Raw genomic sequence first — 288,358 nt, 5'->3', positions numbered from 1 at the left:
TAATGATTAGTTATATTATGATAATGACAAATGATATTCATGTGTTTATTGGTCATATAAAATCTTTGGAGGTGGGTGTGGTGGCGCATGCTTGTAATCCCCACACTTGGGAGGCGGAGACAGGAGGATCGCGTAGGTTCGAAGCCAGCAACACTGGCTTAAGAGACCCTGTTTCCAAATAAAAAAGTATAAAAACTAGGTCTGGTAGTGTAGTCTGGAGGTAGAAGGGCTTCCAGGAACCCTAGTACCACCCCCCCAAAAAAAAATCTTTGGAGATTTATTATCTATTTTAGTCTTTTACTTATTGTATTATTTGCTTTTATTGTTGCTAATTTTTAGGATTTCTATTTGGAATATTAATATACTTTTAGATATAGCATTTGGCAATATTTTATCTCATTCTGTCAGTAACTTTAACTTTTAACTCTGTTTACATTGTCTTTGGATGTACAATGTTTTTTATTTTTTATGAAGTGTGTTTATTCTTTTGTTGCCTGTGCCTTTGGAATCATATTCAAGAAATCACTGCCAATTTCAATGTTGTGAAGTTTTATGACCCAGGTTTTCTTCTAAAAGTCTATAGTCTTAAGATTTACATTTAGGTCTTTTCTCTATTTTGAGTTAATATTTGTATATGGTGTTAGGTAAGGGTCCAATTTTATTCTTTTTCATGTAATTATTATTTTTTAACAATATTTAGTGAGAAGATTATTATTTCCTTCACCAAATGTTCTTGGAAACTTTGTCAAAAATAACTGGACCATATATGGAAGAATTTATTTCTAGGCTTTTTATTTTACTCTACTGGTTTATATATCTGCCTTTATAGCAGTACTACACTGTTTCAATTATTGTAGTTTTATAAGGTTCGAAATCAGAAAATGTACATCTTCTAGCTGTATTCTTTTTTGAGATTGTTTTGGGTATTTAGAATTCATATTTCATGTTAGGATTGATTTTTTCTGAAAAAAAAAATGTATGATAGTTTCACCTTAAAAAAATATCCTCTGGTAAGAAAGAAAGCAAAAAGAAATACTGAAATGTTATCTCTAAGTGATCAGAAGTTTGATATCAGACAAATGAATCTGTTATGTGAGATTATCATTGTTAATTTTGGATAAATTGCTATAATATTTTTAAAAAATTAATTTAAAAAAGGCTACATTCCCAGTCCATTTTTTAAATCTTTATTTTGAAACAGGGTCTCATTAAGTTGCAGAGGACCTTACTAAGTAGTTGAGGCTGACTGTGAACCTGAGATCCTCCTGTCTCAGGCTCCCAAGTACAAGACCCGATTTCTAAATAAGGTCACATTCACAGGTTTCAGGGGTTTGAACCTCAATATACATATTATACATACATATATATATATATATATATATATATATATATATATATATATATATATATGCGCAATTCACATTAGGCTTATAGAATTTTTAAGCAAAAAATATTCTTAAAAAACATTAACTTTCCCTCACAGCTTATCTCCAACTTAGAATTGCTTGCTGTTGAAGTGAACTAAAGCAGAGGCCATGCCTGAAGAATCGTTGAGCAGACAAAGCCACATAGACCACATTAATGATCTTAGAGGTGCTTGATTTGCAAACATGGGCACAACTTAACTCGAGTTATTTCCTGTAAATGCCTATATTAAAGAAAAATGAAGCAAAAGACTTGGTTGGTAGTCAGAAGCTACCAACCAATTTACATAAGTAGCAATATGACTAACTTAGATTCCAACAGGATAGATCTGATAAGACACTTATATAACTGTAACCAATCAAAAAAAATTTTTTTTGCTTTACTTTCATGTTTACCCTATCAAAACCTTTTCTTCATAGCAGGCATGATGGTGCATGTCTGTAATCCCAGGACTTGGGAGGCTGACAGGAGGATCACAGGTTCAAGGCTAGCCTTAGTAACTTAGTGAGATTCTCAGCAAGTTAGCAAAACTCTGTTTCAAAATAAAAAAAATAAGCCTGAAGTGTAGCTTGGAGGTAGGATGTACCTGGGTTCAATCCCTAGTAACACACACACACACACACACACACACACACACACACACACCAAATAAAAACAAAAACACATACACAATATATGCCTCCCCTCTGAGTTCCTCTGGCTGAGCCCTCAAACCACTTTTTGATTGGAACCTCCCATTGCCCAAGTGATGAATTGCCATCTGCTCAAATAAACATTTTGAGCTTTTTTGTTGTGGTGGTGGTACTGGGGATGGAGGCCAGGGGCATTTACCTTCCAGCTACAGCCCCAGCCATATGTTTTTTTAAATTTTATTTTGAAATAAGGTCTCACTAAGTTGCAGATAGACTCACTAAGTAATTGAGGCTGTCCACGAACTGAAATCCTCCTGTCTCAGGCTCCCAAGTACTGGGATTACAAGCATGTGCCACCACGGCCAGTTGCTTTGAATTTTTTATTTTGCCCCAGTCTACCTTTTAATGCTGCTGATATCCCCTTGTGATTCTGTCTGTGTGTCAGAGAATTCTGTGTGTCAGATTCTGTGTGGACTGAGAGAAGGCAGGACTGCTGGGACAGTTTAAATGTGACTAGAAAATGAAGACAGCTGCCCCTGAGCAAGGCGGCCTCATGTCCTGGATTCCTTTCTCAGTAGAGGCCGGAATGTCCTATGGAATAAAGTGTTTCATCCTAAGCTTTTCATAACACTGCAGGGAGCTGAGCTGCCTCAATCACAGGTCATACTTTTCCCTCTTTAAATATAAACATTAGAACAATTCCTGTAGTTAGTAGTGTGGCTGTCCTTCCTCCCTCTTCAGCCTCAGAAAACCATCTTCTGTAACTATAACATTACAGTTAACTCCTTTAACTGTAATGAAGAAAGATATATAGACCTGGTTTCCATCTGACAGTAAGATCTACTACCTGGGTGACTTTGGACAAATCATTTAAATTCTCTGGGCTGGCTGGGCGTGGTGGTACATGCCTGTAATCCCTGTACTTAGGAGGCTGAGACTGAAGGATTAGAGGTTTGCGGCCAGCATCAGCAACTTAACAAGGTCCCTCGTCAACTCCTGAGACCCTGTTTCAAAATAAAATAAAAAAGAGCCGGGGGTTGTAGACCAGAGGTAGAATGTCCTTGGAGTCACACACACGCACACACACACACACACACACACACACACACACACACACACACTGGGCCTCAGTTTCCTCAAGCATAGAGTGGGGTAGTGACATCCATATTGTTTGCTTCCCTGGTCAGTATCATCAATCAAATGGCAGACGATGTGGCATTTGTGACAGGCAGAGCACCAAGCAGTGGTCTCACAGTGCCTGGGGTGGGGACAGTACATTTCCACTCCCACCCATTCATCAATCGATGTTATTGACTATCTGTTGCCCCTGTTTGGAGACACACTTATAAGGCCCATCACCCTTGGTAACAGAGAGGCTATAGGTCCATCTCACATAGGATATTCGTTTCCTTTTACAGCCTGACTTCCAGAAACAGCTCAGTCATCTCACTGAAAAGAGCAGCTTGCCCCTCGGGAACTATTCATTCCTTGTGTTTTCAGATTCTCAACATTTTGTATTCAGAGTATTTCTCTAAGAAGAGTGCTTTATACACCTCATCTCACCAATTTCATTATGCCCCAAATTACCTAGACACAAACACACTTTTATAAACCATACCTTTTGGTTTATGACCTAACTTTTATCTTAAAAATTTCAAGAAAAACATAGGAAAAGAAAAACATAGGAAATCACGGAAGAGATTTATAATCATTGGCAGCCAGGCCTGCAGAACGGTGCATAGGCTCTGGCTACTTTAAGACAAACCATGTTTGTTCAATTAATATGCGGCTACTTATCGTGTGCTAGGCATTGTTCTGGACCCAGGAGATGCCACTCAACATTGTAGACATAGTCACTCTCCACCTGGCAATCAGAGGATGCCAATTAAGCCATTTCCTGAGCATTCACGTTTCTGTGCAAGAGCATGACACAGTCTTTGGGGAAAATGTTTTTCCAAAGGATGAGTAAAAACTAACCAGGAAAAGGGAAGAAGAGCAGAGCAAGAAAAAAAAAAAAAGTCCAAATAAAGGGAATAACACAGTGGACATAGGGAAGAGGGAGAAGAGAGGGTCTGGTGTTCACCTTGTCATGGAAGGGGCTCTACCTTCAGCAAAGACACATAAAACGGGGAGTTCTTCCAAACACATAGGAATAGGGTTCAGGTCTTGGGTGGTCAACACATGACAAATCTCTGTATTTGAGACCTCTCCTCTTTGCATCAATATCAATATCTCCTCATTTTCCTCCTCATTCCCCTCCTTCCTCCTTACCCTCCTCATCCTCCTCGTCCTCCTTCCTCACTAGGGATTGAACTCAGGAATATTCTACCTCTGAGTCACATCCCTAGCCCGATTTTATTTCTTAAATTTTAAAAAAGGGCCTCACGAGGTTGCTGAGAGTTTTGCTAAGTTGCTGAGGCTGACCTTGAACCTGTAATCTTTCTATCTCAGTCTCCCAAGTATGGGAGCTTACAGGCCCAGCTCAAGACTATCTTATAGAAGAACAGTTGTTCCGTAGAGTGCACTTTGGGAAATGCTGTCCTAGATATCTTCTACCAGAGCTGATCTCAAGATCAGTATGTCCAGAAGACACTAAACTATTGTGGGCCACCTTTGCCTCACAGCTGCAACACGTGCCCAGCTTCCCTTCTGCCAGGGTTTCTCAGTGTTTTCCTGGTTTCTCAGTCCCACCAGCCTCTCTCTGGCTTTTGGAGTCTCCAGGCTCCTTTCCTGGGAGGCAGCCAGTAGCCTGTGCTGCTGGTTCACCATCTTGTCAGGTATCTGAGTCCTTTTCTCTCTGTGTGATTCTGTCTTCTCTTTATCTTCCCTGTCTCTTTTTCTTTCTTTCTCAATCTTTTCCTGTGAAGGGATTACAGAGGTAAAAAAAAAAAAAAAAATTGTTTTACGGTTTGAGGCCAGACCCAAGGATGTACTCACTTGATTTTATTTACATGTTGACCAATTGTGCTACAGGAAAGTTCCCTCTAGAGCAATTTTGAGGTTTACTTAATTAATGTCCTGAAGACTGAAAGGCACTAGAAAATTATTGTTATGGTTTGAAGAGTTATGATCTGATGTTTACCAGCTCTTTGCTTCTGTATAGAATTTATTGCTACACTGATACCATTTATAACTTTAAAAATGTGTTTATCAGGGTATATCTAAAGGAAACTGCTTTTCTAAACAAGATAAAATTGATCATCTGCTAACAGCTTTCTCTTCAAAGTCTTCAAAGACAACTTCTTAAGACCAGCAAAAGCTGGGCGTGGTGGCGTACACTTGTAATCCCTGTGCTTGGGAGGCTGAGACAGGAGGATCACACAGGTTGGAAGCCAGCCTCAGTTACTTATGCTCTCAGCAACTTAGTGATACCCTGTTTCCAAATAAAGTATAAAATAGGTCTGGGAGTATAGCCTGGAGGTAGAAAGCCTCTGGGTTCCACCCCCAGTACCACCACCAAAAAAAAAAAAAAAAAAAAAGACCAGCAGAAGGTACCGTAGGGGGAGCCATGGTTAAGAAAGCAAATCATTGCTTTTTTGTTTTGTTTTGTTTTGTTTTGTTTTGTTTTGTTTTGTTTGTTTGTGGTACTGGGGATGGAACTCAGGGGGATTCTACCTTTGAGCTACACCTCTAGCCCTATTTTTTTATTCTTTATTTTGAAACAAGTTCTCACTGAGTTGCAAAGGGCCTCCTCACTAAGTACCTGAGGTTGTCTGAGAACCACAATTCTCCTGTCTCAGTCTCCCAAATGCTGGGATTACAAGCGTGCATCACCACACTGGCTTAACAAACCATTTTTAGCTATGGAGTGACAATGTGACCGATGTGATACATCCTCCTTGAATTCTCTGATGATCAGGTGAGATTTTTCATTTTAGGTATAGTGACCGAAGACTAGGGAATTCTATTTTTCCTCCCTGCCATATCTTGATCCCGGCCTATGTTTGGGCCCACATAGCTTTTTTTCCAATAAATTTCCTAGCTTAAGTGTACCTCACAGGGATTTTGGTGGGGTTGATTTTAGGGATACACAGCATTAAAAGCTGTTGCACATTTTGGAGGACCCTCTCCCACTCCACCCCATTGTGTAAGCCTTGTCGGGAGATGGCAAGGCTGCTTGTGGATCCCAAAGGGGCAGGTGTCTGACCCATACTGAAAGGGTTCACTAGTCCTCCAAAAAGAGACCACCAGGGTGTATGCTGTACCAGTATTGGGAAAGATTTCCAATTTTGAAAATGTATCTTTGGTAGCAAAGAAAGCCAGGAGTGTCAGGGAGAAGGGTCATTTTACATTTCTAAAGAAAAGTAAAGAAAGCCAGGAGCCAGAGAAAAGGGTTCTTTACATTTCTAAAGAGAGACAAACTGCCTCAAGGATGGGAGGAAATCCCAGATCATGGATAAGCAACTTAATACATTTTGGGAGTACAACAAAAGGTGTGGGGTCTGTGTCAAGACAGAGCTGCCCCCCCTCATCAAAGGGGGCAGATCTGGCTGGGCTAGAGATAGGGAAACATATCTACATATCAAAGGACCTGCTGCAGAGTTGGTTGGGGATATGAACACTCAGCATTCGGGGTCTTTTGGTGAATTCACTCGAGTCACCCCCCCATGCGAATGGCATGGGGCTGTAACTGTCTTCTGTATTTTTGTCTTTTTAATAAACTTCTTTAAATCTTTAGCAAGGGTCCGAGCTATGCATACCTATCTTTAGCTCAGGACAAGAACCTGCCGATTTTCTGTTTGTGTGGTTGTGTTGGGGGAATTATTTCTCCCCTCACACACTGCAACATATTTCACTGTAACATATGCAATCACAAGAGCTTTACTTTGGGCAATCCAGCATGCTGGGGTCCATCAGCACCCTGAGCGGAGATGAGACCCCAAAATGGTGGCTCGCAGGCCTTTTAAGCAGGGAGTAGGGGGAAAGGTAGGGAATTTACTAAGTCCTAGAAGTGGGGTGTCGTAATGTTTTCATTGATTGGTGAAGTTTGAGGTCTGGCATTAACATACCTGCCTCAGTCAGGTCACTTGTAGGCCTAGTCCTCCTGAAGTGAAATCTGAGCTTGTCATGGCATCTGGGTGGATGGAACCCACGTGGTTCTTCAATACTTGTATAGTTAGAGGCACACACTTGGTACTTTCAATCGTAAGTGGCACAAAGATGAAGGGAGAGTTTAGAATTCACTGGTAATGGTGACCCAATGCCATTATTTAATGGCAGAGGAGGCAGGGGTACCAGGGTGAGCACTCCACTAAGCCATTCCCACCGTTCTACTGGTGCTATAATTTCTTACAGTTTAGCCTCTCTTGGTCCTCAAATGTTGTCTGAGCCTGGTAACTCAGGGTTGTGACCTGATATTCACGCATAAATTATTTTCCTACTTTGTGAGCCATCTGGTTTCTGTTGCTTGTGCCTGAGCCCACATCCTCTTTCTTTCTCTGTCTGTTTTCTTCACACCCAGTTGTCTATAGAGTTCCCCAAGCATTTTGCACATCTAGACTTCATCAATGATTGTCTTTACCCTTTGCCCTGGTTTTTATATTCTTCTGTTATACAGATAAACATTGTCCCTCCTCTCTCTCTCTCTCTCTCTCTCTCCCTCCCTCCCTCCCTCCCTCCCTCCCTCCCTCCCTCCCTCCCAGAAATGTACCATTTTTTCCTGGAAAAGGTAGGATGAAAAAGAAGGAAGAAAAATACTGCATTCTTTTAGCAGACAGGGGAGAGGAATAAAGTAAAACTGAGGGCATTCCCATGTTAACTTTTTAGTCCACAATATACCCTCCAGTTAGGAGGCTAACTGAAATAGTTGTGAGTCACTCTGTTCACAATAGGGCAGTTGATCTAGAAGGACAAAAAGAGTTGGCCAGTCCTGTTTGTCCAGGCTTATCTTCATGGTTGCTTAGTGGAGACCCAGAAAAACCAGTTCTCAGGAGAACAAAGCCCTAAAGTAATAGCTATCTGCATGGACTTCCAAGCCACCAGGGCCTGCATGAAAGTCAAGCCCTAAAGGGATAAAGTCTGGATCTCTGGGACCCATAGGAGTTAGCAGAAGATCACCCATGGTTGGAGCTGGAGGTGGTTCTTTGAAACACAGAAGAAAATCTGCCAACATCACAGTTTGATTTAGTGTTTGCTCTGCTTGCTGAGATACATAGATCAAAGGACGCCCAGATAATTCATGGTGGGGGGACCAATAATCAAAAATCTCTTGTTTCTCTGTTCAGTAACCATGAGGGAGTCAGCCATGAGTCTTACATTGCCTGGTCATTGCCAGGCTATGAAAGTAGAACTACATTATTTTAAAGTTATTTTTATTGTTATTGCTAATCATAACAGATGTACTCTTGTGGGAGGGAGAGTGAATGAGTAGAAATATCCTCAGGAAGCTGAGTTACATTTCTGGATTTGCTTCAAACTAGTTACATGAGTTTGGGATAATTAATTTATTTCCTGGCTTATGTTTTTCTTTCCTGTTAAGTGAGAAGACTTAACAGGTCCTTCGAGCTTAAGATTAAGACACAATTACCTTTTGCTCATGGTTTCAGAGGATATTTTACGTGTTTCTTGTAGTGACAGAAAAAAAAGAAAAAAGTTTCAGATGCAACCCAATTACATTTCTGTAGTTAAGCAGACCTAACAAAGACAGCCACATTGACTTGAGTGAAAAAAATAATGGTGCATGAAATATTTACTGACATGACAAATTAACACGTATTTTTCATTCTCTACCACTGGTACTGTTAAAATTCCCCAGCAAAACCTCCATCATTGGGAGACCAGCTCTCTAGTAACTGAGACTACTCATCATGCTATGAATCAGAAAGTAAGCAAGGATCCTTGCCTTCTGGGATAGCAAAGTCTCAAACAACTAGAGGAGATCACACCTAGAGAACAGAGAAAACTCTGATGGGCGGGACACAGTCACAAAATATTTGAAAGTCAAAAACAATGACAGATGCATAGAAACATAAGAAGGACAGAATAAAAGAGAGATAAAAGAATGGTAGAGATTAGAGGCTTTGGCAGCCAAAGAAAAGGGAAAGGTGACCAGAACCCTGAGCACCAGGTATGAAGCTGTGTTAGAAGTTTTGGTCCAGGGCAGGCTGAAAATGCAACATGCACACAGTCTCAAAACCCTAAAAATACAGGGAGGTCTTTTTGAAAAAATTTTCAGTACTGGGGATTGAATCCAGAAACATTCAACCTCTGAGCTACTCCCAGCCTTATTTATTTTTATTTTTTATTTTTTGTGGGTCTGGGCATGGAACCCAGGTGCATTTGACCTCCAAGCTACACCCCAACCCTATTTTTTTAATTCTTTATTTTGAAACAGTGTCTCACTAAGTTGCAGAGGGCCTCACTAAGTAGCTGAGGCTGTCCTGAACCTGCTATCTTCCTGTCTCAGCCTACCAAGTACTGGGATTACAAGTGTACACCACCATGCCTGGTTCTAGGTGACTTTTAATTTAGCGACAACTTTTTAGATGCAACACCAAAAGTGTGATTCTCTAAAAAAAAAAGTTGATAAATGGTTTTTCATTAAAACTATAAATTTTTGCTCCATGTAAGGAATTATTAAGCAAAAGAAAAAACAGGCCACAGAAAGGGAGAAAATATTGCAAAATATATAACTGATAAAGTTTGGTATCAAAAAATTTACAAAATAAACTCTTAAAGCAACAAGTAGGAATTGAAGAAGAACTCAATGTAAAGATAGTCAAAAGATCGAAACAGATAATTCACGAAAGAAAACATACATACAGATGGAGAACAGGCATGCAAAAAAGATGCTCAACAGCATATGTCATTAAGAAATTACAAATTAAAACGGGATAACCTATTAGAAGGACTAATGTGGAAAACACCACCAACAAGAAGCACTAATGGGATGTGGAGCAACAGGAACGCTCACTCATTGTTGGTAAAAATGCAAAATGATATGGTCACTTTCGAAGAAAATCTGACAGCTCTTACCATCTGATCCAGCAACTACACTCCCAGTTACTTATCAAAATGAGTTGAAAACTTATTTCTACATGATAACCTGTACACAAATATTTACGAGAGTTTTATTCATTACCAAAAATGGAGAACAACCTTTCAGGTTCAATGGCAGCCTTAGCAACTTAACAAGACCCTCAGCAACTTAGCCAGACCCTGTTTCCAAATAAAAAATAAAATAGGGCTGGGAGTGTAGCTCAACGGTAGAATTCCCCTGGGTTCAGTTGAGAGAGAAAGAGAGAGAAGGAGAGAGAGAGAGGGAGAGAGAGAGAGAGAGAGAGGGAGAGAGAGAGAGGAAGAGAGAGGGAAAGAGAGAGAGGGAGGGAGAGAGAGAGAGTGAGAGGACAGAATGAAGGTCTGAGTGATCTTGCATCTGCTGCTTTTGAGTGTTTGAGTTAAAAGAGTCAATTTGCTGAAATAGCATACTCTGGTGTGACATGTTCTGAATTCCTTTGCAAATATATTGTACCAGTATTGGGAATGGCCTAGAAAAATTTGAGAAAGCTCTGATTGTTAATAAATATATTTCAAAAATCATTTTGTAGAAAAGGGCAGACCTGGGGAAGGACTTGGTTTCTGCCAAGAAGCAGGCAACTATTATAATGGAAATTAATGTAGCTAAAGGTAATTAACAAGCAGAAAGAGAAGGGGAGCTAGGACTTCCTCATTCCAAAGGCAGGTTTACATAATAATGAGATAAACTAGTTAGGATGGGAGGAGGGGGTTGACTTTTGGGAAAGGAGAAACCTGGGCTTAAACTAAGAGTTTGGCAGGAAAGTAAGGGGAGGGACTTTACAGGGACTTTTACTACGTCAGAATTATGTGGAAAAAGATGGAGAATTTCATGTATAAAAACTCTGTTCTGTGTTTTGTATTTTGGTAAAATCCTTCAAAACACCCGTCCCCATGCCACTCCTGAATGGCATGGGGGCTGTAACTGTCTTCTGTATTTCTATCTTTTTAATAAACCCCTTTAAATCTTCAGCAAGAGTCTGGGCTATTGAATCTTTATCCTTAGCTCAGGACAAGAACCTGCAGTTTTTGTGTTTGAGGGGAATTGTTTCCAGGAGTCTAACAACAGTCCCTGGGGACTGTTCCCCTAAATGGTAACCCTCACCCCCAAACAGTAACATTTATCTTTCCCCATAACATCTTTAACCGTAACATATATAACATTCTTCACAAAGTAAAACCACAGAGAGTTTTAAAAATCAGTGGGTTCAACAGAAAAAAGGAGAGGTGAATTGGTGGAACAACACATTGCTTGATATCAATATAAACTTTAATTTTGCTACTATTTTCAGAAATAATATGTTTTATTAAAGAATTTAGAATCCAACCAAAACAAAGGCAAACTTCACCTTTACATAATTACATGTTGACACTCCTGCCAACCTTGAGGTCAGCTGTAGAATACTGGGTCCAAAAGAAAGTTCCTTAAAAGTTCTGTTTGAGAACTAGCTCCTTAAAAGCTTTTCAGTGGTCCAAACAGAGAGGAAATTCCCCAGTTCTTGGGAGCTCTGATAGGGAAGTGGATCACTATAGTTTTCTTATAAAAAAGAAAGTCTTATATTCAACTTTCTTACCATATGTTTTCAATTTAAGACATCTTTAATGTACCAGTATTGGGAAGAGGCTTCAAAATTTATTAATGTACCAATATTGGGAAATATTTCAAATTTAAAAAATATATCTTTGGTGTTAAAAGAAGCCAGGAGCTTCAAGGAAAAGGTGAAAATTTCCAGGCACCAAGGGTGATAAGCTAGAGAATAGGAGCTGAGGGCCTCTTTTTATTATTATTATTATTATTATTATTATTTAACATTTCTAAAGAGAGGCAAACTTCCTCAAGGATGTGGGGAAACCCCAGACTCCAGACAAGCAACTTAATTCATTTTGGAGTATAACAAAAGGTGTGGGGGTCTGTGCCGGAGACAGAGATGCTCCCACTGCCCCAGATGGGGGCGGATCTGGTTGGGTTAGAGATAGGGCAGGATATCTACTTAGCAAACTGTGCGACCTGCCACAGATCTGATTGGGCTGGCTATAAGAATATGTTGTATCCAGGAATCCTCGATGACTCCATCCCATATCTTCCTGCTATGTCACTTTGAGGCATAGTGCTTTACTCTAAGCTCTATCTTTCCCTCTTTCTAATGGGGCCATAAGAGCTACGACCCGCGTTTTTATTTTCGTAATAATAAACTCCTTTAAATCTTCAGCAAGAGTCCGGGCTATTGCATATCTATCCTTAGATCAGGACAAGAACCTGTGGTCTTATGGAAATAGTTTCCAGGAGCCTAACAAAAGTCCTTGGGGACACTTTCCCAAACCATAACAGTCCAAACCGTATCATCCTAAACTACAGCATTCAAGAGAGTTTTGCTCCTTTCATACAACCCATTGAAAAATCCCCTGTTGGATCTTGTACAAATTGGTATCTTCCTGTCCTCCTTCCTAGTGGCAAAACCAAATTCCTTATCTATTATTGTCACTTCAAATACGTTGAGAGATAAGGGGGAATGAGAATTCAAAGTAAGGAATTACTTCAGCAAACAAGTTTCAATGATATGATTATTAAGAGCACTTAACATATAATTTATATTTGCTATATAACACTGAACTTTGCTTTTTCTTCCCTAGAAATAGAACACTCTTCTTTTGCCTTACTAAGGACCAAATGCCTTCTGCCTCCCACATACAGAGGCAAGTGCTTTACAATAAAGCCAAAACCCTACACCGCTGGAACGTCAGCTTTAACATGTAAATCAACTGTTTCTCCTTTATAAGTGGGTTTATATTCATCATCAGAAAGTTGTTATATATGAAATCCAAAGGATCTTTGTGTGTGTGTGTGTGTGTGTGTGTGTGTGTGTGTGTGTGTGATTGGGGATGAACCCAGGGGCCTTCTACCTCTGGGCTACACTCCCAGACCTATTTTATATTTTATTTGGCAACAGGGTCTCACTAAGTTGCTGAGAGCCTCACTAATAGCTGAGGCTGGCTTTGAACCTGTGCAATACTCCTGTCTCAGCCTCCCAAGTACTGGGATTAAAAGCATGTGCCACCATGCCTGGCTGAAATCCAAAGGATCTTAAACCTAGGATTTTAGAGAATACAATGCTGTTCATATTGCTGATTTTAGTTTTTAAACAAAATACAAGTCTTTAGTGTTTTTTTTTGTTGGTGTGGGTTTTTTTTTTTTTTTTTCTTTTTTGGCAGCATAGTCAACTTACATGGTAAGAAAACCTCAGTTTTCATTTTTTCAATATATCCAATAAAAGAAACAGGGGAAAAATTAATGATTATAAATATGTTTTTTGGTGTTGTTTTTAGCAAAATAGAAGACTATGATAGTATCATCTGGCGGCTCCATGATATATTCAGTATTTTCCCTTGAAAATAATCAGAAAGGAGATGGAGGCCCCAATTCAAACAGCTCATTTTAGAGGATATGCCTTTCAATCTTTTTTTTGGTGGTACTGGGGTTCCTGGAATCCTTTCTACCTCTGGGCTACACTCCCAGACCTATTTTTATATTTTTTATTTGGAAACAGGGTCTCTTACGCCAGCAAGGCTGACTTCGAACCTGCGCGATCCTCCTGTCTCCACCTCCCAGGTGCGGGGATTACAAGCGTTCACCACCACACCTGGCTCCTTTCAATCTTTAACGCACCATCTTGATGTGTTGACAAGGAACTTGTGTAGCTCCAGAGTTCAACAATTCAGGAAGAGCTGGCTAACACGGTCTGCAGTGCCACATGTTCTAGCAGTAAAGAGATATCTTCCAGTAGCAAAGAGGTTTCAAGATATCATAAACATCTTCAAGTCCCTTGGTCTACATTTTTAGATTAAAGTCGACAGTGAGAAATGACATAGAAGAAAAAGTAACCGGTGGAAAGCCAAAGGCTAAAAACCATTGCCTATGGTATCAGCTGCTTAAAATACCCTCTCAGAGGGACCATCACAGCAGTAAAAATAAAACAAAGGATAACAAAAAAACAAACAAACAAAAAGAAAACAGAACCAACACCATGGCGAGCTCATTGACGTGGCACTCAGTAGGAATAAGAGCAAGAAAAAAAAAAAGGACTTGGAATACAAGTTCAGCACGTGTGCAGCTGTGGCAAGAGAAAGAAGAGAAAGAGGGGAAAAGCAAAAGCCAAGCCAAGCCAAGCAAACCACTTCCAAGCTGTGAAGAGCCTTGCAGGAAACACGTCCAATGGGGGAGGGGCCAAAAAATAGGTTTTAAGGAACAGGAAAGTTTTCATTTGCTTGATTTTATAAACAAAGAGTTAGAAAAAGATTTTTTGGTAAGAAGTTTATCCTATTCGTCTACAGTTAACAGCATCTAATATGCGATGGGAAGATAGCAGAACACTGAATCTGTCACAGGAGGGGGTCCCAGGAGGTCTTAAGAGAAAGAGACCTCAACCTGGAACCACTCAGGTTCTTGACATAGATCACAGGAAGAATTGCAGGACAGGTCAGTAAGCATGGCGCAGTAAAGATTTATTCAAGGATAGTAAAGGAATTCATACTTGTAGTGTGGGTGGCCCTTGCCTCTCAGAGAAGAGTTGATGTACCCAGGTTTGAGCTCTCTGACTATATATATGAGTTTCAGGGTTGGGATGTGGGATCCTCTGCAGACGAGCCCCTGTTAGATTTTGCTGATCCAGAAAAGGTATACAAACTTTCTTGAAGGTCAAGTCTCATAATGACAGAGTTCCATGGGGACCAATCTATACTTGGAGGTCAGAATGTTCCTCTTTGTTCAGTCTAGCCATTAATCACTCACGGTTGCATTGTGTAAATTCCTCATGTGGGTGACATTTTAATTAATATGTCTAATCTCCTATAAGTATACATTGAATGTTCTGTTTATCTTTAATCAAAGAAACAGTTCAATATAACTTGTCATGTTGTCAGAGGTTTCCATTTACTAAGGGTCTCTCCCCTGGGGCCAATTTTAATTTACCTATCTCAAATCTTAATTCTTGAATACAGACTAAAAAAAAAAAAAAGCCACAAATGCAATCCTCTTATCTTGTCAGTGGGAAGAATAAAGCTCAGAAATAGGATTTACTGAAGGTCCACAGGTAACGAGGGGTGACAGCACATGTATCCTGGTCCCCTTTCCCTATACATCCCAAGCGCCGCTCTGCCTCCTGGTTGTAATTGTCATTGCCTGCCTAATAGTAGAACATTTTCACTATGAAATATTTAGAAAATTCATAAAGAATACAGAAAGAGCATGCAAATCCAGCCAGAGTTATTGCTAAGTTTATCATATTTTAGAAACCACTAGTGAAATTATAACAAACTCCATAGTCTGTGACTCAAACAGATAAAAAATTGGACCTGAACTTATACACTCAGAAATTCTTATCTCAGCTATCGCTGATATAATTTGCTTTACTATTCTGGTTTTCAGTTTCTCATGAAAAAAAATGTGCATGTCTCTAATTGCAAATTCAAAACTGAGGGTTACTCTAGATATACTTGGGGATCTAACAGGTGAGCTAGATGATGGGTCTCAAGAATGACATAGATGACAAATGTGATCTTTTTTTTTAAATAATTTCTTAAAAACCATTGAAATATCTCTATTTTGTTAGTAATAAGGAGAGAGAAGAAAGCTACTTTTTGGGTTAGGATGTGAAAAAAAATTATCTTTTGGTACTAGGGATTGAACTCAGTGGCATTCTATCTCTGAGCTACACTCTCAACCTTACTTTACTTTTTATTTTGAAAAAGTACTTTACTATTTATTTTATTTGCTAAGTTGTTGAGGCTGTCCTCAAACCTGTGATCCTTCTGTTGCAGGCCCCCAAGAACCAGGACCCACCATGCATGGCTTGAGGTTCTTAATATACCCACCAAACACATGGAGTTTGATGTTAAGGGAAAAAGAGTCTACAATATTTAGAATGCTAAGTTATTTGTAACAAAATTCTTATGGAAATAAAAGCAATGAGTAGTTGGATTGATAAGAATCTATGAGTCCATATGGACATAAAATACATAAATAAGTACCCGGGCATGGTGGTGCACGCTTGTAATCCCAGCATTTGGGAGGCTGAGACAGGAGGATCACAGTTCATGGCCAACCTCAGCTACTTAGTGAGGCCCTTTGCAACTCAGTGAGACCCTGTTCCAAAATAAAGAATAAAAGGGCTGGGGGTATAGCTTGGAGGTAGAATGCACTGGGGTTCCATCCCTAGTACCACAAAAATAAATAAATAAATAAATTATATAGAAGAAAAAACCTCTTTCTTGTAGTAGAATGCCAATCAACAAATATAGAAAAAAGAATATTTTAGAAAAACACTACTAGAAAACCATTACAATAGTTTCTGATTCAATTAATAGACAATGGATGGTAAAACTAGCAGTAGCAAATTTGAAGCATAGAATATTTACATATCTCAGGTATTGTTTCACAAATTACTTTTTAATTATGAAAGAAAAATAGTAATTTTACAGTAGAGAAATAGGAGAGAAATTGTCTGAACCAAAATAACAAATGTTAACCATATTGGTAATAGAAAAGCCCTTAGGGTACCTCATTGGATGCACTAAGGATGCAACATTAATTTTGTGGGTGTTTCTGCCAAAAATGCATATTACAATTTATGTAATTTGAATATAATCTGCATATTAAATATCAGCATTATATTAATGCTAAATTTCTGATTTGGTAATTGTGTAAATGGCAATACAAGAAAATATATAAAAATCTGTTTATAGGAAGTACACATTGAGGTCTTTAGGGCCTAAGAAACACCTTGTCAATAATTTACTCTCAAGCCCTTCAGGAAAAAAGTAATATGCTTATCAGGAGAGAGAATGATAAAGCAAATCTGAAAAAATATTAGCAATTGGGCAATCCTGTTCTAACTTTTCTGGAAGTTCAAAGTCAATTAAAAACTTAAGGTACAGAAAAAGAAGCAATGAGTAGAGAATTTTGGAAAGATGGTGTTAAATGGAAAGGTTATACTACTGGGGAAAATTGACCTACTAGATTTAGTCTGATAAAACAATTGGATTTTAAAGAAAAAGAAAAGTCTTTCAGGATTATAGGCAGCAAAAAATGTAATTTTATTATCACTTTTGCCAGAAGACAAAGAAGTAACAAATTTAAAACTCACAGAAAATGTTCTATCTTTGAAAGATTTTGTATTCTTGGATTTTATATCCAGTTTAGCAGAACTCAAGTACAAAGGCTACAGACAAACTGTTAAGAAATTGATTGGGCCAGGCATGGTGGTGCACACTTGTAATTCCCGCGCTTGGGAGGCTGAGACAGGAGGATTGCGAAGGTTCAAAGCCAGCCTCAGCTACTTAGTGAGGCTTTCAGCAACTTAGTGAGACCCTGTTTCAAAATATAAATATAAAATAGGGCTGGGAGTATAGACCGGAGGTAGAAAGCCTCTGGATTCCACCCCCAGTACCACAAAAAAAAAAAAAAAAAAGAAATTGATTGGACTCTGGGAATTCTGTTTCCATGACCTCTTTGTGAGTTATGTCTTGGAGAGTAAGATGTGGACAATCATGGTGAACAGAGGAGATGAACAGAAGGACTAGCCCAGAACTTTGGATGTATCTGAAGACTAAATGCTGAGGAAGACAGCACAGGAGAATGAACAGAGTACATGAGAAGTAGAATGAGCTTCATTGGCTTCTTTTAGGGATTAAATAGGTGTTTAGATTCTGAGGTGGAAGAAAGAGAGGGAGATGTCAGCTAATGTCAGTATCACTCATCATTGAGAACTAATAGACAATAGGCAAAAATAGAGGATGCTAAGGGCATTATATAAGAGTATTAGTGAACTTCCGGGAAGATGGCGACCGAGAAAAGCGGGGCTTAAGAGTCCCGCTAACAAACAATCTCCATTACCACAAAAAGAGCGCCTTTCATAGCCAGAAAACACCATCAACAGAAAAACAAAAAAACCACCAGGCTCCAAAGAGAAAGCGGACTGAGAACAGAGCTCAGGGCCACAGAGGAGACACACGCGCCCGAGGACGCGGCAGCAGCGCCATACTGCCGGAGGCACCGGCGAACTCAGCGGACGGCTACAGCAAGCCGAGGTGAGCCGATGCGGAACAGCCAGGCGGGATCTTTCGGCGCAGACAGCATTTAAAGCTCCCAGTGGCTGAGCTAAGCACACGCTGCAGGGATTCAGAGTGGAAATCAAAACCAGAGAAGAAAAAATACGCCAGCCTCATGGCCGAGGGCGTGGCAGAGGCGCCATATTGCCACCGGCGGCAGCAGCAGCAGTGAATTCACCGAGTCCAGTACAGCTACATCTACGTACTCAAGAACAGTGAGTCAAATTGCGGGCCACAGAGGAGAAATCCCAATATTGTGCCTCCTGGGACTTGACCCAGTGAGGGAGTGGTGGTGGCAGAGATATCACACCATAGGAGAGCGTGCAACCTGGCACCCCTCATAGTTTAAAGCAGCCTCTATCGACTCCCTGGGTCGGAGACTCTGTGATACAACCCAGTAAAGGAGTAGTAGGGTCTGAGATAATACAGACTCGAGATCCAGAGCACCTTAAGTGAAGCCATAGTGACCCAAGGGAAGAACCCAGAGAAGGCACAAACCTCCGAAATCATGGGAAAGAGGAATAACACTGAAGTAATGAATGTGCACAACCCCACAACATCAGAACCTGATAAAACAGAAAATCAGAGATTTCTAGAAGATCAAATCAGGAAAATAACTGTAGAAATAATAGAGGTGCTTCGAAAAGAACTCAGAGAGAGCCAAAAAGAGATAAAGGATGCAATTAATGAAGTAAAGGCCTCAATTCAAAGCACAAACAACCGATTAGACCACATGGAGAACAGAATCTCGCTCTTAGAAGATGAGCAATCCAAAAATGAATGCATAGTTTCTAATCTAGAAAAAGATATCCAACAGCAGGAATCTGACATTGAAGAAATATGGGCCCATCTTAAGAGAGCTAACCTAAGAATAATTGGAATAGAGGAGGGAAAAGAAAGTGATACCAAAGGGATCAACAATCTCTTCAAGGAAGTAATAGCAGAAAATTTTCCAAATATAGAGCAAGAGGTTGATACACAGATCCAGGAAACTTATAGAACTCCCTTTAGACAGGATCCGAGAAGAGGATCCCCACGCCATATAATTGTCAAAATGACCAATGTGGAAGCCAAGCAGAGAATCTTAAAGGCAACAAAAACAAAGGGCCAAGTGACATTCAGAGGCAAACCAATTAGAATCACTCCAGACTTCCCAAACCAAGTCATGAGAGCCAGAAGGGCTTGGAGTAACATATTCCAAACTCTGAAAGAAAACAACTTCCAGCCAAAAATTTCCTATCCAGCAAAACTTTCTATCAAATTAGATGGAGAAATAAGAAGCTTCCATGACAAACAGAAACTGAAGGAATTTATGTCTTCAAAACCAGCGCTAGAGAAAATACTCAAAGAGATTAACTACAAAGAAGAAATAGGTAACACACACCAGAACCAGAGAAACAAGAGTTTCCATCCAACAGACAACTAAGATTGGTTATCTGTGGAGATTCATTATTTATGTTAGTCTTTTACCTATCTCTAAATTGTATTGTTTGCCTTTATTGTTGTTAATTTTTAGGATTTCTAGTTGGAATATTAATATACCTTCAGATATAGCATTTGGAAATATTTTATCCAATTCTATTAGTAACTTTTAACTCTGTTTACATTGTCTTTGGATATACAATATTTTCTTTTATTTTTTAGGGAGTTTGTATATTCTTCTGTTGCCTGTGCCATTGAAATCATATCCAAGAAATCACTGCCAATTTCAATGTTGTGAGGTTTTATGACCCAGATTTTCTCCTAAAAGTTTATAGTCGTAAGATTTATATTTAGGTCTTTTATCTAGTTTGAGTTAATACTTGTATGTGGGATTAGGTAAGGGTCCAATTTTATTCTTTTCCATGTAATTATTATTTTTCAACAATATTTAGTTAAAAGATTATTATTTCCACCACCAAATCTTCGTGGAAACCTTGTCAAAAATAACTTGACAATATAGGGAAGAATTTAGCTCTAGGCTTGTATTTAACTCCAATGGTCTATATATCTGCCTTTAGAACAGTACTACACTGTTTCAATTGTTGTAGCTTTATATGGTTTGAAATCAGAAAATATACATCTTCTAGCTTTGTTTTTGCTTCGAGATTGTTTTGGGTATCTAGAGTCCATATTCCATATCAGGATAGATTTTTTTCTGAAAAATAAATATATGATAGTTTCACCTAAAAAAAAGAAAAAAATATTCTCTGGTAAGAAAGAAAGCAAAAAGAAATATTGAAATGTTATCTTTAAGTCATCAAAAGCTTGGTATCAGACAAATGAAACTGTTATGTGAGATTATCATTTTTAATTTTGGATAAATTGCTATAATACTAGATGTCAACCACTAAGCCAAGCATGGGAGGGAGGGATGGGGAGAGAATGGGGTGGGGATCGGGTGGGGGCTGACTGGGAAAAGTGTGCATGTATGTCTACAAAAGTTTGTATCCCACTATGATGTATGAATACAGTGCACCAATAAAATAAAATTAAAAAAAATCTTTAAAAAAAAAAAAAAAAAAGAGTATTAGTAAAAAGGAAACCATTAGAACAAAAATGAAAATTTTGTTTTAAATGTTTTATTTTATAGGTCATATAATTTTAAATAATTATCAATAGAAGAAGAGAAGAAATAAGGTGCATAGGATAAAGATAGAAGCTAGATTTTTCTGGATATTTCATATTTTGCAGATTTTTTTTATAAAAAGCAATCCTGAAAATTGGAAATAAATTGGAACAAATTTCCTTTCCTTCCCTGAAAGGAATGACACAACATGACATTGAAACAGAGTAATTTGACTCAGCATCATGATGAAATATACTCTAAGGTTAAAAGGAACCATCAAAGTAAATCCTAAACTGTTTCTAATAATCTTACTGTTGGTACTAAAGTTAACACTGTTATCTAAGTGGTTGGTTGTATATTGTAGGATAAAGTAAATAAGTAATGTAAGTTGATCTAGTTGAGAACCATGATTTGGGGCATAAGAGGAAGAAGGTGGAGATGTACTATCAATGATGTTAAGTAAAACTCCTGCATTTTTGAATTTTAATTGGAAATACAGTAATGAGCCATGATATACTGTCTCCCTCCATGCCTGCCTTCTTTAGTTTTTGTTTTGTTTTGTATGAACTGGAACTCTGGGGCGCTCTACGTCTGAGCTATACCCTCAGTCCTTTTTTTATTTTTTATTTTTTGCCTTGAAGCAGGGTCTCACTAGGTTGCTGAGAGTTATGCTAAGTTGCAGAGGCTGGTTTTGAATCTTTGATCCTCCTGTCTCAGCCTCCCAATTACGGGCATTGCAGGAGTGCCCCACCACATTCAGTGATATATGGTATCAAAGTATTTCTTAGCTTTGTCCACAGAATGGGCCTTGATAAAAGTTGCCAGTCCAATATATGAAGATATTACTCCAAATTCACTAATATGTATGGGGAGGGAGGAAGGGAGAAAGGAGAGGGAGGGTGGGATGCAGAAGGAAATACACCAAGGGGTGTGTGTGTGTATGCATGTATCACACTGAGTCTCATAATGATGCTTACTTGCAATGTACTAATAAAAGCATAAAAAAGTTGCCACTCCATTAGCATCAAGGGCTCTGGTCCCCAAAGTGTGGTCTCTGAAAATCACTTCTAACTCTGAAGAATCTGGAGAAATAGCTGATTGCAGGTTGTGGAAAAGAATAACCTTTCATACAATATAATGAGGAACCTGTCAGAGAGTGCTTGGGTTTATCAAAAGAATTCAGGTGCCAACTTGAATTGGCTTTCACTGGCCAAAGATGAACAATTTGAAGTTAAATAGGGATTAAAAACAGAAATGGGTTGAAATACACTGAATATATTTAAATCCATAAGTAATAATTGTGCTGAATAATATTTTATTGATCATTGTGATAGGATGCTAAAATACCAACTCATTATTCTGAAATTTGATAAAGTTTATTACATATTTCCTTTATAAACAGTAGTTTAAGGCACCCAAAAAGCTGATGAGAAGTTCCTCATTATGAAAGTATTCCAGTTCATAGCACTGATAAAGTCTTGCCAAAAAAGAAATCAGATATATTTATATCATTAAAAGAGTAAAAAGAAATAGGTGAAGGTAACTTTATAGAAGTTTACTTTTTGCTTTTTTATTTTTTTTAATTTTTTTCAGGTGTGGGAATGGAACCCAGGGGCATTCGACCTCCGAGCTATACCCTCTGACCTATTTTTTATTCTTTATTTTGAAACGCGTCTCACTAAGTTGCAGAGGGCCTCACTAAGTAGCTAAGGCTGTCTGAGAACCACAATCCTCTGGTCTCAGTCTCCTGAATGCTGGGATTGCAAGCGTGCGCCACCACACCTGGCTATAGAAATTTATTTAAGCAGCATAGTGGCACATGCTTGTAGTTCCAGAAGTTGGGCGGCTGAGACAGTAAGATCACAGATTCATGGCCAGCCTTAGCAACTTAGTGAGCTTCTCCACAACTTAGGGAGACCCTGTTTCAATACAAAAAATAAAATTAGGGCTGGGGTTATATCTCCAGAGGTAGAATGTCCCTGGGTTCAATCTCCAGCAACATACACACGCACACACACACACACACACACACACACACACACACACACACACACTAGCTTATTTGACTAAGTATGTCTGAAAATATTATCATTTAAACACACAATAAAATATTAATGACACATTTTGTGTTATTTTAAAAATATGATCTACAAAATCTGGTGTATATTGTTCACTTAATGGTACCTCTCAATTCAGACTAGTCACACTTCAAGTGCTTGATAGCTACATGTGGACAATAGCTACCCTATTAGATCACACAGAGAATTCATTTCAAAATCCAGCACATAATTTTAGGCTAGGCAGGCAAAAAGTAGGTACTCCAAATTAGACCCACATGAGTTGCTGAATAACCTACGATATGTTAGTGCTTCAGAGCCATAGAGAAAAATGCAGGAGGTGATGGCAACGGACTGAATGTCTGTGCTCTCACCCACCTACCCAAATGTACACACTGAAACCTAAACTAGCAACAGAATTTGGAAACAAGGCCTTTGAGAGATAATTAGATCACAAGGGTGAAATTGGTACCATTGTAAGAAGTGGCACGAGAGATCCTGCTTCTGTCTCTGCATGCTTGGCCCTTTGTGGACACAGCAGGAGGGCTGTCTACAAGCCAGGAAGCAGGTCCCATTATAATGGATCTGCCAAGGGGATTCTGGTAGAGCAAAACCAACCATCCAGATAATGTGCTAATGAGACTATTCTTTTCTCTGACAAACATTAGTCCTATTCATTAAGGGGATATGGGAAAACAGCAAAGAAGCCTTTTTGGCCTCAGTACAAAAAGATCCGGCATTCCCCATACAAGATGGGGATAACTGAGGCTATCACACTCACATTTTAAATTCTTCTAGGTAACCGGTAACATATAGTCATCCCTCAGTAGCGGTGGGTGATTTGTTCCAAAAGCCACTATGGATACCAATGTTGGAATGCTCAAGTCCCTTTTATAAAATGACCCAGTATTTGCCCATAACCTATATAACTCCTGGTATACCCTTTAAGTGATCTCTAAGTTACTTATAATACCTAATGCAATGTAATGCTGTGTCAAAGTTGTTATACTCTATTGTTTAGGGAATAATGACAAGAAAAGGTCTGTAAATGTCCACTGCAGACACAATTGTTTTCTTGACCATTTTCACTCTGAGTTTGGTTGAATCCATGGACATAGAGCCAACAGATAAGGAGGACTGTCTGTACCTACCTGGCTGTTACCACTGGAATGGCATATTTCATTCTTTATGAGGCTGTATAGGGTTTTGATTCTGGATTCAAGAGACCAGTATGACTGGTTTTAGATACATAAACATTCATTGGTATTAACAAAGCCAAGGACTGCTCCTTGGGCATAAAAGGCATTTATCATTAAAAGATAAATGCCTCACTTTAATAGGCAAAATAAAAGAGACAGTTCCAGGGAAACATTTCAAATTCTATGGCAAACACTGAATTCTGTTATATCTAGCACTGTGGCTAGATTTTTATTTCGGGATTCCTTATCATTGTCTAGATCAAATAGAAACATCTGGTTGTTGCCTCCACCTGTCTCTATGAAAGAATTCTCATTTCTAAGTAAACCTGAGTTTGTGCCCTCTGTCCCAGTCAAACGTATCCCAGGTGACTTTTCCAACAAGGTGACTTCCTTCTAGTGTGGCTAAACCCTGAGGTTAGAGAACACCCTGTTTGCACAGTGTAACCCTACCCTCCTTAAAGAAAGTCTCCAGAAACTTCCTTTCCAGAGAAATGAAATGAACCTGATCTTGCCTAACCCACACCTGCAATCACTATGTCCATTCTTCTTCTTCTTTAAACTAGTCTCTCCATTCTTTCAGAGATTGTTTTAAATGGCAACTTCATATTTATATTACTCTGCCTGGAAGGCATATGAGACTTTTCCTTCTGCCAAGTTCAGCTAACTTAGCCTGACATAAACTTGGCAAAGTGTCCTCTGTGGTAGCATTTGGCATGGGAGATGCAGTGAGGGTTAGGAAATATTAGGAGCAAGGGCTCTTATGGGTCCTTCCTTTCTTTCCCAAAACCTAGATTTAGAATAGACATGTTCATCCAAGGCAAAGGCAAAAGAATGGCATTTCGCTCAGAGTGAAAATGGTCAAGAAAACAATTGTGTCTGCAATGGACATTTACAGACCTTTTCTTGTCATTATTCCCTAAACAATAGAGTATAACAACTTTTGACACAGCATTACATTGCATTAGGTATTATTTTTCTCTTCAGTCGTCTGAAGAGAAAAAAAAATTATAATAAGACCCTCTTTTTTTTCTTTCTAAACCACAATCTTTCCTGACCAGAGAGAGGTGGTGGGAAATGGTCCTGCAGGGGAGCGAGCCCTGCCTGACTCAAGTTAGAGGAAAAACAGTCATGTTCAAGCTCTGCTCTGAAGATAATAGGTTGTTATTATTTCTCTTTTTGTGGTATTAGAGACTGAACTGATGGGAGGGTCATTCTACCCCTGAGCTACCCACTTAACCCTATATATTTTTTTTTTAAAACAAGGTCTTACTAAGTTGCCGAGGGCCTGGCTAAGCTGCTGAGTCTGCTTTTAAACCTGAGATACTTCTGTCTCAGCCTCCCAAGTACTGGGACTACAGACATGTGCCACCATGCCTGGCTCATAGTTTCAGCAGAGATCTTTAGTGGGTTTGGAGTTAGCAATTGAGGCAAAAACTATTCAAGACGGTAGAGTAACATTGAGTTAGAGGGTGGAGGCGATTATGGGACAGGGAGGGGGTGGCCAAGTAGATGGTGACAAGGTCAGGTCTGGGGCAGAGTCACTACCTTGAAATCGCTACAGCTAAGGGATTGCTGGTAAATGGTCAGTACAGTGTTGCCTGGATTTCTGGTTGAATCTCTCACCCATCATTTACTGTGCTGTCATTCCCTTGGTTTATTCCAAACCTTCAGTAAGATTCTACCATATACCACAGCCTGTGTTCGTGACATTGGGAGGCAGGGCTGCGGGTATCCAACCCACGGGGCAAAACAGATCAAGAAGAAAGGAGACCATTAGTAGAAATTGAGAGCGATGGTTTAGGCAGACAGATCAGTTAACTGTCATCCCTAGAGAAATCAACAGGAGTCTAGGTGGAGAAAAGGGAGAATTTCTCATAGTAAGTGGGTTGGGCTTCCACTTTCTCATTTTCATATTGAAAAGTAGTCTCAGAAAGCTGTAAGGTTTGATATCCGGTTTATATTAGTGCACACTGATATTAGAATCATTGAAATACTTGCTATCTGTCAGTCACATGGTTTTCAATACGTATTTCTCAGCTGAGTAACATTTTAATGGAAAGTCTGTCAATCTTTTATTGTATTATGCAAAGATGGTTTAAAAATGAATTATCACCATTTTTAATAAGATAAAGGGCTTTTTTTTTTTTTAAGGGATGTCATTATGTTACCCTGGCCACCCCTGAAATGAAAATCCTCCTGCCTCAGCCTCCTAAGTAGTCAGGATTATAGGCATATGTTATCACACCTGGCCTCAATAAAGGGCATATCAATGCATGGACAGGCAAAATAGAAAAGACATAATAATTTTTTTTTTGGTGGTACTGGGGTTCCTGGAAGCCCTTCTATCTCCGGGCTACACTCCCAGACCTATTTTTATATTTTTATTTGGAAACAGGGTCTCCTAAACCAGCGCAAGCAGCTGGCTTCGAACCTGCGCGATCCTCCTGTCTCTGCCTCCCAAGTGCGGGGATTACAAGCGTGCGCCACCACTCCCGGCTGACATAATAATTTTTTAATGAAAAATAATATTTTTATGGTTTGGTCTGAAATGATCTCACATCTTTCAACCTATTACATTGAAAACAATATATATGTATATTATTTTAACTTCAGCTTAAAGATTCTCCAGATCTTTGTTCACTTATTTATTCATTTTTGTAAAGGAATGTCATAAACCTCTATGTGCCAGGCAGAACTCTAGGTAATGAGATACAGAGACGAATACTAGGAGACCCTTCCCTCAATAACTCAAGGTTTACTAGGAAAGTCAGGCAGGTGAGCTCACCTGCGCACAGGGCAGCCTGTGCAGTAGTAGAGGGACTCACTTGGTACTTGCGGGGAGGGAGGCAAATGCAATCAATATATTAAAAGCCGTGAGTCTATCTAAGCAGAACGGCAAGAAATAGCAAAGCCCGAGGCAGGATTTACTTTGCACATGTAATCTTACCAATGATTCAGGGTGAAGCTGACACTCTGCTCCAGAGAGCATGAGTTTTTTTGTTTGTTTGTTTTGTTTTTTCAGACTTATCTATTCCCAGGGAACCACAGGGCTATGAATAAACTCCATATGCAATATATTAGCTGGCTTTTAGGCACCTAACCCTGGATAGGAAGAAGTCAGTTATGTGGGGTTTGGGAAGTAAATCTGTCCTCTTCCACTTGTTTGCAATGGACAGGGTCTGCCCACAGCCACTCTGCTCAGGACAGTCACACACCCCAAAGGTGATGGGAGGCTGGGCCAGGTGAGGGCTGAGCTGCCTCGGAGAGTGGCACAGGGTTTGGTGCCAGGCTGAAGGAGGAGTACTTGCGCTACTTCCCTAGTAGAAGAGACCATTGGAAGATGTCTGGGAAGAGCAATGGGACATTGGTCTCTCCTGAGCAATACAAAGCAAAGCAAGGAGGTTTTCCAGTTGTGATCTCGGATGAGAATCAGAAAGGGAAGCATTTGGTGGTGTCCCAATCATTCATCTGGCTTTGGAATTTCCCAAGAGTATGCTGGTACAGTAAGGGCTATATAAACCCATTTATATGGTAAGAAGATCCAGAGCAGGGAGGTACACTGGTGTCTCTCTCTCTCTCTCTCTCTCTCTCTCTCTCTCTCTCTCTCTCTCTCTCTCTCTCTCCCCTCTGTTTGCAGAGGGTACCATATTAGAGGGGAGAAAAAGGTAAACTCTATGCATTTTTCTTCCATTATATAACCAGATTATATATGTCAAGGGAACAGTTACTGGAACAATTCTCCCCCCACCCCTTGTCTCGCCTCAACTCTTGTCAGAAACAGGTCTAGAACGTTCACATTCATCCCAATTTAAGATCAAACCCTCGGCGGACCCGGCGATGGCTGCAGCGCCAGTGTCTCTGTCCTGGTCCCCCGGCTTCTCTGAAGCACAGACTGGGACCGCGTGCAGGAAGCTCAGGAAGTGACTACCGAAGACACAGAGGTTCTGCGGCTTCAGTCCACTCTTATTCATTCTTAGCGATTTCCATTTTAGAGTCTGAGTAGCTCTCCTTCCCCTCCTCTCGGAAACGGGAGGGTCTAGGGTTATCCCACCGCAACGAGGTTTCTTCTCCGCAGGGGATGCGGAGCAGAGGTTCGGTTCCCCGCCCCTCCCGCAAACCTAGAAACCCAGACTTTCCTCGAGAAAGGCCCCGCAGCGAGCCAGGACCCGCAGCAGCTCCAGGGAACCGCGCCTTTGCAAAGCCCGGGGCTGCCGGCGATCAGGCCAGGGTGGGCGCGAGGTCAAGCAGGGTTGGCCCCGAGGCCGGCTGCGGCAGCTCGGGCAGGGCACTGGCTGCTGGTCAGCAGACAGGCCACGAAGGCTTCCAAGCCCCAGCGATTCTCGGGGAGCGGGGCTCTGACACCTGTCAAGTTCTGGGAGGCGGGCGAGGGGCGCCGGTCTTACCTGGCCGGGCTGGCTGGTGTAGTTGAAGGAGAAGATGTTCTCGGTGCTGAGGCTCACCACCCCGCTGTAGACGTGGTCGAAGTCGGCGCCCCGGGCGGGATCGCGGGGGTCGCGGCGCGGCGCGGGGGGCTTCGGGGGGCGCCCGGCCGCCGCCCGCAGGAGCCAGGGCAGCGCGCACAGCAGCAGCAGCAGCCGCGGGCAGCCGCGCATGGTGGGCGCCGCGGGGAGCGGAGCCACCCCGGGTAGGGGGCGAGCCCGAGCCGCCCAGCCCCTCCACAGCCGCCCGGGGGTCGCGGACGCCGCCTGGCAGCGCGCTGGAGCAGGGCCGATTAAATAGAGATGGGCCGGGGTCTCCACGGGAGGTCACGGGCGGAGGGAGGAGGTGCCGGCGAGGTGCGGGCGGGGGGCGCCTGCTTTCCCCTCCGGCTTCTCAGGCTCCCCTTTCTCATCACTGAGAACCCCCCCCCCCCACTTACCCAGACAGAATTTCGACCGATTTCTTCCCCCTCAACCTCAATAGAACACCAACGAAAAAGGCATTGGAGACATTAGGGGGGAGACATATATCCACTCGTCTAGAAGGATCAACCTGACCAGCCATCCAGGAAGAAAACACAGCCCCTTTCCAATAAACGCGCACCCTGGCTGCAGGCGATCAAATGGAAAGCAAAAGAGCGGGTCCCCCAGGAGGGTGCGCGAGTTGGCTTTTGCAGGTGGCTACCTGCTGAGAGCGCTGGCGGCTGTGGATGGTGGTTGTTCTTTATGCCTCGCTATTGGAACCCCTTCTGGGACACCTGTTTTACTTCCTTATTGCCTCATGTTTCGGAGGACAGCTTCACGTCATCTCTCTCCTCTCCTCTCCCCCCCCCGTATGTAAATATGTACAGTCATAAAAAATAGATATGGTAAAGAGGACAATTTCCAGCTCTGCCTGAAGTCTGGTCCCGGAAGTTGTCCAAAACGACTCCGAATAACTAGTTTTATGCAAAAAGTATTCTTTCCACTCCGCCTCTTGTCTGCTTTAACTCTGCAGTGATTTCTTCCCGATTCCGGGAGAATTCAGAGGATTAGAAAATGGGGTGTGTGTGTCTGTGTGGTGTGCTGGGGATTGAGCCCAAGGGCATCCTTTCTCTGAGATACACTCTCAGCCCTATTTTTAATTAATTAATTAATTTTATTTTGAAACAGCATCTCGCTAGTTGCTGACATCCTCACTAAATTGCCAAGGCTAGCTTTGAACCCTCCATCTTCCTGTCTCAACCTCTCATGAGAATTGGGATTACAGATGCCCAGCTAAGAAATTGAGTTTTTCAGTTTCTTAGAAAGCATAGCCCATCACAGAAAGAAAATATCCTCTTGGCAAAAGAAAAAAAAAAAAAAAAGGAATTAGTTTTAAATGGTAACAAAGGCAGGTAAGGATGGAGAAGAGAGGATGCATGGGAAGTCCTCGGAGAACAGCCACAATTTAGGTGTGGGAGAGGATGCACTGTTTTATTTTAGCATTAAGTTATTTATAAATTGGAAATTAATATAATTAGGTGAGTTATGCACATCTTTAATCCCAGCATTTGGGAGGCTGAGACAAAAGGATTACAGATTTGAGGCCAGGTTCAGGCTCTTAGCAACCTAGTGAGACTCTGTTTCCAAATAAAAAATAAGATATGGGTGGGGGTGTAGCTTGGAGGTAGAATGCCCCTTGGTTCAATTTTGTGTGTGTGTGTGTGTGTGTGTGTGTGTGTGTGTGTGTGTTACTGGGAATGGAACCCAGGGGCCTTCTACCTCCGGGCTATAATCCCAGGCCTTTTTTTATATTTTATTTGGAGACAGGGTCTCTTAAACCAGCTGAGGCTGGCTTCGAACCTGCACAATCCTCCTGTCTCAGCCTCCCAAGCGCGAGGATTACAAGCTTGCGCCACCACAGCCGGCTCCCTTGGTTCAATCTTAAGCAGAACAAACAAACAAACAGGGACGAGAATGTAGCTCAGAGGTAGAACTTCCCTGGATTCAATCCCAGTCTCACCCGCCCTCCACATTATAACTGTCAAACTGAAGGGACAATAAAAAAGAAATCATAACCAGGTGTGGTGGTGCACACTTGTAATCCCAGCTTTTGGGAGGCTGAGACAGGAGGATCACAGTTCGCTGACAGCCTCGGCTACCTAGTGAGGTCCTTTGCAACTCAGTGAGACCCTGTTTCAAAATTAAAAATTAAGAATAGGATTGAGGTGTAGCTCAGAGGTAGAATGCCTGTGGGTTTCATTCCCAGTACTGCAAAAAAAAAAAAAAAGTCATAAAGAAGAAAAAACGATCTTGTTCAAAGATTTATGATTATAGGTAAAAATCTTAGTACTTGTCATCTAAAGGAAGGGAGGAAGGAATTTGTTAGCCTCATTGAATCCCTACAACTTATTGAAATATCAGAAATAAATGCAATATCTTTGGTATAAAGTTTTATAACTGTGCAGTCAGAAAACAATGCTGATGAAAGATTGACTTAGATGACTCCTTATGGTATAATTTTCACTTAAAAACTGTTTTGAGAATATATGGGCATGTAAGCAAAAATGCTAATTCAAAGGTGACTTTGGGGAAAAAATCATAACAATTTTATACAGGATTTGAATGCCTATGCCTCTTTTAAAAGTTTAACAAAATTTCCCTTTGAAACTTAAAATTTGGGATCTACGAAGGTGTTTGAGATTAGCTGGGCCAGTTTGAGCAGTCTCTGGAGATGTCGGATAACTGAGTCTTACGAATCGTGAGATATGAGGAACTGGGTCTTTCACGAGGCAGCACCTTCTTTGGGACAACCATCTCATTATTAGGAAGATATTTTCCTCTCTTCTAGTTTAGCTCTCTGAAATCACAGGAATAAAACTAATCCTTCTTCCTATGACAGCATGGCAGATATTTGAAGGGAGTGATGACTCTTCATTCAAGGTTTTATCCTAACTTTGAGCCATAAAATTAGAAGCAATTAGAACAGATCCTTAGCTATAGTTTGAAACCCAAAATAGTTATTCTCAGGCCATTTTATGGTGTCTGTACCATAAAATTTGAGTTGTAAGGCCGGGCGTGGTGGCGCACGCTTGTAATCCCTGCGCTTGGGAGGCAGAGACAGGAGGATCGCGTAGGTTCGAAGCCAGCCGTGCTGGCTTAAGAGACCCTGTTTCCAAATAAAAATATGAAGAAAATAGGTGTCTGGGAGTGTAGCCTGGAGGTAGAAGGGTTTCCAGAAACCCCAGTACCACCAAAAAAAAAAAAAAATTCTTTTTGAGTTGTACACTATGAGTGATTCTGTTCTCTGATCTAATCCTGATTCTAGCTCAAATTCATTGAATGAATTTAATTATGTAATTATTATCTAATTCTTAATTATGTCTCAGAATGGCAAGATTGTTGTAAGGATAAAAAAGAGAAGAATGAGTTTAAAAATTTGTTAAAATTTTAAGCCAAGTGCAGAGGTGCACTCCTGTAATCCAGTTCTTGGGAGGCTAGCCTTGGCAATTTAGAAAGGCTTTGCAAATAAAAAATAAAATATGGCTGGGAATGTAGGTAGAATATTCCTGGGTTCAATCCTAAGTACCACAGAAAATTATACTAAAAGGTTTAAATTGTTGTACAAACAAATATTATTATATGACTGCTGGTTTAATAGCTAAAACATAAAATATGGTCTATTGGCAGGTTTTTTGTTTTGTTTTGTTTTTTGCTTTTTGTTTTTTTGCAGTACTAGGGGTGGAACCCAGGGGCATTCTACCTCCAAACTACACTCTCAGCCCTATTTTTTATTCTTTATTTTGAAACAAGTTCTCACTAAGTTGCAGAGGGCCTTACTAAGTAGCTGAGGCTGTCTGCGAACTTCCATCCCTCCTCTCTCAGCCTCCCAAGTATTGGGATTACAAGCGTGAGCGGCTAGGCCTGGCTTGCAGGCAGGTGTTTTTAATATTTACAAAGCTAAAAGAAATTCCACTGTGAGAGACTGAATGTAACAATGGGCATTGGCATTAGAACTCTGACCTAGAACTCCTGTGGCCATCAGCTCAGGAAGCCACTCTAACCTTCGCAGCAGTCCATTGTCCCAAGCCACAACCCTGGCAGCAAATGGAGCAGAACATTAGGACTTGGTCAGTGAGTCAGCCTCCCTGTTTTTTGTCTTTGCTTTCATTACGGGATCAATCAGAGGAAGCTAGATATGGTCTCCAAAACATAAAGTACTCTGCTTCTAGTTAGCCACTTTTGGTTTCCCCACACTGGTCAGAGCCTACCTGAAACCTTTCTCTTTTCTTTTTTCTATGAAGCTTTCCCTCATCCCTGCCTGCCTTTGAGTCTCTGCCAAACACAAGTGGTGGTGGCTGAATCTCTTGGTACAGCCAGCTCAAAATAGCCTGTGTTGGTTTTCATTTGTGTGATCTTTGTTTATTTCCATAGATTTTTTTTTAAGTTCCACACCATTTTATTTGTGTGATTTTTGTTTATTTTCATAGTTTTCCTGAAGGCTCTACAGAGACACTACCTGCACTGCCTGTCACTGTGGACCCATCATCTTCCAGGTGTGGTACTCACCATGGCGCTCTTCACCTTGCAGCATGGGGCTTGAAGTATTTGGTCAGCACTGTGTTGAACTCTGCGGTCTTTGCTTTCAAGCTCTTTGGGTATCGAGTCTCATTTTGGTACCTGGGTTTTGTTATTGGTTCCATTTACTTAGCATCTTTGTTGGAATCAGGCCATTTCTTTTTGTCTCTTTTGCTCGTTTCTCTCTGATTTGTTTTGTATTGTGCTGTCCCAAAGTGTTGCCATAGAGTAAAATATGGCATACATCCCATAAACCTTTTGTTTGTGTTTGGTCTACTTCGAAGCTATATCTCCAGTCCTGTTTTATTTTAAAACAGGGTCTCATTTAATTGCTGAAGGCCAGATGGGCATGGTGGCGCACACTTGTAATCCCAACATTCGGGAGGCTAAGACCTGGAGGATCGCGGTTCGTGGACAGCCTCAGCTAGTTAGTGAGGCCCTCTGCAACTCAGTGAGGCCCGGTTTCAAAATAAAGAATAAAAAGTAGGGCAGGGGGTGTAGCTCGGAGGTTGAATGCCCCTGGGTTCCATCCCCAGACCCGCAAAATAAATAAATAAATAAATACATACATAAATAAATAAATAAAATTCCTGAAGGCCTCATAAGTTGCTAAGGCTGGCCTCAAATCTGTGATTCTCCTGTCTTATCCTCCTAAATACTAGAATAAAGGCATGAGCCACCACACCCGGGCCCATAAACCTCGAATTGACCTGAATTCAAATATCAGTGTAGTTCTCACTCAGCCAGCATTAATTTGGACAAATTTTGTTGTGGGTCACCAATAAAACCAGATAAGCTCATCCTTCCATCTAGGTTTCTATCTTGAAAGTTTGATCTTGATCCACAGAGAACATTCGCTCCGGTGTCTCACCTCCATGGGAGGACAGATTGTCAGGTCTACATTTGGAAGCAGTTAACCATTAAGTTCAGGGATCAAGATATAAACTCACAAGATTCTTTTTCCATCAACTGTTATCAGCTCTTATGAGACTATTTGAATCTGATTTCTCCTCCTCCATGAAAAACTATATATATGTTATATATGTATGTATATATAACATTATATATACATATTATATATGTATGTTATATATGTATATATGTAATGAATATATGTAATGAATGAATATATATATATATATATATATATATATATATATATATATATACACACACACACACACTCATTACAATCCTAATTGTTTTGCCTATATTTCTAAATGGCACAACTTCACCAAAGCTAATTTGGTCTTTCAATGGCCATCTTGGGAAACACTGGACTTGAATAAAACTGTTTATCTGAGAGGCACTTTAAAAAGAAAGGGAACATGGGATCTGGGCGTGGTGACACATGCTTGTAATCCCAGCATTTGGGAAACTGAGATAGGAGGATTGCCGGCCAGCCTCAGCTATTTAGTGAGGTCCTTTGCAACTCAGTAAGACTCTGTTTCAAAATAAAGAATAAAAAACATAGGGCTGGGGGTGTAGCTTGGAGGTAGAATGCCCCTGGATTCCACCCCCAGTACCACACACACACACACACACACACACACACACACACACACATACACAGAAAGAAATAAAGAAAGAAAAGAAAGGGAATATGGTTTCTCAGAACCAATGGGCAACAGTTTTTGGTTGGTATATACAAGTCTCCAAATTAAAGACTAATTCACAAATGTTTCACTAAGAGAGTCTTTGGTTAAAGTTAATGAACAATTTGATGAACAACAAAGCAGAGTCATTATCATAGTATAATGTATACAGTATAGTAATTTGTATAATCCTACCCTTTTTACTTTCCAGTTGCCTCTCTCTATCCTATTCACTCTCTTCCCCTTTCCACACCTCCTTCTTTGTCTTCACCTTATCTCTATATACTTCCTTTCCCCTACTTAAAACTCAAGATGAGCTGGGCCTAGTGGTGCATGCTTGTAATCCCAGCATTCGGGAGGCTGAGACCGGAAGATCGCGGTTCACGGACAGCCTCATCTGCTTAGTGAGGCCCTTTGCAACTCAGTGAGACCCTGTTTCAAAATAAAGAATGAAAAATAGGGCAAGGGATGTAGCTCGGAGGTCAAATGCCCCTGGGTTCCAGCTTTGGTACCGCAAAAACAAAAACAAAAACACAAAACTCAAGATGCCATTTGTCTCTAAGAATTCCTCCCCCCCACAAATCAGGTACATAGGCAACTGTAGAATTCAAACCTCAGTCCTGAGAATAATTAACAGCTATACTTATATATTTCCCTAACCCAAACAGAAGAACAAATGTTCATAGAAGAATCTGGAATGATCTGGAATTACTTTAGGTACAAATGACCCAGGGATTCTTGACTTAATATCAACTTATACATATATCGGTAGTAACCTGAAATGCTAAATCTCCGCAAAAGCTGATTGAACTAATCCAAAAAGGGACCTATAGCATCTTTCTTTCCCAATAAACCTTAGAGTAAAAACAAAACAAAACAAACAACTAGAAAAGTAGGTCAAAGTCTCTACATCTACACATATTAAATATTTCAAGTAAAAGCTCTTTGGACCATCGTTCATTCATGAAAATAAAGAAACAAGATGTAACTATAGCAGATTCTGGAATAGATTAGAAAATAGTTTCGGATAATACTAATTTGTATATATTAAACCCTTCCATCTTTGCTCAATGTCTTTCTTTGTCTAAACATACCATATGAGCGGTAACTATTTCAAATAACCAGAGATTCATCCTTATTTCTTAGCTGTTAACTATACACTTTGGATACTAACTGAAAAATATTTCTCCTGGCTCTGGAATGTCACTCCTAGAAGTTGTATTTAGAGAGATATGCTGTGCTAAATGTACACCAGAGAAACTATTTCTTGGGATTTCAGAGGACACTTCACAATGTTGTTTCTGCCCTCTGTATGCCTTTGCCTTCTCCACCACCTTCTGTGCACACTCAATATAAAAATCTTGACACTGTACCTGACACTCTAAGGGATAATATTTCCACAGGCATAGGAAAATTAATTGGAGTGAAATCTATTAGAATTCAAATAGCTTCTACTAGACTGTTACCCAAACTCCTCCAATATTACTAGAGTCAAAAGCAAAGGATGGCTTCAAATTTATAGTCAAGGGTTTATATCCCAAACTGCACTAGCCCTTGTAACATTCCTGAGATGTCAGTAGAGTAACCAAATGGACAAAATGGGCAAGAATAAAGAATATTGATTTGTTCAAGATCTCAGGTAGAGGCTTGGGATGCAGCTCAGTGGTAGAGCACTTTGTATAAGATGGTAGGTGTGATCTCCAGCAATACTCCCCCATCAAAAAAAAAAAAAAAGAAAGAAACAAAAAGACAACCTCAGAGTGTATACTTGGGAGGTTGAAACAGGAGGATTGCAGGTTTGAGGGCAGTCATCACAGTAACTTAGTGAAACCCTGTTGTAAAATTAAAAAGAAAGAGAGAGAGAGAGAGAGAGAGAGAGAGAGAGAGAGAGAGAGAGAGAGAGAGAGAAAGAAAAGAGGACTGAGATATATCTTGGAGGTAGAATGTCCTTGGGTTCCATCTTCAGTACCACCAAGGAAAAACATCTTAGGGACACAAACAAGCAAAATGGTTAACATTCACTTCTCATGAGTTCCTAACCCAAATATTATCCTGTTATCAGCTCTTCCCCAAATTGCTTGTTTCATTGTAGAGGAATACTACTTTGCTTTTTTCAGTGTTAATACCATTTGCCTTTACCTGAGAGGACAACACTATACAGAGTCCATCAGGCGCCTCAGGCTCATTGAAACTCTTTCCTATTTTCCTAGCCTGGTAATTAAGAATGAATAGACTCAAAGTTCCCTTGTTATACAATTCAGCTATACTATGTACATGCTCTCTTTCCTTGCTCAGAGAAGACTATTCCATTTACTTACTCTCAGCCTTACAGAAAAGGACATAAGTTGTTTTGTTTTGTTTTGGTGGTACTGGGATTCCTGGAAACCCTTCTACCTCCGGGCTATTCTCCCAGACCTATTATATATATATTTTTTTATTTGTAAACAGGGTATCTTAAGCCAGCATGGCTGGCTTTGAACCTGTGTGATCCTCCTGTCTCTGCCTCCCAAGCGCGGGGATTACAAGTGTGCACCACCATGACCGGCAGACATAAAGTTTTAAGAAAAGTAAAGTACTGTTTTGCCAGGAACATAGTTCACTATTTAGGGTATGGCCTATTTAAGAAGGGGAAACATTCTCTTCTGACATGCTAGAGACTATCTAAACTTACCCTCACAAAACTATACTTGAAAAGCCTTGTAGGTCCAACTGGATATTTAAGACAATAGTGCCACGTTTTTCTGAGACTGTGATACTTCTTTATGATATGCATAAGTCTCCAGTAAGAGTCCCTCTCTTCTGGGAGCCCAAGTATTAAATGAGTTCTATAATCTAAAGAAGGCTTGTCAATAGCCCCCTTCTTTTGGTATCTCTAACTGTGGGAAAACAAGCAAACCTATTTGTGTGTGAGTGTTCTGGAAAAGTCTCAAGGTTTTAACTCAATCTCACAGAACCATCAAAAGGTATCATTTATCTAGGCATGGTAGCACACGCTTGTAATCCCAGTGTGTGGGAGGCTGAGAAAGGAGGATCACAGGTTTGCATCCAACCTCAGCAACCTCGTGAAGTTCTCTGCAATTTAGTGAGACCCCTGTTTCAAAATAAAAAATAAAATAATAGGGCTGGGTGTGTAGCTCAGAGGTAGAATGCCCCTGGGTTCAATCCTCAGTAACACACACACACACACACACACACACACACACACACACACACACAAATAACAGCAACAACAACAAAAGACACAAGCACAATCCCACAGGCACTCACCTCCTTTAGCCACACTTCACCAGCCTAGATTACCACTACAGATGGGATTACAAATCTTATGATCAATTATATAACTGAAAACCAATTTATGAGCTCTTTAGGCGACATTGTACATCTGACTATAACAATACAGTTTCAAAATATTCTATTTTCTATTTTGATTTCTTGTTTGATTAGTGATTGTCTTAGTCCATTTGCACTGCCATAACAAAACACCTTAGACTGGATAATTTTTAAATAACAAAAACTTATGTCACATAGTTCTGCAGGCAGGGAAGTCCATAATCAATGCACCTAGTAGATTCAGTGTATGATGCTGTGTCTTCGCATGGTGAAAGGGGCAATTGCTGTGTTTCTACATAGCAGAAGAGAAAAAAAGAACAAAAAGTTTAAATAGGTTTCCTCAAGGCATTTTATAAGGGTACTGGTCTCATTTATGAAGGGCAGGGCCTATGATGTGATCACCTTCTAAAGGTCTTACCTCTTAGTACTAGCACATTAGTGATTAAGTTTCAACATATGAAGTTTGGTAGGCTACATTCATACTACAGTTATGGCTTATTTAGAAGTGTGTTATTTTTCTCCTAAAACCTGAGAAATTTTCCAAGAATCATTCTATTACTGATTTTTGTTTTAATTATGTTGTGGTCAGTGAACAAATCTAGTAAGTTCTTTTGGATTAATTGAAATTTGTCTTATGGTCCAGATTATTGTCCATCTCCTAAACATTCTATACAGTTAAGAAGCATGTGTATTCTGCCGAATAGTGGAGGAATGTTCTATAAGTGTTGATAATATCAAGATGATTGGCGTTGTTCTAGTCTATTATAATCTTGTTGGTTTTCTGTTTACTTGTATTATAAATTAATCAGGTACTGACACTAAAATATCCAATTATAATTGTAAATTTTTCAATTTTAGGTTGCAGTATTGTGTTTTTACTTTATGTACTTTGAAGCTTTGTTATTTGGTGCATATATGTTCAGGATTATTATGCCCTTTTGATTAAATATTTTCTTTACTGATATGAAATGACCTTCATTATCTCTGGAAAAAGTCTGCTCTAAAATATATTTTGCCTAACATTAATAAAGCCATTCCAACTTTAATCTGACATGGCATGTCTTATTTTTAATCTTTGTACTTTAAACTTACTGTGTCTTTATATTAAATACATTTTTGTGTTTTTCTTCTTGTAGCAAGGAATTTGTAAAATCCAGTCTGAAAACCTCTGCTTTTGAATTAGGGTGTTAGGCTTTGGACATGAAATGTTCTCCAGAAACACTCATGTGTTGGCAATGCAGCAAGGTCAAGGTGGGTTTTGGCTGAAGGAGGTGGATCGTTAGGGGCATAGTCTAGGGGATGCTATTGGCCCCTGGGCCCTTTCTCTCTTTCTGCTTCCTGGCCACCATGAGGTGACAGTGGTTATTTTTTCTTTGCCCTAAAGCCCTGCCGCTGAGCCATTTCTGCCTTGAAGCCAGTCAATCATGAATTGACCTCGGAAACCATGATCTCCAAACCTTTCTTTATGTTGTGCTTGTCAGATATTTTTGTCACAGTGATAGAAAAGCTGACTAAAATTAAAATATAGGAAAATATAGGGTGTTTAGATCATTTATATTTAATATGATGATTGATACTATTTTATGGTTGCTACTTCTTTATTTCTTTCATCTTTTGTTTCCCCCTTTATTCTTTTTTTATACTTTTAGCTCAATCATTTTCTGTTTTTTTTTATAAGATTTCTGTCTTTTTTATAAGATTTTAGCAATAAGTCCTTTATTATAGTACTTCGATTTTAGGGTTTATACTATACATTTTCAGCTCATAATAGTCTAGTTTCATGTGATGTAATATATAAGGAATAGTATAACAACCTCAAAGCAGTACACTTAGTTTTCCTTCCTTGGCATTTTTGCCATTTTACCCAGCATTTTACTTTTACATATATTATATACCTCACAATACACACACACACACACACACACATACACACACACACACACACACACACGTAGGCGTGTGGTAATGGGGATTAAAACCCAGGGGTGTTCTACCCCTGAGCTACACCTCCTGTTTAAACACACACACACACACACACACACACACACACACACACATACACAAACACACACGGGGCTGGAGGTGTAGCTCAGGGGTAGAACACGCCTGGGTTTAATCCCCATTACCACACACATATATGTGTGTGTTTGCGTTTGTGTATATGTGTAAATACAGTCTCACAAAGTTGCTGAGGCTGGCCTTCAATCTGTGATCTTCTTTGTCTCAGCTTCCCAAATACTGAGATTAAAGGCATGTGTCAACATGTCCAGTCGAAATTTAAAGAGACTTAAATAATAAGAAAATATTCTCATATATTTACTCGAGTAGTTATAATTTCCAATGCTTTTCATTCTTTTGTGAAGACCTAGCTTTCTATCTGGTATCATTTTGCTTCTGCTTAAAATGCCTCCTTTCTCACAGTGAGGGTCTACTGGTGATATAGCCTATCAATTTCTATATTCATGAAAACATCTTTATTTCCCTTTTAATATATATATTAAAAATATATATTGTAACCAGGTATAGACTTCTAAGCTGAAAGTTTTCTTTCTTTCAATGCATGTAATCTGTTGCTCTACTGTCTTTTTTCTTGTTTTCTAATGAGAAATTGATATTATCCTTATTTTGCTCTTGTGTACATGTCATTTTTCTCTGGCTGCTTTAAGATTTTTTTTCTTTATCACTGGTTCCAAGCAATTTGATTATGATATATTTTTATACAGTTTTCTTCACGTTTCTTGGGCTCATGTTTCTGAAGCCAAAGGAAAGATGCTGATAGAAAACATTGAAATAGTGATGGAAATTTGTGGAAGTTCTCATTAATTCAGTGTTTTCAAGGAAATAGGTCTTTAGCTGAGACTGAGTGTAGGGGAATGAATATGCGAGAAAGTACAAAACTGTCACCTAGGAGGGTAAGAGGATCAATGGAGAAGGGATCTGTAATATTTTCAAGTATCCTTAAAGGCCCACTTACAATTAGTGATCATGAATTTAAAGTCAGAACTGGTGGGTGTTTTTCTTCTACCATGTTCAGTTGCAAGAACTCAAGCACTTAAGTGGAAATTGGCGATTTGCCAAGTGATTACAGCAACTCAGGGAGTTAAGGGTGTAGGCAAGGGACGATAATGTTGGTTGACTATTAAATGTATGAACATCAAACCTCTTCAGAATGGATGCTATTACAGGGCAATTCCTTGCATCTTGAAGGCACTGAATGTATGTTGATTCACATATGGATGTTTTTTAACAGTAGAAAGCCAGGGGCTAAGAAAGTTGTCTACCAAAGCAAATTATCCCTGCTTTTGAATGATGTACTTTGTAAAGTCCCTAACGTCATCCCTAGTAGACAGTTCTGCGTCTACTAGGACAGTCTCCCCTTACACCGACCACCCACTCTTCTCTCAACTCCAGACACATTGAACTTCTTCCTGTCCCCTGAATTTGCCACACACTTTTGCACTTGCATTTCTCTCAGCAGAAATGCTCTTCTTTCCCCTGGTGGCTCCTCATCCTTGCATCTCAGCTTTCTTGATAAATTAAAATATTCCTACAATATAATAAGCTTAATATTTAGTGTGGTGGCTTCTTAGCACTAGCTACCGTTTTGATCGTTCATACGTTTGTGTCACTGACAGCTGCTACTATGTTGTACGAACCTTGCCGATTTTTAGTTCCCAATGAACCTAGCAGAGTCTGGCACAGGTAGGTGGTAATAAACATTTTAATATAAATGATTAGAATGGAAAGCAAGTACGTGTGAATTGTGAAGTCTGGTGTGGACAGCAACATTTTTTTTTTCTTTTGAGAATTTTCAAGACACTGGCTAATGCTACATGCCTTCAATGCTTTGTCCTGAAAACTGCAGAGCTGGTGGCTAGTCCCCCAACCCCAGAGACCGAGCCGGGATTGGGAGTGCGCCTGCGTACTCGGCTCGCCGGAAGTGCGCACAGCGCGGGGCGGGGCTCTGGTAACCCAGGCAACGGCCCGGAAGCCGCGACTTCCTTAACCTGTGGCGCGCTCCGCCAACCCGGCCTGAAGTTTTAGTCGCTTGGAGGCGGCAGTCAGAGCGCGGCAAGGCAGGTGGAGATGCGGCGCGGAGGTCTGCCGCGGACAGGCCCGCCGAGCCTCAGGGGCCGGGCTTCAGATGGGCGGGAGAGCGGGTGGCGAGAGTCTTTCTGTCCTCTGGGATCCAGACGCCTGGTCCGGGATCTTTACAACAGGAGGCCCGGCGGGCCCTGTGCGTTTTGACAGTGGATGGCCCTTTCGGGTGGATATTTGTCTAGCCGCGCGCTCTCAGGAAAAAAAGAAAAACAAAACAAAACAAAACCCGAATGTGCGCATGCGCATCGCTATTGTTCGTATTTGCACCAAGGTAGATTTTGGGGCCCTCGATGAGAGCTTTCACAGGCGTTACTGCCTCGCCAAGAGACAAACTGTCCGGGATGCGTTAGGACAGGGAGAGACATTTCAACCGACGGGTGTCCGGACAGGGTTTCTAGAAGGGGCCTCCTGAGTAAGTTTTGAGGAGATGTGGGGGTAAGCCAGGTAGAGAATGCAGTGAACTCCTGAAGGGTGTCACGAGGGTGCACAGGGAAATGAAGGCCACTGTATATGAAGGGAGAACCTGGCCTTAGGATGTGTGAGAGATGTGTGAAAAAAACCGGGAAGGTCAGAACTGGTGACATGGGGGAGGGTCTGAAAGTTGACTTCTCTGAAGGGGGGGGGGCACCATTAAAATCTTTTGAGTAAGGAAGTAAAGGTCGAGACCTATACTCTATTCATATGTCTGGGCAGGAATGATGGACAGGACAGTGGAAAGCGTTCTTGTTTTCCTTTTGATCCTTTTCCTGCACTCCTTAGAAGTAGACTTGGAAAAAATTCATCCTAACTCACTGTTTAGAGGCTGGTAGTCACTTTCCATGATCTTTAAGACAGTGTTGAAGTTGCTGTGGCTCACAAGGCCATAATATGTCATTCTTTCTGGGACTTTTTCTAGCCTCTCAAATCTTTGTTAATGAACCTGAACTTCTCAGACTCTGTGAATGCCTTTTCCCAAGCCTGGAACATTCCTCTCCGTTCCCCTCTCCTCTTTGCAACCCAGAGGTACACCCCTAGTCCTCTTTTTTTATTTTGAAACAGGGTCTCACCACCAAAATCACCCCTCCCACTTCTTACTTTTACTTATACTTCAACTCTCATCTTAAACATTTTGGGGGGGGAATTAGAGGAAGCGGCTCTTTCTCGTTGTGTAGGGTAAGGTACTTTATTATTATGGTCCTCTGGGAAACTGAACTCGATGAGAGCAGACTATTCTACTTTTTTCTATATTTGGTGCTTGGCTGTTAGCAAGTACTTTCAAAATATCTGTTGACTTAATAGGTGGATGATGAAGGCAGTGAGTGAGTGAAAGGGAGAGAAATTCGGAGAAATAATGAGGGCTCGGAAAAAAAACATATTCCAAATAGAGATAGAGACAGTACACAGATGGGAGAGATATTTTAGGGAAAGAATTAATAGATTTTGATTTCTGATTGACTAAGAGACAAGAAGAAAGAGAACATAACATGATGCTAGCTAGGGTTTTAATGAAGTAAGTAGAAGGATGGCAGTCTGAAGTTCAGCTTAACTCAGCAGACATTTACTGAGTCGACCAATTATATATCAAGAAGTAGGCAATGGAGGGGTAGTGGGTGATGAGCTGCATTTAGATATACTGCTTTTGAGCTCTTTGGGAGATGTACAGTAGACAGAAATGCACATTAAATATTTTGAAGAAAGGTATAATTTTTTATTTCTGTCTCTGATATGTTCATAACTTTGTTCAAGGGATTTGGTGAGGTCACTACAGGCAGATGTGAATACCCTTTTATCTTATTTTATTTTATTTTATTTTTGTTGGTACTGGGGATGGAACCCAGGGGCCTTCTACCTCTGAGCTACACTCCCAGACCTATTTTATATTTTATTTGGATACAGGATCTCACTAAGTTGCTGAGAGCCTCATTAAGTAGCTGAGTCTGGCCACAAACCTACGATCCTCCTGTCTCAGCCTCCCAAGCACTGGGATTACAAGCATGTGGCACCATGCCCTGCTTGAACACCCTCTTAAATGATCTAGAAGGTAGATTCTTTGAGAGGTAGCACTAAATTAAACATATTTAGTATTTTATCTCTATTGCACAACCAGTACCTGGTATGTAGTAGACTCCCTCCAAACAATTATTGAATGAAGGGAGAGAGCATTTAATGGAAAGATAAGAGTACTGGAGTAGAACTGTGTAGAGGTTCTCAAGTTATATGTAAAAAAGGGACTAGAATATTCTGTGAAGAAAAGGAGAAAAGAATAGAAAAATTGGAAGAAAGAATATCATGGAAGGGAAGAGAGGGCTCCCAGGAGTGAGTGTCTACAGAGCAGGAAAGGGCCTAAGAATTAAGGGACCAATAATTTTAGCAATTAGGAAGCTATCAGCATTTCAGATTTTCTCCAAACAGGCCTCAGTTTTCTGGACTCTGCTAATGTTATTTAATTTCTTAGCAGTTGAACTATCAGAATATCTTTACTATTATTTTATTAAAAAAATTTTTTTGTGGCACTGGGGATGGAACTCAGGGGCATCCTACCTTCGAGCTACACTCCCAGTCCTATTTTTTATTCTTTATCTTGAAATTGGGTCTCACTAAGTTTCAGGGGTCTAAGTAGCTGAGGCTGTTAACAAACCAAACTGCTCCTGTCTCAGCCTCCTAAGTACTGGTATTACAAGCATACACCACCACACCTGGCTTATTATTTTAACAAACTCTACCACTTTTAAAATCTTGTGTTTCAAAGTGGCACAAAATCCATATGCTAAGGCATAAAATCTGATCCTTCTTAAGAAAAATATGGTCACCATTATTACTGAAAATTTTAGTATGTTCATAGAATTGTACAGTCATCATCATTATCTAATTTCAGAACATTTTTATCACCTCCCAAAAGAAATCCTGTACCTGTTATCACCCATTAGCAGTCACTTTCTGTTCCCTTCTCCTCCTAGACCCTGGAAACTAATAATTACTTTATGTCTCGGAATTTGCCTGTTCTAAATGGAGATGTATACATATATTAGTACCATATAATATATGGTCTTTTGGGTTTAACTTTTTACATAGTGTGTTATTTTCAAGGTTCATCCATGCTGTAGCATATATTAGTACTTAATTCCTTATTATTTTCAAATAATATTTATTATTTCCAAATAGTATTATATTTCTACATTTATCGGTTAATGGACATTTGGCATATTTCAGCTTTTTGTCCATTAAAAATAATACTGCTGTGAATATTCATGCACTAGATTTTAATTCTCCTGGTTATATACTCAGGAACATAATTGCTAGGATATGTGGTAACTCTGTGTTAAACTTTTTGAGGAATAGCCAAATTATTTCTCAACATTCATAGATTATTTTACATACTCATCAGTGAATATATAAGGATTCCAATTTCTTTTTTTCTTTTCTTTTCTTTTCTTTTTTCTTGGCGGTATTGGGGATGGAACCCAGGGGCATTCTACCTCTGAGCTATACTTCCAGCTCACCCTTAGCCTTATTTTTTTATTTTTTATTTTGAAACAGGGTCTCACCGAGTTGCAAAGGGCCTCACTAAGTAGCTGAGGCTGTTTGTGATCCTCGATCCTTCTGTCTCAGCCTCCCAATTGCTGGGATTACAAGTATGTGCCACCATGCCTGGCTTGAGGATTCCAACTTCTACGCATTCTTTTTTCCTTTTTTTTTTTTTCAGTACTGGGAATTGAACCCAGGGCAATAATTTAATGAGTATACCTCTGAGGTATACTTTCAGCTCTTTTTTATTTATTTTTTTGTGGTACTAGGAATTGAACCCAGAGGCATTCTACCTCCAAGATATGCCTTCAGACCAATTTTATTTCTTATTTGGAAACAGGGTCTCACTAGGTTGCTAATAGCCTCACTAAAGTGCTGAAGCTGTCCTCAAATCTCTGTGATTCTCTTGTCTCAGCTTTCCAAGTACTAGGATTACAAGCATGTGTTACCACACCCATCTTATTTATTTATTTATTTATTTATTTATTTATTTATTTTTATTTTGAAACAGGGTCTCACTAAATTATTGAGTGTCTCACTAAGTTGCTGAGGCTGGTCTTGAACTTGCAGTCCTCTTGTCCCAGACTTCAAGTACTTGGATTACAGGTATCTGCCACCACATCTGGCTTATTTTTTGGGGGGGAGGGGAATTCTATAGTTAACATGTATTATATTTTCTTTACCTCCTACCAATCCATCAACCAACTTATTTTTATATACTTCAAAATATGTTAGATCAATGTATTTACATTATACTATTATAATAAGTCACATATTGTTTAATGATCAGAAGCATTCTGAGAAGTGTTATTAATGTGACTTTGTCTTTGTCATCTGGCTTATTTTTAATTTTGAAACAGGTCTTGCTAAGTTGCTGAGGATGGTCTTGAATTTGCAATGTTCCTGCTTCAACCTCCTGAGTAGCTGGGGTTATAGGCATGCACCACCACACCTGGCTCAATTTCTCCAAATTTTAGTCAATGTTTATTGTCTATCTTTTGTATTATAGCCATTCTACTGGGTATGAGATGATATCTCATTGTGGATTTGATTGGCCTTTCCTTAGTATCTAATTATGTATCTAATTAGTATCTAATTATGTTAAGCATCTTTTCACAGGTTTATTGGCCATCCCTAATATCTTCTTTGGAGAAATGCCTATTAATATTCTGTGCCCATTTTTAAATTGGGTTTTTAATGTTGAGTTATAAGAATTCTTTATATATTTTGGATACAAGTCCTTTATCAGTGCTATAGTTCAGATCTTAAATGTCTGCCCAAGGTCCATATACTAAATGCCCGTTCATCAGCTTGTGGTGGGTATTTAGAAGGAGGGTCCTCGTGGAAGGCATTTAGGTCATTGGAGAGCATATTCCTGAAGGGGGATATTGGGACCATCATGATCATAAAACAGGGGTAGAGAAAGAACTTGGTGATAGAGTGCTTGCCTAGCATGTGTGAGGCCCAAAGTTTACCTGCAAACCTGCACACAAAAACTCAATTCTTATTTTCTACCTTGTATGTGACTTATCTCCTTTGCTGGTTTATCAACTAGGAAATAAGATACCATTAAACAGTGAGTGTTATTGGTAGAGTACAGAGAGCAATTGAAGACAAATTCTTGAGAAATAAGAATTCTTGAAGAATGAAGGCTAATTCTTGAGAAATACTTGCATTTAGGCATCTTTACTGTAGGAAACTGAACTTTTTTTTTTTTTCAAAAATATTTGAGGAAACTACTAGAGTCTTTGTTTTAGGTTACTTGGAAGTAAGAGGACCAGTGAAAAGTTCTGCAATTATTTCAGTAGATAAAGAGGCTCTGGAATAGGAGTTGTGTATGTGTGTTGTTTTCTAAAAGTCATATGTTTGTTTTATAAAATCCTGGTGTTTAGGCACTATGTGTCTTTTTAAAAACGTATAGTGTTTAGTGTACTTATTTGAAGAGTGCTAAGCTAGAGTTGGTAGGTTACAAATTCCATTTTAAAGTAAATAATCACCTCCATTTAGTGTTAGGTAAAAGATATACTAGAAGTGATACACCTGCCATGGCCTCTAAGGTTTTCCTACCTTTGAGGTAAACGCCTATATATTTGGTAGCGATATTGACTGTTAGAGAGCTTAAGAACTTTTTCTTTTGCCGTCCCTTTTTTTTCTCTGTATTTATAATGTTAGCATGTAACATTGGCATTTTTTACTAATTGTGGATTTGTGTGACTGATGACAAAGACTATGACTATTGTCCTAGTTATTTGGCTTAGGTCATCATTTCTGCATTTCTAGGGGTACTTTATTAAGCAAATAAAGTTATTGGTTTGGAACCTCTTTTATCATAGTTATTAGTATCAACTTCATATTAGTTGTAAAATTAGAAAACCAAGAATTTTGATAACTTCTTCCTTATACCATGTTTAGAGTCTTTTTTTTGATATTTTAAGAGTTATTTTGTGTTGTTTTTCTTATGTATCTTTTCCTGCTTCTGTGCTGTATAATTATTACTGTGTCTTACATTTAAAAAATTTGCTATCATTCCTAGATGTCATTAATCAGAGTGAACCGCTATGGTCCCCGAGGAGGTGGAAGAAAGGCATTGAAAGTAAAGAAGAAGAAAACGTTGGTGAAGCAAGAATGGGATGTAAGTCTAGGCACGTATGATAGTAGACAATATAGTGCTATTCTGGAGGAAGATACATGATGACATGGCCCTAGTCATTCAGAATGGTGTTCTGAATGGGGTTCAGCATGTACTAGGGCAGAGTGGGTTTATGGGCATATTAAATCCTTGATCTTGAAGGAAAGAGCACAATTCTTTGGAGAGTTTGTCTAGAATGCACATGTCCAAGCTGTAACTTTGCAAAGGAACTTTGGAGTTCCTCTGAAGAATTGTAATCTTAATAGGCATGGAGAGTGTTTTTTTTTTTTTAAAGTTCCCTTACCTCCATTTTGTATTATTATTGTTGTTGTTGTTATTTTATTTTTTGTGTGTGGTATTGGGGATAGAACCCAGGGCCATTCTACCTCTGAGCTATACCCCCAGCCTTATTTTTTATTCTTTATTTTGAAACAGGGTCTCACTAAGTTGCAAAGGGCCTCAAAAGTAGCTGAGGCTATCCATGAACCATGATCCTCCTGTCTCAGCCTCCCAAATGCTGAGATTACAAGTGTGCCCTACCACGCCAGCTCCTTACCTCCATTTTGATTGAGAATTTATAGCTTTAAGGCAATGCTTGTTGACCAGTGTTCTTTTTTTTTTGGTGGTACTGGTTTTCCTGGAAGCCCTTCTACCTCTGGGCTACACTCCCAGTCCTATTTTATATGTTTTTTTTTTTTGTTTGTTTGTTTGTTTTTGGAAACAGGGTTTCTTAAGCCAGCGTGACTGGCTTCGAACCTGGGTGATCCTCCTGTCTCTGCCTCCCAAGTGTGTGCTGCCACGCCCGGCTGACCAGTGTTCTTGAAGTCAGTGAATTTTTTGGGTACTTTTTAAAGATTTTCCCTAAACAACTATTAATACAATAATTATGTATGTGGCAATCTTTGACTGAAAAAGTGGTGATCCTTGCATCCTTACCCCTTGAGTTGTTTGCTGATTACTTCTAGAGGCTGATCAATTTCAGTACAAGATTTTCTTTAAGTATCTGGAACATGTGGTCCCTGGCTTCTGTCCACAGTATCACTTTGGTATTATCAAGGGAAGTTATAGTGTGGTATGTGTGTATGTGTGTATGTGTGCTACTGGGGATTGAACCCAAGAGGCATTCTACCTCTGAGCTATATCTCTAGCCCTATTTTTAAAATTTTGAAACAGGGTTTCATTAAGTTGCTGAGGGACTTGTTAAGTTGCTAAAGAGGTTCATGAACCTGTGATCCTCTGGTCTCAGCCTCCCCAGTACTGGGATTACAAGTGTGTACCACCACACCTAGCTTTTTTTTTTTTTTTTTTTTTTTGAAACAGGGTCTTGCTAGGTTGCTGAGAGTCTTGCTAAGTTTTTGAGGCTGATCTGACATTTGTTATCCTCCTGTCTCAGCCTCCTAAATACTGGAATTGCAGATCTGTGCCACCATGCCTGGCTAGGGGATTTATATCTTTTGCAGCCTGATACTTTGTTTTGGATATTCGATTTCAGATGCCTTTTACTATCTTTTGTGGAGAGTAAGAGTAGTAAGGGACTAGTTTGGATCTCAGGGACTCTTTTGGACTTGGAACTTTCTATGTATCAGCCAACCACCTTAGCTAGGGATCTTGGACAAACTGTTAGGCATTGGAAGTGGGGCAGGGACTTCTCTGTTTAGATTGTTTTGTAACCAGTTGATTAGCTATAATGTGGCCATATTAAATCTGTATAGTAAAGTGGCTGAAGTCATTTTGGGAAATGTCAAGTTATAGGGCTGCTACTTAGAGGTATTCAGGCTGGGCACCACACAAATCTAAAGGGTACTATTTATACAGACTAGGATATTCATGATCCCATGGAGTTGTATAGTGTGGTAGCCCTGCTATGTGGGTTTAGTGCCTTTTTATATAAGTGACTATTTTCACATTTTTGAAGTTATGCAATGACTACACAGTTTGTCTGTTATTGTGATAGGTCCTATGCTTAAAGTATTTGTGGACACAAATCCAGCATTTCTATATAGCTCACATTTTCCATTAAGAATCTTTACAGGGTGCTTCATGGAATCTTTGAATTCCATGGTATATAGTTTGAAAGTTATGATTTTAGTTAAACTTACTCATTTTGATTATATACTACCCTTGTTTATTCCTTTTTCTAACATAACAGTACTTATTTTCTATAAGACACCCACAGATAGTCTGTTATTTTTGAGATACAAGTAATTTGTATTCATATTTCTAGATGTCTTAATATTTATATATATTGAGAATATTGGTTTCTGGAAAGAAAAGTTATTTTTAATAACTTCTGAGGATTTTGAATAAATTTTCACCCATTATAATCCAGTAAATTAACATTTGATAAGAAAACCATTTAAAAAAAAATAAAACTTTCTTTTATGTGTGTGGCAGAATACTGTGAATGATCTAACAGTTCATCGGGCAACTCCTGAAGATCTGGTAAGTTTAATATAAAAAACTAAGTCAGTGTTGAGTCAAAGATAATTCAGTGTTTTATTTGGTATTTGATTTCTAACTTTCAGAAGAGAAATCATAGTTATTTCCTGGGAGTTCAATTATATTTAATATTGCTTTGTATACATATATAATAAAAAGCATATCTTCTGTACATTCGGATTTTATCTAAGTATGTCAACTAGTATGAGAATTTCATTTAATAGGTTCAGTTTACAGTTCACATCTCACTAGAGTAGAATTGCCCTATATATCTCTGTCTGTCTTGTATTTCCCTATCTATAGATGTCTTCAGGATTAGTCGTTACTACTTCCTTATACAAAAATATTGGTCTAGTCAGTGTAGTAGTTTAGTCCTTAAATATGCCATATATATTTCTACACTTCAGCTGAAATTCATGCTATTTTTCTTTAGAACAGTTTTTCTATCTTCTTTACCAATGAAATCTTTTCTCTCTCTCTCTCTCTCTCTCTCTCTCTCTCTCTCTCTCTCTTTCTCTCTTTCTCTCTTTCTCTCTTTCTTGTGTATATGTAGTACTAGGAGTTGAACTCAGGAGGATTCTGCCTCAGAAATACATCCCTAGCCCTATTTTTAAAATTTTTATGTTGAAACAGGGTGTTGCTGTGTGGATGAGAGTCTCAATACTTTCTGAGGCTGTCCTCTAACCTGCTGTCCTCCTGTCTCAGCTTCCAAAGTACTGGAATTATAGGTATGCACAGCCATGCCTGGCTTTACCTACAAATCTTACTTTGCTTCTTTATCCTTTTAAAGATATATATACTTTTTTGTGGTACTGAGGATTGAACTCAGGGACATTCTACCTCTGAGCTACACCCCCAGACCTATTTTATTTTTATTCTGAAACAGGGTCTCGCTAGGTTGATAAGAGTAATAATGCTTGTTGAGCTTCTCAAACCTGCAGTCCTCCTGTTTTAGTCTCCACCATGCTGGCTATAGGATTTTTAAAAAATTAAGTAATTTTTTTTTTTTTTTTGTGGTACTGGGTTCCTGGAAACCCTTCTACCTCCGGGCTACACTCCCAGACCTATTTTTTATATTTTTATTTGGAAACAGGGTCTCTTAAGCCAGGAAGGCTGGCCTACTCCTGTCTCCGTCTCCCAAGCACAGGGATTACAAGCGTGCGCCACCATGCCCGGCGAGTTAATTCTTAATTGACATAATAATTGTACATATTTATAGTGTATTGTGTGATGTTTTGATAAACATGTATACATTGTATAGTATTCAAATGAGGGTAAACATATCTATTTCCTTCGGCATTTATCATTTATTTATATTGAAAATGTTCAATTTTTTTTTTTTTTGTGGTACTAGGGGTGGAACCCAGAGGCTTTATACTTCCGGGCTATACTCCCAGACCCATTTTATATTTTATTTGGAAACAGGGTCTCAAGTTGCTGAGAGCCTCACTCAGTAGCTGAGGCTGGCTTTGAACCTGTGAGATCCTCCTGTCTCAGCTTCCCAAGCGCGGGGATTACAAGTGTGCGCCACCACGCCCGGCTGAAAATGTTCAAAATCCTCTCTTTTACATTGCTCTATGTTCATTACGTTATTTTTATCTGTAGTCACCCTACTGTGCAATATACAATAGGTGTTTTTTTTTGTCTGTTTGGTACTGCAGATTGAACCCAGAGATATTCTACCCTGAGGTGCATCCCAGCCCATTCACATTTTGTTTTGAGACACAGGCACACACTACCATGCTCTGCTTTTGTTCTATATAATTTTTTTTTTTTTTTGGTGGTACTGGGGTAGAACCCAGGGGCATTTTTTTTGCAGTACCGGGGGTGGAACCCAAGGGCATTTTACCTCTGAGCTACACCCCAGCCCTATATTTTAGTCTATTTATTATTATTATTGTTGTTGTTGTTGTTATTATTATTATTATTATTGTTATTATTGTTAGGTGGTACTGGGGTTCCTGGAAACCCTTCTACCTCCAGGCTACACTCCCAGACCTATTTTATATTTTTTATTTGGAAACAGGGTCTCTTAAGCCAGCACGGCTGGCTTCGAACCTGTGCGATCCTCCTGTCTCCACCTCCCAAGTGCGGGAATTACAAGCGTGCGCCACCACGCCCGGCTGGTTTTTTTATTTTTTTGAAACAGGGTCTAGCTGAGTTGTGAAGGGCCTCGTTAAGTAGCTAAGGCTGTCCACAAACTGCGATCCTCCAGTCTCTGCCTCCTAAGTGCTGGGATTACAAGCATGCACCACCACGCCTGGCTATAGTATATGTTTTAAGTAGTTTTATTGAGATATAGTTCACATACCATAAAATTTACTCTTTTAATGTGTTCAATAATTTTTAGTATAGTCACAGAGTTTTTCAATCATCATTACTAATTTTAGAATGTTTTTTATCATCCCCCCAAAGAATTCTATGTCCATTAACAGTCACTCCCTGTACCCACCTCTTCCCAGTCTGTGACAATGTCTGCTCTACTTTTAGCTTGTATGAATTTGCCTATTGTGGGCTTTTCTGTTAAATGGAATACAGTATATACATTTTGTGTCTGGCTTCTTTTTCTTAGCATAATATTTTCAAGATTTATCCATGTTACAGCATGTATCTGTATTTCATTCTTTATTATTGCTCAGTAATATTTCATTGTATGGATATACTACCATATTTTACTTACCATCAGTTGGTGGGTATTTGGATTGTTTTCACTTTTTTATTATTATGAATAATGCTGCTGTTAGCATGCATGAACAAATTTTTGTATGAGCATAGATTGTTAGTTCTTTTGTGTATATACCTAGGAGTAGAATTTCTGGGTAATATCTCCACATTTAACTTTCTGAATAACCGTCAAATTTTTCCAAAGTGGCTATGTTATTTATGTTCTACCAGCATGTATGGGGTTTTCAGTTTCTCCATATCATTGCTTTTGTCACCTTTTTAATTTTAGTTCTAGTGGGTATAAAGTGCTATGTTATTGCAATTTTGATTTACATTATCTTAGTGATAAATAGTGTTGAAAATGTGATGAATATCTTTTCACATGCTCCTTGACCATTTGTAGTATCTTCTTTGGAGAAATGTCTATTAAAATCTTTTACTTATTTTCAAATTGGATATATTTTACTTATATATTTATTTACTTTTATACTTTTATTGGTACAGTATAGTCTCACACTTCTCTTTCAAGGTTTCTATTCTATTATCTAAAGTCCTCCTTGTATCCTGATTACTCCCCAACTTCCTCATATGAAAGAAAACAATGTGACCCTTTACTTTTGTGACTGGCTAATGTCACTTAACATAATGTTCTCCAGTTCTATCCACTTTCCTGCATATGACATAATTTTGTTCTTTATGGCTGAGTAGAATTCTATTATGTATGTATCCCATAATTTTGTAATCCATTTATCTGTTGATGGATACCTAGGTTGGTTCTATAATTTGGCTCTTATGAATTGTGCTTCTGTAAACATGAATATGCATGTATTTAAATTATGTTGTTTTTGTTTTTATTGTTGAATCATGAAAGTTCTTTATATGTTCTAGATGCAAATTTCTTAATAGATGTATGATTTACAAATATTTTCTCCTTGTTTTCTTGTCTTCTCACCTTCTTAAATGGTTCCCTTCAACATGATAGTTTTTAATTTTTATGAAGACTAATTTGTCTATTTTTTGTGTTTTTAGTGTTATATCTAAGTAAACATTATCTAAGTTATGGTTCACTAAGATTTATGCTTAAGTTTTATCAGTTTAGCTCTTATATTTAGGTCTGTGTTTAACATGGCTAATTTTTATATATAGTGTAGGGATCCAACTTCATTTTTATTCAAGTGAATATCCAGTTGTCCAAGCATATTTGTTGATCATATTTGTTCTTTTTCCATTGAATTATCTTGTTTAAAATAAACTGTCTACAAATGTAGAGGTTTGTGCTGCATTTTTAATTCTGTTTCACTTATATATTTGTCCTTACACAATTCTACACAGTTTTGATTACTATAGCTTTGTATTAAGTTTGAAGTTCTGCTGTTTGAAATTGCCTAACAGTTTTGTCTTCTTTGAAATTGCTTAACCGTTTTGTTTTCTTTTTTCAAATTTTTTTATTGGTGCATTGTATTCATACATATTAATGAAATGCAAGATGGTGGAGACATACATGCACACTTCACCCATTTAGCCCTTACCTAGTTCCTACCCCATTCCCTCCCCTTCCCTCTTTCTCATGTTTGGCTTAGTGATTGACATTGATATGTTTGTTAAAGTACATCATGTTCATTAGAGAATTTCCCTCTTCCCCCCTCCTATCCCCTCAGTTAGGTCGCTTTATTTGCTCATCTATAGACTTTCCTTCATCTAGAGTTCTTTCTATGACACATTTTCTCCCTAGCTTTTGCATATTAGGGAGAACATCTGATTTCTTATTTTTTGTGACTAACTAATCTCATTTAGCTGAACTAGTTGCACTTATTACTTAAATAGGCACTGAGTATATGCCAAATAACACATAGCATATCATTTATCTTCTTCATTTTTTTTTTTTTTTGCAGTTCCGGGATCAAACCCAGGGGCATTCTACCTCTAAGCTTCACCCCCAGCCCTATTTTTTAAAAAAAATTTATTTATTTATTTATTTTTTAATTTTTATTGGAGCATTATATTCATATATCATATTGTGGTAAAAAAAACTTGTGTGTACAAACATGTACACATCACTGACTTAACCCTTACCCAATTCTCACCCCATTCCCTCCTCATCCCTCCTTCCCTTTCTTGGCTTACTGGTTGACTTCAATGTTTAAGTACATTGTGTGTTTTAGAGATTTTCCTCTTCCCCCCTCCTTTCTCCTCTTTTAGGTTGCCTTGTTTGCTTCTCTATAGGATTTCCTTTTTCATCTAAAGTTCCTCCTATGACCCGTTTCTCCCTAACTCTCACATATTAGGGAAAGCATTTGATTTCTTATTTTTTGTGACTGACTAATCTCACTTAGCATAATGTCCTCCAGTTCCATCCATTTCCCTGAAAATGATGTAATTGAGTTTTTTTTTGATGGCTGAGTAAAATTCCACTGTGTACATATCCCACAGTTTTGTAATCCATTCATCTGTTGATGGATATCTTGGCTGGTTCCCTAGTTTGGCTATGGTGAATTGTGCAGCTATAAACATAGATACACATGCATTTGTTTGGTAGTTTGGTTTCTTTTCTTTTGGGTAGATACCCAGTAGTGGTATTGCTGGATCAAATGGTAGATTTGTTCCCATTCTTCTGAGGATTCTCCATACTGTTTTCCAAAGTGGTTGCACTAATTTGCAATCCCACCAACAATGTCTTAGAGTTCCCACTTCTCCACATCCTCGCCAGCATCTGTTGTTGTTTGTGTTTTGAATGATTGCCATTCTAGTTGGAGTTAGGTGAAATCTCAGGGTAGTTTTGATTTGCATCTCTCTGATTGCCAGTGATGTTGAGCATTTTTTCATGCATTTATTGGCCATTTGAATTTCTTCTTTTGTGAAGTGTCTATTTAGTTCACTTGCCCATTTTGTTATGGATGCTTTGTTTTCTTAGTGTTGAATTTCTTGAGTTCTCTGTATATTCTAGATATTAGTCCTCTATTGGAGGTGTAGGTGGCAAAAATCTTCTCTCATTCTGTTGGCTTTCGATTGAGGTTTTTGACAGTTTCCTTTGCTGAACAGAAGCTCTTCAGTTTCATGGAATCCCATGTATTGAGTCGCCTTTTAATTTGTTGTGCCTTTGGGGTCTTGTTGAGAAAGTGTTTATCTGTGCCTATGTGTTGCAGTGTTGGACCTATGCCCTCTTCAAGGAGCTTCAAGGTCTCTGGTTTGATTTTCAAGTCTTTGATCCATCTTGAGTTGATTTTTGTACAGGGTGAGAAAGTGGGAATAATTTCCAATTTTCTGCATATGGTTAACCAGTTTTGCCAACACCATTTGTTGAACAGGCTATCTTTTCTCCAATGGATGTTTTTGGCCCGTTTGTCAAAAATCAATGGGCTGAAAGTGTGTGGACTTGTTTCTGGGTCTTCTATTCTGCTCCACTGGTCTATGTATCTGCTTTTTTTTTTTTTTTTTTTTTTTTTGCCAGTACCATGCTGTTTTTATTACAATGGGTTTGTAGTATAGTTTAAAGTCAGGTATTGTGATTCCTCCTGCATGGTTTTTGTTGCTGAGAACTACCTTGGCTATTCTGGTTTTTTTGTTATTCTAGATAGATTTAAGGACTGATTTTTCTATATCTGTGAGGAATGATCTTGGTAGTTTAATGGGCATTGCGTTAAATCTGTAGATCACTTTTGGAAGGATGGCCATTTTAATATTTATTCTGCCAATCCATGAACATGGAAGATCCTTCCATCTTCTAAGATCTTCTTCAATTTCTTTTTTCAGTGTTTTATAATTTTCTTTGTAGAGATCTTTTACCTCCTTGTTTAAGTTTATTCCTAAGTATTTTATTTTTTTTTTTGTGGGAGATCCTGAGTGGAAGTGTCTTCTGAATTTCTTTTTCAGTGGATTTATGGTTGTTGTACAGGAAAGCTTCAGATTTTTTAAGATTGATTTTGTATCCAGATACTTTGCTGAATTTGTTGATTAGTTCTATAAGCCATTTTTTGGTTGAGTTTTTTGGGTTTTCTAAATATAGTATCATGTCATCTGCAAATAGTGAAAGTTTGAGTTCTTCTTTTCCTATTTGTACTCCTTTGATTTCCTTTTCTTGCCTTATTGCTCTGGCTAGAGTTTCTGGTACTGTATTGAAGAGAAGTGGTGATAATGGACGTCCTTGTCTCGTTCCTGTTTTTAGAGGGAATTCTTGAAGTTTTTCCACATTTAATATGATGTTGGCGATGGACTTATTGTAGATTGCCTTAATAATGTTGAGATATATCCCTTCTATTCCAATTCTCTGCAGTGTTTTTATCGTAAATGCATGTTGAATTTTATCAAATGCTTTTTCAGTGTCTATTGAAATGATCATGTGATTTTTGTCTTTGATTCTGTTTATATGATGGATTACATGGATTGATTTTCATATATTGAACCAGCCTTGCATCCCTGGGACGAACCTTACCTGGTCATGTTGTATGATTTTCTTGATGTGGTTGCTAGTATTTTGTTTAATAGTTTTGCATCCAAGTTCATCAGAGATATAGGCTGTAGTTTTCCTTCCTTGAACTGTCTTTATTCGGTTTGGGTATTAGTGTGATTCTGGCTTCATAGAATGTATTTGGGAGAGTCCCGGTTTTTTCTATTTCGTGAAAAAGTTTGAGGAGTATTGGGGTTAGCTCTTCTATAAAGGTTTTATAGAATTCACTTGGGAAACCATCTGGTCCTGGGCTTTTTCTTTGATGGTAAGCTCTTTATTGCTTTTTCAATCTCTTTGATTGTTATTGGTTGGTTTAAGTGTTCTGTATCTTCTTGACTCCGTTTAGGAAGGTTGTATTTATCTAGGAAGTTGAAGCCGGGTCTCACTGAGTTGCAGAGGGCCTCACTAAGTAGCTGAGGCTGTCCATCTCCCAAATGCTGAGATTACAAGTGTGCGCCGTCACGCCCAGCTACATTTTATCAGATGAGATATGAATTTTGTTTACATTCATAGTGCTTAATCCTAGAATACTTTTAAGGCCAAATATCTGCTTTTATTCTTTTGTTTCTTCAGTGAATTCCTTTCTTCTAACTTTTAAGACCTGTGGCTAACATCTCTTATTTCTTAGAAACTCTAGAGCAATGGATTTCTGCATCTTCTTGTGACCCACTTCCACATTAAACCATTGAACTGATATAAAAATACTGCATTACTAATTCTTGGTAGAAAATATCATGAAAAGTGTGTGTCTTTGCCAAAGATGACAGACACAGTGGGTGTGTGCCTTTTATATTATGCTCAGTGTGTGTATGTGTGTAAAATATCAGTTTTGACCCACTAATTATTTTACCACCCATTAAATGAATCCTAACCTATGGTTTGAAAAACACTAGTTTATTGGATGGATAGTCTTGTACAAAGGAAGTAGAAATTAATATTATTTTCAGTATATCTTTTACCTATATCTAAGAGTTCTTTTTTAAAGATCAATTTTGAAAATTTAGAGAACTCTGAAAATGTGTCTGTAAAATATATACGTGTATGTGTATATATACATGCATATGCATATTTATATGGGAGGAGTATGTGTGGGTATGTATAAATGTGTATATGTTGGACCAGAAAGAATTAAAAAGTGATGACAAGACTAGGTGGTCCCACCATCTAAATAGGTAACTTCTTTGTTACTGAAAACATTTCATTATATATTTTTATACTTCTGTGTAGGCACGTCGACATGAAATACACAAGTCGAAGAATAGAGCATTAGTGCACTGGGAACTCCAAGAAAAAGCTTTAAAGAGAAAATGGAGAAAGCAGAAACCTGAAACTTCTAGTCTTGAGAAAAGAAGATTGTCTATCATGAAAGAGGTAATGCTAAAATCATTTTCTTTAGAATTAGAAGAAAGAGCCAGGCGTGGTGGCGCACGCTTGTAATCCCCGTGTTTGGGAGGCGGAGACAGGAGGACTGCGCTGGTTTGAAGCCAGCCTAGCTGGCTTAAGAGACCCTGTTTCCAAATAAAAATATAAAAATAGGTCTGGGAGTGTAGCCCAGAGGTAGAAGGGCTTCCAGGAACCACAGTACCACCACCAAAAAAAAAAAAAAAAAAAAAATTAGAAGAAAGAGATAAATAAGTTTCTGTTTTTCCCTTAATTTGATTCACATTGGAGAGACGACTCTAGTACTTAATGTACCCTTGTACATGGGCTTTGAAAACAGGAACAGAATGATGAATGGGGTCTGGTTTGGTGGTTTGAGCTCTTGCTCCACAACTTGCTAGCTATGTAACCTTAAACAAATATTTAATCTTGTAGTCTGAATTTTCTCATCTTTAAAATACCTGGTTGCCTTGTGATGAGATTTTGTTGATATATTTATAAAGTGATCAGCATAATCCTTGGCACATAATTAGTTCTTTTTATACTTAAACTGCTATAATTATTTTTCTCAGTTCAACAGCAGTGCTGTTGGATTGCTTTGCAAAAAGAAAAAAGTATGCTTGTTCAATTAGGTAAGAAACCATTTCTCTTTAGCTTAACCTTTGCCAGATGTAGGGTGTTTGAACAAGTAATCAGATATGTGGGGATAAGCAATGTGGGAATTGACAGGAAATAAGGGGAAACTATAAAAAAATTCTTTTTTAAAAATTTGAGCTGAATTCATTAAAGAAATAAGCTTTGTGTTCCTTGTTGAAGGTATAGCCTATGGCCCTTGGTGGCTGTCTAGGTGACCTTTTATATAACAGCTTTAAATTACACACTTCTTTTTGTTTGAGAAATTCATGAGGGTTCTTAGTGAAATAATAAAGTCTCAGTCTTAAACATCATCGAGAAGAATTATATTTCCCAATTAAATATTTATATGAAATTGAGAGTGAACGCTCCTTTCTAGATAAGTATCTTTTGAATATCCAAGAAAAAAACGACACACATTTAAATGTTATATGCTGCTGGGTGTGGTGGCGCACTCTTATAATCCCTGCGCGTGGGAGGCAGAGACAGGAGGATCCTGTAGGTTTGAAGCCAGCCGTGCTGGCTTAAGAGACCCTGTTTTCAAATAAAAAAAATAGAAAATAGGTCTGGGAGTGTAGCCCGGAGGTAGAAGGGCATCCAGGAGCCCCAGTACCACAAAAAAAAAAAAAAAAAGTTATATGCTAATTCTCACTAAGAGTCCTAAAAACACAAATCTGATCAGGAAAAAGGCCCTCCTTGGAGTGCATCATACTCTGAGCATGTGTTTCCCTCTCTAGTGGCTCTTGCTTGTGTCTTGAATGTCTCAGAGAAGTACTGACTCTGGCGGGGAAGGGAGGATGGTGAAGTTTCTCTGCCTTCTTTTGGTAGTGTGGCTTTCTCCAGCTCTAGAGTCGTGGCTCTGAGCCCTATTGCATGTTAGACTCGGTCATGGTTGAGAAGCTCCATTAAAAAATTATAACTGTATCTGGACCTTATGCTCAGAGATTCTGACTAGTTGGTCTGGGATATGACTACACACAGGTAGTTTTTAAAAATAGTTTTCCTATGTAATTTTAATGTGCTAAAGGAGTTGAGAACCTTTGCTCTTAGTAGGATTCAGTTGTTTTTTTTTTTTTTCTCTTTTCTTTTTATATTATTTTATTTTTTTTGGTGGTACTGAGGTTTCTCGAAGCCCTTCTACCTCCGGGCTACACTTCCAGACCTATTTTTATATATTTATTTGGAAACAGGGTCTCTTAAGCCAGCAATGCTGGCTTCGAACTTGCGTGATCCTCCTGTCTCTACTTCCCAAGAGCAGGGATTACAAGCGTGCCTCACTACCCCTGGCTCAGTTGTTTCTTTTAACAATGTATCTTAGTATTTAAAAATCTATCTAATCTTTCCTTTTTTATTTATTTTTTAGTGCTGGAGATCAAACCCAGGGTCTTAGATGTGCTAGGCAACCAGTCTACCATTGAGCTATACCCCCAACCCTCTAAGCCTTATACATGCTAGACTAAGGCAACTAATCGATCACTGACCTATACCCTAAGCCCCTAGCTTTTTTTTTTTTTAAAGTGGCTAGGTAGTATATACATTTCTTGTAGTTTTCATTTTTTATTTGTTGTTACTAGGGTTTGAACACAGTGGCATTCTACCTCTGAGTTATACCCCCAGTCCATTTTTTCTAGTCTTGAACTTGTGATATCCTGGCTCAGCCTTCTAAGTACTGGATTACAGGCATGTGTCACCATGCCCGGCCTTACTGTAGTTTATTTATCAATGCTTTATTGGTGGACACTTAGGTTATATATTAGAGTATAATTTTACTTTTCTGAAAAAAAAAACAACCTTAAAGCATAATGGTTTAAGCAAAATGGAAATTTATTTCTTTTGTATTTAATAGTTCAGAGGTCAGTGGTGGCTGGAAGGAGGGCCTGTTGTCCTTCATTACATGGCTTCTGTCTTTGAGTACTGATGGCTGTTGCTACTTCCATCAGTTGTTTTAAGTCAGCAGAAAGTGCATCCATATCATCTAGAAATTTTGACATCTACCCTGATGGCCAGAAAGTCATTACATGGCATTCTCACCTGCAAAGAAGTTGAGAAATATAGCTATATACTTGGTGAAAACTTGGGAGTGGTGCTGATAAAGGACAAATAGGAAAAAAGAATATTGGTGGATAAGTAGCAGTGTATGCCACCCACAGATTGCTTCCTACTTTGCCACTATAAATAACGTAATGAATATTCTTGACTATGTTTAGGGGCACATGTATATTTATAGGATAAATTACTAAAAGAAAAGTTGCTGAGTCAAAGTATGTGTGCATCTTGTATTTCACTGTTACTAAATGTGTAATGTGAGTGTTTCAGGGATGTGATAGGACCACAATAAAAAGCTTCCATAAACATATCCATGTAGGCTTAATCATTATATATTGAAGCTATCAGGACCCATCTTCCTAAAGCTGGGCTCTTATATTAAAATAAACGAAGAGAGAAAAGCTCTTTGACCAACATAATCTTAGATTTTGTTTCCTATATGATGTACTCAGGCCTTGGGAATCCAACAAATTTGGGTTTATATCTAACTCAGAAAGAGGGAGAAGCTTTTATGAAGATTTTACAAATTTTTAAAGTGTAATAACTTCATAGGTCCCTTCCCTTTTTGTCCTGGGCATTAGAAACAGGGGCATTCTACCTCTGAGCTGCACCCCAAGTCCTATTTTATTTTTTTATTTTGAAACAGTCTCTTTAAGTTGAGAAGACCCTAACTAAGTTGCTAAGACTGATTGAGACCCTGTGATCTTCTCATCTCAGCCTCCCAAGTACTAGGATTACAGATATGTGCCACCATGCCCAACTCCAAGTCTCTTTGTGATTTTTCAGTTCTATTTGGTTTCTCTGTGGAACAAAAAAGGCTAGGATAAGGAGTTTCTGGTAATATTTTTACAGGGATCCTGACTGATTCTTTGAAAATCTAAGATATATACCATTACTATAATAACCATATATTATATAAGTTTCAATGCTCTGTCAGTCTATCTGGGGTAGTAATATATATATATATATATATATATATATATATATATATATATATATGGACTTGCAGAAATTAATGTACCTATCAAGAGGATGGGTTTTGACAGATGTTGTGGCATATGCCTATAATTCCACAACAAAGGAGGCTGAGAGAGAATGATCACAAGTTTGAGGCCAGTGCATGGTAACTCAGTGAGACCTTGTTACAAAATAAAAAATAAAATAGGTATGGGAGTGTAGCTCAGAGGTAGAATACCCCTGAATTCAATCCCCAGTACTACTGACTACTGTGTGTGTGTGTGTGTGTGTGTGTGTGTGTGTGTGTGTGTGTGTGTGTATGAGAGAGAGAAAGAGAGAGAGAATAGGTTTTATGAGAGGAGTGGTAAATCTAGAAAGAGAAAAGGGAACACATACTGATCTTTTTTAAATTTTTTTGGTGTATTGTAATCATACATCTTGATGAAGTTCAAGGTGATAGAGGCATACATGCACACAGCAGCACTCATTGGGCCCTCCTCCAGGTCCCTCCCTATTCCCTCCTCCTCCCCTCCTTCTTGTGCTCAGCACAGTGATTGATAAGTTTGTGTGTGTACAACATGTCCATTGAGGTATTTCCCTCTTCCCAACTCATCTCCCTCAGTTAGGTTACCTTCTTCACTCATGTAAGGTTTCTCCCTCTTTGTCTGGAGCCCCTCCTATGTCCCTTTTTCTCCTTCTGCATATTAGGGAGAACATCTGATTTTTCACTTTTTGTGACTGGCTAATCTCACTTAGCATAATGTTCTCTAGTTCCATCCATTTCCCTGACAGTGACATGATTTTGTTCTTCTTTATGGCTGAGTAAAATTCCATTGTGTACGTATCCCAAAGTTTTTTAGTCCATTCATCTGTTGATGGACATCTCAGCTGGTTCCATAGTTTGGCAATTGTGAATTGTGCAGCTGTAAACATAGATATGCATGCATTACTCTGGTAGTCTGGTTTGCATTCTTTTGGGTAGATACCCAGGAGTGGCGTCACTGGGGCCATATGGTAGGTTCATTCCCATTCTTCTGAGGATTCTCCACACTGTTTTCCAAAGTGGTTGTACTAATTTGCAATCCCACCAACAATATATTAGAGAATACACTGGTCTTTGTCCACTCAAGCCATCTGCTCCAAGCAGCCTCAGTAGGACAAGCAGAAGGTGGCAGGATAATGGCTTTATTTGAGACCTCAATTATAATTAATATCAGGTTTCAATATAATTAGTAAGGTTATTCCTCCACAGTCTGTTCTGTCAATTTCATGTCTTTATTTTGCTAGGTCAGCACTCTTTAAAAAAATTAGTGAACTCTTAAAACCTGCCTTTAGGATTCAATTTCTAGTACCACAAAAATGAACAACCAAAACCCCTGCCATTAGGAAATAAACTTTTGGTAATTTTTTGAACACAGTGATAGATTTTTACTTAGCCATTCACATTCTTTCCTAAACTCTTAATGACATGTGCTTGCAAGAGGCTCACTAGGGATTGAAATTTGGTTTATGAGATAGAATATATTATAACAGAATTCTTAAACATCTCTAGAATGCTGTACAAGTTTTCAGTGTGTCTGTACCCTACAACATTCTTTTGGGGTTGAGGATGTGGTCTTATCTCCATTGGCACAGCAGGAAACTCAGTTTAAAGAGATTGAATTTTGCTTTGTTTTTCTTGACTGGACTTAGAACTTCAGTCTCCTGCTCTAAATTTGTTCTTGGCCTTACATTCCAAAGCCTACTCTATGTGAAAGGAACAAACTCAGGAGTTGATTCTAACCAACTGAGCTAACTTACTTGGCCATAGTAGGAGAAAGGGAAAAAGTAAAAATGTGAATTATTTTTCTCTCCTTATCCTAAAACAGTAACTGAGGTCATATCATATAATAACTTATATGGTATAGAGAAATTCGATGTTTTATTGATTTGAATCAGTGTTGGAAACTGAGCAGTTTCTAAATTTTTGAGACTTCTTTCAACTTAAGAATGCCATCTGGTGGTGATGGATAGAGTTGACTCGTTTGACTCTAGACTGTGGCCTTGCTTATTATGATTATGAAAGTTCTGAGTGGAAAGCACATAATCAGAAGCACGATTGTAATGTGATTTTTTTTGAGTTCCTACCTCTACAGGATAAAAAAAACCCCACAACTTATTTATAAACACAGAAGAATCACATTTTTTGTTTAATCCTAAAGCTCATATTTTACATTACGATTTTGAAATTGTGGTTATGACTCATTAGTAGATTATGAAATCACTTTAGTGGTTGAGATACTTCGAGTTTATGGCTCACAGATTTTTATCTTTAATCTGTGTTTTCCAAGCTGTTGGTTATAATTTATTAATGGATCATGAAATCAAGTTAGTGGGTTACTACCATTATTTTAAAAATAGAATAAAATAGAAAAAGAAAGTATAATAGTTTTCATGAAGAAAGGTTACATAAACTCTTATTTTATTGTATATACTTGCATTTATGTGAGCATACTGGGTCACAATTTAATATCTAATTTCTTAACTTTGGACTGCCACCAAACATTTGAAAGCCACTAATCATTGTAATAGCCCCATCTACTGGTACTTAAGGATCCACTGATGGATTTTAGGGAGGTGGTGTCTTAGGGTTTATGTTCAGTGCCTTTGTGCAGACTTTTCCTTTTTGATTTGAAAAGTAAATATTTCTTTCCCTAAATAATATTTGTCATTAACACATGTCTAGATTCTTTCTGATCAATACCAGATGCAGGATGTGTTGGAGAAATCTGATAATTTGCTGGCTGCAGCCAAAGATCTGTTTGTTGGTGTTCCTCGGAGACGCACAGGTAAGTATTCAATTGAAACAAAGATTCTTATTTTTATTAACTGTAGACCACACAAATGGATATTTGGAAGAAGCCCTTTCTTAGGCATTATATTATTTATATTACAAATATTTTATGGTGGGTAGTGTACAAAGGTTATTAGTATATTAGAGTTATGATTTATTTGTTCTTTACTAAGAATATTAAGTGTTATAAATTATTCGCTGAGGAAATATAAATTATTATCTACTAAAATATTATATAAGTACAGGAGTTCATTATTTTAAAATCTGACTTTAGTTTATTAATATTAAATTAACATAATTAAAATACTTGTGTTTTTATATAATTTCAGTAAAGCTTAACTTGAAATCTAAAGCACCTTTGGTTTCTCATTAAAAGAAAATTTGCAGCCGGGCGTGGTGGCACACGCTTGTAATCCCAGCATTTGGGAGGCTGAGCCTGGAGGATCGTGGTTCGTAGACAGCCTCAGCTACTTAGTGAGGCCCTCTGCAACTTAGTGAGATCCTGTTTCAAAATAAAGAATAATAAAATAGTAGCTTGGAGGTCAAATGCCCCTGGATTCCATCTCCAGACCTGCAAAAAAAAAAAAAAAAAAAGAAAAAAAAGAAAAGAAGAAAAATTTGTCTATTGTTGGATGCACTGTATTGTTAATTTTTAATGTGAATATAACCAGTTAATCTTTCAAAAACAGGTGATTAAATTTTAGCATGAAGTCTGAATCCTAGCTTGGCTGTTTATTAGTGTGATTCTGGTCTAGTTGTTTAACGCCTTTGACTTTCAGTGAACTGGTTTTTATTTTTATTTATTATTATTATTATTATTATTATTATTATTATTATTATTATTATTGGTACTGGGGTGGAACCCAGAGGCTTTCTACCTCCGGGCTATACTCCCAGACCTATTTTATATTTTATTTGGAAACAGGGTCTCACTAAGTTGCTGAGAGCCTCACTAAGTAGCTGAGGCTGGCTTCGAACCTGTGTGATCCTCCTGTCTCAGCCTCCCAAGTGCAGGGATTACAAGCGTGCGCCACCATGCCTGGCTGGTTTTTAAAATAATAATAGTATCTACCTTAGAGAGTTTTGTGAGAGAAAAAATGAGACATACAAGCATTTATAACAGTGGTTGGTAGATGGTAAACACTATGAATGTGAACTACTAATATTTTTATTATTTGAGATTTCAGTATAATGGTACAAGCCTATAGTAGTTAGAACTTATGAATTCAATTTAATTAAATGAAACAAATTCATCATGACTTGTTTTATTTATTTTATTCTTAAGGATTTCCAAATGTAACAATGGCTCCTGATTCTTCTCAAAATCTTATTGTGGGAAATCAAGATCCTAACACCCAGTCCATTCTTAATGAGTCTGTCTTGGAGCCTCAGGTAAGTTAGAACTATAATGCCCATGCTGAAGTTAAGATTTAGTTCATGTAGGCATCATCTACAATGTGGTAAACATTTTAAAAGTTTACATATTGAAAATTGCTAGCTGTGGTTGCTAGATTTTCTCTTACTGAAGTATATTGTACTTTATGTGAGTAAGGTTTATGCTAAGCAACATTGGAAACAGAATTGTAATAGCCAGCGTTTATTGAGTGTTTACCTAGGAAACAGGTCCTGTTGTTATCCCCATTTACAGAAAAAGATACTAAGGCTCAGAAAAATTAAGTGATCTGTGCAAAATCTTGTAGTTTGCATCAGAGATGAAATTTTAACTTAGGTCATGTAGCTCTATAAGACTGCCACCATCTTTCCACTTGGAATTAGGTAAATTTGTGCTCAGTTTTTGCTACTTACTAGCTGTTTGCTCTTGAGTTGATTTCTTAAGATAACTGATTGGCTCAGAGTATTTTTTGTTTGTTTTTTTAATTAAATGAGAATGAATGATATGGTTATATGGATCAGCTTCATAAAGGGCTTAGTATAATACTAGAAATTTAGTACTTTATATGTTAGTTACTTTTTTTTAGATACTGGGGATTGAACCCAGGTGTGCTTTGCCACTGAACTATACCCCCAGGCAACCCCCCCCCTTTTAAATTTTAAGACAGGGTATTAATGAGTTTCCCAGGCTATTCTTGAACTTTGATCTTTTTGCCTCAGCCTCCCAAGTAGCTGGGATTACAAGTGTGTGCCACTGCAACTGTATATATTAGTCTTTTTGTGTGTGTGTGGTACTGAGGGTGGAACCCAGGGGCTTTTCTACCTCTGGGCTATACTCCCAGACCTATTTTATACTTGATTTGGAAATAGGGTTTCACTAAGTTGCTGAGAGCCTCACTAAGTAGCTGAGGCTGGCTTTGAACCTTTGCAATCCTTCTGTCTCAGCCTCCCAAATGCTGGGATTACAAGTGTGCACCACCAAGCCTGGCTATATTAGTCATTTTTAATGTATGGGTATGTTGAAAAGGTAGATGCTCAGGAAACATGGAATTTATAGGAAGATGATACTATAGTAGTAAAATATTAATTAGCTTTGTTTCTAACCTAACAAACTTTTAGTTAAAATGTTTGGAATTTTGAGATAGTAAACAAACATTTTCAAAAAGCCCATGAAGAATTCAATACCAAAACTGGAGCCAGATATAGTGGTGCACACCTGTAATTACAATACCTGGGAAACTGAGACAGGAGGATCACAGTTTCAAGGTCAACCTCAGCAAATTAGTGAGACCCTGTTTCAAAATAAAAAATAAGAAAATGGTTGGGAGTGTATCTTGGAGGTAGAATGCCCTGAGTTCAATCCCCAGTACCAGAAAAAAAGTATTCTATGCTAAGATAAAGCACATACTTAGGAATGAGTAGGACTTAGTATCTGTTTAATGAAATCTAAATTATATCTTTTATGAGAAAAAGGGAGAATCTTCAATTAAAGGGATGACCCTAGGGAATTGGGGGTCTAGAATAATGAAAGACATGTTAATTATATATAAATAAATATATACATATAAATATATATATTTTTTACTAAAAGGCAATTAAATAGAAGGTGATATATATATATTTAAAGTAGCTGTTTCCCTGGGCAAAATCAATTTATGGCTCGGCACTTAAAAAATTAACATTCAGATAGTTAGAAAATTAATCATCTTATAGCTGGGCGTGGTGGCACACACTTGTAATCCCCGTGTTTGGGAGGCTGAGACAGGAGGATCCCGCAGGTTCGAGGCCAGTCTCACTGGCTTAAGAGACCCTGTTTCTAAATAAAAAAGTATAAAAATAGGTCTGGGAGTATAGCCTGGAGGTAGAAGGGCTTCCAGGAACCCCAGTACCACCAAAAAAAAAAAAAAGAAAGAAAGAAAATTAATCATCTTAGAATATCTTACTGCTGTAATGTGTTAAATAAGCTTTTACATTTATTTTAATAATTATATAGTGGAGTGCCGTATTTACTTGACAGTCATACTTTCAGTCCTTTGGAGCCTGGACATATACACAGTGCAACCCAGCAACATGAAATAAAGTAGTTAGATTTCATTTTGTCAAAGAGAACAGTCCATTATCACACCTGAGCCTATTAAGAGTATAATTTTAAGTTAATATTATGGATTTTACTAATTTTCCTAGTTGGTTTAAGTTATTTCTCAGTTTACAGCAGATAACAGATTGAAAACAGAAGGTAAGCTTCCTTAAGTAAACCAGAGATAACAGAAAAATAAGAAGGAAGGAGAGAGAAAACACTTTAATAGATAAGCATAGGACCATTCATTGTGCATCAGAAAAGAAAGTGATGTTGCTATAGATAACCTTGAGTTACCAAGAAAGGGTTAAATTATAAGTGCATTGCTTAATTTTGTGGACCCTACTTCGTCTGTAGTAGAAATGAGTGAGACTAGGCCCTGCACTAGATGCTGGGATACAAGGATGAATAGGCTATTTCTCTATCACTGGGATTGGGAAGTAGCAGGATATGAGGTTAGAGAGACAGATAGGAGCTAGGTACTGAAGAGCCAAGGTCTGGAAAACTAAGAGTAGAACCACTAAAGGATTTTAAGAAGAATGGAATCATAATGATATTGATTGATTAGTTTGGAAGATAGATAGGATAAGGCCAAGACCGGAGAGAGAGTCTGTGTCTTAGTCCATTTTCTACTGCTAATAATATAATATCACAAACTGTGTTAGTTATAAAGAAAAGAGGTTTAATTTGGCTCATGGATTTGATTGATGGGAAAATATTTTGAAGGTCTTCTTGCTGGCAGAGCCCTGAAGTACAGGGCATCACATGGTAAGAGATAGCCAAACTGGCTTTTAATAGCAGAACTGCTCTTGAGATAATCCATTAAACTGTTAAGCCATTAGTACTATATTAGTCCATTGAAGGGTTCTGAAGGGCAGATGCCATAAAGGTTCTACCTAGTCCCATATTTTAATGTCTCAGTATGGGGATTAAATTTCACCATGAGTTTCAGAAGGTATAAGCCATATTTAAATCATAGCAGCTGTGTTAGAAGATTTAGGTTGGAATCTTAGAAGTGGTGAGTGCCTGACCCAAAGCAAGACTAGTAGGGTGTGGAGTAAAGGATAAGGGTACATTAGAGAGAGGTTAAAATGAGATAGAGTTGACAGGATGGGTGGCTGATTAGATGTGATGGGTAAGAAAGAAGGGTAACTCCTAGTTTGCTGGCTAGAGCAACTGAGTAGATGCTGGCAGTGTTCATGGTCTTAGGTGGTACTGGTAGAACAAGGTTTCTGGAAGAAGGATGGGAAAGTGTAGGAAGATGTTCAGTTTGGGACATATTGGATAGTGATATCCTTTAGGCAAATGAATGTTAAGGTCTAGACTTAGGAGAGATCTGAATAGACATGGAGATTCGGAAATTAGCAGCATTTGACTTACAAGATCGCAACTTTGGACTTAGATAAAATCATTCAGAAAGTGGATCAGATGAAAAGAGAATAGGTCCAAAGTGAAGACCTTGAGTTCCATCAGATATAAGGGAAAGGTAGAACAATAAAACCAGTAGAGGAGATTGGGAAGGAATAGCCAAAAGAAAAGAAAGTACAGCATTAGGAAAATGAAAGGGGGAGCATATCAAGATTTTAAAGGAGGACTACTTCCGGGAAGATGGCGACAGAGAAAAGCGGGGCTTATGAGCCCCGCTAACAACCAATCTCTATTACCACAAAATCAGAGCCTTTCATAGCCAGAAAACACCATCAGCAGAGAAACAAAAAATGTAATTACAAGGGACAGAGAAAAAGAGGGCTGGAAAAACGAGACACCAGAAAGAAACCAGACTGCAGTGCTGCAGCCAGAGCCATGGCGTGGAGCGGAGCAGCGTGCCATCTTCCATTGCAGCACCAGGCCCCAGAGAGGAGGGGGACTCAGAACAGAGCTCAGAGCCACAGAGGAGATACGCTGGCCTCACGCCTGAGGACGCGGCAGCAGTGCCTTACTGCCGGTGGCAGCGGTGAGTTCACCGGACGGCTACAGACCAACGCACTCAACAGCCCACCAGGCTTCAGAGAGGAGCGGCGGACAGCGAGCCGAGGTGAGCCGCTGCGGAACAGCCGGGCGGGATTCGGCAGATATTTTGGTGCAGGGAGCTTCTAAAGCTCCCAGGGGCTGGGCTCAGCACACCCTGCAGGGACTCAGAGCAGAGCTCAAAAACAGAGAAGAAATAAGCCAGCCTCACGGCCAAGGGTGTGGCAGCAGCGCCATATTGTTACCGGCGGCGGCAGCAGCAGTGAATTCACCGAGTCCACTACAGCTCCATCGGTGCACTCAACAATAGTGAGTCAAATTGTGGTCCTAGAGGAGAAATCCCAGTACTGCACTCCCAGGGACTTGACCCAGTGGGGGAGTGGTGGTGGCAGAAAAAACACACCATAGGAGGATGCCCAACCTGGCACCCCCCCCATGGTCTAAAGAAGCCTCAATTGACTCCCTGGGTCTGAGACTCTGCGATACAACCCAGTAAAGGAGTAGTGGGAACTGAGATACCACAGACTTGAGATCCAGAGCACCTTAAGTGAAGTCGTAGTGACCCAAGGGAAGAACCCAGGGAAGGCACAAACTTCTGAAATCATGGGAAAGAGGAATAACAATGGAGCAATGAATGCCCACAACCCCACAATATCAGAACCTGGTAAAACAGAAATACAGAGATTTCTAGAAGATCAAATCAGGAAAATAACTGTAGAAATAATACAGGTGTTTCGAAAAGAATTCAGAGAGAGCCAAAAAGAGATAAAGGATGTAATTAATGAAGTTGAAGGCCTCAACTCAAAGTACAAACAACCGATTAGACCACATGGAGAATAGAATCTCGCTCTTAGAAGATGATCACTCCAAAAATGAACACATAGTTTCTAATTTAGAAAAAAAAATCCGACAGCAGGAATCTGACATTGAAGAAATATGGGCCCATTTTAAGAGAGCTAACCTAAGAATAATTGGAATAGAGGAGGGAAAAGAAGGTGAAACCAAAGGGATCAACAATCTCTTCAAGCAAGTAATAGTAGAAAATTTTCCAAACATAGAGCAAGAGGTCGATACACAGGTCCAAGAAACTTATAGAACTCCCTTTAGACAGGATCAAAGAAGAGGATCCCCACTCCACATAATAGTCAAAATGACCAATGTGGAAGCCTACAGAGAATCTTAAAGGCAACAAAAACAAATGGCCAAGTGACATTCAGAGGCAAATCAATTAGAATCACTCCATACTTCCCAAACCAAGTCATGAGAATCTCCACAGATATCCAATCTTGGAAGTTATATTGGAGTAACATATTCCAAACTCTGAAAGAAAACAACTTCCAGCCAAAAATTTCCTACCCAGCAAAACTTTCTATCAAATTAGATGGGGAAATAAGAAGCTTCCATGACAAACAGAAACTGAAGGAATTTATGTCTTCAAAACCAGTGCTACAGAAAACACTCAAAGAGATTAATTACAAAGAAGAAATAGGTAACACACACCAGAATCAGAGAAACAAGATTTTCCATCCAACAGACAACTAAGATTGGTTTCATTATTTATGTTAGTCTTTTACCTATCTCTAAATTGTATTATTTGCTTTTGTTGCTAATTTTTAGGATTTCTAGTTGAAATATTAATATACCTTCAGATATAGCATTTGGAAATGTTTATCCCATTCTATCAGTAACTTTTAACTCTGTTTATATTGTCTTTGGATATATTTTTTTTATTTTTTAGGGAGTTTATTTACCCTTCTCTTGCTTGTGCCATTGAAATCATATCCAAGAAATCACTGCCAATTTCAATGTTGCGAGGTTTTATGACCCAGATTTTCTTCTAAAAGTTTATAGTCTTAAGATTTATATTTAGGTCTTTTATCTATTTTGAGTTAATATTTGTATATGGGATTAGGTAAGGGTCCAATTTTATTCTTTTTCATGTAATTATTATTTTTCAACAATATTTAGTTAAAAGATTAGTATTTCCTCTACCAAATGTTTGTGGAAACCTTGTCAAAAATAACTTGACAGTATATGGAAGAATTTATCTCTAGGCTTTTATTTAACTCCAATGGTTTATATATCTGCCTTTATAACAGTACTACACTGTTTCAATTATTGTAGCTTTATATGGTTTGAAATCAGAAAATATATATCTTCTAGCATTGTTCTTTTTCAAGATTGTTTTGGGTATCTAGAGTCCATATTCCATATTAGGATAGATTTTTTTTCTGAAAAATAAATAAATATATGATAGTTTCACCTAAAAAAGAGAAAAGAAAAAAATATTCTCTGGTAAGAAAGAAAGCAAAAAGAAATATTGAAATGTTATCTTTAAGTCATCAGAAGCTTGGTATCAGACAAATGAAACTGTTATGTGAGATTATCATTGTTAATTTTTGATAAATTGCTATAATAGTAGATGTCAACCACTAAGCCAAGCATGGGAAGGAGGGATGGGGAGGGAACGGGGTGGGATCAGGTAGGGGCTAACTGGGCGATATGTGCATGTATGTCTACAAAAGTATTTTTTTATCCCATTATGATGTATGAATACAGTGCACTAATAAAAAATTATTTTAAAAAAAGATTTTAAAGGAAAGAAATGTTCATTAAAGCCTAATGTGTCAGAGAAGTCAGGAAAAACAAAGACAAATATCCATTTGGTTTAGCAATAGGGGTGTTGATATTGACCTTGTAGAGAGCAGTTTGGAAGGAGTGGTAGGACAGAAGCAAAATTGCAGGGCAGAGATGGTAATTGAGAAGAGGGAACAATTCTTTGAAGAAGTTGGGTGGTAAAACAAAGATGATAGCTAGTACCTAATGGTAGGTATAAGGTCAGGATAAAATGGGAGAGGCTTTCTTATATTTAAATCTTGATGTGCTGACTCAAATAGACAGACAGACAGGGAGCAAGAGATGGAAGGGGAGGGAGAGAGGAGGTGGAGAAAGAAGAGGGGAGAGAGGGAGGTGAGAGAAAAGATGCTGAAGAGAGAAACAATAATTGATTAAGTGGAAGGAGGTGAGAGGATTTGAGTTCTAGAACATATATGAAGGGATTCGCCTCTTTTTGCTATGGAAGCCTCTTTTTGCTATGACAAAAAGAAAGGATGTACGTGTGCATAGTCAACATGTGTTATTATTTTTATTATTGTGTTGAGGTAGGCTCTTAATGAAGTAGATGATGAAGGAGAAGAAGGAACTGTTAATAGCCAGTCAGAAGAAAGCGAGAACGAATCGGATAACTCTCTAAACTCTCAATCTAACACAAATACAGACAGGTATGGTATGTTATATGACATGAATATCTATAGCTCTTGTTTATTTTCCAAGGTTATTTCAAATTCTTTTGTTGTATCATGTTTTTTATTAACTTAGGGTATGCTTTTATTAAGATTTTTTCATTTTGATATAATTTTTATAAATTTTAGGAATAGTATAAAAGGCTATGTGCTTTTTACCTACATTCACCAGTTATTAAAATTTCCCACATTTTTTATTATTTTTTTTCTTTTCCTGTGTAATTATACACACACATGCACACATATGTGCATGTATGTATATATATATATATATATATATATATATATGCACACAATTTTTGAGAACCATTTTAGAGTAAGCTGCATTGTTCATGTTCCTTTATCCCTTAAGTACTTCAATGTGTATTTCCTAAGAGCAAGAGAATTTGCACAACTACAGAAAAATGATCACACTCAGGAATATATATATATATATATATATATTGATTATATAATATTATTAAATCCTTTGTATTTCTCTAATTATCTCAATTTTTATGATCTTTTTTATTGTTTGTAGAATCAGTCATGATCACTTATTATGTTTATTTCCATGTTTCTTTCAAAAATCTGAAATCTTTACCATCTAATCTTAGTGTTTGTCTTTTAGGATGTTTTTACATTTTGTTTTGTAACCCAGAGACATTCTATCTCTAAGCTACATCCCTAGCCCTATTTTGTTTTTTCTTTGGAAACAGGGTCTCACTAAGTTGTGGAGGGCCTCATTAAATTGCTGAGGCTGGCCACAAACCTGCAATTCTATCTCAGCTTTCCAAGTACTAGAATTACAAGCATGAGCCACTAGGTCTGGCTTATTTTCATAGTTTTGAAGAAGTACTGAGTAGTTATTTTATAGCACTACTTCTGACTTGGTGTTTCCTTATTTTTTTTATTATAGATTCAGATTATATATTTCAAGCAGGAATGCTTCTGAAGTGATGCTGTGTCATATACAATGATGAATATCAATGACAGTGATATCATTGGTTTCATTATTGGGACTAATAGTTTTCATTACTTGGTGAAAGTATCTTTTTTCATATTTGAATTTCTTCTTTTATGAAGTATTTAGTTCACTTGCCCATTTTTGATTAGGTTATTTGTTTTCTTAGTGTTGAGTCTCTTGAGTTCTCTGTATATTCTAGATATTAGTCCTCTATCGGAGGAGTAGTTGGCAAAAATCTTCTCCCATTCTGTTGGCTCTCTGTTGAGGTTCTTGATGGTTTCCTTTGCTATATATAATCTTTTCATTTTTATGCAGTCTCATGTATTGATTTGCCTTTTAGTTTTTTGTGCCTTTGGGGTCTTGTTGAGAAAGTTTTTACCTGTGCCTATGTGTTGCAGTGTTGGACTTATGCCCTCTTCAAGGAGCCTCAAGGTCTCTGGTTTAATTTCCAAGTCTTTGATCCACCTTGAATTTATTCTTGTGCAGGGTGAGAAAGTGGAATTTCCATTTTTCTGCATATGGTTAGCCAGTTTTGCCAACACCATTTTGCATTCTCACTGGCAATATATGTGTTTGGACAACAGAGTCTCTTGTCAGGTTTTTTTTTTTTTTTTTTTTTTTTTTTTTTGGTGGTACTGGGTGTGAAGTCCAGGGGCTTTTCTACCTCCAGGCTATACTCCCAGACCTATTTTATACTTTATTTGGAAACAGGGTCTCACTAAGTTGCTGAGAGCCTCACTAAGTAGCTAAGGCTGGCTTTGAACCTGTGCAATCCTCCTGTCGCAGCCTCCCAAGTGCTCTGATTACAAGTGTGCGCCACCATGCCCTGCTCTTGTTAGGTTTTAAAAATATTTTTGCTAATAATTTCATAGATGAGAAATCATATCTAAGGGTAGTTTTACTTGGCACTTCTTTTATAAGAGTTAAATAGATTTAAAGGACATTATAATGAATTTTGTTTTCATATCCTTTGTTTCTAGTCTTTGTTCATTAAAAGTATTAGTGTTTTACCTATGCAGTAGGTAGTATTATCCCTAGTTTTTTGTTTTTAAATTTTGTGATGGTTTTTTTTGCTAAGTGTAATATAGTTTTATCATTATATTATTATCATTATTATTTGTTTATGGATCTTGACTTATTATTTTGGAAAAAATTTTCCCCAAAAACCCATGTTATAGAGGAACTCACTCATGTTTTCTTCTAGTACTTGTGTGGTTTATTTAGTTCTCTGATCCACTTTAAGTTATTTTTTCTTATATGAAATGAGATATGGATTCGTTTTTTTAAAGAAGGCTATCCAGTTGTTCCAATATAATTTTGATTATAGATGCTACCTTTGTTATATACTCAATTTCTGCATGTCCTTGGATCTGTTTCTGAACTTTTGTCTGGTTCACTGACCTTATTTCTCTAGTCATGCTCTAGTACCCCACTGTTTTATTAAGAGAGGAGAGTTTTTTCGGTGGTGGGGGGGGGGTACAAGGAATTGAATCCAAAGGCATTCTGCCTTGGAGCTACACCTCTAGCCCTATTTTTTATTCTTTTATTTTGAAACAGGGTTTCACTAAGTTGCAGAGGGCCTCATTAAGTAGCTGAGGCTAGCAGAAAACCTGTAATCTTCCTGTCTCAGCCTCCCAAGTACTGGGATTACAAGCGTGCACTGGGTTAGAGTTTTTTTTTAATAGATTTTCTCATAGCATTTTATTTTTTTTGTACTGGGGATGGAACTCAGGAGCATTCAATCTCTGAGCAACATCCTCAGCTCTATTTTTTTATTCTTTATTTTGAAACAGGGTTTCACGGAATTGCAAGGGTCCTCACTAAGTAACTGAGACTGGCTGCAAATTGCAATCCTCCTGTCTCAGCCTCCCAAATGCTGGGTTTACAAATGTGCGCCACCATGCCTGGCTTTTTTTTTTTTTTAAATTCAGAGTTTTCTCTAGGTTAATCAGTAGATTTCTGTATAAGTGTGCCAGTATCTCTGTGCTTTTAACATATTTCTTCTGTTTGGTGCTTGTCTAGCATTTCTCCTCTATCATTTTGGTCCTTCTCTCTTCTTAAATTTTGGTCTTCTTAAAAATGGTCTGTCCATTTTGTTAATTTCTCAAAAAGAACCAGGATTGGATTTATTAGAGCTACTAGTTTCTTGATTTCTTCTTTATCAATTTTTATCTTTATGTTTATTTCCTTCCTTGTGCTTTGTTTTGGTTTAATTTTTTCTAGATTTTTGAGTTGGGAATTTAATACATTTATTTTCATTATAGTTTTAACTGAAAAATAGATTAATTGCTTATGGCTCTGAGTTTTTCTTTAATCATGACTTCAAATATATATCATATATTTCTGAAATAGTGTTTTTAACTTAAGAAATGAAGTAATTTCAGTGTATCTCTTTCCCTTTACCTAAGAGTTGTTTATTAGAATTTTCAAAGCCTCTTGGTTATTTCTAGTTTTATTACATTGCATTCAGAGAGTGGTTTGTAATATTTCTACTTGTGGAACGTAATGATGTTTTCTTTGTGACCTAATATATGATCATATTTTTGTGAATGTTCCATGGGTGTGCTTAAGAGGGTATAACTCTCTTAGCAAGGTATAAAGTTCTATATTATATCCATAAGATCTGTCTCATTGATTATGTTGTTTGGTTCTTCTGCCTCCTTACTTTTTCCACTATCTTTTACTGAGAGTGTTGTATTAAAGCCTTCTGCTATTAATGTATGCCTGTTTTTCTCTGCATTTCTTGCTGAAGTATGTATAATTGCTTGAAATCAAATGCTTTTTTTGTATTAATGTGATTTTGGGGGGCATATGGATATCCATAATGTTACATTTTTTTTGAATCATGACTTTCAGCATTATATAGTATCCTTTATCACTAAATGCCTTTTGGTTCAGTTATATTTTGCCTCACATTAGGAATGAAATCTTTCTTGTTTCATATTATCTGATTTAGCTTTGCTTTATTTGTTGTCTGTGTTGGTCCCAAATTCATGGCTCAAGCAATCCTTCTACCTTAGCTTCTCTGAGTTAAGTGGAACTACCACTGTCATACACCATTGCAACTATCTATCTTTGTTTTTTTATATTTAGCCCTTTATGTTTTAAACTCTTTATATTTAGCCTCTTTGAAATTATTTTGTGTTAGGTTTGTTTCTTGGGTCTGGTCTTGTTAGGTAGTTTTTTCATTGCTTTCGTATATATGCCATTTATATACCTTTTAGTTCTTGTTTTTTATTTAACCTTTCACTATCAAATATGTATTTTAAATATTGTTTCATTCATTTATTATTTATTTATTATTATTTTTTGTGGGTCTGGGGATAGATCTCAGAGGTATTTGACCTCCGAGCTATACCCCTGCCCTATTTTTTATTCTTTATTTTGAAACAGGTCTCACTAAGTTGTGGAGGGCCTCACTAAGTAGCTGAGGCTGTCTGCAAACCACGATCCTCGAGTCTCAGCCTTCTGAATGCTGGGATTACAAGTGTGTGCCACCACGTCTGGCTCTCATTATTAATTAATTAATTAATTTGTTTGTTTATTTATTTATTTATTTTTTTGTGGTACTGGGGTTCCTGGAAGCCCTTCTACCTCCGGGCTACACTCCCAGACCTATTTTATATTTTTGAAACAGGGTCTCTTACGCCAGCACGGCTGGCTTCGAACCTGCGCGATCCTCCTGCCTCCGCCTCCCAAGCGCGGGGATTACAAGCGTGCGCCACCACGCCCGGCTCATTATTTTTAATTCTACCTATTACTTATACAACAGTGAGTCATACTATTCTTTCTGTTCTTCTTCCCACTTTTTATTTGCTTTGATGGGACATAAACTATTTTTATGTCATGCTTCTACATATATCCTCATTTAAAAAAATATTAGAGCTACAATTAAATAATAAAATGTTTATCATCAGCCTTTTTATGGTATTTCCCTAGTTATTCTTTGGTTGGATTTGTTTGATGAAGCTCATGCTATAGAGCTTATGAATGTAGTATTCCCTGAGTTCTTTAGAAGTTTTTTGAGCTGAGCGTGGTGGTGCATGCTTGTAATCCCAGTGCTTGAGAGGCTGAGACAGGAGAAACACGCAGGTTCAAAGCCAGCCTCGGCTACTTAGTGAGGCTCTCAACAACTCAGTGAGACCCTGTTTCCAAATAAAGTATAAAATAGGTCTGGGAGTATAGCCCGGAGGTAGAAAAGCCCCTGGGTTCCACCCTAGTACCACACACACAAAAGTTTTTTTTTTATAGCTTTTTTGTATGAAGGACAGCTTGGTTAGATATAAGTCTTTGGCTTATACTTTGTCTGGTTGAGTTTCTTCAAGATGTTGCTTCAGAGCCAGGTGTGGTGGTGGCGCACACTTGGGAAGCTGAGACAGGAGGATCGCACAGGTTCGAAACCAGCCTAAGCTACTTAGTGCGGCTCTCAGCAACTTAGCGAGACCCTGTTTCCAAATAAAGTATAAAATAGGTCTGGGAGTATAGCCTGGAGGTAGAAAGCCTCTGGGTTCCACCCCAAGTACCACCCAAAAAAAAAATGCTGCCTCACTTTTGTATAATGCTTTTGAGAAGCCTGATGCTGGGATAATTTTCTTGCACTTAACTAGTAATTTTGTGTTTTTGTCTCTTGTGTATGTAATAGGGGTTCACTCTTTTAGATCAGAGGTCATCCACCACTCTTTTGGATAATTCCATCTTTGACTGCTGGCTTCTGCTGAGATATGTGAGGAGACCCACAAATCATATGCCTTACCTCTTCAGAACTAGCAAAATATTGTCCAGCAATACTCTACAGAGCATGCTTTTCAAATTTTCTTAATTTGAACATAGTTTGCAATGCGAACAGGCTGAGAGTTTCTCAAGTCCTGATTCCTTTTTTTTTTTTTTTTTTTTTTTTGGTGGTACTGGGGTTCCTGGAAGCCCTTCTACCTCCGGGCTACACTCCCAGATCTATTTTTACATTTTTTGGAAACAGGGTCTCCTAAGCCAGCGCGTGCGGCTGGCTTCGAACCTGCGCGATCCTCCTGTCTCTGCCTCCCAAGCGCGGGGATTACAAGTGTGCGCCACCATGCCCGGCTGATTCCTTTTTGTTTAACAGTTTTCCCTCACTTTATCTTGCATTTTGTAGTAGCCTTCAGAAGGCAGCAGGCTGGACCTTCAGCACTTTACTTTGAAATCTCCTCAGCTACATTTCCAAACTCATTGCTTACAAAGTTCTGCTTTCTACACAACTAAGATTTCTGCCACCTTATAATGAGGATTGCCTGTCCCAATTTTCAGTAACATGTTCCATTTTCCTTCTGAGCCTTTACTAGATGCTCTTGTAACATTCAGTTTTCTACCAACATTCTCTTGATGATGGTATATATATTCCCTAAGCCAGTATAGGCTTTCTTCTTATTTCCTCCTGAGCCCTTACTAGAAGAGTGTTTAACATTCATTATTTCTACCAGTAGTCTATTTAAGGCAATCTAGGCTTTTTCAGTCACCCCCCCCAATAATCTGCTTTTATTCATCATTTAAAGCAACTTCCACATTTTTAGTTATATATCACACTAACACTCCATATCCAGATCCAAAATCTATATTAGTTTTCTTAGGGTGCTATAACAAATTAACATACACTTGGTGGTTTAAAACAGTAGAGATTTGTTCTCTCACCATACTAGATGTTAGAAATCTAAAATAAGTTTCACTAGGCTGGACTCAAGATGTTGGTAGGGCCATATTTCCTCTGGAAGCTCGGGGCAAGAATCTGTTCCTTACCTTTTCTTCCTTTGGTGGCTGTCAGCATTCCTTGGTTTGTGGCTACATTACTCTGTCTTTATCTTCACATCACCTTCTCATGGTGTATGTCAATTCTTCCTCTGCTTCCCTTTTACAGGGATGCAAATGATTTAGAGTAGTCCATCCTGATAATCTAGGATTATTTCTTCATTTCATGAACCTTAATTAATCTGACCCTTTTGAGTCAGAGAAGGTGGCATTCACAGATTCTAGGGATTAGGTTGTGGGTATCTTTTGGTAGATCATTTTTTAGCCTACGTAGATGGTGTAGATGGTGATGTATTATTTTGGTTGTTATTATTTCCTATAACCTGGTTCTTAAAGTATAAACATTAGAGACAGTAATGAAAGTATCAGATTGAATGTTATATAAAGGTCTTTGGTGTTTTGGTAACTAATCCCCTTTGAATGAACTGTATCATGAACCTTTTGCTAAATAAACCTTTTAGCAACCTCTAGACTGAGGTTTATAGAGCCAGTAAGATAACTTCCTTCCTGTTTTTTCTCTTTTTTGGTGGCAACTTTATTGACTTAATAGTTCATATATAAAGTTTATATATATAAACTTTAAGTTGAATACTGTATTATATATATATATATATATATACACATATATAATATGGTATTCAATGTTTTTAGTACATCCATAGTTGTTATATAATACATATAATATAATGTTATATATTATGTATATAATATAAACAGAATATATAATCACTACTATATACATATATATAATATAGTATTCAATGTTTTTAGTATATCCATAGTCATATAATCACTACTATAATTAATTTTAGGATAGTTTCATCACCTCCAAAAGGAACTTTATGTTCTTGGCTGTCAAACCTCATTTCCTCCCAAACCTCTCAGCCCTGCATACTACAAGTCTACTTTCTGTCTATATAGATTTATTTGGAAATTTCATATGTATGTACATACAAATATATATTTTTTTCATATGTATATATGATATATATATATATATAATGTAATATGCTTTCTTTTGTATCTGGTGTCTTTAACTTAGCATAATATTTTAAAGATTCATCCATGTTGTAGCATATATCAATGTTTTATTTATTTTAATGGCCAAGTAATAACTTCATTGTAAGGCTACATTTAACTCATCCATTCATCCATTCATTAGCTGGTAGACATGAGTGTTGCTACTTTTTACCTCCTGCCTCTTTAAAGTCTTAATCTAAGCGAGAAGTTTATAAATGAACCAGACAGTTGAAGATTAAGATATAAACATTGTCAGTGTTGAAAATGTTTATACCTTAAGGCTTAGCTCTGTAATGAAAGGATGTGGAAGTACTAAGCCCCTAAACTGCAGCTCCTCTTACTGCTTCTGTTTGTTCTTCTGATGCACAGGGACACATTCTGCTAGAATAAATTTACTTTATTATGAGTACAGAATGTCTGCTCTGTGGAAAAGTCCCTTTATAGACAGAGAAACTAAAAGGCCATATATGCTTAATGCCTGAGCCATATGTGCCTATTTACTTTAGAGAAAAAGAGGGAAGGATGGAGCCATACCTCAAAACTGCAGAAAGAGCAAAACATGCCTTTATTTTATTAGGGACCAAGGTAGATAGGAAAGTGGGAAGCAGATGGAATAATTATTTCTAACATAAAGATGATAGGTATTTAACTGTCTTATCAGTTAAAGAGAAAGGCATTTTTCTTTTTATATTCTGAAAGTCCTTCAAATCAAACAAGCATTTGAACAATTTACATGATAGTATCTAATAATTCTACTATACCATATTGTCCTGTAATTTATAGGTTTCTCCACCAACTAAAGGAAGAAAATTCTGAGATAATTAGTAAACTATGGACTGATATTCAGCAGAAAATAGCCACACAGTCACAGATAACCCCTCCAGGAACTCCATCTTCTGCTGTTTTATCAGGGGACCAACGAAGAGGTTTGTTCTGCTTTTGCTTTATTTCTAGTAGCTCTTTCTTTAAACACAGTCATTTAAAAATGAATGCTCTTTAACTTTGACTTCCTTATGTAGCTTAATTGCTTAAAATACTAAGGTAATTAATTAATTAATTTCAATCAATTAATTTCAATTAATTAATTTCAACTAATAGCAATTGAAATACTTTTTAAAGAAAGATTTTCTCCTTAAAATCTTGATAAAAAATGCTTTTCACAATGTTCTTCTGTTTAGCTGCTCTGAATGCTACCGATGCTGTCAAGAGAATCCAAAGCAGGCTTCAGCCTGAAGAATCTACGGAGACTGTAGATTCCAGTTATGTTGTGGGACAAGTGCTAAACTCAAGGAAGCAAAAACAGCTGTTAAATAAAGGTTAAGTCCCTTAATTTACAAAGATATATTATTAAACTTGTAACTTGATATGCACCTATCTTAATTTCTTAGTAAAAGATTTTTTTACCTTAAGCTTATTCAGTTAGATATACTTAAGAATCTGTTTAAGTATAGCTAAGAAATTCTTCTTATTTCACATTACTCTGGAAAGATGGTTCTATTATATTCATTATAGATAACATGAATCTTGTTTAAACTATAGATTTTGGCCGGGCATGCTGGTGCATACTTGTAATCCCTGTGCTTGGGAGGTGGAGACAGGAGGATTGCGCAGGTTCGAAGCCAGCAACGCTGGCTTAGGAGACCCTGTTTCCAAATAAAAAAATATAAAATAGGTCTGGGAGTGTAACCCTAAGGTAGAAGGGCTTCCAGGAACCCCAGTACCACCAAAAAAAAAAAAAAAAAAAAAATATATATATATATATATATATATATATATATATATTTTATTATAAAAATGGTGATAACTTGTATAAAAACTTTTTATAAATCATGAATAACAATAGTCAACAGGTTTTTCTTAATAGTTTTGTAGTTATAGTTTTTCATGGTTTTAAGTGCAGTGACTTCTCTCATTTTCAGTGAAAAGAAAACCAGATTTGCATGCTCCTTCCAAGCAGAAGAAAGACATGTTATCAGCTAGCACTGCCTCTGCAGATTTACCAGGCAGCAAGAATTTCAGCCTGGATATCCTCAAACACATGATACATGAAGTAGAACATGAAATGGAAGAGTATGAACGTTGGACAGGACGTGAAGTCAAGGGACTGCAGAATAGTCAGGGTCTCACAGGCTTTACTTTGTCGCTGGTGAGCTCCCTCTGTCGCCTGGTTCGGTACCTTAAAGAGGTAAGTATGTGAGGTTATTTGAGGTTCTCTTCAGCCAAAACTTAATTTTACTGCAACCTCCAAATACAGTCAAATTTAAATAGCTCTGTTTAAAATACTTCAGTTTGACTTTTCAGTTACTAGAAGAGGGTGTATTATCAGTGCTCCAACATATAGGTACGGGTACAAATTTTCTTAATGAGATCTCCAAAGCATAGGAAGATTAATAAGTGGGAAGGCATTAAATTAAAAAGCTTTTGTGCCACAAAAGAAAGCATTGAGAACTTTGAGAGCCAAAAGAAGGAGAGAAGATCTTTGCCAGTTACTCCTCTGATAGAAGACTGATATCTAGAATATACAAAGAACTTAAAAAACAGACTTCCGGGAAGAAGGCAGCCTAGAAAAGCAGCATTTACGAGTCCTGCTAAAACTCGTCTCTGTTGCCACAAAATCAGTGCTTTTTATAACCAGAAAAGACTATTAGCAGAGAAATAAAAAAAAAAATGTAAACACAAGGGACAGAGAAAAAGAAGACTAGAAGAACAACCAGAGACTAGTAAAAAAAAAAAAAAAAAAACAGCTCACTTTGCAGCAGCAGAGCCACACCGGCACCATCTTCCTTCACAGCACCAGGCTCCAGAGAGGAAAGGTAAACAAGGAGCTGAAGTGAGCAGCTGCAGATTATTCGGGTAGAATTCAGAAGTTCTTTCAGCGCAAAGAACGTCTAAAATGCTCATCAATGACTAAAATGCTCATCAACGTCTAAAATGGCCAAGCTCATCACACCTTTCAGGGACTCAGAATGGAGCTCAGAACCAGAAAAGAAATACGCTAGCCTCAAGGCTGAGGGCATGGCAGCGGCTCCATATTGCCAGCAGCAGCGGTGAGTTCATCACGCCCATGACAGCTCCAGATCAACAAGCACAATAACCATAAGTGAAATTGTGGCTCGTACAGGAGAAATCCCAGCACTATACCCCCAGGGACTTGTGCAGTTGTGATAATCTCCCCGGATCTGAGATTTTACAGTCTAACCCAGTGAAGGAGTAGTGATAGCAAAGATACCACACTCTAGTTGCAGCTCCCTGTGGGAAAGTGCCCAGCCTGGCACCCCCACAGTCTCGTGCAGCCTCAATTAACTCCCTGGGTCTGAGACTTTACGATACAACCAGTAAAGGAGTAGTGGCGGCTGAGATTACCACAAACTCAAGATCCAGAGCACTTTAAGTGAGGTCGTGGTGATCCGGGGAAGAACCCAGAGAAGGCACAAACTTCTGAAATCATTGGAAAGAGGAACAACAATAGAGCAATGAACACCCATAACCCCATAAATCAGAACCTGATAAGAAATTCAGAGATCTTCAGAAGATCAAATCAGGAATGTAACTATAGAATTAATACAGGACTTTCGAAAAGAATTTAGAGAGAGTCTAAAAGAAATAAAGGATGCAATCATTGAAGTACAGGCATCAGTTCAAACTATAAACAATCGATTAGGCCACATGGAGAATAGAATCTCGCTTCTAGAAGAAGATCACTCCAAAAATGAATACATGTTATTCACCACATAATTAGAACCAAGAACAAAAACCACATCATCATAGCAATAGATGCTGAAAAAGCATTCGACAAAATCCAACACCCATTTATGTTAAAAACACTGCAGAAAATTGCGATAGAAGGAATGTACTTTAACATCATTAAGGCAATATACTGTAAACTCAAAGCCAACATTATATTGAATGGGGAAAAACTGCAAGAATTTCCTCTAAAGTCAGGAACAAGACAAGGATGCCCACTATCACCACTCCTTTTCAATAAAGTTCTTGAGACTCTTGCCACAGCAATAAGACAAGAGAAGGAAATCAAAGGAATCCACATAGGAAGAAAGGAATTAAAATTATCCTTATTTGCAGACAACATGATCCTTTATCTGGAAGACCCAAAGAACTCAACCAAAAGACTTCTGGAGCTGATTGACAAAGTAGTTTCTGATAATCTTTTGAATTTCTTCACTATCTGTGGTGATATCTCCTTTTTCATTTCTAATTTTGATAATTTGAGTTGATTGATTCTCTTTTTCTTTTGGTTAGGTTGGCCAGGGGTTTATCAATTCTATTAATCTTTTCAGAGAACCAACTTTTTGATTTATTGGTTCTTTGAATTGTTTTTTTGTTCTCTATTTCATTTATTTCTGCTCTAATTTTAATGATTTCTTGCCTTCTGCTGGCTTTGGGAATAGACTGTTGCAGTCTTTCTAGGTCGTTGAGTTGTGTCATTAGGGTCTTTCCTTGGTGATTCTCTGTCCTTATGTGGGCACTCATTGCAGTAAACTTTCCTCTTAGTACTGCCTTCATAGTGTCCCATAGATTTTGGTAGGTTGTGTCTGTTTTCATTCATTTCCATAAATTTCTTTATTTCTTCTCTAATTTCCACTCTTACCCATTCATCATTCAGTAGTGTATCATTCAATCTTCATGTATTTGAATAATTTTTTTGAGTTTCCTGTTATTGATTTCTAATTTTATTCCATTATGGTCTGAAAAGATGCAAGGAATTATATTACATCTTTTGAATTTGCTGGCACTTTCTATGAGTCCCAGGATGTGGTCTATTTTGGAGAAGGTTCCATGGGCAGCTGAAAGAATGTGTATTCTCTAGTTCCTGGCTGAAATATTCTGTAAATGTTTATTAGATCCATTTGGTTTATGGTTTTCTTTAGTTCTAAAGAGTACTCATCTTTTGCCTTGAAGATCGATCTGGTGGTGTGAGAGGCGTATTAAAGTCTCCCAGAATTATTGTGTTTGGGTCTATTTGGGATCTGATGTCCAGAAGGGTTTGTTTTACAAATGTGGTTGCACCTGCGTTTGGGGCATAAATATTTACTGTCATTATATCTTCTTAGTGTATTGTCCTTTTAATAAAAGGAAGTGCCCTGATTTGTCTCTTCTGATGTGTTTTAGTTTAAAGTCTGTTTTATTGGATATCAGGGTTGCTACCGCTGCTCTTTTTTGGTCTCCAGTAGCATGGTATATCTTTTTCCATCCTTTCACTTTCAGTCTGTGAATGTCTTTGGCTGTAAGTTGAGTTTCTTGCAGGCAGCCTATATTTGGATTATGTTTTTTAATCCACATTGCCAGTCTGTGTCTTTTGATTGGTGAGTTAAGTCCTTTGACCGTTAAGAGATATTATTGAAATATGATTTTTGTTTTCTGCCATTTTGTGTTCTGTCTACTATTGGGTGGTTTTGTCTTTCTTTACTTAAATGGCCCACTTATGAACTTCCTCTCTTCTCTGGTTCTGAAGTCTGCTTCTTTTTTCTTCCTTAGGGTTTATTTCTTTAAGAATTTTCTCTAATGTTGGCTTTGAATTCATGAATTTTTAAAGATTCTGTTTATCCTGAAATACTTTTGTTTCCCCATTGATTTTGAATAGTAGTTTTGCTGGATAGAGTAGATTTTGTTGGAAGTTATTTTCTTTCAGGGTCTGAATCACGTCGTACCAGTCTCTCCTAGCATTCATGACCTGGGTTGTATAGTCTGGAGTGATTCTTACTGTTTTGCCTCTATATTCACCCATCCTTTTGTTCTCACTGCTTTTAAGATTCCTTCCTTGGCCTCTATGTTGGTCATTTTGGCTATTATGTGGCGTGGGGAGGTCCTTCTTTGGTCCTGTCTCAATGGTGTTCTGTATGCCTCCTGGACATGAAGATCCAAGTCTCATTCCATGTTTGGAAAATTCTCTGAAATTATTTCTTTGAAGAGATTACGGATGCCCTTGGTCTGTACCTCTATCCCTTCTTTAATGTCTGCTATCCGTAAGTTAGGACACTTCATATTATCCCATATTTGCTGGATGTTTAGGTTTTGTTTATGTAAAGATTTCTGTATATCACTGACCGTGTTTTCGGTTTTGGATGTCTTCTAACAGTGATATTTTGTTTTCCATTTCATCTAATCTTCCAGAATTTCTTTCTTTTTTTTTTTCTTCTTTTTTTTTATTGGTGCAATGTATTCATACATCACAATGGTACAAAGAAAATATTTTTGTAGACATACATGCACACATCGCCCAGTTAGCCCCTACCTGATCCCCACTCCGTTCCCTCCCCATCCCTCCTTTCCATGCTTGGCTTAGTGGTTGACATCTAGTTTTATAGCAATTTATCCAATATTAACAATGATAATCTCACAAAACAGTTTCATTTGTCTGATACCAAGCTTTTGATGACTAAAAGATAACAGTTCAATATTTCTTTTTGCTTTCTTTCTTACCAGAGAATATTTTTTTCTTTCTTTTTTTTTTTTAGGTGAAGCTATCATACATTTATTTATTTATTTTTCAGAAAAAAATCTATCCTGATATGGAATATGGGCTCTAGATACCCAAAACAATCTCAAAGAACAAAGCTAGAAGATGTATATTTTCTGATTTCAAACCATATAAAGCTACAATAATTGAAACAGTGTAGTACTGTTCCAGAGGCAGATATATAAACCATTGGAGTTAAATAAAAGCCTAGAGATAAATTCTTCCATATATTGTCAAGTTATTTTTGACAAGGTTTCCACGAACATTTGGTGGAGGAAATAATAATCTTTTAACTAAATATTGTTGAAAAATAATAATTACACAAAAAAGAATAAAATTGGACCCTTACCTAACATATTTACAAATATTAACTCAAAATAGATAAAAGACCTAAGTATAAATCTTAGTACTATAAACTTTTAGAAGAAAATCTGGGTCATAAAACCTCACAACATTGAAATTGGCAGTGATTTCTTGGATAAGATTTCAATGGTGCAGGCAACAAAAGGGTAAATAAACTCCCTAAAAAATAAAAAAAAATTGTATATCCAAAGACAATGTAAACAGAGATAAAAGTTACTGATAGAATGGGATAAAATATTTCCAAATGCTCTATCTGAAGGTATATTAATATTCCTACTAGAAATCCTAAAAATTAGCAACAATAAAAGCAAACAATACAATTTAGAGATAGGTAAAAGACTAACATAAATAATGAATCTCCACAGATAACCAATCTTAGTTGACTGTTGGATGGAAAATCTTATTTCTCTGGTTCTGGTGTGTGTTACCTATTTCTCCTTTGTAGTTAATCTCTTTGAGTATTTTCTCTAGCGCTAGTTTTGAAGACATAAATTCCTTCAGTTTCTGTTTGTCGTGGAAGCTTCTTATTTCCCCATCTAATTTGATAAAACGTTTTGCTGGGTAGGAAATTTTTGGCTGGAAGTTGTTTTCTTTCAGAGTTTGGAATATGTTGCTCCAAGCCTTTCTGGCTCTCATGACTCGGTTTGGGAAGTCTGGAGTGATTCTAATTGGTTTGCCTCTGAATGTCACTTGGCCCTTTGTTTTTGTTGCCTTTAAGATTCTCTGCTTGGCTTCCACAGTGGTCATTTTGACAATTATGTGGCATGGGGATCCTCTTCTCTCATCCTCTCTAACGGGAGTTCTATAAAGTTTCCTGGACCTGTGTATCGACCTCTTGCTCTATGTTTGGAAATTTTTCTGCTATTATTTCCTTGAAAAGATTGTTGATCCCTTTGGTTTCACCTTCTTTTCTCTCCTCTATTCCAATTATTCTTAGGTTAGCTCTCTTAAAATGGGCCCATATTTCTTCAATGTCAGATTCCTGCTGTCGGATTTTTTTTTTCTAAATTAGAAACTATGCGTTCATTTTTTGAATGATCATCTTCTAGGAGCGAGATTCTATTCTCCATGTGGTCTAATCGGTTGTTTGTACTTTGAATTGAGGCCTTTACTTCATTAATTGCATCCTTTATCTCTTTTTGGCTCTCTCTGAATTCTTTTCGAAACACCTCTATTATTTCTACAGTTATTTTCCTGATTTGATCTTCTAGAAATCTCTGAATTTCTGTTTTATCGGGTTCTGATGTTGTGGGGTTGTGGGCATTCATTGCTCCATTGTTATTCCTCTTTCCCATGATTTCGGAAGTTTGTGCCTTCTCTGGGTTCTTCCCTGGGTCACTACGACTTCACTTAAGGTGTTGTGGATCTCGAGTCTATGGTATCTCAGTTCCCACTACTCCTTTACTGGGTTGTATTGCAGAGTCTCAGACCCTCGGAGTCAACCGAGGCTGCTTTAGACCATGGGGGTTGCCAGATTGGGCGTTCTCCTATGGTGTAATATCTCTGCCACCACCACTCCCCCACTGGGTCAAGTCCCTGGGAGTACAGTACTGGGATTTCTCCTCTAGGGGCCCCAATTTGACTCACTGTTGAGTGCGCAGATGGAGCTGTCGTGGACTCGGTGAATTCGCTGCTGCTGCTGCCAGTAGCAATATAGCGCCGCTTTTGCGCCCTCGGCCGTGAGGCTGGCGTATTTCTTTTCTGTTTTTGAACTCTACTCTGGGTCCCTGCAGGGTGCGCTGAGCCCAGCCCCTGGGAGCTTTAGATGCTCCCTGCACTGAGAGATCTGCCGAATCCAGCCCGGCTGTTCCGCAGTGGCTCACCTCGGCTCGCTGTCTGCCGCTCCTCTCTGGAGCTTGGTAGGCTCTTGAGTGCGTTGGTCTGGTGCCGTCCGGTGAACTCGCCGCTGCCGCCAGCAGTAAGACGCTGCTGCCGCTTTCTCAGGCGTGAGGCCGGCATATCTCTTCTCTGGTTTCTGAACTCTGTTATGAGTTCCCTTCCTCTCTGGAGCCTGGTGCAAAATTGCGCCCGCCGCTTCACGCCGCGGCGCCGGCTGCAGCACTGTGGTCTGGTTTCTGGTATCTCGTTTTTCCAGCCCTCTTTTTCTCTGTCCTTTAAAATTACATTTTTTTGTTTCTCTGCTGATGGTGTTTTCTGGCTATGAAAGGCGCTGATTTTGTGGTAATAGAGATTGGTTGTTAGCAGGGCTCGTAAGCCCCGTTTTGCTCCATCGCCATCTTCCCGGAAGTCCAGAATTTCTTTCTATTGCTGTCTTCATTTCACTTATTGACTCTTTCATTTCATTCCAGACCTCTTTCTGATTCTTTCTTAGTGTTTCTAACTCCTCTTTCATCTCCTCTAGACTTGTTTTAAATCCTTTCATCATATTGTAAATCAAGATTCGGAACTCCCCTTCTTGCATTTCTTGTAGGTCAGTATTCATGACTTCTGTCGGTTCTCCGCTATTCTTGGTTCTCATATTTTCAAAGTTCTCAGGCCTGTTCTTCTGTTGTCTTCCCATTGATTGTGGGTATTGTGTATAGTCCAGTCTAAGTAGTAGGGATTTAGAAGAGACAACAGGTAAGCAGTACTTTTTCGAGTGGTGAGGCTTGGGTGATGGTGGAGTAGCTAGGGTGATGGGTGCAGGAGTCGGGTAAGGTAGAGAATATAATTAGGTTGTGGAGGAATTTAAGTATAATGGGGTTGAATCAGGTTGAGAATGTGAGAAGGTTAGATAGTAGGACACTTGTATTTATTATAATATTTAAGTATGGAGATGTGAGAAATATTGTTAAAGAAAGAGGTTCAGTTAGGGGACAAAGGGAAAGATTTGAAAGAAGCTAGTTGATAGTCTGAATTGTACACTTTTGTAGAGGGAGTGGGGGGAAGGCTCACACACAGATGGAAAAAGTAACAAAATAAAGTAGAAAGACTATTGTACATCAAATAAAAACAGCAGCATCGACAACACAATAATGAACCACCAGAAGAAAAGAAGGGTTAAGAGAGTAGACAGGATAAACATAAGGCAAAATAAAACAACCTAACAACCATGTGATATAAAGTGAAATATCCACACAAGCAAGAAACCCAAATAATCATAAAAAAAGAAAGAAAACAAAACAAAAAAAGGGAATAATCCCCCCAAACCCCCCCCGAAAAACCAGAAAAAAGACTCAGAAACCAAAAAAAAAAAAAGAAAAAAAAAACCCCACAACAACAATAAAACAACACTTGGCAAACAAAAAAGAAGAAAATTAAAAAATAAACCAAATTAAAAAAAAAGGAGAGAGAGAAGGAAACAGTCCTACTATTTTACTAAGATACGGTGTGGCTCTATGCAAGTGACAGGCCTTAAGCGCCCTTGCTTTGTCAGTGGGGTTGAATATGTTCCCCTGTGCGGACACTGGTACCCTCAGTTGTCGCAGTGTCTAGTGACACTGCGTGCCCACTGGCTCCCGTAGCTCATCTGAGCGCACACTGTTACCTGGCCGTCCAATTAGGAGCTCTGGCTGGCTGGCAATACATCCATATCTGGTTCTCTGGAGGGGATGGCAGGTCCTTGTCGGGGACCCTGCAGGTCTCCCAGTGTCTCTGTGGGTGCCTCTTCGGTTGCGACAACAGTGCCGCTCAGGGGTTCAGCTAATCTCGGAGTTTGGGATGCTAAAGCTCTATGATCACTCTCAGACTCTTAGACAGTTCACAGGGCTGCCAGTGTTGCCATTCCCCAAAATCCTTTTTGGGTCGGCAGCTCGATATGGCACCTTTTGTGGATGTTGGCGGAGACTCTCGCAGGTCAAAATTCCTGGATCTCTTTTGCAGTATTCCCAGAGTTTGTTTTGGGAGGTTAAGTTGGGCTGGGCCGCGCCCTCTCGTGGCTGGGCCTTGGATCCACCGGATGGGAACTGCGCAGATTGGAGCTTGGGCTGGGTCTGTGCTGGAGTGTCAGCTGGGTCTCAGCTGCAGCAGTTGGGAAGGTGCTCAGGGCTGGTCAGGGCCAGCGCAGGTGCCGGAGCGGGAGCTGGGGAGAGCGGAGCCCGAGCCTCCACAGGGACCCTGGGACAGCTTACCCACGGTGGGCGATCTGTCGCGGAGGTGGCTTACTGGTGGCAGGTGGTCTGGCGCGGAGGTGGCTCAACTCGCTGGCAGCCTGGGTCCCTGAAAGAATTTTCCTCTTGGTGTAAGTCAGGTTCCCAGACTACGGTTTGGGCGGACAGCCCGCGCTGGCGCCGGCGACCGCGCTGTAGCCACAGCAGATTTGATACTCAACCTTTTTTTTTTCTTCCGCAGTTCAGGGTTTCTGGTTTTCTTCCGCCCAAGGTTCCGTATCAGTTTTGGTTTCTGAGATATATTTATTTTGTTGGTTAAGACACTGCTTTCTCGGTAGTTGAACTTTATTTATTTCAGCTACTGAGAGGTGCTGTGTCCCACCGTCGTCATTTTGAATCTCCTCCAACATGTTAGGAATTAAAAGTTATCTCTCAATAATTACACTGAATGTAAATGGCCTCAATTCTCCAATAAAAAGACATAAAGTGGTAAAATGGATTAAAAACCAGAATCCATCCATCTGCTGCTTATAAGAAACACACTTTACAAGTAAAGATAGTAACAAACTCAAGGCAAAGAGCTGGAGCAAGGTAATTCATGTTAAGTAGCCATCCTAACAAATGTGAAGTAGTATTTCACTATAGTTTTTATTTGTATTTCCTTAATGATTAGTTGTATTATGATAATAATGAGTGATATTCATGTGCTTATTGGTCATATAAAATCTTTGGAGATCCATTATCTATTTTAGTCTTTTACCTATTTCTAAATTGTATTGTTTGCTTTTATTGTTGCTAATTTTTAGGATTTCTATTTGGAATATTAATATATCTTCAGATATAGCATTTAGGAATATTTTATCCCATTCTATCAGTAACTTAATTCTGTTTACATTATCTTTGGATGTACAATTTTTTTTATTTTTTTATGAAGTTTGTTTATTCTTTTGTTGCCTTTGCCTTTGGAATCATGTCCAAGAAATCACTGCCAATTTCAATGTTGTGAAGTTTTATAACCCAGATTGCTTCTAAAAGTTTATAGTCTTAAGATTTATATTTAGGTCTTTTATCTATTTTGAATTAATATTTGTATATGGTGTTAGGTATGGGTCCAATTTTATTCTTTTTCATGTAATTATTATGTAAATATTTTTCAACAATATTTAGTGAAAATTTCCTTCACCAAATGTTCTTGGAAACCTTGTCAAAAATAACTTGACAATATATGGAAGAATTTGTTTCTAGGCTTTTTATTTTACTCCACTCTTTTATATATCTTCCTTTATAGCAGTACTACACTGTTTCTAATATTGTAGCTTTATAAGGGTTGAAATCAGAAAATGTACATCTTCTAGCTGTTTTCTTTTTCAAGATTGTTTTGGGTGTTTAGAGTTCATATTTCATGTTAGGATAGATTTTTTCTGTATAAAAATGTAAAAAAAAAAATAAAAAATAAAATAAAATAAAATTAAATTAAAAAAAAGAACTTAGAAACCTTAACAGTAAAAAAGCACCCAATCAAAAAATGGGTAAGTGGACTAAATAGATACTTCATAAAAGAAGAAATACAATGGCTAATAAATATATGAAAAAAATGTAACCTACAGGTACAGTGGCATAGTCTTGTAATCCCAGTATAAGTATACTGGGAGACTGAGACTGGAGGATCACAGGTTTGCAGCAAGCCTCAGCTACTTTGTGAGGCCCTCCACAACTTAGTGAGACCCTGTTTCAAAATAAAGAATAAAAAATAGGGCTGGGGGCATAGCTCGGAGGTAGAATGCTCCTGAGTTCCAACCCCAGTACCACAAAAACAAACAAAAAAACAGATAATATATGTACTTCTACCTTTCTTTTATGAAAAATGTAGTTTAATTCTATATGACATTTTGCTTATTTTATTATATTTAAATAAAAGAATAAAATAGCACATTTTACTCAGTTAAATATAAGCCTAATAAAATATTTAATTCTCATTACTGTCATACAATATATGTTTCTTTGTAATTTTCTTTGACAGCTTTGAGTAGGAACTTGTAGATTTCAGTATGTGATGCTATTGGTGGAAGTTTGATTTTGTTGTCATTGTTTGTAGAGTGAGCTACAACTGCGTAAAGAAGTAGAGACAAGGCACCAACTGGAACAAACATTAGGTGATCATCGAGAGCTCATTGATGCTCTAACCGCTGAAATTCTTCTTCTTAGAGAAGAGAATACTACCACACAGGTACTCACATGCTATCCTAAACTATTCTGTGTGTGGTATTATAAAATATCTTTACACGTGTACAGGATTCCCTTAGAGTTGCCTTTGGTTTAGCAGTGCTAATGTGATTACCTATGAACCTCATTATCATCAGCAATGGTAGATGTTATTAAACATTTACTATATATATTGGAGGCACTATAGTAGAAGCTTGGATTTTAAATAGTTTATAGAATAAGTCCTCTGCCTTTAAGAAATATACTTTTGTTCCACCTGCCATCTTCTCTGCTGCTAAGAACTATTTGTATAACACCAATATTTAATCAAAGAAAGACCTGCATCATGTGGTTATAATCAAACCTGTTGCTTTCAGATGACCTACTTACATTTTTAGTATGAAAAGGATTAAGAATAAAACAAATTCATCTATACTTCTGGGAAATTCAGCTGTTGTTTAAATGCAAGAATGGAATTCCAAACATATCTACAGTTATATGACAGAAAGTAAATCAATGTGTGTGTTTTGTGAATGATCTTTTAAGTAAGAAAAAAACCTATATAATATTTAAATTTACATATGAGAGATACATGCACAGACAAATATGAGAATATACCTAAATATGTATTAAATAAAATTTTCACACATATAAAGTATAGTTATAATCATATTGCATATAGAATTTTGTGCTTTTCTTTTTCTCTTAACATTATTTCATTTACATTAACATAAATCTTTATAGTGTTTATGTTTCTAAGATCTTTCTTTGTTCATGGTGCTAGGGTTTAAATTCAGAGCCTCACTCATGCTAGGCAAGTACTCTTCCACTGAGCTACATCCCCAGCCCAAATGTTCATGTTTATTAGTTTAAATGCCTGAGCAATAGTCTTTTGTGTTTCCTCTTCTTATTAGTTGAAATAATATATGTGAAAAGATTTTGTAAATTGAAAGCCTTGTAAAAAGGTTAACTCTTACTGTTATAGCAGACTATTAATTAATAATTCATGATTTACTTAACATTTCTCTATCATGGTACTCTTAGGATGTTTATAATTCTGAACCATATTGTTTTAGAGTTTGAATGAAAGTCATGAGTTTTTGGAGTATTGAAAGTAATGGTTGCAAGCAACACTGTGGCAGATGATCAAAACTGTCTGACACAATTTGAGCTTGTTATAGCAAGAAAGTCTAACCTATTCCGGTGTTCTCTTCCCAATGAGACAAGCCATTATATAGACTTGAACAGTAGTGCAAAAAAAATCATATCTCTCATATACACACACATCCTGTGGCTTGCTCTCTAGGTAATGGTTTGATGTGTGTTATGCTGTTGATGTTTTTTTCATTTCTTCTCCAGGCGAGACTGCAGCAGTACATGGTTGCAACAGATGAGCAGCTTATATCACTCACACATGCCATTAAGAACTGCCCTGTGATAAGTAACTCCAGACAGGAAAGTCAGTCATCAGAAAGGGGAGCTTCAGGTAGAAAACTTACAGATAATCCAGGTTAAGTATAGTCTTACTACTCTAAACTATATTTACAATTTCTTAATGGCCTTACAGTAATAAGCAAACAAACCAAATCCTGCATCCCTAAATTTATATGGAGTTGTTGGCTATTTTTTATATGGTATTATCATGGGTACAGTTGCCACTACTTTTCCAGCTATTTATTGACTGCTTTCTTTACGCCAGGTTTTTCTTTTTGAGTGTTATCTCATGTAATCCTCTCAATATTCAGAGTAGGTAGATACTATTGTTGGCCCCATTTTTTTTTTTTTTTTTGGTACTGAGGATTGAATCTAGTGTCTTTCTACCACTAAGCTACACCCTCAGCACTATTTTAGTTTTAATTTTGAAACAGGGCCTCAGTAAGTTGCAGAGAGCTTCTCTAAGTTGCTGAGGATGGCTGTGACTCTATAATCCTCTTCTCTCAGCCTCCCAAGTACTAGGATTACAAGTGTGCACCACTGCACCCAGCTTGTTAGCCCCATTTTTAGATGAGGAAACTGGGGCTTAAAGAGGGATAATAATTTAACAGCTGTGCAGGTCCGATGTAGCATCATTGGGTACCTAGGCACTAAAGAGATGTGAGTACTGGCACTTCTAATCATTATCTCCCAGATTTCAGAGCAGAAGAGATGGTATTGGCAAGAAGGAAAAAGGGATTGCAGTATGGAAGAAAGGAGGAAGGAAACTTAAGTTTTAGAAAGTTAGCCGGGCGTGGTGGCGCATGCTTGTAATCCCAGCATTCGGGAGGCTGAGACTTGGAAGATTGCAGTTCGCGGACAGCCTCAGCTACTTAGTGAGGCCCTCTGCAACTCAGTGAGACCCGGTTTCAAAATAAAGAATAAAAAATAGGGCAGGGGGTGTAGCTCAGAGGTCGAATGCCTCTGGGTTCCATCCCCAGACCCACACAAAAAAAGAAAGTTATAACTTTTTTCTAGCTGTGTCAGTGTTTTGAAGTTCTTTTTTTTACTTGTGTGCCTTCTTCTGTTGATGGGAGTGCAAATTAGTGCAGCCACCATGGACATCAGTGTGGAGATTCTGCAGAAAATTGGGAATGGATCCACCATATGATCCAGCTATACCACTCCTGGCTATCTTTCCACCAGGATTAAAATCAGGCTTTTTAGTTTTATTACTGATAGGTAGTACTTTGGTGAGTGTTAAAATGTGAAGTGTTTTATGTTTTTAGCATTGTTTTCTTAGGACAGATTCTAATAAGTGGCAGACTAAAGTTTAACTTGCATGAAGTGTATGCAGTAGACAGGGCAGGTGTCTGTGTTAGTGGTTATGAAGTTTTTAGTGAATGAGTACGTCAGTGCTTTACTGTTATCTGAGTTAAACTTCACTACTGAGAAAACTTTTAGAACTTTTAGTTTTCACAGGTGAGAAAGGCTGGGAATAAGCATATTGTAGAGTTATTAATTCTTGTTACTGCCTGTGAAAAAGTCAGAATGATTTATATATGTGAAGCAATGCTAGCATCTTTCTAAGTCTCAGCTCTTGTAACTTTAAAAAATTATGTGACTATACTGTGATAGTGTATGAATTGTGAAATTATCTTGTTTTATAATGAACCTTATAATATGGAAATCACTGTGTTAATATGTCTTATCTGTGCCAATTTGTTTTTCATCATAAATGTTAGAAAGCTATTCAAAACAAATAATGAAAAAATCTAAAGTGCTGGATAAGATTTTTTAGGAATCCCTAAGTGGCTTTCATTTTATGGCTTTGTGGTCCGCAGTGCTTTTCTTTTTTTTTTTTTTTAAACAATTTTTTATTGAACATAAGTAGTATACATTTACACTATATTTGGTGCCCTCTCCCCCCCGCCCCCTTTTTCTCCCCCCCCCAACAATGGTTGTCCAGGTTAACCATGTCTTATTCATAATTTTACACATGTTCAGGTGTAGACCCTCATTAATCAAGATCGGCCTTTCTCCTCTCCTATCTTTCCATTAAAACTTAGCTAGTATTTCCCCTCTAATATCTGGGGTCCTACTGGTATCCTTTGTGTTTTCTAGTTTGGGCATATTAGAGGAAACATGTGTATCTTCTCCTTCTGTGCCTGGCTGATCTCACTTAACATGATGCTCTCCAGGGCTTTCCATCTTCTTGCAAATGATATAATTTTGTTCTTCTTTATGGCTGAATAGAATTCCATTGTGTGTATTTCCCACAATTTTGCTATCCATTCATCTGTTGATGGTGATCTGGGTTGGTTCCATATTTTGGCTATTACAAATTGTGCTGCTATGAACATAGGTATGCATATGTTGCTGTATTTCTCTGAATTCAACCCCTTTGGAAAGATACCTAGGAGTGGTATAGCTGGATCATATGGTGGATCTATTCCCAACTTTCTCAGGAATCTCCACACAGATCTCCATAGTGGCTGAACTAGTTTGCACTCCCACCAACAGTGTAAAAGAGTTCCTCTTTCCCCACATCCTCGCCAGCATTTGTTGTTGTTTGATTTCTTTATGCTTGCTACTCTGACTGGGGTTAGATGGAATCTCAGTGTAGTTTTGATTTGCATCTCCCTGATGGCCAGTGATGAAGAACATCTTTTCATGTATCTATTAGCCCTTTGTATCTCTTCTTTTGTGAAGTGTCTATTTAGTTCATTTGCCCATTTCTTGATTGGGTTGTTTGTTTTGCTAGTGTAGAGCCTTTTGAGCTCTTTGTATACTCTGGATATTAGCCCCCTATCAGAATGGTGGCTGGTAAAGATCCTTTCCCATTCTGTAGGCTTCCTCTTTAGGTTATTGATAGTTTCCTTTGATGATAGTTTCCTTTGATGATAGTTTCCTTTAATATGTCTTATCTGTGCCAATTTGTTTTTCATCATAAATGCTAGAAAGCTATTCAAAACAAATAATGAAAAAATCTAAAGTGCTGGATAAGATTTTTTAGGAATCCCTAAGTGGCTTTCATTTTATGGCTTTGTGGTCCGCAGTGCTTTTCTAAAAAAAAAAAAAACTCAACTTCTTCCCAGTGTTGGCTCCATAGGAACCCTGCCTATGGATTACTGGGAAAGGACATTGTAGCCTAGAAAGTGAAAGCTCTTGGGGCCACGTGGATTTTATACTCTAATATATTTTCCAGGTGCACTGGTGCATACTTGTAATCCCAGCGACATGGGAGATTAAGACAGCCTGGGCAACTTGGACACCTGTCTTCAAAACTAAAAATTTTGCCAGGCGTGGTGGCGCACGCTTGTAATCCCCGCGCTTGGGAGGCAGAGACAGGAGGATCGCACAGGTTTGAAGCCAGCCGCGCACGCTGGCTTAGGAGACCCTGTTTCCAAATAAAAATGTAAAAATAGGTCTGGGAGTGTAGCCTGGAGGTAGAAGGGCTTCCAGGAACCCCAGTACCACCAAAAAAAAAAAAAAAAAAAAACCTAAAAATTTTAAAAGATGGGTTAAGGATGTAGCTCAGTGCAAGTTCACCCCTGGGTTCAATCCAAATAGTGCCCAAAAATGCATTTAAGTATAAGTACCTGAAATGTGCCTTTTGGCTCCATACATACATGCTAATATCCTTTTGTCTTCTTCAGAGGGTCCTGTTGAAAGTGCTAGTGTTTCTGTGCCCTTGATGTTCAGAGGGGAAGAAGTGGCTGGTTTCCCACAGGAAGAGCTGCCTGTTAAACTGTCTCAGGCACCAACCCCCACAGATAATGTGAATTTGGTCAACAATTTTCCAGCACATATTTTTGAGCCAGCTGTGCTGTTAACACCACCCAGACAGAAGAGCAACTCAGAATTCTCTCCTCTGCAGGATGGTAAGATGGTTTCTTCTAAAGTTCTATGAAAGTTGTGTTTAACTTTCAATTTTGTAATATATTATGTTCTCTGCTACTTGAAATGCAGATTTGAAAAAGACATTGATTATTGCCCTCAACTTTTCAGCTGAAAGAGGAATTTTTAGCCTGGTTTATAGTCTAGGTGTTATCTTTGTAGTAAAGTATGACACTGAGTTAATTTCTTTGTGTATCTGTTCAATTAAACATTATAAGTATTAAACTCAGATAAGAGTCCTTAGCATTAAGATGCAGGATAAGAGGAATCTGCTTTGTCTCAGTGGTCTAGAGGCACATGAAGGAGTGACAAACAAGAGGAGGTTATACACTAGAGAATAAGGAAAGTATGACTAAAGAAAGATGAGAACTGTGACTTAAAGAATGTGATTGTAGGGATCCCTCAGTGGAAAAAGTCAGAATGATTTATATATGTGAAACAAGGCTAGCATCTTTCTAAGTCTCAGCTCTTGTAGCTTTTTAAAAATTGTTTGACTATACTGTGATAATGTATGAGTTGTGAAATTATCTTGTTTTATGAGCCTTATCTTTCTGGCTGCTCCATTCTAGCTTGCTTCACTAGCTTCCCCTCCTTTTCTTCCTTCCTTCCTTTCTTTCATTCTTTCTTTCCTTTCTTCCTTTCATTTTTTTTCAGTACTGGAAATGGAGCCCAGAGGCAGTCTACCTGTGAGGTATACCCTATATTTTATTTTTTATTTTGAAACAGAGTCTCACTGAGTTGCAAAGGGCCTCACTAAGTAGCTGAGGCTGTCCACAAACTGTGATCCTCCGGGCTCAGCCTCCTGAATGCTGGGTTATAGGTGTGTGTCACCATGCCTGGCTGCTTCCCCTACTTTGCTGGACTCTAAACATTGAGCTCTTCATGTTTGGATACTGGTTTCTTTCTTTTCTCACTTTACTTTTTCTCTCTTGATAATCTAATTCATTCTCATGACATCTAATATCTTTTATATAATAGTGACTTTCAGTTTTGTATATCTTGAATTTTCAATCATCTTCTTGGATGGATTACTGGATGAGCCATAAAATATCTTAAACCTAGCATGTTCAAAACAGAACTCTTGATAATTTCACTTTCCCAAATCTATCCTTGTTTTTTTTTTCCATCTCAGTGAATGGCATCACATCCACTCACGATTCATGCCTTGTGTGTATGTTTGTGTGTGTGTGTGTATGTGTAATTGGTGTTCTACCCAGGAGTGTTCTACCTCTGAGCTATATCTCTATCCCTATTTCATTTTTTATTTTGAAACAGAGTCCTGCCAAGTTGCTGAGGGTCTTGCTAAATGGCTGAGACTGGCCTCAAACCTATAATCTTCCTGTCTCAGTATTCCAAGTACTGAAATTACAGGTGTGCCCCTGTGTCTAACATGTATGCTATCTTAATGTGTGTTTTCCTGAGTCCTCACTTATAGTTCATTACGCTCAATTCTATTGCCAAAATATTTTCCAAATTTATTTACTTCTCTCTCTTTTGCCAACTCATCTTAGTCAAAACTACCAATACACTTTAGTCAAAACTATTCACACCTTTCTTCTAGACTACAACAGTTGTTTCCTGTACTCCATACTTTGATTTTTGCTACCTTCTATTATTGACTGCATTTAAAAAGTAAATTGAGTCTTTGCCAAAACCTTCTGTAGGTTTCCATTGCTTTTAGATTGAATTATAAAATTACTAGCATGGTCTAAAAAGCTTTCCATAAATGACCACTGTATTACCTCATATTTTCCAGTTTTTCCCTGGTTGCTATTTTGCAATTGAATGGCTTCCTTTCTTTGCTCTTTTCTATTTTTGAGCTTTCATATATGTTATTCTTTCTGCCTGTAATATCCTTTGCTCTACTTTCTGCTACACATGTGATCATTTTTAAATTTCCTTACTCAGGCTTTTCTTGGCTATCCTTAGTTTAAATTATGTACCCACACTCCTCTTCATCCCTACAAGATCCTCAGATATGAGTTAATATATGTGCTAAAATGTGAACTTGGCAGATGGTTTTTCACATAAATACTGATGTGTTAAGGAATATAAACAGTCTATACATTTGATTATTAGGGGTAGCATTGTTGGTATATTTCCTCTTGAAAATAATTTAATCATTAAAAAAATTTATTCCTTTTAATGAATCTATCATGATCATCTAATGAGATGATTATAGTACCAATTTATTGGAAAATAATACATGCTTATTAGTTTTTAATTCTTATCTACAGTATTAAGGAGGACTGTTCAAACTCGTCCTGCTCCACGAATTCCTCCAACTGTAGAAATCATCGAAAAGGAAGAAAATTGGGAAAAGGCCTTACCTGTTGATACAGACATTCAGAATTCAAGTGAAGAAAGTCACCTTTTTACCCAGAGGTGGAGAATCTCTCACATGGGAGAAGATATGGAGAATAAAACTCAAACACCTTTTGTTAACCTCTCACAGCCCCTCTCCCATCCCAACATCCAGCAGTCAAGAAATCCTGCCTTCCCAGAAGAGCCCCCGATACTGGGAGATGGGCAACAGCTGAGAACCACTGAGGCTTCACTGCAAAGAAAGGACATAATGGCACGGATTGCTGAGTTGACGCTGCAGAATTCAACCATCAAGGAGCATCTGAATAATATCACCAGGCCTGGGGGAGAGCAAGGCGATGGGCTACGGGAGCTGAATAAGCAGGACGGTGCCAGCGACATGACTGCTGTGAGTACAGCCCAGGGACCGACGAGAGGGACATGCAGGAGTTTAAGTGTGGGCATCGTCAGAGACTTCTCAGAAGTGGGCCTTGAGAGCTTTGGGGCTGCCACTAGATGCCTTATGCTTTGGCATTTATTCATCACGGGATAGATGAACATTATTTAATTGTTTATATTGCATATACAGTAAGAAAGACAACATGAAAGAAAAAAAAGTGAATGAAGAAAATGGGATTAAGATAAGATGTGTAGGAAAGTTAGGATTAAACTAAGAATTAAGTTTTAAGTATAAAATATATAAAAGTAATATGACTTGAAAGTTTGTTATAGCTGGGCATGGTGGCGCACGCTTGTAATTCCAGCATTTGGGAGGCTGAGAAAGGAGGATTGCGGTTTGCAGACAGCCTCAGCTACCACTTAGTGAGGCCCTTTGCAACTCAGTGAGACCCTGTTTCAAAATAAAGAATAAAAAATAGGGCTGGAGGTATAGCTCAGAGGTAGAATGCCCCTGGGTTCAATCCCCAATGCCCAAAAAAAGTTTGTTATATAACTACAATTTTTTGTTTTTTGGTACCTGGGATTGAACCCAGGGGCAGTCTACCTCCAAGCTACAATCCCAGACCTATTTTTTTATCCTGTATTTTGAAACAGGGTCTCACTAAGTTGTAGAGGGTCTCACAAGTTTCTGAGGCTGGTCAAGAACCTGCTATCCTCCTGTCTCAGCCTCCCAAGTACTGGGATTATAAGCATGAGCCACCACATCTGGTATATAACTACATTTAAATTAGAAGTATTGGCCCTCAACTCATGAGCAGTTAATTTCTTAGGGCACAGAATGCATTTTCCTCTAGAAATGATGTTTTAAAGGATCTTAATTAAAGTCAGATTTTAATGTTCATATGAATTATCTGGAGTTCTTGCTAAAATGTGGTTTCTGAGTAGATCTTGGATAGGACCTGCACATTTCTAATGAGTTCCTAAGTGATGCTAGTGCTGCTGGTTCCAAGGCCACATTTTGAGTAGCAATGTTCTGAGTATTATAGAGTAGGAGTTTTTTAAGTTAAATAAACCTTGTGGGATAACCTGATAGCTTAAGCCTTTATCTCATTGTTTGTGAGGAGAAAAGGGACACTAAGTTCCACCTAGGAGTATGTATGACGTACCTCCTCACGCAGGGCCCAGTGAAGGGGTACACATCCTTTCACATCAGCCAAGGTGGCACCTGTGTGTATTCGGATAGGGAATGGGCAGTATAGTGTTTGGCAGTGGGAGGAAACTGGGCAGCCTCACCATGGATGTTAGGGGTTCCTGAGTGGCTATGTCATTAACAAATTTATTTATTTTACTGGAGGCTAAACCCAGGGGAATTCTACTTCTGAGGTACACTTCCTCACCCTATTATTTTTGTTTTGAAACAGGGTCTTGCTAAGTTGCTGAGGCTGGCCTTGATTTGTACAATACACCTATCTCTGCCTCTTAAGTACTGGGATTACAGGCATGTGCCACCAGACTCCAAGAGTTTTAAAACTCTTGGTAAGGGAGTTTAGGGAGAGGTAGGAATAGGGTTTACCTCTCTCAACCCTGGCTCTTGGGAAATAAGGGCAATGTTGTATTGAGTCATAAAAATTGTAGTCAGAAGGAACTGGTAGAGGAGGAGCCAGAAAGAGATATTAAGAGTAGGCAGTAGACATTGGTACAGAACAATCTAATATTTTTGTCCTCACCACCCTTGTTGGTTTTAATTGGAAATATGAAATGATCTTCAATTCATTCTAATCTGCTTTTTTTTAAACTCCTAGGCAGAAGCTAGAAATTAGGAATTTCTCTTAGAATTTTTTTCACAAAAGGATATATTTAGCTAAATGAAATTACTAGGATTAACCTAAGTATACTTTTCTTGAGATGTTTTAAATTGAACTTGCTGTTATATTCTGGGGCAGTTGTTTTACTACTCTGTCTCAGTTGCTTTCTAGTCCCAATCATTCTTGAAACAATTATTGTAGGCTAAAAGTAGCCTGCAGAGGCTGACACATGGTCAGAGAGAGAGAGAGCATTTTCAGAATCTTTGCCTAAAAACTTATGTTGCATGTTGGAAGATTCTAATTATAGAAATATACCAGATCCCCTTTGTAATCTGTCCAACCTCAGTTCTGTCACTAATATGTGTGTGGCATTTAATGCTCTAGGTGTTATGTCTTTGTTCACATGATCTTTTGGATTTTAGCAAATGTTTTGTCCTATAGATTGAAGTGTTTAGACAGAGGGATTGAAGGTTTATGTGGCAACAGTAGTAGGGAACTGATATTCTTTTACTTTATCTCTGATTCTTCAGTTAAATAATTTGTAAATTCTATTGAGTGCCCACTATTTACATTTGTACACAGCAAGGACTATTAATACTAACCTGCTGGCACTTGATAGAAAAGTCATAATTATTCATTTGTTTTCATAACTGAATTTATGGTCTTTTCTCCCCCCTCCAAAGACATTTCCAGTTGCACAGTCTCTAGCACCAAGCAGCATGGAGGAACGGATTGCAGAATTGAATCGACAGAGTATGGAGGCTCGAGAAAAACTACTACAGTTGATAGAGCAGCAGAAACTTGTTGGCTTGAATATCTCCTCTTCACCAGTGTCACCTGTTCATTCACCTCTCAGAGCATGGACTGGTTGGTCACAAATTCATGATTTAAAAACTAGAAATATTCCTCAACTTAGTGAGACCCTGTTCCAAAATGAAGAATAAAAATAGGGCTGAAGGTGTAGCTCGAAGGTAGAATGCCCCTGAGTTCAACCCCAAGTACTGCAAAAATAAATAAATAAAAACTAGAAATATGAAGTTTTCACTCTCTGTTGTGTACGTTTGTGTTAAACCAAAATAAATCTTAGAGCATATATATTATAGTGCCTTCAGTGTTATACCAAAAGAAACAAGTTTGAGTCATGACATAAATAACAGAAATAAGAGGTCTCTTGGTTCTCTCTAACCCATGATGCCTACAGTTTATGTTTGGTGTCTGAGTTCCTACGTTGCCCTACATCTGTATGGATTCATTATGGTATATGATTTACTTAGGACCGTATGTTGTAGCTATGTAAAATATAAGCACAAGTTATAACTTAGAATTTTATCAGTATCAACTATAAATTATGGACGCCGAGCATGGTGGCGCACGCTTGTAATCCCCGCATTTGGGAGGTGGAGACAGGTGGATTGCACAGGTTCGAAGCCAGCCTTGCTGTTTCCAAATAAAAATTATAAAAATAGGTCTGGGAGTGTAGCCCAGAGGTAGAAGGGTTTCCAGGAACCCCAGTACCACCAAAAAACAAACCAAAAAAACCCCACAAAACTACATGTTAAAAGTATTAAAAGGGTTTTTATTTGTTAATTTAACTTTTTATTCTCTTCTTACATTTAAGAATGTGAAGAGCCAGAGGGAGTCTAAATAATAGAAGAGTAACTGAAAAATTTGTTGTCATAGTATTTCACATTTAAAAAGAATGAAGTAGATCTCAAGTTAGTTTTTAGCCAGAAATTTAATTGATTGGAGACATTGAGTTTAAACAGAAATTGGATTGATTTGAGATAAAACTACATGAATAGTATAGAGAGACTGATTTGGGACCAGTATTAAAAAAAGTTCTAATTATCAGGAATAGAAAAAAGCTTTGTATCAGTGATGTGTTCAGACCTTGGCATTTAAAAGGAACTCATTTGTCCTGTGCTGGTTGAAGTAGGTAGCCTTTCAGGTGCCTGCCAATAAGAGATTTCTCCTAAGTTAAAATTTGTTTTTTTTTTTTAAATAATTTTCCAGAAAAGTAGAATCTTAGAAATTACTGGAAAAGATGAGTGATTCCTTTCCCCCCAGGTTCCTTCCTTTATGTATTCTAGGCTTCCTCAACTGACAGCATTGTGTAGTGTTCTTCATAGTCACAAAGTCTACAGGCAAATTCTAATTAGAATAAAACTAAGCTGCTCAGCTCTCTGTGAACACTACTGTGTGCCTGCATATATGGTTTTGAATACGCTAGCATTCAAACTGGAGAGCAGGCAACCAACCAACAAATTAATACATGAGATAATGCCAGTGAATGACAAGTGCAATGATGAAAACAGAAAGAAGATCACTTTTTAGAATGATTTTGTGGTTGAATGTGATACCTTCTGTTTCAGTAATTTTGTAAGATTAAAAAATTCCTCTATCTCTGTTATCTCATCTAGAAAGAATGTAGCACACCCAGAGAGTAGACAGGGCTGTTATTATACCTATTTAATAAGTAAGTAAGCTCAAGCACAAAAAGGTTAAATGATTTGTCTGAAATTTCAAAGCAAATTGTGACTTGAATCTGTGTTCTTTCCATTGCAGTGGTTAATATCTCTAAGGCTTTTTTTTTAAAGTAAAATTCTTAATTGCATAGGAACCTCTGTGGACAGTAATGATAGAAATAAGATTAAGCCATATGCTATAAAATAAAACCTTTTTTAGAGTTACTTAGTAATATTTTTAAATTAAATAGTTTTATTTATCTCCATAAATCCAGGAAATCACTGGTTTTAAGCAAGGAATTACAGGAGCCTTTGTGAAACTTCCTGGAATGGACATAGAGTCTTTTTATTAGTAAATACTTAAATATTTGTTGATTATGTACTTCTGAAATACTGAAAATGTACATAGTTATTCTTGTTTTGGGCCATATGAGCTCTTCAGTCAACCTCTCTTCTATTAAGTGTCTTCAGTGACAGTAATAATGTAATAGGTTTAAAAGACTGAGTTCTACTGAATGACTTCACATATTTTTGGTTTTGTTTTTCTTTTTTTTTTAAAAAAAACTTTATATAAGTTGGTTTTGACAAAGACCTCAAATTCTTCAGGGTTACTTCTTAACTTCATTTTTCACTTCCAGATCTGACGTGATGCCAATTGTCTGAAAATTCTGGCTCTCTGTGAACTAAATTGACACTTAAAGTTTTTTGTCTCAGTCATTTTTTGAAAAAAAGTCTTTCAAGTGTACCTGTGGGCCATAATCATACAAATATGGAAAGAGCCCTCAAATGTGTAATGTGCAATAACCAATAATATTGAAATTGAGCAAAAATTTTTATCTGTTAAGAGGTAATAAACTAATACCTATTTTTATATTTTAGAAGGAGGAAAAAGGACCATTGAGGTATCTATTCCAGGAGCAGAAGCCCCAGAAAATTCAAAAGGCAATACTATCTCTCCTCTTAGTGGGATAAGTACAAGAAGGTATGCATAATTATAGAGTTAATAGTTACTTTAAAAATCAAGAATGTGGTATGTGTATTATTCTCTTAATGAGAAAAAGAATGATTATTTAACTTAAGTTCTGTCAGACTCATTTGTGTAGAGTAAATAAAGAAATTGGATAGAATTCAGGGGGATTAAGATGAGGAGTGAGGAATAAACCCAATCCAAGTAGAAAATCATGGGTTAGATACTGAAATAAAAGATGGGTTAATACATATGTAGAGTAGCATGGGTTACAATTAGGAGGTGTAATATATAACAGGATGAGTAAATTGAACAGTAGTATTTTTCTCTTTTACCGTAAGTGATTTGCCTAGACGGGTCACATGGTTGGTAAAGGGTAACAGTGAGGACTTACCTGGCCCTTCTGCCTCCAGTATGCATTCCTCACCATGGTACTATGTGGCTCTAGTTTGCATTACTCTTTACTATCTTGACCTTCTTCCCACCACTGAACATCCAATTTTCTGTAATGTGAAAAATGTATCTGTATCATATTGTAATAGGATGCGCATTTGTCAAATCAGTGTACATTTGTTAAAACCCACAGATTGTGTTATAGAAAGAGTGAACCCTAATGTAAGCTATCTGAATTGGGTCATTAGTTGCAACAGATGGGCCACAATAATTCAGGATGTTAATAGTATGGGAAATTGCAGGTATGTGTTATAGGTTGGGGTGAGGTGATATGTGGGAACTCTGAACTTGCCACAGTCTTTCTGCAAACCTAAAACTGCTATAAAAAAAAGTTATATTATTAAGAAAGAAAAGGAGTCATGGGTTGGTGAAATTATATTACAGAAAACTTGCTTGAACCTAAAGTATTCCTTTTTAAGTTCTTGCCAGTGTTGGGAATGTTATTTGCATAATTTTACGAAAGTTAATAACTCACTGGCTATCTTTTTATTTCTCATATACAGATCTTCAGGAGCTACCAGTAATTCTTGTTCTCCATTAAATGCCACTTCAGGAAGTGGGCGATTCACACCTGTTAATCCCAGAACAAAGGTACCTTATAAAATGTAATTGGGAAATATGTGTTGGAGTCAAGAGAGTGAGGTTGGAAGGTGACCAATTTAATAATGTCTATTTTTAGTTGTCATTCTTGTTATCCCGAAGATAATAGAAAAATTTCAGAAGAATATAAATATCATTAATTCACCTTTATTATTTCTGTTTTCTTAGGTCACTAAGGAATAAAGTAAAATTCAATAAGATTTCAATAGTCCTTAAAGACTGTAAATTACTGGTTTTAGGTAAAGCTTCCAAAATATTGTGGCAGAACACATAGGTGTGTGTTGAATGGGTTGTAGGTGTGCAGAGATATTGGTTCCCCCATTCCTCGCTGTGACTGTTGGAGCCCTGGATCTAGGCACTTTATCCCAGTGAGCCATATCTGAGTGTGCCTCTGGCTAGACAGGCCGTGACACAAAGGACAAATGTCTTAAGTACTTTTTGTGTGTTTTGATTTACTATAAGAATGTATAGAAACTCAGTATATCACAGTGTACCCAGAATTTTTACAGAAGGCATCTTAATTTTTCTGTATTGTTAATACCTTAAATATAGTTCCTTTCAAATGTGTTTCGGCAGAAAATTGTGAGAATATCTTTAAAATTATACAAATTACTTTTTGTTCTCTTGAGCCAACTGTCTAATGTGGGGGGGATCTGCCTTTTTTTTTTTTTTTTGGTGATATTGGGGATGGAACCCAGGGCATTCTACCTCCGAGCTATACCAACAGCCCGATTTTTTATTTTTTATTTGGAAACAGGGTCTCATTGAGTTGTGAAGGGCCTAAATAGCTGAGGCTGTCCATGAACCATGATCCTCCTATCTCAACCTCCCAAATTCTGGGATTACAAGTGTGCACCACCATGCACGGCTTTTGCTATTATTACTATCATTAGTAATTAGACCAAACACTGAGTTTACTATTCTTATTACTATCTTTAGTAATTATGCCAAAGACTGGGTACTTAGAGCCAAAATTAATTAATAGGCTTAGCTATCCCAATTACCTAGCACTAATATTTTTGTTAGTAATAAAAATAATTATAAAAATTATATTTTTAAAAAGCTTTAGCTAGTTATTTTATAAAATTTACTCTTAATTCCTGGAACTTAGTGTAATACTAAGACAAATAATTTTCTTTTTGTCATTTTTAACAGTTGTATCTATGACTATTAAACAATTTATCCTTTAAAAAAATAGGACTCCTCAATCAATAAGGGAATCTGTTGACCACATAGTTATTTGAACATTGCCAGTAGAATTTGATTTCTAGGACCATTCAGTGACACAAGTTGACTTTGTTGTATGTACTTGTTCTAAGTTATCTGTAAATATTGAGTAGTCTCGTGTTTCTGGTCACTTTCTAAATCTTCTCTGCATCTCTGTTCAACAGATTGAGAAACAAAATGAAGAAGGCTGGTTTGCTCTTTCTACACATGTATCATAAGTGCAGTGAAGTTGATTTTTATGGAATTTGTTATCGATAATTTATTCTTGGCCACTCACTTTCCCTGCTCCTGCCTCCAAGTTCTTCAGATAAAACCTACAAAGAGCCTGTGAATTAATACTCATGGAACAGAGAGAAAACAATTATTTTACTTTTTTACCTTTTCATATAGGGTTTCAACAATCAATATATAATAATTCCTTGTGAATAAAATTTTAACTGTAAGGAAATTAAAGTTTTATATACTAATAACTTAAGTTTTTATGAGCAATACATTTTACCTTTATCATCTTTATTCAGATTTTTGTTGTTGTTTAGTACATCTTAAATGTTGATCTATTTCATTTTCTTTTTCTTGAAGAAATGTATGTATAATAAAAACCTCTGTGTGATTAAAGACTGGCTTTTAAAAAAATGTAACATCTTTTGGTATCCTTTTTGGTGGGAAGGTATGCTGTCCATCACCTTTTCCACATTTTTCCCTGTTCATCATCTTTTCCACATTTTTCCAAGTGAATATAAAGCTTTAAAAATAGGCTTGAGAGTGTTTGTTTATATTTGCTTATGCAAATAAAAGTGGTTTTATATGTTATGATGTTCTTTCTTTTTTGTTTTTTTTTGCAGGTCTGGAGGTGGGACCCAGGGGCATTCGACCCCCAAGCTACATCCCCAGTCCTATTTTTTATTCTTTATTTTGAAGCAGGGTCTCACTAAGTTGCAGAGGGCCTCACTAAGTAGCTGAGGCTGTCCAGGAACCATAATCCCCCAATCTCAGCCTCCTGAATGCTGGGTTTACAAGAGTGTGCCACCACACCCAGCTTATGATATTCTTATGTAATTTTCATTAAGAAAGTATCAGTAGAGCTAGGCGTGGCGATGCACACTTGTAATCCCAGCATTTGGGAGGCTGAGACCGGACGATCATGGTTCATGGACAGCCTCATCTACTTAGGCTCTCCACAACTCAGTGAGATCCCGTTACAAAATAAAGAATAAAAAATTGGGTAGGGGTGTAGCTCGGAGGTTAAATGTCTCTGGGTTCCAACCCCAGACCTGCAAAAAAAAAAAAAAAGTATCAGTAATGATAATATATACCTAATAAATGATGGTAGAGTTCAGATATTTAAATGCATGGTGCATTTAAACAGGTTTGAAACAGAATTAAATTTAAAAGAAAAACTATCTATTTCCCAGCCTAGAATCCAAGCAGATTCATTCAGAATAGATTTTTTTTTTTCAGGCACCTGTTAGGTTCTCAGATACTGGTTTCTCTTTTCAACTTGAGCAAGGTGGGAGTGGGAAAGGATTGTACACTGAACAGACCCCCCAAAATTTCTCCACACTTGTAACATACTGTCCTGGGAAGTGCCCTATGCAACCTTTTCTTGGGCCTCTTCTTTATGACACACATAGTTATTTTGTTCTGGTACTGCAGATTTATTCATGTGAAATCGCCTGTATTCATGTGCATTATTGCAGATTCTTCCATATGTATTAGAAGAATGTAACCATCCTAGTGTTATTCCTTATCAAAATGTCTGGTTACTTGCTTGTTTTAGGAATGCCTTTTTTTTTTTTTTACATTTACAATTTTATAAACATTTAACATGAGCTCAATTTCCATTAATTTCCTCCCCATTTCTATTGCATGAATGGTACCCCTCAGCAAAGGAATAAGGACGTCGAGTCGGTCATAAACTGCTTCAAGCTGTACAAGGGCAAAGTTGGGGGGCCCCAGCTTTAGGGTAACATTCATGCATATAGTTGGATGGGGGAATCAGATGGGTCCATGCTGTGTGCGTCTATGACCATCCAAAGGGCCTTGATAGACAGATGTCTGTCGGGTTCTGTCTGTCAGAAAGCTTTAACCCTTTTGGGGTGCAGTGGTACTAGGACCACCGGCGAGATGTCCTGGAATTCACTTTCAGAAATGCAGTGATGCAAAGGCTGCTCTATAGCTGTTTTAAAGCTCAACAGCTGAAACTAAAACTGCTGCTGCTGCCCACTGACCCACTGGCCAAAACGTCCTGTGAAAAATACAGAGCCACGGGCCCCACGTTGCCCCACGAAGTTGGGTGCCAAAAATGTTGCGGTTTGGCGCCCTTAGAAAGAGGTAAAGCTAGAGCTTAGAACAAAGCACCACGCCAGAGTGACATAATGGGATGACCCAAAACAAAGTTAGCCCTGCGTGGGCGCCAAATATGTTATGGATTGGGAAACTGTCCCCAGGGATCTTTGTTAGACCCCCCTGGGAATAATTTCCCGAAAACTCCCCAAAGAAACAAAACAAAACAAAAAACCAGAAAAACAGAAAAAGAGGAAAGATAGAAATACAGCCCCATGCCAGAGTGGCATGGAGGGGTGACTCAAATGAATACACCCCAGGAATGCCTTCTTTCAGTGTGCATTTTTCTTAATGTTTTCCAACTGATTAGCACTTCCCTTCCCCCAGTAGTCCTTTAAACCAAAAATCCATTATTCTCAGGTTGGGGGGCTTAAAAATGAAGCTGGGTGTGGTGGTGAACACGTGTTATTCCAGCATTAGGGAGGCTGAGACAGGAGGATCCGGGTTGTCACCAGCCTCAGCTGCTTAGTGAAGTTCTTTGCAACTCAGTGACACCCTGTTTCAAAATAAAGAATAAAAAAATAGGGCTGGAGGTGTAGCTTGGAGGTAGAATGCCTCTGGGTTCCATCCCCAGTGAGAGACACACACACACACACACACACACACACACACACACACACGTACCAAATGACTGAGCACCACAATTAAGGAGCCACAAAATAAAATCTTTTTTTTTTTTTTTTGTGGTACTGGGGATGGAACCCAGGGGCCTTCTACCTCCGGGGTACACTCCCAGACCTATTTTATATTTTATTTGGAAACAAGGTCTCTTAAATCAGCTAAGGCTGGCTTGGAACTCGTGAGATCCTCCTGTCTCAGCCTCCCAAGCGCGGGGATTACAAGCGTGCGCCACCACGCCCGGCTCACAACATAAAATCTTATTTACTCGTTTTTAAAGGCCGACAGAGACAATATAACTTTAAAAACAAAAATACCCCAAATCCCCTGCCCAAACCCTGGGATTTATTTTTACAGCGGATGCTATGCCAGCTGCCTTCCTTTCACCTGGAAACTGTTCCCGTTTAAAGTTTTGTTTTTAATTAACAAATAATTGCCTAGGGCCTATAAATTTGAAGTTAAAACTTATCAACACCGCACTGCTGCTGCAATCAGGGCGCCTTCGGGCCATTTTAGAATAGTTATCAAAAGTCATTTAACCATCAACATGACATCCTGTAATGCATAGATTCTCAAAATTATTGGCTCATGCCCCTTTTCAGAGAAAAGAAAACTTAATCAGCACTGCGCTTCCACCGCCCCCTGTTTTTGGCTGCCCGCCTTCCATTGCTTAGGAGGCTGCTGCCGCCCTCGGGTGTGCCAGCGTTCCCGGGACAGCACTGCCCGCTTTGGGAATCGGCTTCGGGGATAATAAATTGGCAGAATGCTGAGCTTTGCGGTTTTGCTTTGAGTAGACCTCCACCTGAAGGCGGATCGAAATGGGCTTCCAGCCGCTGCACAGCTGACTCCTGCAAAGCTGAGCTCCGGGCTGCGCCTGCGCCGCACAGACCTCGCCCCTTCTCCGCCACCCCCTCCCGCAGGGGCGTTGCTGTGGTAACCGCTGTAAACCCAGGCGGTGGGTGTTGCAGAAAGAAGCTTGGGGCTGCAGTGGGTCGGTGGGTAGCTTCGGTAAGCTTATCCTTCAGCGCCGGGCTTTATTCACGATCTCCTCCTTAAATCTGAACTAGCGCTCTGCTGGCTCTGCTGAGACTTCCTCCCTCCTCCCTAGGGTACTTCAGCAAACGTTTGAGGCCATTAGTATAGGACAGACAGTGCAGGCACCAGTAGCCCTGCCTGCAAGGGGCTCACACTCCGAAAGGAAGGCCGGCCAGCGGCGGGACTCCGAGCCCGACCCGCCCAGCCGAGCCCCAAGCTCTGAGTCCGGGAAAGTGCCTGGGCTCCGGGTCAAGCCGCGCCTTCCCTCCTCGCACTTGGCAAGGAAGATGGCAGCGCTTGCCTCGTGGGTCTCTCGTTATAGTGCAATAGGATACGTGCCGGGCACATAGTGGGTGCACAGAAGTTATTAGTTGAATGAACAGACAAAAACCTAGTAGCAGTGTGCTCAATCGATCATGGTTTGTCCTGGGTGACGACTGAAAACTTTTGGGAAAAAAGAGCTAAAGATGGACTAGAAAAAGAATATGTGGAGGGGCTAAAGTATGCATTATCATTATCCCCAGCCACTGCTTCAGTCGTTGCTGTCAGACCATCCTGGTTCTGTTCCGCCTCAGAGGGATCCCAATCGATGACTTAGATGTTTATTCTGAGAATATATTGGAAGAAAATTGCCAATTTCTTCTTGAATTACAAATAAGGCCAGGAGCTGTATAATGCTCATCTTTATATCCTCTGCAGTGACAGCACAATACAGTTTGCATATAAATATGCTCAGTGGTTTTAAGAATTAAACTGGCTTGAATTACGAAGAACTTTGAAAGGAAGACAATGGCGTTTAGGTATTTTTATAACTTTTTGAACAGTTGTACCCACGGTGTATGGCAATTTGCAGTCAGGCTTTGCAAAAACTGGCATTTCCTTGCACAGTTCTTTTTTTCTTTTAAAAAAAATCAGTTACTTGCTATAAACATAGAAAGTAAGTCTATATGTCTAAAACTGGAAGGAATAAAAAATATGCTGAGTGATAGAATGTGGGTTTTCAAAGATCTTGCTATTAATTATTTTCTATCATTTGTTTCCTCCCCAGACCCCCACAATCCAGAGGCATACATTCTTTTTTAAATATATTTTTATTGGTGCATTGTAGTCAAACATCTTAATGGAGTAAAAAACTTGTGCAGATAAACATGCACACTACCCAATTAGCCTTTATTCAATCTCCATCCCATTTCCCCCTCCCTCCTTCCCATGCTTGATTTAGTGATTACCTTTGCTATGTTTGTTTAAGTACATCATGTGCTTTAAAGAGTTTCTATCTTCCTCCCTCCCATCCCCTCAGATAGGTCACCTTAATAGCTCCTCTATAGGCCCCTTCTTCAGCTGGAGTTCCTCCTATTATTCATTTCTCCCTAGTTTTCACATATTAGGGAAAGCATCTGATTTCTTATTTTTTGTGACATTTCCCTGTAGATGCCATAATTTTGTTCTCCTTTCTGGCTGGGTAAAATTCCATTGTGTACACATCCCATAGCTTTGCAGTCCACTCATCTGCTGATGGACATCTTGGCTGGTTGGTTCCATGGTTTGGGAATGATGAATCGTGCATCTATGAACATAGATATTCATGCATTGGTTTGGCAGTTTGGTTTTTATTTTTTGGGTAGATACCCATAGGTGGTTTGCTGGGTCATGTGGTAAGTTCGTTTTCATTCTTCTGAGGATCTTCCATGCGGTTTTTCAAAGTGGTTGCATTAATTTGCAATCTCACCAATAATGTATTACAGTTTCTACTTCTCCACACCCGATCAATTACAGTTTATCTCTTCCTTGGAAGTCCTTTTTCTAAATTTTCCACATTATTTCCCATTTGCTGAAATCATGACAACCAGAAGGTGAGTGACTTTGATGAGATGATCCACTCACACCCAATTAAAAAAAATTTTTTTTTGTACTGGGGGTGGAACCCAGGGGCTTTTCTATCTCCGGACTATACTCCCAGACCTATTTTTTTTATACTTTATTTGGAAACGGGGTCTCACTAAGTTGCTGAGAGCCTCACTAAGTAGCTGAGGCTGGCTTTAAACCTGTGCAATTCTCCTGTCAGTATCCCAAGTGCAGGGATTACAAGCGTGCACCACCATGCCTGGCTCACATCCAATTTTTTATATAGAGGTCACTTGGATCTGGAGATCTGCTGAGAGATGGGGTAGAGCCTGCCGTGTGGCGAGGCCGGTGCTGGGGTCTGCTGCACAGCAAAGGACGAGCAGGTCCCTGCAACCATGTGGTCAGGAAGTATCTGAAGCTGCCGCTGCCTTACCCCATCTCTCAGCAGAGGCATATATTCTACAATCAGGTGAACGGAAGGAAGGAAGGAAGGAAAAAAGAGAAAAATAAAGAGGAGAAAGGAAGGAAAGATTTAAGGAAAGTAAAGCCACATATGATTTAAAAGATATATTATCTTGTACATGAGTGTCATGTTCGGGCATATCTTTCTTGACAGTAGTTTGTAGGAAAGTCATCTGGACAAGTTACCACTGTCCCTCAAGTCAAGAGAAGGCATAATTACAGTGTCACTGCAAGAAAACATGGAAAGCCAGGTGTGGTGGCACATGCTGGTAATTCCAGCATTCGGGAGGTGGAGACCAGAGGATTGCAGTTCATAGACAGCCTCAGCTACTTAGCGAGGCCCTTCACAATTCAGTGAGAACCTATTTCAAAAATAAACAGACTAAAATATAGGGCTGGGAGCCGGGCGTGGTGGCGCACGCTTGTAATCCCCACGCTTGGGAGGTGGAGACAGGAGGATCACACAGGTTCGAAGCCAGCCGCGCTGGTGTAAGAGACCCTGTTTCAAAAATATAAAAAATAGGTCTGGGAGTGTAGTCCCGAGGTAGAAGGGCTTCCAGGAACCCCAGTACCACCAAATAAAATAAAATAAAATAAAATAAAATAAAATAAAATAAAATAAAATATAGGGCTGGGACAGCTCAGAGGTACATGCCCCTGGGTTCCATCCCTAGTACCACCAAAAAAAAAAAAAAAAAAAAGAAGTTGGTGGGAGTCACACTGCACTCACTGATGGCTGATTACATGTCTATACTTGGAGATCTGGAAAGTATAATAAGGTACTAGTTCAATTAATTCTCATATCGGCCTCCTTATAGTTTTGTCTATCTTTCCATAACAGTTGGGAAATTGATGTAAACTCATTTAATTTTAGCTAGTTATGTGGCAATACCAGGATTTACACCTGAATATAACCACAGATTTAATCCCAGTAGAGCTAGTGTTCTATTCTGTGTGGCAGTCGTGCCATGGGAGAATGTGGAGGAAACATGGAATGTTTAGTGTAGAAAAGCAAGGACTATGAGGGAAGTATAACAGGGACATCCAAGCTCTATACACGAAGAGCTGCAATACAGACAGAAGATAGAGGAAAACTGTGGCGTGCCCTCTGTAAAGCTCTTCAGTGGCTTTCAATGGTCACAGAAACAAGATCTAAGCTTCCTAGGGAAGTGTGAAGACAGTTTTCTAATCTTCCAACCTTCTCTTTATATCCATTCCTCCCCCCTTCTAGGCTGTATAACATACTTTTTTCCATTCTGTGCCTGACCACTCCTTAGCATCACCTGTCTCTCCTTCTTGATTAAATCCAGGAGTATTCTACTTCTGAGTTACACCCCCAGACCTTTTTATTTTATTCTGAAACAGGGTCTCACTAAGTTGAGGGTCTTACCAAGTTGCTTAGGCTGTCCCTGAGCCTGCTATTCTCCTCCCACGTACTAGGACTACAGGCATGTGCCACCACCTATTAATTCATTTTTGTAGTATTCATTATATTTTAGTTGCTTATTTAATATCCATATTTAAGTGAAGTTAGAGACCATATTTCTCTTGTTCAGTATGATAATTTATCAAGATAATATTCTATGAGTGCTGAACAAATATATTTAAATAGAAATTGATTAGAAATGCAGGGGAATCTAATAATGAGAGCAGGAAGAGCGGGAGGTGAACCTAAGGAAAGATGACAGATGGCTAATTTTAGTGGTGGAGTATTTGTGAGTATGTAGGGGGTGGACTTGGGCGACATGTTTCATTGTAGACCTCTAGAAAACCACAGGGCATCACAGTGCCAAGTTTGTCTGGGGAATGGACATCTGTGAATATAATTTACTGTTTTGCAGAGGTCTCTGATGGTGGCTACACCCGACTGGTGGGTCATCTTGGGTACTGTGCAAAAAGGATTATCAACGCATGTGGGTATTTGGCGCTTACGGAATTTGTTATGGGGAAAAATCTAATAATTTCTATTTGACAGCACTGTCCCTTCAGCTATTTCAGTTTTGCACTTAATAGGAGACATGAAGGAACCACGTGATCAGGATACTGATGGGGAAAAATCAGAGAGATCAAGGAGTGATGGGAAGCAGTCTTCTAAATCTGAATCAAGATGTAAGTAGAAATGATAGTTTATATGTTTTAGCATTAATTTACATATAATAATTTTTAAAGTCTGCATATCTGAATTTATAGCACAGATGTGACTTGTTTGAGTCCCATATAAAACTCTAAGTTCTTTATGGGCAGAGATTATGTTTTAATCATTTGTCTCCAGCTTCTGGCACAAAAAAGTCACTATCGTTACTATATTAATAATGACCTTTGTGCACATCTGGTCTAGATTTCCTCTATGAGGTCTACTAAATCTCTAATAGACTTTTCTGGTACAGAATCATAGAAAAAGCCAGACTTTGTTTTTGAGCCCTGTGTCTACCACTTGAGATGCTTGCAATTGAAGAAAGTACTACACCTTTCTGAGCCTCAATCTCCCACGTCTTAAATGATAATTGTGAGTTGTGTGGAAATTAAATTGGGTCATATACATGGAGAATTTTCATAGGTTACAACTAAGAGAAAAAAAGAGGAATTTTGCAATTAGGATTTTTAAAGAATGGCTCTTTCTGATTGGCCATCATGGTGGCAGGCATTTTAGTGGAATCTTGACTCTTTCAGGTATGCAGGGAAATTTCTATTAAGTAATATTTACATAAATCTCAAGAGATTCTAACTCAGTGAATAAAGAAATTCTTAAAGTAAAAAAAAAAGATCTTTTCAGTTTGTAGAGTTATAAGACCTATACAATAAAATGATGCTTCTAGGAATTTTTTATTTTGGTGATAATGGGGATGGAACCCTTCTACCTCCGAGCTACACTCTCAGACCTATTTTATATTTTATTTGTTAACAGGGTCTCTTAAGCCAGCGCGGCTGGCTACAAACCTGCGTGATCCTCCTGTCTCCGCCTCCCAAGCGCGTGGTGGTGTGCGCCACCACGCCCGGCAGTTCTTCTAGGAATTTTTGAGTAAAGAAAGCTCATTAAACTTAGAGTATAAACAAATTCGAAATTTTAGCTACTTTAAAAAGAAAAAATATTTAATTTAAAATTTATAAATTATTAAAACAAATAATTTTAATAGCTCACACAAAAGAAGATGCCACTGATGAAACAGTCACTGAAGGGGAAGAGTCATATTTAGAGGATGATGACTCGGACGAGGACAACTTGGAAGGAAGTTCAAGTTCACTTCAATATGATTATTTGGAAGGCCCCAAAGGTAAGTGTGATTCATTTTCTATTGGTAATGTCTTAGAGAAAGAAAAGAATTGCCAGATGTGGATATGTGTGCAGATGATAAAAAGAAACACTTTTCACAAATCCAGGTAGGGTAGTTTAGCAGCCTTGGGGTTGTATATTCCATTTCTGAGAGTCATATCTAAAATTCTCATACTTGAGACTCCGGGGATTGAGATGATCTATGGAGTTTTCTACCCCAGATCAGTTAGAGTTCGCTCACTCTTCTTTAGAACTGATGGGGAGTTGCTCTTTGAGACTTGTGAAGCCATGACCAGAATGCATAGGAGCAGGTGGACTCTTCCCCCCCATGCTCACTAGCAGATAGCATCTCACGCTCAGACCACTGTGGTACTTAACTGCTAGTATATTGCAGGATCCATCCATTTCTCCTGTCTTTGGGAAATATAGTTTTAGGATTCACCACTTTTCTGAATTAAAATATTTTAACATTCTAGCATTTCAAGAACCCTCTGTCCAGGCTGTGGAAGAGGAAGAGGAAAAAGTTAAGAAGAAAATATCAGAGAACTTCTTCTACGACTACACAGAACTTGCTTCGATGCCTTTTGTGACTCCAGGTGGAAACATACCAAGGCATTTTCTCATACTCATGTATCCACTATAACTATTTAGGTGTAATTTGGGGAATTTTAGTTTCTTCGGTCAGGGATTGGGAAACTAGAGCCCGTGGAACAATTTGGCCTACATCTGTTTTTGTAAATAAGATCTTACTGCAGCACGACCACGCTCATTCATTTGCATTTTGTCCACAGCTGTGGTCATACTACAAGGGCAGAGTTGGGTATTTATGACAGGAACCATTTATCCAATAAGGCCTAAAATACTTACTGCCTGCCCTTTACAGAAAAAGCTTCCCACTCCCTGCCTTAAGTAGTTCTAAGAAGCTTGGCCCTTACATTATTGGAGATAGAAAGGCATGATCTTAATTTGGACTAAACTTTCATTGATGCTACATAACTGTGAAGAGATTGGATGCTTCTCTGGCTGTTCTCTGCCCAGGTAGAAAAGGCTGGAGCTGGTGAGAATTGATGTGAAGGAGGCCGGAAGCCCTCAATCCCATTTGTCTCTTCTGCTAGCCTGGCCTTCCATCACCAATGCCTATCAAGCTCAATTGTTGATTTCTCTTCTTGAAAGATTTGATGTGGCCATTGTCAAGCTTTCCTATTTCACATTATGTATCAGAGGAATTGTCAGAAAAGACCCTGAGGAAATAGGGCATTAAGTAGCAAGTTTATAGTCTGGAGAATCAGAGTCTATGAGGATGTGTGGAAGGGGGTATAACTGTGAGGGAGGGGGGTGAGTTAGTGTGCGCCATCCCTTATGACTCTAGCTTTGTGAGGGGCTAGTTGGAAGACAGTTTTGTCATGGTCCTTAGCTAGTATGGCATGCTTATATTCAGATGGGTAGAGACTATGGCCTCTGGCCTCTGGTAAGAGGTACTTTCCACAGGTAGGACATCCTCCCTGACTCAGTTTTGCTTTTGCATAAAAATAGGACATGTTGCTAATATAGCTTCTAACTCTGGTTCAGCTTCAGGTGTAACTAAATCAATTCATACTGAATCAGCTTGAAACCTGGAATTTTCTCTCTTTAGAGATTTGTTTTGTTTTGTATTTGTTTGGTTTGTGGACTAGTTTCTGACAACAGCTAGGCTGTTTGCTTTCTTCTAGTCCATTATTTTCACATGGGTGAGGGTGGTATATCAGTGTCCCCTGAAAGCTCTTCCTAAAGTGCACAATTCTTTGATGTCTTCATGGACCTACTGTGTTATATTTCTGTGTAGTGAAGAGCTTGGACAGATGTATGCTGAAAAGGCTTCCCAGGTGGCTTTTCACGTGTACCTTTCCCAACTCCGAACACTGGGGGTCTCCTGCCCCAGGACAGGAGAATCTCTGTTAGAGAACATGGCCAAAGTCTGTGTATACAATAGTTAGAGACCTCAACTTTTGATCCAATGGAAAATCTCTGTTCACCTGGGTGAGTGAGTTACTTTCTAAGTGATAGCCTTTGCTTGAACACTTTCCACACTAGGGAAATCACAAGTGCATTAACCTATTTGGGGACAGCTTATATTATTAGAGAGCTATCTGAGGCATTGAATCACAATCTGTCTCTCTGGAATGGCTCCCACTGGGCCTGGCTCTATTCTCTGAAGATTTAACAGATTTAATCTCTGTTTTGTGAGGAAGTCAGTCATTATGTATCCCCCAAGTAATCTTTTAATCCTTTAATAATTATATTCATTCTACTTTAGGTTTTTTTTTTCAGTACTAGGAATTGAACCTAAGGGCATTCTACCTCCAAGCAATACTCCTACCCCTATTTTTATTCTTTATTTTTCCTGTGGTACTGGGGATTGAACCCAGGGGCATTCTACCTCTGAGCTACACCCCCAGCCCTATTTTTTAATCTTTATTTTTATTTTTTAGTTTTTGGTGGTACTGGGGTTCCTGGAAACTCTTCTACCTCCGGGCTACACTGGGAGCACTCCCAGACCTATTTTCCAATTTTTTAATATTTTTATTTGGAAACAGGGTCTCTTAAGCCAGCACGGCTGGCTTCAAACCTGCACGATCCTCCTGTCTCTGCCTCCCAAGCACGGGAATACAAGCGTGCACCACCACTCCCAGCTAATCTTTATTTTTGAAGCAGGGTTTCACTAAGTTGCAGAGGGCCTCACTAAGTAGCTGAGGCTGGCCATGATTCTGTAATACTTCTGTCTCAGCCTCCCAAGTACAGGGATTACAAGTATGTGCTACAATACTCAGCTTTTATTCTTTATTTTGAGATAGGGTGCCACAAAATTGTGGAGGGCCCCACTTAATAGCTGTGGCTGGTTACAAACCTGTAATCCTCTTGTCTCAGCTTCCATAATACTGGGATTACAAGCACGCACCACCACACTCAGGCCTACTTTAGTTTTAAGACTTAAATCTTCTAAATCAACATATTTTAGCAAGAAATGTGCCATTTAAAAAATAACACCTAAATCACAGCATATTTATAAAATGCATTAAAGAGAACTTAATGCAATATTTAAATAGTTTTAAAGTGGAATCCTAGATGGCCACAAATAAATGTTGATAGTTCCAGGTCTCTGCATGGAAGTTAAGGAGAAGCAAACCAGAAGAGAAAAGATAAAAGGGAGTATCAGGCCGGGTGTGGTGGTGCACGCTTGTAATCCCAGCACTTGGGAGGCTGAGACAGGAGGATCACACAGGTTCGAAGCCAGCCTCAGCTACATAGTGAGGCTCTCAGCAACTTTGTGACACCCTTTTTCCAAATAAAGTATAAAATAGGTCTGGGAGGTAGAAAAGCCCCTGGGTTCCACCCCCAGTACCACACACACACACACACACACACACACACACACACACAGGAAATTTCAGATACACCAACACATTCTAACATTTCAAAGCTCTACTAAGGGAATTGTAGTACCCTCTGGGTTAAAAGAAAAGAATCAGATTGTAGTTATACATTCATTTCATTCAACAAATATTTATTGACTACCTAGTGGACTCAGAGTGCTAGGCATTGTGGGAAATAAAGATGGGAAGAAAACAGTCTCTAGCTCAAGCGTTTGGAAATTAGAGGGGAAATATTTGGGGAGCTATATATCACACATTTTGGGCTTTTGCTTTTTAAATTTTTTAAATGGTAGGTAAAAACATAAAAGATGTATGTATTTATGGAGTACCATGTGGTATCTGGATATACGTATATATTGCGTAATGTTTAGATCAGGTTAAACATGTCTCCTCAAATATTTATAAATTCTTTATAGTAAAAACATCAAAAATCCATCTAGCTTTTTAAAATATTTTTATTGGTGCATTGTAATCATATATCACATTGGAATACAAGACTTGAGAGGATATACAAGCACACATCATCCAATTAGCCCTCATCTAATCCTCATCCCATTCCTTCCCCCTCCCTTGATCCCATGCTTGATTGGTGATTATCTTTGATACCTTTGTTTATGTACCTCCTGAGGTTTAAAAAGGTTCCATCCTCCCCCATCCCATCCCCTATGATTAGTCACCTTAATTGCTTCTCTATAGGGCCCTTTCTACAACTCGACTTCCTCCTGTTACCCCTTTCTTCCTAGTTTTTGCTAATTAGGGGAAGCATCTGGTTTTTATTTTCTGTGATATTTATTTGTGCATGCCGCATTGCAAGTTCTGATCCTACTCTTGGTGGCCCCTGTAGTGGCCTGGCCACCTGGAGGACTCTGATCCTGACCTTGCTGGCCCCAGCACCGGCCTTGCCTCATGAGAGGCCTCAATCCTGGCCCTGCTGGCCCCGACACCGGCCTAACCCCTTGGCGGGCTCCGATCCTGGCCTCGGAGGCCTCAGCACCAGCCTTGCCTCACAGCAGGCTCCAATCCCGGCCTCACTGGCCCCGGCACCAGCCTTACCCCTTGGCAGGCTCCAATCCCGGCCTCGGAGGCTCCAGCACCAGCTCCTTCTAGCTTTTTAAAATATATAGCACAATATCATTATATACAGTCATCCTACTATGCAATAGCACAGCAAAACTTCTTGTTCTAACTGTAACTTAGAACTCACTGATGAGCTATACCCCCAGCCCTATTTTATTTTTTTCTTTTGAAACAAAGTCTCACTAAGTTGCTAGGGGCCTCACTAAATTGCGAAGGCTAGCCTTGAACCTGTGATCCTCCCAACTCAGCCTCCTAAGTACTGGCATTACAGGCATACACTACTATGCCCTGCCTGTGAGCATTTTTAGATTCCACATATGAATGAGAGTGGATGGAACTTGTCTTTCTGAGCCTGGCGTATTTCACTTAACATAATGATCTCTAGTTCCATCCACATTATCACAAGTGACAGGATTTCCTTTTTATTGCGGAAGAGTATTCCATTGTGTATAAGTATATTTTCTTTATTCATCGGTTGATAGATACTTAAGTTGTTCCCTTACTTGGCTGATGTGTATAGCGCTGCGATAAACTTGGAAGTACAGATGTCTCTGACATACTGATTTAGTTTCTTTTGGATATGTACTCAGTAGTGCTGCTCTGGGTTTGAAAGGAACTTTGCACAGAGGAGCAGCACATGAGAGGATGTTTCTCCCTTCAATGAGAAATGGGAACATAGACAAATGACATCTCTTATTCCTAAAGAGATGACAACCGTCCTGTAATCTCATAGTTACAGACATGCTTTGGGCCTTCTATGGTATCTATTGTATTGGCATCTAGGATGAGAGAAAGAAGGAAAGGTGAGAGTTGTGGTTTGGGGAAATGGAAAAAGAGAAAGGAGGCAAAACTGCCTGTCTTACCAGGCTTTGTAAGTATGAGGAAAGCTTCCTTAGATCCAATTCTCCATTTGTCCTATGGCGAAGGAAGACACAGGTATTGTCCACGAGGTCTGGATAGTTCATTCAGCTCTCTGGATCACACGTACATTTGTATTTATGTGTAAGATTCAGTTTTAGGCATTTATGTCTGTAATAAATTTCTTTTTTGTGTGTATGCGTGGTACTAGGAATGGAACCCAGGGGTTTTCTACCTCTGGGCAACCCTCCCAGAACTATTTTATTTGGAAAGAGAGTTTCACTAAGTTGCTGAGAGCCTTACTAAGTAGCTGAAGCCACTGAGGCTGGCTTCAAACATGCACGATCCTCCTGTCTCAGCCTCCCAAGTACTGGGTTACAAGTGTGCGCCATCGTGCCCAGCCTTTAAAAAAAATTTCTAAAATTCTTTATTCTTGAACATATCAAGTGCTTCACTCCTCTTTTCCAATGTATTTATTAAGTAATGATCGATTACATATAGTTGGTTATAAATAGTTTATATTTCACTATCCAAACTGCATCAATTAAAGAATTCCCTTATTTTTACACTGTACATTTTCTTCTCATTAAAAGGTCCACATAATTTCTTTCTCTGAAATTTTTATTTTCTTACAAATAAATAGAATCCTCTAAAATTATGATTTGCTTTTATTTTTAATTAATTAATTTATTAATTTTTGCAGTACTGGTGGTGGAACCCAGGGGCACTCTACCTCCAAGATACACCCCCAGCCCTATTTTTTATTCTTTGTTTTGAAACAGGTTCTCACTGAGTTGCAAAGGGCCTCACTAATCCTTCTGTCTCAGCCTCTGGGATTACAAGCGTGCACCACCATGCCCAGCTTTATAATTTATTTTTAAAGCAAGGGCTCAAGAAAAAGATTCTGTTATTAATCTTTCAACTTTGGTGTTCATCAATGAATTTTTATAAATGAAGAATGTATTGAAGACATGCTATGTAATGTATTTCTTTTGCTAATTTTTTCATAGATTGATTTTATTTAGTTTACATTTATATATTCATTGAAATTGAATGTAGCAACAATGTATTTGACAAGGTATTTATATAACATTTATAAACTTATATTTTGAATTACTACAATCTTACTCTATAATAAGCATATAGACACATGCCTACAAGTACCTACATACTCATGTATATACTAATAAGCTTGGAAAGAAAATGTTAGTTTATTAATTACTTATATACTATAAATTTAGTCAATTTTCATTACTTATATATGAATTAAACTTCAATTACATTATGTTAGCTTATTATAGCAGTTTGTTATCAAATGTTATATTAAAATTTCACCAATATGTCAGAATTGTTTTGTACATACTGCTTAAGGGCATTTTGCCTCTGAGCTACACCCACAGCACCACTTTATTTTTTATTTTGAAACAGGGTCTTGAGAAGTTTTGAGGCTGGCCTCAAGTCTGGGTTGTCCTGTCTCAGCCTCCCAGTTGCTGGGATTTTAGGTGTGTAGCACCACACCTAGTCAACATGCCAAAATTTCAAATACTTTGTGTTTCACATCAAGGAAGAGGCCTATATAGTAGTTTTATTATGAGTGTCAGAATTGACAGTCATGTGAGGACAAAGATGCTTTGTCCCATGTTATACAATATGATGTTTTAGTGGGAGAGAGGAAAAAAAACTTATTAGGTGACAGATTTTCTCTCTCTGATGCCCAAGTAGAAGGCTTACCACTACCTGTTATTGCAAAAGCAATTAACATGCTTTCGATATTTTTTTAGAAAAATTAAAGTAATAACTGGGTCAGTGTATGAAGATTTTCACTTAAAATTTTGTTTTAGTAATACACAGAAAAAAATATGAATTTTTCAGGGTAAAATTCAACAACTTCATCCTCAAATCTTTCCCAAGGAATAAGGATTTTTAAGATATATAATTTTATCACTTTCCCTATTCCTAGGATGGCTATTTCCTTTCTCTTCTTTTCCTTAGCAACTTTCCTTCAGGCATACTTTTGGTTATGACTGCAGAAAGCGATCCAACCTCCATCTTCTAGACGACAGTACCGTGATGTACATCGCTGGGAACCAACTTGTCCTTCTGGATTTTAAAATCAAAGAACAGATGTACCTGCGAAGTAGCAGTGGGGAAGGAATTGGTGCCATTGGGGTATGTGCCTTAGTAACTTAGAAGAAAGACCCAGTATTGTTCTGCGTGTGGTATAGTGTAGCCAAGTAAGGTGCGCAGCCATCTTTTTTATTTTTTATTTTTTGTAGTACTGGGGTTCCTGGAAGCCCTTCTACCTCTGGGCTATACTCCCAGACCATATATATATATATATATATATATATATATATATATATATATATATATATATATAATATTTTTTTTATTTGGAAACAGGGTCTCTTAAGCCAGCGAGGCTGGCTCGGAACCAGCTCGATCCTCCTGTCTCTGCCTCCCAAGCGCGGGGATTACAAGCGTGCGCAACCACGCCTGGCTGTGCGCAGCCATCTTTATGCCAAGGCATTTTCAATTCAGCTACAATCATGACATTTGTTGATAGTGCTTCCATCAATACAATAATAATATTAGAAGTGTTAATGGTAACATTAATATTAGTAATAGATTAGTTGTCTTTGCAGATAAGAAAACTGGGACTTTAGAGGTTAAGTGACTTCCACATGGTCATGCAGGTTTTTTATATTTGGATTACAGTGGAGGTGAGTGAGAAAGTGGTTAAGATGCTTGATCTGAGCACAAGAGCAGGCATATGGGCATCGGGAAGAGAGAATGTGAAGAAAACATGAGGCCTGCAGATAAGATGTGGAGATGGACAGACTGTGGAAACAGGGTATCTTGGGATATGTGAAGTGGAAGATAATTTCATGTTCATTTCTTCTTTGATTATCTCAATTTGGCATGTATAAGTGATAAAATTTCCTGTCCTCAAGGAGTTTAAGACTAATTTTTTTTTTTTTTTTTTTTTTGCAGTACTGGGGATTGAACCCAGGGACATTTTACCTCTGAGCTACATCCAAGCCCTATTTTTTATTCTTTATTTTGAAGCAGTGTCTCACTAAGTTGCACAGGGCCTCACTAAGTAGCTGAGGCTGGCCATGAACTCGTGATCCTCCTGTCTCAGCCTCCCAAGTACTGGGATTATAAGCATGAGTAACCATGCCCAGCTAAGATTAATATTTCAGTTCAGCAAGAAGTTATTATATAATACTGTGCATCCAATATTACATAGAACATACCATGAAGATTTAAAGAGATAAGAATTAATGAACTTTACTAATCCAAAAAGTTTAAAATCTATCTAAAGAGGAAAAAATATTAAAAAAGCAGATACATAGTACATGATAATGAGGCAATAGCTGAGTGTAAGTAATTGTAGGCCAAATGTGAGGGCCACAGGTTTTGTGGAGGGAGGTAAGTCAGGGACCATGACTTATCCTGAGTCTGAGGTGTACACCATTTTCAGAGGACTAAAACGCATCTAATTATTGCATATATATGTATATGTATATATATATATATATCCGTCATTTTATGCCATTAATAGTCTTTAAATTTCTATTTTCTATGTGTTAAAAAATCATTTGGATTGAGGACAGTGGTAGGGGTGTACAATGGCCAAGAATGCTAACCCTAACCCTCATCTTCTTGGATGTGGAGCCGTCTTATGGCCACCACAGCCTTTAGCTGTGTGTACTAGAACTGCTGGTTTCGGGTTAGTGGCCCAGTCATCTCCTCCACTGTCCTCCCTCTGTGTGTCAACTTGTCTTCTCTGAAACAGTTTTCCAGTTGAGGAGAAAAAATACTTTTGTAAGGCTGTATGAGAAACCTGTAAGAAATATGTTTGGGGCCTATAAACTACCTTCCAAAAAAGACAGAGTGAATTTATATGTAGAGTATTAAGTTTTAGTGACTTATTAATTCCGTGTCTCCACTAAAAGCAACACATCCAAACTCAATTCCACAGCAGCTTTTAATTTGAAGGGCATAAAAAATTTTAATTATTGTAGACAATAAGGGTAAAGAACTGCCCGAATATCCATTCAGATATGTGTGATCACATAGTGTACAAAATATTTCTTTGCAAAAGTGGTAATATACTTCCCCTGCCTCCTTGGGATATACTATATTTTAGACCCAGTTGCTTCTTCATTGCTTCCCTGGGACAGGTGAGTAGCAAGTTCAGGATGACATATTATAGAGTTAAATTATTTCTAGAGTATAAGATACTCTAGATCCATTCTAGTCTAGATTTGTCTTTTTTAAAGCTTTAAAAATAGGCCTCAAAAGAGTCAAATTGTTATGCCTATAAAAAATTTGCCTTAATATTATATACAATAGGTGTTACAAAGTGCTTATTATTATAACAGCCTTTTATTTATATTTTTTGGCTATTTATTCTGCTGAATATTTGCGGTGGTTTTTTTTGTGTGTGTGTATTTGTGTGTGTGTGTGTGTGTGTGTGTGTGTGTGTGTGTGTTTGCAGTACTGGGAATGGAACCCACGGGCATTCTACCTCTGAGCTACACCCCAAGCCCTATTTTTTAGTCTTTGTTTTGAAACAGGGTCTCACTGAGTTGAAAAGAACCTCACTAAGTAGCTGAGGCTGGCTTCAAACAGTGATCCTCCTGTCTCAGCCTACCAAATGCTGGGATTACAAGCGTGTGCCACCACACCCTGCTATTCTACTGCATATATGGCTTATGAATGAACAAAGATAACAGAAATGAATATGTGATTCTACCCAATTTATGTGACTATCATTTGAAGGTAACACAAATCATTTTTCCAGGACATATTTATCATGTTTTCCTGTGTCTAGCTTGGAAATGTATCTTTCTCTCTTCACTTAAGTTTATAGCCACTGTGGTAAGCTTGTCCAAGGAGAAATTGTTTTTTTTTTTTTTAAATTGAGATATAATCTTCTCTGGAAACAGGATGCCCACACTGCTAAGGCTTGCCTTTCTACCTTTCACCATGGAGTGAGGTTAACACAAAGACCCTCTCTAGATGTTGTGATTTTCCAGCCTCCAGAATTATGAGTCAAATAAGTTTCTGGTTTTTATAAGCTACCCAATCTCAGGTATTTTACTATTGCAGCAGAAAATGGACCAAGACACATACATTTAAAATTTTTTTTATTCAAAATTTTAGATTGACATATATGCAGAGTAAATAATTCATAAAACTTAGAGATCCTCAAAGTACAGAACCCAGACCAGCAGCATCACTATCACTTTGGAACTTGTTAGAAATGTAAATACAAGTTCTCAAGTTCCAGTCCTGACCTACTGAAACAGAAATTCTAGGATTAGGGCCTGAAATCTGTGTTTTAATAAGTCTGTCAAGTCATTCTGATACACACTAAAGACTGAGAACCGTTGTTCTAGCTTCTCTAATAGTAGCTTAAAAAATGTAGAGTTATAAATGACCATCTTAAAGTAAGCTTTAAAGTTTTACTTTGCTTATTTCTAGTTTTTAGTTCAAGTCTCATCATTAAGTACCTATTTTCAAAGTTTCTTTTGGAGTAGATCCTAATTAATACGTTTCAAAACAATGGATGCTGACTACCACATTAATAGGATTTTTATATGAAATACTTATTTTTTAATTTTTTTATTGAACATAAATGGTATACATTTAAACTATACTTGGTGCCTTCTTCCACCCCGCCCCTGTTTTCCCTTCCCCCCTCCCACCAATGATTGTCCAGGGTAACCATGCCATATTCATAATTTTACACATATTCGGATGTAGATCCTCATTAATCAAGTTCAGTCTTCCTTGTCCCCTATCTTTCCATTCAAACTTTGCTGGTATTTCCCCTCCATTACCTGGAGTACCACTGGTATCCTCTACTTCATAACTTGTTCTGGGAAATTGAAAGAGATGGAACTCTCCCAAATTCCTTCTATGAGGCCAGAATCACATTAATCCCCAAACCAAATAAAGATACTTCAAGAAAGGAAAACTACAGACCAATATCTTTAGTGAACATAGATGCAAAAATTCTAAACAAAATACTAGCCATACGCATTCAAAACTATATCAAGAGAATAATACATCATGACCAAGTTGGTTTCATCCCAGAAAAACAAGGCTGGTTCAACATACGCAAATCAATACGTGTTATTCACCACATAAATAGAACCAAGAACAAAAACCACATCATCATAGCAATAGATGCTGAAAAAGCATTTGACAAAACCCAACACCCATTTATGTTAAAAACACTGCAGAAAATTGGGATAGAAGGAACGTACTTCAACATCATTAAGGCAATATACTGTAAACCCAAAGCCAACATTATATTGAATGGGGAAAAACTTCAAGAATTTCCTCTAAAATCAGGAACAAGACAAGGATGCCCACTATCACCACTCCTTTTCAATATAGTCCTTGAGACTCTTGCCGCAGCAATAAGACAAGAGAAGGAAACCAAAGGAATTCACATAGGAAGAGAGGAATTAAAATTATCCTTATTCACAGATGACATGATCCTTTATCTGGAAGACCCAAAGAAATATTTCTTTTAAAATACAATGAGTTGTCATTTTTTTGTAGGTTCATCCATATAAAGCTTATTTCACGATAGCCGAGAAAGGAAGTTTTCCAAAGATTATAATCTATGAATATCCCTCTTTGAGGCCCTACAGAATCCTTCAAGGTAAATCCAATAGAATTTTTTAAATATCCCATGTTCAAAGACAACAGTATTTTGAAAAAGATATGAGATTGTTGAATTAACTGGGCTTCGCTAGAAGAAAACAAACTTTTATAGTTTTGCAGTTGTGGAGGGTGATAAGTCTGAAATTTGTAGGTCAGGCCTACGAGTTAGAAGGTCTTGGGAAGGAGCTGATGAGTAGTCTTCTTGCATAATCTTCAGGGAATCCTCAGGTTTTTTTCAAGGTTTTTAGCTGATTAGCTAAACCCCACCTAGATCATCAAGGATAGTCTCCTTTGCTTAAGAGTCAACTGATGGTAAATATCAGCCACACCTTCAAGATACCTTCACAGAAACATCTAGACTATTGTTTAAGTGGATAACTGGATATGACAGACTAGCCAAGTTGGCTAGAAAAATAATTATCTGTCAAAATTCTCTTGCAGGTCTGTTTTTCATATAATTAATTTCAGAAGTTAATTTTTCTTTTGGCATTGTTCTGAGACAAATTTTAAATTTTAGATTGATTCCTTTTGTGTTTCTCCTCCTTCAGAAAATTAAATGTTTACAAAGTGTTTTTCTCCTACAGAGTGTGATTATCATCTTCACCCTCCCCCTTTATATCATGCAATCTATTCTAGAGCCAAGGGTGAGAAATGATTTTGGAACTACTCCTTTAGGGAATTCTTGGCATACTTATATTAATATGGATCACAAAGGGCTGTCTCTCTTTCTCTCTTTAATAAGACACTTTATACAATAAAATAAATGTTGCCTTTATTTATTGGATACCTGTTTCAGTCAGTATTCTCATTACTATAATCCAAAAATGACCGACCATACAATTTAGAGGAAGATAGATTTATTTGTTTACAGTTGTGGAGATTTCAGGGGCTCAGTCCATGTCAGGCTGGGTCAGAGTAGGAGGGAGAGAGAAGGTAAGAGCAAGTGCTCTACTCTCACTTTGTGGAAGCCGAAAGCAAAAAAACAAACAAGGGGATTCAAAGACACATATAACCTAAGGCCAAACCCCTAGGCAAAAATCTCCTCCAGCCACACCCCACCTGCCCAAGACACCACCCAGGAAATCCATTACAATGAATTTATCTACTGATGAGTTACAACCCTCATGATGTAATTATATCAACTCTCAACATTATTACATGAGCTGTTCAGGGGACATTCTATATCCAAACCATGACAATTTCTATTCTTCTTTCTAGATGGAACTGAGAGGGCATATGCTTATGTGGACTTTAACTACAATGGTACCTTGTTGGCCTCTGTTGGTAGCCACCCTGATTATACACTGACCATCTGGAATTGGAAAGAAGAGCAACCAATACTGAGGACAAAAGCTTTTTCTCAGGAAATTTTTAAGGTTACTTTCAATCCTGAAGATGACGAGCAGCTTACTACATCAGGATCAGGCCATATCAAGTAGGTTGAAAAGTGAATAGAAGCACTGTGGGTATTACCAAGGGTATTTTCCAAGAAGATTTAAAAAACTGAAGCTATCTTTGCTATTGTCAAAATTAAGACAATATCTAAATGCATTCCTTTTTTTCTTTTTTCTTTTTTTTTTTTTTTTGCGGGTCTGGGGTGGAACCCAGGGGCATTCTACCTCCGAGCTAACCCCCCTGCCCTATTTTTTTATTCTTTATTTTGAAACTGGGTCTCACTGAGTTGCAGAGGGCGTCACTAAGTAGCTGAGGCTGTCTGCGAACTGCGATCCTCCGGTCTCAGCCTCCCGAATGCTGGGATTACAAGCATGCGCCACCACGCCCGGCTCTAAATGCATTATTTTTAAAATTAACTGTTAGTGTACTCTTTCTTTTCTTCTCTTCCCTTCTCCTTTCCTCTCCTCTTCTCTTCTTTCTCTCTCTCTCTCTCTCTCTCTCTCTCTCTCTCTCTCTCTTTGCAGTACTGGGGATTGAACCCAGGGACATTCTACCTCTAAGCTATACCCCAGCCCTATTTTTTATTCATTATTTTGAAACAGGGTCTCACTAAATTACGGTGGGCCTCACTAAGTAGCTGAGGCTGGCCGCGAACCTGCGATCATCCTGTCTCAGCATCCTAAGTACTGGAATTACAAGCATGCGCCACCATGCCCAGCTTAGTGTACCCTTTCTAATTAAATATATGGAAATTTATTTTTAAAGCTATCAAAGAATCCTTATAATCAGAACAAAGGCTTGTACCGCAGAAATAATGGTTGGACCTGTGCCTGCATTAGGCCAGGGGAAGGTGAAGAGACTATTGGTTAAGCAGAAAGAGAGATAATTAATCCTTATAAAAACTATTTTTATGTTCAAAACCACAGTGTCTTGCTTTCAAGGCACTCCACTGCGTCCCTTTCCAATGCAGTGCTTTATTGTTCTGTCCCTTCTTTCTACCTTTGTAATAATAAAATTTGCTTAAGTTTGCAAAAAAAATAAAGGTATCAAAGATAAAGAGCTTTTAAATTTAGCCTGCTGCCTTCTCATAGACTTCACTTCCTAAAATAGTTTTTATAGTGTTTTAAATAACTAACACTAGTATGGTGTTTTCAAATTCGTATTGAACAGTCACATCACTATTACATTTCTTGTTTGTAGCGACTCAGTCTTCATCTGCAAAACAAGAATTATCAATCTCTTCCATTCCTAGCAAGGGACCCTTAATACTAAATGGTAGCAGAGCCTGTGTGTGTGTGTGTGTGTGTGTGTGTGTGTGTGTGTGTGTGTTACTAGAGATTGAACCCAGGGGGTACATTCTACCTCTGAGCTATACTTCCAGCCTTATGTTTTATTTTGAAATAAGTTCTCACAAAGTTACGAAGGGCCTCACTAAGTAGCTGAGGCTGGCCGCGAACCTGCAGTTCTCCTGTCTCCACCTTCCAAGGGTGCACCACCATGCCAACTAGCAGAGCGCCTACTCTTGTTTCAGGTCTCTGGTTCCAAACTCCATGGAGGTAACTGGGATTGAACCCAAAGACATTCTACCTCCAAGCTACACCCCCCATTCTTTTTTTAGTTTAGTTTAGTTTTATTTTGAAACAGAATCTCACTAAGTTGCTAAGAGTCTCGCTAATTGCTGAGGCTGACCTTGAACCTTCTTCAGTCTTCCTGTCTCAGCCTCCCAAATACTGGGATTAGAGTTGTGCAACACCATGCCCGGCTTCCATTCTTTTTCAACTATGTCATATTCTAGTCTATTTCCAGGATGGAATGATTTTGTCCTTCTCTATTTTTGTTCTACCCTGTCTCATGAATTTCATAATAAGATTCTATCCAGAGCTGCCCATAACTAGATTCCCAGTATTTTTTTAATAGAAAGATGTTTTTTAATCTGTCCAAAGTTCTTTCTGTCCCAATTAAGCTTGGTCTTTTTATTAATCACTCACTGGACATGCAGAAAAATGGAGCATAATTTTAAATGTAATCTTGAGGGGTGGGCTTCTTAAGAAACTCTCTGCTAGCTATAGACTAAGTTTTTTCAATGTCATTTTTTATCACTTTGTAAAGTGTGTATTTTTATGTACTCTATCTTTGGGGAAAGGCTTACATTAAATCATTAATTTCATGTATAAAGTGACATGAAAAAATAAAATACATGGAAGTATATGATTAGGGGGCCTAGCATAGCTTTGGAGAAAGATTTTGGTCATCTTGACTTTTGGCTTTATATTATTGGTTTGTTGACACTTTCCGTTCTCTGCTTTTTAAAATATTTTTTGTAGTATTGGGGATTAAACCCAGGGACATTCTGCTTTCAAGCTATACCTCCAGCCCTATTTTCTATTCTTTATTTTGAAACAATCTCACTAATTTGCAGAATGCCTCACTAAGTAGCTGAGGCTGGTTGTGAACCTTGGATCTTCCTGTCTCAGCCTCTCAAGTCCTGGGATTCAAGTGTGTGCCACCACATCTGGCTTCCATTATTTGTTTTATATCTAGTTGGTTAGGTCAGATTAGTTTTTCTATGTAGCCTTCATCATACTTATTGTCCATTTGTTTATATTATTTAAAAGACTATTAATAGACTATTGAGCCAGACCTGGTGACACACATCTGTAATTCTAGTACTTGGGAGGCTGAGACAGGTTGATCGCAGGTTTGAGGATAACCTCAGCAATGTGGTGAGGCTCCCAGCAACCTATTGGGACCTTGTTTCAAAATAAAACATAAAGTAGGGCTAGGGGTGTATCTCAAAGGTAAAATGCCCCAGTACCCTCTCACACACAGGCTGTTGATTGCTGGGCATCAAGAGCTTTTCAACAATTTTATGAAGTGTTACTAATATTCTAATTTTAAACGTGAGAAAATGAAGAAACATTGTGACTAAGAATATTACTCAAAGTCACACTGCTAGTAAGTTATATTTTTTATTTTGAAAATTTTTATATCCTTTAAAACATTAATGCTAGTCATAGAACTTTCTGTCAGACTAGAATCGTTCCCTGCTATCCACTACGGAAGCTGCTAGCCACACATAGATATTAAGCTCTCGATATTGGCTAGCTTAACTGAAACAGTGAGTCCTAATTTTATTTGATGTTAATTAATTTAATTATAAATTCAAATAGTCATGCATGGCTGGTGGTTACTGAATCAAACAGTACAACTCAAAATACAAGCTCCATGAAGGCAGACAATTGCTTTTTTTTCTCTATTTTGCTCACTGCTGAATTGATATTGCCTAGAGCTTTGCCTGATGGATAGCAGACACTTAATACATAGCAAGCAGATAAATGAATGAAATAACACAGGTGGCTATGAAATATGTAAGTACTTGGGTCATATTAAAATAAAAACAAATAACATTTAACCTGAGGTAGATTTAATCTCTTTCTTCTTTTTCTTTTGCAGATTCTGGGAAATGGCTTTTACGTTCACTGGACTCAAGCTGCAGGGATCACTAGGTCGATTTGGCAAAACAACCACAACTGATATTGAAGGCTACATAGAACTCCCAGACGGGAAGGTGAGTACAGCCATTGTGCTGCAGTGATAAAATTGTGTCTGAGAGCACACATAGGAAAGCATACATTTACAAAAAACTTATTTGTTCTAAGAAGCTCTGCCAATATTAATAATAGATATGATTATAGATGTAATGAACATTGCTTACCATTTTTTCTTTGCTTAATATTAATATTATATATTAATTATGTAAGCATTTTTATATATTAACATAGTGATATACCTGTTAATTTTTTTTCTTTTTTGATGTTTGGGGGGGGTTACTAGGGATTGAACCCAGGGGCATTCTATCACCTTGCTATACCCCCAAACTTCTCTTGGATTCTGAAATGGGGTCTCACTAAGTTTCAGAGACTGGCCTCAAACCTGTTATCCTCCTGTCTCAGCCTCCTAGATACTAGATTACAGGCACGTGCCATCACCCCTGGCTTTACTTGCTACTTTTAATTGTGTCGTGGAATTGCACTATTTACATTACCTATCTTCCCCCCCACTTTTTTTTTCTTTGCTATTATATTCCAAGAGGACTTTCTGGGTCAAAGGTTACATGCAAACTATTACTTTAATTTTTGTTATCAATCATTAGTCATTAAAATGGTTTCAGTCAGCCTTCTTATTATTGGACTCAAAATACCTGATGACAACAACTTAGGGGAATTATTAGGGTATTTATTAGGGGATTTATTTCCTCACAGTTGTGGAGGTTTCTGAGGTTTTAGTCCATCTCAGGCTGTTGGGCCGGGTCTGTGGACAGGATGCAGGGAGAGAGCACAAGGGAGGAGGAAAGGGACATATGTAACCCCAAAGGCTACACAGCTGTGGCCTATCTCCTCCAGTCACATCCTATCTGCCTACCTTACCACTTAATCCATTAATTCATCAATGGGCTTACTACTGATAAGATTAGAACTCTCATGATTCAATGATTTCTCCTCTGAACATTTTGCATTGCCAATACGTGAAATCTCCCGGGGAACATTCTATGTCCAAACTGTAACAAAGACCAGTCCACTTCACGGTGGCATCTGCCACGCTGCAGTTCAAGTTTGCTCTTTTCCTTCCTTCTCCTATAAAATGTGTGGGCTCATTGCCTGAAATGATAAGCCGAGGCTGACCAATAGGTAAAACAGGCAACACAGGTAAAAATCCTGAGTAAAGTCATTGGTTGCACCAGCTGAGAGGGAAATGAAAATGCAGACTCCTGGAGCTGACAAGCAAACTCTATGACAGAGTCCCATCCAAATGGCATCCTAGGGAGCATCTACCCACACACATGTTCTGTAAAAAGACCGTTCAAGTCAAAGTCCTTAGCATGGAGAACATTTTCTTGGTAAATATCAGCAAATACTTCTACATTAAGAGTTCCAGGGAAATAGCCAGTCATGGTGGCACACACCTGTACTCTCAGGTTTAATCCCCAGTATCATAGTGCACACACACACACACACACACACACACACACACACACACACACACACACGAGTTCCAAGGGTCCTAGAGAAAAGAAACTCTTGACAATTTACCTTAGCATCTGCCTTTGCAGGCAGTATGGTCAGAGTAGGAGCTTTTGAGACATGGTGTTTCAACCAGAATTCTGACTCTTCTGGGAATATTTGGTGAGTTCCTTAACTGTTTTGTGCTTCAGTAAAATGGAAATATTGGTCAGGGTTACCATTGGCCCATATTATTCCTTTGTGGCATGAGAAAAAGCTGTTTCTTCAGGGAAAACTAAATATCCAACATGCACAACTATACAAAGTACTGCTAATAAATGTAGCTAGTTGATATAGTTTTTAGCATAAAAATAACAATCTATGTAAAGCACATAGAGTTCATAATCAATACCTAGAACTTACTAGGCAACACTTGTTAATTAATCTGTGAACAAATTCCCTTTGGGAAATATTGGATTAAATAGACTGATTTGAAGTGGCTCCAGATGTCATCCTCGTTTGAAGTTGGATTCCATTATGCTTTAATCTGCTCAAGTCACTTATAGCCTCACAACAGGTCTAACATCTTAATAATCTTATAGTATCACACTTAAAAAGCAGAATCTTGTCATCAAGGATGTTAAACTTGTCTCTATTTTTTTCTTGTTGTTCTGGGGATTGAGCCTGGGGGTGTTTTACCTCTGAGCTATACCCTGGCCCTTTTTATTATATATTCTGAAACAGGGTTTCTCTACATGGCTGGAGATCTTGCTAAGTTTTTGAGGCTGCTGAAACTACCATCCTCTTCTTTCAGCTTCCCAAGTATTGATATTACAGGTGTGTGCCGCCACAACCAGCCTATCTCTAATTTTTGATTGAGTAATTCTCTTGGATTATGTCTTTAAGAGATGTACAAAAATGTCTTTTATAAATGTACATGGAAAATTACCAGTAACATGCAGCTTAGTCACAATAATATAAAACTGCATAATGCTGAAGAAAAGTACATCAAAATATGAATAGCAGTTGTGTCTGGGATAGTGGGTTTTTACTTTTGTATTTTTTTTTTCTGTATTCAAACTTTCATAATCAGGAGAAATATCTCTAGGAAATAACTCTGGCCTACCATTTGAGGCATAATATATACACTTGTCTGTTTTGATGAACGCTTCTTTCCTCTGTACACCTACCAGGTGCTCTCAGGGTCAGAATGGGGCAACATGCTGCTTTGGGAAGGCAGCCTCATCAAAGTGGAGCTCTGTCGGTCTGGGATGAAGACCTGTCACCACGGTCCCATTAACCAGATAACACTAGATGAGGGAGAGGTGATCACTGCTGGGTCAGATGGCTGCATTCGGGTAAGTTGTCTTGATGCGTGGTCAGTAGCATCCATATCTAAGATTCGCAGAACAGCAGGTGGTTCTGTCAGATGTCTATTTCTTATAAAGCACACTTGATAAAGGAGGTCAGTAGTCATCTATTCTCAAGCTCTCATGCTGAATATCACTTCTCATGTGATGAATATTTTTATATTTGTCAACATTAATTTACTCTATCTCAGAACTGAAACTTTCTGAGGGGACCCTTTGCTCTTTTGATTCAGTTGTTGAAATAATAGCTTCAGAACAAAAATCCTATGCTAGCATAAATGGTAGACATATAGTCCTTCCAAATGCCCAGTACAAATAAGTCATTTTCTAGGAACCAAAGTGACAAGTATTTCTTATCTTTTGGTGATAATACCAATTGGAAATGTACTCAGAGGTGAGTTGATGGGGTTGGGTCGTGGATGCTGAACTCTCATCGCTCCTTACACCAAGGACTCACCAGCTTTCACCTGTGAACGCCATCCTGCTTAAAGCCCAGGCTAAGATGGAACACTGCTCCCACATCTAACCCCTGGGGTCGCTGTTCTGTCACACTTCTCCCCGCCACCCTGCGGGCACCTTCTGTGAATGTATACTCCGCTGTTGCTAGCCAATTTGTAGTCTTGCGATTTGTCTTGTAGTCCTCTTGGCATGCATTCTTTCTGGGGCCTTTTCTAAGAAAGAGGTAGTGTTATCCTCCTTCGGCTCCTATTCTCTCCTCTTTCTTCTCTCCTCATTCTCATCCTCATCCTCACGTTCCTTCATACTGAGGATTGAACCCAGGGGAATTCTACTTTGGGGATACACCTCCAACCCTTAAAATGTTTTTTAAACAGAATCTCTCCCTAAGTTGCTGACGCTAACCTTAAACCTGTGATCCTCTATTCTCAGCCTCCTGAGTACTGAGATGACGGGCATGTGCCACCATGCCCAGCTCTTTTGACATTCTTTAAAAAGTATTATCAGAAATAAGGTTGTCACTGTTTACATCTATTGAGTTTACTGTGTCTAATATATTGTTTCTGCCATGGGGAAGTGAGACTGCACTCTCTCATTCTTCCTGTGGTATTCTTGGCTATGCTCCCAAGGAGCAACCATCCTTATCTGAAACAGTATATATATATATATATATATATATATATATATATATATATATATAACAGTATATATATATACATAAACAGTATATATATATAAACAGTATATCTATCTATCTATATCTATATCTATCTATATCTATCTATCTATATCTATATAAATATAGATATAGATATATATATATCTATATATCTATATATCTATATATCTATATCTATATATCTACAGATATATAGATATATCTATATATCTCTCTATATATCTATATCTATATATATTCTAATATATATATATATATATATATTAGAATTAAGGAAGAGAAACATTTTCTAATAGACCTATCATCTACATCTCTTTTCTCTGTTTCTTATTAAGATGGTACTTGAATAATTAAGAAAGAAGGTATTATTTCTTCCCGGGGACCTTCTGGTGTTATGAAAATCAAGGTTCATTATAATGTCTTTGGAGCAGCTGAACCACTTACTCCTTATGTCTATTTTTTTTTTATGAAGAAAGACCTGATATAAAACTTGCAGTAAAGCTCATTTGGGGCAAATTAAAATTCTTACATAAGGTAGCACTTTCTCACTAATCTCTGTATAACTACAAAGGGAACTATAATGATTTTTTATACCTCAGTTTAGAGTAAAATCCCAGGAGTCAGGTTTTGGTTGGTATTGTAATTACTCCAACCTGTTGTTAATTTTCATAAAACAAGAAGAAATGGCTTTTGAAAAAGAAATCGAAGCCCTTTCTGGCTTAGAAAATGAATGGAACTACTGATTGATTCTTTTCTTCTTCATTTTATAAGATATGGGACTTTGAGACAATAGATACTGCTGATACTATAGATGATACTGGATTATTGGAAATTGAGCCTATTAATGAACTACAAGTAGACAAGAATGTCAACCTCTTCTCTATGATAAAAATGAATGAAACTGGGAATAACTTTTGGTTGGCGCAGGTAAGTAGCATTCTTCCTTTTGGCTCTTTAAAGTTAATTGGATATAAAATTAAAAGAGTAGTATAATTGATTGTCATTGTGTGGTTGGGTTCTAAAAATATATAAAAGTTGCTTTTAATAAATGTTGATCACACTTTATAATATATATAAGCTTTAAATGTTATTGTTTGTCCTTATTTTAACTAAAGCACAAGAAAAATATTGTAAATAAAGTTAAAAATGATAAAATATGCTACTTCTATGTGTTTGCTCTTGTAGGATGCCAGTGGAGCCATATGGAAGCTTGACCTTAGTTTTTCAAATATTGTAAGTTATTTATTTTTCCTTACTTTATATAAAAATCTTTGTTTTTAATTGAAAGATACTTTCTATTTCTCCTTAATGGATCATTATTTCATTCAAAACTTATTCAATATATCCTACTCCTTCAGAATTCTCTCTTACTCTTATTTTACAAAGAATGAATCTATGTCACAGTAAAAATCTGTTTAAAAAGTGGCAGCAAAGCCGGGCGTGGTGGCACATGCTTGTAATCCCAGCATTGAGGAGGCTGAGACTGGAGGATCCCGGTTCACAGACAGTCTCAGCTACTTAGTGAGGCCCTAGGCAACTTAGTGAGACCCTGTTTCAAAATAATAATGAAAAATAGGGCAGGGACTGTACCTCGGAGGTCGAATGCCCCTGGATTCCATCCTCAGACCCCCCCCCCCAAAGTGGCAGCAACGAAGTCCACGACTTTGCAACATCTTTTTATAAATGAATGGGAGATTCACTGGTGTTATCTCATGTGACACTCACTGCTACCTTCTTTGAAACTGAGGTGGAAGCCAGGCATGGTGGCACATGCTTGTAATTCCAGCATTTGGGAGGCTGAGACAGGAGGATCAAGGTTTGAGGACAGCCTCAGCTACTTAATGAGGCCCTTTGCAACTCAGTGAGACCCTGTTTCAAAATAAAGAATAAAAAATAGGGCTGAGGGTATAGCTTAGGGGTAGAATGCCCCTGGGTCCCATCCTCAGTACCAAAAAAAAAAAAAAAAGAAAGAAAGAAACAATTGAGGTGGGCTGGGCGTGGTGGTGCACCTTGTAATCCCAGCAATTGGGAGGCTTTAACAAGAGGATCACAGTTCGCGGCCAGCCTCAGCTAGTTAGTGATGTCCTTTGCAACTCAGTGAAATCCAGGTTGTGTGTGTGTGTGTGTGTGTGTGTGTGTGTGTGTGTGTGTGTGTGGTGTGTGTGTGTGTGTGGTGTGTGTGTGTGTGTGTGGTGTGTGTGTGTGTGTGTGTGTGTGTGTGGTGTGTGTGTGTGTGTGTGTGTGTGGTACTAGGGATGGGGCCCAGGGGCATTGTATCCCCGAGGTATACCCCCAACCCTATTTTTTAGTCTATTTATTTATTTATTATTTTATTATGTATGTATGTATGTATTTATGTATTTACTTACTTACTTATTTATTTGCAGTACTGGGAATGGGGCCCAACATTGTACCTCTGAGCTACACTCCCAGCCCTATTTTTTAGTCTTTTTATTTTTGAAACAGGGTCTCACTGAGTTGAGAAGAGCCTTGTAAGTAGCTGAGGCTGTCTGCGAACCATGATCCTCCAGTCTCCACCTCCCAAATGCTGTGAGTACAAGGGTGTGCCACCACCCCCAGCGTGAGAACCTGCATTTATTTATTTATTTATTTATTTATTTATTTATTTATTTATTTATTTATTTATGTGGACTGGGAGTGGAACTCAGGGGCTTTTCTACCTCTGAGCTATACTCCCAGACTTATTTTATACTATATTTGGAAACAGGGTTTCACTAAGTTGCTGAGAGCCTCACTTAGTAGCTGAGTCTGGCTTTGAACTTGTACAATCCTCCTGTCTCAGCTTCTCAAGCACTGGGATACAAGCATGCACCTCCATGCCTGGTGAGACCATATTTTAAAATAAAGAATAAGCTGGGCGTGGTGGCACACGCTTGTAATCCCAGCATTCAGGAGGCTGAGACGGGAGGATCACGGTTCACGGACAGCCTCAGCTACTTAGTGAGGCCCTCTGCAACTCAGTGAGACCCAGTTTCATAATAAAGAATAAAATATAGGGCAGGGAATATAGCTCAGAGGTCTAATGCCCCTGGGTTCCATCCCCAGACCTGCAAAAATAAATAAATAAATAAATAAATAAATAAAATAAAGAATAAAAAATAGGGCTGGGGGTGGGGCTTGGAGATAGAATGCCTCTGAATTCCAGTCCCAGCACCGAAAAAAAAAAAAAAAAAAAAAAAAGCATGACGGTTGTGGTCCTCTCACTGCAGAGATGAAGAAAAGAAAACTGGCATTTGAAGGGACATGTGCCAAGCTACAGTCACTAAGTACAGAGCTCGGAACGCCCTCCACTTCTCCCAGTTCCCAAGTCCAGTACTCTCGATAACTTCTTAGGCTTTCCTTGTTTCTATGAAAATAAAATCATGTGTGCAATAGGGTTCTATTTGCATTGCTTTGAACTTGACTTGAGTCTGCGTTATCCTGTCTTTGAGATCTAGCAGTACGCTGTTTGTCTGTTCTCAGACCCAGGATCCAGAATGCCTCTTCTCCTTCCATTCCGGACCCATCGAAGCCTTGGCTGTTTCCCCCGTCACATATCTCATGGCCACGACCTCCTTGGACTGTAAGTGGGGACTGCTAGCAAAAACACATCGGGCCTTGTTTTGTTTTCAGTGTAAGTTTTATATGTGTGTAATTAAAAGCATTTGAGAGTTTTTTTCCAAAAGGGAAGCATCTCAAGTGCAAGTGAGGTGACTTCTTGTAGAATGGAGAGGGCACCGAATGCCGTGATCCCAGTTAGTGTGCAGGATTAAAATAAGGGTGCAGCCTGTAAGTTGTTCATGAAAATGCTATTGATTGTGATATTATCCACATTTCATGTTCTTTCTTTCTGGCTTATGGCAAGTCTTGTGTCCTATGCAAGGTGAAGCTGGTCTTCTCTTCAGTCATCAATGTCTTCTTTGTTATCTGTGTTTATGAATTACCTGTTCCAAGATGGGTGTGGAATTTTCTGACTGACAAGAGGTTAATAGCTTATCAGTTGATTTAGCTATTTATGAAATTCCCTGTTATAATATTCAACATGTAAAAAAATAAGTTAAGATTAAAGAGGTATCAAATATACAATTTATTTCTTTTAAATTAAAATTATCTTTCTACAGGTTCGGTTCGAATCTATGACTTTGCTAGTAAGACTCATTTGGTTCAGATGAAATTTAAACAAGGGGGCACTGCCCTTGCTTGGGTACCCCGACTGGTAAGTTTGTTGTTATAATGAATATCTACCACATTCTACTAGTAAATATGTTGTATCAGTGCTATTTTATAGAAATACTGGTATTTTCTGACTCAAAATTTTAGGGAAGAATAAAAATTTTAAGCTTATTTCACTTAGAATATGATAGAAATCATATCATGTCCTCACTATTGTTGTGGGTATAATCCTGATTTTAAGGAAAATTCTATTTTTGGGTCAACTGAAAATTAGTAATAGTTCCATGTTGCACCGTAATTACCCAACAGAACCTTGTCTATCTTCCTACTATCTACCTATCTCTGATTTTGTTTACCCTATTAATATTTTCAGAGTGTCTACAATATGCTAGGTTTTGTTCTAGCTCCTGGGAATAAAACAGTAAATAAAAAGACAAACATTCTTACCTTTCTGGACTTTGCACTTTAGTGGGAGGGAGGCAGATACAGACAAGAAACCAAATAAGTGAATTAAATATGTGTTTTGTTAGCTAATGATAGGAGCAGTGAGTAATAAAAAGCTTAGCAGCGATCCGGAGTTGTTTGGTTATCTACTGCTGTGTTATATACTATCCCAAAATGTGACATCATAACAACCATTGTTTTATTTTACTCACACACTCTTTGGACCATCTCACATCTGTTTTCTACATTGCAGTTAGGATGATGGTTTAAGAATAATCTGACTACATAATCTCCCTTTCCCCTACAACTCCTAACTGCAAACCCTTTTATGGCTTCCCATTACTTCTTGGATAAAAATAGGTCATTTAAGACATTTCACGATCTGGTACCTGCCTCTCTTCCCCTTTAGCGCCACATGCAAGAAAGCATTGCTTTTGCATTTAGTCTGCCAGAGTCTAACTATAACTTTTTGGGGGGCACAGGGCCTTAGCATTAGCTATATAGCCACTCCCAGGAGTTTGTGTCCCTCTTTTCTGTACCTAGTTGATGTCTGAGTATCTTTCACATCTCAGCTCTGCCGTTTCTTCCTTAGGGGAGTCTTCAATCTAGGTTGGCTTTCTTTGTTATATGTTCTCAGAGGACATGTTTCTCTCCTTTAGCCCTTATTTTATTTCATATTTAACACTCATTTGTGTGATGATAGGGGACTGTAAACCCAGGGACCGAGTCTGTTCATGTCTACCTCTGAGTTGCTGGTGATAGTTGCCTGTAGTAGACACTCCACTAGTGTTTGCTCACTGAATTTTGAACTGACCTTTTTACCCTACTTGTGATCATTGATGGTTAAATAAAACTAAACTAAACTAACCTGTCCTAGAACAAATAGGGATTGCTAAAGTTGGTATAAGGAGTTGCCAATGGGCAGCCAGTGTGAAATTACCCAAGCCTAGGTAAAATAGAGTTATCTATTTTGTAATACAAATATTTTAATCAACTAAATCCACATCTTGTTCATTTACATTTTTTCCAGGTAAGCTATTCTGGAGCACAAATTGTTGTAGGATTCGAAGATGGCGTTGTTCGAATTCTTGAACTTTATGATCCAAAAGGGCTTACACTCTTTACAGGACGGAAGAAAGTTTTGGATGCTGAGATTTGTTTGAAACAGGTTTTTAAGCCCCATACTGCTCAAGTCACTGCATTAGCTTATGAACGTGATGGAGAAATTCTAGCTACAGGGGTGAGCTGAAGATTTCCCTCATTTCCTACTGAAATGATAGTGCCTTATAAGGCACTAACCTTGCCTTATAAGGTTTATTCTGACTTGCTGAAATTAATTATCTTAGAATACATTCATATGTTATTTTGTATTCATGTTCTTTCAGTATAGTCTATGCAACAACATTTAAAAATATTCTTACAAATTGAGTTGTAATGCTTATTTCAAATGAATAGAACATTTAAACTTCTAGTTATATTACCTATAATCAATATTACAGCATGGCTATGATCCTAAATAGAGCTGCCATAGACTGAGGGTATAGCTTAGTGGTAGAATACTCGCATAGAGCCCTAGGTTTGATTCCCTACACTGAAAAACACTGGCATAAATGAAGGGAATAACTGCAAATTCTTCACACATTAAGAGGTGAACATATGAGCCAGGCATGGTGGCACATGCTTGTAATCCCAGCATTCAGGAGGCTGAGATGGAAGGATTGCAGCCACGGCTACTTAGCGAGGCCCTTTGTGACTCAGTGATACCCTGTTTCAAAAAATAAAAAGACTAAAAAATAGGACTGTGGGTATATAGCTCAGAGGTAAAATGGCCCTGGGTTCCATCCCTAGTACTGCAAAATAAATAAATAGATGAATAAATAAATAAGGTGAACATATGCATTGTGAAATTTTTTGTGAATTAGTATTATGTACAAGTTTGTCAATTACATCTTCAGAACCACAGACTGGAACATATGGGGAAAATAAAGCACATACTCAAAATAAGAATTCCTTCAAAGGAATCTACAACATTTGATCATTGCATGCATTAAATGCTTTCTGTGTTCTATAGAATAGATTTCATAATAATATACACTTAGTGCATGTGTCTCTTTTATTTTAGAGTAAAGATAAAACAGTCTTTTTCTTTGATGTGGAAAGGGATTATAAGCCAATTGGCTATATCAATACTCCTGGACCTGTTTGCCAGTTAATGTGGTCTCCATTCTCTCATGTAAGTCATTGTTATTTATCCTCAAGCTTAAATCTCAGTTTATACAGAAAGCAATGATCCTGTATCTAGAGAACAGCAGGTGGAATGATCAGTCCCACCACGTGATCCTTCAGGGGGAGGCTGGGAACATGGCGACAGAAAAAGTGGATGGTTCCTGCAGAGCTGAGTCAGTGACTGGACATCACTCAGGAGCTCCATGCTGTCCTCACCACCTCCCTTCACTTCCATACTCTAACGAGCCATGATATCCTCTCAAAAAATAGGATTATAATTTGCTTTAACAACAGTGACTTTTGGCCAGGTGCACATGTCAGAATGCTTAGACTTGGTCAGTCAGTCAGTCAGTCAGTCAGTCAGTCAGTTTCTCTGACAATCCGAAGTTTATTTCTAAGATCCAAGTGTACTTTTCCCACATCTTTATCCCTTCATTTTTCCCTCTACTCCAAATCTACCTCTATTTTCTCTTCTAATCTTTTATTTCTTTTTTCCTAAAATTGGCAATTCAGTATTGACTAGTAAGATCGTCTGATGTCTCTAATGTACTATGTGTGACCAGAGGATAATTCATCATCTAGATATTGATTGGTTCTCTAAGCCAAGTGCTGTACTTGGTGCCTGATGATGAACTTGTGCCAGTAATGATGAACTATATAGAAATGTTATCAAGATTATTGGTAAAACTAAGCTTTTTTAAGAGAAAATAAAATATGTTAATATAGTCTGGAAAAATACTTTAAATCTAACCAACAAATACTCATTACGTCTATCTTACATAGACACTGTGATAGATTTATTAAGCAGTTCAAACGTCTTTATTCTCAGCTGGTTGTGGTGGTGCACACTTGTAATCCCAGCATTTTAGAGGCTGAGACAGGAGGATCATGATTCATGGACAGCCTCAGCTACTTAGTGAGACCATTTGCAACCCAGTGAGACCCTGTTTCAAAATAAAGAATTAAAAATAGGGATGGGTGTGTAGTTCAGAGGTGGAATGCTTCTGAGTTTCATCCCCAGTATCCCCCAAAAGTCTTTATTTTCAAGGAGGAAAAATATTTATTAAAATGTTAAATTACTCTATCACTGAACAAAAAAGCTTCACAAGGAAATTGGTGACAAAATATTAGTGGCATAGAAAATATATGTCGGGGATTTAGAACAGGAACTATGAAGAAAGACAGGGAAATTGAAAGTTGTTATTTTGTATGATTCTACCTTAATTTTGAGCAATTGGTAGGATGTGGCGGTGGAGAAGAGGTGGGTACAGTTGTTCAGATAGCTGCAGAGGAAGCTCTATGTGCAAACATGAGTGTTCCTATCATAGTACACAACACAAGTGTGCCCTTCAATTGTTTTTCTAGACATAAAATTTTAAAAATCAACAAACTGGGTGTGGTGGTGCATGACTATAATCTCAGTACTTGGAGGCTGGGACAGGAGGATTGCAAGTATGAGGCCAGCCTCAGCAACTTAGCAAGACCCTGTTTCAAAAAATAAAAATGGATGGGAATGTGGCTCAGGGGTAGAATGGTTCCATCCTCACCACCAAACCAAACAAAACCCAATATTTGCTAGGGTTTAGGGACAGGCAGAAGGAAGTGGGTGTGACTGTAACCGGGCAGCTTGAGGAGTTTTTGTGATTTCTTTGATGGTTACAGGAATCCACACATGTGATAAAATGGCACAGAACTATACACACGTTCTAAACTAATGTTGATGTCCTGCTTTGGTTATAGCTATATAAGATGTAATCAATGGTAGAAATTTGGTAAAGTGTACATAATACCTCTTTGTACTAGTTTTTAAACTTCCTTTGAATTTATAATTATTTCAAAATAAGTTAAAAAATTAAAGACAGCAAACCCTTCCCTATTAACAATTACCTTAATATAAATGGGTTAAATTCCCTAAAGACTGATTGATAAAAAAAAATAAGACTCAACATAGATGAAAGTGAAGAAATGGAAAAATGTATACCAAACAAATAATAATAAAAGGAGAGCAGGGGTGGCTATATGTATATCAGACAAAATATACTCTAAGTAAAAGAAAAACTGTTATAAGACACAAAGAATAGCATTACATAATGATAAAAAGGTTGGTCCACCAGAATGATACAACAATAATTAAATATATGTACCTAATACCAGAATACCTATATACATGAGGCAAACAGAATTGAAGGGAGAAATAGACAGCAATACCATAAAAGTAGGAGACTTAACTATCCCACTTTCAAGAATAGATAGAACATATGAACAGAAGATATATAAAAAGGACTTGCACAACTTCTGGGAAGATGGCGACTGAGAGAAGCAGCTTTTTCGAGTCCTGCTAAAACTCGATCTGTATTGCCACAATATCAGTGCTTTTTATAGCCAGAAAATGCCATCGGCAGAGAAATAAAAAATGTAAACACAAGGGACAGAGAAAAAAAAAAAGACTAGAAGAACAACCAGAGATCAGAAATCAAGCCCACAATGCAGCAGCGGAGCTACGCTGGCACCATCTTTCCTCACAGCACCAGGCTCCAGAGAGGAAAGGAAAACAAGGAGCTGAAGTGAGCAGCTGCAGACCATTTGGGTGTAATTCAGCAGTTCCTTCAGTGCAAAGAACGTCTAAAACACCCAGTGGTCAAGCTCATCACGCCTTCCAGGGACTCAAAACAGAGCTCAAAACCAGAAAAGAAATACGTCAGCCTCACAACTGAGGGCACGACAGCAGCGCCATATTGCCAGCAGCGCCAGCCTCACGGCTGAGGGTGTGGCAACGGTGCCATATTGCCAGCAGCGACAGCAAGTTTACCACGCCCTCGACAGCTCCTGATCAACACACACAACAACCATGAGTGAAATTGCGGCCCCTAAAGGAGAAATCCCTGTACTGCATGCCCAGGAACTTTGATAATCTCCCTGGGTCTGAGATTTTGCACTCCAACCCAGTGAAGGAATAGCGGTGGCAGAGATTACCACAGACTCGAGATACAGAACATCCTAAGTGAAGTTGTAGTGATCCAGGGAAGGCGCAAACTTCTGAAATCATGGGAAAGAGGAACAATAGAGCAATGAATGCCCACAACCCCATATTATCAGAACCTGATAACACAGAAATTCAGAGATCTCCAGAAGATCAAATCAGGAATATAATTGTCGAAATAATACAGGACCTACGAAAATAATTTAGAGAGAGTCTAAAAGACATAAAGGATACAATCATTGAGGTAAAGGCAGCAATTCAAAGTATAAGCAATCGATTAGACCACATAGAGAATAGAATCTTGCTCCTACGAGAGGAGCAAAAAAATGAACGCAAAATTTATAACTTAGAAAAAAAATCAGACAGCAGGAATCTGACATTGAAGAAATATTTTAAGAGAGCTAACCTAAGAATAATCAGAATAGAGGAGGGAAAAGAAGGTAAAACCAAAGGGATCGATAATCTCTTCAAAGAAATCATAGCAGAAAATTTTCCAAACATAGAGCAAGAGGTTGATACATAGGTCCAGGAAACTTATAGAACTCCCTTTAGACAGGATTAGATAAAAGGTTCCCCATGCCACATTATTGTCAAAATGACTAATGTGGAAGCCAAGGAGAGAATCTTAAAGGCAACAAAAACAAAAGGCCAAGTGACATTCAGAGGCAAACCAATTAGAATCACTCCAGACTTCCCAAACCAAGTCATGAGAGCCAGAAGGGCTTGGAGTAACATATTCCAAATTATGAAAGAAAACAACTTCCAACCAAAAATATCTTACCCAGCACAACTATCTATCAAATTAGATGGGGAAATAAGAAGCTTCCATGACAAACAGAAACTGAAGGAATTTATGTCTTCAAAACCAGTGCTAGAGAAAATACCCAGAGATTAACCACAAAGAAGAAATAGGTAATACACAGCAGAACCAGAGAAACAAGATTTTCCATCCAGCAGACAACTAAGCAAAGAAGAATATATTCATATGTTTATTGGTTTAAATATTTATTATTTAAATATTATTATTTAATAATTTATTATTTATTTTAGTCTTTTACCTATTTCTAAATTGTATTGTTTGATTCTATTGTTGCTAATTTTTAGGATTTCTACTTGAAATATTAATATACCTTCAGATATAGAATTTGGAAATATTTTACCCCATTTTAACTCTGTTTACATTGTCTTTGGATGTACAATTTTTTTTACGAAGTTTGTTTGTTTATTCTGTTGTTGCCTGTGCCTTTGAAATTATATCCAAGAAATCACTGCCAATTTCAATGTTGTGAAGTGTTATGACCCAGGTTTTCTTCTGAAAGTTTATAGTCTTAATATTTACATTTAGGTCTTTTATCTATTTTGAGTTAATATTTGTATATGGTGTTAGGTAAGGATCCAACTTTATTCTTTTTCATGTAATTATTCTTTTTCAACAATATTTAGTGAAAGGATCATTATTTCCTCCTTGGAAACCTTGTCAAAAATAACGTGACCATATATGGAAGAATTTAAAAAAAAAAGGACTTGCACAGCACTGTAGACCCAAATGAGCCTAACAGCTATATTCAGAACATTCTGCCAGTAGCAAAAGAATACACATTCTTCTTAGTGCTTCTTCAAGCTTCTAAAATTTTCTCTCCATGTTAAAATAACATTTAATTTTATTTTACCACAGTAAAACATCAAAAACAAAAAAGAAAGCTAGGTGTGATGGTTCATGCCTGTAATCCAAGTACATAAAAGGTTAAGAAAGGAGGATCACAGGTTTGAGGCTAGTCTCAGCAAACTTAGTAAAACCTTGAGCAATTGACAATACTCTATTTCAATATAAAAAATAAAATGGGGCTGGGGTGTAGTTCAGAAGTAGAATGCCCCTAGTTTCAATCCCTAGTACCGAACAAAACAAAACAAGTCATTAAATTAAAATAAATTCTTATTCCTTTGAGGCCCTTGTCATTCAGCTGTATCACCTTCTCTCTCTATTACTATCATCTTCTGATCACTATCACTTGGTAGATAGTGTTTCTTTATTAAAAAATTAAAAATATAATTATCTTTTTCTTCATTAAAAATACAAGCTGAATAACACTAACATCATGTGGATTTTTTAAGCAGCATCAGATTCTGAACGTCTCAACCCTCTCATATCCCAGGATCTTTATCCCTGACTTTCCTAGCCACCCACTGGTGGTGGTATTATTACCACGTTCTGGTTTGCTAGGGGCTGCCATGACACAGTACCACATAGACAAATTGGCCTGAACTACAGATGTTTATTTTCTCACAATTCTGGAGGCTAGAAGTTCAACGTCAAGGTGTTGGCAGATTGGTTTGTTATGGGGGCTCTGCTTGGCTTTCAGAGAGCTGGTTTCCATTGTGTCTTCATATGATCATCCCTATTTCTGTACTGTCTGTGCCCTAATCCCCTCTTCCTATCTAAACACTGGCATATTAGATTAAGAGCCTGCCTTAACGACTCATTTTAACTTAATTATCTCTTTAAAGAGCCTATCTCCAAATGCAGTCACATTAAAAAATATAGGGGTTAGGACTTCAACAAGTGAATTCATGTGAAATGGGGACAAAATTCAGCCCATAACAATTTGTAAGGACTCAAGCTTAGGAGTCAACTATTGAAATAGCTCTGATCTCAACCTTTCAGCCTATTCATTTGGCTACTCCTGCTCTGTATGACACAGAAAACATTTATGTACCATTTGCTTTCTCCAACCCCTCTTTTTTCAACCTCTTTCTTTCATATCCAGATTAAATTTCATGATTCTTCATTTCAGTAATGAAGACTGAATGTTGGAATCCCTCTCAAATTTATATGCTGAAGCCTATATTTCCAAAGTGACAGCATTTGAGGTGGTACCCAGTGTTTCCTTTCTTAATAGCATGCTCCCTCAAACCCTCCCCTAATTCGTTATGTAATTATATTTAATCATCCTTCACCTTGAAGTTCATATACTGCATTCTCTAAAAGTCTTGCATAATCTATTTTTTGTTATGCTACTTTTGTGGTACTTTCACAGTTACAATTTACATTCATTAATGAGAATTTCTAAGTGGCTGGCGGTACCTTTCGAGGTAAGCTCCATAATGGTGATGATCATACATTCTTTTCCTATTATAATTTTATCCCTAGAAATGAACAAAATTCTGAGTACATAGTAGGTACATGACAAATAATTATAGAATTAAATATCCGAATTAATAAACATTTCAAATAATGTGTCTGTAATATGCTAAGATGGAGATTTTTCCTATATGGTTAAATACATATCTTGAAATGAGAGGTCTGAGCTAGTAAGATTACTTTGAAATCTCTTTGCATGTGAATAGTAATGAAGGCTATAACAGTTCCCAGAGTTCACTAATGGAGACAGACAAGAGAAGAATCAAGAGGACAGGAACCTTGGGAACATCTACAATTAAATGAATAGGCAGAGAATGTGTTGTCAGAGGAGTCTGAGACTTACAATGCCATCTACGAGCTATAGGGTTTTCTCAGCATTTCAAATTATAACATGCTGCCCTTTGGGCTAACAGATTCCACAACCGCTTATTTGGTCCAGAAAATATGTTATAGCATCTATAAAAGAATCAAGTGTAAATCTATTTTTTACAGTTATCTTACAAAAAACCTAATTGATAAAAATAATAATTATATAATGTGATAGTTATTAATTAGTACTAAGAATGACAATAATTTTAGAAACGAGACTTCTTACTAAAAAGTACAGTGAGGAGGGACTTCCGGGAAGATGGCGACCGAGAAAAGCGGGGCTTAAGAGCCCTGCGAACAACCAATCTCCATTACCACAAAATCAGCGCCTTTCATAACCAGAAAACACCATCACCAGAGAAACAAAAAAATCACCAGGCTCCAGAGAGAAAGAGGACTGAGAACAGAGCTCAGAGCCAAAGAGGAGATACAACGGCCTCACGCCCGAGGACGCGGCAGCAGTGCTTTAATGCCGGCGGCAGCGGCGAATTCACCGGACGGCTACAGCAAGCCGAGGTGAGCTGCTGCGGAACAGCCAGGCAGGATTTCTCAGCGCAGGGAGCATCTAAAGCTCCCAGTGGCTGAGCTCAGCACACGCTGCAGGGATTCAGAGTGGAAATCAAAACCAAGAAGAAATACGCCAGCCTCACAGCCGAGGGCGTAGCAGCGGCGCCATATTGACACCGGCGGCAGCAGCAGCGAATTCACCGAGTCCAGTAGAGCTACATCTGCGTACTCAAGAAGAGTGAGTCAAATTGCGGGCCACAGAGGAGAAATCTTAGTACTCTACTCCCCGGGACTTGACCCAGTGGGGGAGTGGCAGTGGCAGAGATATCACACCATAGGAGAACATGCAACCTGGCACCCTCCACAGTCTAAAGCAGCCTCTATCGACTCCCTGGGTCGGAGACTCTGTGATACAACCCAGTAAAGGAGTAGTGGGGTCTGAGATACTACTGACTCGAGATCCAGAACACCTTAAGTGAAGTCATAGTGACCCAAGGGAAGAACCCAGAGAAGGCACAAACTTCTGAAATCATGGGAAAGAGGAATAATACTGGAGCAATGAATACCCACAACCCCACAACATCAGAACCCGATAAAACAGAAAATCAGAGATTTCTAGAAGATCAAATCAGGAAAATAACTGTAGAAATAATAAAGATGCTTCGAAAAGAACTGAGAGAGAGCCAAAAAGAGATAAAGGATGCAATTAATGAAGTAAAGGCCTCAATTCAAAGCACAAACAACCGATTAGACCACATGGAGAACAGAATCTCGCTCTTAGAAGATGATCATTCCAAAAATGAACGCAAAAATATCCGACAGCAGGAATCTGATATTGAAGAAATACGGGCCCATTTTAAGAGAGCTAACCTAAGAATAATTGGAATAGAGGAGGGAAAAGAAAGTGAAACCAAAGGGATCAACAATCTCTTTAAGGAAGTAATAGCAGAAAATTTTCCAAACATAGAGCAAGAGGTTGATACACAGGTCCAGGAAACTTATAGAACTCCCTTTAGACAGGATCGGAGAAGAGGATCCCCACGCCACATAATTGTCAAAATGACCAATGTGGAAGCCAAGCAGAGAATCCTAAAGGCAACAAAAACAAAGGGCCAAGTGACATTCAGAGGCAAACCAATTAGAATCACTCCAGACTTCCCAAACCAAGTCATGAGAGCCAGAAGGGCTTGGAGTAACATATTCCAAACTCTGAAAGAAAACAACTTCCAGCCAAAAATTTCCTACCCAGCAAAACTTTCTATCAAAGTAGATGGAGAAATAAGAAGCTTCCATGACAAACAAACTGAAGGAATTTATGTCTTCAAAACCAGCACTAGAGAAAATACTCAAAGAGATTAACTACAAAAAAGAAATAGGTAACACACACCAGAACCAGAGAAACAAGATTTTCCATCCAACAGTCAACTAAGATTGGTTATCTGTGGAGATTCCTTACTTCTGTTAGTCTTTTACCTATCTCTAAATGGTATTGTTTGCCTTTATTGTTGTTAATTTTTAGGATTTCTAGTTGGAATATTAATATACCTTCAGATATAGCATTTGGAAATATTTTATCCCATTCTATTAGTAACTTTTAACTCTGTTTACATTGTCTTTGGATATACAATATTTTTTTTATTTTTTAGGGAGTTTGTATACTCTTCTGTTGCCTGTGCCATTGAAATCGTATCCAAGAAATCACTGCCAATTTCAATGTTGTGAGGTTTATTGACCCAGATTTTCTCCTAAAAGTTTATAGTCTTAAGATTTATATTTAGGTCTTTTATCTATTTTGAGTTAATATTTGTATATGGGATTAGGTAAGGGTCCAATTTTATTCTTTTCCATGTAATTATTATGTTTCAACAATATTTAGTTAAAAGATTATTATTTCTACCACCAAATGTTCGTGGAAACCTTGTCAAAAATAACTTGACAATATAGAGAAGAATTAAACTCTAGGCTTTTATTTAACTCCAATGGTTTATAGATCTGCCTTTAGAATAGTACTACACTGTTTCAATTATTGTAGCTTTATATGGTTTGAAGTCAGAAAATATATATCTTCTAGCTTTGTTCTTTTTCAAGATCGTTTTGGGTGTCTAGAGTCCATATTCCATATTAGGATAGATTTTTTTTCTGAAAAATAAATATATAAATATATGATAGTTTCACCTTAAAAAATAGAAAAAAAATATTCTCTGGTAAGAAAGAAAGTAAAAAGAAATATTGAAATGTTATATTTAAGTCATCAAAAGCTTGGTATCAGACAAATAAAACTGTTATGAGAGATTATCATTTTTAATTTTGGATAAATTGCTATAATACTGGACGTCAACCACTAAGCCAAGCATGGGAGGGAGGGATGGGGAGAGAATGGGGTGGGGATCGGGTAGGGGGCTGACTGGGCGATGTGTGCATGTATGTCTACAAAAGTTTGTATCCCACTATGATGTATGAATACAATGCACCAATAAAAAAAAAAGTACAGTGAGGAATTAATAATCTTTCCAAATGCTTACTATGCATATCAACTATACTTTTCCTGGTATATAATCATTTTGAACCATACTTTTAAATTTTTGCCTAAATGTAAATGATATGTTTACTCTTTCTTTTTTAGTTTAAGAGTACTTTACTGATTATCTGTGAGAATGATTATGTTCTTGAAGCTCCATGTCCAGTCATCAAGGAAGAAGAGAATGATCATGATATAGTCTCCTATGAAATCCATGACCTGCCCTTAAAATACTTCCATTTCACAAGTGTCAAATCTAAGATCCTGGTATGGGATATTCTTGAGAGATTATCTATCTCCTACTATTCTTCCTTTCACTGTAATATAAAGTATCTTGAATGAATTGCTTGGGAGAATACAAAGAAGAATAAGATAGACCCTTATTTTATTTTATTTTTTGGTGGTACTGGGGTTCCTGGAAGCCCTTCTACCTCCAGGCTACACTCCCACGGGCTATACTCCCAGACCTATTTTTTAACTTTATGTGGAAACAGGGTCTCTCAAGCCAGCGAGGCTGGCTCCGAACCAGCGCGATCCTCCTGTCTCTGCCTCCCAAGCGCTGGGATTACAAGCGTGTGCCACCACGCCTGGCAGATAGATCCTTTTAAGGATTTTAAGGAGCTTATAATCTGATAAGAGAGCAGCTAACATTTTAGGAGGGAAGGCAGTAGGGAATAGACACTAAAATCCAGTTTCAAAAATGGAATCATAAGGGTGTGCGGAGGAAGGGATAGAGATGCTGAAGAGTGGGGGAGGCCTAATAGGGCTGTGTGGAATTGACCAGGCCTAGAGGATGCAGAGGCTGGGACACCATGGCAAGGGGAAGCAGAGTCGTGAGAGTTTTTAGGCAATGAAGAATGGAGGACTGGAGAAATGCAGGGGTACAGTCTGTGAAGGGATGTGACAGAAATATGACCAGACCATAAGGTTCCTTAAATGCTAGCCAAGGCATTTCAGTGTAGACTGTTGGGATCCACTGTCAGTTTTTGAGGAAGGGATTAATATAATGAGATTATATATTTTGGAAAAATAATTCTGAGGAGTGAATAGAAGAAAGAGATAAAAAGATGGGAGGCAGCAAGACTTAAGTGTTGGGGGTGGGGGGCTTCTACAGTTGACACTGGATAAACAGTGAGGGCCTATATCACAGTGTTATTGAAACTGAAAGCAACTTTTCTAATGGAGTGTTTCAGTCCACCTAGTTCTTGGGTTCACAGTCATAGCCCCTGAGAAAAAACCATGTTTAATTTCTCAATTAGGAGAAAATGACAAAACAGCTTCTATAAAACCAGTATCAATGGGGGTAAAACAGAAATGACAGTTGTTACAATGATCTGAAAGTTTTAATGATAAAAACATATTCCCAAAGTGATAATTACTTTCCTTTTCTTTCTTTCTTTCTTTCTTTCTTTCTTTCTTTCTTTCTTTCTTTCTTTCTTCTTTCTTTTGTTCTTTCCTTCTGTCTGTCTGTCTTTCTCTCTTTCTGTCTCTTTCTTTCTTTCTTTCTTTCTTTCTTTCTTTCTTTCTTTCTTTCTTTCTTCTTTCTTTTGTCTTTCCTTCTGTCTGTCTGTCAGTCTTTCTCTCTCTTTCTGTCCCTTTCTTTCTTTCTTTCTTTCTTTCTTTCTTTCTTTCTTTCTTTCTTTCTTTCTTTCTTTCTTTCTTTCTTCTTTCTTTTCTTGTGCGGTCCTAAGGATTGAACTCGGGACATTTTACCTCTGAGCTCTACCCCCATTCTGTTTTATTTTTCATTTTAAGCAGGATCTCACTAAGTTCCTGAAGGTCTCACTAAGTTACTTGAACCAGTGATCTTACTGTGTCAGCCTCCCAAAAAGTGGGATTACAGGTATTTGCCATGATGCATGGTGATAATTGTTTTTAAATTGTTATTTGTTACATCAGAGCTGTGAGTTTTTCTATTACCCTGTCTGTCTTTGTCATTCTCTCAGTAGTGTAAATAAATGTTACAGCTGTTCTTATATTTACTTAATGTCTCCTTTTAAAGAGATTAATAGAAATTGAAAAGAGAGAGAGACTAAAAGCATTAAAGGAGAAGGAAAGGGAAGCAAGGAGGCAGATGCTAATAGATGAGATGGGAGAAGATGGAGAAAAAGAATTCCAAGAGGAGGAGGAAGAAGAAGAGGAAGAGGAGCCACTACCTGAGATCTTTATTCCCCCAATTCCCTCTCCCATCCTCTGTGGCTTTTACTCTGGACCAGGGAAGTTCTGGCTTTCGTTGGTGAGTAATAATGTAGTAATTTTTAATTTAGCCATATTCCAATCTAGCTCATAGTTATTGTTTACCACCACATTCTTCCTTATTGACATGTTAAGACTTCATTTATTAGCTACTTTTGAAGTTGTGAATTCGGATAAATAAATGTGCATTACAATTGTTTTTCTATCATCATAACTTCTCTTTTATGTGTTTATTTGTTACATCATTATCATCACCCATGACAAGGATATATGATCCAGGCAGGTCATGGGGCACAGGAATCAAGAGTAGAAGGGAAAAGAGTTAAGAAGTTTTCCAAAGCCAGGTGTGGTGGTGCACGCTTGTAATCCCAGCATTTGGGAGGCTGAGACAGGAGGACTGCATAGGTTCAAAGCTAGCCTCAGATACTTAGTGAGGCCCTTTACAATTCAGTGAGACCCTGTTTCAAAATAAAGAATTAAAAAATAGGGCTGGGTATGTTGCTGTGAGGTAGAATGCCCCCGGGTTCCATCACCAGTACCAAAAACACACACACAAAAAAAACAAAAAAAACAAAAACAAAAAAAACACACAGAAGTTTTCCAGCTGAGTCTGTGATTTTTTTTTCAATTTTGAAAACAATAGCTTTCATTAACGCATTGTCCAGTAGACTTCTGCTTGCATCTCATTACCTACAACTATGCTATATGGCACAGGGAAGTCCAAAAATATGAGTGATTTTAGATGGTCTCATGACCACCCTGAGCAATGCTTGGCTTTGACTAGTAAGGAAGAAGGGAAGAATGAACCTCTGGAGGACAAATACCAGGAACTATCACAATGTGGTGGGAGTATATCCTCCACTGACATATTTTCTAGACTTATCATGAAACACTATCTCAACCTATTATAAAACAAGATTTCCTTCATTAAGGATGTCATAATTTTCCATTCTAACCCTCCCCCAGAAAAAACTGACATAAAAGTATTGTCAATGAAATATAACTCAGCCAAACATTATGGCATATTCTTGTAATCTCAGTAACTTGGGAGACGAGGATCACAGGTTTGTGGCCAGCTTTAGATACTTAGTAAGGCCCTCTGCTACTTAGTGAGACTCTGCTTCAAAATAAATAATAAAAAATAAGCCAGACGTGGTGGTGCACGCTTGTAATCTCAGCATTCAGGAGGCTGAGACCGAAGGATTGAGGTTCGCGGACGGCTTCAGCTACTTAGTGAGGCCCTCTGCAACTTAGTGAGACCTGATTTAAAAAAAAAGAATAAAAAATAGGGCAGGGGGTGTAGCTCGGAGGTCGAATGCCCCTGGGTTTCATCCCTAGACCTGTTAAAAAAAAAAAAAAGAATAAAAAATAGGGCTGGAGGTGTAGCTTGGAGGTAGAATTTTCCTGGGTGTAATCCCTAGTACTGAAAAAAAAAGAGAAATATCATTACTCATTCATAATGAGTCTCAGTTTTTGGACAGACCAGGACACTGACTAGTCAAGGGGATGATTTTCATGTATCTATGGGCCATCTGTATCTCTTCTTTTGTGAAGTGTCTATTCAGTTCAGTTGCCCATTTCTTGATTTGGTTATTTGTTTTGCTAGTGTAGAGTCTTTTGAGCTTTTTGTGTATTTCTGGATATTAGCCCTCTATCAGAGTAGAGGCTGGTAAAGATCTTCTCCCATTCTTTAGGCTTTCTCTTTGGGTTCTTGATGGTTTCCTTTGATGAGAAGAAACCTTTTATTTTGATGGCATCCAAATTGTTAATTCTTGCTTTAATTTACTGTGCTTTGGAGGTCTTGTTGAGAAAGTTACTGCCTGTGCCTATATGTTGTAGTGTTGATCCTATTCCTTCCTCTAATAACTTCACAGTCTCTGGTCTAATTTCTAAATCTTTGATCCATATCTAGTTGATTCCTTTGCATGTGAGAGGTAAGGATTTAGTTCTGTCTTTCTACAAATGGAGAGCCAGTTCTCCCAGCACCATTTGTTTAATGGACCAAACTCATAAACTGGAGAAAAGTGTTCTTTTGTCAAAGATCAAAAACTTTTGTCAAAAGTGTTCCTTTGTCCAAGATCAATTGACTATAAGTGTGTGGGTTTGTTTCTGTATCTTTTATTCTGTTCCACTGGTCTGTGTGCCTGTTGTTGTGCCAATGTCATGCTTTTATAAATTTTTTTTTAATTTTTTTAAATTTTTTAAAAATTTTTTATTGGTGTACTGTATTCATACATCATAGTGGGATACAAACTTTTGTAGACATACATGCACACATCGCCCAGTCAGCCCCCACCCAATCCCCACCCCTTCCTCTACCCATCCCTCCCTCCCATGCTTGGCTTAGTGGTTGACATCTAGTATTATAGCAATTTATCCAAAATTAAAAATGATAATCTCACATAACAGTTTCATTTGTCTGATACCAAGCTTTTGATGACTTAAATATAACATTTCAATATTTCTTTTTACTTTCTTTCTTACCAGAGAATATTTTTTTCTATTTATTTTAGGTGAAACTATCATATGTTTATATATTTATTTTTCAGAAAAAAATCTATCCTAATATGGAATATGGACTCTAGATACCCAAAACGATCTTGAAAAAGAACAAAGCTAGAAGATATATATTTTCTGACTTCAAACCATATAAAGCTACAATAATTGAAACAGTGTGGTACTATTCTAAAGGCAGATATATAAACCATTGGAGTTAAATAAAAGCCTAGAGTTTAATTCTTCCCTATATTGTCAAGTTATTTTTGACAAGGTTTCAACAAACATTTGGTGGTGGAAATAATAATCTTTTAACTAAATATTGTTGAAACATAATAATTACATGGAAAAGAATAAAATTGGACCCTTACCTAATCCCATATACAAATATTATCTCAAAATAGATAAAAGACCTAAATATAAATCTTAAGACTATAAACTTTTAGGAGAAAATCTGGGTCAGTAAACCTCACAACATTGAAATTGGCAGTGATTTCTTGGATACGATTTCAATGGCACAGGCAACAGAAGAGTATACAAACTCCCTAAAAAATAAAAAAAATATTGTATATCCAAAGACAATGTAAACAGAGTTAAAAGTTACTAATAGAATGGGATAAAATATTTCCAAATGCTATATCTGAAGGTATATTAATATTCCAACTAGAAATCCTAAAAATTAACAACAATAAAGGCAAAAAAATACCCTTTAGAGATAGGTAAAAGACTAACATAAGTAATGAATCTCCACAGATAACCAATCTTAGTTGACTGTTGGATGGAAAATCTTGTTTCTCTGGTTCTGGTGTGTGTTACCTATTTCTTCTTTGTAGTTAATCTCTTTGAGTATTTTCTCTAGTGCTGGTTTTGAAGACATAAATTCCTTCAGTTTCTGTTTGTCATGGAAGCTTCTTATTTCTCCATCTACTTTGATAGAAAGTTTTGCTGGGTAGGAAATTTTTGGCTGGAAGTTGTTTTCTTTCAGAGTTTGGAATATGTTACTCCAAGCCCTTCTGGCTCTCATGACTTGGTTTGGGAAGTCTGGAGTGATTCTAATTGGTTTGCCTCTGAATGTCACTTGGCCCTTTGTTTTTGTTGCCTTTAGGATTCTCTGCTTGGCTTCCACATTGGTCATTTTGACAATTATGTGGCGTGGGGATCCTCTTCTCCGATCCTGTCTAAAGGGAGTTCTATAAGTTTCCTGGACCTGTGTATCAACCTCTTGCTCTATATTTGGAAAATTTTCTGCTATTACTTCCTTGAAGAGATTGTTGATCCCTTTGGTTTCACTTTCTTTTCCCTCCTCTATTCCAATTATTCTTAGGTTAGCTCTCTTAAAATGGGCCCATATTTCTTCAATATCAGATTCCTGCTGTCGGATATTTTTTCCTAGATTAGAAACTATGCTTTCATTTTTGGAATGATCATCTTCTAAGAGCGAGATTCTGTTCTCCATGTGGTCTAATCGGTTGTTTGTGCTTTGAATTGAGGCCTTTACTTCATTAATTGCATCCTTTATCTCTTTTTGGCTCTCTCTGAGTTCTTTTCGAAGCACCTTTATTATTTCTACAGTTATTTTCCTGATTTGATCTTCTAGAAATCTCTGATTTTCTGTTTTATCGGGTTCTGATGTTGTGGGGTTGTGGGCATTCATTGCTCCAGTATTATTCCTCTTTCCCATGATTTCAGAAGTTTGTGCCTTCTCTGGGTTCTTCCCTTGGGTCACTATGACTTCACTTAAGGTGTTCTGGATCTCGAGTCAGTAGTATCTCAGACCCCACTACTCCTTTACTGGGTTGTATCACAGAGTCTCCGACCCAGGGAGTCGATAGAGGCTGCTTTAGACTATGGGTGGTGCCAGGTTGCACGTTCTCCTATGGTGTGATATCTCTGCCACCGCCCCTCCCCCACTGGGTCAAGTCCCAGGGAGTACAGTACTGGGATTTCTCCTCTGTGGCCCGCAATTTGACTCACTGTTCTTGAGTACGCAGATGTAGCTGTACTGGATTCGGTGAATTCTCTGCTGCTGCCGCCGGTGGCAATATGGCGCCGCTGCTACGCCCTCGGCCTTGAGGCTGGCGTATTTCTTCTTGGTTTTGATTTCCACTCTGAATCCCTGCAGCGTGTGCTGAGCTCAGCCACTGGGAGCTTCAGATTTTACCTGCGGCAAGAAATCCCGCCTGGCTGTTCCACAGTGGCTCACCTCGGCTTGCTGTAGCCGTCCGGTGAATTTGCCACTGCCGCCGGCAGTATAGCGCTGCTGCCACGTCCTCGGGCGTGAGGCCGGTGTATCTCCTCTTTGGCTCTTAGCTCTGTTCTCAGTCCTCTTTCTCTCTGGAGCCTGGTGATTTTTTTGTTTCTCTGGTGATGGTGTTTTCTGGCTATGAAAGGCGCTGATTTTGTGGTAATGGAGATTGGTTGTTAGCGGGGCTCTTAAGCCCTGCTTTTCTCAGTTGCCATCTTCCCGGAAGTCCGCTTTTTTTTTTTTTTTTTTTTTAAACTACATTGCTCTGTAGTATAATTTGAAGTCAGGGATTGTGATGCCTCTTGCATGGTTCTTATCTTTGGCTATTCTGGGTCTTTACTTTCTCCATATAAAGTTCATGACTGATTTTTTTCTAGGTCTATGAAGAATGTAGTTGGTATTTTAATAGGAATTGCATTGAATCTGTAGATCACTTTTGGAAGAATGGCCACTTTGATGATATTTATCATTAATCTGTCTTTACTTACCCTTCAGTGCCTCCTTACAGGATATTGGGACTGTCCTCTGAGGTCACTGGCTTCGCTTCTTCACCTTTGTTTTTGTCTTCAGCACATTCCAATTGGGCTCCTGTCTCTACCACCTCATTTTGCCTGTTTCTATGTTGCCAAGCTCCATGGTCACTTCTTTGTGCATTTGACCTTTGAGAAGTATTTGATAGAGTTAGCCCTCTAGTCTTCTTAACAAGGCTTTCTTATCTTGGTTTCCAATATATCGGACTCACTACTTTTGGGCTTCTTTGATGGCTTCTTATTTGCAGAAAAAACCTGGAAGTTTGAAGTACTCAAAGTGTGACCTTAGGCCCCCTTCTTTCTTACTAAAGTAACTTTACACACTCTCATGGCTCTAAATATTACTTATATGTCAATGAATCTCAAATAGTTATCTCCAGTCATGACCTCTTTCCTCAATTTTAAACTTCATTATTGAAGGTGACAACTCTATTTGGCCCCTCAAAATTATTATGCCCAAAATATAACTTTTTGTATGTGTTGTGCTGAGGATTGAATCCAAGGCCTTATGCTTGCTAAGAAAATGCTGTACCACTGTGCCATATCCTTAGCCACCAATGCATAAATCTTAAATCCCACTTGCTCCATATAAACCTGATTCATTACCATCATAATAAGTGAGACAACTGTCCATCCATTACTAGTCTAAAACTCCAGAAGTTAATAAGGATTCTTCTCTTTTTTTCTACCTTTGATATTCTTATTTCAAAAGTATGTCTCTCATTATCCTATAGGATAATCTTTGTCTTTTTAATAAAATACTATATCCATTTACATTTAGTATAATTACTGATTTATTTTACTTTAAATCTCCTAATTTACAGCTGGGCATAGTAGCACATGCTTGTAATCCCAATACTTGGGAGGCAGAGACAGGAAGATCGCAGGTTCACAGCCAGCCTCAATTACTTAGGTTCTTTGCAACTTAGCAAGAGACTGTTTCAAAAATAAAAGATAAAAATTGGGTCGTGTTGTACCTCAGAGGTAGAATGTCTCTGAGTTTAATCCCTGGTACTACAAAAAAATCTACTAACTTACTATTTCTGTTTGTCATACCAATTCTATATTTTTTCTTTTGATTGGAAGATTAGGTAAATATTCTTAACAGTGATGAGATTAGAACCTTCATGATTCAGTTATTCCATTTTTTTGTATTGCCAATTGATGAGCTTTTCTAGGGTACATTCTATATATAAGCCATAACATCACTAGAATAAATTAAATGGACTTTAATTCATAGTCAGAGTTAAGATCTCTCTTGTGTTGAATTCTAAGTGGAAACAAAGCATCATAAAGTATTTATTATGATAATTATATAGTTACATATAAATGGATAACGGAAATGCTAAACTTATCTATAATTACAGAAATCATATAGTAGATGCTTTAAAACACATTTTGCTGAGCACGGTGGCACATGCCTGTATTTCCTGCACTTGGAAGCCTGAGACAAGAGGATCACAGGCTCACTGCCAGTTTCAGCAACTCAGCAAGGGCCTCAGCAACTTGGTGAAACTCTATTTCAAAATAAAATAGGGCTGGAGATCTAGCTGAGAGGTAGAAAGCTCCTGGATTCATTCAGTCGCTGTTAAACCCCACCCCAACCCACCCCAACCCTCACACATAAAATACATAGTGTGTTTTAAAATTTAAAATAATAAAAAAATCCGCATGCACTCATATGTGTGATATTTGAGTACCCTCTTCTATGTTATTCATCTTTTCCAGGATGGCTATGATTCTGGTTTTCTGTATCACTGTGAATTTCCCCCATATATAGAAAACAGTGATTTCACAAAACAGAATGATGAACCTTTTGATTTCCGTTTACTTGAGGATACAGAAGACAATCCAGTCTACACAATCACTTTCAGGTAAACAGAATTTCAAAAGCTTTAGAAAATTATATCCTATTACTGTCTATGTTTTTGTATATAATGGATATTGTCAATTTTTAAAGATCCTTTTAATGCATGGTTAAATAAATCAAGGGAATAAATAGAATCAAAGCTAGTTCTGAAATTATATTTAATTCTCCTTTTCAGATATTCTGTCAGAATTTCTGTTTATTACACAATTGAATTGCCTGGGTTTACCTTCTATTTGCTTGAGTGGGTATTACTGCATGGTCAGAGATAAAGGATCAGTGTTACAATAATTTTGGAGAAATTATGAATTAAATTATTAGCTTTTTAATAATTGAAAATTAAGCATATATGCCAATTGCTTATTCTTCTTAAGACCAAAGAGATTAGCTCTGAATGTCAGGTTAACTACCCTCTTCTTTCTTTTTGTATTTAACAAAATACCACATACTAGGTGTCCTACACAACAGAAATTTATGTTCGTATAGTCTGGAAACTAGTGTTGCAAGGTTCATGTGTCAGCAGGTTTGGTTTCTTTTGAGGTATCTATGGCTTCCTATGTGCATGATTTTCCTAGTGTTTCTCTTCCTGTGTCCTAATTTCCACTTTTTATAAGAACCACCAGTCAAACTGTATTAGGAGTCATTCTGATGTTCTCATTTTAACTTAATTCTGTTAAGGCCCAGTCACACAGTACATTTAGCTTCTGAGGTATTTGGGGATAGGGCTTGAATATATAATTTTGGTGGTACACAATTCAGTTCATAACAACTAAAATATATAAAAATCTCATATTTCTATTTTAAAATTAAGCATTTTCAGGCTAATAGGAAGAACCATTTGTTTTCTTTTTGTCTTATAGCGCTAGCCAAACTCTGATGTTTTGTGGAATGAAAAATGGAGCAATTAGAATGTATGTCCTAAGTAAGGATGATTTTTCATTGACTGATTTGGAGCACTACTGGCATTGCAATATGCATGACAATAATTATGGATGTGTTAAAGGCATTTCTTCTAGCTTTGATGACCGCTTCCTAGTGACTATTGGGGCAGATAGTAATATCTTTGTTTTCAACGTTTTTTCTCAACTTGAGTTACAGAAAGATATCAAAGCCAAAGTGCCATCTCCCAGGGTATGTACAATTAATAAATTAATTAAAACAATAACAGATTTTTTTTCAAATACTGGTGTAAAATTACATATGTATTTTTAAAAATTGAGAACTATTTAGGTATATTAACCTTATAAGCTTCTTGTATTATTATTATTTTGATTTTCTGATGCCTCTATAATCAAATGTTGATGGTGTTTAATTTCCTTTATTATGAAAGGTGTATAGAACGCTAATTTTTATTTTATTTTTGCAGCACTGAGGGGCATTCTACCTCCGAGCTACACTCCCAGCTCTATTTTTATTCTTTATTTTGAAACAGGGTCTCACTAAGTTGCAGAGGGCCTCACTAAGTAGCTGAGGCTGACCACAAACTTGTGATCCTCCTGTCTCGGCCTCTCAAGTACTGGAATTACAAGTGTGTACCACCATACCTGGCTTGTACCCTAATTTTTTTTAAAGAATAGTTCAAATTTTCTGTCTCAGAAGTCAGAATTTCTTCCTTTTGAAATGCACAACACCGGGCGTGGTGGTGCACGCTTGTAGTCCCCGCGCTTGGGAGGCGGAGACAAGAGGATCGCACAGGTTTGAAGCCAGCTGTGCTGGCTTAAGAGACCCTGTTTCAAAAATATAAAATAGGTCTGGGAGTGTAGCCCGGAGGTAGAAGGGCTTCCAGGAGCCCCAGTACCACCAAAAAAAAAAAAAAAAAAAAAAAGAAATGCACAATGTTTTCAGATATATACATATATATTTGTTTTGTTTTTCATTTATTAATTTACTCATTGTAAGGGCATGTATAGGATATACACCATAAAGTGTGCTTTTGAAAAAGGTTGAAAAATGTTCATAACTTTATTTTTATTTATTTTTATTTATAAATTTATTTATATTTTGTGGTACTGGGGATGGAACCCAGGGGAATTCTACCTCTGAGGTATGCCCTCAGCTCTATTTTTTTATTCTTTAATTTGAAACAGGGTCTCACTGAGTTGTAAAGGGCCTCACTAAGTAGCTGAGGCTGTCCGTGAACCGCGATCCTCCTGTCTCAGCCTCCCAAATGCTGGGATTACAAGCGTGCGCCACCATGCCCAGCTTCATAACTTTAGTTTTAGAATGCAACAATGTGGATCCTGATCAAAGATTCACTACAAATTCTATTCTTATATATATTATTGGCTTTGTGATGAAGATTAAGGGTTCAGATCCCCAAATTATAGCTTTTTGCCTTGTCACAGAGCTAGAATTTTGTATTACCAAAGTGGTTTCCCTGGATAAAATCACTGTTTAAGAACCATTAGAATTACGTCTCAAGGCTAAGGTATTGTATTAGAAGCACCATAGCTTAAATTCCTAAGAACATGTAGACCTCTCATTTAACAGGCTACTTCAAAAGAACATATAAAGAATGTGGGGAAGATAAGGGCTTATCCTCACTAGGTTATTTTATTTTTTGTGATACTGGGGGTGGAACCCAGGAGCTTTCTACCTCCGGCTATACTCCCAGACCTATTTTATATTTTATTTGGAAACAGGGTCTCACAAAGTTACTGAGAGCCTCATTAAGTATCTGAGGCTGGCTTTGAACCTGTGTGATCCTCCTGTCTCCGCCTCCCAAGCGCGGGGATTACAAGCGTGTGTCACCACACCCGGCCTCACTAGGTCTTTTTTTTTTTTTTTTTTTTTTTTTTGGTGGTACTGGGGTTCCTGGAAGCCCTTCTACCTCCGGGCTACACTCCCACACCTATTTTAAACTTTGTTATTTTTGGAAACAGGGTCTCTTAAGCCAGAACAGCTGTCTTCAAACCTGCGCGATCCTCCTGTCTCCGCCTCCCAAGCGCGGAGATCACAAGTGTGTGCCACCACGCTGGGCCCCTCACTAGGTCTTTTTAAGTGAGTTAAATTTTCACTTCTTTTAATAGCAGCAACATTTGGTGTATATGCCACAGTTTAAGGAGGATCTAGCTTTGAGAGTGGAATTGTAGAAGGAAAAGTATATGAATAAAAAGAAAATCTTTATTTTTCTTTCTTGTGCCAGCTCTTTCTCTAAAAAACCATACTGGATAGGAAAAGTTCATTCCACGATTTAGTAGTGTCTTTTTATGTATGGCCATAGTCAATATTTCTTAAATCATCAAAGTAGACTCTGATTTTAAAGGGCAAAATGAGAACAAATTGACATTGTTTTTATAGTTTTATTGGTGCATTGTAGTTATACATCATAGTAAGGTTCAAAGTCATACAAACCCACATGCACACAGGTCTTGGTGTGTTTCTTTTCAGTTCCCACCTCACCATCCATGCATAATAGATTGGTAATGATATCTTCATACATGTGCGTAGCATAATTTGAATTGCTTCTTTCCGGTTCTTTCTTTTCCCCTGCCCTTCTCCCTTTTCTTTTCCCCTTCCACACAATTCTACTAGTCATCCAATTATCTAGTCTCTTTTGTTTCCTGTTTTCTCTCTTTCTTCCATAAATGAGAGAAAACATTTGACTCGACTTTGTGAGACTGGCCAATCTCACTTAGCATAATATTTTCTCATTTCATATGTTTTCCTGCAAACAACATAATTTTGTTATTCTTTATGGCTGAGTAAAATTCCATCATGTATGTATACCATGTTTTGGTTATTCATTCATCTGTTAACAAAAAACACAAACCAACTAAAATCTGCAGAAGGTCCTTACTTTAGAATGTCCTGGGAACAAATGCCTGAGACCAACCCAAGAACAATTAAATTAGAACCTAGGGAGGTGAGGCCCTGCATTTCATAAAATATCCTCCACCTGGTTCTGATGTGCAGCCAGGATTGAGATCCTTTGCATATAGTTTTGAACTGTGAGAAGCATCTCTGTTTAACTCAACTGTATTTTAAAGAACTGTGGCAGAAGGCAGCTATCTGTATAAGTATCAAATTTGGCACAATGATATTAAAGCACCAAGGGACTTAGCTCTTAGCAAAAAAGAATAAAGTATAAATTCAAAATTTTTATGTTTTGAGTAATTAAAAGTACTATTTATTAGCCATCACTCTCTCTTATGTTAGTCATATGTATGACTTCACTTTTAGTAAGTCATAAATCTTGACTTCCATAAAAACATATATATATATATATATATATATATATATATATATATATATATATACACACTCTATTTGTTTACATTTCATACACATGAAGACTAATAAAACAGCTTGGTAAAAAGAGGGTCTTTATTTCTTTAAAAAAACAGACTTATGTGCTATAAAAGAGAATAGAGAATGAATAAGTTTAATGTTACTGAAGAACTGATTAGTTAGCAAATACTATTTTTTGTTCACTGGGTTATAACTCTTTATTAACATCACAGACTAAGACTTACAGAAAAGCACCTGAGTATACAGAGAACTTTAAGTGATTTACTTCCTAGTTCATTTTAATTTAAACTGATTTCCTTTCTCAAGGGAGATTTGTATTTCTTATTTTGTACCTTTCTTTTTGAAGAAGAAAGTTTATATTATTTTGTGCATTTTTACCTTATATCTTCTTTTGATTGGGTCACATAAACTTACTTAAAAATTAGTATATATTGAATACATATAAATATTATATATAAATATTCCCAGAATACACATAAGGTATGTATTAAATATAAGATACATATTTATACACATACAGTATATAATAAATATATATTAAGTATATGTATACATCTCCCCAGGATACACATTAGGTATTTTGGAAGAATTTTTCAGATACTAAAAAGATATATAGAAAGACAATATTTTGAAATATTTTACCTAGAATTTTTTGTATGTATTCACTATTTATTTTTTTACTGGAACTGGAGACTTAACTCAGGAGCATTCTACCTCCAAGCTATACCCCCAGTTGTTTTAATGTTTTCTTTTGAAACAGGGTCTTGCTAAGTTGCTAATGGTCTCCCCAAGTTGCTAAGGCTGGCCTTGAACCTGTGCTCCTCCTCTCTCAAGAACTGGGGTTACAAGTATGAGCCACCATATTTAGCATGTTTTCCTACTAATAGTACATGGGTTAATAGCTGTGAATTAGTCATTGATGTTTTGAGGGAGTAATTGTGATTTTAACATTTTGAAAATGTATGGTTAGATTTGAATGTATGGTTAGATTTCAAGACTTTTTGCATATACTTCTTTAAATGAAGAAACAAATAAATTTGATCAACTGCAGAGCCGGGCATGATGGTGCACGCTTGTAATATCAGCCTTTGGGAGGATGAGACCGGAGGATCGCGGTTCATGGACAGCCTCAGCTGCTTAGTGAGGCCCTCCGAAACTTAGTGAGACCCTATTTCAAAATAAAGAATAAAAAACAGGGGTGTAGCTCGGAGGTCAAATGCCATTAGGTTCCATCCCTAGACCCGCAAAAAAAAAAAAAAAATTGATCAACTGCAGTTTCCCCTAGTTTGTTTTATGTGAAGCTATTTATTAGAAATTGGCAGGGAAAACCCCATTAATTAACTTTTACCTAGATTTTAAATAGTAAATATTGTAATAATTTTAAAGGGATAACTTTTTACTCCCTTGCTTACAGTTTGGAATTGAATCAGAAGAAATTCCAGAAGATATTGAAGATCCCACAGCCTACAGGTATGGGGATTTTTTATAAATATTATTTAGGCCTGAGTTTTTGCAAAACAAACCACCATTTTGCAGAAACTACCCAAACTAACTGAATTTCCAAATTATTGAATGTTAATTTTTTATGTTATTTTTGTATCCTCATCTGCTATCCTTTTGAATTTCTGTTTTCAGTATTGAGAATGCCAGAAGAAAGAGAGAACATGACAAATTAGTGAAAGAAATGGAAGAAATAAAAGCTGGAAAGAGAGAACAACTCAAAGCTTTAAGGAATGAATTTTGGAAACTATTAGAAATGAATAAAGAATTGCCAAAGCATATGCAACTTCAAAGGACGGTAAGTCTACACAAATTTGATTTTAAATATATGCAGCTTTGGGTTTGAGACCTCTATTTTGCCAAAAGAAGGAACACTAAATATCTTTGTGGGGGGGTACTGGAGAATGAACCTCAAAGTATTCTACCTCTGAGCCACACCCCCAGCCTTATTTTATTTTTTATTTTGAAACAGGGTCTCACTAAGTTGCTGAGATTGGTTTGGAATCCATGATCCTCCTGTCTCAGGCTCCTAAGTACTGGGATTACAGGTGTGTGCCACCATATCTGGCTTACATGTCATCTTTAAGCTTTTTTTTTTATGTAGCTATTCGATGTGTTTGAAGCAAATTAACTACTATAGAACTTGATATACAATTTGGTTTGGAAACAGATGAATCTTTTTATATAATACAAAGTTTACTATTAGATTTAGGTATTTCACATGTTTTACTTACCTATTTACTTTTTTAGTAATAAGATAAAAGATAAATATGGGTTTTAATCTGGTTATCAACCCTAGCAAAATATCTGTTGCACCTAGACAAATTATTTGTTTGGTATACATACATACATACATACATACATACATACATACATACATACAATTTGATGATTCTCTGTGGTTCTATTTCTGTAATTCATAAGATTTACTGAGAAGATAGTTCCTAGGTGATTCACAATATTTCTAAAAGACTGTTTAGTACAGTTGTAGCTATGGGGACCATTACAAATTTGTTTATACCAATTTTGAATTCATTTTGTCTTGTGTGACTCACTGCAAATCCTTATGTGCTTGCTAGTGATTCATTATATGTATTTCATTTTGTACTTTTTCCTAAACATAATTACTGTTAAGAGTCTATCCAAGTAAAACCAGAATTTGTCATCCCAAATGTACCTCTGATTATCTGATTCTACAATTATAGAAATACTTTCTGTATTTCATATGGAAAATGCTTTGTGAAGTCACAGTAACTAGCTCATTCTAGTGGCTAAAACCTTTACACTGTTTTACTAAGAGTAAGGTTGAAACTCCTGAGTGTGGGTGATAAAGAACAACTAAAGCAAGACATAAAGAACAGCTGAGGCAAGTGTTGTGACATGCTTTTTAGACACCATTACTGAAAACAGACACCTCTGGAAATAATACCACTCATGGTTTAGTGTGAATGCAGGTTCTGACATTTTTCCAGGGGTGAAGGTAAGAAACATGAGGTCTATGAATATACATAAGGGAGAAATCAGACCCATGGGTGAAGGATATTTAACAAAAACTTGGTGATGTCAAAATGATACCAAAGATGGCCATCTTTTCTGGGTGGAGTCATATGGGAGGGGATGTTTAGCTAATGACCAACTGTCATGAAATTCTACCCTGTGCCCTTCTGGTTATGCAATGATAGTGTCTTTTAGATGACAACAGTAGTTTCTTTTAGATGCTAAGAGTATTTTTTTAACATGTTATATACTCTCCAAATATTTTTAGCATTTATCATTTTTTCTGTGGAAAATATTTACATTTGTTACTTTATTTGCATTATTATTATAGTAATTTCTCCATGTATTGTGACGCTTTACCCCCTATATTGTAGAAGTAAGATCATTTCTCTTTTTTTCCTTCATTGTGGGAGTAAGATTATTTCATTACTAGAATGGTGAGTTCATGATATTTTCAGAGTTACGATACAGCATGAAATTGAGGACAAAACCAAAAATCTATAATCATGTATGAAACAGAATTGATAATACAAACACAGGCAACCTATTTGGATAAACAGATCTACTTGTTTGCAGGATTTTGATATTGATTCCAAAATTCGTGCTGAGATTGATAAAAAAACAGTCTTCAAAATTCATCAAGTGGAAAAAGAATTAGCTTGGGAAAAAGAGAAACATGAACTTGGCCTACTGAAACTACAGAGAAGGTAAGATCCATATTTCCAGCAAATAAAAAAGTTTGAGAGCATGTATTATAATAAAATAGTTACAGTAGTGTCAATGAAGTAGTAAGATGGGAGGCCTTCTGAAATGCCCATTGACTCAAAGGATTGTCTTGTTACCACTACTGACATCTTCCTGAGCTTTCTGCTCACTCCTTTCCAGTTAAGTGTGAGTTATTTGGTTAATGATTAGATTTTTATATTATGCATATTTATTTTCAATTTTATTTTTTGGTGGTACTGGGGTTCCTGGAAGCCCTTCCACCTCCGGGCTACACTCCCAGACCTATTTTATATTTTTATTTGGAAACAGGGTCTCCTGAGTCAGCGCATGCAGCTGGCTTCGAACCTGCACGATCTTCCTGTCTCTGCCTCCCAAACGTGGGGATTACAAGCATGCGCCACCACACCCGGCTTTACTTTCTATTTTTGACAAATTATTTATTTTATAAATATTAATATATTTTTATTTATCAGTACATCGCAATCATACATCATTATAAGGTACAAGATGCTTGAGGCATACTTGCACACATCACTCATTTAGCTCTTTCCCAATTCCAACCCCATTCCTTCCCTCCTGCATGAGTTCCACTTAGTGCCTGACTTCGATATGTTTATGAATGTACATCATGAGCATTAGGGTGCTTCCCTCTTTCCCCTTCCCATCTCACTCAATTAGGTTGCCTTCTTTACTCATCTAAGTTTTCTCCTTCTTTCTTTAGTGTCCCTTCTATGTCCCATTTTCTCCCTAGCTTCTACCCGTGAGAGAGAAAATACTACTTTTCATTTATTGTGACTGGATAATCTCACTTAGCATGATGTTCTCCAGTTGCATCCATTTCTCTGCAAATGACATAAGCTTGTTCTTCTTTCTGGTTGATTAAGATTTTACTGTGTACAGATCCCATAGTTTTGTAATCCATCCATCTCTTGATGTATTTGTAATGATTACCATTCTAATTGGGGTTAGGTGAAATCTCAAGGTACTTTTGATTTGGATCTCTGTTAATGATGTTGAACATTTTTTCATACATTTATTGGCCATTTGTATTTCCTCTTTTGTGAAGTATCTATTTAATTCACTTGCCCGCTTTTGACTGGATTATTTATTTTCTTAGTAGTGAGTTTCTTGTGTTCTCTGTACAATCTATTTTTTTTTTTGTCTTTTTTGGAACCGGGGATCGAACCCAGAGCGCCACACCTGCAAAGCAGGTGCTTTGCCTCTGAGCTACATCCCGGCCCCTATCTTTGTACAATCTAGATATTATTTCTCTATCAGGAGAGTAGCTGGAAAAAATATTCTCCTATTCTGTTGTCTGTCTGTTGAGATTGATTTTGCATCCAGACACTTTACTAAAGTTGTTGAACAGTTCTATAACCCTTTTGGTTCTTCTTCGTATAACATAATTTTAACTGCAATTATAAGTTTAGTTCTTCTTTTCCTATTTATACTTTTGATTTCTTTCTCTTGCCTTATTCCTCTGGCTGTCTCCAACAGAATGACTGTCTCCCATTCTGTTGATTGTCTTGATAGTTTCCTTTGCTGCACAGAAGCTCTTTAGTTTAATGCAATACCATGTATTGATCCTCCTTTTAATTTCTTATGCCTTTGGGGTTTTGTTGAGAAAGTGTTTACCTGTGCCAATGTGTTGAAGTGTTAGACCTATGCCTCTTCAAAGAGCTACAAGATCTCTGGTCTAATTTCCAGGTCTTTGATTCATCTTGAATTGATTCTTGTGCAGGATGAGAAAGTGGGGTTTGTTTCCACTGGTTAACCAGTTTTGCCAGTACCATTTGTTGAAGAGCTATCTTTTTTCCAATGTGTGTTTTTGGCCCCTTCATCAAAAATCAGTTGGTGGTAAGTGTGCAGATTTGTTTCTGTGTCTTCTTTTCTGCTCCATTAGTCTATGTTTTTATGCCAATACCATGATGTTTTTATGACTATGGCTTGGTAGTATAGTTGAAAGTCAAATATTATGATGCCTTCTGTGTGGTTTTTGTTTTTGAAAACTACTTTGGCTATTCTGATTTTTTGTTGTTGTTTTACATGAATTTAAGGACTGATTTTTCCATGTCTATGAAGACTGACCTTGGTAATTTAATGGGTAGTGCGCTGAATCTGTAGATCATTTTGGAAAGAATGACCATTTTCATGATATTTATTCTGCCTGTCTATGAGCATGGAAGGTCTTTCCATCTTTTAAGGTCTATTTCTTTTTTCAATGTTTTATAATTTTCTGTGTAGAGATTTTTGGTTAAGTTTATTCCCAAGTATTTTTTTTGTGGGCTATCATGAGTGAAAATGTTTTCTGGATTTCTTTTTCAGTGGATTTGTGGTTGTCATACAGGAAAGCTTTTGATTATTTAAGATTGATTTTGTATCCAGACACTTTACTAAGTTTGTTGAACAGCTCTATAACTCTTTTGGTTGAGTTTGTTGGTTCTTCTTAGTATAACATAATTTTACCTGCAATTATAACTTTACTTTTTATTTTCCTATTTATACTATTGATTTCATTCTCTTGCCTTATTCCTCTGGCTAGAGTCTCAAGTACTATATTGAAAAAGAGTAGTGATAGTGGACAATTTGTCTTGTTCTTATTTTTAGGAGGAACTCTAGTGGTTTTTCCTCATTTAAAATGATGTTAGCTGTTGGCCTTCTGTATATTGCCTTTATGATGTTGAGGTATGTTCCTTTTATTTAGATTCTCTGAAGTGCTGTTTGCAAGAATAGGTGTTGGATTTTGTCAAATGCTTTTTCAGCATCTATTGAAATGACCATGTGATTTTTGTCTTTAATTCTATTTTATTTATTTATTTATTTATTTTTTATTGGTGCATTGTATTCATACATCATAGTGGGATACAAACTTTTGTAGACATACATGTACACATCGCCCAGTCAGCCCCCACCCAATCCCCACCCCATTCTCTCCCCATCCCTCCCTCCCATGCATGGCTTAGTGGTTGACGTCCAGTATTATAGCAATTTATCCAAAATTAAAAATGATAATCTCACATAACAGTTTCATTTGTCTGATACCAAGCTTTTGATGTCTTAAAGATAACATTTCAATATTTCTTTTTACTTTCTTTCTTACCAGAGAATATTTTTTTTCTATTTATTTTAGGTGAAACTATCATATATTTATATATTTATTTTTCAGAAAAAAAAATCTATCCTAATATGGAATATGGACTCTAGACACCCAAAACGATCTTGAAAAAGAACAAAGCTAGAAGATATATATTTTCTGATTTCAAACCATATAAAGCTACAATAATTGAAACAGTGTAGTACTGTTCTAAAGGCAGATATATAAACCATTGGAGTTAAATAAAAGCCTAGAGCTAAATTCTTCCCTATATTGTCAAGTTATTTATGACAAGGTTTCCACGAACATTTGGTGGTAGAAATAATAATCTTTTAACTAAATATTGTTGAAACATAATAACTACATGGAAAAGAATAAAATTGGACCCTTACCTAATCCCATATACAAATATTAACTCAAAATAGATAAAAGACCTAAATATAAATCTTAAGACTATAAACTTTTAGGAGAAAATCTGGGTCAATAAACCTCAGAACATTGAAATTGGCAGTGATTTCTTGGATACGATTTCAATGGCACAGGCAACAGAAGAGTATACAAACTCCCTAAAAAATAAAAAAAATATTGTATATCCAAAGACAATGTAAACAGAGTTAAAAGTTACTAATAGAATTGGATAAAATATTTCCAAATGCTATATCTGAAGGTATATTAATATTCCAACTAGAAATCCTAAAAATTAACAACAATAAAGGCAAACAATACCATTTAGAGATAGATAAAGACTAACATAAATAACGAATCTCCACAGATAACCAATCTTAGTTGTCTGTTGGATGGAAAATCTTGTTTCTCTGGTTCTGGTGTGTGTTACCTATTTCTTCTTTGTAGTTAATCTCTTTGAGTATTTTCTCTAGTGCTGGTTTTGAAGACATAAATTCCTTCAGTTTCTGTTTGTCATGGAAGCTTCTTATTTCTCCATCTACTTTGATAGAAAGTTTTGCTGGGTAGGAAATTTTTGGCTGGAAGTTGTTTTCTTTCAGAGTTTGGAATATGTTACTCCAAGCCCTTCTGGCTCTCATGACTTGGTTTGGGAAGTCTGGAGTGATTCTAATTGGTTTGCCTCTGAATGTCACTTGGCCCTTTGTTTTTGTTGCCTTTAGGATTCTCTGCTTGGCTTCCACATTGGTCATTGTGACAATTATGTGGCGTGGGGATCCTCTTCTCCGATCCTGTCTAAAGGGAGTTCTTTAAGTTTCCTGGACCTGCGTATCAACCTCTTGCTCTATGTTTGGAAAATTTTCTGCTATTACTTCCTTGAAGAGATTGTTGATCCCTTTGGTTTCACTTTCTTTTCCCTCCTCTATTCAAATTATTCTTAGGTTAGCTCTCTTAAAATGGGCCCATATTTCTTCAATATCAGATTCCTGCTGTCGGATATTTTTTCCTAGATTAGAAAGTATGCGTTCATTTTTGGAATGATCATCTTCTAAGAGTGAGATTCTGTTCTCCATGTGGTCTAATCGGTTGTTTGTGCTTTGAATTGAGGCCTTTACTTCATTAATTGCATTCTTTATCTCTTTTTGGCTCTCTCTGAGTTCTTTTCGAAGCACCTTTATTATTTCTACAGTTATTTTCCTGATTTGATCTTCTAGAAATCTCTGATTTTCTGTTTTATCGGGTTCTGATGTTGTGGGGTTGTGGGCATTCATTGCTCCAGTATTATTCCACTTTCCCATGATTTCTGAAGTTTGTGCCTTCTCTGGGTTCTTCCCTTGGGTCACTATGACTTCACTTAAGGTGTTCTGGATCTCGAGTCAGTAGTATCTCAGACCCCACTACTCTTTTACTGGGTTGTATCACAAAGTCTCCGACCCAGAGAGTCGATAGAGGCTGCTTTAGACTATGGGGGGTGCCAGGTTGCACGTTCTCCTACGGTGTGATATCTCTGCCACCGCCACTCCCCCACTGGGTCAAGTCCCAGGGAGTACAGTACTGGGATTTCTCCTCTGTGGCCCGCAATTTGACTCACTGTTCTTGAGTACGCAGATGTAGCTGTACTGGATTCGGTGAATTCTCTGCTGCTGCCGCCGGTGGCAATATGACGCCGCTGCTACGCCCTCGGCTGTGAGGCTGGCGTATTTCTTCTTGGTTTTGATTTCCACTCTGAATCCCTGCAGCGTGTGCTGAGCTCAGCCACTGGGAGCTTTAGATGCTCCCTGCGCCAAGAAAACCCGCCTGGCTGTTCCGCAGCGGCTCACCTCGGCTTGCTGTAGCCATCCGGTGAATTTGCCGCTGCCGCCGGCAGTATGGCGCTGCTGCCTCGTCCTCGGGCGTGAGGCCGGTGTATCTCCTCTGTGGCTTTGAGCTCTGTTCTCAGTCCTCTTTCTCTCTGGAGCCTGGTGATTTTTTTGTTTCTCTGGTGATGGTGCTTTCTGGCTATGAAAGGTGCTGATTTTGTGGTAATGGAGATTAGTTGTTAGCGGAGCTCTTAAGCCCCGCTTTTCTCGGTCGCCATCTTCCCAGAAGTCCTCTTTAATTCTATTTATGTGGTGAATTACATGGATTGTTTTTAGTATGTTGAACCAACTTTGCATCCATGGAATGAACCCGACTTGATAATGGTGCATTATTTTCTTGATATTGTTTTGAATGTGCTTTGCTAGTATTTTGTTTAGCAGTTTTGCATCTAAGTTCATCAGTGATATAGGCCTGTAGTTTTCCTATCTTGAGCTGTGTTTATTTGGTCTTGATATTACTGTGATGTTGGCTTCATGGAATGTATTTGAGAGAGTTCCATTTCTTTCTATTTCATGAAATAAATTGAGAAGTATTGGGATTAGCTCTTCATAAGGATTTTATAAAATTCACTTGGGAAAGCATCTGGTCCTGGGCTTTTCTTTGATGGTAGGCTCTTTATTTCTGCTTCAATTTCTTTGATTGCTATTGGTCAGTTTAAATTTTCTATATCTTCTTGATTCAATTTAGGAAGGTTGTATGTGTCTAGAAGTTTGTCAGTTTCTTCTAGGTTTTTCATTTTGTTGGAGTATAGTTTTTCAAAGTAGTTTCTCATAATCCTCTGGATTTCCATGATGTTGGTGATAATAACCTTTTTATCTCTTATTTTGGTAATTTGGGTTTATTCTCTTTTTCTTTTGGTTAGGTTGACTAGAGGTTTTTCTATCTTGTTTATTTTTTAAGAAGCAAGTTTTTGGTTTTGTTGATTTTTTATATTTTTTAAAAAGTTTTTACTTCATTGATTTCTCCTCTGTCTTATAATTTCCTGTATTCTACTGTCTTTGGGATTAGACTATTTCAAGGGCTTTGAGGTGTGTCATTAGGTTATTTATTTGATGATTTTCTGTTGTTCTTATGTGAGCATTCAGTGCTATGAATTTTCCTTTTAACACTGCCTTCAAGGTGTCTCAGAGATTTTGATATGTTGTGTCTCTGTTTTCCTTTGTTTTTAGAAATTTCTTAATTTGTCCCCTTATTTTCTCCATAACCTATTCCTCATTCAGCACTGTTGTGTTCAGTTGCCATGTGGTTATGTGGTTTATCTGGATTTTCTTATAGTTGATTTCTAGTTTCACTTCATTGTAATCTAAAATAATTATGTCACATTTAAAAAAAATTACTAGTACTTGCTTTGTGGCTTAGGATGTGCTCTATTTTGGAGAAGGTTCTGTAAGGAGCTGAAAAAAACTGTAAATTTAGCTGTATTTTGGTGGAATATACTGTATGCATCTAATAGGTTCATTTTGTTTATGGCGTTCTTTAGATCTGAGGCATCTTTACTGACCTTTTATCCATAAGATTGGTCTAGTGTTGTGAAAGGAGTGTTGAAGTCTCCCAGTATTATTGTATTGGGATCTTTGTGTGACTTAATGTCACAAACAGTTTATTTTATGAAAGTGGCTGTATCTTTATTTGGGGCATGAATGTTGACTATCCTTTTTTGCTCTTGCTAAATTGTTCCTTTTACCATTAAAAATGACCTGCTTTGTCCCTTCTGATAAACTTGGGCTTGAAGTCTAATTTGTCTGATATCATATTTGCTACTCCTGCTTGTCTTTGAGTTCCATTGGTATGGATTACCTTGCTCCAGCCCTTCACCTTTAGTTTGTGACTATCTTTACTTATAAGGTATGTTTCTTGCAGGAAGCATATAGATGGATTCTGGTTTTTAATCCATTTTGCCACGTTATATCTTGATTGAGGAGTTAAGGCCATTTATATTCAGCATGATTATTGAGAGATGATTCTTAATTCCTAACATTTTGAGTTTTAACTTCTGTTTGCAGTGGTATTGGTTCTTTTTTACTTAGTTGTTTGATTAAAATTATTGTTTCTCTGGTTCTGGCATTTATTGCTTATTTCTTCTTTGAAGTTAATCTTTTTGAGTATTTTCTCTAGTGCTGGTCAGGAAGACATAAATTCTTTCAGCATTCATTTGAAGGTTTTTATTTCCCCACTGAATTTGAGAGATCGTTTTGATGGGTAGAATAATTTTGGCCGTAGATTGTTTTCTTTCAGAGTTTGGAATATGTTTCTCCAGGCACTCCTGGCTTTTATGACTTGGTTTGGAAAGTCTGGAGTGATTATTATTGGGTTTCCTCTGAATGTCACTTGGCCTTTTACTTTTATTGCCTTTATTTTTTTATTTTTTATTTTTGGTGGTACTAGGGTTCCTGGAAGCCCTTTTATCTTTGGGATACACTCCCAGACCTATTTTTATATTTTTTTAAATTTGGAAACAGGGTCTCTTTGAACCTGTGTGATCCTCCTGTTTCTGCCTCCCAAGCATGGGGATTACAAGCATGCGCCACCACACCCGTTATTGCCTTTAAAATTGTCTTTTTGGACTTTATGTTTGTCAATTTGATTATTACGTGGTGCGGTGAATCTTTTCTCTGATCTTGTCAAAAGGGGGTTCTATGTGTTTTCTGTACCTGTGTATTGACCTCTTTTTCTATGTTTGGAAAATTTTCTGTTAGTACCTCTCTGAAAATTATTGATTCCTTTGGTTTCAGATTCTATTTCCTCTTCTATGCCTATTATTCTTAGGTTAGTTCTCTTAAGATGGGCCCATATCTCTTTGATGTCCAATTCATGCTGTCAAATTGGTATTTTTCTAAATTATATACTATATGTTCATTTTGGGAATAATCATCTTGTAAGGGCAAGATTATATTTTCTATGTGGTCTAATCTGTTGTTCATAGTTTGTATTTATGCTTTCACTTCAATGATTGCATCCTTCACTTTCTTCAAAACTTCTTTTTGATTCCTGCTTAGAGAGTTAGATTCTTTGTTTATATGTTCATTTATTTAAGGCTTTCTCTAAATTATTTTTGGAAATCTTTTATCATTTCTACTATTAAAGTCCTGATTTGTCCTTCTGGCAATATTTGCAATTCTATACTGTTGAGTTCTGTTTTTATGGAGTTGTGGGAACTCATTGCTTCTTTGCTAGTCTTCTTTATCATTATTTTAGGTTTCTTAAGTTTATATCTTTGTTGTTTTTGATAGTTTTTTTCTCACTCTGTAGTTGTCGGATAGTATATACAAAGGCAAGTTGTGTTGTATTCAGTGGTAAAGGATGAGTGAGAAGGAAGGAGCTGAAGTAGTGGATCAAAGAATAGGGTAAAGTAGCAGATAGGATTGGGTATAATAAGGTTTTGATTGTAGTAAGGATAAATATAGTAGATACTAGAGACAGTGAATATGCAGGAAGATTCTAGTAACCACTATAGAGTATTTAGGCATAGTGATATGAAATGGATTTAATACAAGACAAAGAAAAGAAAAGGGATGGAGAGAAGAAATTAGATATAAAAGAAGGAAGAAGCTTGTAAAAAGGGTGGAGAAGAGAGCAACACACACACACACACACACACACACACACACACACACACACACTTCTACAAATATGTGAGTACAAAGCAGACTTGGCTTCTGCAATCCTCTTGGGGCTGCATGGATCTTTTCAGCTGATTAAGGTTCACTTTCTATATTAGGTTCTCAAGCATGTTCCAAGCAGTCTTATTTACTCTGTAATATACAACAATGATGTCAGTTTACAGCTCCATTTTTGGGTCTCCTTCAGTGTACCCTGGCCTGGTATCTTTCTCTATCTGTGTAGGTGCCAAGTGCCATAGGTGCCTCTCTTACTGTAAGCTTGGGTCTCTGAGCTGTCCACAGGATCAGACCCTGAATCTTTCTCTATCTATGCAGGTTACAGGTATAATTGGGGCTGGATCCAGTGTAAGCATGGGTCTTCATGCTTTAGCCTGTGTCTCTCCCCAGCTATGTAGGTGGTGAGTGCCAATGGGACTAGAAGCAGTGTACATGTAGAGGTTTATGTTCTCCACAGATGGGGAAGGGTTGGTCTGACTTCTCCTCAGTCACCATGATTGGATGGCCTGTGGCAATCTCTGGAGGCTCTATTAGGGTACTGTGGAGGATCTCTATGGAACATGGAGCAAAGTGCCAACTGATTACAATTCTAATGGGCTGCAGCCACTTATTTTGCATCAAGTCATTGAATTTTTAACTTGAGGCTCTGGAGGCTACAGTTCCTGCAGTCCTGGTGCGGTTAAGCAAGATGGCACCGCCATGGCCCTGCAGCTGCAGCTATTCCCCAGGGGTGATAAACGGAGTACTTTTCTTTTCTCTCTTCTGTCTTTTAGCTTTCTTTCTACTCTTTTTCAAATTTTTTACTGCTTTGACCAATTTTTGCTGCTGTTTTTCTCTTGTGAAGATGCTGCCTTAATGACTATAGAGTTCCAAGTGTCCCATGAGTTCTTTTTTTGTTTGTTTGTTTGTTTTGTGGAGTTGAGAATTGAACCCATGGCCTTGCATACACTAGGCAAGTACTCTACCACTAAGCTACACCCAGCCTCTACCTGTTCTTTAATCAAGTCCAATCTAACTTCCATTATATCCTGATTATGTCTGTATGGTCAAAATCTGACTCTAGAACAATATAATGGCATTTTTTATAAGAATAGTATATTGTCTCATATTATGCCTTAATACTCATGCAGCATGAACAAAATAGTCACTGTTGCAAATACTGTTTTATTTTATTTTTTTAGATTTCGTGATCCATTGGAAAATGATACTATTGTGGTTTATGCCATACAAACTGACCACAAGATATCCTCATATAGGCTGGTGAAGCCCTCTAAGTATTCCAAATTCAAAAGACAAAGTCAATCAGAGAGAAGACAAAGTAAATTGGAGAGGTTTGAAAAAGAGGGAACTGGAAAAAGGGATAGCCAGAAAGAAACAGGTAACCTAAATCACAAAACGGCTTTCAATACATTTTCATTAAGATTTCAGAGTTGAAATTTTTTCATGGGAAGAAACTTTGAATCTTTGATGACTTAAGCTCAGTTTATTGTCCCCTTTCATCCAAGATGTTGTCCTCATTCTACCTTAGGAATGAATAATCAGAGGAGGTTATTTATTTATAAATAACTTAGGGTTGTATAATATGACTGAGGATGAGATGCCCTAGCTTTCTAAAAAATACTTCATATCTGTTTTTTTATTTGATGAAGACAGCTACAAAAAACCCACCCTAGTCACATTACTGAGGTAGGAAAGAATACTGAATGCTATTTTTTTCTTACTTTCCACATCAAACTATTCTCAAAATTAGAATTTTTCAAGGTGCTAGGCTTCTTTCTTTCTCTTTTTCTTTCTTTCTTTCTTTCTTTCTTTCTTTTTTCTTTCTTTCTTTCTTTCTTTTTTTCTTTTTTTTTTTTTTGGTGGTACTGGGGTTTCTGGAAACCCTTCTACCTCCGGGCTACACTCCCAGACACCTATTTTTTTTTAAATATTTTTATTTTGGAAACAGGGTCTCTTAAGCCAGTGCGGCTGGCTTCAAACCTGCGCGATACTCCTGCCTCCACCTCCCAAGCACAGGGATTACAAGCATGCGCCACCACACCTGGCATCAGATGCTAGTTTTTACACAGAAATGTTTCCCCTGCTTCCTGGGGCCTACCCTCAAAATGTGGGGCTAAAAAGCTGCATTTCATACTATTTTTCAAGAACATACACTTTAAACAAATGATGATCTAAGAATAAAGATAATGCCCCTAATCTCAGCAAACTGTTTCTTATGGCTTCCACAGCCCACAGGTGACTGCAGGTCAGAAAGAGGAGAACAAGGATTCTGGAAATAGTTTGGAGTGCTCAGTCAAGAATAAGTAAAGGATGCTCTAGCCCGGCTGAATCAGAGTGATGCCCATGATATACTACTTACATTATCTGATTCCTACTTTGCACTGAGAAATCTGTAATGTTTTCTTTCTGTCCTAGGATAAATTCTGGAACCATTATCCTGGTATTTTAACCCTTTCACAGTCTATTCATAGACTGTGTTTCCAATAGTGCCTTCTCATGCTATTGAACTTGTTGATTACCCTCTTGTCCAGCTTGCTGCTTCCTAATTACTCCTGATAATTTCATACCCATGCTCCTGCTGGAGTGACCTCTAACCCTTTTCCTCTCTGAATTCTACCAGTTTGGGGGGATCCATCTCAAATTACATTTTTTATAAAGTCTTCTCATAACCATCCAGACCACTTAAACTCTTCTTTTTCTATACTACCATATATTTGAAATATGAAACACAAAGTCACACAAATCTCTCTCTCTCTCTCTCTCTCTCTCTCTCTCTCTCTCTCTCTCTCTCTCTGTGTGTGTGTGTGTGTGTGTGTGTGTGTGTGTGTGTGTGTGTGTGTGTCTTTTCTCTCTTATTGGGGATTAAACTCAGGGTAATTCTGCCTCTGAGCCAAACCTCAAGCCATTTTTATTTTTCAAACAGGGTTTTGCTAAGTAATATCTTATTTTTATATAATCTAAACATATACCTTTATAAACATGAAGCATAATACCCTAGTAGATGCTTAAGTAGATGCTTATTAGGTAATAACATCAACAATTTTTAAATTATAGATTTGATTCTGTGTTTCTTACTGATTTTTCACTTGGCTGTGAACTACCTCAGTTAGTATGTACCATCTGAAATTATATGTGTCAAATAGGACTTACTTTCTCTTTCCATCATCCCTACTGCCATATCACAAATTCCTCTTCCCAACTTCCAAATATCTGTCAGTCATCTAACATTCATATCTTGTTCTCTAATTACTTAATAAACATTTTATCTTGCCAACTTTTAAATAAGGCCCTTAAGAGCAATAATTTCTACTTAGATCTCTTTCCTTTGTCATTCCACCATACAGATAGCACAGCTTATAATGGTTCAAGTTATAATTTTTCAACTCTACAATGGTGGTAAAGTATACCCATATAACCGTTCTGTTTTTTACTTTCAATATAGTGTTTAGTGAATTACATGATATATTTAACACCTTATTATAAAGTAGACTTTGTGTTAGATGTTTGGTTCAACTAGGCTAATATAATTGTTCTGAGATTGCTAAAAATTAGGCTAGGCTAAGTTATGATGTTTTGTATGTTAGGTGTATTAAATACATTTTATTCTAAGTTATTTTCAATTTGCAATGGGTTATCAAAAGTCAAATAGCATCTATGTTTATGGGGTTGAAGTCATAATGGTTACTCAAAAAATACATTGATTTAAAAGTTCAATACATTCCCTGTAGTTTTTAATGCCTCAGGTTAAGAACAGATTTTTAAAGTTTTGCTTTTCTTTCTCAAAAAGAATGAAAATATGTAAATTCTTTGTACAGGTGGAAGTGTTAGCATACAAGAAGAATCAATAATAGAAAAAGGAAAAAAATTTCGACCTAGAACTCTAAGTGAAATTATGGTGGGAAATCAAATTGAGAAAACAAGGAAACTCATACAAAAAGCTGAAAGGGCCCAAAATAAGATTCAGCAGCGAAAAAAAGAATGGGAGGAACTGTGAGTTTTTCTGTAAACTTGTATTCATTTAGTATGTGAATCCCCAACTATACCTTTAGAAATCTTTGTCTTTATTGATTGCTATCATTTAAATTAAAAAGTGAATAAAAACAATGGTAGGCAGCTTGATCTTTTAAAGTGGAGATACTCCTTGTTGGAAGTTCTTTGATTTTTAGAGTTTAGATCCAGGAATTCCATTTTGCTAATATAGTCAAAGTAATTTTTAAGGGTTAGGAAACCTTTTCTGTTCCAATGTTATAAAGATCACAATTTTGGTTGTTTGACTAAATAAATAGAAGTAATATTGCTGTAGTAAATAGTTATTTTAAGGCTTTTTTTGTTGTTGCCTTGTTGTTTTGAGAAGACTTTCCCTCTGCCTTCCTTAAGTCTGTTATACTGGTCCATTATCCGCCAAAGACCACCAGGAGCTGAATCTGATGCAAAAGCAGGAGAGATTTTATTCAGGCTTGAGCTTGGGCTCTCCATGCACACCAACACAGTGATCACAGAGGAAGAGCCCTTTGCTCCCCCAGAACAAAGCTTTTATCCTTTAGAAAGGCATTCCAACCCATCTATACACTGATTGGTTCATTTGAAACAAAAGCCTGCTGTTGCCTCCCAACCCCTGATCAGTTTAGGTTTTGCTCCTCAGGCAATGGTTGCAGTTTTTCCAGAAAAAGGGACAATGGGTTACAGAAACTTAACTTTTTAAAGAAACAGAAACTTAGGCCTATTCTGCCCAAAGCTTTAACTGGAGCCTGTCATGGTGCTGCTTTGGTCTTTCAAGTCCATACCACTTTGCTTTGTACCCATAAAGGGTGAGAGTTCCATTTTCTTTCATCCTTTTCAATACCTGCTGCTTTTTGTGTTTTTTAATTGCCACTCTGACAGGTGTGAGATAATATTTCACTGTGGTTTTGATTTTCATTTCATTGATGACTAGTGATGTCAGCATTGTTTTGCATACCCATTGGCCATTTATATATTTTTGGAGAAATGTCTATATATCTAAATCTTTATTTTAAAATCAGGTTATGAGGGTGTTTTGTTTTGCTACTGAATTAAAGAAGATTCTTATGTATTTTGAAAATTAATTCTTCTACCATCCTGTAGGTTGTCGTTTTACTCTGTTGATTATTTCCTTTACTATAGTTTGATTTAGTCCTGATTATTTGTTTTTTGTTGCTCATGATTTTCACTTACATTCCCAAGAAAAATGTCATGAAACTTTCCCCTGTGTCTTCTGCTAGAAGTGTTATAGGTTCAGGACTTATATTTAAATTCTTTTTTGTTGTTATTGTTTTGGTACTGGTGATTCAACTCAGGAACATTCTACCTCTGAGCTAAACCCCTAGACCTATTTATTTATTTATTTATTTATTTATTTATTTATTTATTTACAGGATCTCACTAAGTTGCTGAGAATCTAAGTTTATGAGGATTTCCTCAAACCTGTGATCCTATCTCATTCTCCCAAATACTGGGATTACAGGCGTGTGCCACTGTGCCCAGTTTATGTTTAAATTCTTAATCCATTTTGAGTTGATTTTTTTGTATGTCATGTATGATAAACATCCAAATTTATTCTTTTGTGTATAAATATCTAGTTCTCTCAATATCATTTGTTAAGAATACTATCCTTTTCTCATTGTATATTCTTCGGACCCTTGTTAAAATCCTTTCTCTATCATATATTTATGCTTGTGTGTTGGTGGGTTTATTTCTGGGCTCTCTATTATTTTTAGTTAATCCATATGTGTTTCTTCAGGCCAGTATTATACTAGAGTTAAAAACTTTTAAATCAATGTCATTCTTCCATCTTTGTTCTTTGATAAAAAAAATTGATTTAGCTATTTATGGTTCCCTATGAATCATAGGATAGTTTTTTTCTGTTTCTGTAAAAAAAATGCCATTGAAGGGATTGCAGTGAATCTATAGATCACTTTGGATAATATAAACATTTTAACAATATTAAGTCTTCCAATCTGTGGACACAATATATCTTTTCATTCCTATCTTTTTTATATCTTTCAGCAATATTTTGTATTTTTCAATAAATGAGTCTTTCACCACTTTAATTAAGCTTATCATGAAGTATTTTATTCTTTTTGCTGTGGTAAGAAGGGTTGTTTTCCTCGTTTCCTCTTCAGAGAGGGTTCAATGTTAATATGTATGTATGTATGTATGTATGTATGTATGTTCATTTTCATATCCTTCCACTTTACTGAATTCATTTTCTTGTTCTTTAGGGTTTTCTATATATAGGACCATGCCATCTTCAACCAGGGATGGTTTACTTCTCCTTTCTGTTTGGATGACTTTTATCTCTTTTTCTTGCCTAGTTACTCTGGCCAGAACTTCCAGAACTATCCATATGTCTTTCTTCAGGCCATATGTCTTGAATAGAAGTAATGAAAGTGGGCATCCTTGTCTTGATCCTGATCTTAAGGAAAAGTTTTCAGCTTTTCACTGTTAAGGATGATTTGAGTAGTGGTCCTTTTTATTATATGGCCTTAGTTTTGTTGAAATACCTTTTGTTGAAATACCTTTTTATATCCCTTATTTGTTGAGAGTTTTTTTTACATGAATAGGTGTTAAATTTGTCGGATTCCTTTCTGTACCCATTAAGATGAAGATGAGATTTTTATCCTTTACTCTCTTAATGTAGTGAATCAAATTAAAGTATGTTGAACCATCCTTGCAACCTAGGGATAATCCCACATGGTCATGCTGTCTGATCATTTTATATGCTGTTGAATTTGGTTTGTTAGTGTTTTGTTGAGTGTTTTTAATATCTATATTAATCAGGGATATATGCCTGTAATCTTCTGTTATTGTGGTACCTATATGTCTTTGATATCAGAGTAATGCTAGCCTTATGAGTTTGGAAATGTTTTCTCCTCTTCAATTTTTTTGAAAGAGTTTAGGAAGTATTAATTAATTGTTCTTTAGATGTGTGGCATAATTTGTATATTTCATCTAGATTTCCAAATTTATTAGCATGAAGGACTTTATATTGTTCCTTTAATTTTATTTTTTATAGCTGGATGTTTCCCTTTGTGTTCAAGATATTGTTAATTTATATCTTCTTTCTTTATTGATCATTCTAGCTAATGGTTTATTAATTTTATTGATCTTTCCAAATAAATAATTTTGATCATAGATTTTTAAATAACTGTCTGCTTCCTCTACTATTGATTTTTCTCCAAATCATTTCTTCCCTTTTGTTAATTTAGATTTAATTAGTTTTTTCTTTCTTCCTCCTTAAGGTATAAACTTAGTGTGTAAACTTTGATTCATACATTTATTTATTTATTTATTTATTTATTTATTTATTTATTTATTTAGTGGTACTGGGGATGGAGCTCAGCATTGTACCTGTGAGCCATACTTCCAGCCCTTTTTTTGTCTTTTTATTTTTTTTATTTTTTTATTTTTTTGTCTTTTTATTTTTGAAATAGGGTCTCACTGAGTGGGGAAGGGCCTTGCTAAGTAGCTGAGGCTGTATGGGAACTGAGATTCTCTGGTCTCTGCCTCCAAATGCCCTTTGTTATTTTCTAATATAGGCATTTAAAGTACAGTCTTCCTTTTAAACACTCTATTAACTGCATTTTATAAGTTTCAATGTATTATTATTATTCAGTCAAAAATATTTTAATATCCCAGAATTGTATCTTATTTAGGCATATTCTGTGGAATTTTCACATATTTGGAGTTTTTAAAATCTTTTTTATTAGAAATCTAATTTAATTTTATGGTCATAGAAAATAGTCATGTGATTTAAATTATTTTCAATATATTGAGAACTGTTCTGTGCCATTACATACAGTCTGACAGTTCAATAAAAGTTTAAAAAGAGTATGCTTTCTTGTTCTCTATAAGTGTCGATCAGGATAAGGTGATTAATAATATTGTTCATTTCTGTGTTTTTTCTGCCTTGAAAGTATGACTCTTTTAAGATTGTTCTTGAATTTCCCATATATTCAACAAGATTGTTTTTTCAGCTGTTGGGAACATAAATTATTCTCAGCTATTTTAAACTGAGAGTATTATTTGTTTTACAGCTTCCCAAGTAACTGTATATTTTAACTATTTATTCTTTGTCCATCTACATGGTGTTTCACATTACACATGTATAAATGAATACTGAGCCAAAAACCTAAGAGAGCCCCATGTAGATTTCTGAATGTCTTTCTCTGTGCCATTCTGATACTCTTTTCCATGAATTCCAAACACTTTGGTCTCACTGACCACTATCCCAGTCTCCTCAATTAGTGATTTTATTGGGTTATATTTGGGTCAGTAGGATGCTGACCCTACTCTACAGTCTAGTAATTTCCTCTATGCAAAAAACCAGGAGATGGGATTACTTCACTTCACTTCTCTGAGGAATTACATTTTTATATTGCTTATATTCAGTGGCTCCTGCCTATGTTTAATGTCTAAAATTAGTTTTGTTTCAAATACTTTTTTAGTTTTTTAATTATTTACATGATGAGGATAAGTATGGGCCCTGTTTCTCTCACATGGCCAGAAAAATAATTATTCCTCTCCCTAGATACCTATCTCTCTCCCCTCCCTCCTTCCCTCCCTTCCTTTTCTTTCCTATCCTCCTCCCCCATTTTCTTCCTCCCTCCTTCTCTCCCTTCCTTCCTTTAAAAATAATAATCCTTTCTTTTAGTACAGCTATACCCAAATAAGTGATTGCCAATTAATAAAAAATGTGGCAGGGGTTTACTCTGCTATTTTTCCCCCGAAAGGGCTTTTTCGTAAAGCAAAGTGTTGACTGAGAGCTATATGTACCTGTTCATATTGACCATCAGACTTCATTGTAAATAATTAGGCAGGAACCTTGGGTTCACCCAATTAAGGGACATGTAGGGCAGTGTTACCTGTACCCATAAATGTCTTAGAACTTCCCAGAGAGTTTATTTTTGGTAAAGAGCAGTTCTTTAGTTGCAGTCTGGGTGTATAAGTTGCTGTTTTGGAGGACCCACTGGTTCAGGCATCCCTTTTCAACCCTTTAACTAATTGTGCTGACAATGTCTAGCATTCCATCCACTCTCCTTACCTACTCATTTGGTGCTTGGAGCCTCCTAGGTAGTTTTTTCTTTTTACCTTTTTTTTTGGTGATACTTGGGGGTGGAACCCAGAGGCTTTCTACCTCCAGGCTATATTCCTAGACCTATTTTATACTTTATTTGGAAACAGGGTCTCGCTAAGTTGCTGAGAGCCTCACTCAGTAGCTGAGGCTGGCTTTGAACCCGTGTGTGCGATCCTCCTGTCTCAGCCTCCCAAGCGCTGGGATTACAAGCGAGCGCCACCCCTCCTGGCTTCCTAGGTACACTTTTCAAAAAGAGTATATTCCATTCCTTTTATAGCCGCACCCTGCAGGTATGGCGAGCTACAGTTTTCTCTGGTCTGGTTTAGTCAATAATGTAATTTCATCTTCTGTCTTCCAGAAATGTAGCAAGTATCACTGGTTGCTACTGGTTTGTGATCCCATTCTCAGCTTTCATAATGACTTTTTGCTTTCTATACTTTATAGTGTCACTTCCATAGAATTTTGAGGAGGAGGCAAATGCATATGCTCGTTACTCTCTCAACCTATGCACCCTTTTCTTTAAAAAAATAAAAGTCATTTGTGTAATAAGCCAAAATATAAATGACCTTTACATGATTTTTTTTCCCCCTCCTGCGGGTCTAGGAATGGAACCCAGAGGCATTTTACCTCCGAGCTACACCCCTTGCCCAATATTTTATTCTTTATTTTGAAACAGGGTCTCACTGAGTTGTGAAGGACCTCACTAAGTAGCTGAGGCTGTCCGCGAACTGCAATCCTCCGGTCTCAGCCTCCCGAATGCTGGGATTACAAGCGTGCACCACCATGCCTGGCTCTCATGATTTTTTTAAACCACCCAATTCCTAAGGCTTAATTTATAATATGATAATTAATAAATTTAATATGAATTGCTTAGAAGTGAAACAAACAAACCTTAATAGTGATTTGGGTTATTTTGGTACAATCTAGTGACTGGTTACTATTTATTTAATTAAATATTATTTGGGCCAGGCATGGTGGCACACACTTGTAATCCCTGTGCTTGGGAGTTGGAGACAGGAGGATCGCACAAGTTTGAAGCCACCCTGTCTGGCTAAGAGACCCTGTTTCCAAATGAAAATATAAAATAGGTCTGAGAGTGTAGCCCAGAGGTAGAAGGGTTTCCAGGAACCCCAGTACCACCAATAAATAAATAAATAAATAAATATTAAATAAATAAATAAATATTATTTGGAGGGATGTTTTTAAAATGGTCTTTAATTTTTTAAAAAAGAAGTACATGGACCCTATAGACAAAAATAACATTACAGACTTAGAACTATCCTTTTGCTTTGTGATTAAATTTGAAAATGTACCCATGTTAAAGTAGATAAATTACAGTTTATAATGTATGGCTTGCTATCCTTCTGCTAGGTACAAGAGTAAACCTGATGATGACTATGAAGATCCCAAAGATGTTCAGGCCATTAAGGAAGCCCAGGTGTATATGGGAGATTTTAATCTGAAGACAGCCCCAGACTACAAAATACCTGAACACATGAGAATAAATGCTGCTAAGAAGGAAGAGGAATTGGGACAACTTGACTCTTTGGTACTTATCCACAGACTTCATAACAATGAGAAAGCACACTGTGTATTTAATTCAATTCTGCTAAAAATCACTCACTTCTCTGCACAGTTCATAAAGGATATATAACCATAGAATTTTAGAACTGGAAGACTCTTTCGTGATATCTAGAATGTCTTTTTTTTTTTTTTAAAGAAATAAGGTCCAGACAGGCCAAGAGATTCATCTGTGATTATTGTCAGTTAACATGGCAGAACCAGCCTTCACATAAATTATATGTCTCAATATTATCTTGTGGACTTTAAACTTATGATGTTCAAATAAATCCTTAGTGGGTTTAGTTCAGGGCTGCCATAGACCACCAATAACTTGGTGAAAAAATCATTTTTTCATAGGCAACTCAATACTAACCAATTAATATATTCTTTTCTGACTTTTCTCTGTATCCTTCTGAACTGCTGCTAATCATCTTGTTATAGTTTAAATATGGAATGTCTCCCAAAGCTCATGTGTTGAAGGCTTGGTCCCTAGTTTGTAGTGTTGGTCCTTGGCAGTCTGTCTGTCTTTCTCCATCTTGCTCCCTCCCTAACTCCCTCCCTCCCCCTTCTTTCTGTGCCCGGTTCCTAGCATTGATCCCTGGCAGTCAGTCAGTCTCTTTCTCTCCATCTCTCTCTCTGCCCTTCCTGGCTGCCATGAGGTGAGCAGCTTTGCTCTACCTCATGTTCCTCATCATGATGTTGTGCCTCACTACACACCAAGGACAATGGATACAGCTGACCTTGGACAGAAATCTCTGAATCCGTGGGCTGAAGTAAATCTTTTATCTTTTAAATTGATTTTCTCAGCCAGGCGTGGTGGCACATGCTTGTAATCCCAGCCTTTGGGAGGCTGAGACAAGGAAGATAACAGTTTGCAGATAGCCTCAGCTACTTAGTGAGGCCCTTTGGAACTCAATAAGACCCTGTTTCAAAATAAAGAATAAAAAATAGGGCTGTGGATGGAGCTCGGAAGTAGAATGTCCCTGAGTTCTATCCTCAGTACCACAAAAAAAGAAAATAAATTGATTTTCTCAGGTATTTGTCACAGTAGCAGGAAGTTGACTAACACACCTCCTTATTACTGATTTTTATTTTTCTTACTAAACTTTCTTCTTCCTGACATAATAATTTCTTACTTACTACTTTAACTGACAAGTAAGTTTACATTTAGAGGCTTAGCAGGTGTCTGAGCTACCTTTTGTGTGTGTGGCAGGGACGGAGTATTAGGTATTGAACCCAGGGACATTCTACCTTCAGGTCACATCCCCAGACCTATTTTATTTTTTATTTTGAAAAAGGGTCTTGCTAAATTGCTGAGGGTCTTGCTAAGTTTCTGAGACTGGCCTAGAACCTGTGATATTCCTGTCTCAGCTTCCCAAGTAATAGGATTACAGGTGCATGCCAACCACATCTTGGCTCTGAGCTACCATTTTAAGGAAAATTTAATATTTGGCCAGCTGATGCAATTATGCAATTTGCACAGTTCAAAGCATTGGTGAGGGTGTCAGATATCACATATATAGTGTATTTGGGTATTTTATAATTTTCTGGCAAATGGAAATAAAGTATCCTGGGATATAGGCCTCTTTTATTTTACTAAAAATGTTATATATGGCAGTAGTACAGGAATCCTGGCATGGCAGTTCATATCTATAAATTTTCATAGTTTAAAACCATACCAAATGGAAAGTTTGGGTATTTTATTATTGACAATTTAATTACTTTTTAGCTGTTTTTCTAAGGTAACTCTTATTTATCCATTATATTCTATTCATAGCCATCAACAAATATTCTTTTTTAATGTGCTTTTATTGGTGCATTATAGTTTCAAATCATAATGTAAATCATGTTGACAGTGACATACAGGCACACAGCACTTGGTGGCCCCCTCCTTGCCTCCCCATCTCCCTTCTTTCCAATGCAGAGTACTGAGATTGACACTGATATTTTCACATGTGTACACATAATCAATGGTAGTATTAATGAACCTCACTCCTCCCCTTCCCCTTCTCTTAAACCACCTCCATGGCTCCACTGAGATTCCTCCTCCATTATCTGAGGTCCCTATGATATCCCAATTGCTCCCTATCCTGCATATATTAGAGAAAACATATGGCCCTTTACTTTCTGTGACTGACTAATCTCATTTAACATAATATTTTCCGGGTCCTTATGTTTTCTTGCAAATGACATAATTTTGTTCTTTTTTATTGCTGAGTAGAATTCCATTGTAAGTATATCCCATAGTTATGTAATCCATTAATTTATTGATGGGCACCTAGGTTTGTTCCATAGTTTGGCTATTGTGAATTGTGCTGCTGTGAACATGAGTATGTATAGAGATGGTTTATCTTCAGTTTTTACTAAGCTTACCAGTCAAGGGATAAGAAGAAATGACAGTTCAAACTATTCTTTGTGAGATGGGTGTCATTTTTATCTGTTGTTTTTCTTATTTTCAGGCCCATGCAAAGAAGATGCACATGAACAAGTGCATCCTCTCTCTTCGAGACCTCAAAGTGGCCATTATTGAGGAAATACAGTGCCTGGTGCAAGAGCTGAAGGGCATCCAGTTGACACTTCACGTATCCAAGCACATCCCCATTCCCCCAATCCCTCAGATCCACCCAGAGGAAGTCCCAGAAAAGAGATTCCAGTACACCGAGGAGACACTGAAAAGGTTCCAGCGACAGCACGTGAAGACTGAGATGGGAAGGCAGAGCCAGGTGGAACACATTGGGTCTGGGGGCCCAGGAGGGGGATTCCGCAAAATCTCTTCTGGAAAGGATGGAGATCTGACGACCCGAGACTCACTGTCTAGGTCGTCCAGGGCGTCAGCGTTCAGCCTAGATCTTCCGAAGTTCACAGAATTTGAAAAAACAGAGCCTACAGAGGTGGAGCTGGAGATCATGAAGAGGGATGAGATTAAGCACTTGTACATGCAGCAGTATTTGACCAGCCGGGTACGAGACAAAGATATCCCTACGCAAAGCTGAAAGAAAGCAGAGCTGTTGAGGAATCAGACCTAGCTCGTGATTTACTTAGGCTTCTCTGCATGGACCCTCCTCCACACTGCCCAGGTCACCACTCGCTGGCCTGGCCCCCTTCCTGACCTTGGCCTTCTAAACAGCTTTGTGCTCTGCCCAGATCTTTGGAGCTTTGTAGTATATTTACTTTGGGAAAGCTAAGGATGAAGAATAACTTTTCTTTTTGGAAAGCAAAGGATGAAGGGTAAACCCACCTGTAAGTTAGTTTGCAGTGAAGTCCAGGTACAAAGAAGTAGAGGAGCAGTTTTCAGATAATAGATGGAACCTAATTAGAAATCTTCCTAGTTGGGCATGTAATCCCGGTACTTGGGAGGCTGAGACAGGAGGAGCGCAGGTTCCAGGCCAGCATCAGCAACTTAGCAAGACTTAACCTGTTTTAAAATAAAATATAAAAAGGGCTGGGATAGTTCAGAAATAGAATGCCCCTTTTTGCCCTGGGTTCAATCCCCAGTGCTGAAAGGACAGATATTCCTGAGAAATGGGGCACGCTCTGCTTTTCACACCATCTTCTTTCTCTAATGAATGGTTCACTCCAGTAGTTGAGAGTGTTTCAAAATTGTCCTGTAGCTGAAATGGCAATTGCTATAATTTCTAGAAAAATCAAGACCATACTGAGGCCAGATATTCAGGATGTGCTTTAAGCATAAAAGGAAGATAACTTCTTGTTACGAATGATGCCATACATTCTGATTCAATTATAGCTAACTTATATATTACTGTAGTACATACTTATTGGATATTACCTGTGCAGAGCTGGTTCTAGTGAGGTAATAGGGATACAACACAAGAAAGACACATTCTGTATCCTTACAAAGCTCTCAGGCTATTAGGGTTGAGAGAATAAAACAAGTATAGCCCTTACACAATTCAAGATCTATCTGGTTCGGTTTCAGAATGGTACTGCAATCTAGAAAAGTATAGTCCTGACTCCAAAGAAATTTAGGAATAATTTATATATATATATATTTTTCTTTTTTTTTTCGGTGGTACTGGGGTTGGAACCCAGAGGCTTTCTACTTCTGTGCTATACTCCCAGACCCATTTTATATTTTATTTGGAAACAGGGTTTCACTAAGTTGCTGAGAGCCTCACTAAGTAGCTGAGGCTGGCTTCGAACCTGTGTGATCCTCCTGTCTCAGCCTCCCAAGCACGGGGATTACAAGCGTGCACCACCACGCCCGGCGGAATAATTTATATTTGTTGAGGAATATTAAAGAGGAACCCAAACACATAATCTGTGGCCATGCTTACTTAAAAGTTCATGTTTTTTTCTTTTCCTTTGGGTGTTTGTTTCATTTCATTTCCTTTTAGCTTTCTTAAATTCTCTAGTATTTTCACTGCCTGAAAGTTCCAGGGCTCTTCCTCATCCTCAGCCTCTAGTCTGGACCTCCTTTATGACAGCATTTGTCAGGTGAGGCTCCCTATAACATGTAAAGTACAACCTACTGAAGAAACATAGAATGGCTTCCCCTTCCTCTGGTACTAGTTTCCTTAGAAGAATCAGCTCTTGGGACTTTCTCTTGATCTCTTCATGAGCTTTGGGATGAGGTGGGAAATGCTGAGCCCAAATCAGAGTGAAACTGAGGACTTAAAATCACCTGGACCATAGTAGAATAAGGTCCAGGCCAGGATTTGTGACTCTTGGGTTCTTATCCCATCTCTATAAAGGAGTAACTAGGATCTCAGGAAAATCACTTTTGGCCTCCTTTGTAAAATAAGAAGATTAAATAATTTCTTGTGGCTCCACGAAGATATTTATCTATTTAAAATTTTGTACTATTCTGTAGGTTTGAAAATTTTCAAAATAGGAAATTTAGAGAAATATTTATTTAAATACTATAAGAAAGACAATGTAATGATACTGTGGGAGATAAAGAGGGGCTAGATACTACCCACAAAGAGCTAGTAGTGCATACAGTGTAGCAGAAGGGTATTGTTGATTCATTGATTAATTAGTGTTGAAATAAAAGTTCCAAGAACTGTAGTTATAGAATTCCCACCATTTAACAAATTTATGCAAATTTAGTGTCATTGATGAATTAGTTTGTATGAACATACACATTCCATCCATAAGAAGGTCATAATGAGAAAAATACTATCACATAGATCAGTACTGTTCATTGTTTAGAAACTACATTTTTCCTATTCCTTTCATCTTCTAATAGATCCTCAAATCTTTTTTCTACCCCAGATCAAAGAATTGATTGTCACTTTTGATGCAGAACTCCGTCTCCTAAGACATCAGAAACTGAAACTAGATACTCAGATGAAATTATCTGACCTACACCATGTCACGTTATATCAAGAAATGCTGCTCCTCAAGAATTTTGAAAAACAAGAAAACATTCTTCAAGAGCGTGTTAATTCATCAGACAAAGAGGAGCAGGACATGCAGGTGGAATGTGCGGGAATGTCCTCGCCAGTGCCCCTGAGTTAACCAGGGCTTCACGCTGGGTTCCTTTGATTCTCTCCCTTTTCTTTTCTCTTCTTTTCTTTTCTTTTCTTTTCTTTTCTTTTCTTTTCTTTTCTTTTCTTTTCTTTCATGGTGCTAGAGATTGAACCTAGGGGCATTCTACCTCTGAGCTATACCCCCAGCCCTATTTTTTTTATTCTTTCTTTTGTTGTTGTATTTTTAAAATTTACTTATTTATTTATTTATGTGGGTCTGGGGATGGTACCCAGAGGCATTTGACCTCCGAGCTACACCCCCTGCCCAATTTTTTATTCTTTATTTTGAAACAGGGTCTCACTGAGTTGCGGAGGGCCTCACTAAGTAGCTGAAGCTGTTGGTGAACCCCGATCCTCTGGTCTCAGTCTCCCGAATGCTGGGATTACAAATGTGTGCCACCACATCTGGCTTACTTATTTTTATGTGGAACATATTGAAAATGGCATACATTCAGACTGTGCTTGGTACCCTCTCCCCCACTTCACCTCCTCACTCTCCCAACAATGAGTGTCCAGGTTGACCATGCTATATTCATACTTTTACACATATTAGAATGTAGCTTCTTCATTAATCAACCTCAGCCTTCTTCCTCTCCTCTCCTTCCATTCTAGCTTTGCTGAGGTTTCTCCTCCATTGTCTGGAGTCCCTCTGATATCCCTAATACTCCCTCGTTTGAGCATATTAAAGAAAACATAAGTCCCTTCTCTTTCTGTGCCTGGCTGTTCTCACTTAACATAATGTTCTCCAGGTCTTTCCATCTTCTTGCAAGAGACATGATTTCGTTCTTCATATCTGAGTAGAATTCCATTGTGTGCGTTTCTTATTCTTTCTTTTGAAACAGGCCTCATTGAGTTGCAAAGGGCCTCACTAAGTAGCTGAGGCTGTCCGCAAACCATGATCCTCCTCTCTCATGCTGGGATGACAAGCTTGTGCCACCATGCCCGGCTTTTTTTTTCTTCTTAGTTTGCCTTATTTGTCCTCACCTTCTTCTCTTTCTAGTCTTTTCTCTCTTCCTCCTTTTTCCTGTTATTTTCAGTTGGAATTCCTATCCTTGGTCAGAAAGAAATGACTTAGACTTTTTAGTGAATTTGATCCAATTGTTTGCAAGGTAAGAGAATAAAATTTTCAAAAGTGAACCTTATATTTAGTTTATAAATGGATTTCAAAAGTCTATATTTTTGATACCACCTATCATAAGAAACCAAGTTTTGATTATGTTATCCATATGAAAATAACTAGGAAGATGGTGAATATCTTAAGTAGGATAGCTAGCTTCTATGAAATATATAATTGAATACCATAGGAAACAATTTCTATATATTAAATTTTAAGAAATACTGTTATACTGTTTTGTTAAAGAGAAAGGATTCTAGTAAGTAGATATTACATACTAAATAGATCAGTTTTTAGATATATCAGCTTCACTAGAGATAATGTGTCTTGTTTTAGTTATATGTCAACATAGAAACATCTTTTGTTTTGAGATGCAAAAATATTAACTGACATCCAGATATCAGTAAAAATTTCTATTTGTTTTATTAAGATTGTATTGAGTAAGTTAAACATTAAAAAGCTGATCTTTCTGATTCTGAACTTAGCTGATTTTTATTAAAAATATAAAATGTTAACCAAATAAATAGATGGCTTTGCAAACATCAGAAACAGAAAGTTCTACTATTAAGCTTTAGAAATGTAACTTTAGGCTGGGCGTGGTGGCGCACGCTTTTAATCCCCGCGCTTGGGAGGCAGAGACAGGAGGATCGCGCAGGTTTCGAAGCCAGCCGCGCGCGCTGGCTTAGGAGACCCTGTTTCCAAATAAAAATGTAAAAATAGGTCTGGGAGTGTAGCCCGGAGGTAGAAGGGCTTCCAGGAACCCCAGTACCACCAAAAAAAAAAAAAAAAGAAAGAAAGAAATGTAACTTTAAAAATGTAAACATTGTAACTTGTAACTTTGCATATTAAAGTACATTTCCCTCTAGTAAACTTAGCTTACTAGAAACATTTTATTTATCACTTGTTTTTTCTTTGCTTCATTTAGTGGAAAATAAATGAAACTCTTAAAGAAATGGAAGAGAAAAAGATTGAAATCACCAAACTCCAGGAACAGGAAAAGGCACTCTATGCTGGCTTCCAGACAGCCCTGGGGGAAAACAATAAATTTGCAAACTTCCTTATGAAGGTCTTAAAGAAGAAGATTAAGCGAGTGAAGAAAAAGGAGGTTGAAGGAGATGCTGGTTTGTCTTCCTTCTTCACCTATTATTCTATTTCCTCTCTTTGCCATGTTTCAGAGAAGTATCTAAGCTTCCTGTTAGATGCCACTCTTTTTTTTTTTTTCACTATGTCATAGTCAATGTAGGGACACTGTGGGGGTTAAAAAGAGGGAACAATAAACAGGGTCATTAAACATCTGAAGTTGTGTGTGTGTGTGTGTGAGAGAGAGAGAGAGAGAGAGAGAGAGAGAGAGAGAGAGAGAGAGAGAGGGAGCGAGGGAGGGAGGGAGGGAGGGAGGGAGGGAAGTTAACATAGGATGGTTTAACAAGCACTTCTGGGCATCACTGGTGGAATGTCTTTGCACATCTTTTGTCTCTGTCTGACTAGGGTTGTTTTGCTTTCAAATTGAGTTTCAAGAGTGTTTTAGATGTTCTTGATACTAGTCTTGTGTCTGATATGTAGTTCACAAATATTTTTTTCTAGTCTATAGCTTGCCTTTTCATTTGCTGTAGCACCATTTGTTGAGAAGCTTGTCTCTTACACTGAATTGCTTCTGATCTTTGTCACAGTCATTTGGGCTGTTTGGGCAGATCTATTTCTAGGTCCTGATTCTCTTGCATTGAGCTATGCAATCTTGAGTTAGCATACACATCGAGGCATGAAATCAGCTAGGCTAAGTGTCTCACTTAAGTCTTCTTTTTCAAACACTTCTATCTATTTTAGTTATTTTATGTTTCCATATTTTAGAATAGTCTTGTGTATATATATATATACACAAGTATATGTATATATATACACAAGTATATGTGTATATATATACATATATATACATATATACATATACATATATACACACACATATATATGTATATGTATATGTATATGTATATGTATATGTATATGTATATGTATATGTATATGTGTGTGTGTGTGTGTGTATATATATATATATATATATATATATATATATATATATATATGTTGGTTGTTGGTATGTTTTGTGGTACTGGGGGTGAAACCCAGGGGCATTGTACCTCTGAACTACACTCCCAAGCCTATTTTTTAGTCTTTATTTTTTAAAAAGGGTCTCACTGAGTTGCAAAGGGCCTCGCTAAGTAGCTGAGGCTGTCTGCGAGCCATGATCCTCCGGTTTCAGCCTCCGGAATGTGGGGATTACAAGCGTGCGCCACCATGCCTGGCCTCTTGAGGTCTTTTAGATCCTTGCTGATTGTGTAATTGTTCTGTTAAATGTTGAGAGAGGAGTGTTGAAGTCTCCACACGTAATAGTTATTTTATTCCTCCTTTTATTTCTGTCAGTTTTTGCTTCATATATTTTGTAACACTGTTGTTTTATTCACACACATTAAGAATTGCTGTGTTTTCTTGATAGATTAACACTTTTGATGTTATATAAGGTCAGAGTTTTCTCTCTCTCTGGAAATTTTCATTGCTCTATCTTTTACTTTCAACTTGTATGTCTCATTATATTTGAAGTAAATCATGGGTAGTCAGATATGACGAGGTTATCTTTTTCATCCACTACTGATCTTTGTCTTTTTATTAATATGTTTAAATCATTTATGTTTCATATAATTATTGGTATTTTAGGGCTTATGTGTCATCTTATTTTTTATTTTCTGATTCTTTTTCGGGGGGGAGGTGGACTAGAAATTGAACCCAGGGGCATGCTACCTCTGAGATATACCCTCAGCCCTTTTCATTTTTTATTTTGAAGCAGAGTTTCACTAAATTGCTGAGGCTGGCCTCAAACCTGCAGTCTTCCTGCTTCAGCCTCCCTTATACTGGGACTACAGGCATGTACCACCTGCCAGGCTTTTTATTTTTTGTGTATTCTTTCTATTTTCCTTCTTATTTCTTTTTTCTTTCTGTGGGTGACTTGAAGATTTTTTAGAAAGTACAGATTTTCTAAAAAGTGTTCAAATCATCCACAGAAAGACAAGAGAACATTTCTATTTAAATTGTGTCTGTGGCTGGGCGTGGTGGCGCACGCTTGTAATCCCTGCGCTTGGGAGGCGGAGACAGGAGGATCATGCTGGTTCGGAGCCAGCCTCGCTGGCTTAAGAGACCCTGTTTCCAAATAAAAAAATATACAAAATAGGTCTGGGAGTGTAGCCCGGAGGTAGAAGGGCTTCCAGGAACCCCAGTACCACCAAAAAAAAAAAAAAAATAATAATAATAAAATAAATTGTGTCTACTATTTTTGAATGTGTTGTACAAATGTTTTGGTAGTTGTGCTTTGTGTTACATCATATATACATAATTTACCCCAGCACACCAATGTCATTATTTTGCCAGTTTAAGTGAAATATAAAAACTTCCTCCATTTTACATCCTTTTGCCCTCCCCCATTTGTAATATAATTTATACACATTTTCTATATATACTTCCAAATGTACATCAGGCAATGTTATAATTTTTGCTTCAATCTTAAAACAATGTAAACACTCAAAGAAAAGAGGAAAGCCTATTTTACTCATCTATATTTTTGCTTATCATGTATTTTCTTCCTTCTTGATATTCCAAAGTTTATTCTGACATCATTTTCTTTCTTTTTAGATAACTTACATTATCCATTTTTTTAGGGTATATACGCTGGTGACAAATCTTATTCTTCTTTAAAGAATGCCTTAATTTTTCCCTCAATTTCTAAAAGACATTTTCACTGGGTAGAGAATTTTATTTTATTTTTTTTTGTGGGTCTGGGGATGGAACCCAGGGACATTCGATCTCTGAGCTACACCCCCTGGACTATTTTTTATTCTTTATTTTGAAACTGGGTCTCACTGAGTTGCAGAGGGCCTCACTTAGTAGCTGAGGCTGTCCACCAACTGCAATCTTCCGGTCTCAGCCTCCCAAATGCTGGGATTACAAGTGTGCACCACCACACCCAGCTTGGATAGAGAATTTTAGATTAGTAGTTATTTTATTTCAACAGTTGAAAAAAATCATTGTGACATTCCTTCTGGCCTCCATGGTTTCTAATAAGAAACCCACTGCTACTCAATTTATCTACCTCATATAATTAAGGTGTTACTTCTCTTGATGCCTTTAAGACTTTTTCTTCAGTTCTTAGAAGTTTGCTCATGAGTATCTTCATATAGATTTGATTTGGTTTATCTTTGGAATTAATTCAACTTCTTTAGCATATAGGCTTATATTTTTGAAAAATTGGGTAATGATTTTCATTATTACCTTCTTTCTTAACTCCTAAAGCTATGATGGCATAAATGTTGGATCTTTCACTATAAATCAGTGGGTCCCCCAGGTTCTGATGGATTTTTTTCCAATCTCTTTTCTATTGTTGTTGTTCACACTGAATGATTTCTGTTGTTCTCTCTTTAGTTTTTTATTCCCTTTTTTCTCACCTCCATTCTGCTCTAGAGCTTATCTATTGAGACTTTATTTTGGTTTTTGTATTTTTAGTTCTAAAATTTTCACTAGTCCTATGCATTTCCTATTTCTTTTCTGAGTAATTTGCTTTCCTAAAGACTGCCTCATTGGAAAATCTAGTATTTCGTGTAACATAACCATAGGTTCTCTACTAACTAAGTCCTCCTTGCTCCTTAGATGAAGATGAGGAGAGCGAGGAGTCGAGTGAAGATGAATCCAGCTTGGAGAGTGGGGAGGATGAGTCTGGATCTGAAGATGAGGTTTTCGATGATTCTATCTGCCCAACAAGTAAGTTGGGAAAACTCTGTGTTGTCTGTGAAGTGTGAGCATAATTGACAGTACTGAGAAGGAAACTTTTTGTTTCTCAATTATCTCATAATAGAATGTAAGTAAAGGGTAGTTTAATGTAGTTGAAGTAGAATCTAACAATACTTCTTTTGGGGGGCTCTCTGACAATTTGTTATCTATGCCCTTAGGCAGCCTTTTATGAAAACAAATTAAATAATCTGCATTTGACAGTTGATTTAGTGACTACAAGCCATGTAGTAAATTTGGTTATAGAGAAACAGTAGATGGCAACTTCTGCAGATTTTTTTCCTACCATTATTTCCTTGTTATGACAAATTTACTCCAATTTTTGTATTTTGAATTTGTTTTGTAGGGGCAGTTCATACTGGCCTCCTGGAAATGGTTAGCCATTTATATCTACTGTTTTCACTGTGAATGCAGTCTGGAACAATTATACCAGCATTTTTACAGTCTTAATAGATGAATGGTTTCATAGAGAAAATGATTTTTCTTTTGTCTATAACTTGTGTTTTAGGTATTTAAAGTTTTAATCGCCTTTTAAAAGTTTGATTTCAAATAAAGTTTAAGTCTTCTTTCCATCTTAAACAATTCCATTTACGTGGCAGGGTTAGAGTTCGAACATCACATAGCCAACCGAGTGGCAGGACCAGGGCTAGAGCTAAGACTCCTAAATTCCATTTTAGAGTTCTGCTTTTGCATTCCCTACATGTAGTTCCTTGGTGGATAAATGTGGCTGCTAGTATGAAATAGTGGGAATAATAGAAAGATAATGCTCCTGAAACCCTCTTGGTCACATACCTGTTATGCCAGCCCTCTGAGACTGGGGTCTTCACGTACAGGGTAAGGACTGTTGCCTCTACCTTGCAAGTCTCACCTGGAGTGAAGTAATGTGCCTAAGGGCGTAGCACAAAGTCTGGCTCTCAGTGCTATTGAGAACACCAGCACCAGTACCCGTGCTGTTATTGCTCTAGCAGTTATTAATATTACTAGCCATTTCCACCTGGAGTGGGGAGCCCTATGTGTAGTGAAAATGCACTGGCATTTTCAGTGTACATCTATGTTATAGTTGTTCTCCCAGGCTCCAGGCCAGCAGAGTCCCAGGTTGATATGATTCAATTCTCTCTCAAGACAAAAGTGTTTGAGTTGACAGGTGAGATGGGAGAAGGTGAGGGAGCCAACCTCCCAGAACAAATCTATAGACTCCCTTTTTTTTGGCAAAGGTATACAAAGTTTAAGTTGTTTTTCTTTGAAGAGAACAAAAGAGTTGTACACCGTTTTTAGTAAAGCATTTCAAGCATGTCTTTAAACTCAATGTTAGCATAACAAGAAGCCAAAATGATTGTTTGCTATGCTTGAGAAAAGTATTTGCAAAGAAAGCAAGAGCAGAAGTCACTGCCTTCAAGGACTTTTGATGGCCTTCCGTCAAAACAAGCAGAAAGCTAAAGATTTATAAGCCAATAATTTCTAGGCTCAAAATTGTTTCCTACAGATCACAGACATTATTAATTCTGAAACTCCATAACCCATAAGTCTAGCATTATCACATTATCTAACAAATGGAGCTGCTCGTTTATTTTAAGTCTCTTTATAGATTGTGATCCGGCTCTTTTTGAACTGGCCCTTCAGCTTCGAGAGAAAAGACTAGACATTGAGGAGGCCTTAGTTGAAGAAAAGAAAACTGTTGATAACCTCAAAAAGGAGTACGATACATTGTCCAAAAAGGTCTGCTTACTTACTTGTCCTCTCAACCTGCTATACATTCTCCTAGCTATCACAGTTCCATTTCATAGCAATGGCATTATTAGGAATTCTCAGAGAAGGAATGTTTCAAATGTTCTGAGTAGGTTTTTCTTCACTCCTTCAGCATAGTTGTGTTAGAGGCCACTGGTCCTTTGATGATTGCATTTTTATCTCAATCACTGGTCTCCAGACTTTTTTTTTATTAAAGAATTCTCTAAGTAAAAAACTAAAAAGCCAGGCATGGTGGCACACACTTGTAACCCCAGCGCTTGGGAGGCTGAGACAGGAGGATCGCACAGGTTCGAAGCCAGCCTCAGCTACTGGGTGAGGCTCTCAGCAACTTAGTGAGACCCTGTTTCCAAATAAAGTATAAAATAGGTCTGGGAGTATAGCCCAGGGGTAGAAGAACCCTGCGTTCCATCCCCAGTACCCTCCCCCACAAAAACTACAGCACATACCCTTATAATAAATATATATGAGTTTGTAAATTATATTGAAATGTTCCAGTATTTTTGTAAATTATACAGCATCCATAGGAGTGAGAAAAATATAGAGAAAGAAAACTTGATACTTCCTCTCTTCACCACAGCACATCATTTTGTCGGCTCTCAGGGGTGCATGCTTTGCAGGCTGGAGATCACAAAGCTAAACTTCTGGCACAGGATCAATTACTTTCTGCCTTTTCTGCTCACTTTCCCTCTGTGGCACTCCTGCTTAGAGTAACAGCATTCAACTTGATTCATATTCAGAAATATATTTGATAGATTGCTTCCTCTCTTGCTAACAGGAAATGATCTGGAAAAGTTCCAGGTTACTAGGAAATGAAGACCATGCTCTAGAAATACTGAAGTTAGTGATTCCATTGCTTTTTTTAATGTGATACTGGGGATTGAACCCAGGAGCATTTGACTTCTGAGCTACATGCCTAGCCCTACTTTATTTATTTTTTTTATTTTGAAATAGGGTCTCACTAAATTCCTGAGGGCCTCACTTAAGTTTATGAGGCTGGCCACAAACCTGTAATCTTCCTGTGTCAGCTTCCCCAAGCACTAGCTTCACAAGGGTGCTCCCCCATACCTGTCTTACTTTCATTGCTTTGAAACATTTTTTTCTTAACTTTATTAACACCATCATGATCAAACAAGATTCTTAGTATTCTGGAAAGACATTCCATGCTGAGGGCTACTTTTCATGCAGAAAATAAAAAATGGATGAGGGCATGTCTTCTGAGCAAAAAACTTTACAAACCTTCACAAAACCTTTACAACTCTGGGGCCATAGGAATGATTTTAAAAGTGAGGTACATTCTAACTTGACAAGAAGTTAGAAACTGGAGTCTTGCCCTTAGTCATGGCCCACCCAGGCACATCCCGCTCACACTGTACTTCTTCCCAAAAATACCCCAATTTTCCACAGTAGGTGTCCACGCACGGAATCTTGTCAGCATCTCTCACATGGGGGCTTCCTACAGGTCAAAGTCGTGGCAATGAATCTGAATGCGGCAGAGAAGGCGCTGGAGGCTTACCAGCGAGAGAAGCAGCAGCAGCTGAATGAACTGCTGGTTGTGATTCCGCTCAAGCTCCACCAGGTGACGCTCGTGAGAGGTCGCCCCGCCCTGTACTCGCTGAAAGTCCGCAGTGGGGTTTTCTAGAGAAGGCTTGATGGGTGACCCGGGAGAACTGTGGTCCTTGCCTAAGGATTCTATCCATAGAAGGACACCAGTTTTTCTTATCCATTATCAGACTGTGATGAAAGTATAACATCAAAAGATGCATATTTCCTGGTGGTCCATGATCACCTGGAAAGTTCAGTCATTTCCGGTTTAGAGGCATGACTTAATGAAATAACCCGGAGATCGAATCTTGGGTCTGCCACACATGTCGCCTTGCACATCATCTTTAGACAGGAACCGAAGAATTATCTTCTCTTAATCTCAACTCATTAATAAGAGTGGTCAGGACAAAAAGAAAATGCTTTCTTTTTATTCCCTTTCTTTGTTCATTTCTACCATCTATTTGAATTGCAACTAATATGAAATTGCGGGGGATACTTATCTTTTGTCAGGTTAATAGAAGAAACTGTATTTCAGGAAGAAAAAAATCCCCAAATCCAATTTCAGCCTTATTTGCATTCTGTGTAATCTGTCCCAAAGCAGGGTGAGCTGTATGTAGCAGTTTGCCTACTGTGCCAACCCCAAAATGTTGGTTCCATCATTATGCAATAGATATTAGGCATAATCCCTATGGGAAGATTTGCTGTCGCTAAAGACACATAATGTGGCTTGACAACTTTCTATTACATGGTCACTGCCACTCAGTGGTGAGAAAGAGAGGAGCCCAAAGGCGAGGAGTTAAGTCCGGGACAGAAGGGAGTGTGCATTTTCTCCTACTTCAGAGTTAGTTGGTACTCAATTTTGATTTTGGTTTCTTTCGTTTTGTAGATAGAGTACATGGTATCTGGTGAAATACCTAATGATCTTTCTGGTACATTGGTCTTCTCTAACCACTCCTTGGGACGGCTGCAAGAACGAATTGTACAGCTCCATGAGGAAAATTCCAAGCAGCAGAAACTTAACAAAGAATGCCGGGAGAGACGCAAGCTGCTCATCCGAGAAAAGAGAGAGATGGCAAAAACCATACAGAGTGAGTATCTGAGCCCATGGAGTATTGGTACAGGGGAGAACTATCAGGGAGCTGCCTCCAACTTTAAACACAGTTGCCACGGGATCAGAACCACAGAGCAAGGAAACCCAAACCCCTACCTTCCCATCTTCCTCCTCACCAGCTCCTGACACCACAGGAGGACCACTGTCCTGTTTTCAAAGAAGTCCTTTATCACAGAATCTGTTTCTCTTTCTGTATAATAGAATAATATATTAACACGTGTACCCACTAACATGCTTAAGAAATAAAATATTGGCCCTGTCTTTTTCTAATATTATTTGCTTCTCCTTCCCAAGGTGTGTATACACACACACTCTCACACACACGCATGCACACACACACACATTTGTATTCTCACATAGCACATAGAACTACCTTGCATATTTTTGTGTGTGTGTGTGTGGTACTGGGGTTCCTGGAAGCCCTTCTACCTCCAGGCTACACTTCCAGACCTATTATTACATTTTTATTTGGAAACAGGGTCTCCTAAGCCAGCGCGCGGCTGGCTTCGAACCTGCGCGATCCTCCTGTCTCTGCCTCCCAAGCGCGGGGATTACAAGCGTTCGCCACCACGCCCGGCTACCTTGCATATTTTTAACTATGATAATAGTCATATTTTGTGGTTCGCTTTATTAACCAATTTTGGAGTTGTTCATTTTGCTACAGATAACTTAAACACTTTAACAACTACTACTACTGCTGCTACTGTTTTTCATTGTATGCATAAAAAATGATTTACTTCTTCAGGCTTCTCCTGATGGATGCTTAGGTATTTCTGATTTTTCATTTTATAGATGGTGCACACATGTAAAAAGGTGAATCCCACTATACTGGGAACTTTGGATTATAGGAGGAATTGCGTATTTTCAGCCTTCCTACATATTGCCAAGTTTTCTCCCATAGTAACTGAACAAACTTATCCACCCATGGCCCCTCCAGGGGATAAAAATTTCAGTATTGTCATCAACACTTGGTACTATCGGGCTCTAATATTTCCGCCTGCCTGGTGGAGAGTAAATTGCACTTAGCTGTGGTTTTGTCCACATTTTCTCAATTGCTGGGAGGTGGACATCTTCACAGGCATTCACTACCCACTTATTTGTTACCTTTCTGGACTTTGCCTCTTCTATCTTTTGCCCATTTTTTTTTCATTTCTTTTTTGCATTTGTTTTCTTATCAGGTGTAGATAATCCTTAATTTTTTTGTCCATTAAATTCGCTTTGAATCTTTTTTAGTTTGTTGCATGCCTTTTTACTCTCTGTGTAGATGTTCAAAATCTTGATGTGGTAAATTGTAATTATTGCTTTATGGTTTGCATATTGTATATCTCTTGTTTAAGAAAATTCTCTCCTGTTTTGAAGTCATTAAAGATAGTTTGCAATCCAATAATTCCTCCACTAGGAATGTATCCAAATGAAATGAAATTAGTATGTCAAAGAGACATCTACACACCAGTATTTATTATAGCATTATTCACAATAGCCAAGATATGGAATCCGCCTGAGTGTCCATCAACAGAGGAATGGATAAATAAAGTGTGGAACATACACACAATGGAATATTAGCCTGAAAAAGAAGGAAATCCTGTCACCTGAGCCAATGTGAATGAGCCTGGAGGGTGAATGAAAATTCAAGCATAGAAAGATAAATACCACTTGACCTCACTAATTAGTTATGTGGGATATTAAAAAATTGAATTCAGGAGCTGGGCGTGGTGGCGCACACGTGTAATCCCAGCATTCGGACGGGAGGTTGAGACCTGGAGGATCACGGTTCGCAGACAGCCTCGGCTACTTAGTGAGGCCCTCTGCAACTCAGTGAGACTTGGTTTCAAAATAGAGAATAAAAAATAGGGCAGGGGGTGTAACTCGGAGGTCGAATGCCCCTGGGTTCCATCCCCAGACCTGCAAAAAAAATGAATTCAGCCAGGAATGGTGTTGCACACCTGTAATCCTAGTCCTTTGGAGGCAGAGACAGGAAGGATTGCAGATTTGAAGCCAGCCTTAGCAATTTAGTGAGGCTTTCAGCAATCTAGAGAGACTTTGTTTCCAAATAAAGTAGGGCTGGGGTTATATAGCAAAGGTAGAATGCCCCTGGGTTCAATGTTTAATCCCTAGCAACACACACACACACACACACACACACACACACACACACACACACCACAGTTGGACTCATAAAAACAGTAAAATTTGATGGTTAGCAGGGGTTGTAGGGTATGGTTGGGAGGTTGGGAGATGTTTGCTCAAGGGTACAAAGTTTCCATGAGTTTCAGAAGTGCTCTTGTATAACATGGTGACTTTATTTAATAACAATGTATTTTTTTAAATATTTCTAAGAATAAATTTTTAAATGTTCTGACCCCAAAATGAGTATATAAGGTAGTATATGCATTAATTAGTTCAATTTTGTCCTTCCACAATGTATTTCAAAATACCATATTTCACATGATAAAAATACATAATTTTTAAAAAGATATTTTCTTTAGTTTTCTCAATTAATAATGTCCTTCACACTGTGTTTATTATAGACCAGGAATTGATGTATGTTTGTGAGATGCATAGTGTAAGGATAATTATCCTTTAAAATACTCTGTAGTACCTGGAGTATGGAGCATATGCATAAGTTATCAAGTATTATAACAAAGTGAATCCTATGAACCTACCTACCACCCAACTTATTAACAACAATATTACCAATATTGCAACATTGGCTGTGGGCATTATCTTTATTCCATTCCCAGAGAAAACCACTATTCCCAAATTTTGTGTTTAGCATTTCCTCCCTTTTAAAAAATATAGTTTTTATGTATTTATATTCATTCCTCGCTAACACACTGATTCAGAGCTTTATAAATACATTATGCCGTATATCTCCTCTTGACACATGATTTGATACCATAAGTCTGAGATCAGATGTGGAGTGGATGAGGAGAGGTGTGGGAAAGGAGGTGAGAGAGAGAATAGCAGGGTGAGCAGACCACATAGGGCCTTATGGACCACGCAGGAATCAGTTCTTCCTTGGGATACGATAGAGACTTCCATAAAAGGCCTGCTTTAGTCTTAACACCAAATGTTGCAAAATCAATAATTTTTAAAGTGGAAAAGTGCATCCTCTAATTGGAGTCCATTAACATTCTGAGGAGGGGTAGATGAGAGTGTGTAAGCCACTTGGGAAAAATGAGTTCATTTTACATAGGACTTTTTTTTCTTTTTAAAATATTTCCATATTGCCGGGCGTGATGGCGCACACTTGTAATCCCAGCGCTTGGGAGGCTGAGACAGGAGGATCGCACAGGTTGGAAGCCAGCCTTAGCTACTTAGTGAGGCTCTCAGCAACTTAGTGAGACCCTGTTTCCAGATAAATTATAAAATAGGTAGAGTAGAGCCTGGAGGCAGAAAAGCCCCTGGATTCCATCCCCAGTACCACACACACAAAAAATGTTTCCATATTTACATTTACTTGTATTCTTTTATTAGTGCATTGCAATTACACATCATAGTGAGGCGCAAAGGGACGCAGACATACGTGCACCGCAGCGCGTGGTGCGCTTCCCTCTGCCTCCCACCTCGCTCGCCCCTCCCCGCAGTGAGGTTGGTAGTGAGAGCTTCACATCCAGACACAGCACTGTGTGCACGGCGTCCCTCCTCCAGCCTCCTTCCCCCTCCCACCTCCCTTCCCCTGTTCCCCGCCACTGTTCTCCTGAGCACTCTCCTCATTTATCTAGTCTCTCGTGTTTCCTATTTTCTTTCTAGCATCTATATATGAGAGAAAACATATGACCCTTGACTCTTTTTAAACTGGCTGGTCTCACTTAGCACTTTTCAAGTTCCATCTATTTTCCTGCAAATGACGTAATTTTGATCTTTTTATGGCTGAGTAAAAATCTACTATGTGTAGATACCACAGTTTTTCTTTACCATTCATCTGTTTTATTTATCTATTTATGTATTTTTATTTTAGTTGCACAGGGGATAGAACCCCGGGGCCTTCTACCTCCGGGCTACACCCCCAGACCTGTTCTATATTTTTATTTGGAAACAGGGCCTCACTAAGCTGCTGAGAGCCTCACTAAGTAGCTGAGGCTGGCTTCGAACCTGCACAGTCCTCCTGTCTCAGCCTCCCAAGTACTGGGTGGGATTACAGGCGTGCGCCACCACGCCCAGCTTTATCCATTCTTCTGTTGATGGAGACCTAGGCTGGTCCATAATTTGGCTGTTGTGAATTTGGCTTCTATAAACATGGATATGCATGTGTCACTCTAGGATTACACAGGATTTTGAGGATGAAAAGACAATAAAGGTATTTTAAGTGAGGAAGGAAAATCACAGATGCAAAGCCACAGAGGAAAAATCAACTGGCAGCATAAGATACCTTCCCAATTGCAAAAGCCAACCCTTAGAATGATATTGTGCTTGGCATTTATTCAGTAACACTAGGACCCACTGAACAGTGGCTGTGTTCTTTCAGAAATGGAGGAAACAGTGCGTCGACTAATGATCAGCAAGTTTGGCCGGGTGATAGATCTTGAAGCCCTTCAGACACTTTCTGTTAATACGACACTCGAAGAACTGAAGATCAGAAAACTGAGAAAAGAATTAATGAATGCAAAGGAAATAAGGATGTGGGAGGTGAGGAGGAGAGGCAGGTGGGTGTTTTGGTTGAATCTGGGTGGCGGCAAGGTATCCTGGTGAGCTGTGAGCCGCTCCCAGTAGGCATCTGTGCCGCTGGTGCTGGATCTGTGAGCCCTGGTGGGCTCCCCCATCCTGGGCCTGTCTCTGCTTCCTTACTGTTCACTTGGAGGGACTTGTCTGCATTGAATGGAAAGCGCCAGCTCTAGGTTTCGAGGTTAAAATGAACATATGCGTGATACCAAACAGCATGAAAGATGATAGAGAAACCAGGCTGGTGGTATGTTCCTGCAGTCCCAATGACTTGGGAGGCTAAGGCAGGAGGATAGCAAGTTTGAGGCCAACGTGAGCCTCATATAAGACTCTTATCTCAAAATAAAATAAAATAAAATAAGATGGTATAGAGATATACCTAAGTGGTAGAGAGTTTGCGTAGCATGTATGGACTCAATGCCTAATCACACACACACACACACACACACACACACACAATCACAGAGAGATCTCACTTTGAGGCCTACATTAAAGTGTAAATGCTCTGAACGGGCCAAATAATGTCATGTGAATATATGACTACGAAACCATGAATCTCATTATGATATACAACTATCATGTACCAATAAAAATATTTTAAAGTATAAATGATCTGACTGTTAAAAATGGAACTTCTGTCCTCTGGTGGTCCTAATTGTATAGCTTTGGCAGGCTGTCTTAAGTAGTATATCTAAGTAATACTTGTTTTATAACAGGCATAGTTTCTATGACTGCTGAGGTCTTAGAAGACAGTAATGCCTACATATTGTTCTCTGAGCTCCAGTTCTGGCCTGATTCCAGAGACAGAAGTTTCTACAGTTTTCGTAAGCCCACAGGTCATTATGACTCCTCCAATTTCCGGTCTTATCTCATCAGCAGATAGGGCAGAAAGAGAGTTTCCCAGAGCTCTCCATCTTGTCCAATGGCCCTATCTCATCTTGGCTAATCTAAAATTTACCACAGTACTTTGAAGAAACAAATGATCTCAGTGTTCCTATCAGCAGAATCGGTCCCTGTAAGGGGAATATTGGAGATAATATTTGCAATCTAACATAATTTGCTGGGACAACTGAAGAACAAAAGAAAGCCACTTTGTAGATGGATGTACAGTTAGCCAAGCTGCCTACCTTGACGCTAAGACTGGAGAAAGAGCACCAAATGGAAGTGTGCTGTTTAAATTATCATCCTTTTCTCATGCAAGAAGTACCAGTAATCAGTATGCATACTAGTATTATTCCTCAACAATAGACTGACATCTGCCTGTATCTTTTTTTTTCACCTGCTTTTTATCTTCGAGCCCCTTGTATTCTTCTTATCATTAATTAAACCAAACTCAGTGCAGTTGCTTCTAGCTGCAGTTTCGCCTTGGCTTCTGATTATTTTCATGTACGCATATTGCTCCATTTGCTTGATGGTTTTGATCACATCTGGATATTTTCCCCTTTTTCCTTTCTTCTTCATTTAATTTATTTTACATCTTCCTGCCCCGGGTAGGAAAAGATTGCTCAAGTGCGATGGGAATTGATGATGAAGACAAAAGAACACACCAAAAAGCTTCATCAGATGAATGATTTATGCATCGAAAAGAAGAAACTTGATTCTCGGTTGAATACTCTGCAGAACCAGCAGGTACGGTCCTCATCTTCAGTCCTTTTTTCAGGTTGAGGAAATTCTGCAAAGGTAGCTTCTCACAAGAATGTCAAGTGCTGGCATGTAAGCAGACCTCGGTCTTGGACCACTTGCGGGCCATCTGCATCCCTGGACGCCCTGAGCCAGGATTAGCCATCGCGGGGTAGGCCGCTCCAGGACTAGACTGTGGGGTGCCTCTTGAGAGCCACGAACTTTGTACTAGTCTCTTGGCTTGCCTTGGTCCTAAAGAGATAAGGTTATCTAGTTATAAATAATGATGCTCATGTACTCCCTGAATTTAGTGTTACACATCTGTTTCTAATACCTGTTTATTTCATTTGACCTGAAGTGTTTATCTTGGATTGTGAGACCTTACATATTCCCTCAGAAAAATCTTTGCTATTTTTTTGTGTATTTCAGCTTGCTACTTTATAATACTTATTGAACCTAAGAAAGTACTTAACACATAGCATGTAGTGGGTACTTAATAAAAGTTTACCCAATGTAAGCCAGTCCCTCTAGGAACCTAGCACACACATGGCATATTCTAAACTGCACGTTACATACTTAGAATTTTGTCTGCAAATATGTCACTTGTTTCTCTTAGCTTTCCTTGATTTATGTATATTTTTAAGCACCCTGGATGTAGTCTATGCCAGGTGTCCTCAAAATATGGTTCCCTGGAGCTGGGCTTGGTGGCATACATTTGTGATCCCAGTATTTGGGAGACTGAGACAGGAGGATCCCGGTTCACAGACAGCCTCACTATTTAGTGAGGCCCTTTGCAACTAATGAGACTCTATTTCAAAATAAAGAATAAAAAATAGGGCTGGGGGTGTAGCTTGAAGATAGAATTCCCCTGGATTCCATTCCCAGTACGAAAAAAAAAAAAAAAATTCCCCTGAAAAACAGTGTGTTATCTGAGAACTTGTTTGAAATGCAAATTCTTATGCCCTACCCAAGAGCTACTGAATCAGGACTTTGGGGGGAGAGGCCTCGCAATTTGCTCATTAGCAAGCCTTCTGGGTAATTCGGATGCACTCTAAAGTCTAAAAATCACTGTGTAGGCAAAAGCTCTTGCTAAATTGCCAAGGGTAGCTTCGAACCTGTGTCCCTGTCTCAGCTTTCCAAGTACTGGGAGAGCAGGTATGTGCCACCACGCCCCACTTTTAATCAATAAAGCCACTGATCCTTAATTTAAGGAGCCTTCAATTCTTCTGCTAAAATCTCACCATTAAAAATATATGCCTCTAGACTAATTAACAACGTGTGTGTGTGTGTGTGTTTGTGTGTGTGTGTGTGTGTGTGTGTGTGTGTGTGTGTGTGTTTTACTGGAGACTGATTTAAAAAATCCTCAAATAGGAAAGATTTATTTCATGGAGAATGAATAAGAGCAGTTGGGAGGCATGTAATTGGAGATTAGACATTAAAGGAAAGTCTAGAATTTGAATATTAAGGACCCTTATACACTGAAGAATTTTGGAGTAAAGGATCAAAGCTCTATTTGAAAAAAGTTAATGTCTAAACAAAATCTTCATGGATTAAGCAGCCAATAAACATTGGTTAACTTGATGTTTTCCAGATATAGTGAAGACAAAAGAGCTTGGGGACAGGATGGGAAAAGCGATTACTAGTACATAACTTTGTACAGAGTACATCTCTACATGTACAGGCTTGTTAATTCTCAAACACTACTTTCCAAAGCTGAAAGTTAAGTAACTTTCTGGAGCTCTCTGAGTTAATGCATGGTGAAGTTTTCAAAGGCAGGTGTATCTGCCGCCAGTGCCGGCTGACTCCATTACAATGATCTGGTAATGAATTGGGAGAGGATATAAATGAAAAATCCGGTGTCAAAAGACATTTCCAAGTGGAATTAGCCCAAATCTGTTCAAATATGGTGAGGAGAATGAGGGGGAAGTTAAGGTGACGTCAAAGTGACCAACTAGAACAACTGGGCATGAGTTGGTGGATGAGGCATAATTTTAGCTACATATAACCAAAAGTCCCATTAAGAGTGGGTGAAACAAATGGGAGGTTTCTTTTTTTCTCACTTGACAGGAAGTCTGGAGGGATATGACTGTGTTTTGGTCTTGTGGGCCTGTGACATGAGAGCCCTCATCTCAGTGATTCTGTCAGTGTTCCTTTTAAGGCCACAAGGTGGCCACTTCAGCTTTATTTCATCCATGTGCCATCCTCTTCTAATAGGAAAATAAATGTTTTGCTGGGAGTGGTGGCACATGCCTGTAATACAGCTTCTGGGGAGGCTGAAGCAGAAGGATCACACATTTGAGGCCAGACGGGGCAACTTAGGGAGGCCTTTCTCAAAATTAAATTTAAAAGGGGGGATGGGGGCCTTTTAAATTTATTGCTCAGTGGTAGAGCAATTGTCTAGTATGTACTAGGTCCCGGGTTTGATTCCCAGTACAGAAAGACAGAAAGAAAGAGAGAAAGAAGACAGAGAGAGAGAAAGAGAGAGAGGGAAAGAGAGAAGAAGGAAAGAAGAAAGAAAGAAAAAAACAAAGAAAGAAAGGAAGGACGGAAGGAGGGAAGGAGAGAGGAAAGGTTTTCTGTCTACATCTACTTAACTACCCCTCACTGGGAGAGAATACATAAGATTGGTGTTTAGCTTTCATAGCCTCCCTCTAAAATAAATAAATCGGAAAGAGGCAGGTTATTGGGTAAATTTCACTCTCAAGGTCCACCATAGTGCTGCTGGACTCAGATCTGGCTGCTTGCTGCTTAAAGGCCAATATTCAGGAGCTGGGAATTGATGGGAAGAAAATAAGTTCATCCAAGTGATGTCCCTGAGAGGATGGAGGGACTACTTTCCTCAAAGTTCCAATGTAGGGAACCAGAGGTGCAAAGGGATTTTGATAGAACAGAACAGGAAATCCTAACCTTGTCCTTGGGTCCTTGGGGCAAAGAAGGCCTCTGAAAAAACCCAGGTCTAAAGCAATGGGCAAGAATCTGCAGGTCAGGGAGAGAAATCGGATAGGGAGGTAGAGATTTGGGGGGCACACAGGGGGCACCAAAATATGTGATAAGCCCTCAGGTAATGAATGACTGAAGGTTAACTTTAAAGGGTTACTTTCCAAACAGAGGAAGGTGGCAGATGCCTGTAATCTCAGTACTTGGGAGATTGAGAGAGGATTACAAATTTGAGGCCAGCCTGAGTAATTTAGCAAGCCATTGTTTCAAAATAAAAAAATAAAAGTGTCTGGGAATGCAGTTCAGTCAGTGGTAAAGTACCCCTGTGATCTATCTCCAGTAAAATGCTCGCACACACACGCACACACACGCATGCACGCACACACACACACGCACACACGTTTTATTAGGCTAGAGGCACATCTTTCTAATGGTGGAATTTTAGTAGATAAATTGAAGGCTTCTTAAATTAGATCCGTGACTATTTAAATTGAGCTGAGCATGGTGGTGCACACCTGTCATCTCAGCACTTGGGAGGCTGAGACAGGAGGAACTCAGGTTCAAGGCCACTCTTGGCAACTCAACATGATCTTGTTTTAAAATAGAAAATAAAGAAGGTCTGGGAGTGTACCTCAGTGATTGGAACCCCTTTGGGTTCTATTTCCAGTACCACAATAATATGGAAATAAATTGACTTTAAGATCTTCACTTCTAACAGATATATAAGGATAGAGGATTTTTGACATCCTCAGTGGTGATGCTGAAAGTAGAAAGGTGTCTTCTTTCAACAGGGCAATGCCTTCCAGGGCCCTCGGAAAGCAGACCTTAGAGCAAAAGAGAAGATCAGTGAATTGGTCCAAGCCCAGGCACAAAGGATTTTGGCCTTGAAGGAAGAGATTGCTCTTTTGCGTAAAAAAGGAGGCCTCATCCTCCCACCCATTCATCCTGTACGGGAGGAGGAAATGAAGCCTGAGGAGGACCCGGAGGAGGACCCGGAGGAAGACCCGGAGGAAGACCCAGAGGAAGACCCGGAGGAAGATCTGGAGGACGTTTAGGATTACTGTTTTCTCAAATCCATCCAAGAGTCTGATGTAATTCACCAGAACTTCTGTTTCTTTGTCACTTGCAACAATGTCATTACTTTAAAGTAAATTTATTCAAAAGCCTTAAACCAAATCCTGTCATGTAATTTTAATATTTTTTCTACAAAATGGTTATCTTAGAACTGACTCTAGCACCCAGCATCTAATTATTACTGAACTGCACCATTTTAGAGGTTTAGACCCCTCTAGAATGAATATGAGGTCACGGAAGGCTGTATCTCAGAGTTACAAGAAAGCATCTGAAATGTATTTTGTTTTATGAAAACTTGTTTTTCTGGCATTCTGAATATTTAGCCATTGACAAGAAAGATGATCACTCAGCAGTCCATGAGAAAACTTCCTTTTCTTGGTTCTTGGATCCTTAGAAAATAAACTTTTTAAAATTAAATATTCTATGAAGGAACACGAGAGAAAAATAAACCATTTTTCCAAAATCATCTTAGAATAAGAATGCAAATTAGAATTTTGGCATTGTGGACTTCATAAAGCAGTTTTTCAAGAGTTTGGGATTCAGGAAATGCAGACAGACATAGCAAAGCAGCTTGCTTTAGTTTGCTTTGGATTGGCAGGAAGCAGAATAAAACCAGCTTCCTGAATCACCCAGAGATTTTGCAAACTCCTTGGCTCTCAGTGGAGCAGAGGAGTGTGTTTTGCAAAATGATCAATAAGGAGTCTCTTCTTTTGCAGCTCCATCAGCATTGTAAGTGCTTCTAATAGCTTCTCCTGTTCTGTGCCATCTTCTTACAGGTTTTACTTGAGTCATTTGCTGGTTTTAATACAGATTAGGAAGAAATGAAATACACATCACTCTGAGAAATCATCTCTAACATCACTTTTGATTATGCAAATCATTTAAAACTATTTAAGAATATTTCTGTTTGGGGGTAAGCATTCATTGAAATTCATGGTTACCACCATGAATGACCCCCTGACACCTGCCGTCCTGTTAGAGCATGGCACCTTGGATTTAGCACCCTGTGGCTCTGGACTAATGCGCTGCTCTGTTGAGGCTGTCCCAGGGTATAAATTGGTCACTAAGAGGGAAAGGTGAAGAAGACAGTATCTGTATTGCATAAGTGTAAAAAGCAAGTCTTCAATGCCAAGTCTCCCTAACCCCTGGCTCATCTGCTGACCTGCCCCCCAAATTGTGGACTGGACTTGCTTTTCTTGCATGTTAGAATATTTTTAGAGGTGGTAGCCACTTAGCTACTGTTTCATCCATATTTCTTTTTCTTTTTCTTTTTCTTTCTTTTTTTTTTTTTTTTTTGGTGGTACTGGGGGTGGAACCCAAAGGTTTTCTACCTCCAGCCTATACTCCCAGATCTATTTTATATTTTATTTGGAAACGGTCTTACTAAATTGCTGGGAGCCTCACTGAGTAGCTGAGGCCGGCTTTGAACCTGTGCGATCCTCCTGCCTCCCAAGCGCGGGGATTACAAGCATGCGCCACCACGCCCGGCTTAAGATCCATATTTCTTTTTTTTTTTTTTTAATGGTGGTACTGGGGATGGAACCCAGGGGCCTTCTACCTCTGGGCTACACTTCCAGACCTATTTTTTATATTTTATTTGGAAACAGGGCCTCTTAAGCCAGCTGAAGTTGGCTTCGAACCTGCGCGATCCTCCTGTCTCAGCCTCCCAAGTGCGGGGATTACAAGCGTGCGTCACCACGCCTGGCTTAAGATCCATGTTTCTATTTAAGAGGTCAGACTCATTTGTACCAATCACCACGAATCGCTGCTGTAGTATAAATTCATTTATACTACATTGTACCAATCATCATAAGTTCTCTACTGGAGAACATCCGTTTGTTGTCTTCTTTGCTCTATACCCTGAGCCATGTGTTTTTATGTAAATTTTTATGTAAATTTTTATGTAAATTTTAAAATCTTATAACACTTTATTAGAAGTATTATTAGAAGATATTAGAAGATATAAAAATATCTACACACATAGAAAGATAAATCATATTCTTTTTTTGAACATATTGAAAATGGCATACATTCAGACTATGCTTGGTGCCCTTTCCACCCCCTGCTTCCCCTTCCTCCCTCCCAACAATGAGTGTCCAGGTTGACCATGCTATATTCATACTTTTACACATATTCAGATGTAGCCCTCCATTGGTCAACCTCAGCCTTCTTCTCCTATCCTTCCATTCTAGCTTGGCTGAGTGAGGTCCCCCCCCCCTATTATCTGGAGTCCCTCTGATATCCCCAATGCTCCCTAGTTTGGGCATTTTAGAACATATTGATTGCAAAATAATAGGAAATACACACAATGGAATTCTGCTCAGCTATAAAGAAGAACAAAATCAGGTCATTCTCTAGAAGCTGGACAGACCTGGAGAACGTTATTATATTAAGTGAAATCACCCAAGCACAGAAAGAGAAGGAACATATGTTTTCTCCAGCATTTTTTTAATGTGCTAGTCAACCTCTAAATTTTATTTATTGCTGTGTAAAAAATACCTTCCCCAGGGGTGAGAGGGTTGGAGTGTCAGGAACCTGGGGACTGCTTAGTCGGGCGTGTCTGGCTCCAAGTTGCAGTCACTCTTGGCAAGAGGCTTCTGTCCTTACTGGTCTGGGTCTTTTCATAGCACTGCTCAGGACATGGCCTCTCCCAGAGCCGGTGATCCAAAGGGAGAGAGCGAGAGAGGCCCCCCGGGAAGCCAGGCCTTTTACAGCCCCATCTCAGAAGTGATATACCAGCACTATTGCTAAACGGCCACGGGGGCTGCCCTGGTATGAGGTGGGTGTGAGCAGGCAGACTGAATACCAGGCAGTGACCGCCGGGCCATCACAGGACTGCCTCTGACAATGCGGAGCTGCCTGGGTCCTGGGCTCTGTCTCTGGAAAGTATCTGGACGAGGTGCTACCCCCTTCAGAGTTGTGAGGCACAAATTACATAATCTTCCTGGGCCTCGTTTTGTTATCTGACAAGTCAGGAATTCAGATAACTCTGGGCCTTCTTTCCATTCTAAAATTCTGTGATTCTAATGGCAGCAAGCATGAAAGTCTATGGAAGAGCCATGTCAAGGATTCTATGCATATTTCAACTTGGAGTAAAACCCATCAAAATTATTTTTTCCAAGCCGGGCATGGTGGTGCACGCTTGTAATCCCAGCGCCCGGGAGGCTGAGACAGGAGGATTACACAGGTTCAAGCCAGCGTCAGCTACTTGGTTAGGCTCTCAGGAACCTAGTAAGACCCTGTTTCAAAAAAAAAAAAAAATATATATATATATATATATATATATATATATATATATATATATACATATATATGGTGTTGTAGCCCAGAGGTAGAAAGCCCCTGGGTTCCATCCCCAACAACAACAACAAAATTATTTTTTCCAAACCTGAGTGAGACTAAATCATTAAGTCTATAGTATTCAGATATTTTCACCCAGCATATTGGGGACTTGACAGTACAAGTGAGACTTCATCATTTTATCTGGAATTGGACAAGACAACATGTATCAATAGCTCAAGAGTTTCCTTTCTACTTGGTTCCAGATGTAGTTTTGAATCTATAATTAAGTCTGAGTTCTGAGTCTTTGGGAATTTAAGCTTCAGATATAAGGAGACCACTGGGCGCAGCCTGTGCAGGGGTGGCTGGGAGTATCCTGCACCCAGTCCCGGCAAAACAAACATCAGCCTAGGAGTTCTTTGTAGATCAATTGTTAACACGACTTGGCTACTTTTTTTTAAAATTTTTATTGATGCATTATATTCATTCATCATATTGGGGTAAAAAACTTGTGTGTACATACATGTACACATCCCTGATTTAACCCCTACCCAATTCCCACCGCATTCCCTCCCCGTCCCTCCCTCCCTTGCTCGGCTTAGTGGTTGACTTCGATATGTTTAAGTACATTGTGTGTTTCAGAGATTTTCCTCTTCCCCCCTCCTTTCTCCTCCTTTAGGTTGCCTTGTTTGCTCCTCTATAGGATTTCCTTTTTCATCTAGAGTTCTTCCTATGACCCATTTCTCCCTAACTCTCACATATTAGGGAAAGCATCTGATTTCTTATTTTTTGTGACTGACTAATCTCACTTAGCATAATGTACATCTTGGCTACTTTTAACTCTCATTCACAGTCTCAAATCTCAGCATGGGAGGAAAAAGAAGCCATAGAGCCCAGCCTCTCAGCAGCTCAGTTAAAGGAGTCATTCTGTGGAGTCAGGCTGTCCATCACAGGTGCTCCCACAGAGCTCTGCAAGCCCTCTGGTCTCTGCACCTCCGCTGGCTCCCACCCACCGGGTCTTACTCTTCCCGCTAGTGATCTTTGTGGCTGTGGCAGATCAAATTAGAACTTAAGAGGGTGTTATAATAGTAATGAACCCAAATCTAAAATACAAAATGCAATTAAATTGAACACCTGTTTTGCTTTCTGGGCTGACATTTAGAATCCTGTTATCCTAAACTTTTTCTTTTTTCCTGCAGTTGGCTAAGGTGAATATATACATTTATCTCACTTAACATGTCTCAGAAGTGCTTCTTCTTTTTTTTATTTGAACTAAAGTCACTTGGTATTGTTATGAGTTCATTGCTGTGTAGAAAGCAGGTATTTTATTTTATTTTATTTATTTATTAATTTTGGTGGTGCTGGGGTTCCTGGAAGCCCTACTACCTCGGGGCTACACTCCCAGACCTATTTTTACATTTTCATTTTGGAAACAGGGTCTCCTAAGCCAGCACGCGGCTGGCTTCGAACCTGCGCGATCCTCCTGTCTCCGCCTCCCAAGCGCGGGGATTACGAGCATGCGCCACCACGCCCGGCGAAAGCAGGTATTTTATATATCGCTGCAATAAAGGCCACCAAAATCCACTTTGACCATTATCTTAGAGCATCAAGGAGAGTCTTCCCACATGCCGGGCTGGGATTGAAGCCATGGTCTCACACATACTAGGTAAAGGCTCTACTATTGAGCTACATCCCCAGCTCAAAAGGGAGATTTTAGAAAGTCTTCCAGGGGATAGTCGGTGACTTAAAGCTAAGATTTTAGGGTATCTAGATTATCAAGTCAAGATTGAAAACAGCCCATTCCTGAAAGTGACCTCTAAGCCCCTCAAAGCCAGGTTGTATCTGAAATTATTGTATCTTATTCTCTTTACAGTTCTACTTTTTCCCATTATTTTATCTTACAGTTACTTCAATAAGTATTTTTTAAATGTTGATTTTCTAAAAATCACATTGCATTTTGACAAGAGTTCTCATTTAGCTCTTTGATGAAAAAAATGTCCAAGGGCAAGTGCAGTACTCACATATTACCAGCAGAGGGCGCACCGGTCCCAAACAGTCAGTGTCTCCCTGCTCCCAAAGGATTCCCTAGGATCCAGTTCATCAAATTCTTTGTGATGAGAATAGATAACTCTTAACAAGATTGTCTCAAATGGCACTTCATCTGTAACTCAATCTTACTTAAGTAGAGAAAATATATTACCTGCTGAAAACTCCAAGCACATGAAGACTTTCATCGGAAGCTTCAACCTCCTTCTAGGTCCACATATAAATATTTTAAAAGCTCAGTTTCAAAAAGAATATATGCTCTGATTGGACAATAGTACATAAATGTTGAATTTAGACCAGTGAGTCGACTCCTCCAGCAATGCTGACGTATCTCTTTAGAAAGAAGGGAAGGGAATTTGTCAGGCACCTTATGTACACGGATCGCACAGTATTTAACTGACTTGTATTTTGGAGGAAACATTTGGTCTTCAATGCACACATCTACATAGGAAGGATTCGTTTCGTTCCTCCCATAGGGCCAAAGTTTTACCTCGGGCCTATTCAGTAAAAGAACTACAAATCTGCTTCTCTTCACCTATCGTATGTTCTTCCTTTTGGAATAAACAGTAATGAATTCTGTATTAATCAAAACGCAACTGATACTCAGTACTTAAGAAGACAAAAAAAAAAAAAAAAGAAGGAAAGAAAAAGAAAAACATCTGCTACCGTTTCCAGATGCCAACATTTGACGGATCTCCAAAACGGAATTCTAACATTTAAAGAAAATGCTGACTCACTCATGACTCAGTTGAAGGTTACAGGGAAGACTAAACATTTATTTAGAAGTTACAGTGTTTGTTTTTACAGAGATATGTTGCCACAGATTACTGATTCCGGAAGGACTGTTGATGCTTATAGTGCTGTACATGTCTTAGTCTGTTCTCATGGCGTCTGAGGAAACTTCTCCCATGCCACCTTCAGGGTGTCTCCAGTCCACCACACCACACCGTGGCCCTCGCTTGTCCCTCGTGGTCTTCATAAACAATGTGCTTAGGATCCTGCCTTCCGGCAGCTGGTCTACCGGCCTCCCGAAGCCCCCAGGCAGCTGCGGGTTCTGCAGTGAGTCTGTATCCGGCCAGTCTCCACGCTCTTCAACGTTGGCTCCTGTTACATGGCGGCTTGTTCTCCCTCTCCTACCTCAACAGGGAGGATTCCTTATGTCTCTCCAGTATTATAAAACATTTATTTACAAGTGCATAAATATATAAATATGGCTATAATAGAAAAATAAATACCAACTTTCTCTGTCTTAAAAACAATATATAGTTTGTCTGTAATATTGGCTTCTGCCTAAATTGTGGGAGGTGGTGTTTCAAAAGACACATGCAACGAGGGGCTGGGGGAGAGTCGCAGTCCAGCTTCCCGTCCCACGTAGGCCCCTGAAGGGTGCTGGGGACACCAGTCTCCACCCACTTGGCAGGAGTCAGAACTGTCCACCTCTTCAACTGGTACCATGCCCAAGCAGCACGGGGGCCCTGCAAGGGAGAGAGAGTGGGCAACATTAAAATCCAGCCTGGCCAAGCGGTCCTGGGCCAGACTCCATCCATGTTGGGAGTGGTTACACGGGTCCTAGAGTAGGGACAGAACCCTACACCCAAGACAAGGCACATGTGTTTGCTTTACTCTCACAGATGGGGGGAGGGCCCCCTACTATCCAGGTCCCAGCAGGGGACCTGGGACTATGGCGATTCTCAAGCATTAGCTTGTATCCTGGGCCAGATGAATTCAGAGGAGCCCACAAAATGTGCAAGAAAGCCCTGCTCTTTCCAGCCTCAGGCTGCTCGTTTACCCTCTGGTGTGGCTTCTGGTCAGAAGCACCCTTCTCCTTCGTTCCCTTAGACCCACCTAATCCAGCTTCCATGATGCTGGGTCTGGCTGTAGGAGGTAACTGTCTCTTAAAATGTAATGTCCCAGAGACAGGGTCTAGGGTCTGCATTTGAAGGGCCATGCACAACACAGAGGCTAAGAAACACCAGCCTATGCCCCCAACAGGTGGCCGAGGCCTCTCGAGGAGGCCGGGAGCCAGTGGACTGGGGTGACAGGAATGGCCCAGGGCCCCTCCAAGAGAATGTTGCACAGAAGCACAGGGTTTTGAAGATGATGTTTACAAGAACTTGGTTCCCAAGTCATTGATGTAACTTGTTTCCTTATTAACAAGACAAGATACAACGAAGCCAGTAAGAAGAGGTGCCTCCGTGTGACCAGAGGCAGAAAGCCGTGTGTGAGGGGCTGGAAACGCAGAGGCTAAGGGGCTTCTTCCCCTTGAACAGAGACATGTCCTTTTCAGCCTGTGAGGACCACAGATGGCGTGATGGGAGTGGGGCTGGCCGGATGCACCCAAGAGATCCCCTGGGCCTTCAGCAGGGAAGGACACGGGCAGCCACCCCTCTGTCCCTTCTGTGAGGAACCCATAGCTAGCTCCTTACCCAACGCCACTCTTTGAAGTCACGGCCGGGTAGCAAGTGCTGGCCGTGAGTCATCCCCAACCCGCTCTTCTTCCACCCGCCTTGGCTGACCTGAGTGAAATGGGGGGTCCCATGCAGCGTCCAGCCCGGGGCTCTCGTGTGCGCTGCTCATTCCTGGCTGGCTTGCGGCGCCTGGCTGCTTTTGGAGGTGGCAGCAGTCCTGGGGCTGCAGCAGCTGGTGAGTGGAGTCATCAGGCAGAGTGTATAAGAACGAGCCCTCGTCTGGGCTGGGCTTGGGACCTCTGCGTGGCACAAACAGGATGGAAACAGTGAGGCAGGGGCAGAGCGGGACCCCCACCACTCCCCGGGCGGCTGATCAGAGCTCGGACGGGGCCGAGGACCGCTCCCCTTGACCATGGAGAGGGCCCCTCCATCACTGCCACTGACAGTTCCAGTCCATCTCCATTTCATTTCATTTGGGAGGATGGGAATCATGTGTCTCGGGGGAAAGCCAGTTTGGTTGATGTTTCTGGTCTACCCGGTGCAGAATGATTCTGAGAAACAATCCATGTCCCCAAGGAGAAAGAGCAGGGCATCCATGGACACAGTAACTAGCCATGAGGGCACAGGGCCTGCAGAGCAGAGGCGAGAGATTTGGGGGTCCCTGCGTGAGGCTCCACTCGGGTCTGGATGATGGACACTGGGCAGTGAGGAGCAAAGAGAAGGCTCTTCTTGGGCTTGGGAAGGAAAGGGGATGGGGAGGAGCCTGGTTACCTGGCGATCTGGTGGCTTTGGGGGTCACATCCATTGCCAAGGAGGGTCTGCCTCAGCAAGCCGTTGGTGTCGTCCTGCTGCGGGAGGGGGAGAAGGGCGTGTCAGGGGTTCAGCAGGGTGTTGAGCTGTTGATTAAAGGGAGCCTGGCCTGCAGCCTGCATGAGAAGCCAGCAGGGAGAAGCCCGGGAAGGAGCCCCCGCACCCTTGACCCCGGCAAGTCACCTGCCGCGGCTCCCCGGGGCAGTGTCGTGGCGGCTTTGTGCCCGGATACCCCATCGCAGCCGCAGGGCAGCCCCTGTTCACATGAGTCCCGTTGCCACAGGCCTGTCCACTGATGCCGCTGAAGCAGGGCTGTCCACCGGCTCGGTGGCCCGGAAGTCCTCCCAGTGGCACCATGGTGTACTGGCAGGAGGAAGACAGAAGGGCGCTTCGGGGGAAAGCCAGGTCTGTCGTGTGTTCTGGAAAGACAGAAGGACAGAGGTGTGCTTGGGCCAGGGAATTTCAGACAGCTTGGAGGGGTCCCACGGGGGTCAAATGAGGGCGGCAGAGAAGATGACTTTGTCCATGGGATGGACTCTGTCTTCCCTAGGAACCATCTTCCCGCCGCCCATTCCTTCCTAACACGAGGCCTCTTCTGCAGTGAGAAGGAGGTTGAGACAGGGGGGCGAAGGTCCTAGGGACAGGGTGGAGGGTGAGAAGGTGATGTGTTTAGGTGAAGTTAGCTGGCCACGAGTATTGCTATCTGCAGTGGAAGTTAGTGGGTAAAAATCAGACTAAGCTAGGATGAGGGGAAGCCCAAGAAGCCCCAGACCTGGAGAAGAGGCTGGACATTCTTTCAGCAGAGCGGCAGGGACAATAAAGATGGTACCGGGTATATACAGAGCTTCAGAGACGCAGAGAGGACAGGCCAACTCTTTCACACACACACCCCACCGCAGCCCAGGGGTGAGAGCGCGGAGGGCTGGGTGGTCTCTGACTCTGTGAGACCTCTGGCCCGCCCTCCCCAGCTCGTGTCCTGCCTTTCTGGGCCCAGAAGCGTGACTCACTTTGCTTTGACCAGGCCCTCCACAGGCAGAAGGGGATGAAGGTGACAATGATGAGGACGATGGAGCCTAGGACGACCCCGACAATCAGGTAGGGCAGGTCGCTGGCGCGGGCCACCATAGCCCCGGCACCCACCGGCCGCTCCATGGTTTCTGGGGGTGGTGGCTGCGGTATGGCCAGAGTTGGGGGTGGGAGTCGGCCAGGATGACCAGAAGACTTCCGAGCTGCAAGTGGAGAGAACTTACTTCAGTGTCGATTTCTTTGACATTTCCTTCATAGTAAATAGAGAAGAAAAATACCCCGATTCCACAGGTAAAAGGAACGGGGCTGGATTCACAGAAAGAGCCTTAAAATCCCTTAGTTGAATTGTATCCACCCTCAGCATAAAATTGATAGCTAATGTGAAATTGAGTGTTGTCAAGATGACCTGCCCTTATACTTCCCACCCCTCGTACCGGGGATTGGACCCAAGAGAATTCTACCTCTGAGCTACAAATCTCTCCTTTTTTATTTTTTTGTTTTGAAACAGGGATTTGCTAGGTTGCTGAGAACTTTGCTACATTACTGAGTCTGTCCTTAAACCTGCAGTCATCCTGTCTCAGCCCCCCTCCCCAAGTACTGGGGTTGCAGACATGTTCCACCTTCAATATGCAGCTTGAATATTTCAAAATACAACAATATTGATGAACCAAGCACTGAGTCAGACTGGGCACAGTGGTATGGTGTTTTCTGAAAGAATAGCTGGTGAAATTTTGGAAGAAAATATTTAAAATGCATGAAACAAGCAAAAGAATTGGGCAGGAAGAATTTACCCACAAATCTGCTGTTCTGGGGCAGGTCAAGGGACGTGATATAGGCACTATTAGGTTGGTCTACAGAGGAGAAAGATGGGTACTGGGGGGACTCAGTGGGAAATACCAAATGAGCTAGAGTTAAGATAATAGAGTTTAGCTAGTAGAGTGTATCTGTTGTCAACTCGCTCACAAACATCTCCTCTCTCCACTTTCTGGTGTCACAGCCTAGTGATGCTACACTCCCCCTCTGCACTGCTTTTTACCCTTTTCCTTCTGCCTCTTCACGACTCTGGGAGACAACCCTGGCTCCCCTCAGTCCACTCTCTGTGTATTCTCTTCTATGACCAAGGCTTCCATCTAGACCCGAAGGTTCCCATTTCAATATCTCTATCCTGGCCCTGGCCCTGGCCCCTGGGCAGGAGACCTGCTTCTCTCATCAGACACTTCCATTTCAATGTCTCAGGAGGACCGGATGCTCAGTAAACCTTCAGGTGGATTTACCATGTTCCTTCCTCATAATATAAATGTGTCTCTATCCTTGCCTTCCCCCTTTCAGAAAACAGCGACACCTGGGTACCTTCACGTTAAAACTTCAAAGATTTCTTTGACCTCTTATCATGCTCTTGCACCCCACAGGCAGTCAGTCCTGGGCCTGCCCACACCTCCTCTGAAAAGCGACTCAGGGGCCCAGTCCTCTCTCCCCATCCTGTCCCTTGCATGGTCATGGTGACTCTTCTCAGCAAACAAATCCAACAACCCCTCCCCCATCCACAGCCCCAGGAGGCTCCCACTACCTGTGTGCCTGCTCATCCTCAGGGCCTCAACGGCCCGCCGACACTGCCCGCTCCAGCCTCTTCCCCGAGACCCCTCTTCTCCTCCTCCCAGGCTCTGGGAACTCCTGATATCAGGGGCTCTTTTCAGGCTTGACCTGCCCCCAGGGCCATGCTCCCCTCAGTCCAGCTTAAGCACACAATCCTTCCAGAAGCCAGGTGAAGGCTTGGTGAAATCTCTTCTCCTTCCCCTGGGCTCTCTGTGCCCCTTCAAACAGGATTTGGGGCTGTGCTTGCATCTGCCTCCTTCCTTCACTGTATGTGGTTTAAAAAAAAAAAAAGGCAAGAAATGTTGGGTGCTATGGTGCCTGCCTGTAATCCCAGTACTTGGGAGACTGAGACAGGAGGATTGTAGGTTCAAGGCCAGCCTCAGCAACTTAGTGAGACCGTATTTCAAAATAAAAATAAATAAATAAAAAGGGCTGAGGGTAAAAGTTGGAGGTAGAATCCCTAAGTTCAATTCCCAGTGCCAAAAAAAGAAGACAGGAAGTGTACTCTGGGCTACTGAGTACACATCTATGAATAAGTGATTGTAAGCAATGTCTAGCAGGAAAGAGAATGCTGCTGTCTTAATGACAGAGGAATTTTTTTAAAACTCCATTCCTATTCCTTTGTGATTTTCCTGATTATGTCCTTTGCAATACTCCTATGTTATCTCAGTTTTGGGAATTAAAAATGGAGATAATAACCCACCTGACCCCTGGGCAGATAATATAAAAGTTATGTGAACACATTTGATATGTTGTAATGCCAAGAGAGAACCAGGGCTTTGAGGTTAGAGCAACCTGGTCCAAAGTGTGCTCTACCACAACTCAGCTGCACTACCCTGGCCAAGGTGCACAGTTTCCAAAGGCTCAGCTTCTTTCCCATCTTATGAGGTTATAGCCAAGTTAAATAAACCAACCGATATAAGTATCAAGTGTTATTGCAGAAGTAAAGTGTTTATAGAAAGTTCCCAACTTAACCTTGGGCTCTATCCCTGATGAGTTCATGGCTGAGTTAATTCCCTAATTCCGTGAAGCTATCATGATGCTGAGCACTCAAACGAGGCACAAGCAACCAAGCAGAAGGACAGGAAACAATGGGATCAGGGGCGACTTAGGAAATATGGGATCTTTTCTGTGGTACTGGGGGTGGAACCCAGGGGCTTTCTACCTCCGGGCTATACTCCCAGACCTATATTTTATTTGGAAACAGGGTCGCACTAAGTCGCTGAGAGCCTCACTAAGTAGCTGAGACTGGCTTTGAACCTGTGCGATCCTCCGGTCTCAGCATCCCAAGCGCTAGGATTACAAGCGTGCGCCACCACGCCTGGCATATGGGGTCTTTCGGGGAGAGAGATACCCAGCATTGCGGCAAAGAGCAACTTCACCTTACTTTGCTGCAAACAGGGAGAAGGAAGGGAAGACGTCAAAGAGATTCACCTTTGGTCTCACAGATCATCACGTTGCTGAACTCACTCTCCCCTCCTTCGTTGAAGCACTGCATCTTAATGTCGTAGGAAGTCTCTGGCTGCAGGTGGCTGATGGAGTGCCAGTACCTATCCCCTGAGAAAGAGAGAGAGAGAATCGCGCGTGCTGACGTGTGTGTGGTTCACCGGGCAGTGATCCCATAGTCAGACCCAAGGCTGGGCCTCTGACTGGCGCCGGGGGTGACATGGTGGACACACACCTAGAGGAGATATCCTGGTGCCCGCCTGTGTTCCTACAGTCCTGCCATCCCACAAGGTTTTCAACCGGGTGGCACCAAGTATGTCATGAGTTGATGAAGCAGAGCACAGACGCTTTGAGTCATAACCGACCCAGGTTCTAAGCTTGACCGACACCTGATCAGACCCCTTGGAAAGCCGTATCACACAAAAGCGCTTCTCACCTTCCACCATATCCTTCTTGTAGTCACTATCATTGTCACTGTCTGTGGGTCGGTAGTAGATATAAAAGCCATGGATTGGGGTGTTGTTGTTGCTTGCTGGGATATACTATAGAAGATGGAGAAGAGACAGGTTGACAGTGGAGCAGAGAATTCACCATCAAAGCAAAACTTCCGGGTGTGGAAGTGTTGCCCCAGCCTAGAGTTTGAATTTCATCAGGGTGGCCCCTGCAAACATTCCTGGTGGTGTCCCTGAGGTTCTCTGAAGAAGGCTGTGGAGATCACACATCATTTTGCCTAGAGGTTCTCAAATTCTTGAAGACAAGACACAAAATTTCATTTCTTCAAAGACTTCAGTCCTTTCTGAACCTCCATGGCCATTTGAGGGTGAGAATCTCTGGCTACAAAGGGACCCTGCATTGGGATTCCCTGTGGTGTGAGGGGGAGGTCAGAGATGTAACCCTGAAAATGGGAGCCAGCAAAGAGGTCCACTGGGTCAAGGCACCAAGACCAACAGAAGACCCCAACAGAAGCTATTTATAATATCTGGCTATTATAAATCTTCCCAATTCCAACAATCGGGTTTCCAGTGCCCTGCTTGGGGGGGGGGCAGTTCACAGGTGGGGGAACACATCAGGGGTGTCTCGGGCAGGGGTGGGGCAGTAGTGACTCTTTTTTCCCCTCCTGCAGACAGCCAGCTCCTGCCAACAGGAGCCTCAGCTCCATCTACCCCCTGAGGTCCAGAGCAAGGCCACCTACCATCCACTTGAGCATGATGGTGGTCTCATTGACGGCATCTGTGAAGGTGATGTAAGGGCCAGCCACCGGCCTCTCGTATACACGGCCACTGTAGCCTGACACGACATAGGGCCTGGAGGGGGCACTGGGTTCACTCTCCCCCAGCATGTTCAGAGCTCGGACCCGGAACTTGTAAGAGGTCCCTGAGAGAGAGAGAGAGAGAGAGAGAGAGAGAGAGAGAGAGAGAGGGAGCAATGAACTCAAGAAACACCTCTTGATCCCCCCACTGCCCATCAAGGCCCAGCCTAGGGGGATTTTCTGGGCAGCCCTCCCTCCCCAAGAGCAAGTCCCCAGAGAACTCACAAGAACTCTCATCCTCATCAGAGAGGAGTCATATGGGCAATGGCTCCTGGCTCTCTTATGGAGAGAGGGAGAAGGAAGAGCTTAAGGGACAGAGACAGAGACCTAAACTGCTTATGCATGAGCATGAGGTTGGGTAGAGGGCCCAGGGGACCGAAGAGCCTCTGTTGCTGTCCTCCAGGTGATCAGACAGGGGAGCAGCCAGGCCCCTACCTTTCTCTAGGCCTGTGATCTCCACAGACAGCCTTGAGGGAGGGATGGCGCTGGTGGCTAGGACCCAGTCCCCTACTTTCTTTAGCTTCTTGTACTCCACACGGAAGGACTGGATGGGAAAACCACCGTTCCCACGGGGAATCCAGGTCACATACACCGAGGTCTCAGAGGCCATGGAGATGGTGGGCCTGTCTGGGGCTTCCGGAGCTGGGAAGACCACGCAGGGCGAGGAAGGAAGGAGAGAAAGGGGACACCGTGAGATGATGCTGTTTCCAGACTGGACCTGGCCCGCTCCCGACAGGACCTGCACCTCCTGCCGCCCTCCACCCACTGCTGTGCACATCACAACCTATGGAGAGAGACCCCATCAGCTCTCTTTCTGCAGAGCCAGAGTGTGGAGGGTCTTTTATTGGAAAAGCGCCAACCTATAGCCTCTCATTATGGTTGACTAGAGAGCAAGACAGTGTCAGTAAGAGCCCTGGACCTCCAGAACCCAAACCCCAATAGACGACAGGGGCAGCTCCGGGTGTGTCCTCTCCTTGCCACCCTCGCTGCTGCTGGGGGCTTACGGGAAAGGCGGCCCTGGTCCGGTTGGCTGCTGCTCTGGGGGCCGGCTCCGGGGTCATCTCTCTGGATCTGCTGTTCCTTGCTGGCTATGATCTCGGGTTTGGGCCTCCGTCCTGGGTGGACATGGGTTGAGATCAGGAAGGGAAGGATCGTGTGTTAGATCTTCCCACAGAGTCCTCTGTGTCTGAGATTCTGCCAAGTGCTGTGACAAGGTGAAGCTGACTGAACACAGGATACTAGGAATGCGGTCTGGTTCCCAGCTCGGCCTGACTCTTACCGCCCACCAGCCCTGATGTGAGGGAGTGGCCAAGAGGTGCCAGAGAGGCCGGCTGGTGACTCTCCTGATAAGGAAAGCTCAGCCTGGGCACAGGAACCAGAGGGAGGCGGCATCTGGAGGGAAGACAGAATTCCAGGTGTATAGCTGGGCTAGGTGAACAGGATTTCCCACCTGGGCCTGCTATGACTCGCTTGGGCTCATGGGAACCCCAGGCCAGGCGCAGTGTTTGACCTTACCAGTTCGGAAGGTGACCATCGCTGTCTGCCCCTCGCCAGCGCAGTTGTAAGCCGCCATCTCCACTTCATATAAGCTCCCAGGGTCAAGCCTGGTGAGGGTCAGGCGGTGCTGGCTGGCAGGAATGCCGGAGATTGTCCAATCATCAGAGGAGTTTGTGACCTGCTGAGGGAGGTGCCTGGTATAAGGACCAGCATCTCCACCGAGAGCTGCCGGTGGGCTGTGGTTTGCAAATGGGAAGAGGAAGGAGCCAAAGCCTGCAGGCCCAGTCAGCAGCAGGGGGCGCTGCAGAGCATAGACTGCCCTAGGGCTGGGGTGACAACCCGCCTCACCTGGACAGCCAAGTGGGCTTCCCGGTCTTTAAGGATCCCATCAAGTAAAGCCTAGTGAGGAAGTCCTGAAGGCTTGACTAATATTGCTGAGAACTCCTCAAGATCTCCTCCACTTGTATCTCCAGCACCCCATATCTCTGACTCTCTCCTTGCTGTAGTTGAACCAAACACAGTCCCTCCAGTCTATGTTCACATGAGATAGTAATGAGGGTAGTGACCCAGCAGCAGCAGCAGTGACATTTTCTGAGTGCTCACCATGTGTGCGGCACGGAGCTGAGCACATATACACACTGCCTCAGTTGTCCTCCCAACAGCCCAAGTGACCTGCATTAACACGGCTCCCACTTCAGAAGTGAGATAAGCAGGTAGCTCAAGGCTGTGTGGCTGGGGAGCATGGAGACCCAGACCTGACTCCAGAGAACATGCTCCTAATGCTGTCTGTCCTAGAAGGAGGAGAGTGGGAGCAGAAAGTCCTGAGTTCAAGTGCTAGTTGTGTAACTCTGAGCTAGCTCTCTTGAGCCCTAAGCTTTCCATTTCCCTCTCAGCCCTAAATTTTCCCATTTCTCAAATGAGGCAGATAAAATCTCTCAGGTGATGCTGACATTAAATTAGATGGCTTGTATAAAGCTCTTAGCACTGGGCTTGGCACATGCCCACCCATGTGGCTTGGTAAATGCCCCATCTTTTCCTGGGCCTCCCCACACCTTTCACACAGTGAGGTTTCTGGCATTTTTAAATCCCCTTTCTCTGCTCTTGCCCTCGTCCTTGCTTAGAACTTAAAATCTGGGGATGAATTGTGACTATTATAAATGATTTTTTAGTGGCTAGCTCTTTAAATCTAAAGAAAAATAAACAAAGCTCCCCAGATCCCGACAGGTGATAGTGTGAGAATCCCCCGTCTCACCCATCACTTTTCAGGACAAGGACTTAATGGCCAGCTCTGTGCATCTCAGAGAGCCTGCTGAAACCCGAAGCTGGGGTTTGCTGAGGAAAGAAAACAGCTGGTAGGGAAACCTCTTATCCCCAAGCAGGATATTCCAGAGCAGAACAAAACCTACTATTCAAGGGACAGGGATGGCGTGGGCTCATTAATGTCGGGCTTCCAGGATTTATTCCAAGGGGAGAAGTTTTTACAAACTGAGAATCCCCAGTGGTGCTAGAAACCCAAACACAGTAGCCCAGGGTCTGCAGATGCACCAGAAAATGAATTCTGCTTAGTGCATGTGAAAAAGTGAAAACAAGCTGATTCCCCCCACAGAAGGAGGAGTAAACACACACACACACACACACACACACACACACACACACACACACCAAAAAACCCATAACCCGAAGGATGGCTTTTGCTTTCAGAATTCTTTCCCAGGTCATTATGTTGAAGAGACTTTAGTTCCATGGGCAAGAACGGCTTTCAAGACATAATTTCTGCCTTGGCAACCTAAGAGCTCCAAGCACCCCGCAGGCCGGAGCCTAACAGAAGCCAGACCCATCAGGGGCGCTGTCTGACTCTCACTTCCCTGCATCCCCGTCCACTCCCACCCCCTCTCGGCACTGGCCTCAGGCTTCCACCGGGCATAGAAATGAAAATAAGAAATGCAAGGGCAATTAGTCACTGTCACACACACCGAGAGGGTGAAAGCGGCCTCAGCCTGGCATTTCCGGAACACCGCGGCCTGGCCTCTGCCAGCCTGGCTCTGGTGCGGGGCACTTTCGTGGCCACCTATTGGCTTGAAAAATATTATTCTTGCTCTCATGCTGGTTTTTGTCTCTTGGGGACCATGGGTGTTTAGGCCTGCCCTGATCTTTGTCTGTGACTCAGATGGAGGTGTCCAGTTACAGGGAGAATAGAAGGATGAGGACCAGGCCTGCCCTGGAACATGTGTGAAACAAGGCTGTTTCTTGTTAAAAACGCATTCACCTCCATTGCTAACCCAGGGTTAGGGAGGGTCTGCCCCACCCACATCCCCACAGAGGAGCCAGCATGGGGGAGCGGGGCTGTGGGGCCTTGCAGGGTGTTCTGACTCGGTGGCTCTGTGGACCTGTCCAGCGCCCAGGTCTTCTGGGAGAGTGTGCAAAGAAAAGAAAAAGGCAGAAAGCAAAAGCAGCTGGGGTGGGGGGGCACCTTCTGCCCTACAGGGTTGGTTGTGTTTTCTGGTTTGATTTTGGAGCCGGAAAAAAAAATGGACCAATACTTGGATTTCCATCTTCATATATTTTCCATCAAGAACACTTTTATAAGCAAAAAATAATATAAATGCATGATAAAAATCAGCATTTATAATATGCTGTTACCCAGTAAATTTTAAATCCATTTAGGAGCCATAATTTTATACTAGTGGCCTTAGAAAATTGTATAAACTTGTGGTAAAGAGCATTTTCTAGAATGTTTTCTTACAGAGACTTTCATGACCCCTTCTCTGTGCAAGCTTGACAGAGTGTAGCAGCCTGAAGGCACTGTTCTGCCCTGCAGGACACAGTGTCCAGGAGCACAGGGCTGGCCCGGCCTCCTGTCATGGCCCAAAATTTCTCAGCTGACAGATTGCCAGGCATCCCGCTGGACAGACTCCCTTCTGTCAAGGAGAAATAGCTGAATTCTGAAAAGCACGATGTGCTCAGAGCTCAAATGCCTGCCTCTCAAACCCAAGCCACGAGCAATTCTGAGAACTGAGGGGCATTTTACAACCCACAGAGAAAACACTTGTTCACAGATATTTGTCTTCCTGGCTTAGAGCTAGCTCGCCATGCCAGAATTCTCCAGGTATGTACCTAGCAAAGGTAGGTATTACTTTGGTGAAAAAAAAAAACACAAAACAAAACAAGCAAACTTAAAAAAAAAAACACAAAAGCAAGAACAAATGACAGAGGAAGGAGAGGAGGACGGTGATGGGGATCTGTTAACCCTTGTAGCACTAGAAGCTGGTGTTACCTTCTGGGAGCACACAGAGCTCAGATCTGAGGGCCCACACATAGCTCCTCCTGGGGCATCTCAGGCCCCACCTGCCCGTCTCAGAGCTGGCTTCCTTGGAGGGTGGATGGGCATGATTGGAGGTGGGCAGAACTGTGGCCTAGGCTGGGGCTCCAGGGCAGATGGTAGCACAGTCAGGGCCATACCTTGCGGTGTTTCACCACATAGTAGAGGATGGGCGCCCGGTTGCCGCCCTCGTGCCGAAGCCGCCACACAAGCTCGTAAGAGTCGGTCTTGGAGGTCCGGGGCGAGCTGAGGATGACGGGAGCCTCGGCAGGTGCCACCTGCCCCTTCTCTCCCGGGCACTGCAGGGAAGCAGGGTGCACCGATGTCGGGGGCTTGAGGAGTCCCGGTCCTCTCAGCATCTGGTCAGGGCTGCCAGGTCTGGAGGGTGGTGTGGGAGGTATGGCAGTGGCTGGCTCAGCCTCTCCCCAGGGGCTCAGGGTTGTGCCTGGGGACAAGGCAGGAGAGAAAGAAAGAGGATGTTAGAAAACTGAGAAGGAAGTCAGAGAGAAGACCTGAGGTACTGCCAGCCTGTTTTGTGACACAGAGCTGGGCTCTCTGGAAGAGAGGGAAAGGCGGCCCAGGTCACTTGCTTTGGCTAGGGGGCGGCAGACAAGCGGGTCTGCAATCTGCTGACTCCCAGCATCCTCAGGAGGCGGGGCCTGAGTGAATTAGCTCAGTTTGCTCCTGAGGCCTGGGAGCCTGTACCTTCCTTCTCATGTCTGGACTAGGGATGGGGACATGTCCCTTCACTGACTATGGGATGTGTGTGAGTGCGTGTGCGTGCATGTGTGCGTGTGTGTGTGTTATGCTGAGGATGGACCCCTGGGCCTCATGCATACTGAGCAAGTGCTGTACCACTAAGGAATATCCCCAGCCCCACCCTAGGATCTTAAAACAATTATACAACGTGAGCCTTTTCCTTCTCCACTGAAGAGAGCTGAAGGAAGTGGAATGCCCTCTGAGAATCTGGGAGCCAAGAGCACCAACAACTTCCAGAAGCTTCGACAGACACCCCCACCCCCACCCCGGAACTGGTTTCTGTTCCACCTGACCTCTTCCGCCATAGATGTGGGCACTTGCTAATGCTGGCACCGCACTGGCTTATTCAGCATTTCCTTCTCACACTCTTTCCCTGGTGAGTTGCATCTCCTCCAGAGGCTCGCCATGTGGCCTGCATCCCCCGCGTTACCTAGCTCAGTGCTGACTCAGCACCTGCTCAGTCCCTGAGCTGTCAACTGGACCAGGCTGAGAAAGAAAGACCTGCTTTACTTTCAACTTTGTTCCATGGAACCCTAGGAGCTCACAGACTCTGCACACTGGAACCCAGGCTCAAGATACATTTTTTTAAAAATTATGACAGCTAATTGGGCCATTTTTATTCATGAAAACCTGTGCTTCTGACTTACTAATGTAAATTTAGACTTGGAACTAAAAGCCACTCTTACCTATTTTGACATTGGGGTTCTAGGTTAGACTTCATCTGAGAAAAGGGTTGTGTGCCTACTCCGCCGAATTGGCCTTTGGCTGTGCTCACCTGGTCTGGAAGTCCTCAGCTGGACCACGGCATGGGCGCTCCCCACTTCATTCTCCGCCATGCACTGGTAGACGCCTTCGTCCTCGGGCCCCACGCTGACCACGCGCAGGGCCCTGCGGGACAGCCGAAGGCGCTGGCTGGAGGTGAGGGGCACGGCGTTCCTCAGCCACAGCACGGAGGGCGGGGGGTTCCCGCGCACCTCACAGGTGAGCTTGGCGCTCTGGCCCCACGGGATGACCAGCTGGGACAGCTCCACAGTGACCTCGGGGGGTTCTGCAGGTAAACAAAGGCGGGGGTGGGTAGGGGCAAGCTGGAAGAGGGCATGGCCTGAGGGGCTCCCTCTTCCCCCGCACTGTTGGGTCCTCCCAATGGGCAGGGACAGAGGGAAGACACACCCCATGTCACCGCCACCAGCCTCGCAGCAGGGAAGGTCCCTCGTCAGGACCATGGGCCCTCTTGGCACCATGGACTTCTGACTTCCCAGCCCGCCTCCATCACTCACTCAGCTGTGGCCTTTCACAGGACATAACCCTCTCTGAGCCCAGGTTGCATGCTTCTAGAAAGACCACACAGGCCCAGGAACAGGCCAAGGAGAAGGCAGAAGGGATGCTCACCGAACACCTGGACATTGTAGAGGATGACGGCCGCGCCTGGCTGCCCCACGCCGTTGCTGGCCATGCAGCGGTAGGTGCCCGAGTCCTCCTCGCTGGCGGTGTCGATGAGCAGGTTGCCCAGCAGGAAGCGCGTCTTGTTGTAACCGGCCACACTGGACCCGTCCTTGGCCCAGGTGACTCGAGGGGGTGGGATCCCGCTGGCCACGCACTCCAGGATGAGACTCTGGCCTTTAGTGACAATGACGGTCTGGGCCTCCAGGGGGTAGATGATGCGGGCAGCTTCTGCAGTGGAGCCTGGAGGGGCACGGAGACAAAGGACAGAGTGTGTGGGACTGTATCCTGCAGAGTCCGCTCCAGCCTGCCTCCAGTGGCTCTGGCCCCAGGAGGGCCCCAGGGAGTCCTTCAGGGGCTTAAGCCTGTGTAAAGCATGGCAAGTTACTTAATTCCTTCTCACAAATGAGAGCTTCCTTCTGCAGAGAACACAGCTTCGATATGGTTAGCTCTAGGTGTTGGCAAGGAGTAGAATGATTTAAGTGGGGGAGCTGGACATGGTGGCACAGGCCTGTAATCCCAGTACTTGGGAAGCTGCGACAGAAGGATCAGATCGTAGGTTCAAGGCCAGCTTAGCAACTTGACAAGACCCTGTTTAAAAAAAAAAAAAAAAAAAGAGCTGGGCGTGGTGGTGCATGCTTGTAATCCCTGCACTTGGGACGCTGAGACAGGAGGATCGCACAGGTTCAAAGCCAGCCTCAGCAACTTAGTGAGGCTCTCAGCAACTTAGTGCGACCCTGTTTCCAAATAAAATATAAAATAGGTCTGGGAGTATAGCCTGGAGGTAGAAAGCCCTGGGCTCCACCCCAGCACCACAAACAAAACAAAACAAAACAACCCCCAAAAGAGCCAGGTATGGTGGCGCACGCTTCTAATCCCAGCATTTGGGAAACTGAGACAGGAGGATCACGGTTCTTGGACAGCCTCAGCTACTTAATGAGGCTCTTTGCAACTCAGGGAGACCCTGTTTCAAAATAAACAATAAAAATAGGGCTGAGAGTGTACCTAGGAGGTAGAATGTCCCTGGATTCCATTCCCAGTACCGTAGCAAAAAAAATTTTTTTTTAATATTTAAAAAGGGTCTAGGGATGCACCTCAGAAGTGGAACACCCCTGGGTTCAATCATCAGTACCAAAAAATAAAAAAAGAAAGATAAAAGAGAAATGGTGTGAGGAATTTTCCTGGTTGACCTCAGTCAGTGTACCCTGAGGTTGGGGAAGAGATGGGAGGCAAGGGTCTGCCAGGCCCCCAGCCTCACCCCACGAGTTTCCGCCCTGAGTGTCTCTTAGAGTGTCCCACTGAGCTGAACCATGCTCACTGTTTAGCATATTTTTCATAAGCAAGGTTCCCCGATGCAAATCAGTGCCTTCATCAGGTGCTGAGCTGAGATGCAGAAATCGTTTTCCATGCTAGGGGAGAAACAGCACAGAACTTTCTGAAAGCCATGCCCCTCCTGACGTGCGCCTTTGCCGAGACCTTCAAAGAACTGTGGTTCTCTGGGTTCTGCACTATGTGCTAAGCAAGGGCAGAGCCAGGCTTCATACACCCTGAAGCTTATCTAGTTTACAAACTCTGAAGCTTATATAGTATTCTCTAAGGAAAAGAATACAATACTACAGATTTTAAAAAAAATTAGGCAGGAGAGGGGCCACTGAAATTTACCTTCAGTAGCTTCAGGGAAAATCTCTCCCTATTGCTAACTCTAAGAGCTAGTTCTATAGATAATGTCACCCCACTGAGTATTCGGGGACCCTCGAAGAGTGCTCTAAAGAGGTAGCTATTGTTTTCACGTTAATGGGGGAACACGTGGACCCTAGTGTACTTTCAGCCGAGGAAGCCACCACATGTTATTGCTTTAGTGCAAAAACTGTGCCAGCTGCAGGGCTCAGCCATCCTGCCCAGTGCGCACACCCCAACTGAGCCCACACATAGAGGAACAGCGAGAAGCCCTGCCAACAGGGAAGAGGACGGGATGTTATGATGTGACCAGCAAGCCCCACACCCTCCTGAGCTGGGCGGGGAGATGCTGGCACTGGGGCTGACCAGAGGAGAGAGAATCTTGCTGGGGGCTGGATATCCCACTGGCCCAAGCCTCTAGGTCACCCCTCGGCCCCTAAGCACACAAAGCCAAGCCTAGACAGTGGTACCCCAGGTTTCCACCTCCCTCTCCAGCTCTGCTGGCCCCTCCATCAGTGATACCCCATCCCCATGGGGTGTCCGGCCCTTACGGCGCACACGCAGCCTGTCGCTGGAGCCAGAAGTTTTCACTTCCTGGGTCACGGGGTTGTAGGCGGCGCACTTGTACATGCCCTCGTCCTCCTGACTGGCGTTGACAATCTGGAGGTTCCCGGATGGCATGATCAGGTAGTTGTCTGCAGAAAGGGCAGGGAAAGGGGAAGACAGAATGAGTTTGGACCCAGAATATTAGTCTGTAGCAATCCCAGGGTTGGGGGTACGCGGGAACTAGCCCAAGCCTAAAGTGCTGTCTCCCCCGATACCTTGCATCGAGATGAAAAGCTGACCCATGCCTAATAAACTAACTGCCTGAATTGGTGTTCTTCTGTGGGAGAGTATTTTATATTCTCAAGGGAACTGGGGGAGGGTGCAGAGGATACAGAGGTTGGGGTGAGCCAGACCTAGGCTGAGGTTCTGGGTCTGCTCGATATTAACTGTGTGCTCTTGAGCAAATAATTACCCTCTCAGATCCTGTTTGCTTACATGTATAAAGGCATCTAGAGCCACTGTAAGGTTGAGCTGCATGTGCCATACATATGGGAGAGAGATGGTCCTCCCTGCAGCCATCAAGAAGGAGACGGAGGGACCTCGAGCTTTCATCAGCTCTGCCACAGTCACCGCTCTGTCTGAGCCACCTCATGGTTGCATTTCTGCTACTGGAGAGGCATATGCTAGCTCCCAACCACTGCCCTCTCATAAATGCCCAGGAAACCCCTTCCTGCACATTGCCTCCTGGTCCAGGGCGCTATGGGGTGGGCCCAGGGCAGGTGTTCAGGTCCTTTAGGCAGGAGGCAGATTCACAGCTTCTGGACAATCCAGCAACTGGGGCAGCACTCGGCTTTCTGGCAGCCAAAGCACTGGCCCTCGGCTGAGCTCTGTCCTGGTGCCTCTCTGGAGAGTCATGGTGTCACCGAGCCCAGTGCCTGCCTGCTGCTGGGCCACCCAGGTCTGAGCTGCCTCGGCCAGTGCCAGATGGAGGGGAGACTCCCCTGGGCCACTGCCCCGCCTCTGCCTGGGACCCAGGGATTAGGGCTCTTCTCTCAGTCTCCAGTTACTGTTGAGTGGTAGGATCAGATGGCTTTCTGTATTTTTCAAGTTTTCTGTAATGAGCATGCATTCCCAGAAAATCTGCAGGGCACTTTAGATGTGCACATTTTGAGCTACATGGTCAGGTCAAGTTGGGTCGACGTGGCCTCAAGGGCAGGGTCGGTTGTGGGAAGAGGCTGACTTCGTCTTGAGAGACCTCTTCCTCCCTACTGGCACTCTGTGGACCACAGTGTGGCCACTTCCAGACCAGCCGTCATGTCCACTGTGGCCTGAAGCATGATAGCTACCACTGGACAAGTGAGAAGAGGGGAAAATATTAGCTCTACTAAGATCACTGTTCTATTGGGAGGCTGAAGATTGCAGGATCAGGGCCAGCCTGGGCAATTAGCAAAACCCTGTTGCAAAATAAAAAATAAAATAGGGCTGGGGGTGTAGCTCAGAGGTAGAATCCCCTTGGGTTTGAACCCTAGTAGCAAATAAAATAAAAAAGAAAGATTGTTCTGCTGTGTGGGGAAGAACCCCACTTCCCATGAGGGAACCCTGAAGCACTGCTAGAATTGCCAGGCATCCTTTCTGTGTGAGCCTGGTGGCAGAGGCTCCCACAGAGAGCATCTGAACCTCATGCTGAGCCTCAAACAGCTGCAGCTCAGCAACACCTCCCAGGGCCTCGAAGGATGAAATTCTCCATGACAGGAGAGAGGCCCTCCAGAAGGAAGGCCACCCACCTTAGGATCCTAAAGGGCTAACTATCAAGATGGAAGACAGCTGGTCAGCCTGGGGGCTTGGGAGGGGGCAGCAGCTGACAGAATTCGGTTGGGCAGGGAGTGGTCTCAGGTGGCTGGCTCCCCTCCCAGCCTCCTCTCTGGGCTCCTCCCCACTCGCTCACCTCTGGAGGTCTCCAGCCACTCTTGTTTGACACTGTAGCGGACCTGGGCTTTGGGGTGGCTCTCAGGAAGGTGGCAGGCAATGACTGCTGTGTTACCCTCATCCACTTCAATCACATGCTGCACGTGTAACTTGAAGTCCTGGAGATCTGTGGAGAGAAGGGAAGGTGCAGGTTGGACCTCAGAGGAGAATGCCAATTGATTGAACATCTCAGGGTGGAGGGGTGTTGTCAGCACAGTAAATAGCTACAGAGCCTCATGCTGGGCGATAGGGGGTACCAAGCCCTTCGTCAGCATCTTGTTTATAGAGGTTTATAAGGATGGACTGCATGGAGGTCAATTTGGTGTGTATACAAGATACAAGCTGGAGAAAGTGTAAAAAAAATCCTATCAGGCCAGGCATTATGACTCCTGCTTGTAATCCTAGTATATGGGAGGCTAAGACAGAAAGATCACAGGTTTGAGGCCAGCTTTAGCAATTCAGCAAGACCCTCAGGAGTGTAGTAGACCATTTCAAAATAAAAAACAATAACAACAACGATAATAACAATAATGATAATGATGATAATGGCTGAGGGTATAGCTCAGAGGTAGAAGTCCCCTGAGGTAGAGTCCAATCCCTAGTAACCCCCTTACACACAAACACACAAGGAATCCCATCAGGAGGTGGCTCCAACAGGTCAGTCTCTTCTGTGACACTGAGACCTGGGCATGGGGCCTGCTGATCTCTCCTGGACAAGGGTCATGGTCAAGGTACTAATTTCTGAGCAGAGCTGGCAAGAGGCTTGGTTAGTGAAGATGGTAGAGCGCAGAGAAAAAGAAGGCTGAACTGGGTGTGGTGGTGCACAACTATGATTGTGCACTGTGATTGTACTTAGTGAGACTTTCAGCAACCTAGCAAGACCCTATGTCAAAATAGAAAGAGTTGGGGTATAGCTTGGAGATGAAACCCCCTAGTACCACAAGGGGGGGGGGAGAGAGAGAGAGAGAGGAATGTTGAAGCCTTTTCTGTATTTCCGTCAAGAGCAGATTTGTGGTTTCTTCCTTGAAGACATCCACAGTGAAGATGACAGGACCAATTGCCGGCCACAGTTATAACCCAAAGGCCAAGTCCTACTACCTCCATATGCCTTAATTATGGGAGGAAGGTTAATCCTTCCTCAGGGTTGGGAGTTTGTAGATGTCTGAATGGCTCTCCTACGCAAAGAGGAGTCTCTCAGGACAAGCCGCAGCACCCCGTGTGGTTTAATGACAGTGGGATGTGGGGGAGCCCAGGGTCCTGACAGGAGGCTGCAGCCTCTGGCCATCTGATGGCCATGTCTTCGGCCTTGGCTCCGGAAGGCTGGGATCTGAACTGGGAGAGGATGGAGATCCCTCTGGAACAAGGGCAGGATGTTTCCCAAACAATCCAAGAATCCAAAACACACATCTCTCTTTGTATTAGCCAAATGACTGATGTTGCTGAACAAAATAGGGGCCATTTGTACAACAAACCGCATTCCAAATTGGAAATTTGTTTTCGGGATTGTAGCTGAATTTATTTTTGAGGGGAAATAAAACTAATGAAATATAAAGTAAGAGGGATGAAAACATTTCACCCAGACACTCTCTTCATCATGGCACTTGGAAGGCCCCGGAGGCGCCCTCTCAGAATGCTGACCACACCACAATCTGCCAGCCCTCTTGACTGATAGCATCGGGGTTTACTGCAAATTCACTGCAAGACACCACCTGCCTGTGTTGTTGTTTCCACCAGAGACTAGGAGAAGCCAAAAGGAGCAGGCGGAATCGGGTTTCTCATAGAAGATAATTACCAAAAACAAACTATTGTCACCACAGGAGAACCAATATCAAGGTATTCAGTGAGGTCGGGATTCCTACTTCATAGAACTTTCCAGAAGCTCTCAGTTAGGCCAAGCCAAAGCAGGAAAGTCCAACTGTGTCTATGAAAGGATTGTTAGTTGTCCCTTTGATTACAGTATTAGACTGTGAACTCCTTAGGGTTGGGGATAGACCCTTGTTATTCACATATATGTCTTCTGAATATAGCTCAGGTCCTGGCCCAAATAGATGCTCAGGAAATGTTGAATCTACTTGATTTTCTTGTTGAATTTACTTAATATTTTTTAAAATCTTTACTTGTTGAATTTACTTGATTATCTTTGAAGGCTGAACCCCATAAGTTAAGTATGAGTCACCCATTTAGGTGGCCTATGAATGCAAACTCCCTAGTTGAGTTTGGTCTATGTTATGAGTTCAAGGATGAGGGCCTAACACAATAAATGCTCCAAGAACAGTTTATCTAAGGGTGTCCAATAGAAACTTTAGAAAATAGAAGGTTTCTCAAGAGGTTGCTCCCAGGGTCATAGGAAAGAGGTGAAATAGGGTTAATAACTGAGGGATAAGAGATACATGCTATGCATGGGGCAAAAACAATGGTGGCCGCCTGACTCCTTCTTTTACCAATGTCACTTTGCAAGCTGAACGAGAGCTGCCTGGGGCTCAGAGTGAGCTCTCTCATGGGTTCCTTCCTGTGGGTAGGTATAGAACTCCTGGGCTTCTAAATAATTATCTAAATAATTACTATATCTAAATAATTATCTCATCATTTATTCATTTTTGTGATACTGGGGATTGAACTCAGGGACATTCTACCTTTGAACCCTATTTTTTTTTTTTTGAAACAAGGTCCCATTAAGTTGCTGAGAACCTTCCTAAATTGCTGAGACAGACGATGAACCTGCAATCCTCCTGTCTTAGCTTCCCAAATACTGGAATAGCAAGCATATGTCACCACACCTGCCATTATCCATTATTTAATTGTGTGTGTGTGTGTGTGTGTGTGTGTGAGAGAGAGAGAGAGAGAGAGAGAGAGAGAGAGAGAGAGAGAGAGAGAGAGAGAGAGAGAGATCTGACCCTAAGTTATAAGTTCCTGGTGGGAAGTATATTAATTTTGCTCTCCACACCCCAAGCCCAAGCCCAAGCCCACCGCACAGGATTCAGGGTACAGCAAATGCTCCCCAAATCCTTTCCAAATGAAGACAGTTTGGAAGGCTGAGCCCGAGGCTGGCTTCGTGGATGTATAAATTGTTACTACATTGGAGGGATCGGCGCTTGGCTGAGCACGACTGTCGCTCTTTTAACATTTGCAATCACGCTTGAACAAGGAGCCCTAGGCTTTCATCTTGCACTGAGTCCTGACAATTATGTAGCCCAGTCCTGACTGGGCCTCTCAGCCAAGGCAGCTAATGAGCTTTCTCTTGGAGAGGAGTATGATTTGGACTATGGGAAAGGGATTTCCTGAGTGCAACGCATTCTAGCTAGATATTGGTAACTTTTCTTCTTGAAAGCAATCAACTTAAAACAAAACAAAGCCAAGGCCTTAATCCTCCTTCAAGACCAGTGTGTCCCATACCTGCCAAGTCAAGAGTCTCCTCACAAAGACAGCCGTGAGTGACTATGAGCTCTGGGGCATCTGGAAAATTCCTCAGGCCCGAGAAGCACTCTCTTCCACGGTCCAATAAATCCAAAGCTACTCCACCAAGAGATACTGTTGTTTTTTCCCCCCATCTTTTTCTTTACCTCATTCCAAGGAAATTGGCCTCCAGCAAGAATATGCTTAAACCTAGCAGATCATTTTGCAAGATGTGAGCAACTGAAAGAAGTTTGGCACTAGAGCATCATCTCCATTTTAATGGCCCCAGGCTCCTGCCCACTGTAATTGAGGGCTTATCCAGGCACGGAGCATGCACTCCTAAAGGCGCCCATCTCACCCACCCACTGCTAAGAAACACTGGGCCTCCTTAAGCCCCTCTTGGCTCGTCCTGCATCCTCTCACAACTGCTCTGGTAAAGACAGAAGGCTGCAGAGGGGGAGGCACGAAGCTGGGCACTGCTCAGCCATTCACTCTGACAGCCCCTCTGTTCTGATGCCAACATGTGCGCAACAGCCCATGCAGGCAGGACCCAGGACACCCCAGCTGGGTGTCCAGCTCCCCACCAGGACCCACTGGCAGGCGAGCCTCCCTGGCTTCAAAACAAATAAGCAGCAGTTTGGTCCTTGGCCCCATCCCCTCCCTGTGTCTCCTAAGCTTAAGCTTTAGCTGTTGCTTAACTAGACAAACACTCCCAATTTGGCTGCTGGAGTAAAACTTGAATTTCATGAAAAGGATCAAAGACAAGAGTAATGAAGTGATGTATGTACTAAAAATCACAGAGCCCCTTTCCTAGTGCTTTTGGGCAGGAAGGAGGCCAGAGAGGGGTGGAGACTTTGTGATCAATAACAGCCTAATCAGCCATCAGACGACAGATGTGGAGAGATCCAGTTGGCTGCATATGAAGGAAAGCAGCCTGTTCCCAGGCCCCTGGCTCTGCAAAGCCCCTTTCCTGGCCCAGTCCCTGGGCTGCAGCAATGCATCACTGGGAATAAGGAGCGGGCCTTTCCATTACAAATGTGGTCAGCTAGCCTCTGCTGCAGAACGATGGCTCAGGTTTCACGGGAAATGGTTCGACAGGACACCTGTCCTTGCCTGTTGACTGGTGTGTTTGAGAAATCCATTAGAGGAATGTTTTTGCAGCTTTAATCCTCTTACCTCCCTCACACCCCTCTTTTGCATCCTTCCTCCACGCACTCTTCCAGCTACTTCATTAACTTGTCCACATTAATCACATGCTAGAGGGCCCAATCTTGCTGTTTCTCAGCTCCCCGCAGGTCAGATGCTCTGGTCTTTGGAGCCATCTCTCAGTTTACTGACCTTCTTTACTTGTTATAGAACCTCATGCTCTCTGAGAAAGCCCATACATATTTTAGGGTCCATACAGTACCCTGCCCAGCTCCTTCCTTCTAAGAGCTCAGATTTCAAAGAAAAGATGTATATTTGGATGCATCACTTCTGTACGATGCCAAAAGCACTGGTGACAGGGATTTGTTGGAACACACATCATATGATGTGCTCTGTATGTTTCCTGTCACATTTAAAAGGTGTATCAGACACATCCTCTCTTGGCCACAGGGGAACAAAGAAAGCAAATACAAGACTTCCAGAGGCATACAGGGTGGCTGCACTGAAGAATCCTATGTGAAACTACAAGTGCACAAATATTATCTTGAGTTCCCTTGAATTTCTTTCTGCCCACCTTTTAGTCCCCATCTTTCATGTATTAATAAGAAGTGCAGCAGAACCGTGATTAAATCACAATGGTTCTTGTATGATCACACATCCTCAATACAAATTACCAAACCTTAACTGTGGCTTATCTCCTGATTTTCATGGAGCTTACACGTCCTGTCAGTTACACAGGGTGTGTTGGGTCTTGGCTTGGTGCCACTGGCACAATCCATAAACTTAACAACCACTTTCAAGAGGATTCCTTGCTCAGTGTTTTCTCTGAGTCCTTCCTCAGGCTGCAAATCAAAGCTTTATTTTGTCTAACCAAGAAGTCTGGTAAGAGGGCACCTTTGGCTGGAAACGGAATGAGCAACATCCCCATTTGATGAGCTAGGCTGAATGCTTAAAAGTTTTGGTCTTCTGACGGGGCAGACATTGCCTGAATACAGTCCTGTCCTAGCCTACTCCTGTGTTCTTGCAGATCACAGGACAAGCCTGCACTCATCCGCTGAGGCTTGGATGGGATCCATCAGATTGTGGGCTCATTTGGCCATGCTGCTGGGACAGCTCAGCAGCCTCGGGCCCATCGGCAAAGTTTCTGGGCCGACTGATAATTCTGTTCCCCAACTTTCATAGCCTCCAAGCCTCAGCTTGTCCCTGAAGCAGCTTACCGTATCTAGGCTGATATTACAAAACTCAGGAAGATTCTGCCTTGTGGAACACAAGGCATAATATTAATTATATATAATATTAAAATTGATGTTGATAACTTCATATATGAACACAGGATTCTTCCAGTTCTTTTCTTCATCAAATATCCCCTTTCATCTCTCCACCTTCCTCCCCCAATGCCCTTCCATTTTCCTACTAGCATTTCCCTTTATTTATGTGAAGTCCTTTGTGTTTCCCAATGTCTCTCTAGCTTCCACATAGAGTGAAAAGGTATGGCCCTTCCCTTTTCAGAAGTGGCTAATCTGGTTTAGCATAATAGTCTCCAGTTAGGAATGTGTTCTTGACCCCCTCACATTCCCAGGTGTGCAGTAGTTTCCCTCTTTTTGGTTTCCTTAGGATCCTAGGTTTACCTCTAGAGCCAGAGGTAAACCTCTCCTGCCATGGTCTCTGCCTGAGGGTAGGAACTGCCATTCATCTCTGTGTTTACCATGCTTTACAGAGGGCCTGGCACACCGTAGGCCTTCAGTGAATGTTGACAAAGATGAAGATTCCCGGATAATCTGTGTTTGGAGTCCAAAAGGGCATGCAGACAATGAAAAAAACATTTCAAGATTTTGTCACCAAATCCTGATATATTCAAAGGTTGTAGGAAGTAAATAAGCAAAGACAAAGTAGGAACTTGGAATATGAATGGTTCGGAAATACAAATAGATTCAAGAAAGGTTTAGAAAATTTGATGAATGTTAGAGAAGCATAGAAGGTATTTAAAAGAAATTGAAGCTGGGTGTGGTGGAGCAGGCCAGTAATCCCAGTACTTGCATCTTAGCGAGATTCTCAGCACCTAGAAAGACCCTCTTTCAAAATAAAAATAGCTGGGGGTATAGCTCGGAGGTAGAGTGGCCCTGAATTCAATCCCCAGTACAAAAAGGAGAGAGAGAAAGAAAGGAAGAAAAGAGAAAGGAAGAAATTGAGATGTTTAGAGAAACGTCTAGAACTTTGAAGGGAGATTGCCCAAGATATGTGCCTCTGTTTTCTTCCAGACACTCACAGGAAAATGTCAGAGATCATAGGTGGACAGGATCAGTACCCACTGCTCCTGATCAAAGTACACAATTCTGGATATGTGGGAAGGAAAGGGGGACCACACTACACTACACTACACCTCCCTGGTCCTAGGACATTGGCCCTGCCTCTCCCACCTGGAATTCTGTTTATGAGGGCCACAGCGAGGATCCATTCCCCCTCAGAGCTCCTTGGCGTGTATCCTCTCTCTTCTCTCTCTTCCTGTGCAGGCCGCCAGCCTGTGGAAAGCTGTGCCAGGATCCAGCTCTGGCTCTGAAAAGTCCGGACCACCGGGATTCACATTAATTTTCCCATTGCTAAGTTTATAGTTTACATTTGGATGATCAGAGAAATATGTGTGATGTGGGTTTCTGGCAACTAAATCTCTTTTTTCCTTCTCTCTTTCTTCAGTATATTTTTTCCAAAGCATTTCATTCCTTCATCTAGTCCAAAAGAAACTCCCCAGCTCTGCGAAGCAGCCCTACCTCACAGCAGCCCTGCAGTCAGATAAATGAGATGGTCTACAGACATCTTCCCTGTTCATCTGGCTGCCAGACTCTGTGGAGACACAGCTCCCAACTTTGACTTGTCTTTGAGGATTAATCGCATTTCTTGTTCTCTTATGTCTTTTTTTAATATTTTTAATTGGTTCAAGCCAAGAAATTCCTGAAGCCTTAGGCCAACTTATTGCAAATCATTTAATGACATTGCAAAATAGGATTTCATTCTCTCTCCTTCCTCTCACACTCCTGTCTTTGTGCTCTCTCTCCTTTCCTGCCCACTTCCTTCTACCTCAACTGATTTTTCTGCCCCCACCCCTCCCCCTCTCTTTCATCTCTCCCCCATTCTTAATTTCTTCCCACCATTAAAATCTGGGTGCAGATCTCACCTCAACCAAAAGAAAAAGAAAAAAAATTGACAGCTATAGTGTTTGGCATCGGCAATTTTTTTACCCCTCCCCATGGAAATTGTTGCTATTTAAATAAAAGAGTACGTGCCTTGCTTTCATCACAAAGTATGTTTGAGAAATATCATGTCATGTTTTCATGGCTGTCAGGAAAGAGCTTTGTTTGGAGCCAAAATTATTTGTGTAATTGGACTGGCAGGAAAATAAGAATCCCAAAGAGAGCAAACATATTTATCCCAAAGAGCGTCAATGTATTTGTCCCAGCCTGCAAAGTGAGGAGCAGTGCCCACTCTGCCAGCTTCTCTGAGTTCTCTGCAGATCACAGTGACCTGACTTAGCAGAAATGCTGGTGAAGGAAGGAAGGACCTTGCTGGTGACTCTGCTGTCAGGAACAATTGTATCTTTGTACTATCCTTGTCTCATCTTTTAGGTTAGAGGAGAGGGCTCCTGGGGTCGGGAGCTCTGGTGGCTGGGAGTTTTTTCCTTTATGTTTTCTGCAGTGCCTGGTGCAATAGACAACTTTGAGCACTTAGCTGTCTGCAAGAAGTTTGATTCCCAAAGGGGTGACACTGTACCAATGCCCACTACAGAATATACTGGTTTGGCCTGGCATCCTGAAATGCAGTTAGGTTTGGCTTTAGTCGTCTGTGAGCTAGGCTATCCACCAGGTGCTAGGTTTGGTCACTTCCCCAAATGGACAGCTTCTGAGAAGCTCATTCATGTCACAGTAACCTGGTCCTCTCCTGGGCCACATCATTTGTGGCTCTGCTCTGCCTCTGTAGTTGCCCTTGATCCTCAGCAGATGACTTCTGTGGCTTCTTATTGGTAGAGAGCACTTTATTTCAAGGACCAGCCACGGGGCCATGGTTCTCCAGGCGACTTGGGGGTACAAGGCAGTGTGTGATTCTTTGCCAGTCAGTGAAGCGGTTCAGGGCACAAGAGAAGCCCTGCATTGCCAGAGGCCACACAGCGAGACCATGCCAGGAACCCTCCACCTTCTCAAATTCCATGCTTTAGTCTATCAGGAGAGCCTGAGCCAGAGAAAGCTCTCCATAGCTTTACATTTTCTGCACATAGCACCTCTCTGAAAGGTGAGGAGTGGAAGCCGTGGGGAAAAACACCAAGTGCTATGTCATGTAGGTTTCTATCACTCTGAACCTCATTTTGATGTATAATTAGAATGCTCCAAAAACAAAACAAAACAACAGACCAAACAACAACAACAACAACAACAACAACAAAACATTCCTAGAGGAGAAGACACTTGAGAGAATTAGTGATTCAGGAGAGGTGGGATGAAAATGGAAAATGAGGAGAAACCGTGAGGTGGGAGGTGGGGCTGACATGGGCGAACCCCACTGCACACATCAGGCTGGAGCTTGAGTTTCAGTCTACGGTTTCTGAAGTTACCAACTGTTTTGAAGTTGAAAAGAAGCACATTCATTCCAAATTGAGCACAATTTTCCCTATTGGGGGGGGGAATGCTGGGTTTCCCTCAGCAACTTTCTTTTTTCTTTTGCTTACATGTTTTTCTCATCCTTTATATTTATTTATTTATTTATTTATTTATTTATTTATTTATTTATGGGACATTGGGGATGGAACCCAGGGGCATTCTACCTCCAAGCTACATCCCCAGCCTTATTTTTTTATTCTTTTTATTTGAAAGGGTCTCACTAAGTTGCGGAGTGCCTCACTAAGTAGCTGAGGCTGGCTGCGAACCATGAACCTCCTATTTCAGCCTCCCAAGTACTGGGGATTACAAGTGTACGCCACCACGCCTGGCTCATCCTTTAATTTAGTTGTGAACATTTTGTGCATTTGCAGGACAGACTGTTATATAGTTCTTAGTATTACTATCTAATTCCAAAAATGGTTGAAGTTTAAAAACAAGGTCAAAGTAGAAATTGCTAAACTTTTGCATGCACAAAGAAAGGGGATGCCCAGGGACTCATCTCTACTCTTGTTTTTCACTTTTTAGTTTAAAGAAACCATGTTACATCATGTTCCATAATGGGGCTAAGTGACTTTAAGCCAAAAAATTAATTTTTCTCTTTTTTTGTGGTACTGGGGATGGAACCCAGGGGCATTCTACCTCCAAGCTCCACCCCTCACCCCTATATTTTATTCTTTATTTTGAAACAGGGTTTCACTGAGTTGCAAAGGGCCTCACTAAGTAGTAGCTGAGGCTGGCTGTGAACCACAATCCTTCTGTCTCAGCCTCTCAAATGCTGAGATTACAAGTGTGTGCTACCACGCATGCCTGGTTTTCTTCCCTCATCTTAAAAAAAGAAAAGGGAAAAGTCGTCTCCAGATCTTACTGAATCAATACACTATGCGGCTCTGCCTATTTCTTTTAGAACAGAAAATAGACCATGCTTTTATTTAAGCACAGGATATATGTACAAAGGATGGATCACTATGTGTATGTGTATGTATGTGCTGGTGAGTGTTTGTGGGGAGGAGTATCAGTTAAGAGTCCTTGGTAGAAGATGTACCATAGACTTGAGCTGGCTTTGGTGGTAAATAGCAACCACTGCTAAATAAAGAATTGAACCCCCTGATTTTTGGGAAGGTATCTGCAGCTATCATGCCCTGAGCTTGATACCTAGCATCTGCCTGGATGTTTGTGTCAGGCCTAACAGGAGGATTAGTGTTGCTAATGCCATTTGACGATTTCACCATAATACTAGGGAAAATTCTTGTGAGATGGTAATTTCTGCCTATATCCAACAGAAACTAGAAAGTGTTAACATGACTTTGACCTAACCCTACAAAGTATTTCTTACTTATTTTCTATTAAGATATTCAAGTTGCTTAGCACCTTCTGAATCTAAGCTTTCTTTCAACAATTTTCTTGCCCAACTAGCAAAGAAAAATATACGTAACTTAAAACAGCTAAATTTCCAGCTAAGATAGTTCTCATTTTCCATCTCTTGACCTGCATGTGGACATGTCTCTGGCCCTCGTGGCAAGGGCAGACACACTCAGCCCCAACTTCCAGCTGCAGGCTCCCTCCCCCCTTGGGGCAGCTCAGGAAGCCACCTGTGTTTTCTTTCCTCCCCCAACTCTTCTTCCCACTGCCCTCCCTTCATCCCAAAGCAAAGGACTGTTTAGGATTCCCTGAGACATGCAAGCCAACACACAAATGTTTTTCCAATTTGGAGTGAATGATTTCTTCTTGTTGTGTTAGGAGTCATTGGCAGACTGAGCCAGACTGAGGAAAGAAAGCGTGGTGCTGAAGAAAACACTCTTGGGTTTTCTTTTTTTAATCAGGGCATGTGCATTCCCAAAGAGAAAAGAGATGAGAAACCGCGAGAGAAGGGGGAAATGGGGAGTGAGATGGAGTGGCAAGACAGAGTCAATTACGTGGTGGCTAGATTAAGAATTTGGCAGAGCTCGCCTTAGAAATATGTCACTAAGGAAATAAAACTCACAGTAATTATCTGAGCCATCCCGAGGCAATTCTGGGTCTAGGTCTGAGTACGTAATGCTGAAAGCTCAATTTAGTTATTAAAGGTCTGAGAAAGGTATATGAGGACTCAAGAAATTAAAGATAAAGTGGGCCCATACATATTCTTCAAGGCTCATCTCCTGAGCCTTATTCAATCTCCTGAAATGGAAATGGATCATTGCTGGCCTCTGAGCTCTCATTAGAGTCTGTTTGCATCTCTGATAGGCCACTCAGGGGGCTGACTTGCCTTATGGCTTTTTGTATGACCAAAGTCTGTCTCCTCTATTAGACTAAGAGGTCCTCAGTGGCTAGGACCAGGTCTAACTGTGCCCTATTGGAAATCCAAACACAAAATCTTCAAATATATTCAAATAGAGAAGTCAACACTGGGAAATGGATGGCTTACAATTATCCAAGTGGGACTCATGATTGTGGGTTTTGTCAATTTTAATAGAAATCTTTATGGATAAAACAATTGTTTTGTGGTAAAGTACTGAGGCAGAGATTAAATTACAGGGGCTAAATTCTGAAGAGACTATTTCTTCCTTTATTGAGATTCACATGTTCATATATTCTGGGGAAGAACATCACAGTGATTGCTGAAAATGAAAGAGAAAGTCTTTGGATTGGTGGATTAATTGGGTTCATGCATGCATGCTTGTTTCTCCTCTCATCCTTTCTACCCCTCTATTCCACAAAGGATTTTAAGTGTCATATAAGAATATATACTATAAAACATAAGCTAAATTTTAAAGTAAAAATCAAGAGTAGGAGAAAACAAAGATTCAGAAATGGAAGCCTTCACATTATTTGCAATGGATGTGTCCAAAGCAACAAACAGGCTAAGACAAGAGGTTTTCATAAAGCTGTTCCTGTAGCCTGAAAGCATCTCTGGGTGGGCCTGGACAACAGGATCACTGAGTCTGAACTTTCAGTGGCACAGCTCCATCCATCCAAGGCTGGAATCTAAAACATCTGGGGGGCTGAATGGAGTCTCCAAAGGTAGAAGAATAACCGTCACACTGACAGTGTGCAAACATTTCAGTCTAAAGGGGCCATTCATGATTCTTGGAGCTGGACTTAGGCGGAGTCTAATTTCTTCACAGTATTTCCAAAGAGATATGTTCCTAAACTACCCCAGTAGATGACATGTTTGAGGTGGATGGTAGGCTGTTAAGATGGTTAATTTTATATGTCAACTTCACTAGACAATGGTGACCAACCGTTTGGTCCAACACTAGATGTTGCTGTCAGGTATATTTTAGATGTGATTAACATTTACAATCAGTAGACTTGAGTAAAACTCTGCATTCCATAATGGGGGTGAGCCTCATCCAATCAGTTTAAGGCATTTAAGAAAGAAGATTGAGGTTTCCCAAAGAAGGACAGCATAAAAATCTACCTGAGTTCCTAGACTTTGGACTAAAGACTGACCGCAGCATCAACTTTTACCTGAGTCTCCAGCCTGCATGAGTCAAGTCTTTAAAATCTGTCCGTCTGTTTCTCTGAGTATCAGGGCCTATTTAGTTCAAGGTCTGAACGTAGATGATGTTCATAAACAATGGGGTACCTGATGGGAATCAGAGGGGAAGGGAACAAGCGGGAAGAGACAGGGCTTGTTTGTAGAATTTGTCATGCTGAGGGACAGGGTCAGCACAGCCTGTCAGCCAGAGCCACTCTGTCTGAAGGGAGGTGGGCAGCAGGAGGCCCACAGAGGCACAAATGACCAGCTCTACGGGCCACACTGACAACATTCTGTAAAACCCTAGCTGTTCTTAAAGGCAGCTGGAAGTAGGAATATATGTATATAGGGAGAGAAGAGAGTCTCGGGGTATTTCTGTCTTTCAATCAAGCCAGTGCTCCCTCAGCTCCAGCCATGATTGGAAGCCTGGACTCATGTCTTCCTAAGGGCACTTCCCAGAATGCAGCATGGGGCTGGATACAGGCCTCAGAGCTTCCTGACGACCAAATGGACCAAAGATGAAACCTGGAATTTCTAGAAAGCTTCAGAATATTACCATCATAGCCTCTCACTTGCTCACCCCCAAATCCCAACACCTGGTGATGTGACTATTACCCTGTTTATTCCACAGCAGTGGCAATCAGAGAGGAAATGACGAACACAGCATCATGTAAGTCTTAAGTGGTGAAGACTTGAACCTAGGATTTTAAAGTTTATATCAGTCCAACTCTTGTCTCATTGATGGGATAAATTAAATTATGGTACTAAGAGGCCCTTTTTTCTTTCCTCAAAGTCACAGAGGCATGGAGATGGTTACCTAGGGGAGATATTTTCTCTACTATAAGCCTCTTCACCTGCTGATCTCTGAGGCCAGAGAAAGGCTCATTCAGGAGAAGGGGCCCGGTCTTTGTGCTCAAAGGCCCTATGGAGGGCTGCCTAGCTCTACCCACACGACCATCAACCAAGGGCTTCACATTAACCTCAGGACTAAAATTTCCAGATATAGAATAGGTAAATAGCCAGTTGCCATTCATTTTATTTTCAACTAAATTGGAACCTATGATTTTTAGAATTGGAAGAATTGATTAAAAAATAGATGATGTTAAAAGTAAAGGATTACATATGAGTTTGGTCTTTTGTTTTGGTACTAGAAATGGAACCCAAGGGCATTTTACTTCTGAGCTATACACCCACCCCTTTTTAAAATTTTTTAAAATTAGAAACAGGTTCTTGCTAAGTTGTGGAGGATTTTGCTAAGTTGCTAATGCTACCTCGACACTGCGATCCTCCTGTTTCAGCCTCCCAAGTACTGGAGTTACATACACGTGCCACTATCCGTAGGAGTTTATTGGAATGGCGGCCAGGGACAGAGAACAGCCTTCAAAATGCAAGCCACCTTGATGAAGTGCTGTGCCACCTTGCTGTGCTGTGTTGAGAACCGTGCAGGCAGAACCAGGCCCAGGATTCCCTTGATGGTGTCTACTATTGGCCCAGGAGCATAGTGGGGATATTTGAGCCATGTACAGTGGTTCACCACCTGGTATAAAGCTTGTGGGGGGAAAAAAAAGAGATAAAAGAAGAGGAAAGAAGAAAACCAAAGTCAGGAGCACCTCAAAAATAAGAATGAGACAATGTGATCCGAAGTGAGGCACTGGTGGCAAGAGAAATTGACCAAAAATAAAATTTAGGTTAAATAGGAGAGAAAAACTTCTCCACAGACAAGCAAGATTGCACATGCCCAGAGCGAGGCCTGTCCACATGGCTGTGGCAGGCTCGGTTAGAGGGAGAAGACACAGGTGAGACTTTGGAGTGGGTCCCTACTTCTGGCTCCATCTTGCCTGAAAATCAGAAACTGAAGGAAGCATCCAGGTTGGAGTGAGGCCAAGCGGACCACCAGGCCTCAACACTGGAGTACTTACTAGGTGCCTTGGCCAGGAAAGTTTTCGGGAGGCTTCTTCCGTACTCCTGAGTCTGCACATATGTTCGAGACCCCAGCATCTACAACTCCGAGTGATCCCTGAGTTACAAACACACGCAGGTATACCAAAGAGGCCAGAGGAGAAGGAGGCCTTGCGTACCGAAGGTGTGCAGGTGTGCACGTGTGTGCGGGTGTGCACCTGTGTGCACCATCGGGCAGCTGCCAGCCTTTCCCCTAAATGCAGACCAAGCCTTGGTAATCCCATCTATGGAGCAGCCTCCTTAGACACCAGCCAACCAGCAAAACACAGCCCCCGTTCTGCCTGGGAATGTGCTTTCAGAAACTTCATCTAATTGCTGGAGCCTAGGCCAAATCCCCCAGTGGCATTAACCCAAAGACAGCACCCCTTCCCTCTCCCCAGCCCACTGCTATCTCCCCTGGAGTGGGGAGGGGCGGCTGTGGTTCCACTCTACCAACCCCTTCTTCTGCCGGCCCCAGGCCCCAGCCGGCTCACTCTGTTTCCAGCACTCCTCCTTCCTTCTCATCGGGCCCAAACAGTTCACTGTGATTCATGTCCAAACGACAAGCCAATCATTCTTGGCTCTCCAACAAGACGAGATCCACTCTCGCACAAGCCCCTTCTTCTCTCCCTGCGTCTTCTTGGGCTGCACCCAAACCTTTCCCTTTGTCCTTCCTGCCAACCACATATCCCTTCAAGCCCCACAGAGGCCGCAGCCAGGCATTTTTCAAAAAATAAAGGCTATAAACTGTCTCTCTTCACAAGATACACCTTGAAGCAAAAGGAGAGCTCCAAAATGAATCTCCTCTCCAGCCCTCCCTCCCTTCTCCAAACAGTAAGAGGTTCAGCCTGGCTTCTAATTAGGCCGGATGAACGGTTATGGAATTTCTTGAGCCTCCACAGATGTGTGCTGCCCAAGTGCAGTTGAAGCCTCCCTCCCAGATTCCCTGTAAAGGCACCCATGTTGCTCAAAGGAACATCTTGTTTGTAATAATGAACAACTGCAAGTGAACTAATTGCCTGGCAATAGGAAAAGAGTTCAGTATATTAGGCTGGAGCAGCTTGGAGGATGTTCCAGGGCCCTCGGGAATATGATCACGCTTTGCTCGGGGCTGAGAGAACGAGCAAACTAGGGAGGGGAGAGATGGAATGTGCTGGAGTGATGCTCTACAACTGTACACACACGAAAAATGCGGTGGGTTGTTCACTTAAGATTAGTACACCTTTTGTACTCTATTGTATGAATTTATACTCATTAAGAAAGAGATAGTAGGCATGGTGGCACACATCTGTAATCCCAGTACTTGGGAGGCTGAGACAGGAGGATTGCAGGTTTGAGGCCAGCCTTAGCAATGGAGTGAGACTCTCGGCAACCTAGTAAGATCCTGTTTCAAAACAAAAAATAAAAAGGGCTGGGGATTTAGTTCAGAGGTAAAATGCCCCTGGGTTTAATTCCCAGTAACACACACACACACACACACACACACACACACACACACACACACACAGAGTCAACTATTGTATGGCCAATAGCAAATGTTCTCATACAATGTCAAAAGGGAAAAAAAGAGTAGAAATTATAATGCAGAAGCATCATTACAGCAATGTAAAACTATGGGTATGGATAAAGGAAGGGTACACGCCCAAATGATCACGGAGTTTGTGTGGAGATGCGGAACTTATATGAGATATAGTGTTTTTATATATTCTAAAATTTCTATAGTACAATATAACTTAAAACACAAAAGCAGGCTGGGCGTGGTGGCGCACGCTTGTGATCCCCGCGCTTGGGAGGCGGAGACAGGAGGATCGCGCAGGTTCGAAGCCAGCCGCGCGCTGGCTTAGGAGACCATGTTTCCAAATAAAAATATAAAATAGGTCTGGGAGTGTAGCCTGGAAGTAGAAGGGTTTCGAGGAACCCCAGTACTACCAAAAACAAACAAACAAACCAACAAACATAAAAGCAGAAGAAGAAAGTGTACAATGATAAGAAGTATAGCTCTAACCTCAGCCCTCTCTGTTCTTTTTGGGGTGAGGGGGGTGTAGGGAAGAGGGGTTGCTGGGGATGAAACCCAGGACCCTGTGTGTGCTAGGTGAGCATTTTACCACTGAGCTACACGCCCAGCCCTGCTCGGCCCTTCCCGATGTGAGGGGATAAGCCCCTCCCCACCTCTACCCTCTTTACCTAAGCTCCAGGCACCCTACACACCCACCCACACCCGCAAGGGCTGCCTGGCTGGGGCCTGCCTCCGCCCCGAGCACTGGCCGCCTGCCGCCTGCTTCTCAGAGGACCCAGTGCTCAGCTGTAGTGGTGATGTCCCTGCCGCAGAGGAGCAGGGCTCCCACTGTGTGGGGCTCCCATGCAGCTCAGGGTCATCCTGGTCCCTCAGGGAGAGAGCTGGGGCCATGCTCTGCTTCCTGCTTTAGAAAAGGGTGGGGCTGCTGGAGTATTATTTCCCAAGGAAGCAGGAGCACAGCCAGTGGCTTCGTTCCACTCTCCTGTAGAGTGACACCAGCTCTCACCACTCGGCTCCCAGGCCTCACACACCCCAGGGCCCTGGCTGACCACGGCAGGCAAGCATTGGAGAAGTGTGCTGCCTTAGGCGTGGCCCTTGACATAGGGCCACCAACTTCCTGGAGTCACGTCTCCACGAAGGTGATGGTGGTGAGCGTGTGGGAATCCAAGGCCGAGTGCCAGGGATGGGAGACACTGCTGAGTGCTGAGGGAACGAGCCCTGGAAATCTCCAAGTTTAAATGAAAATGCCATCAAAGAAGTTTCGACATTTTCTCCTATTTCCCACACTCCAGGTTTCATGAGAGGGGCCAAGTTGGGGGCAACTCTTTGTAGCTCCTGGCTGTCAGCTCAGCATGAGTGTTGGTTGGGATTGCTGCACAGCCTTCAGGAGAGCATTTAATTGGTGGAATCTTATGTTTCTTTATGGAAATGGGTAGAAAACAAGATAAGCATGTACTGTGCCTAAGACACAGTATACCCAAGTAGTAATCACATATAAAGGCTGAGTGTCTGACAGCCCACTTCCAACTGGCTCAACACAGGATGGTGGGGAGTAGAATACAGCAGTCACTAGAAACACTTGTCCTGGGTCAGGATCTTCTTCAATCTATAACTATGCCAAGTCTGTGTGTGTGTGTGTGTGTGTGTGTGTGTGTGTGTGTGTGTGTGATAGTGGGGATGGAACCCAGGGGCCTTCTACCTCAGGCTACACTCCCAGACCTATTTTATATTTTGTTTGGAAACAGGGTCTCACTAAGTAGCTAAGGCTGGCTTCAAACATGCCCATTTTTCCTGTCTCAGCCTCCCAAGTACTGGGATTACAAACCCGGGAACTATGTCAAGTCTCTTGACCCTTGTTTTGCCCTGTTGAATTCTCATAATATATACGTATGTAATTCTGTAAAAACTATGTCTCACTTTCACAAACATAAAAGAAATAAGAAAGCTGGGTACAGTGGCTCAGGCCTATAATCCCAGTACTTGGGAGGCTGAGACAGGAGGATCACAGGTTCAAGGCCAGCCTCAGTAACTGAGTGAGATCTTGTTTCAAAATAAAAGCTAATAAGGGCTGGGAATGTAGCTTAGAGGTAGAGAGAGAGAGAGAGAGAGAGAGAGAGAGAGAGAGAGAGAGAGAGAGAGAGGAGAAGGGAAAGAAGGAAAGATAAAAAGGTAGGTTGGTTATGAGGACAATCTGTCAAGAAGCTCATGAAAATGGAATCCATAGGATTCACCCTGTCAGGAGGGATTTTAGAAGCCACTTGGACCTTGATTTCCATATGTCAGCCTGAAGACCTAAGTTTTTTGTAATATACTTATCAGAAATAATACTAATTCTATATCACAAACAGAACATCTATAAATAATTATTTTAAATAAACTCTTACACTGAAAGCAACAATATAAATAAAAGGTGAAACTTGAAAAACAAAAAAATCTGCCATCTTGGACCAATCTACCACCCAGTCTCTTCCCTGCTCCTCCTCTCTCTATCCCTTTTTGTTGTGGACGAGGATTGATATTCCAGGCCTGTGGACCATGCCGGAATGAGCAGGTGAATGCTCACCCAGCTCTGCTGTGAGCATGGGTGTGGGGGCGGGGGAGATGGACTGAAACACAGGGTGACCAGGTGGAAAGGCCCCGGGACAGCTCAGCCTCGCAGACCCTCGCTCTGGACATGGCCCTGCTCGGAGCAGAGGTTCCCAAGGCCACAATGGTGTCACTCCCCCCTCTGGGGATTGCTAGATTACTGTCCTCCCATCTGAAATTTCAGCTATTAAGACCCTTTAATGGCCTGACCAATGACTGATTGGCAGAGAGCGGACGGGACACTAAGCAGAATGGCAGAAGCGCAGACTCACTGGCGAGTGTCACCGTGGCTGGCACGCTGGCCACAGCCCCCGCAGGCATCCGGGCCACACACTGGTACCGTCCCACGGTGTGGTTGTTGAGGGCGGTGATGACAAGTGTCCCGCGGGTGAGGAGGACGCCCAGGGCCTCGTCCGAGCCGTTCAGCTCCTTCCCGTTCAGGCGCCAGGTGACATTCACCCACGGGGGTTCCACCACGCAGCCCAGGATCACAGACCCTCCGAGCTTCTGGACGGTGGACGCGGGCTGGACGGTGACCCGGGGAACCTCGCCTGGAGAAAGAGCCGGGATGCAGCAATGAACTGACGCCCCAAGAAGCCAGCGTCACCTTTGTAGAAGCACTGTGCCCCAGCAGCCCTTTGGGGTTGAGCTCCCAGGAGTTGATTTTCTGAGTAACCCAACTGCCCTTGCCCCTCCCCCAGCCTGTCCCGTTCCCAAGAAGTAGTTCTGGCGTGGCAGCGTGTGCAGAGGCCAGACAGAGCTCAGGTCCGGAGCTGGACAGAGGACCTGTGAGCCACGGGACTTGCTCTTTTCAGTCTCCGTTTCTCATTGTAAAACGAGACTACGGATGTTCCTCTCGCAGGCTGGCATGAGGCTTACGGATGCATGCCAATGGCCTGCTGTGGTCTCATATGGCAAATGTGCAATAAAAGCCAATTCTCATTCCTCCTCTTTCTCTGGCATAGCTCTAAAATGAATAAAATACCAAGCTGTAACCAACACGAAGTTGTCTTTTCACTTTATCTCTTATCTCCTGTTTCGGCAGTGTGCCTGAGGCACTCTTTGTTGTTGTTGTTGTTTTTTTGGTACTGGGAATTGAAGCCAGGGGCATTCTATCTTTGAGTTCTACCTCCAGCCCCTTTTGTCTTTTATTTTGAAATAGGGTCTCATTAAGTTGCTGAGGCTGTCCTCGAACCTGAGATCCTCCCAGCTCAGCTTCCCAAGGACCAGGTTTACAGGCGTGACTCACCATGCCTGGCTGGAGGTGCCCTTCTCTAAGAGTTAGTGCAAGAGCTCCGTGCTCCACCTGAGGTGGGCAGAGTCCTCCCGGGAGGCGGGCTGAGCAGGGAAGGGGAGCACTCACTCAGGTCAGCAAGGCAGCGCGCTGCGGCCATGAGGAGCCAGGCCAGGACCACCTCAGGCCTCTTTTCTCTCCGCAGTGTCATCATCCCATGCAGCACGGTGTGTCACGCAGGGGGGTCCCAGGCCAACGTCCCATAAGCCACCAGGGTCGCTCACAGAGATCCTTCGGTCCCGGCAATACTGCTGAGAGAAAGCAAGAGTGGATGGCTGTGGTGAGAAGGCCACAGGGCCGCTGTGCCCCTCACCCTACTGCACCAGGCTTGTTAAGGCCCAGCTCTGCCGCTGGAAGACCAAGGAACCCCCTTGTGCGATTCCTTCTCTCTAAGAAGCTCCTTTCCAGTGCCCCCCTGAGCTAGAAGAAGATGCTAGCATGGTAAGAATCCATGAATTGGCGGGGCGTGGTGGCACACACTTGTAATCCCAGCATTTGGGAGGCTGAGACCAGAGGATCGCAGTTCGTGGATAGCCTCGGCTACTTTGAGACCCTGCTATTTCAAAATAAAGAATAAAAAAATAGGGCAGAGGGTATAGCTTGGGGGTTGAATGCCCCTGGGTTCCACCCTCACACCTGCAAAAAAAAAAAAAGAACCCATGGAGTAGGGGCCCAGGATATGGAGCGGCTGAGGTCTACAGCCACATCTGGACACGGGGCAGTGTGTCCAGCCAGACGTGGGACAGATGAGATAACTCTCACCACTGGCTTGCCAATGGCCAGATGTCAATGGACAGCATGTGGTTTGCCATGTCCCTGGTGCAGGCCTTGGTGGGACAGCACCGTCATACATGTACGCATGGATGTTTACTGAGTGCCCTGAGAGGGAGGTTTCTGGTTAAGGAATGCTCAAGTCTGTGACTCGTGAAAGCAGTCTTGCTTCCGTCTCCTCGCTCCAAGCTCTACTCCCCAAGACTCTGATCCATCTTGAATTGACTCTTGTGCAGGGTGAGAAAGTGGGGTTTGTTTCCAGTTTCTGCATATGGTTAACCAGTTTTGCCAACACCATTTATTGAACTGGCTATCTTTTTTCCAGTGTATGTTCTTGGCCCCTTTGTCAAAAATCAATTGGCTGTAAGTGTGCGGACGCATACACATTCTTCTGCCACAGCCAAACCCAAGGTTTGGCTTCTCTGCTTTCACTGATGTGTTAATAGATCACTAGCAAATAAGGAAGGCACATCAATACCTGTATTAGACAGGGAGGTATCGGAACAAGTTCCTATAACATCTAAGGCAACCCTCTGATGACCGGACAGGGATGAATCCTCCTGAAGCATGTGCATGCGGCAACGCTCTTAGTAGCTTTCTAGGAGGATGACCTATATTTGAAATGTTAATTCCAGACCAGTTGATCTACCCAGGGACTCTTGAAGATTTACAGCCACCACTGAAAAATCAGGGGAAGAAATTAAGCTTCTGGCAGCGGTGTTGAGCTAGGCGGTCTGTGGTGTTCTGGCTGCCTGCACGGTTTGCTGTTAAGAGCGGATCCCGAGTCCAACCCCCAGCACTCCTGGCCTGGGGAGCTGCAGGCTGAGGCTTCAGGTCACTCCATGCTTGGAGGGGCTGGGATCTGCCTAGGCGTTTTGCCTCTCCAAGGCCTGTTGGCTTTTGGTACCCTCTAAACCAGTTCCTGTCCCCACACCAGTGTTCACATTTCCCAAGAAAGAGCTCTTTCCCTTTGATTTTTAATCCTCCCTTTGCCTTGGGACCTCGATGTTGGGCCTACAAGACTCCTCGACTGCTCTGGGAAAGGACGAAGGGACCTTCTCTCAACAGGGCTTAAAAGAACATTTTAAAAGAAGCTTTTCCAAAGTTCTTTCCTGGCAATTTAAAATAATTTCCTGTTGGTGTAGAGAGAAGGACTTTTGGTCTTTTTTCAGACAATCCAGTAAATCAAAGGGTCATATTCCTAGCAAAGTGAAATTCACGAAGCCGCAAAGGATGTGGGCCCGGCCGGGAAGGGCCGTGGTGGCAGGAGAGGCGGGGCACCCGCTGCTGCCTCAGGAACCCCTAACCTCCCTCACAAGGGTCTCTTCTAGTCCTCACATCGGCCCTGCAACCCCATTTTACAGGTGAGGAAACTGAGTTCCGGAAGTGGGACGACCGGCCCAGGATGGTATAACTGTGGGCTTGGACAGAAACCAAAGCTGGGCTGATTCCAATGCTCTGTACTTTTAGCCACAATAGTAGCTTTGCCCCACTTTTTCTATCAGGGCTCTGTGCCCAGTGACTGTTGAACAGAGGTGGAATAAGAGTGAAGTCAAATAGTCATTTCCAATGGAAGTTTATACCAAAAAGCAAGCATTTGGTGTCCTCTCAACTTTCCAGATACTTGGGTTAATTCTCTACTCTGCTTTTGCCCAATGAGATAATGCATTAATATAGAACACGACATTGATTTCCCAGTTATGGGATTTTAAGACACAAGCTTGCTCATAACATGCCCCAGTTTCCCAGGCTCCTCAAGAAGATTGATGTCAACTGTTCTTTAATCTGCCCCAAGGAAAGGGAGAAGAGGGGAGTGAAGGGCGGGAGGGGAGGGAAAGGAGAGAAGGGAGGAAAGAAGACAGAAAACGTAAGAAGTAAAAGGGCACAAGGAGGACAAGCAGACACAAAGAGGGACAGAGGGCTGTTTCTCATCTGAGCGCAGGTGGCTGTAAAGGTGCCTGGGCTGTAAAATCAACAAAGGTTTTACTGAGGAAATTCAGCCCAGACGCCCTCCTGATTAACCAAGCCAGACGACTCCTGTTACTTCTGCGTGCTTGGTGATTTATAAGGTTCAGAATGGAAACAGACCCAGTACTGCTGCCTGCTACTACTCCCCTCTTAAAAGCAATAAGGAGAAAAATAAGCAGTGGGGGCGTGAGGTGGGGTGAAAGGAGGTAGGTACCCAAAGATGGAGAAAGGAATTGGCTTATTAATCTCCACAGCAGACTTGTAAGCAAGTACCATCTTAGTGACCCTCCCCTCCAGAAGCAATATACTGGAGTCTCATCTAAAAAAAAGCAGAAGGCAGGTGGTGGTGGAGGGGGTCACTGAAGATATGATACAGCTGGAAAAATGAGGTAACTTCTTGGACCAAGCTACCCAGTGAATTTTGTCTAGAAAGATAACAATTCCAAAGATTTAGGTATCTGGGAATTTTATTTTGATGTTAATTTTTCTAAAGGCAAATAAGGCTTAAACTGGAGAATCGAGTTGCAGTGTTACTTTGTCTCCCTGGGAAATGAGCAGGGTACAATTTCAGAGCTGGGCGAAGGCAACACTAAGGCGTTATTTTTCTTGGCAATGCAAAGTTACGTCTGGATCCTTCTTATTTTTTTATGCCTTCCTTTTTTCAGAAAAAGAGAAGGAATGAAGACAGAGAATCAAAAGCAGATAAAGAAGAGAAAAATGAATTTTCGCCATGAATTATTCACTGAGGTCTAGGAACCTGCCATTTTCAAGGGTAATTTGGACTCAGGAAAGAAAAGAAAATACATCTGAGAAGCTTCACCGCTGACAAGCATGTTCTCCACCGAAATAATCACCTCCAAACAGACATCTCTGAAACTTTCCAAGATCAACAACAACAAAACATACTTCTGAGGCGGAGACCAAGCAGGAGAAATTGTAGCCTTGGAATGTTTATTTTTTTGAGAAAATTACAAACAACTGCGAGTGGATCTTCAGGAGAAGGCCAGCTCCCCGCCTCCCCAGAGGACCAGCTAACTCCACCCACCCAGAGTGAGAGGAGCCACGCAAGGTCACTGGCTCAGCCCAGCACACCCAGAATACTGCAGCTGCCTCAGGAAGGGAAGCCCAAGCATCTAAACCACAAAGCAGGCCCTGGGGTGTCCCAAGATCAGTAACAAGAGCTGAAGAGGAGAGAGCATGATCTAGCAGACAGCAGAAAGAGCCAGTCTTTCTTTCTTTTTTTTTCTTTCTTTCTTTCTTTCTCTTTCTTTCCTTCTTTCTTTCTCTCTCTCTCTCTCTTTTTTTTTTTTTTTTGTGTGTGTGGGAGGGAATACTGAGGATTGAAGTCAGCTGTGTTCTACCTCTGAGCTACAGCCATCAGACCTTTTTCTTTTGAAACCAAGTCTCACCAGGGTGCCTAGGGCCTTGCTAAGTTGCTGAGGCTGACCTCAAACCTGCAATCCATCCTCCTGTCTCAGCCTCTCAAGTACTGGGATTACAGGTGCACATCACTGCACCCAGATCATAAAGGGACTTTCTTTTATTTTCCTCCTCCTCCTCCTCCTCCTCCTCCTCCTCCTCCTCCTTCTTCTTCTTCTTCTTCTTTTTTTTTTTTTTTTTTTTTTTTGCAGGTCTGGGGATAGAACCCAGGGGCATTCGACCTCTGAGCTACAACCCCTACCCTATTTTTTATTCTTCATTTTGAAACAGGGTCTCACTAAGTTGCAGAAGTCCTCACTAAGTAGCTGAGGCTGTCCGTGAACTGCAATCCTCTGGTCTCAGCCTCCCAAATGCTGGGATTGTAAGCATGCGGCACCATACCCACCTAAGGGACTTTCTTAAAAACACTCTTTAATGGCAAAACTGAGATCTGACAGTCTTTTGTTCTGTTGGTTGAGAGGAAATAGTTACATAAAATATTTTTGTCCCAAGGTTCATTTTTTGATGTTCTCAGTTCTGCAGATTAAGATTCCCTTTTTCCTACAGTGTGTGAGGACAGAGCAAAGCTTTCCTCCTCTGAGGGGATGGTGAGAGGCTGGGGGGCAGGTGCTGGCAGCCCCCAGTCTTAAAAAAGAGGGTAGAACTCTTGCAGAGAAGAGTGGAATGAGCTGGGGGTGGTGGTGCATGCTTATAATTTCAGTACTTGGGAGGCTGAGACAGGAAGATCACAGGTTCGGGCCAACCTCAGCTACCAGCCACTTAGTGAGCCCCTCCATAACTTAGTGAGATCCTGTTTAAAAATGAAGATTAAAAATAGGTCTGGGGTGTTGCTCAGAGGCCGAATACCCCAGGGTTTCATTCCTAGTAGTAAAGAAAAAAAAAAGAGTGAATGGGGAAAAGATCCTGGAGGAATAAGTGAATTTAATTCCCAGAGGGCGGAGTGTATGAATTTAGACAGCCTTGAGAAGTAATTAAGAAAGAAAATTTATTACAACATTATGTTGTACAGCTTTAATAACAGCTGGGCGTGGTGGCGCACGCTTGTAATCACCGCGCTTGGGAGGCAGAGACAGGAGGATCTCGCAGGTTCGAAGCCAGCCGCACTGGCTTAAGAGACCCTGTTTCCAAATAAAAATATAAGATAGGTCTGGGAGTGTAGCCTGGAGTTAGATCCCCAGTACCACCACCAAAAGAAATATATATATATATATATATATATATATATATATATATGTACAGCAAAGCTAGGTGTGATGCTACATACCTGTTATACTTGGAAGGCAGAGACAGGAGATCGCAGGTTCAAGGCAGCCTCAGCAACTTAGCAAGGGCTTTTTCAAAATGAAAGGAAAAGGAAGGAAGAAAGGAAGGAAGGAAGAAAAGGGCAGGCTAGAAGTGTAGCTTAGAGATAGAATGTCCCTGAAGTTAATTCCAAACACGTGTGTGTGTGTGTGTGTGTGTAGGTCTTTCAAGGTTTCATAAAAATTTAAGATTATTTTCTTTCAGACAAATAATATATATGCACAATATTATTGTTATACATAATTACATATTACATATATATATATAGTAAAAAAAAAAGTTCATTTTTACTTAAAAAGTTGTCCTTTGCCCAAGGATCTAATTAAAAGAAAACATTTTTAAATTGGAGGGACCTCAAGAAAATACAGGAATAGCTTAGAATAACACCGAATGTGTTTCGGGGCCGAGCGAGTGTCAGAGACTGGCAGAAGGGAAGTTTCGGGCTACAAATCAGGTCTGCTCCTAGTCCAGTGCTCTTTTCACGATCCCAGCACTGCCACCAGCAAACTGTGTCTGTGAGTTTAATTCTCAACTGCTTACAACTGGTTTGCGCACACATTTTAGAATGTTTCTGAATATACTTCCTTATGCCAAAAAAAAGTTACCCGGATTATCATCTCTAACAGTAACTTTCTATGTGATCACTGTCAGACTTTATCATTTACATTCTTATCTAGAATAATCTCCTACCGTTCACTGCACAAACCTCTTCTCCAAGGATGGAAACATCCTGTATTTGTGCTGTATAAAATGCTATGTGGCCCCCAGGCACGTGTGGCTATTAAACACTTGAAATGTGACTAATGTAACTAAGAAACTGAATTTTAGGCTTTCTTTCATTCTAAATGTCTGTATAGACTAGTGGTTATCACATCAGACAGCACAAGTATAGATTAAAACCTCCAACATTAGCCGGGTACAGTGACACACACCCGTAATGCCAGTGCTTAGGAGACTGAGATAAGAACATCACAAGTTCGAGGCCAGCCTCAGCAACTTAGCGAGGCTCTATTTCAGAATGAAATTTTGAAAAGATATAGGGGTAGGTCGGAGGTAGAATGCCCCTGGGTTAAATCTCCAGTACCGATCTACCCTGATCACTCTGATATCAAATAGGTACAATAACAATGGTTTGTTGTTCTTAAATATGAACCATGCTCTAGCCAACCCCTAAACATAGTTTTTCTTTAGTCCTTCTCCAAATGTGCACGAGCCTTCTATTAAAAACCTATGTATATTATGATTTTAAAAATTACAAGTTTTATTGGGAAAAATATACCACATAGAAGACAGTAAGGCAGTACTCAAAGATGAATTCAGTCTTAAGGAGCTTAAAACCAAATTTAGGACATAAATTTACTAGTACTCAGCAAATATCCATCAGTTTCTCTTCATTTCCCAGCCTTCTCAGCAGTTAGCTGAGGATCATGTGACCAGTGCTGGCCAATGAAATATGAGTATGTCACATGTCACTTCTGGGTCAGGGCAATCCATTAAGAACTAGAGAGCGCTTCCATCTTTCCCTTTCCCAATCTGGTGACCACATGTCACATGTTTCAGATGGCACAACCTTAGCTTTTTTTATTTTTATTTTTTTTATTGGACCCAAGGGAATTCTACTACTGAGCTACACCCTAGTCCTTTTAAAATTATTTTGTTTGTTTTATTTTTTGAAACAGGGGCTAAGTTACCATGTGCTGACCTCAATCTTGCTGTAATAGCTTAACTGATCACGGGTTCAGTCACAAATGGGATGTGGCAAATGAGAGCATTACAGGAAAAAAATTTTCTGGATGTAGTATTTGAAACTGGGACTGATTATATTTGTTTATTTTATTTTATTTTGCTTTGATCTTTGTTTGTTTTTGTTTTGTTTTGTTTTGTTTTGGTACTGGGGATTGAACCCAAGGGCATTCTACCTGTGAATAATAACCCCAGCCCTACTTTTTATTTTTATTTTGTTTATTTATTTATTATTTTTTATTTTACTTAGTTTTTTTTTTTTTTTGCGGTACTGGGGATGGAACCCAGGGGGATTCTACCTCTGAGCAACACCCCCAGACCTATTTTTTATTCTTTATTTTGAAACAGGGTCCCACTGAGTTGCAAAGGGCCTCTTTATAAGTAGTAGCTGAGGCTGTCCATAAACTGCAATCCTTCTGTCTCAGCCTCCCAAATGCTGGGATTACAAGCGTGCACCACCATGCCTGGCTTTTTGTTCTTTATTGTGAAACAGAGAATCTCACTAAGTTGCTAAGGCTGGGCTCGAATCTGTGATTCTCCTGTCTCAGTCTCCCAAGTACTGGATTCCAAGCATTTTCAACTGAGTCTTTTGGTGTGTGTGTGTGTGTGTGTGTGTGTGTGTGTGTGTGTGTGTAAGGACACTGCAAGATGGTGACACTGACCAAGTGGGAAAACAAGTTTCCTGTGCAGAAAGTGCATCAAATAATCAGGCTGTCTCAGAAAGCCCCTCCAGAACAATGTTCTCTGAATATCATCTCGCTCTCCTTTGAATAAAATACTCTGGGCAACTATTCCTAATCCATACATATGTATTTATTTATAAATTAAATGCATGCACTGCAAAACTAAAATTTAAAGGAGAGTGAGTAAAAGTGAAACCATATTTCAATGAATCCTTAATCATGACTGTTTCTCATCAGCTAATGCTGTAAAGACAGAATGCCTACTTAGGATTAGGATCATTGCTGATGGTACAGATGTAATCTCTTTCAAATAGTCTGCTTGAAGGTTAATTATTTTGTTGACTTCTCATCAGATGTGATTCCACTATCAATGTTTTTCACCTCCCAGTGGGGCCTGCAAGGGGCCAGCTTTGCTGTTTTCTTTCTGTTTGCATGTGCTTGGATTATCAGCATTCTCTCCAATCCAGTTTCTGTGTAGCAATCTCTTTAAGCCACTTGTCCTTTTGTAAGAGTTAATTTAGTTAAAACTAAATAATATAATCTGTAAATCCACTTAACAGAGAAAACAGGAAAACTGGAGAGTGAATGAATAAGCGAGCATGGTCCCTACTGTCAAGCCCTGCGCACAGTGCAGATGTCTTGGACACTGTTGTGACACATGACAGCCAGATACAGGGACTGCAGCACCGAGCCCTATATTAAATATTACCATGCCGGGCTCCTTTCTTATTTCTCTTTGTAAACTTTTATTTTATTTCAAGCACATTAGGCAAGTGCTCTACCACTGAGCTAAATCCTCTAAGCCCCTAACCCTTTCTTAGATAGAAATAAACATTAAGGGATTCTCTACTATTTTCTTCCAGCACCCCAATACAATTGTTTAGATCTCCCCTTTGAGAACTTGCACCCTACTTCGGAGACTAGTGTAGACAAATGAGAAGAGACAGACTGGGATTGAGTTGTGCCATGGAAGACCAGGAAAAGAGTTTGAAATTGACAACATGGTTGGAGTGGAGCTGTGGATGGTTTTTGAGCAAGGGAGTATGTAATCCAAAAGACATTTGGGGGAGACCAGCAAACCTCTCAGGGAACCCACAATCTGTACTGAAGCTAACAAACAGAGCTTCCCTGAGGCGGGTGGGACCTCGAGGCAGCTGGATGGTCTCTGGGGAGGAACCCCAGGGCAACAAGCCACCTCTGCCGGCTGAGGGAAGGAGGTCTGGTGTCTCCATTTGCCCTCTGAGCTTTTGGTAAAATGCATCTAATCCTCTCCACCTCCAGCGCTGAGGGGAAAAGTTACTGAAGACGCTCGTGTCTTTGCGGCACACACCCCTTCCTGAAAATGGCCTCATTTCTTTAAAGAGATTTTAAATAATCTACCCATGGGGGGGGGGCTTTACTGCTAAACTGGGGAAAGAGAGGGGAAAAAACACTTTTTTTTTTACACTCTCTTCTCAATTCTCTCACCCCTGGTTCCATATAAATTCAATTTGACAACCCTGCTAATTGGATAAACGCAGCTCCTACACCTCTAGAAGGCTGGTCCCTTTTCTTTCTTTTTCTTTCTCTCTCTTTTTCTTTTTTTCTTTTTTTGTTTTTGGAGGGCTCAAAACAGGGTGATTGTGCTGTTCTTTAACACGAATTCCATCTGCTTTATTCCTCTCTCGCCATTCAGAGCTCCTGCTGAATATTTATGAAGCCTTCCCTCCCCGGCTTCTCCCCCTTCTCCCCCACCTCCTCCCTCCTTCCTCCCTCAACCTCCCTCTCCCCTGCCGGCCTCCAGCCTCCTCTCCCATCTCTCAGAGCTGGGACAAAAAACCCCTTCCAAATGCCCCCCTCCCCTCGCTTTAGATAAACACAGGCCGTGTCAAGTGTGAGGAGAAGGGGGAGGCGGGGAGGAGGCTGGCCTGCCAGTCAAGCCCCTGGCCTTCAATGCGCCCGGGGGCCTGCCCTAATCTGCTGCGTGCTTGCCATATGGGGGCTGTGTTGCCCCGGGAGACACTAACAGGCAGAACGGAGCTTAATAGAGTCCATATTCATTGTGATGCAGTGAGATGGCTCAGGCCAGCGCTGCCCCTCCGGGCTGGTTTCATTCTTCTGTTTCCCACTTTCTCTCTGGTTTTCCTTTTTTTCTTTCTTTCCTCCTTTAAAAAAGCCTGGTCTGCAGAGAGTTCTGATCTGGAGAGGCCTGGGCTGCTGGAAAGGTTGGACTTTGGGTTAGGGAAGGAGAGGTGAGAGGTAAGAGCTCCCAGGAGCACGGGGGAGGGGTGCAGCCTCCATCCCGCGCAGGGGAGCACGTGGTGTTGTGTGTGCGAATGTGCATGTGCAGGCTGGGGTCTGTTACGGGGTCTGTTACGCCCTGGGCTCTCATCCATCAGGGACAGAAACTTTCATATATATTCAACCACCTATGCCTAGGTGTTTCTGTTACCCTCTTCCCCAGTCCCCATTCCAGCTCCATCTCAATTCCAACCAATTTAAAGCCACTAAAGCCAGTGACACCTCTCTGTTCAAGGGGGTCAGTCTTGTGGCCAATTCTCAGCTCTCTACACTTGCCTTGAAAAGTCACAGTTGTGGCAGTGGAGAGAAACCCCTTCAGAAAAAAATTCCCTGTATGGGCGAGGCCCACCAGCCTGCTTCCTCTGGGTGGCACATGTGTGTCCATAGCCACGCTGAGGGCAGAAGAGGCCTCTGCACCATGGGAGTGAGTAGACTCTGTCCAGTAGGCTAGGTCCTGCCACAAGACTTGGGGCTCCTGGAGTTCAGAGGTGGTTTCCCTCCAGGGCCAGAAAGAGAAGAAGGAGCAAGGAATGTGGGGAGAAGACAGGACACTCTGTCCCAACTTTTCAGAAAAAATAAAATTCATAACCAAGATACGGTGGAATTCCCCAAAGACTAAATGTTTTCATAAGTTGCAAAACATAAAGCTACTTGTTCTGTGACTGTAAACACACACACACACACACACACACACACACACACACACACACACATTTAAATCAAGAAGCTGAGCACAGTTGTCATGCCTATAATCGCAGTACTTGGGAGGCTGAGACAGGAGGATGGAAGGTTCAAGGCCAGCTTCAGCAACTTAGCAAGATCCCCAGCAATTTAGTGAGACCCTGTTTCAAAATTAAAAATACAGGGCTAAGAGTATCGCTCAGAGGTAGAATGTCTCTGGGCTTAGTCCCCAGGACTCCCCCTCCCATACACTCACACATACACCATTTAAGTAGAGATAGAAAATGAAGCAAAGAAACACTGCAAGAACTTTCATATATTCTCCTATAATCAAAACGTTAGTCCTATAGAATCCGACGCATGGATAGAACTCAATAAATGGTTCTGACACAGGCTCCTCAAGTTTTACTATTGCTAACAAAGACCTTGAAACTAGCTAACTCTAATCAGGCTATGGTTTAGTACAAGTAAAATGCATTCTTTATTTGTACAATAAATGCAATAAATACAAGTAAAGTCCATTTTACTTGTGTAATAAAGTAAATAAATAAGTACAAGTAAAATGCATTTTTACTTGTAAAATTTTTGCTTGTAAAATGCTGCATTTTTTACTTGTAAAACGTATAATCAGGGTAGGGTTTAGGACAAATAAAATGCATTTAGTTCAAGTAAAAGCATTTTTACTTGTACAAAATGGTTTTAGTACAAGTGACAATGCTTCAACTATGGGTGCAGCAATACCATCCCGAGTGGTGTGTCCTCCTTCTCCAGTACCAACATCCAGCAGCCTAAGTCAGATGAAACTGCTTCAACCTGAGACTGGTGCTTGCTGCTGATGGCCTCTTTCCTTTCCTTCTCTTCCCTTTTCTTTTGCCTTTCAAACTTGATATAGTCTACGTTTCTTGCATTTACCTACCATGAAATTATATCATAAATATGTGGTTTCCTAGCTCACCCCAAGGCCCTGGGTCCCAACAATGCAGGAATATTTCACCAGATATTTTAAGGGCCAAGTATACTTTTCATTCCTGGCTCTAAAACTCAAACAGCATTTGGTTATCAGCGTGCTCTTCAGAAGCCAGCCCCAGCTCCTCACTCCTCGGTGTCCCAGAAGATTCCCAGCATCTTTGAGAACCAGAGTGGGTGAAGACACTCAACTGATCAGTGTCTGGCAGGACTCTGAGAGCACTTACCCTCCTTGCAGGAGAAGCCTTCCCTATACAGTCCCACTGCAGGCTAGCTTGACCGGCATGCTGCAAGCTGGAGGGGACAGCTCACTAGGGGACAGCTCCTCTGAGGGGGTTGGGTTGCCTGGCGCTCCATGGAGCCAGGCTGGAGCTGCCAAGCTCTTGCCAGCCTTCCCTGCAATGAGCACATTGTCAGTCATCATCCACTCTGGAAGCCCCTGAGCACCAAGTGTGTTCTAATGTGGTGACGTGTGTGCCAGACATGAGGACCACGAGAAATGTCCCCATGGGCAGAAATGTCCCTTGCAAGTCTGCAGATATAAAGGGAGGATGACATGTAGGAGCTAGATTGGCCAATTCAAGGAAAACAAGGACAGTTACTCTAGAACAAATCCTTGCCTTTTATGTCACTGCTGAGAGGGCGCCAGTTAATGATCTGTGTATACAAACATACGCTCAAGCTCTTCTGACTTCCCTACACCCATGAAAAGATTAGCTACCCACTCGACAGGGACTCATCTTGTCTCCTGCCTCCCCCTGGCTCTCCAGCCCAGTCTACAATCAATCATATGATCTCTGGCATGAGCGGTCCTGCCTAATAGAAATGTGATTCCAAGTCGGGTGTGGTGACGCCTGTAATCCCAGCATTTGGGAGGCTGAGACAAGAGGATAACAGTTCGCGGGCAGCCTCAGCTACTTAGTGAAGCCCTTTGCAACTCAGTGAGGCCCTGTTTCAAAATAAAGAAGAAAAAATAGGGCTGAAGGTGTAGCTTCAAGGTTGAATGTCCCTGGGTTCCATCCCTAGTACCGCAGGAAAAAAGAAATATAATTCCAGTCACATAAAATTTTTTAAAATTTTTCTGATGGTGACATTAAAAACATAGATGAAAATAATGTTAATATATTTTATGTGATATATCTAAACTCTTATTGTTTGAAGAAATAATCAAGATATTTAACAATGAAATATTTTATATTTTGTTTTATACTAAGTATTCTAAATCTATCATGTATTTTACATTTACTGTGCTGAATTCTGGGCCAATTAGACACATTTCAGGTGTGGGCTACCCTGTTAGACAGCACAAGCTAGAACCCTCAGTCCAGTTCCTGGCTCTTTCTTCTCCACATCTAGTCAGCCTCTGCACTGTCATTTACCTTCTTTCTAGAATGCCAACCTCAACCAAACAGTAAAAGATAAATGGGCAACTACCATTCAATGAGCAAGCAATTCCCATAGGACACAGTCACAACTTATTTGACTTGAGATGCTCACAATGGCCCTGTAAGGTAGATGTATGATCACCTGTTTTTATAGACTGAATTTCAGGGTGATTAAATATCTTGTTTAGGATCACATATGTTATCAAGGAAAAATCTAAATAAACCCTCTGGCTTGACTTGCTCTTCAAAAACTTAAAAAAGTCACTTATTATAACTGGAGGTCACAAAGCTGGACAAGACATCATTAGTCTCTCAGTGGCTTTGCTGTCTGATGGGTGGGTTATGATGAAGATAGTCATCTTTGTTACTGTTTAGGGACCTGAAGGTCATTTTTGCTGAGAGCGCTGCCTCTTCACTTGGGTCTACGGCTGTTCCTGAGTGACTGGAATGGGAGGAAAAGGCATCCCTGTCTTCATAGTGTGTCTGTCTCTCTTGTTGTCTTAACTTTTGAATGAGATTCTACCCGGCACTGAACGAAGACCTGTTGAACATCTGAGAAACGTTTTGTTCCAAACTGTAATTTAGAGTTAAGTTGGCCCTGACCTACCCCAACACCTTTTGGGACTAAAGACACCTGTCAACCACCGTAACTGAAAACACAAGATGCTGACAAGAGTGAAAAGAGGTGGCATCCGAGTTCCCGGAAGATCTCCATTTATTCCCAGAAAAGACATGACTATTCTGCTGATTAGCTTTTACCCCTTTCCCACGTCATTCCTGTCCTCTGTCTGCAACCTCTCAACCTCCTAGAGTTGAAAGATGATTTATAACAAAGCTGTTCTCCATTTTTGGCCACTGAATTAAGCCTTCCTTTTCCCAGCGCTCCTCTCCTGGACACTGGTTTTTCCATGGAATGAGCCTCCAGACCTGGGCTGGGTAACACTCTCACGGTAAATCTCAAAATCATGACTTGAACCAGGCCTGCCTGATTCTAAAACCCTTGATTCTTTTCACTTTTCCATGATGCTGTACATAAATTAAGACATAATAATTGATGGACTATAATGCAGTCATTAAAAATAGCAATTATAAAGATCAAGTAGCAACGTGAAAATGTTTGAAGATGGGAAGAATAAAATAGATTCTATTATGTAAAAGACAAGTGCGCATTTGGGTGAGGCCTAAAAGGGCACATTAAAAAAAAGTAGTCATTTTGAAAATGTAGAGAAATTACAAGTGACTTTTTAACCTTTTTGATGGTTTCCCAGCTAAGAATGATTAAATAGAATTCAAAGACCTTTGTGCAATCTTCCAGGTTCTTTATACTTGGCCTTCAGTGACCCTTTTCCTTGTCTTCCTCCCACATACTCTAAAACCTGGGCAAGCTGCATTTCTACATCTCTATTCCTTCTACCTGAACCACTTTCACTTTCTCCCTTCATCACAAAGAAACTCCCATCCGTCTTTCAAAGCTTGCCTCAAATGTCACCTCCTTTATGAAAACTCCGGTGAATGCTCCCTCGTTTAGTTTCCACGGCACTTTGTATACCTGGTAGAACACTTCCACATGTCTATAACATGCATATCTCTTCCCCCTGACCCAGACTATAACTTCCTAGAAGGTCAGAATGTATCCATCTTAGTAACTCTGGCACCAAGAAAACCTTGGTACATCATAGAGGTTCATTCAATCTTTGCTGAATGGCAGAGTTTGAATGGATGTAGATGTGATCCATGGACATGCAGGAGGAATAAGGGAGAAAGAGAGAAAGAGATACACTGTTAATAGTGGTAGAATCGGGACATTACTCTGAGAGAAAGGACAATATCTATGATCTTTATTTTTTATAAAATAAGTCCCCAGTTGGTGTGGTCCCTGCTGGAGGGAGCAGAGTGTAAGCTCTTTAAGGCCAGAGGCTATGCCCCTGCAGATGCTCTGATGGCTCGCTCCATTTCCAGAAGCTTTTGTTTTCCTTTCCATCTCTTCACCCAGAATAAATACCCATCTAAGATTGCAGCTGCTGGAATTCAATCCAGGATGAGGTGGTGCCTGCACCACCATCGCCATGCCCTGAGCTTCAGGCCAGGTGGAAGGAGGCTGGCAAAGAGAGATGTGCAGGGAAAAAAAACCCCAAAAAGCTGTTGAGTCAGAGAGAGGACAGGTTCAGGCCTGAGGAGTGCAAAAGAAGAACATGGGCAGGGGAGGAGGGATGAGAACAGAGAGGTGGGAAAGTCAACTAAATACACTGAGCTCCTGAGATGTCCTGAGCCCCGCGCTGAGTTTCATAGCCATGATCACTTTTCATCTTCACCATCCAGGGAGTGTTACTGTCAGTTTTCACACATCGTCCAAACTCTCCCTGACACTTTGTCACTTAAGAACTTTAGGGCTCATCTCAAACTTGTTATTGTAGACCAAGCTTCTCTACTAAGTGACAAAGTTGGAACTCAGCAGGATCAGGGACCAAAAAGCAGTCTGTCTCAGGTTCAAGGTATGAGCTCTGCCACTTCTACCCTTAATATAAGGTGACCTTGGGTGAATTACTTCATCTCTTTGAGGCTCAGTTTACTCTTTCTGAAGACGAGAACAAGTCTTTGATGAGCTACTAAAAAGAGTTAATGAGATAATGTGCTAGCATAGCCTGGCACACAGCAATCATGCAGTAATTTTGGAGAGCGGGGGTCATGAACTTTTCCACTGAAAGCAGGTCACTGGAGGTCTAATTTTACGCACTGGCATTGCCACCTGCTTTTCAATTAATGTCCTTTAGGACCAAAAGAAGTGTTGCATTTTAACAACATATGACACACATCTCTTTGCTCTTTTGTTATAGGTTGTATAAAATTATGCAAGAGTCTGACTTTCCTGCCCTACGTGCATGGATCCCAAAGGTCAAAAAATAGTCTTTCATTGGAGAAAAAAAAAGCAATATATTCTGTATCATTTATAGCACCTCACAGTGGCTCTATGGGAAGAGGATTCCACGGAGAACATCGTAGCATTTCCAAGTTTATGGCCAGGTTTAGTTCCTAATGTCTCAGTCTATACCCAACAGTAGTCAACATTTAACATCACTTATGGTAATAGCCTCCCCGCCTCCCACTGAAGCCCTCTCTGCACGCTTGATGATGATAATGACACTAATGATCATAATCTCTCCATGGTGTCTCTACTTGTTTTGAGAGAAAGCGCAAAATATCCTCATCAGACCCTAGGTCATTTGGGACCAGAGGTTATGGAGAAGTGTTTACAGGAAAGGAAACATACCTCTAACTGCTCTCCAGTCCCCACTCCTGCTCTAAAAAAGTAGCTCACCTCTGACCTGGGTTCAGCAAATGCACACAGCCACAACACAACCATCTGCTTCTTTTCTACCTACCTGTTTCTAATTTCAACCTGTGAACAGGGCTTTACCTACATGGATCATGGAAACTAAAATGTTAATACAGTGACTGGGGAGAGGCCATAGGAACTAGGAATTTTATTTATTTATTTATTTACTTACTTAACTTTACTTAGTTTGTGGTACAAGAGTTTGAGCCCAAGGTCATTTTACCTCTCAGCTACACCCCTAGCCTTATTTTATTTTTTACTTTAAAATAGAGTCTTACTAAGTTGCTGAGGGTCATGTTTATCTGCTAAGGCTATCCTTGAACCTATGATCCTCCTGTTTTAGTCTCCCAAGTACTAGGATTACAGACGTGTGCCACTGTGCCTGGATAAAAGGGATTATTTTAGAGCCTGGGTAGACAGTATGAATAAAAGTATATAAATAAAGCAGTGCCAGGACTTGAATGGCACTTAAGATAGACCTCGAGAGCTTAAAGTCCTGTCTCTCAGGACAAAGGGGAAATGATCCCATTTGAGCAGCAGAGTGTGTGAGAACACTGTCTCAGGGGAAGGCTGAAATACTGATTCCCCTGAACGTGCACACTGAGACCAATGGAGCCCTGAGGGCCGGGTGATATTATTCCAGGTCATTCTGCCAAAGTAAGCCAAGACTCAACCTGCACCATACAGAGTACCACAGAGAAGGCATTCCCCAAATCACCCAGAAGGGTAATGGGATTTGGCTCAGAAGTGAAGTAGAAAAACCAAGGGCATCCTATGGAGTGTTTGTGCTGAGAGAAGACAGAACTGCTCCAAGTGGCCCCAAAGAGAGGTCCAGGGCCTGGGGTGGGGACTGGGCAGAACTCAGTGCAGTTCAGCAAAACCACTGGGCATCTGCTGGGAGTCACACACTGTACAAAAGGGCTGAGGGGGCTACAGAGAAAAACAGGGCAACCTCCAGTCCTCAGAGAGCTTAGCCCCCAGTCCACATTCAGCTTTGGCAACAGCTTTCTGTTACACCAAAATTCAATGCGGCTGGCCTCAGAAAAAGATGAGTCACAAGATAAACTGTGGATTTCACTAATCATTAGGTACAGGAAGCAGAACCATGAGCAAAAGCATCAGAGGAATGATAGAAGTGTATATGCGTGCCCCTGCACGTACGTACACACACACACACACACACACACACACGGAGTCAGTTCTCTGATGCAGCCCATCTTCCAAATCCTAAAATGACATCCCGCAAGAGTCATCAAAGTTTGTCAGTTAAGGCAGGAAAAAGGCCCAAGTCTCCTAGAAGCCTAGGTGACAGGCCCGCTTACGCCCCAGCGTTATCACATACACTGTCACTTGTCTCTGCACTGAAGGTTATTACTTTATTGTCTCCTTCACTAATGCACAGTAGGCACTTAATGAAGGTTTGCTAGCCAGTGAAGACCTCCTACCTCCAAGGTCTTTTCCAGGTCTAGCCATGTCCATGGAGTTTGAATCTGATGAACTCCCGGTGAGGACTTTGTTGCAAAATGGGGGGGGGGGGGTGGAATGTGATTGATGCTCCCTTTCCCCGTCTCCCTCAGTGACTTGGTAGGAGGTCCAACTGGGGTTCTTGTCAGGAACGGAGGCAGGCGGGACATGGGTCTCCCCCACCATCCTATGCAAGCATAAGGTGGGTGGAGTGGACTAACAAAAGAGGAAGTGGAAGGGAAGAATGCAAAGGGAAACGGGTGCCTGCGGAAGCTTGTTTCCTTTTGGTGGGCATTTCCCAAATACCCATCCTCTGTCTGGGGCCCACCAGGCAGTGATCAGGCACCCAGCTCTCCAATCTCCGGAGTGCTCCATGCTTTTACCTCTCCTCTAGACCAAAGGCTCAAGGATGGTGATCCCATTCACAAGAGCACCCACACCACTAATAAAGCTCTAGCTATTTAGCAAACACCCAGTGAATGAACCAATAACGACCTTAGACACAAAGATGAAAGGCTGTGGCAGAGGAGAGACAACTCTGGTCACTCAGACCCAGGGGGAGCTGTTTTGTTAGTATGAGAAGCAAGGTATTTAGGGAACCTTGGGATCAAAAGACTTGATTTACTCTGTTAGGCAACATCATTACTGCTAGTCCCAATGATAAGCTGTCACTTGCAGTCATTTTCTGTCCCTCCTTCACCATGACGAAGCTACCAATGGCACAGCCGCACATCTGCAACCTCCACATGACCCAAAAAGGTCTCAGATTCTGTGACTGGGACTAAAAGGGCATCAGTCTGCTTCCTGACTTGTCTGGTTCTGTGGCTGGTGTAAGCAGATGCCAGGAAAAACTCGCTCTGATCCCTCTCACACACACCCCAACTCTAACACACTCATGCCTGCTCCCAGAAATCTGGACCATTCAAAGAGCTAAGCCTGGAGGTCAAGAGGCAGAGCTGCTGATGTTAGGGCTGAGATGGGTAGACAGCATCCTTGCTGGGCGTATCCTTGCCCTGAACATATGGAGTACCAGTTGGGCACTGGACATCAAAATCTGTCTCACACAGGGATGCTGAAGGAACCACCTATATAGCATTATTAAAGCATCCAGAATAATGACTAGCACAAAGTAGATGTTCAACAAATGAGGTGACATTAAACTTGAATTAATTCCTTTTAGGGTCATTTTTAGGAATATTTGCCCTAGTCTGATCCATGTGGCAGATTCATCCCTAGTACTTTAGGCAATATCTAAGGGTTTTGGTAGCCCAGCCCTGGATCCTCTAGCATTCTGTCCTAGGCATGTGCTACCTCTAAGATAGCAAACAGACACACACAGCAAACAGCTCCAGCCTCGGCTGCAGCTGGTAAGTATGCTTTAGAATCATGACAGTTTACTTTCTTCCCCATCTGATCTCATACAAATCTACTTTCTTCACCACCACCTCCCTGACCCCCAAATATATACATTCAGTCCCCCACTCCACCCCCAGTCTTTTCTTTCTCTTTTAAGCCAACTCAAACTTAAATAAATACTTATCTGGAAATTTGAAACATGCTCCAGTCCGTCTGTCAGTCAGTTTCTGCCTCCTGCTGGAAGCCCCCACCCCAGCCCCTGCCAGCTGTCCCCAACTTGTGAAGCCCAGTGGCCCTGGTGCAAAGCTGGCACATGCAGAGAAAACAAACACATGGAGTCCGGCCAGCTGGAACAGACACCACTGTCTACAGCAGGCACGGAGTGTGGGGAATTGGAGAAGCCCGGTGAAGCGAAGGAGCAGGAGTGAGGGGCGGGGAAGGCTAGCCCCGGCTCCCAGGCTCCTCTACCTGCAGAGAGGCTCTCCTGCAGAGGTCTGCCTTTCCCAGATGTAGACCAGGACAGCAATCCATCATGGGTGTGACTAAAGCATCATGATGCTGCAGGCAAACAGTGAAAGTCCTTGAGGGCAGAGCCTGCCAGCTTGCTTATTATTATATTCCCCACACCAATCATCATGCTTGGCACACAGCGGCAGTGCAGTGAATATCTATCTGGTGGATTACATGAACAGATGAGCTGTTTTCCTGCCTGCCCCACAACGTTATGGATGGGTGGGCAGTAGGAGGATAGTGGTGGAGGGAGGGGTTAGCGAGGGCTTCTAAGACAACACGTCCCCAAACCCACTAAATGTTCAAATATGCTACAGAGCTAACCCAAAAGTTTAGTTCTTAGGTAGCATTAGGGAAATGGTATGTTGTGAAATCTAATCAAGTTCCTTTACTACAGGCCTCTTCAGAACCTTTAATATGCTATTATACGGCATGAGTCACCAAGAAGGGGATAGAGCATGCACTGAAGTTTGTAACCACAAACTTGGACTTCCTTGACCATGAGCCTGGAATCATTGGAGACTACCATTTTTTCTTTCTCAGAGTATCATTAGTGATGAGAACTTTGACAAATACACTTTTGCAAATGCTGGCCTCAGAGGTTCCTGGAGAGTGTTCCAAAAGTGACTTGCAAAACAGTATGATTCTATTTTTGTAATTCAGTTAACATATGAATGTGTGGTGTGTAGTTATTTTGCATTGTCATAGGAAGAGGTCAGGGGACACACCAACTTTAATGTCAGTTGTCTCTGAAAATCAGGGGATTTGCACTTTTTACGTTAAACACTTTCAAAATATTCAACATAGGGCTGGGGGTTTAGCTCAGTGATAGGGCACATATACACAAGATGCTGGCTTGGATCTAGCAGCAAAACCAAATCCAAAGACAAAGAGAAAGAGAAAAATAATAAGAAAAGATTCATAGTAGGTATATAGTATCACTTTTATAATTAAAAAGTCAAAGTTGAAAAAAAGCTGCCCCAAAATATTAGCATGTCATCATTGATAATTTATCTTTCCATTTCCCATAGCCCCTTGAACATAAAATGGTACTTTTCCCCCCATTTTCACATCTAAAGAGTTTGTTGTGTTAAATTCCAACATTTAACTCCTTTTGCTTATAAAATTATTCCCGTCAGGTGTGGTGACACGCGCTTGTAATCCCAGCATTCGGGAGGTGGAGACGGGATCATGGTTCACAGACAGACTCAGCTACTTAGCGAGGCCCTTTGCAACTCAGTGAGACTCTGATTCAAAAGTAAAAATACTAAAAAATAGGGCTGGGGGTGTAGCTCGGAGGTAGAAGAATGCCCCTGGGTTCCATCAAACCCACACACAAAAAAAATCCCCATAATTCCAGGATTTTGCTGCATTCACACAATATGGGCATGAATTCTGCATAAGTAAATTGTATAAAATATATCACGCAGAGATTAGTTTGCTGAACTTATCATGTTGAACACATTAACATTTAAAAACAGTCATTTTTTTCTGCTAAATTACTATTTTTCTTGTATTTTCTTGACTATTTTTCTTGACTTGTAAATAAAAGTAAAAGTCATTGAAATTTATTGAATGCAACAAACCAGGTTTTACCACAATATGTGATTATGGCACTTATTTAGAAAGAGAAGAGACAATCCATTTTAACACAAAACAAAGAAAATGACCTGATCACTCGTTCAATTAATATATACAAGACAATGAGCTAATACACAAGTATCATCTTGCCTGACCTCTAAACAACTCGAGGAGGTGGACATTATTCTCATCCACATCCCAAGTGAGGCTTACAGAGATTAAAAGGATACAAAGTCAGGGCTGTCTGCCTCTCCTGGCTGCTGGTCTTTGTGTCTTTGGTATCCTTGAATAAGTGTGTGTGTGTGTGTGTGTGTGTGTGTGTGTGTGTGTGTGTGTGAGGGGGGGGCAGAGAGGAAGGGGAAAAGAGAGGGCTAGCTGAGAAAAGCAAGGAAAAAAGTATGTCTGAGTTAAGAGTCACACCGAGGTCATTGTGTTTCGGGAAAAATTAGTTTAGTGATTTCCAGTGTACTCTGCATCCTAACTCCTTATGATGCATAGTGCCTGCACTTCTGAAGGTTCCATGCACCCACCCTGATGCAATATCTAACACAGTCCCCAAACCAGTAGTAGCACTTGGAGTCTGGAATCCCAAGTTACATGCAGCACCATGTACTGAGAGAGAAATTCTTCCCATTTCTGTACCCAGCCTCTCTCATCTTCTGTTCTTATAACATATTAGCTCTGAAGTTCTCAGTTCAGACTACAAGGAGCATCATCTGGGGACTCAAATATGGCAATTCCTGGCAATAACTCAAACTTTTTTTGCCTGAGCGGTAACTCAGACAATAAAGTCAGAGCCTCAGAAAGGGCTTAGGCATCCTATTTCCTTCCTTCCTTCCTCCCTCCCTCCTTCTCTCCCTCTCTCCCTCCCTCCCTCCCTCCCTCCCTCCCTCAATTTCTTCCTTCCTTCAAGATTTAAACCCTCCAAAGTACACCCCAGCCATTTTTTATTTTGAAAAAGGATCTCACTGTGTTGCCAAGGCTGGCCTTGACCCTGCAATCCTCTTGCCTCAGCCTCCCAAGTAATGGGATTACAGGTGTGTGCCCCCCGCACCCAGTTTAGGCAATGTAATTTTCAAAACTCTTTCCACAAATTGTAATCACAGTCAGCAAGGAGCACCCTGGGCAGGTGTCTCTGCCATGGATTTTGGGGCCATTTGGGTAAAGAATGTCTGCCAAAAAAGCCCTGGTTGTGTTGAATGCAATGATTCAAATTGAGAATTTTGCATAAGGCTGTTCCTTATCTATTATTTTAAAGAAC

The 288,358-nt window shown here is 40.1% G+C and overlaps 4 protein-coding genes across 8 annotated transcripts in view; 2 read left to right on the top strand and 2 right to left on the bottom strand.

Moving 5' to 3' along the window:
- The window catches only part of SIDT1 (SID1 transmembrane family member 1), a gene marked incomplete at both ends in the record, with an annotated part of 113,001 nt that extends 84,411 nt beyond the window's left edge, over positions 1-28,590 (bottom strand). For all 5 annotated transcript variants that reach the window (XM_080696713.1, XM_080696712.1, XM_080696714.1 and 2 more), the window contains one exon: positions 28,381-28,590. In XM_080696713.1, coding sequence (XP_080552839.1) covers positions 28,381-28,590 — 210 coding nt within the window. The remainder of the gene's footprint in view (positions 1-28,380) is intronic.
- Positions 28,591-48,018: 19,428 nt separating this feature from the next.
- SPICE1 (spindle and centriole associated protein 1) lies at positions 48,019-110,830 on the top strand (the record flags this gene model as incomplete). Its single annotated transcript, XM_080696365.1, has 17 exons — positions 48,019-48,117; positions 50,509-50,556; positions 58,889-59,032; positions 65,403-65,505; positions 66,796-66,902; positions 74,113-74,228; positions 82,774-82,916; positions 83,169-83,306; positions 83,910-84,175; positions 94,973-95,104; positions 96,439-96,589; positions 100,152-100,376; positions 102,630-103,105; positions 105,584-105,767; positions 108,245-108,347; positions 109,289-109,376; positions 110,777-110,830. The coding sequence occupies 17 exons, from the start codon at positions 48,019-48,021 to the stop codon at positions 110,828-110,830; spliced, it is 2,577 nt and encodes an 858-aa protein (XP_080552491.1).
- Positions 110,831-118,933: 8,103 nt separating this feature from the next.
- Positions 118,934-220,518, top strand: CFAP44 (cilia and flagella associated protein 44; the record flags this gene model as incomplete). The annotated part of the gene is made up of 34 exons (XM_080696517.1): positions 118,934-119,024; positions 120,050-120,187; positions 120,663-120,816; positions 127,538-127,700; positions 132,117-132,219; positions 133,440-133,656; positions 137,070-137,184; positions 139,810-139,974; positions 141,893-142,048; positions 142,307-142,354; positions 144,605-144,704; positions 145,243-145,337; positions 146,769-146,978; positions 147,861-147,971; positions 157,583-157,744; positions 159,480-159,713; positions 166,673-166,818; positions 167,672-167,942; positions 172,477-172,532; positions 172,698-172,860; positions 174,636-174,766; positions 184,940-185,136; positions 187,574-187,748; positions 194,224-194,401; positions 196,875-197,375; positions 199,651-199,854; positions 201,947-202,142; positions 205,708-205,818; positions 207,431-207,561; positions 209,051-209,167; positions 210,020-210,221; positions 214,713-214,873; positions 216,401-216,535; positions 220,255-220,518. The coding sequence occupies 34 exons, from the start codon at positions 118,934-118,936 to the stop codon at positions 220,516-220,518; spliced, it is 5,601 nt and encodes a 1,866-aa protein (XP_080552643.1).
- Positions 220,519-227,152: 6,634 nt separating this feature from the next.
- BOC (BOC cell adhesion associated, oncogene regulated) lies at positions 227,153-265,784 on the bottom strand (the record flags this gene model as incomplete). The annotated part of the gene is made up of 18 exons (XM_080696516.1): positions 227,153-227,337; positions 228,379-228,569; positions 229,042-229,118; positions 229,264-229,499; positions 230,088-230,309; positions 233,134-233,256; positions 233,582-233,687; positions 234,338-234,519; positions 234,890-235,096; positions 235,459-235,569; positions 235,970-236,129; positions 239,411-239,715; positions 240,805-241,077; positions 241,419-241,712; positions 243,698-243,841; positions 245,638-245,784; positions 264,612-264,890; positions 265,703-265,784. The coding sequence occupies 18 exons, from the start codon at positions 265,782-265,784 to the stop codon at positions 227,153-227,155; spliced, it is 3,324 nt and encodes a 1,107-aa protein (XP_080552642.1).
- Positions 265,785-288,358: the final 22,574 nt, after the last annotated feature.

The sequence above is a fragment of the Muscardinus avellanarius genome (assembly GCF_963383645.1).
Source record: "Muscardinus avellanarius genome assembly, chromosome: 5".
In the NCBI taxonomy this organism is placed as follows: domain Eukaryota; kingdom Metazoa; phylum Chordata; class Mammalia; order Rodentia; family Gliridae; genus Muscardinus; species Muscardinus avellanarius.
This window is presented reverse-complemented; position numbering and strand designations above follow the sequence as displayed.